General features: G+C 42.8%; 1 protein-coding gene across 1 annotated transcript; it reads right to left on the bottom strand.

The window, feature by feature from the left end:
• Positions 1 to 96,532: 96,532 nt before the first annotated feature.
• LOC140735030 (melatonin receptor type 1B-like) lies at positions 96,533 to 231,994 on the bottom strand. Its single transcript, XM_073059859.1, has 2 exons — positions 231,814 to 231,994; positions 96,533 to 97,465 (listed from the first exon to the last, which is right to left on the bottom strand). The coding sequence occupies exons 1-2, from the start codon at positions 231,992 to 231,994 to the stop codon at positions 96,603 to 96,605; spliced, it is 1,044 nt and encodes a 347-aa protein (XP_072915960.1). The 3' UTR covers positions 96,533 to 96,602.
• Positions 231,995 to 288,358: the final 56,364 nt, after the last annotated feature.

A 288,358-nucleotide genomic window follows, 5' to 3' on the forward strand; every position in this document is an offset into this window, starting at 1 on the left:
ATCCTCTGTGCCTTGTCATGTCCTTCACTCTCCAGGGAGTGTTGCAGGACCACCTTCCAGGCCGTTGGATCTCACTGTAGCTCTCTGCCCAATCCATTAGAGCTGACCTTGCCTGCTCAGACGGGGATGTCCCTACCTCACCAGGTTATGATGCTGTCGCCTACGCTCACCTGGCTTAGCCTGCCTGTCGAAGCAGTGCACCAGGGTATGGCTGCTGTTGCATGTAAACAGCTACTTGGAGCCACAGGTAAGAGCTGAGCGCCGGATGGGAGCCAAAGGTGAGTGAGTTGCCCCAGAATGGACATGACAAGCCCCTTCACCAGAGGGGCAATCACTCCCTGGACACCCCTACACCCTAATTACCAGATAATAAGCAAGGCATTTCACAGAAAGCATTTGGCATTTAACTCAATTAGTTGTTTCTATTCCTGATATTGATTGACCAAACCATATTTGTGCTGGGAGCTACACAAATTTTCCGGGTATTAAAGGTAAATTACTTGCATGCAAGAATGGCTCAATGAACATAATCCTTCAGTTTAGCAGCACTGTTTCTTTGGCAGCACAACTAAAGCATCACATGTTAATTAAATCCCGAGGTTAACGAGTTGCAACAATTAATCAGTATGCAGCAGCCAATGTCTGTGATGAACAGATGTTAGTATTGTAATTTGCTTTCTGAATTCTCAAAATGCTAAGCAAGTTTAAAATTAAAATATGTTGTAACAGATTATGACACTATGTTGGGATGGTGTTGAAGCTGATGCTTTAATGTTTGAGATTCTGCTAATTATGATGCCTTACTGTCATATGATGCACTAGTGTTTTAATTAGCATAATTTCCATACTGGCCCCTGTGGACTGGTTCTCCCTTCAGAACTGCTGTTCAGTGTTCATTCCCTGGTGAGTCAAACTGGATTGCTTTCATCCACAGCTGATCCAGAGCGAGATGAGGAACTGTTGTGTGCTTGATCCTCCAGGAATGTGGCTCCAGGACAATGTCCCCTTCACCATCAGGGACTTGGCTTGTGCTAATTTTATTTTGTGACTGATTTTGCTTTTATGACTATATGTGCTGTGTGCGACTGTATGTAGTGTATTATGCACCTCGGCCCTGGAGGAACGATGTTTCGTTTAGCTGTATACATGTGTATGGTGAACTGAGCACGGGGAAAGCAACCCCATCCTTTAGAAACCCAGAGCTACAGAAGCTCCATAGAGCTCATTATTGGGAGATGAAGGGATCATTGCTTAAAAGACATATGAAGTCGGGTGGTGAAAGTGGAAGGCACAGGGTCATAAGACCATAGGACATAGGACAGAATTAGGCCATTTGGTCGCCCGTCTGTTCCACCATTTCATCATAGCTGATCCATTTTTCCTCTCAGCGCCTATCTCCTGTCTTCTTCCTATATCCCCTCATGCCTTGACCAATCGATAATCTATCAACCTCTGCCTTAAAAATACATAGAGACTTGACCTCCACAGCTGCCTGTGGCAATGAATTCCACAAACTCACCACTCTCTGGCTAAAAAAAAATCCTCCTCATCTCTGTTCTTAAAGGACACCCCTCTACTCTGAGGCTGTGTCCTCTGGTCTTAGACTCTCTCACCACAGGAAATATCCTCTCCACATCCACTCTATCAAGGCCTTTCACCATTTGGTAGGGTTCAATGAGGTCACTCTTCATTTTTTTGTATTCTATCAACTACAGGCCCAGAGCCATCAAACACTCTTCATATGACAAGCTGTTCAAACCCGAAATCATTTTCATAAATCTCCTTTGAACCAGTTTCAGCACATCCTTTTGAAGATAAGGGGACCAGTACTACTGACAATACTCCAAGTGAGGCCCCACTAGGTTTTTGTAAAGTCTGAACATTACATCCTTGCTTTTCTATTCTAGTCCTCTTAAAATGAATGCTAACATTGAATTTGTCTTCCTCACCACAGACTCAACCTGCAAATTAACCTTCAGGGGATCCTGCATAAAGACTCCCAAGTCCCTTTGCTCCTCAGTTTCTTTGTATTTTCTCTCCATTTAGAAGACAGTCAACCTTTTCATTTCTTCTACTAAAGTGCATGACCATACACCTCCTAACACTGTATTCCATCTGCCATTTCTTTGCCCATTCTCCTAATCTGTCTAAGTTCTTCTCTAGCCTCTCAACTTCCTCAAAGCTACCTGCCCCTCCACCTATCTTTGTGTTGTCAAAAACTTTGCTACTAAACCATCAATTCTATCATGCAAATTATTGTCATATAACATAAACAGAATCAGTCCCAATACAGACCCCTGTGGAATAACACTAGTAACCACCAGGCAATCCAGATATGGCTTCATTTGTTCCCATTCTTTGCCTCCTGTCAGTTTACCATGGCTTTATCCATGCTAGAATCTTTCCAGTAATACCATGGGCTTGTAACTTGTTAAGCAGTCTCATGTGTAGCACCTTGTCAAAGGCCTTCTGAAAATCCAAGTACATAACATCAACCAATTCTCCTTTGGCTTGTTATTTCTTCAAAGAATTCCAACAGATTTGTCAGGCAAGATTTTCCTTTGAGGAAACCATGCTGACTATGGCCTATTTTATCATGTGCCTCCAATTACCCTGAAACCACACCCTTAACAATCAACTCCAACATCTTCCCAACCACTGAGATCAGAGTAATTGGGCTATAATTTCTTTTCTTTTGCCTCTCTCCCTTCTTGAAGAGTGGTGTGACATTTGTAATTTGCCAGTCTTCCAGAATCATTCCAGAATCTAGTGATTCTTGAGAGATCATTACTAATGCCTCCACAATCTCTTCAGCCACCTCTTTCAGAACTCTGGGGTGTATACCATCTGGTCCAGGTGACTTATCCACCTTCAGAACTTTCATTTTCCCTAGAATCTTCTCCCTAGTAATGGTAACTTCACACACTTCATGATCGCTGATATCTGGAACTTCCATCATACTGCTATCAGTAAAGACTGATGCAAAATACTTATTCAGTTTGTCTGCCATTTCCTTGACCCTCATTACTACTACTCCACATTGTTTTCCAGCAAATCGATATCCACTCTCTTCTCTCTTTTATGCTTTTTGTATCTGAAGAAACTTTTGGTATCCTCTTTATTATTATTGTCTAGCTTGTTTTACCTTCCTAATTTCTTTTTTAGTTGCCTTCTGTTGATGTTTGATATCTTCCCAATCCTCTAACTTCCCACTAATTTTTGCTCTATTATATACCCTCTCTTTGACTTTTACGCTGGCTTTGATTTTTCTTGTTAACCATGGTTGTGTCATCTTTCCTTTAGAATACTTTTTCCTCATTGGGATGAATATATATCCTGTGCCATCCGAATTGCTTCCAGAAATTCCAGCCATTGCTGCTCTGCCGTATTCCCTGCCAGTGTTCTTTTCCAATCAATTCTGGCCAACTCCTCTCTCATGACTCTGTAATTCCCTTTACTCCACTGTAATACTGATATATCTGACTTCAGCTTCTCCTTCTCAAAAGTTAGGATGAATTTGATCATATTATGATCACTTGCCCCTAATGGTTCTTCTACTTTCAGTTCTCTGATCAATTCTGGTTCATTGCACAACACCTAATGCAGAATAACTGATCCCATGGTGGGCTGAACCATGAGTTGCACTAAAAAGCAATCTCATAGGTATTCAAAATACTCCCCCTTTATAATCCAGCACCAACCTGATTTTCCTAATCTACCTGCATATTGAAATCCTCCATAACTAATGTAACATTGCCTTTTTGGCACACATTTTCTATCTCCCATTGTAGTTTGTACACCACATCCTTACTACTGGTTGGGGGTCAATATATAACTCCCATCAGTGTCTTTTTCCCTTGTAATTCCTTAGCTCTATCCACAAGTATTCAACATTTTCTGACCCTGTGCACCTCCTTCTAATGTTTTGATTTCATTTTTTGCTAACAGATCACAGAGCAACACCACCCTTCTACCTTCCTGTCTGTCCTTTCGATACAATGTGTATCCTTGGATAATGAGCTCCCTGCTATAACCTTCTTTCAGAGATAGATAGATAGATAGATAGATAGATAGATACTTTATTCATCCCCATGGGGAAATTCAACTTTTTTTTCCAATGTCCCATACACTTCTTGTAGCAAAACTAATTACATACAATACTTAACTCAGTAAAAAATATGATATGCATCTAAATCACTATCTCAAAAAGCATTAATAATAGCTTTTAAAAAGTTCTTAAGTCCTGGCAGTTGAGTTGTAAAGCCTAATGGCATTGGGGAGTATTGACCTCTTCATCCTGTCTGAGGAGCATTGCATCGATAGTAACCTGTCGCTGAAACTGCTTCTCTGTCTCTGGATGGTGCTATGTAGAGCCATGATTCCTACATTTGTGATGTCTACAACAGCATACATGCCAATCTTTAACTGTGTTACAAGTTAATCTACCTTAATTCATATGCTGCGTACATTCAAGTATAACATCTTCAGTCCTGTATTCACCCTTTTCAATTTTGTCCACCTCTTACATAGTAACTCATCCCGTTGACTGCAATTTTGCCCTATCATCAGCCTCACCTTGCTAGGAGTCTCACTACACATTGCCTCTGTTTGTAAAGCAACTCTCTCATCTTCAGCACTATCACTCTTGTTCCCTTCCCATTCCCCACCAAATTAGTTTAAATCCATCCGAACAACACTAGCCAACCTGCCCGCAAGGATATTGGACCCCCTCAGGTTCAGGTGCGACCCATCCCTTTTGTACAGGTCATACCTTCCCCAGAAGAGATCCCAATGATCCATAAATCTGAGCCGGTGACCTACTGAACCAGTTTGTCAGCCGTGCGTTCAGTTGCCGAGAGGGGGTGTGAAGAGAAGGACAGCTGTCTAAGAGGTAACTGGGTGATGGTCAGGAGAAGGAAGGGAAATACACAGCCAGTGCAGAGTACACCTCTGGCCATTCCCCTCAATAATAACTATACAACTTTAGATACTATTGAGGGGCCGACCTACCAGGGGAAAGCCATAATGACCGGGTCTTAGGCACTGGAGCCGTTCTCACTAAACTACTATGCCCTAACGGATGAGGAATAAACAAATAAGGACAGAGAGACTAACTTACAATACAATGTAGCTCACCCAAACCTGATCTTGCCGAAGCCTGATGAGCCAAAGCCACTATAAACATCAGCACACTCCAAAAGAATGGCCTCGCCACTTGCCCTTGCATCATTCTTACTGGCCCTCTTGCCGACTGGTCACCCCTCAACCCAGAGAAACTGCCGCAAATCTCTGCCTTTCAAATCTCAATCGCCCTCCTGATTAAAAGGAAGCTCTTTTTACGCAGCCCTGATGTGGTTTGTACTACTCGGATCAACCTTCGGCCCAGGACCGGGTACTCTGGCCAGCTGCTCCCGGCGGCCTATGTCAAAGTAGGCGTGATGGGCTTAAGAAGCAGAAAAATGTGTATGATTGAACAACATCTAAATTTGAACTTCAACTAATAGTCGTCACACGGCTCCATAACACATCATAGGGTCCTATTTCCTTCTCTGTGACTGCCTTGTGATCGCTTACATCAAGTAATATTGTTTTTATTTTATTCAGCCACTTGAACTGTTTTAAGAAACTTAACAAGCAACCATTATCAGGAAGTTCAAACAATTAAGAACATGAAACAAAGCAACAAGAAAGGCCATTCAGCCCTACGTTCCTGCTTCATCACTCAACTGAACTGAGGCCGAGGCTGTGGCCAAGGCCTTCTCTGGCTGCTTCCCGCTCCGCCATGTTTACTCAGCTCTGCACTGAACTAGGCTGGGGCTGTGGCCTGCTTCATCTGCTCTGGGCTTCCTGACTATGTACTCACCTTTGTTCTGAAAGCTATTTCCTTACGTTTATTGTTTGCACAATATGCTTGCTTTTTTTCTCTCTCTCTGTACACTGGGCGTTTGATAGTCTTCTATTTCTTATGTGTTCTTTTTGGTTTCTTTGTTTTGTTATTGTCTATAAAGAGACAAATCTCAAGATTGTATAATGCATCCATACTTTGATAATAAACGTGCATTAACTTTGAACTTTGAATTTTGAACAATAAGATCATGGCTGGTCTTCTAACTTGGCAGCATTTTGCTAAAGAAAGCCTATATCCCTTGCTTTCCTCAGTAACTGACAAGTTATAAATCTCTGCCTTCGATATTAACATCCAATAAGCCTCAACAGACTCCCGAGACAAAATTGGTGTCTGCTGGTGAAGAAATTTCTCATCTCTCATCTGAAGAGCTAGCCTATTATTTTAAGTGTGCGGGCTCTCCAGCCGAGGGAAATGTCAGCTCCACATCTACTTGTCAACTACTGTAAGAAGATTACTTCAGAAGCTTCTCATAATTCATATTCTAGAAGGTACAGGCCAATCTGCTTAGACTGTCTTCACCATCATAGATCACAGGAACTAATTGGGTGACTGTTCACTGTATTGTCACTATTGCAAGTGCATTCTTCTCTAGAAGGGAGACTGGATTAACACTCAGGTTCACCTGTACACATACTCATTAACGCAAATATTCAATCAGCCAATCACGTGGCAGCAACTCAATGCATAAAAGCATGCAGACATGGACAAGAGGTTCAGTTGTTGTTCAGATCAAACATCAGAGTAGGGAAGAAATGTGACCTAAGTGACTTTGAGCTTGGGGTGATCGTTGGTGCCAGACAGGGTGGTTTGAGTATCGCAGAAACTGCTGGTCTCTCGGGATTTTCACACACAGGTCTCTAGAGTTTACAGTGAATGGCATGCAAAACAATAAGAAACCTCCAGTGAATGGCTGTTCTGTGGACGAAAAGGCTTGTTAATGAGAGAGGTCGGAGGAGAATGGCCAGACTGATTCAAGCTGACAGGAAGGTGACAGTATCTCAAAATAACCATGTGTTACAGCATCTCTGATGTTGCACTCAGAAGAGCTTCTCTGAATGCGTAACATGTCAAATATTGAAGTGGATGGGCTACAGAAGCAGAAAAGCACAAACATACACTCAATGGACACTTTATTAGGTGCCGCCTGTACCTAATAATAAGTGTATACAACTTTCCTGATACATTTTCACCAGCTCCTTTTATAATTATTTTAATAAGGTGTCTCTGTTGATACACATTTATCCTTTGAGAATAAAGGCAAATTTATTGTTGGCTTTCTTAATTAATAGTTGTAGCTGCATGTTAACTTTCAGAGATTATACCAACAATTGTCTCAGAAAGGCAGCTTCCATTATTAAGGACTTCCAGCACCCAGGGGAAGGTGAGTAGGTGGGGGAGGGAGAGATGAAGTGAGAAGCTGGGAGGTAACAGGTGGAAGAGTTAAAGTGCTGAAGAAGAAGGAATCAGATAGGAGAGGAGAGCAGACTACAGGAGAAAGGAAAGGCAAAGAGGCACCAGAGGGAAGTGACAGGCAGGTGAGGAGAAGAGAAAGCGTAAGAGGGGAGCCAGAAAGACCATACAACCTTTCAACCAGCACCTTACAATTTCTCACCATTTAAAAATACAGAAATACCACACCTTATATTTATGAATTTAAATATTTACGCAGGTCAGATTCAGGTTTATTTACATTGAAACATGCAGTGAAATGTGGCGATAAATGTTCTAGTAGGATGGTGGCGAGTTCAATGGTAGCAGTTTCTGCCATGATCAACCAAAGGTGTTATTGTCCTTTCTAAACGTATTTTTTAACATTGCAAGACCCTTTAAGAACTTAAAGTACTGCAGGTCTACACCATCAATGAGTTGCTCATCGGCAGAGAAACTGAAGGAGCTGGACTTGGTGCAGATCGTGCGGCTGCCTGCGTCGGAGAGGTGTTGGAGGCGTCGATGTGTGAAGGAGGTGCACGGTCTAATAGCGAGTGTTCATCTTAAGTCGCATTTCTCGTGATCACAAGACCATGTTGGACATTGTTAATGTGGAATGCCGCAAGTCCAGTTCATTGTTTTATTGGCGGACGCAGATGGCAGGGGAGCTGCATGGCCTTGGTCGTAGCAATAAGGTCTGAAGCCTTGGTGTCACCTGTTTACGCTGCCAGAGAGAGAGGCATTAGAGACAGTGCACTCCACTGGAGACAGTGTGGTTTGACGTCCTAGCTGGAGTTGTGCGGCACCCTAGTGTTTGCTTGGCGGAAAACAAGTATTGAATTCACCTGCAGAATTCTGCAATATTCATGGACTCAGGGTATTGGACTATAATTTTTTATGTGACTGTGACTTGCTATCGTACATGTGCTATGTGAACCTTGTGCTGTGTGTGAACGTCAGTACTATGTGCTGCACCTTAGCCCTGGAGTAATGCTGTTTCATTTCGCTTGTACATAGGTGTTCATGTCTGGTTGAATGACAATTAAATGTGTAGACCTTTTTCCAAATCTATTCTCTTGTTTTAATATCTGCTGAGGGGTTCGGAGTTGATGACACTAACGGATTCTTTCTTTTTTGATGTAACAAACAGTCCATGTTCTTTTCTTTTTCCTAGCTTTTGGTTAGTATTGTTTAGGTTAGTTTTTTTGGGGGGGGTATATTTTTTTTATTTTTTTATTTTTGGATATGTTAATCCTTTTTTTTCTATGTATACTATATTTGTATTTGAACAATTTTGGGAGGTTTATTACCCTTGTATTAATTAATTATATATTTATATATGTTAACCATTAACAATGTAATCCCAATAATTGCAAAGCAATACTATGTTATATTTACTATTTTGATATTAATAAAAAGATTGGAAAAGAAAAGACAATTAAATGTGAACTCAATGTGTCCTTTGCATTAGCCGCCAGCACACCCAAGGATGTACTGTGGGCAGCCCAGAGGTGTCACCACACATTCTGCTGCCAACGTAGCATGCCCACAGTGTTCAGTACAACAACACAACACAAGCAGCAAATAACAACAACAGAACAAAGCAAGACAATAACAGGAAAACAAGCCTTTTCCCACCGTAACACCCACCATGACATAGATCATGTTATGCAGCATCTGAAATCTGAGCGACCCTCTTTTCAGAGAAATCACTTCAGTGTAATTCCCACATTGATACGCCTGCAACCTTTTCTCTTGTACACGTCCACCAACTCAACCCTTGCTATTTAACCACCCGCCTACAGTGGGGGTAACATAGCGACCAGTAAATGAGTAATATAGCAACCAGGTGGTGAATCTGTGGAATTCATTGCCAAGGATGGCTGTGGAAGCCGAGTCACTGAGTATATTTGAAGCAGAGGCTGATAGGATCGTGATTAGTTAGGGTGCCAAAGGTTAAGGGGAGAAGGTAGGAGAATGCATTTGAGAAGGTGATAGCATGGTGGTTAGCACAACGCTTCACAGTATAGCTGACCTGGGTTCAATTCCCACCGCTGCCTATAAGGAGCTTGTACATTCTTCCCATGACCATGTGGGTTTCCTCTGGGTGCTCCAGTTTCCTCCCACAATCCAAGCTGTACCATCTGGTATGTTAATTGGCCATTGTAAATTGTCCCATGACTCAGCTAGGATTAAATTGGCGGATTGCTGGGCAGTGGGGCTCGAAGGACCAGATGGGCCTACCTCACGCTGTGTCTCAATAAATAAATAGAATCAGCCATGATGCAATGGCAGAGCAGACTTGATGGGCCAAATGGCCTAATTCTGCTCCTATGTCTTATAGACTTGTGGTCTTATATTGTTGGTATAGTGGAGTAAATCAGGGCACTTGGGGAAAATATATAGTGTCACATTCCTGTCTGTACTTGTCATGTGCTCACAATTTATAGGTGTCATTGGTTGAGGGAACATTTCGATGATGGGGCAAGTGAGCGTAGCTATCCCCTTTTATTCAAGAACCTGATGATTGAGAGGTAGAAACTGTTCTTCAAACCTAGTGGTGTCATTACTGAGGCTTCTGTACCTTCTACCTGTTGGGAGCAGTGAGAAAAGAACATGATCTAGGTTGTGGGGGATCTCTGATTATGGATGCTGCTTTCCTATGACAGCGTTTCATTTAGTTTTGCTGAATGGTTGGGAGGGTTTTACCGGTGATGTACTGGGCTGAATCCACTGCCTCTTGTAGGATTTTCCATTCAAAGGCAATGGTGTTTCCATACCAGGCCAAGTCAGTCAATACACTCTCCACTATACACCTATTGAAATTTGTCAATGTTTTAGATGTCATGCCGATTCTCCGCAGACTCCTGAGTAAGTACAGGCACTGCATACTTTCTTTGCAATTGCACATGTGCTGGTTCCAGGAGAAGTACTCTGAAATAGTAACACCCAGGAGTTTAAAGTTGCTAACCCTCTCCATCTCAGATCCTCCGATGAGGAAACACGAGGAAATCTGCAGATGCTGGAAATTCAAACAACAACACACACAAAATGCTGGTGGAACATAGCAGGCCAGGCAGCATCTATAGGAAGAAGCGCTGTCGACGTTTTGGGCCGAGACCCTTCGTCAGGACTCGACAGTGCTTCTTCCTATAGATGCTGCCTGGCCTGCTGTGTTCCACCAGCATTTTGTGTGTGGTGTTGTTCCTCCGATGAGGACTGGCTCATGGACCTCTGGTTTTGCTGTGCTGAAGTCTATAATCAGTTCCTTGGTCTTGCTGCTATTGAGAGGTTGTTGTTATGATCCAACTCAGCCAAATGTTCAATCTCCCTCCTGTATTCTTTTTCATTACCCCCTTTAATACCCCCCCCCAACAGATATGTTTTTCAAAACCTAAGATGCTAGTCAAGAGGTCCTGCGGATTTATCATTTTTAAGGCCCATAAATTCATCCAGTGCTAGGTTTTACCATAAGCACATTTCTTCAAATTCTTCACTTGCTCTTGACTTGTAGTCCTGCTCAGAAACCCCTTAGGGAAAATATAGCTTCTTCCAAGTATTTGATTCAGTCCTTATATAAACTTCTCCCATCTCAGTCTCTACTGTACAAGTTAATCTTGGCTAACCTTTTCGCTTTTCATCCATCCTTAGAAGCTCATGTTACATTTTTCAGGAGAAAAATACATGAATTTCAATCGAGGCATGAAAAAGGAAAGGGTGAAGGGAGAGATTGTCAGATAACTCCGACATTCTACTTAATCCTTTCTTTTCAATGCCTTGGCCAACTTTGGCTGAATTCCAGAGTTTTCCAATTCCTTGACAAAATATTACCTTTGTAAGTTTTTACCTTTGATCAAATACTTTCATTGACATCTCTTGACTCTGAAGGAGAATGATCCTTCTTGTTGTTTTCTTGCCATGAGATGAGATATATACAGTACTGGGCAAAAGATGAGATATATTAGATTAGATTGGATTCTTTATTGTCATTGTGCCGAGTACAGATACACAAGATCACAAGACAAAGGAGCAGAAGTAGGCCATTCAGCCCATCAAGTCTGCTCTGCTACTCCACCATGAGCTAAACTATTCTCCCGTCTAGTTCCAATTTCTGGCTTTTTTCCCATATCCCTTGATATCCTGACTAATCAGATATCTGTCAATCTCCTCCTTAAAAACCTTCAATGATTGGGCCTCCACAGCTGTATGTGGCAATGAATTCCATAAATCCACGACCCTCTGGCTAAAAAAATTTCTCCTCATCTCTGTTTTAAATGTGTACCCTCTAATTCTAAGACTGTGACCTCTTGTCCTGGACTCACCCACCAAGGGAAACAGCCTTTCCACATCTACTCTGTCCAACCCTTTCAACATTCGAAATGTTTCTGTGAGATCCCCTCTCATTCTCCTATACTCTAATGAACACAATCCAAGAGCCGACAAACGCTCCTCATATGTTAGTCCCTGCATTAGTCCCTCATATGTTAGTCCCTACAAAGCCAATGAAATGCAATTAGCATCTAACCAGATGTGCAAAAGAATAATTTACAAAATAACTGCGAATAAAAAGTAAGTGCTACAGCATACGAATATAAAAGTACTAACAGTACAATATGGGTGCAATACTGTTTAGCGCTGTGATGTGAGGTTCAGCAGGGTCACAGCCTCACAGTACTGCACTGTGCAAAAGACGAGATATATACAGTACTGTGCAAAAGTCTTAGGCACATACATATCAATAGGGTGTCTAAGACTTTTGCACAGTACACAGTACTGTAGTAATTTTATGTATTGTAATGTACTGCTGCTACAAAAAATAATTTCATGACAGGTGTGAGTGATGATAAACCTGATTCTGTTATCGATCTCTATTGCGGACTGAGAGTGAGAAGGGGGGCAGAGAGAGGGGAATCGTGGTTGGGAAAGGGGAAGGGAGAGGGGAGGGAGTGGGAAACACCAGAGAGACATTCTGTAATGATCAATAAACCAATTGTTTGGAATCAAATGACCTTGCCTGGTGTCTCTGGGCTAGGTGTGGCTGCATGCCCCCCACCGCCCTTGGCAATCTTTCTCAGCCACCTGTCCCACACACCTCCTGCAGTGTTCCATCCTCGCCATTCCTGGAGATTTACAAACTCGCTCTCCTCTCCACAGTACTGTGCAAAATTCTTAGGCATCCTCGCTTGACTGGACTGCCAACACAGATGCCTTGTGCAGGAAGGCACAGAGTCGAATGTACTTCCTAAGAAGGTTGGCGTCATTCAATGGCTGTAGTGAGATGCTGAAGATGTTCTATAGGTCAGTTGTGGAGAGCGCCCTCTTCTTTGTGGTGGCGTGTTGGGGAGGAAGCATTAAGAAGAGGGACGCCTCACGTCTTAATAAGCTGGTAAGGAAGGCGGGCTCTGTCGTGGGCAAAGTACTGGAGAGTTTAACATCGGTAGCTGAGCGAAGGGCGCTGAGTAGGCTACAGTCAATTATGGATAACTCTGAACATCCTCTACATAGCACCATCCAGAGACAGAGAAGCAGTTTCAGTGACAGGTTACTATCGATGCAATGCTCCTCAGACAGGATGAAGAGGTCAATACTCCCCAATGCCATTAGGCTTTACAATTCTACCGCCAGGACTTAAGAACTTTTTAAAAGCTATTATTAATGCTTTTTGAGATGGTGATTTAGATGCATATCATATTTTTTTACTGAGTTAAGTATTGTATGTAATTAGTTTTGCTACAACAAGTGTATGGGACATTGGAAAAAAAGTTGAATTTCCCCATGGGGATGAATAAAGTATCTATCTATCTATCTATCTATCTATCTATCTGTATATACTGCACAGTACTGTGAATTGTACACTATGTTACACATTGCATGTTTACTGTTCTACATTTTAATGTATTTTTTTCCAATCTACCATATTCAACTCACTCCACATTATAGGCCCTCCATTGGTTGCGGTTGACCATGGATGTTGCATCTTCACTGTCTACATTTCACACACAAGCCAGGGCAATACAATATGGAGAGCACATCATTGCCCATGTAATAGCCTCACTCCCGCCCCATGCAGCTGATGAATCCAAAAGAACGGCAGACCCATCCAAGAGACCCATATAGTTTGGCACCAGTGACATCACAGAAGTTGCCAGTCTGAAATGAACTCAGCATAAGTCTGCCTTGGGGACTGCAGCTCTGGATTTTTCCTTGGGGTGTACTCCTGAAGTCCTCACCGTAAGTGGGTATAGTCGAGAGGCAGCAGAAGTTTGAGATTAGAATATTCTTTCTCCTAGATGATTTGCCAATGATGGCTGATGAGCCTCACACCTCTTATCTTCAAATTAAATGGATTAATCATTAACTAGGACTAGGGGGCATAATCTTAAAATAAGGGGATGCCGTTCCAGGACTGAGATGCGGAGAAATTTCTTCACTCAGAGGGTAGTGGGGCTGTGGAATTTATTGCCCCAGAGAGCTGTGGAAGCTACTACACTCAATAAATTCAAAACAGAGATAGACATTTTCCTGGATAAAAATGGCATTAGGGGATACGGTGAGCGAGCAGGTAAGTGGACATGAGGCTAGGTTTAGATCAGCCATGTGATCTCCTGGACCAGTTTTCGATAGCCTGGATGGGTCGGAGAGGAATTTTCCAGATTTTTTCTCCTCAATTGGCAAATCGGTTTTTTTTCCCCGGGTGATCACATGGGTTTGGGCGGGATGAATAATAAAATAAAATGGGCGGCATGGTGCCCTGTTGGTTGGCACTGTTGCCTTGTGGGATTCGGTGAAAACTAGAGTTAACATTGGATCAGCCATGATCTTGTTGAATGGCGGAGCAGGCTTGAGGGGCCGATTGGCCTACTCCTGCTCCTATCTCTTATGTTCTTATGTTCTTATGTAATATCAATGTTTGAATAGTGCAAAGGAAAATGCTTTGTCTTAATAACTGCTAATATAACATAAATTAATCAATTATTTTCCAATTCCTCAATGGGTTTGCCTCCTTCTGAGCAAATGACATTGTGGAAATTAATAATACTGCTGAGAATGTGTCTACACAAAGGCACAGAGATATAGGAAAACCGCTCTTCGGACAGAAAAGTGTTCCAAATAGGTATATTATATTAACAACCACCACAGACAGAAAACAATGTTTTGTTTAGCAAGTGGTGCAAAAGTTCATCTAACCAAAATTGTGAGCAACAAATTTGGAACAAAGAATCATGTTTGGTGGGAGTTTCAGAAAACATTATCGAATTGAAGGACCAGTATCAATGAAGTACTATTAACATAATTTCAGGCTGTGAATGAAGAACCAGTTTGATAGTGATTTTTTTCAGAAAAGGCAGCACAAATGGGGAAGGACACTGAAATCAGTGTGAAGAGTTGGGATTATTTGGGACTTAGCAGCTATAATGGCAGAAACCAGATCTAAGTAAAAGTTTAGTTAAATGGTTGGTACACCAACATGAGAGATAATGTGGAGCTAAATTACACAATTAATAAGACCATAAGATATAGAAGCAGAAGTAGGCCATTCGGCCCATCAAGTCTGCTCCACCATTCAATTATGTGCTGATCCAATTCTTCCAGTCATACCCACTCCCCATACCCTTTGAGGCCCTGCTAATCAAGAACCTATCTATCTCTGCTTTAAATACACTCAATGATTCGGCCTCCACAGCTGCTCATGGCAACAAATTCCACAGATTTACCACCCTCTGACTAACATAATTTCTCTGCATCTCAGTTCTAAATAGACGTCCTTCAATCCTGAAGTCGTGCCCTCTTGTCCTAGAATCCCCTACCATGGGAAATAACTTTATCTAATCTGTTCAGGACTTTTAACATTTGGAATGTTTCTATGAGATCCTCCCTCATTCTCCTGAACTGCAGGGAATACAGCCCAAAAGCTGCCAGATGTTCCTCATACGGTAAACCTTTCATTCCTGGAATCATTCTTGTGAATCTTCTCTGAACCCTCTCCAGAGTCAGTATATCCTTTCTAAAATAAGCAGCCCAAAACTGCACACAATACTCCAAGTGTGGTCTCACGAGTGCCTTATAGAGCCTCAACATCACATCCCTGCTCTTATATTCTATACCTCTGGAAAATAATGCCAACATTGCATTCGCCTTCTTCACAACCAACTCAACATGGAGGTTAACCTTTAGGTATCTTGTACAAGGACTCTCAAGTCCCTTTGCATCTCTGCATTTTCAATTCTCTCCCCATCTAAATAATAGTCTGCCCATTTATTTCTTCCATCAAAGTGCATGACCAGACACTTTCCAACATTATATTTCATTTGCCACTTCTTTGCCCATTCCCCTAAACTATCTATGTCTCTCTGCAGGTTCTCTATTTCCTCAACACTACCCTATCTTTGTATCATTGGCAAATTTAGCCGCAAATCCATTAATACAATAGTCCAAATCATTGACATACATAGTAAAAAGCAACAGTCCCAACACCGCCCCTGTGGAACGACAGCCAGCCAGAATAGGATCCCTTTATTCCCACTCTCTGTTTTCTGCCAACCAGCCAATGCTCCACCAATGCTCATAACTTCCCTGTAATTCCATGGGCTCTTATCTTGCTTTGCATCCTCATGAGCGGCACCTTGTCAAAAACCTTCTGAAAGTCCGAGTACACCACGTCTACTGCATCTCCTTTGTCTACCCTGCTTGTAATTTCCTCAAAAAATTGCGGTACATTAATCAATCAGGATTTTCCTTTCAGGAAGCTACACTGGCTTTGGCCTATCTTGTCATGTGCCTCCAGGTACTCCATAATCTCATCCCTAACAATCGATCCCAAAAAATTCCCAACCACTGAGGTCAGGCTAACAGGTCTATAGTTTTCTTTCTGCTGCCTCCCTCCCTTCTTAAATAGCGGAGTAACATTTGCAATTTTCCAGTCATCCGGTACAATGACAGAATCTATCAATTCTTGAAAGGTCATCGTTAATGCCTCCACAATCTCTCCAGCTACTTCCTTCAGAACCCGAGGGTGCATTCCATCAGATCCAGGAGATTTATCCACCCTCAGACCATTAAGCTTCCTGAGCACCTTCTCAGTCGTAATTTTCACCGCACATACTTCACTTCCATGACACTCTCGAATGTCCGGTATACTGCAGATGTCTTCGTACACAGAGCCACATCATCCCCTCTGCCTACTAACCTATCTTTCCATTACACCGTATATCCGTGGACGTTCAGCTCCCAATGGCAGCCATCCTTTACCCAAGTTTCAGAGCTGGCCACAACGTCATATTTGCCAATCTGTAGCTGAATTTCAAGATCGTCCACATTATTCTTTATGCTGCATACATTCAAACATAACTCTTTCTGTCCAGTATTTGTGGCTTTCTGTTTTGACTGCACTACGCCTCTCATGCCATTGGCTGTGATTAAGCCTCATCTGCTGCCTGTTCTTTCTATAATCTCTGTTGCATGCTATCCTTAATTTATTTCTGTTTTCCCCTTCCTCAACCCTATCACTCCAGTTCCCATCCCATGCCAAATTAGTTTAATCCCTCCCTAACAACTCTATTAAATGTGCCCACTATGATATTGGACCCCTTTGGGTTCAGGTGTAACCTGTCCTTTTTGTATAGTTTGTACCTCCCCCAGAAGATCATATTTGCCCCAATGATCCAGGAATCTTCCCCCTCAGCCACACATTAATATGCCTGATCATGCCATTCTTCCTCCCTTTTTCTACCTAATGTTGAGGATAAACATCTGAACAACCTCAGACAAGAACCATCAACTGGAAAATATATCCATAGGGGAGCACTGAAGATTTTAGACTAAATAAACTGTCTATTCCATTGCAATAACAAGCAATTAGAACAACCAGTAGTTGCAGCTGATAAGATTGATTGACCATTTATGTATGGATTGCTTAATAACCAGACCATTATTCTTAATACCAAAACCATGCTGAGGCATACTGGCTTGGAAATTCTCCTGTGTAAAACAGGAAAAAGTAGTGTTGCACAAATGACCATTACATTAACCAGTTTTACACCTGCTTCTTGCAATGCAAGTGTCAGACATTAACATCCCCTTGATGCTCTATTTCTTGTGCTCAGTTCATCCAGATGCCTGCTTTATAGAAAAGAATCAAAACTACATTTCTGAGAAGATCTTGCATTTCCAGGGGATCGGCTTTCACCCATGTTTTTGGGTCAGAACTGAATATTATTGAACAGGAGAAATTAATTTCTCCCCGTCACTAAGTGCTGCTGGACCTCCAGCAGATGAACCCGGAATGGGACCCCAGGTGATTTCTACAGATTTGTCCTCAAAATTAGCGGCCAACATGCAAGAAGCAATCGTTATGGCTCTCTGTTCACCAAATGAGAGAAATAGAAAACAGGAGAAAATCATCATACAGAGAGGTGACATTAAAGATTAAAAAGATCACCTTTATTTGTGAGGTGTACATTGGAACAGGCATTGGAAAGCATCATTTTGCGCCAAAGACCATCACAGTTTGAAGATTGTGCTGGGCAGCCCGCAGATGTCGTCTCACTTCCGTCATCGATATAGCGTCCCCACAACTCATTAACCCTAATAGAATGTCTTTGGAATGTGGAAGGAGACCATATAGTCACAGGGAGAATGTACATTACTGTGCAAAAGTATTAGCCACATGTATATAGCTAGGGTGCCTAAGGCTTTTGCACAGTCGTGTATTTGTCAATGCGGAGTGGAAAGCGAGTTTGTAAATCTGGGGGAAGCAAAGAAGATTGGGAATGCTGAGGGTGGAGTGCTGCAGGAGGGGTGTGGGAGAGGTGGCAGGGGTGCAGGCACACCCAGCCCTGAGACACCAGGCAAGGTAATTTGATTCCAAATAATTGGTTTATTGCTCATTACAGAATGTCTCTCTGGTGCTTCCCGCTCCTTCCCCCAACCATGATTCCCCTCTCCCTGCCCCCTTCCCACTCTCAGTCCACTATAGAGACCAATGTCAGAATTACGTTTATCATCATTCACATATGTCATGATATTTGTATTATTTTGTTGCAGAAGTACAGTGCAATGCATAAAATAACTACCCTGCCTATATATACACATGCCTAAGCTTTTAGTATCGATGCAATGCTCCTCAGACAGGATGAAGAGGTCAATACTCCCCAATGCTATTAGGCTTTACAATTCTACCGCCAGGACTTAAGAACTTTTTAAAAGCTATTATTAATGCTTTTTGAGATAGTGATTTAGATGCATATCATATTTTTTACTGAGTTAAGTATTGTATGTAATTAGTTTTGCTACAACAAGTGTATGGGACATTGGAAAAAAGTTGAATTTCCCCATGGGGATGAATAAAGTATCTATCTATCTATCTATCTATCTACAAACTCCCTGCAGACCGCGGCAGGGATCAAACCTGCTGGTACTGTAAAGCTGTTGTCCTAACCACTAAGCTACTATGCCATCCTTCAAATATCCTCTCACCTGGATTCATAGAGAAACAGGCTTGCCTTTTACATAGTTGTTCTCATAAAGATCCGTTTAGAAAACCTCTGGTACAAGGTCACAAAGTGCCCTGCATGTCCACAGAAGTCAACATCAAATTCACCATCACTCTCTTCACAGGCAGCCTCTGCTGAGGTGCTACATAAAATTCATTGTTGTACTAGTGAAGTCAGTAAAAAGTTCTGCTGACAAAGTGGGGGAACCTTTGACATTTGGTTAATAAGATAATAATACATAGGAGCAGGATGAGGCCAGTCGGCCCATTGAGTCTGCTCTACATTCCATAATGGTTGATTTATTATCCCACTCAACCCCATTTTCCTGCCTTCTCCACATAACCTTTAATGCCCTACTTAAACAAGAACCTATCAAACTCTGCTTTAAATATACACAATGGCTTGGCCTCCACAGTCATCCGTGACAATCATTTCCACAGATTCACCACCCTCTGGCTAAAGAAATTCCTTCTCATCTCTATTCTAACAGGACATCCTTCTGTTCTGAGTCTGTAACTTTTGGGTCTAGACTCACCCACTATAGGAAACATCCTCTCCACATCCACTCTTTCTAGACCTTTTGATATCCTATAAGTTCCAATGAGATTCCCCATCATTCTTCTAAACTGCAGTGAATACAGTTCCAGAGATATCAAACACCCTGCACACATTAACCCATTCATTCCTGTAATTATTCTCATGAACCACCTCTAGACCCTCTTCAATGCCAGCCCATCTTTTTTTAGATAAAGGACCCAAAACTGCTCTCAATAATTAAGGTGCAGTCTGATCAATGTCTTATAAAGCCTCTTACATCTTTGCTCTTATATTCTAGTCCTCTCAAAATGAATGCTAACATTGCATTAAAACCCGTACCACTGAGTCAACCTACAGGTAACCCTTTAGGGAATCCTACATGAGGATTCCCAAGTCCCTTTGCACTTCTGATTTTTGAACTTTCTCCCTGTTGGAAAATCGTCTACACCTTTATTCTTTCTACCAAAGTGCATGAACATATACTTCCCTATGCTATATTCTATCTACCTCTTCTTTGCCCATTTTCCCAATCTGTCAAAGCCCCTCTGAAGACTCCATGCTTCCTCAACACTACTTGCCCCTCCACCTATCTTTGTAGTGTCTGCAAACTTGGCCACAAAGCCATCAGTTCCATCATCCAAATAGTTGACATATAACGTGAAAAGAAGTGGTCCCAATACCAACCGTTACAGACCATCACTTGTCACTGGCATTCAACCAGAATAGGCTCCCTTTATTCTGACTCTTTGCCTCCTGCTAGTATCTTTCATGTAATACCAGTGACTCATATCCTGTTAAGCAGCCTCATCTACAGCACCTTGTCATAGGCCATCTGAAAATCCAAATAAACAGCATCCACCAACTGTACTTTGTCTATTCTTCCTATTATTTCCACATAGGACTCCAACAGATTTCACAGGCAAGATTTCCCCTTAAGGAAACCATGCAGACTTTGGCCTACATTGTCATACATCTCCAAGTACCCTGAAATGTCATCCTTAATAATAGACTCCAACATCTTTCCAACTGTTGAGCTTAGAATAACTGGCCTAAAATTTCATTTCTTCCACCTCCCTCCCTTCTTAAAGTGTAGTGACATTTGGATTTTCCAGTTCTCTGGAACCATTCCACATTCCAGTGATTCTTGGAAGATCATTACTTATGCCTCCACAATCTCTTCACCTACCCTGGGGTGAAGTCCATCTGGTTCAGGTGACATATCTACCTTCAGAACATTTAGCATCCCAAGCCCCTTGTCCTTAGTAGACCATAAGACCATAATACATAGGAGTAGAATTAGGCCATTCAGCCCATTGAGTCTGCTTCACCATTCCATCATGGCTGATTCTGGATTCCACTCAACCCCTGCCTTCTTGCCATATCCTTTGATGCCCCGATCAATTAGGAAACGATCAACTTCCACCTCAAATATACACATGGACCTGGCCTCCACCGCAATCTTTGGCAGAGCATTCCACAGATTTACCTCTGTTTGGCTAAAAAATTTCCAACTTACCTCTGTTCTAAAGGGTTGCCCCTCAATTTTGAGGCTGTGCCCTCTAGTTATGGATAACTCCACTGCTGGAAGCAGCCTCTCCACATCCATCCTATCTAGTCCTTCAACATTCAGTAGGATTCAATGAGATGCCCACAGATTCTTCTAAATTCCAGTGAGTACAGACCCAAAGCTGCCAAATGCTCCTTATATGTTAACCCCTTCATTCCTGAAATCATCCTTGTGAACAGCCTCTGGACTCTCTCCAAAGACAATATATCCTTTCTGAGATATGGGGCCCAAAATTGTTGATAATACTAAATAGTGTTTTATAAAGGCTCAGCATTACCTCCTTGCTTTTATATTCTATTCCCACTCAAACAAATGCCAACATTGCATTTGCCTTCTTTACCGCAGACTCAACCGGTAAATTAACCTTCTGGGAGTCCTGCATGAGGACTCCCAAGTCCCTCTGCATCTCTGATATTTGAGCCTTCTCCCGATTTAGATAACAGTTCACGCTATTGTTCCTTTTACCAAAATGCACTGTCATACATTTTCCAACACTGTATTCCACCTGCCACCTTTTGCCCGTTCTTCCAATTTGTCTAAGTCCTGCTGTATCGCACTGCTTCTCAGAGCTGGCTACCCCTCCATCTATCTTCATATCATCCACAAACTTTGCCACAAAGCCATCAATTTCACTATCTAGATCACTGACAATGTGAAAAGCAGTGGTCCTAATATTGACCCCTGAGGAACACTATTAGTCACTGACAGCCAACCAGAAAAGGCCTCTTTTATTCCCACTCGCTGCCTCATGCCTGTCAGCCATTCCGCTATCCATTCCGGTATCTTTCCTGTAATGCCGTAGAATGTTATCTTGTTCAGTGGCCTCATGTGTGGCACCTTATCAAACTCCTTCTGAAAATTCAAGTAAATGACATCCTCTGTCTCTCCTTGGTCCACGCTGCTTGTTACTTCCTTCGAAGAATTCTAACAGATTTGTCAGGCAAGATTTTCCTTGGCAGAAACCAAGCTGACTTTGACTTATTTTATCATAAGTCTCCAAGTAGCTCAAAACTTCATCCTTAATAATAGACTCCAACACTTACTCAACCACTGAGGTTAGGCTATCCGGCCTATAATTTCCTTTCTTTTGTCTTCCTCCCTTCTTAAAGAGTGGAGTGATATTTGCAATCTTCCAGTCCCCCGGGACCATGCCAGGATCAAGTGATACTTGAAAGATCATGACCAATGCATCCATTATCTCTTCAGCAACCTCTCTCAGGACTCTGGAATGTAGTCCATCTGGTCCAGGTGACTTATCCACCTTAAGACCTTTAAGTTTGCTAGTGCTTTTCCCTTTGTAATAGCAATGGCTCTCACTCCTGCTCCCTGACACTCACAGACCTCTGATACACTGCTAGTGTCTTCCACAGTGAAGGCAGTTGCAAAATACACATTAAGTTCATCTGCCATTTCTTTGTCCCCCATTACTGCCTCACCAGCATCATTTTCCAGTGGTCCAATGTCAACTCTCACCCCCCTTTTATTCTTTATATAATTTTAAATAACTTTTGGTATCCTGCTTCTATTATTGGCTAGTTTGCCCTCATTTTTCATCTTTTCGATTCTTACCGCTTTTTCAGTTGCCTTTAGTTGGATTTTAAAAGTTTCCCAATCATCCAACTTCCCACTCACATTTGCTATGTTATTTGCCCTTTCCTTGGCTTTTATGTAGTCCTTAACTTCGCTTGTCAACCATGGTTGCCTACCTTTGTCATTTGAGAACTTCTTCCTCTGTGCTAGATATCTATCCTGTGCTTTGTGAACTATTTCCAGAAACTTCTGCCATCTTTGTTCTGCTGTCATCCCCACCAGTATCCTTCTCCAATCCACCAGGGCAAGCTGCTTTCTCATGTGTCTGTAATTCCCTTTATTCCATTGTGATACTGGCGTGTGAGTTCTCCCTCTCAAATTGCAGTATGAATTCAATCATATTATGATCACTGCCTCCTAAGGGTTCCTTAGGTTGAGCTCCCTAAAAGATCTAGGTTATTACACAACACCCAGTCTAAGATAGCCTTTCCCAGAGTAGACTGAAACACAAGTTGCTCTAAAAACCCATTTCATATGCATTCAACAAATGCCCTCTCTTATGATCTGACACGAACCTGATTTTCCCAATCCTCTTTCATATTGAAGTCCCCTGTTATAATTGTGTTGTTACCCTTAGCACATGCCTTTTCCAGTTCCCTTTGCAATCTCAACCCCACATCTTGGCTACTATTCAGAGGCCTATATATGATTCCCATAATGTTTATTTTACCCTCACTATTTCTTAACTCCACCCACAAAGATCCAACATTCTCTGATCCTATGTCACCACTTTCTAAAGATGTAATTCCTTCTCTTAGCAACAGAGCCACACCACTGCCTATGCCTTCCTGCCCGTCCTTTCGATACCTTTCATATACCCTTTGATGTTCAACTCCCATCTATGACCTTCTTTCAGCCACAACTCAGTGATGCCCACAATGTCATACCAACCAGTCTCTATTGGCACCGTGAGTTTGTCTACCTTATTCTGAATGCTACCTGCATTTAAACAGTCCTGAATTCTTCACCCTTATGAATTTTGCCTCTGTGGTACAATTTAATTCTTTGCTATGTCTGCATTTGTACCCAATTGGCTTGTCCTTCCTTACATTCTTGTTACACCCATCATCTACTCGTAAATGTGCTGGCGCATCCTCAACCCTATCATTCAGTTCCCACCCCCCACCATGTTAGTTTAAACCATGCCCAACAGCTCTAGTAACAGAAAGTACATTAATTTCTGCCCCTTGGGCACTCGAATTTTCTATATACTGCTAGTGTATTTGTGGTGAACTACATATACCTGTCTGGACACGCCCCCCCACCCCCCCGCTGACTGCTCCTGTGGCTCCTCCCACAGACCCCCATATACAGGCGATTGGAGGCACGGCTCCTCCCTCAGTCTCCGAGATGTTGTATGGTGGTCGCTTGCTGCTTGTTCTTTCTTCCAGCCAATAAAAGCCTACCTTAACTCATGTCTCCGAGAGTTATTGATGGTGCATCAGTATTCCAGGGTGAAATCTGATACAAAATGCTTTTTAAGTTCATCTGTCATTTCTTTGCCCCCATTATTACCTCTCCAGCATCATTTTCCAGATGTCCAAAGCCCACTCACATCTCTGTTACTCTTTACATATCTGAATAAACTTCTGGTATCCTCTTTGATATTATTGGCTAGCTTGCCTTTATATTTATTTTTTTCTCATTTTAAGAATTTTTTAGTTGCCTTCTGTTGGTTTGTTAAAGATTCCCAATCCTCTAACTTCCCACTATTTTTTGCTATATTATGGCATATGCCCTCTCTTTTGCTTTTATGCTATATTTGGCTTTCCTTGTCAGCCATGGTTGTCTCATCCTTCCTTAAAAATACTTGTTCGTCTTTGGGATGCATCTATCCTGCTCCTTCCAAATTGCCCCAGAAACTAAACCCATCCCTGCTAATGTCCCCTTCCAGTCAACTTTGACCACCTCTTCTCTCATGCCTCTGTAATTCCCTTTATTCCATTGTGATATTAATACATTTGGCTTGATCTTCTTCCTCTCAAACTGCAAGAAGAATTCTATCATATTATGATCACTGACTCCCAAGTATCCCTTTATTTTAAGCTCCCTGATCAAATCTGGTTCTTTACACAACATCCAATCCAGAATCACCTTTCCCCTAGATGGTCCAACCACAATCTGCTCTGAAAAGCCATCTCTTAGGCATTCTACAATTCCATCTATTGGGATCTAGCACCAATCTATCTGCACATTGAAATCCCCCATGACTATCAAAACATTGTCCTTATTACATGCCTTTTCTATTTCCTGTTGAAATTTATATCCCATATTTGTCTACTGTTCAGAGGCCTGTATATAATTCCCATCAGTGTATTTTTACCCTTGCAGTCTCTTAGTTCTAGCCACAAAGATTCTTCCAATCGTGCCACTTGTCACCTTTTTCTAAGAATTTGATTTCATTTTTTTACCAACAGAGTCACTCCACCGCCTCTGCCTACAGGCCTGTTCTTTCGATACAAAGTGTATCTTTGGATGTTAAGCTCCCAACCATGATCTTCTTTCAGCCACGACTCAGAGATGTCCACAAATTCATACCTGCCAATCTATAACTGCGCTACGAGTTCATCTACCTTGTTCCATATACTGCATGCATTCAAATACAACACCGTCAGTCCTATATTCATCACCCTTTTTGATTTTGCTCCATATCACACTTCACTTCATCCTACTGACTGCAATTTTCCCCTATTTTCTGCCTGCCCATCCTCACAGTCTCAATGCCCACTGCAGTGACTTGTATGCCAACTGCCCCATCCTCAGCCCTATTACTCCATTTCCCTTTCCCTGATCAATGTCACTGTTGTATTCACACCTGGAAGGGGCACATATTAGGGTGCCCAATATTATAGGCATTCATATGGGGTAGTTTTGTCTTCACCTCCCAGGTAACTCCATCATTACTGCCTCCTACATGTGTTACTCTTCAGAAGCATGCACATGCTCATCACTTCCCTACAAGAACTCTTCTTCCCTTAACGAATGGATGCACTCCATGGCAACACGCCTCAGCAGCTTCAAGAGGTGATTTCTGTGGTTGAGCTGTGAAGGAGGGTTCTCCTAATACAGTAACTGTAATCTCTAATGCCTTCCGTTCCTGAAAATGATATTGCTTGAGAGAGCCCATTAAACCTTTGAAGGCAGGTAAAATTGTTTTGATGCTGGAGAAATGTGCAGAAAAGTTCCTGGGATTTGGGGAAGTATATAGAAGTGTTCCAGTCTATCCTTGCATGCATTCAGGGTTTAAAAGTTTTTGATTTTGGTATTGGTTTATTATTGTCACATGTACCATGATTCAATGAAAAGCCTCATCCTGTAAACTGGTCATACAGATCAAATCATTACACAGTGCATTGAAGTAGAAAAAGATAAAACAGTACCAATGCAGAAAACAGTATAAAAGCTACTGAAAGAGTGCAGTGTAAGTCTAGGGAATACACACTCCGATCCCACCAAACATGTGAGATTGAGGCAGCCCTCCCACCCCAAACCCCAGTTTGTGTGGATGCTGTGTAATGTACCCCCAGTTACAAACTCACAATGCAAAATATCAGACACCATATGCAATTAACTTTATGAATCTTAATCTGAATAGTTTCTATCTTCCCATCACCCATCCACCTTAACACAAAGTGCATTGCAGATGCTGTGGTCAAATAAACACGTACAAACAAGCTGGATGAACTCAGCAGGTCGGGCAGCATCCGTTGAAAGGAGCAGTCAACGTTTTGGGCCAAGACCCTTTGTCAGGAAGGGTCATCCAGCTTGTTTGTACGTGTTTATTTACCCATCCACCTTCCCTCCCACCAAGTTTCACCTATCATCTTTTAGCTTGTACTCCTTCCCCTCCATCACCTTCTTATTCCAGCTTCTTCCCCTTTCCTTTCCAGTCCTGACAAAGGGTCTCAGACTGAAACATTGAATGTTCATTCCCCTCCAGAGATGTTGCCGCCTCGTACTGAGCTCCACTACCATTTTGTGTGTGTTGCTTCAGGGAAGTTATGCTCGAGTGACAGACAACACCAAACCAAAACGGAAAGCATTGTTTAACTATGTGGAGAACACCAGGTGCCATATCTGGCTATGAACAATATCCATTGCTAACTTCACAGGATTTCTAAAGGGAAAACATATTCTGTACCGGAATAGATCAGGCACTTGCCTACGTGCAGCCAAATGTTCATGAGAATTGTCTACAGCTGACAATATGCATGTTCACAAAACTACATATAAGGAAATCATCCATAAATATCCTTCAGTCTACTGTGGTAAGATTGTTGTAATCGAGGATGTTCCAATAGCCATAAATTTCAAAGAAGAATACCTTCAAATAATAGTGTTCAGATCAAACTACAAACATGATGTAAAGCTCAGAAGAAGCAATTTCACATTCAAAGTAATCTATTTAAATGGTTGCAGTCAGAGAAAGAAAATGTGAGAGCAATTTGAATGCAAAGAAACCAGAAAACTTTGCTGAAAAATAATTCTTGGGCATGTTTTTTTTTGCTGGATCTTGAAACAGTATCACTGCTACAAGATTAAATAGATGAATGCTGAATGAAGTAAATAAATAAGAAACAAATAAATAAAAATATCGTACTGTGCAAAAGTTTTAGGTACACACACACACACACACACACACACACACACACACACACACACACACACACACACACACACACACACACACACACACACACACAGTGCCTAATATGTTTGCACAGTACAATATTTTTATTTATTTGTCGATATGGAGCAGAGAATGAATTTTTAAATCTGGTGGGAGCAAACGGTGTTGTGAATGGTGAGGATGAAGTGCCATGGGAGGAATGTGAGACAGGCGGCAGACACGGAGCGCTAGGCCGGGTTGGTGCGGGTGTAGACACACCCAGCCCTGAGGCACCAGGCAAAGTCATTTGATTCCACACAATTGGTTTATCGATCATTACAGAATCTCTCTCTGGTGCTTCCTGCTCCCTTCCTCTTTTTCCAACCAAGATTCCTCTCTCCCTGTCCCCTTCCCACTCTCCGTCCACAATAGAGACCCATATCAGAATCAGGTTTATCATCACTCACATATGTCATGAAATTTGTGTGTTTTTTTATTGCAGCAGTACAATGCAAAATATAAAATTTCTACAATACTGTGCAGAAGTTTTAGGCACCTTGGTTTTATACATATATATATATATATATATATATATATATATATATATATATATATATGTGTGCCTGAGACATTTGCACAGTACTGTATAAATAAAAAGAAATAAATACGTAAATCTAGTGAAAGAGGACTAGTGAGGTGATGTTCATGGGTTCAATAATGTTTAGAAATCTGCTGGTGGAGGGGAAGAAGCTGTTCCTAAAACACAGAATGAAGGTCTTCAGGCTCCTGTAAATCCTCCCTGATAGTAGTATTGAAAAGAAAGCATGCCCCAGATGGTGAGAGTAAGTAACAAAGGATGCCCGTTCTTGAGGTATCCCCATCTGGAGATATCCAAAATGGGGAGGAGGCCCTTGCTGTTTGAGGCTACCACCTCCTGAAGCCTCATTCTCTCCTGTGTCACATCAGAGGAACCTCCATGTCAGACAATGATGCAACCAGTCAGAACACATTCCACCATGTATCTCTAAATATTTGCTAGAGTCTTCGGTGACATACCAAATCCCCTTAGACTCCTAATGAAGTATAGACACTGGTCTTCTTTCTTCATGACTGCATCAATATGTTGGGACAAGGATAGATCCTCTGAGATTGGAAGGAATACTAAGAGATAGGATCTACAAGTATTTGGACAGACAGAGGCTTATTAGGGAAAGTCAACATGGCTTTGTGCATGGTAGGTCATGTTTAACCAATCTATTAGAGTTTTTTGAGGAGGTTACCAGGAAAGTGGATGAAGGGAAGGCAGTGGATGTTGTCTACATGGACTTCAGTAAGGCCTTTGACAAGGTCCCGCATGGGAGATTACTTAGGAAGATTCAGTCACCGAGTATACATGGCGATGTAGTGAATTAGATTAGACATTGGCTGAATGGGAGAAGCCAGAGAGTGGTAGTGGAGGATTGCTTCTCTGAGTGGAGGCCTGTGACTAGTGGTGTGCCACAGGGATCAGTGCTGGGTCCATCGTTATTTGTCATCTATATCAATGATCTGGATGATAATGTGGTAAATTGGATCAGCAAATTTGCTGATGATACAAAGATTGGAGGTGTAGTGGACAGTGAGGAAGGTTTTCAAAGCTTGCAAAGGGATTTGGACCAGCTGGAAAAATGGGCTGAAAAATGGCATATGGAGTTTAATGCAGTCAAGTGTGAGGTATTGCACTTTGGAAGGACAAACCAAGGTAGAACATACAAGGTAAATGGTAGGACATTGAGGAGTGCAGTAGAACAGAGGGATCTGGCAATACGGATACGTAATTCCCTAAAAGTGGCATCACAGGTAGATAGAGTCGTAAAGAGAGCTTTTGGTACATTAGCCTTTATAAATTAGAGTATTGAGTATAAGAGTTGGAATGTTATGTTGAGGTTGTATAAAGCATTGGTGAGGACATGGGTTAAGGGTGAAGGGGGAAAAGTTTAAAGGGAACATTATGGGGGGCTTCTTCACGCAGAGAGTGGTGGGAGTGTGGAATGAGCTGCCAGATGAAGTGGTAAATGTGGGCCCACTTTTAACATTTAAGAAAATCTTGGACAGGTACATGTATGAGAGGTGTATGGAGGGATATGGTCCAGGTGCAGGTCAGTGGGACTAGGCAGAAAAATGGTTCGGCATAGCCAAGAAGGGCCAAAGGGCCTGTTTCTGTGCTGTAATGTTCTATGGTTCTGTGAAAACTCAGGAACTTGAAGCTGGTCATTCTTCTCACTGTTGACCCCTCATTGATGGTGGTACCAAGCAAAACCCAGAGAAAACTAAATAACTTGTGTAAGAAAAGTTTGAGACCAATGTAAGTGCTTGCAGGTTCACCATGATTCAACAAATATATTTAAAGTCTCCACATGATACTTTCAATTATGAAGTAAAAGTATAATTAATTATTGGATAATGGACAAGAAAAAGACTGTATTTGCATTCTAAAAATCAAAGAAAACACAGGATAAGATGTTAATATCCCTCGTGCCAATGGGTCACGCGAACTGTCTTTATGTTGGGAGTGGCACAGGGTTGACTCGCAGGGGTTTTCAAGTGGGCACTCTCCTTCTTTGATGTTTCTTCGATTAGCCCGCTACATCTCCGAATTACTTCTGGCGTCCAAGAGTCTCCCTCCGTTATGTCTTCCCAGTCTCTTCATGCTCTCGTGGAGCCCGGGAGAGGTCTTTTCGCTTGATCCAAAGCCAGTGACTGCTTCTTTCTGCAGCCTTTGATGCGGCTCTGATGGTTGCCATAGAGTCTGACCATGGATCCCCAGCTCCTTCAGCAATTTGATGCTGGATGTGTCTATAAACCCCCTCAACCCACTTCCACAGGACAAACTGGTTTTCCAGCCCCGTCACTGAGCGTCAGCTGCTGGATCTGTATGGCATAGCCTCTTGCACTAATATGCTTCAGCCACTGAGTCCTCCCATGGGATTGTGAGTTCCACAATGTAGACGATCTGTAATGGGTTGGATCAGAGAATCAGGACAGGCCTAAGGTTGGGGATAGTAATTTATGGTGGAAAGATGAGTTGTTTATTGAAATCCATCAGCATTTACTAGTCACAGACCGTGTCCATCTGTGCTGTTTCTGGCTTAGGAGGCAGATTATTAGTTGGTCTTTTCCCTCCCTCCCAGACAAATGCTGCTGGTGCCATTCTAGGGGCCAAGAAATTGGTTCCTATCCTCTTGGTCTCATTTATACTGTCAGACTCTACAAGACCTGGTTGTGACGCCATGTGTATCTGCCTTGTGTGAGGCTGGTTTTGTAGTTTGCCTGTATGTGCTTGAAGTTTGCTGGAATTGGGCACAGAGTACAAGTTGGGTCCTCACCAAGCCACTGGTGAAGGTTATTTTATGAGGGAAGCAGCACTGATGAGGCTCTGATGAAAAAGTTAAGTATATTGATGAACAGTTAAAGCCACTAAATGCACATTCAGAAAAAAACATTTAGCAATTGTTTTTAGAGTGAAAAAAGTTTCAAGGATCAACTTCATTAGCGATATGTATTAGAAATTTGCTGTGGTGTGTAGCCGTGACATGCAACAAAGAACAACATTCTTTATTCAAAAAATAAACAAATATGTAAAAGAATAAAGTTCAAGTTTAAAATATGGATATAGAATAAAATGTGCATAAATGCATAAATCCCAGCATGTATTTACAATGTAAACAGCTTTATAAAATGTAGTTTGAAATGTTTACAGTGGAGAGCAATAAATGGGGTAATAATAGAGGGGAGTGGGAGATAACTAGAATGGTTGATCAGATTAACTACCTGCAGGAAGAGGAAGAAACTTATAAGATGGTGTGAAGTTTTATCAGTACCCATTAGGCAGATTTTTCTTTTTGCCCATAGACCCTAATTCCTTCTCCATACTTGTTGGTCATAAGTTGGCAATTCCGAAAGTGGCCACATGGAAAATACTAAAGTGTTTCATGCCCCTGATTCATTAATTGACAAATATAACAGTTCAAAACAAGGTAATATTTGAGTAATATTGTAAATATATTGTTTTATTAAGTATTCTTTGTGTGCTTACATAATTCATTATGGTTTCTTTGTAAGAAGTACATGAATGGCTGATGTCAATGTTCCACCATGTCATATGTGAGTACCTCGCTGAAGAAAATCTAAGTATGGAATATCACAGCTCTTGTACTTTTCTTTTGAATAGCTTCTGGAGTTACCAAACATAATGGTGGCGATGCGGAAGTTTTTAAACAAACCCGAGACAACCACCTACCAGCTAAAGTCCAGCACATTTTTGGAAGGGGAGAGAGAGAGATGTTTGAATCTAAAAAACTGCATAGCATATTTTTCTTCAGAAGGGGATAGAGATGATCGAGTTTTAAAAAAGAAGCAAAAATAGACGAAATTAGCAAGCAATGAGTACAGCCATAGGTTCATAAACAGTGATTATAATAATAATTTTTTTTAAAAAGGAGAAATGACTGGCTAAAGATAGATTCATTTGATTGCACAACAGATAACGGGATGATATACTGTATACTGAAAACTACTGAGCAGCATTTTGAAGCAAATAAAATAGCCAATGAGAAAGAATTGAGTATGATGGGTGGAAAAATGTACGGTTCGCTTCGAAGTTCAACTGCTACAAACAAACCTACTGCCATGTACTTTGCTGATATCATGAATGTAACGCAGGAACATTTAGAACAGAAATAATTGTTGATTGCATACCTGATGAAGACCCTGATGAAGGGTCTCGGCCCGAAATGTTGGCTACTCTTTTCTCACGGATGCTGCCTGACCTGCTGAGCTCTTCTAGCGTTGTGTACGTATTCTTCAGTATTCTTGCGGCAGGTTTGTTAGAGCTGTTGGGAAGGGTTTAAAATTATTTGGCAGTGGGGTGGGAACCAGAGTGAAGGGACTTGGGATAGGATGGTTGGTAAAAAAGCAAAGATAGCATGCAATCAGACTGTTAGGAAGGGCAGGCCGATGATAGGACATAATTGCAGCCAGCAGAGGGAGTATCAGTGCATTAGGGACACAGAATCAAAAAAAGGTAGCAAAGACAGCAGTAAGAGTGTTATATCTCAATCCACGGAGAATAAGAAATAAGGTGGATGATTTTGTTGCACTATTATAGGTTTTCAGGTATGACGTTGTGGCCATCTCTGAAGCATGGCTGAAGAATGGTTGTAGATGGGAGCTGAATGTCCAAGGTTACACGTTGTATCGGAGGGACAGGGCTCTGAGTGGGCCACGCATGTGTCCTACCAGCTCTTGCAAGATAGGGAGTAAACAATCGGGACCATGACAATACCCACCCCCTCAACGGGAGCCTCCTGGCAATCCACCAGGCTTGTCTGGATTGTCCCGATGAAATTCCCGGATGAGGGAATGGTCCAAGATGAAGGAGCGGGGAATCCAGGAACGTTCCTCTGGGGCCGTATCGCTCACAATCAACCAGGTATTGGAGGCCCCTGCCTCAGCGGTGCATATCCAGTAATTGCCGAACGGTGTACGCTGGGGGTTGGCAATGATCCGGGGCGGGTGGAGGGGGTTCGAAAGGAGGGCAACAAGGGCTAACAGATACCGGCTTCAATTGGGAAACATGGAATGTAGGATGGATGTACAGAGATATGGGCAGTTTGAGTCAGACCACCAAAATGTTGATAATACTCTCAATCTTGAATGGTCCCAGGAAGTGGGGGGCAAGTTTCTTGGGCTCATTTTTGAGGGGGATGTCTTTAGAAGAGAGCCAAACCTTCTGCCCAGGCTGATAATCAGGTGCAGGAGTCCAATGGCGATTGGCGATCCTCCGGTTGCTGTCAGCTGAGCACCGGCGGAGATGGGCCTGAACGGAAGGCACAGCAACGTCATCTTCATGAGCGGAGAACAGAAGGGGTTGGTGACCGAGGGAGCATTCAAAGGGAGACATTCCGGTGGCGGTGCTGACCAGGGGTACCCAAGAATGATAGGAGCTTGAGGAGAGGAAATTAACTTGTACCTGTTCCCGATGGTTCCCAGAGAGAATAAGAGACAGGGGTGGTGTGCGGTGAGTGACTCGGGCCAGAAGTCTACAGTCCAGTGCCTGTATTTCCAGAGGGGTACTCAACGGCTCCTGAGGAATTCCGGCCCGAGAAGCTACGTTTTCATCCAACAGGTTTCCCTTGGTGCCGGAGCCCACTAGAGCTGACTGAGGCAGGGACCGTTGGTTATAACTTAAGGTAGCTTGGATCTGCATCCGGATTCGGGGGACAGAAGGGAATGTTGTCTGGCTCTCAGAGATGCAGAGATGGGCTTTGTTTTTCAGAGGACACAATAACAAGATTGAATCCAAGAGGACAATTAATCATGGAAATGCTGATGGATTGCCCCATTTACCCTTGGAGAAAAAAATGCCTAAAAAATTTACAGAAGAGGACACTCCTCTTGACATATTCTCCCTAATGCAAATCAGAAGTCGCCCTATTGTAGCAGAGATGATCCAAAGAGGAGCAGGAGCAGACTCCACTCTGGCTCAGGTCACATAGCAACCTAAAATGGCTGGAATTACAGTTCCCTCATTGTTACCAGCTCCGAGATGAACTTGACCTTTGCAGGGTTTGCCTTATATGGGAACTGAGAGTTGTTCTAGCATCCAAGTTGCGAGCTAAAGTGTTGGAGTCACATGCCAGTCATCCAGGTGTGGCTAAATGAAACTGTTGGATTGAAGCTTCGTCTGGTGGTCTGGGATAGATCAGCTTCTCATTTCACTGGTTGGAACGGCAAAGCATCCAGAAGTGTCAAGAGCAGTGCCTCTCCTTCCCTGGGAATACCCTACATTGCCCTGGCAGAGGGTTCATGTGGATGCAGCTACAAAGAGGCCAGGAGTGTTCCCAATAGCCCTCACCACAGCCTCACACACGGTTGATGTGTTGAGAAGCCTCTTCTCAAGGACTGGTGTCCCAGAACACTTCATCAATGACAATGGACCACAGTTTTTAGCAGAACAGTTCTAGTCGTTCCTGAAAATGAGTGGAATAAGATATATTGCATCTGTAGCATCCCACCCAGCTACAAATGATTTGGTGGAAAGGTTTGTCCAGAGTCTAAAGAATGCACTGCGAGCAATGACAGAACACACGACACTGACACCGAATCAGAAGCTCGCCAATTTCATCCCTGCATATTACAGTGCAGCACCCTCCACAACCAACAACTCACCAGCTCTGCTGTCCCTGGGTTGTCCTTTGCACTCACATTTGGATCTTGTCAAAGCCAATCTCAGAAGGAGTATGCAAGACAGACAGCTGAGATAAGTCGAGGGCTCCTTAAACAAGGAGGTTTGATGTTTCACTCTTGGACTAGCAAATGACTACAAAAGCCATCAAAAGTGGGTACTTGGAGAGATTAAGGACAAAACTGGCCCACTCTCCTACATATGGAGATTACGACTGATGTCAACTGGAGATGACACATTGATCAGTTGAGAAAAGCAGTCAATTGATAGAGCAGAACGGTGTCCAGAGCAGAACCAGTTCCTGCAGTCCTGGAGTCAGCTGCCACGACCGCCACAGAGGAGGCCCCAGAACCTGAGAGAGTTTCACAGCCGCAATTCTAAATTGCCAAGCGGAGTGATCTCCCCTTGTATGGAAAGACATTATTCCTCAAGAGTAAGAAATCCTCCACATCAATTAAATCTTTGGGCCTGAATGAGACAACAAAAAATTTACTATGCTGTGCATATCTATACAGTAGTTGTATTATATATTTACTGATTTACTTACTTACTTATTTATATAAGATGACTAGAGAGCTATACATTACATATTTGAGTTGAGATGCATTCTATTCCAAGTACTGTGTATTTAAGATTTCAGTAATATTTGAGTAATATTGTGCATATGTTGTTTGATTAAGCATTCTTTGTTGGTTTACATCATTCATTATAGGCTATAGGTAAGAAGTCCATGTATGGCATATGTCATCATGGCACCATATCATTTCTGAGCACCTCACTAGAGAAAAACGAAGTAGACATATCCCGGCTATTGTGCTTTCCTTTCAGTAAGTTTTGGGAGTTACAAAATGTCACAGAATGAAAGCATGATCTTCACTTTGAAAGTCATTAAAGATAATTTCCCTATTGTGGGTGCAACATTATTTGGAGGTACGTAGTTTCATTTGGTTGTATATGCACAGTCCAATGACAGTGAACTTGAAATGGCTGAGAAGATAATGGGATCTGATGAAAAGTTAAATTTATTTCTCATTCCACAACTCATAGCTCATCTGCTGAGTGCTTCCAGTCTTTCAGTTTGTATTAAGAAACAGAAAGATATCTTTCCAAAAGGAATACAGAAAATTAAATGGAAAGCTGAATCATTCAAAGACATTAGATCTATAATCACAGGACTTAAGAGGAATGTCTGGTAAACCTACTGAAGTTTCAAACGTTCTGAGTGGGCATGGAAATGAAGAAGCTGACAAGTTTCTCCTCATGGGAGAATCTTGATCAAAGGTTAGTGTAACTGTCTCGGAGACATGTTTCATTGAGATATTTATTTTATATGTTTTTGTCATAAATGCATGATTTTTTAAAATCTTAAAATAATGTTTGATTAAAAATTTGTGCTTTTTATGCAAGATTTTATTTAATGTAGAGTGTAATAGGTCACATGACCAGAGTTTAATAAGAGCATGACTGTGGCATTATGGGTCAGAAGCAACATGGAAGCAGAGAAAGACATATGGCCCTAGAATAACCTTATTCTGCATGTGGTCCAAGAGGCGCACACAATAATTGTTTTTCTTTGTTTTATATTGTGTATAATGTTGTTGATGTGCCTTTACATGGACAGTGTGATGCGTTCTAGCGATTTTATTTGATTTTAGCTCACTTCCGTTGTGCTGACGTGTTTTGGGCCTATTTATCGGCAGACACTAGCTTGAGAGACTTTAAAAGACTGAGAGATGTATGCTTCAAACATTTAATGTCTTTTATTTTCTTGTAGTCTTCACGGTGTCTGCTGAAGAAAGAGAGAGAGATAAAAATAGAACTTCAAGGACATCTGTATGATGCGTGGTCATTATTTCATTGGACCAGTGTAATTACAGTCAGGTTACAAGAGTCAGGGATAGTCTTTGAAACCAGAGCAGTGTAGAAACTTCTTTTTCTCAGAGGCTGGTGAATTATTGGCATTTACTGTCCAGGGAATAGTGAAGGCTACATCAATGGGCTGTTTGAAGAGGAGGTAGATACATGTTTAAAAGCTCAGAAGATTGAAGGCTCTGGGTAACTGGCACAGAAGAGAAGACAGAGAGGGCCTTATTAAATAGCAGTACATGTACACATACCCTTCACCATATTTGCTTACTGTTACATTACTGGTGTTTAGGGCAGCAATGAATGTCCTCCATCTCTGGCAGTGTTCAGGTCTTCCTTCATCGTATCAGAATCTTCCTCTCAGTTTTCACTACTGTCAGTCACACAAGTCCTGGGTGGAGACTCAGGAATACCATCGCACTCAAATGTAGAAGGATTCTTCATCGCTATCTCTGTAACAATTTTGTTTTGCCAATCAGCCCTGAGCTGAACCCCTGAACATGGAGGACCGGTGGGCCACTCTTAATCTGTACTCTAACCTTTGACCTGTGTGGCATAGGTGACCCTACCAAGAGACAAAGCATAAAGCCAACATGGCTTTCAGGGTCATTGAGACAAGCAAGCATCTGTACCATGGCTAGGTTGTGGTCCTCTTAGAAACTTCACCGTATTATCTAGCATCAAATGGTGCAATGGGGAGATAATTGGCTATTGTCAAAGAAGCACTTAAGAAATAAGTGTTACCAAAGTGCTCAAGTTTAGTTTCTGTGCAATCAGACTTGGACTTTTTTTAACATTTCATCAAAAGACCATATGACCAAAAGGTAAAGGGGAAGAATTAGTCATTTGACCCATCAAGTCTGCTCTGCCATTTCAGCAAGACTGATCCATTTCCCTCTCAGCTCAGATCTCCTGCTTTCTCCCCATAACCGTTCATGCCCTGACTAATCAAGTATCTGTCAACCTCAACCTTAAAGATAGCCAATGACTTGTCCTCCACAGCCGCCTGTGGCAATGAATTCCATATATTCACCACCCACTGGCTAAAGAAATTCCTCCTCATCCCCGTTCTAAATGAGTGCCTCTCTATTCTGAGGTTGTTGCCTTTCCTAGATTATCCTACCAGAGGATTCATTGTCTCCACATCACTCTATTGAGGCCTTTCAATATTCAATGTGCTTCAATGGGATCCCCCCTCATTCTTCTGAATTCGAGTGAGTACAGGCCCAGAGCCATCAATTAGCCCTCATACAGCAACTCTTTCATAACTGGAATCATTCTCATGAACCCTTTCCATAACAGCTCCAGCTGTGCTGCATTCCCTCTGCACATAGAACATTACTGCAGAGTACAGGGGTCCTAGATGTTGCGGCAACCTTTTAGCCCTCGATCTTCAATATAACCTTTCCCTCCTACAGAACCCTGTATGGCTCCACGTGCTTATCTAAGAGATTCTTAAATGCCCCTAATATATCTGCTGCTGCAAACTACACATGGCAGGGTGTGCCATGCACCCACCAGTGTAAAGAACTGAGGAAAATCTTTGTGCAAAACTGCTGGGTGATCCGATATCCCCCAATGGTTTCTGCTCTAGCTGAGTGATTCATGTGTAGAAGACTCAACATGATTGAGCTCAGTTCAGCCAAATCTGGAGGCAATAGTAAAAGAGCAGCAATTGAAACCAAAGTGAAATGATGAATCAAGACTGGGAAAGAAAGAAATCAGATGGAAGTAAACTTTAACGTGATTTGGGAAACCTGACATTCGGAAATGGAATGCTGTAACAATGGCTGAAGTAGGTAATACAAAAAGACACCCTGAAAAAAATACAAGGCAAAATTGGGAGTTTAATTCCAGCAAGAAATATACAAGATACTCTCAATAAGTTAAATATATTTTTAATTAGCTTTTTATTTATCACATTTGAATGGAAGCAGTGAAATGTACCATTTGTATCAATGACCAGTACAGTCTGGAGTATGCTGGGGCAGCTCGTAATTTTCACTATACTTTCAATGCCAACATAGCGTGCCCACAACTTACTTAAAAGTCATTAAGATTTCAGGAAGTTAATCTAGTAGATATTGGAACAACTGAAAATTTTAACATTCCTTGAATCAAATGATTATAATACTAATTACATAAGCTCATTGAGTTTCTGTGACCTATAAATACTGTAAATAATGTCACCTTGTCATGGTGGAGAGACTTGTGAGCTCCGAAGATCCCAGCAGTGATTTAATCTGACTTTAGCTCCTTGTAAAGTCAGGAGGAATGTTCCACAGAAAGAGCGATCCAAATGAGATCTCAATGATAGAACCGACAGAAGATGATGACACATCACAACAGCCGTGAAAGTCGAGGAAATCTGTAGCAGTGAAGATTTCCCAGTCATCTTGCACTCCATGCCAATGGACCTTGTCCTCAATCTGCCAAGGACCGTGTGGTGGCGGCCCATGCATCAGCCTCCCCACTTTACACAAAGTCATGTACAATCATTCTCCATAAGGGAATCCATCTTAACATCCTGGATTAAGTCCCATGGCAACCAGCAAGTAGTGAAGGCAGCAGGATTGTGAGATCTGGAAGCCACTAGTTACGAGCTGGCACATTGGGCAGTGTGGGTTTGATTCATTCGGTTGGTTCTTGGACTGAGGTAGAAAAAGCCCTTCAATAGCTTCCCCCATGACAGGCTAGCCCAATTTAGGATCCACTCTTCTCACTCCACTCAAGGAAGGGGTTGGCAAAGCTGCCCTAAAAATAGCCAGCCTCAAAAGCTTCTTGACTGGATTACTGTGCCCAGAGGGTTCGCCATATGCAGTCAGAAACAAGGAAACGACCTTTGGAGCCTGGAGTATGCACGCTCTGATAGATAGTTCAACCAATGGTCAACCAGAAAGGAAAAGGAAAATTGCAATCACCACCAGAGAACTGAACCAGGTTGACCTAACTGCTCTTTCCGACACCTGTCTAGTAGATGAAGGGAAAGTGAGGGAGGAGAAGGGTGGTTACACCATCTTTTGGAAAGGGAAGGCAGCTGATGAGTGCAGGATCTATGATGTTGGCTTTGTAATAACGAACTAGCTAACTCTTTGAACTTCCCATTGGAATCAGTGAACATCTCATGATGATCTGTTTGGTGCTTGCCAACTACCAGATGGCAATCGTAATGAGTGTTTATAAACCAACTCTGGACTCACGTGAGGATGAAAAGGAGGCCTCCCATGCTTGCCTAAACATGACACTGACAAGCTTCCCAAGGAGGATAAGATAATTCTCTTAGGAGACTTCTTAGCAGGTGTCAGTCTGCACTTCCGTCTTTGGAATGGTACCATAGGAAGTGAAGGCATTGGTAACGTCAAATCAAAATTTTCACCATATGTGCAGAGCACAATCTTACCATCACAAACACTCTCTTCTTCAAGAAAAACAGAATCAAGTCACTGTGGCAGCACCCCCAACCTAAACAGTAGCATCTCATTGATGAGGAGAATAGGGATACTTGAGAGTGCTTATAGGTACACTAGACCTCCAAGCACTCTCGAGTTTACTATCAAGACATGGCTGTCCTGACAAGCCATTAGGAACACTGAGGCAGCTGCATGATGGCGTATCAGCCACTGTACTCAGCAACAATGGCACAGATTCAGAACCCTTCACTAGGTGAAGACAGAAGTCAAACAAAGCTGCATCATTGTGCCCACCATATTTGCAAACTTTATTGCTGCCACCCTTCCACTTATTGGTCAAGAGCTTCCACAGGGAATCCAAATGATGTTTAGAATAGACAGCAGGCTTTTCAACCTCAACCAGTCCAAAGTGATGAACAAAGTCAGCACCACCACTATCATGCAACTTCAGTATGTGGATGAAAACACCATCGCAGCACGCTCTAAAGAAGACCTCCAATGTATCCTGAATACCTTTGCCAAGGTATATAGAGCCCTGGCTATGTAGGAAGGAAGAGTTAGATTGATCTTAGAATAGGTTAGAGCAACACATCATCATGGACCAAAGGGTCTGTATGTGCTGTAATCTTCTATGTTCTGCAAGAAATAAAGGCAAAAATCTCCCAACTTGCTCTACATTCAACAAGGTCAAGGCTGATCCTTTATCTTTTTTCCTGCACTATTCCTTTACCCTTTGATTTCAGTAATATCCAGAAATCTCTGTTCCTGAATGAATTCAATGACTGAGGCTCCACAGTTCCAAAGATTCACCACCTTCTGATGAAGAAGTGCATCTTTTCTGAATTCTGAAGTGGACCATCTCTTCTTTGGAAACATTGCCCCTGAATTCTAGACTCCTTAAGTCAGGTGAATACTCTCCCCACACCCACCTGATGAAGACCTGTGTGAATTTTATATGTTTCTATGACAACACACGTCTTTCTTCAATACAAAAAAACACCACACGAAGAACCAGCGTGCTGAATTTTCACCAAGTTACTTTGCTATAAACAGAAGAGATTCTGCAGATGCTGGAAATCCAGAGCAACACGCACAAAATGCTGAAGGAACTCAGAATGTCAGGCAGTATTTTTGGAAGAGAACAAACTGTCAGCATTTTGAGCTAAAACACTCCGTTGGGACCCATGAAGGGTCTCAGCCAGAAATATCTACTATTTGTTCTGTTGCATCAATGCTGTCTTGATCTGCTGAGTTGCTCCAGCATTTTGCATGTATTGTTGTACTAGAAATATATCCTTTATAGCTAAGGAAATCAGAAATTAATACAATATTCCTAATACTGTCTCTCTAAGTCTCCATATAATTATATTAAGATATCTTAATTTATGGAAATGCAAAAGATTGCATATGCTGGAATCCAGATTAATGGCCTAGTCCAGAAACATCAACTCGATAAATGAAATATATATTTTAGGAATTATATCTGAATTATATTTTATGAACAATACTCTAAGGACAGTATATTAGGAATCATGCAACGATACTGAGGTGTCCCATGTACTTCACCCTTCCTCTCATCTCTTTATTTTTAAGACCATAAGAGATAGGAGCAGAATTAGGCCATCAGGCCATTGATTCTGCTCTTCTATTCCATCATGGCTGATTTACTATCCCTTTCAACTCCATTCTCCTGCCTTCTCCCTATAAGCTTTGACGCCCTTGCTAATGAAGAACCTGCCAACATCTGCTGAAAGTATACCCAGTGACTTGACCTTCACAGCTGTCTGTGGCAATGAATTCCACAGATTCACCACCTTATCTCCCCTCTGCCTTTCAGTCTCGACCTAAAACACCTTCTGTTCATTTCCCTCTGCAGATTGTGCTTGACCCATTCAATTCCTTCCAGCAGTTTAATTCTTATCTTGATCTTATGCTCAGATCTCTTGTAATAGAAGTCAACATAGCAGTTATCTCCCCATGGGAATGTGGGAGCTGAATGTAAACCTTCAGTGAGTTGTTTACAAGGGCACCCAGCACTCTCCAAATATCAGCATCTTTCAAATCACTTGCTATTTAAACATTAGACAGCATTTCTTTTTCCCAGCAAGGTGAATAACCTCACATTTTTTCATTATAATTCATGTGTACATGCTCATTCAGCCTACATGCTCAACGTGTCAATTCAGATTCAGATTTATTTTTCACATGTACATTGAAATATACAGTGAATTACTGAATGTTCTTTGTGTTAACAACCAACACATCTGAAGATGTATTGGAGACAGCCCGCAAGTGTCACTGCACATTTTGGCACCAACAATGTTCACAATGCTTAGCAGAACAACATAAAACAAAACAGACCTAACAAACAACAAAGTGCCAACTGCAAAACAGGCCCTATTCCTCCCTCCTATCCATCTACCCATCCACATACACAATATCTAACCCCAGCATAGGCCATCTCCAGCCTCCAGCAGACTTGTGAATTGGCAGACCTTCACCGACTCAAGGGCTTAGACCATTGCCCCTCAGCTTCTTTATGGCTAGCACGAGAGGGCACAGTTTTAAGGTGCTTGGAAGTAGGTACAGAGGAGATGTCAGGGGTAAGTTTTTTTACGCAGAGTGGTGAGTGCGTGGAATGGGCTACCAGTGGCGGTGGTGGAGGCAGAAACAATAGATACATGGAACTTAGAAAAATAGAGGACTGTGGGTAAGCCTAGGTAGTTCTAAGGTAAGGACATGTTTGGCACAGCTTTGTGGGCTGAGGGGCCTGTATTGTGCTGTAGGTTTTCTATGTTTCTGTTTCTGGACCTTCATTTAAAATATGGGTTTCAAACTGGACACCCCACTGATCTTTGAGCTTCTATCTGGAACCCCAACCGACCCTTGGGGTTTTATCAAGTTCACATTTCAAGTTCAAGATTAATTGTCATTCAACCATATATGAATGTCCATGAATCAGCCAAATGAAACAGTGCTGTTCCACGGCCAAGGTACAAAACACAGTACCAACAATCACACACAGCACAAGGCACTTATAAGATAGCAAGAACATATAAGCTATCAGTAAAATACGGTCACACACAAAAATATGGTCCAAGAGCCTGAGTCCATGTATGTTGCAGCAGTGTGAAGTTGAATTCCTCATCAACCTTTTGCTTGTATTCTCTTTGAATCTTCATCGCTCCTCATGTAATCACTTTAATAAAACACATTGAGAGAACAAGAAGTTACCTCAGCTGCAGCAGCTCTCTGTTTCACTTTAAAGTTCAAAGTTTAAAGTATATTTATTGTCAGAGTATGCATACTATATACAACCTTGAGATTCCTCTCTTCACAGACATCCACAAGACAAAGAAACCCAATAGAACACCTTATAATAAAGAGGACCATCAAAAACCCAATGTGCAGGATGAAAACAAATAGTGCAAGCAAAAAAAGTAAGCAAATCACTTTCAGAACTGAAGTTCCGGAAAGTGAGTCCACAGCCACAAAGCCACTCACAGTCGATCCAGGAGCTAGTTATTTACAGGCACAGCCTCAGTCCAGCGCAGAGACGAGTAAGCCTCGCCGAACAGCGAGCTAAACTCCGTATGGCAACCATTATCTATACGAGCTTTGATTTTCCATATGAACACATTATAAGTATCAATGCTATTCCCATTTTTTTGCCATGGGATAAATGGGGAAACAGACTGCATAACTAGGACACCAGTTAAACCTGGCATTCATCAAACATTGAGGGCAATTTATTATCTTTGGTTTAACAGCTTACCTCTAACTATAAAACATCCCATTTAAAGCTTTGCTTAGACGACAACAACAAAGAAAACACAGGAACGAAGCACTCACAGTAACGTTCACCAGGCTATTTTAAATAGCCTTTTTGTAACTGCAGGATGCCCCATTTCTCTACAGATGAAGAAGTATAGATATTCATGAAGCACAGCTACTGTTGTAACAGATTACCCACTCTATGCAGAGCATGACACACTCAAGGCACAGCAGCGTCTCTGCTTTCTTAGAAGTTTGCGCAGATTCGACATGTCACCTATAACTTTGGCAAACTTCTATAGGTGAACGATGGAGAGTATCCTAACTGGATGCATCACAGCCTGGTATGGAAACACCAATGCCCAGGAATGGAAAAGCCTACAAAAACTGGTGGATACAACCTGGCCCATCACAGGAAGAGCCCTCCCTACTGTGCTTGACACTGAGCCATAAAATAATATTAGGACAGATCACAAAAGCCTCCATATTTTCCTCACAGGAAAAGCCCACCCCACCATTGGGCACATCTACAAAGAGTGCTGCCATAAGAAAGCAGCGGCCATCATCAAGGACCCCTATCTTCCAGGCCATGCTCTTTTCTTACTGGTGCCTGGGAAAGAAGTACCAGGTTCAGGAGCAGTTATTGCCCTGAATTAGCATGAATAACTTCACTCGCCCCAACAATGAACTGATTCCACAACCTATGGACTCTACAACCCATCAGTATTATATACTTATTGTTATTAATTTTGTATTTGAATAGTTTGTCTTCTTTTGTACATTGGTTATTTATCAGTCTCAGTCTTTGATTCTAAAGTATTTCTGTGAATGCCTGCAAGAAAATGAATCTCGAATAGTATATTATGTCATATACATACTTGATAATAAATTTACTTTGAACTTTGAATGGGACAAGGTAAGAATACTTTATCGCCGCCTCTTCTAAACATTGCCTGAAATCTTTTAAATCAGTCTGAGAGGGCATAATGCTTTATAAGAAACAAAAACCTTGCAGGGAATATTCTTGCATTCACAACACATGTTCTCAATATTTATTGCTTATTTATTTATTATTATTATTTTGGGGGTCTTTTGTATTTGCACAGTTTGTTGTCTTTTGCACATCTTTATTGTTGCAGATTTTCATTGATTCTACTTTGAACTTTTCTGCAATTAATGCAGATATCCAGTACTAGCACTTGTTTGTTGGCCGAATCTCAGATGGTGTTGAGAGGGTGTACAGGAATGAGGTATGTCAGCTAGTTGAGTTGTGTCATAGCAACAACCTTGCACTCAACATCAGTAAGAGCAAAGAACCAAACGACTTCAGAAAGGGTAAGATGAGGGAACATACACCAGTCTTCATAGAGCGATCAGAAGTGGAAAGAGCAAGCAGTTTCAAGTTTTTGGGTGTCGATATCTCAGAGATTCGAACCTGGACCCGACATATCGATGCAGCTACAAAGAAGGCACGACAGCAGCAATATTTCATTAGGAGTTTGAGAAGATTTAGTATGTCTCCAAAAACACTGGAAAATTTCTACAGATGTACCGTGGAGAGCATTCTAAATGGCTGTTTCACTGGTATGTATGTAGCAGGGCGGGAGGTAGGTGGGGTTACAGCAAAGGATAAAATATAAGCTGCTGTGAGTTGTAAACTTCGTCAGCTCCACCATAGTATCCAGGATATCCTTGAGGAGCAATGCTTCAAAAAGGCGGCGCCCATCATTAAGGACCTCCATCACCCAGGCCATGCCTTTCAGAAGCATGAAGGTACACGCTCAGTGATTCAGGAACAGCTTCTTCCCCTCAGCCATCCGATTTCTGAATGGACACTGAATCCATGAACACTACCTCACTACTTTTTTAATTTTTTTGCACTATTTATTTAAATTTAACAATTAAATATATATATTTTCTGTAATTCACTGCTTTTTCTCCATTATTATGTATTGCATTGTACTACTGCATCAAAGTTGACAAATTTCATGACATATGTCAGCAATATTAAACCTGATTCTGATTCGATTCTGATCTCTGTATTTCTCATAGTTTCTTAACATACAAAAGGTGAATACTCGGCCATTGAATCTGTGCCAGCTTTCAATGTAATTCCATTAATCCCACTCCTTTACAGGACACACTGGTAACGTAGTGGTTAGCAAAATGTGTCAGCACCAGCAATCAGTGATCAGGGTTGAATGCACAATGCTGTGCAGAGACAGTACACGGTTCAGAGCATGGGAGGGGCAAGTATTTTACACAGAGAGAGCTGGGTGCCTTGAATACGTTGGCTGGGTGGTGCTAGAGGCAGAAACATTAGGGACTCTATGAGACATTCAGATTAGCGCATGAATGTGAGGAAATGGTGGGATACGGACATTGTCAAAGCAGAAAAAATAATTTAGTTAGCTATTTGATTACTAATTTAATTGGTTCAGTACAACATTGTGAACTGAATGGACTGTTCCTGTATTGTACCGTTCAATGTTTGTTCTGTCTGTAAGGAGTTAGTGCAATCTCCCCAGGACTGTGTTTCCCCGGGTATTCCAGTGTCCCCCCACTTTCCAAAGACCTGTGGGTTAGGGTTAGTAACTTGTGGGCATGCGATGTTGGTACCAGAAATGTGGCAACACTTGAGGGCTGCCCAGTACATCCTCGACTCCGTTGGTCCTTGACGCATTTCACTCTGTGTTTCAGTGTACCTGCGACAAATAAAGCCAATCTATTTTTTTTTATCTTTTAAAAATCCTTAACCATGCTGACAGGTCACCCTCAGCCCACCATGTCAAGTTTATTGTTTCACACACACATGTAAGGAGAGGTAAAATTATAAGGACAAATTTGCTGGTAACACCATCACAGACATGTAGTTTGAGACAACAGACTCATTACACAAGACTGAAGAACCTAAGAACCCCAAAAATTCTCTGTAACCGGATCTTGGACTTCCTAATGGAAAGAACCCAGTCAGTCCAAGTTCAAAGCAACGATGGGAGTAGGCAGTTTAAATGGTTCGGCATGGACTAGATGGGCTGAAGGGCATGTTTCGGTGCTGTACTTTTGTATGACTCCAAAATGCTATTTCAAGCTCCATCACACTGAGCATCACTGCCTCCCAGGACTGCGCGTCAGTCTGCTGCTGACTCACGACTGCACTGCCAGATCCAGCCTATCATCATCAAGTTCACTGATGATACAACAGTGGCCGGCCCCATCAGCAACAATAACAAGCTGGCATACTGAGAGGAGGTAGGGAGTGGTGTGAGAACAGCAACCCGAGTCCCAGTGTGGACAAGACAAAAGAGACGATTGTGCACTTCAGGAAGGTGTAGATGGACCACTCTCCATTGCACATCAATAGCTTTGCCGTGGACAGAGTGAAGAGCACAAAGTTGGTGTGCACACGTGATGCACCATCAATAACTCTGAGACGTGGGTTAAGGTGGGCTTTTATTGGCTGGAAGAAAGCACAAGCAGCAAGTGACCACCACACAACATCCTGGAGACTGAGGAAGGGTCTGTGGCTCCAATCGCCTTTATACCGGGGTCTGTGGGAGGAGCCACAGGAGCAGTCAGCAGTGGGGGGCGTGTCCAGACAGGTATATGTAGTTCACCACAACATGACAAATCTAACCTGGACCCACAACACCTCCTCACTAGTTAAGAAGGCACAGCAGCATCTACATTTTCTGAGAAAACTCAGGTGCGCCTCCGAGCTCCTATTCTAACGACTTTCTACAGGAACACCATAGAGTGTTCCTACAGATCCTAACGAATATAGTAAAAAAACACCAAGAGGATCACGGGGGTTACTCTCCCTGCTATTTGTGACATTTACTGGGAGCATTGCAGACAAAGAGTCCAAAGCATTGTTGAGGATCCCTACCACCCAAATCTAAAATCTCTTTAACCCACTACCATGAGGAAGGAGATACAGGAGCATGAGGACTAGGTCTACCAGACTGAGTAACAGCTTCTTCCCTCAGGGTGTGAGACTAATAAATGCTCACCACCACCAAGGTCCTGTCACTAGGACAGTTAGCTGTTTACTGTTTATCTGAGCTGTGCTCTGCATGCATTTTGAACTACATTTTATTAACTTATCTATGGTAATATTTTGGTTTATGTGCTGTGTGTGATATGTGTTTTGTGGGTCCGGAAGAATGTTATATCATTTAATTGTATACATACAGTCAGATGACAATAAACTTGAACTTGAAAAAGACTGTGCATTAAAAAAATCCCTCTCTATCCCCTCTTCTTCTATTCACCTTTCTGGCCTCTTACCTCTTCTTCTCACCTGCCTATCACCTCCCCCATTGCCCCTCTTTCTTCCCATTCTCCTCTGGTCCATTCTGTTCTCCTATTAGAATCCTTCCTCTCCAGCCCTTTACCTTTCCTCCCCAACTGGCTTCACTTATTACCTTCCAGCTAGTCCTCCTTCCCCTCCCCACAGGGCCTCAGCCAAAACGTTGACTGTTGGATCACTTCCATAGATGCTGCCTGACCCGTTGAGTTCCTCCAGCATTTCTGTGTGTTGCTTTGGACTTCCAGCATTTGCAGAGTTTCTCAAGTTGATTATTTGCTGTGCATAACAAGACAGACATGCAAAAGGAAAACCAAGTCCCTGCTGGTGTAAAATGGTCTGTATAGTTTAGATACAGACCACCTTACATTAGCATTAGGTTTTGTACAAATCTGTTCTCAAATCATCTTACAATAAAGGCTAGGGTTCCTAACTGCTTGCGGCTCATCTCTTTTAGGTTTCAGTTGAAGTATTGAACAAGAAACTTTGGGAGATACCCAAGGTTTGCACAAATTATTGTCTTCTTTGTTTTAAACAAACAATAATGAAAGCTACTCAGCTATATTTGACACTGGAAATTCTAATTTCACAGGAAAAGTGCACAAAGAACTGTACAATGCAGACACAGGCTTCAGCATGCAATATTGACCATGATTCCAATTTAAATTTACTTTACTTACCTCCACATGGTCTATATCCCTTCAATTCCTGCCTATTCATGCGCCAGACTAAATGTTATATTGTGGCAAGATGATGGTGATGCAATTCTGGATATTTTCAAATCAGTAAAGCAAAGGTAACTACATTTCATTAAAACAGTGACAGTGTTTCTCCTTGGGTTACTTCTAACTCCTTCAGGCAACATTTCTTTCTTTACAAGTAAACTTTGTGAAAGATTTTCAGTGTAACTATAAAGCTATTGTTTAATCAATTGCCCTTTGAATAATTCACAAAGCCTCCTCACAAAGATCAGAATCCACTTTGAAGTGTTATGTCTTGTTATTTTGTGCTTTGCAACTAGACGTTATTACTAAAGGTTGCATAATGTAGACATAATGCCCAAGACATCTGAAACCATCATCTGTTTTCTGTTTATTGGCTCTTTGTCCTTAGAAATTGTGGTGTAATATTTCCAGGAGCTCCACGGCAGAAGCTTATTATGCAGAGTTCAATTATTTTAAAAAGATCAAACAACTGCAAAAAAAAAAATGGCAATCAACTTTGCAGTAAATATCAGGAAACTGAATTGTTCTATAATTTAAAAAAACAATCCGAATCAGGTTTATTATCACTGATATCAGAATCCTTTATCATTGCCAAGTATGAGGACACATACAGGGACTTTGATGCCGGTTTCCCTGAGCGCTCTCTGTACAGAATTAAAAGCAAACAAAAACAACAGTGCAAATAATCATAAACTCTATACAATGAGGTCCACCTCATTGAATGTACAGGTGGACTTGATTTATAATAGACTAAAATTCAAGTTTTCGTAAGACTGATGGCGTACGGAAAGAAACGGTTCTTGTACCTATTTGTATATACACTCAGTGGCCACTTTATTAGGTACACCTGTATACCTGCTTATTAATGCAAATATCTAATCAGCCAATCATGTGGCAGCAGATCAATGCATAAAAGCCTGCAGACATGGTCAAGAGGTTCAGTTGTTGTTCAGACCAAACATCAGAAAGGGGAAGAAATGTGACCTAAGTAACTTTGACTGTGGAACGATTGTTGGTGCCTGACGGGATGGTTTGAGTATCTCAGAAACTGCTGATCTCCTGGGATTTTCACACTGAACAGTCTCTCAAGTTTACAGAGAATGGAGTGAAAAACAAACAGTAAAAAACATGCAGTGAGCAGCATTTCTGTGGGTGAAAATGCCTTGTTAATGAGAGAAGTCAGAGGAGCATTGCCAGACAGGTTCAAGCTGACAGGAAGGTGACACTAACTCAAATAACCAACAGTGGTGTGCAGAAAAGCATCTCTGAATGCACAGCAAGCCAAGCCTTGAAGTGGATGAGCTACAGCAGCATAGTCCTACCCAGTACTGGAAGGGTGTACCTCATAAGCTGGCCACTGAGTGTATGTACCAAAATTTGTTGTTTAGTGGCACCAGTACAGTGCAAGACAAAAATTACTGTAATTTACAACAAATAAATAAACACATACATAAATACAAGCATAAATAAATAAATGAATAACTAGATGGATAAATAAAGCACACTGCCAGGGATGGAAGTAGAGGCAGATATGTTGGAGATATTTAAGAGACTTATTTGGAGAAAAGGGAAGTGGAGGGCTGTGGGGAGGAATGGGTTAGATTGATCGTTGTTGTTGTTGAGTCATTGTTGAGTTACAGCAACACTATGGATAGTGTAGTTGTCCATAAGGTTTTCCTGGCAGATTGTAACTCAGGACCATCCACCTTGAAGTCCAGTGCTGATGCCATTACACCACCAGCTGGTCTAGATTGATCTTAGAATAGGTTAAAAGGTTGGCATAACATTATGGGCCAAAGGGCCTGCTGTGTGCTGTAATGTTCTATGCTCTATGTCCTGTGTTCTACAGCAACACACACACACAATATGTCAGAGGAACTCAGCAGGCCAGGCAGCATCCATAGAAAAGAGTAAACAGTCAACATTTTGGGCCAAGACCCTTCATCAGGACTAGAAAGAAAGATCAGAAGTCAGATTAAGAAGATAGCAGGAGGGGAGGAAGAAGTACAAGGTGGTAGGTGATAGGTGAGACCTGAGGAAAGTCCATCTCCCACCCCCCATCCTCATCACATTCTACAGGGGTTGTATTGAGAGCATCCTGAGCAGCTGCATCACTGCCTGGTTTGGAAATTGCACCATCTCGGATCGCAAGACCCTGCAGCGGATAGTGAGGTCAGCTAAGAAGATCATCGGGGTCTCTCTTCCAGCCATCACGGACATTTACACTACACATTGCATCCGCAAAGGAAACAGCATTATGAAGGACCCCATGCACCCCTCATACAATCTCCTCTCCCTCCAGCCGTTTGGGAAAAGGCTCCAAAGCATTCAGGCTCTCACGACCGGACTGTGTAACAGTTTCTTCCCCCAAGCTATCAGACTCCTCAATACCCAGAGTCTGGGCTGACACCTTCCTGCCCTATTGTCTTGTTTATTACTTATTGTAATGCCTGCACTGTTTTTGTGCACTTTACGCAGTCCTGTGTAGGTCTGTAGTCTAGTGTAGCTTTCTCTGTGTTGTTTTTTTTTTACGTAGTTCAGTCTAGTTTTTGTACTGTGTCATGTAACACCATGGTCCTGAAAAACATTGTCTCATTTTTACTATGTACTGTACCAGCAGTTATGGTTGAAATGACAATAATAGTGACTTGACTTGAAGAGGAGGAAGGCTGAAGTAGAGAGCTGGAAAGCTGATTGGTGAAAGAGATAAAGGGCTGGAGAAGGGGGAATCTGGTAGGAGAGGACAGAAGACCATTAAAGAAAGGAAAGTAAGAGGGTCACCTGAGGGCAGGTAAGGAGATAAGGTAAGAGAGTAAAACAGGAATGGGGAATGGTGAAGGGGAGGGGGCAATTACCAGAAGTTAGAGAAATTGATGTGTTTGTTGCTTTGGATTTCCAGCATCTGCAGATTTTCTCGTGTTCTGTGTTCTATAATTCAGTCTTGACCACATTGAACACTTGTTCAGCACAATAATAGCCCTAATTATTTGAGCCAAAGCAACAGCAGAAAAGTTCACTTGCATCACTGTCAGCAATTGATGCTACCAATTGAAGTTCAATATTATGCAAATTCGACCTTAGTTAAATCTGATAAATCACCTTCTACTTACAATGTCTTTCACTCTCAGTGTCATATCTTCAAACATCCAAATCAGCAATTTGGGGACCGTCTTTAATGTGCTCAGCAGTAACAAATTCACTGCAATGCAATGACAGCTACCAACATTGAGCAATCTAACATGCTTAAGAATGCATGCTTCATCTTTCCTGATAGTGTTGACTGTTGAAGCACTAGTCATAGAATCGTACAGTGATAGAGCATTACAGTGCAGAAACAGATCCTTGTCCATGCTGAATTGTTACTCTGCCTAGTCCCATTAACCAATGCCTAAGAACAGAAAAGCCTACAAAAGTGTTGGATATGGCCCATTCCATCACGGGCAAAGTTCTCCCCATCTTTGAGCCTATTTACAAGGAGCACTGCCACAAGGTAGTAGCATCCACCATCAGGGAGCCCCTCCATGAGCCCATGCTCTCTTCTCACTACGCCATCAGGAAGGAAGTACAGGGGCCTTAGGTCCCACTCCACTATGTTCAGTAATAGTGATCACCCCTCGACCATTAGGGTCCTGAAACTGCATGGATAGCTTCACTCACCTCAACTCTGAACTGATTCCACAACCTATGGGCTCACTTTCAAAGACTCTACAACTCATGGTCTCAGTACTATCTATCTATCTATTTATTTATGCATTTTTGTCTTCTTTTGAGCATTGGTTATTTGGCTGTTTTTGCATGTCATTTTCCATTGATTCTTTTATACATCTCTGGTCTACTGTAAATGCCTTCAAAGAAATGAATTCCAAGGTAGTATGTGGTGACATACTGTATACATACTTGATTAATAAATTTACTTTGAACTTTGAATCTTCAACCTCTTATCCATGTACTTATCCAAATTACTCATAAATGTTACAATTGAACTCACATGTGCCACTTCTGCTGGCAGTTTGTTCCACCTTCGCACTGCCCTCTGAGTGGAGTTTCTCCTCACCTTTTCCTTAAATATTTCACCTTTTACCCTAAACCTATGACCTCTAGTTGTAGTTTCACCCAACCTGAGGGGAAAAAGCCTATGAGCATTTAGCTTATGTATACCACTCATAATGTTGTGTACCTCTATTAAATCCTCCTTCATTCTCCTCCACTCCAGTCATAAAGTCCTAACCTACTCAACCTTTCTCTATAACTCAGGTGCTCAAGCCCTGAAAAAATCCTTGTAAATTTTCTCTCACTCCCTCAAGTGCAGAAACCACAACAATTTTCCAAATTTTGATGTTATTTCTCCCTTTCCTTAATTATATCCATTTTAACATCCAATGTGATGGTTTTTGTTTCCTTAGATGCACTACCATCACATGTATCCTTTTAGGAAGCACATTACAGGGAAAATTTGGTAAGATTTATACAGTACAGCGTTTGTAAAGAATCACTGCTATCAAATATAATGCTATAAAGAAGGTAGACATTTGTGTGGGAGACACAAGTTTTGTTGCCATCATGTATCTTCATTGCACAAGATCAAAGGTCATAGGAGCAGAATAAGGATATTTAGCCCATCACTTCTGCTCTACCATTCAATCATGGCTGATTAATTATCCTTCTCCAACGCATTCTCCTACCTTCCCCCTGTGATCTTTGACACCATTACAAATCATTGCCACAGCAGTCGAGGACAAGTCTTTACAAATATTTAAGGCAGATGCTGATAAGATTTCTGATTGGTCCGGGCACAAAGGGATACAGGGAGAAGGCAGAAGGTTGGGGCTGAGAGAAAAAAATAGATCAGTCATGATGAAATGGCGGAGCAGACTCACAGAACATAGAACATAGAATAGTACAGCACAGTACAGGCCCTTCGGCCCACAATATTGTGCCGACCCTTAAACCCTGTCTCTCATATATCCCCCCCCCCACCTTAAATTCCTCCATATACCTCTCTAGTAATCTCTTAAATTTCACTAGTGTATCTGCCTCCACCACACCATGGCTGTCCACGCTATCTATTCCTCTTAATATCTTGTATACCTCTATCATGTCTCCTCTCATCCTCCTTCTCTCCAAAGTGTAAAGCCCTAGCTCCCTTAATCTCTGATTATAATGCATACTCTCTAAACCAGGCAGCATCCTGGTAAATCTCCTCTGTACCCTTTCCAATGCTTCCACATCCTTCCAATAGTGAGGCGACCAGAAATGGATGCAGTACTCCAAGTGTGGCCTAACCAGAGTTTTATAGAGACTCGATGGACCAAATGGCCTAGTTCCGCTTCTATATTTTATGGTCTTATGGAGTTATGGAATCAAGTACCTATCAACATCCACTTTAAATATACCCAGTGACTTGGCTTGCACAACCATCTGTGGCAATGAATTCCACGCATTCACCACCATCTGGCTAAAGAAATTCCTCCTCATCTCTGTTCTGTGGGGGTGTCCTTATATTCTGAGGCTGTGCTCATGGTTCTAGTCTACCCCACTAATGAAAATGTCCTTGCCATGTCCACTCTTTCTAAGCCTGTCAATATCCAATAGATCTCAATGCAATCCCCCCTCATTCTTCTAAACTCCAGCAACTAATAATAATAATAAGTAATTTATTGATCACGAGTGGAAAGTTATTTTGTTACAGCAGCAACATTTAAAAGCACATTTAGCAATAATAATAACAATAATTAATAATAAAGTACAGAATAATAATACACACAATAATAATTTACCAATGTGCAATACTTCCAATTGTTACGAAGGATGAACAGCTCTGATGGGCGGAAGGGTGCAGAGTTGCCCATGTCCCCTCCCCTGGGAGAATCACAAACTGTTACTGTTGCCAGGCTGTTAATGAGAGAGAAAGAAATGGAACATTTGCTTCAGACAAGGGCGAGATAACAGCCTGAGAGAGAGTTATATTTATCCACCATGTTATGACTCCCAAAAGACTTATGGCTGCGGAGAGGGCTGTTTACGTGGTACCATCCTGCTCATTAAAATTCCTCAGTGGACAGCCAGAGTGGGCTGGTTTGATGGGTTAAGTCATTCAAACCTGATTGACACCTGAGCCCCCGTGAGTGGGGATAAAAGTGAGGTCTGGGGTGACACCCCTCAGACACACCAGGAGACACACTAGTGAGCATCAGAAACCCACGAGAAAGTGTGGGGCATCGGGGACCGAACGGATCGGTCAATTTCACTCACAGTGGTTATAGCAAGGCCGGTGGGGGCTTGTGTGTGTGTCCACCCTTGCCTGGGTGACGAGTCCACCACGGAAGAATGGTCTAGCTAAAGGACAGAGGGGTCATACTTGAATGGCCACAACAACACATCGACGGATCAAGATCGTGAAGGAAGGTTTGCAAGACAATAGCTGTTACTGTTTGATCGCCCTCTCTCTCTCTCTCTCTCTCTCTCTCTCTCTCTCTCTCTCCAACAATTACAACACATCGACCAACAACTACCTCAGCCTGCATGAACTGAACTGAACTTTATACTTTCCCATAATAATTCATTTTCCCCTAGACAACGATAGAGCTTGTTTATTATTGATTATTATTATACCCACACTTTTAGGTTTAGTATTGCTAACGTGTATTATCTGTATATTTGCATTGATATTCTTTTGTATATTTTACTAATAAACACTGTTGAAAATAGTACCACCAGACTCCAAAGGATACTTCTGTCTTTGCTGGTAAGACACCCAGTTACGGGGTACGTAACACAATAATAATGTTCAAAATAACTACAGGCCCAGACCCATCAAAAGTTCCTTATTTGTTAACTTTGTCATTTTTATTATCATTCTTATAAACCTCCTCTGAACTTTTGTTTGGATTTATGCACTCAGTACGTGAAGGAAACTGGTTCTGTTGTCCACCAGCACAGTTTCATGTACATACATTTGACTTTTAAAATTTGTGAGAGTTTGTTTTTAGGGTTATGGCATCTATCTATCAGGCATTCATAATCTAAGGATGGCCTGTATTCACAAATAATCATTGTTTTTTATCCCTTAGAGATGTTTTTTTTTCTCTGGAAACACTCCCAGTCCCTTCAATCACATGGACTTCAGTTTTCTTGCCAAAAGTTTCTTAAAAAGTCATAGTTTAATGGTAAAAGAACATGGCCCTGGGTATAATTTTATTGCTTATTGTGCTTCTAAGATCGGGCTATATTTAATCTAGTTTCATTCCTCATGGGAGTGAAAGCAGAAGGAATAGCAATGCCAATATTTAATATCTGTTTTTATTTGCCACTAAGAAAGTGGTGTTGACTACCTTCTTTAAACACTGCATTTTTCTAGGACACACTACAGTGGCTGTAAAGGGATATCGATTTCAAAGCAAACAAAATGTGCAATGTGAAAAAGGATTTGAAGATGTTGGTCCCTGGCTTTTAGAGACACAGGGGTCTGTGAGGGATACAGTGAACGGGATTAAATCTGGTTATTATCATCTGTTCAAATGTGGGACAGCACGTTAGCATAGCAGCTAGCATAACACTATTACAGTACCAACAACCCTGGTTCAATTCTGGCACTGCCTGTAAGGAGTTTGCATGTTATCCCCATGACTGTGTCTGCTTCCTTTGGTTTCTCCAGTTTCTTTCCACATTCCAGAGAAGTACATCTTAGTAGATCACATGGGTGTAATTGAGCAGAGCAGGGTCATTGGACTAGGAGGGCCTGTTACTGTGCTGGATCTTAAGTAAAGAAAAAACTTATCTCTGTGTCCTAAAACTCACTCCACGTTGAGTCCCTGCTGATAACAGAGATTGCTGACTGCCCCTTTCAATAGACCTGAAATATATTCTTTAAAAAACATCATTAGTGGTTAAAGTATTATTCTGGGGATTTTGCTGGAATGTTTTTGGTCTCCTCTGCGCCCTCTCTAAGCACTGCTAAGAGGATCATTGTGATCTCTCTTCCACCAATTCAAAATATTTACCAGGAGCTCAAAACATTGTCAATAGTCTCTCCCATCTGCCCAACAACCCATCAGGCAGGAGGTACCACAGCATTAGGACAAGGACTATTAGGGTGGGAAACAGCTTCTTCCCCCAGGCTGTGAGACCACTGAACTCCCTGCAGCTACCCAGGACTCGACACTAGTAGCATTATACTGTTTACTTTTCAACTTGTGCCATGATGCATCTTGTTATTTGTTCATTTATTTGTGGCAATATTGCTTCGTGTGTTGTGTGGGGGTTATATGTACTGAGTTGTGGACCTTGGTCCAGGATGTTTCATCTGGTGGTATCAATGTATTATATACAGTTGAAATTATCATAAACTTGAACTAAAGCTTCCACACCCTTCCAATAATGAGGTGACCAGAACTGAACACGATACTCCAAATGTGGTCTTGCTTTTCTGGAAAGATTTTCATTGCTGGTGTTCCATTGCAAACCCCCTTCAGAACAGAAAAAGAAAAAGCATAAAGATAGAATTACCAGAGACATCAAACAATTTGGATTCTCAAAGATAAAAGCAAAGTGTTTATATTCTTCAGCTCGAGTTTGTAGGGTCTGGTGTTTTAACTTCTGCCAGATTCAGGTCTCAGGAGGCTTTAGTTCACCTGTTGAGCCAGGCTTAGGAATATTAATAGCAGTCAAGTCAAGGTGAACCTAAATATTTATCTACCACCGGCATCATTCCAAGAACTAATAGTAAAATCTGCCAAAGTGCAGCCTACTGCTACATTAGGCCGATGACAGCTGTGAATGAGTAGGCAATCAATATGTTAAAATGAAAATTCTGCTGGCTGAATGGGTTAGGTAGCTCTTTGCAATCTGTTCTCTACAATAATGCTCCAGCATTGAGCATAGAACACAGGACAGTACAGCTCAGGAGCAAACCACTTCACTACCGTGTCACCCTATGTCGACCATGCCTCCCCTAAAAAAATAATTTATAAATACAGCAGGAAGTCTTGATTGCCAGTTTTTCTATCTTTGCTTGTCAGAATCAATCACATGTACAAATATTGTTTTCACTGATACTCATCTTAAACTATAAATTTCTTCCTTCAGCCTCTCCTTCCTTTACTATTGTCTGTACTGTCTGTGCACAGTGAGTCTGTTGCATTGACATGTGCAGTCAGCATACATTGCTTCTCCAGATATTCATCCAGTTACCCATTGTAACCAGCAAGAAATTGGAGAAATAGTAAAACTGCATCCATTGTCAATGATCCCAACCATCCAGTCCACGCTCTCTTTTCGCTGCTGTTATCAGGAAATAAAAGATGTACAAAGCATGTAGAAAATCTAGTTAAGAAGTAAAAATAAGCTTACGAGATGTTAAAGAAACTAGGTACTGTTGGAGCTCTAGAAAACTAAAAGGTGCCAGGAAGAATCTCAAGAATGAAATTAGGAGAGCTAGAAGGGGTCATGAAAAGGTCTTGGCGAGAAGGATTATGGAAAGCCCCAAGGCATCCTACAAGTACATGAAGAGTAAGAGGATGAGCCTTGTGAAAATAGGACCAATCAGGAGTGAGAGTGGAAACATGTGCATGGATGAGGTAGTGGAGGTACTTAATGAATACTTTGCTTCCATGTTCACCAGGGAAAAGGACCTTGGCAATTGTGGGGATGACTTAAAGTGGACTGAAATGTTTGAGTGTATGGACATTCAGGAAGAGGATATGCTGGAGTTTTGGAAAGGTGCTAAGTTAGATAAGTCACTGGGACTGGACAAGATATACCCCAAGCTACTGTGGGAAGAAAGAGAGAAATTGCTGAGCCTTTGGCAATGATCTTTCCATCATCAATAGGGACAGGAGAAGCACCAAAGGATTGGAAGGTTGTAAACGTTGTTCCCTTGTTCAAAAAAGAGAGTAGAGATAACCCAGGAAATTATAGACCAGTTGAGTCTTACTTCAGTGGTGGGCAAGTTGTTGGAGCAGATCCTGAGAGGCAGTATTAATGAGCAATTGGAGAGACGTAATCTGATTAGGGATAGTCAGCATGGCTTTGTCAAAGGCAGGTCATGCCTTATGAACCTGACTGAACTCTTTGAGGATGTAACAAAACACATTGATGAAGATGGAGCAGTGGATGTAGTGTATATGGATTTCAGTAAGGCATTTGATATGGTTCCCCATGCGAGGCTCATTCAGAAAGTATTGAGGCATGGGATGCAAGGAGACCTTGCTCTGTGGATCTAGGTTTGGCTTTGCCACAAAAGGTAAAGGGTGGTTGTGGATGGTTCGTATACTGCATGGAGGATGTTGACCAGTAGTGCTCTGCAGGGATCTGTTCTGGGACCCCTCCTCTTTGTGATTTTTATAAATGACCATAAGACCATAAGATATAGGAGCAGAAGTAAGCCATTTGGCCCATTGAGTCTGCTCCGCCATTCAATCATAGGCTGATCCAATTCTTCTAGTCATTCCCACTCCCCTGCCTTCTCCCTATACCCTTTGATGCCCTGGCTAATCAAGAACCTATCTATCTCTGCCTTAAATGCACCCAATGACTTGGCCTCCACAGCCAGTCGTGGCAACAAATTTACCAAATTTTCTGACTAAAGTAATTTCTCCGCATCTCTGTTCTAAATGGATGTCCTTCAATACTGAAGTCATGCCCTGAATGACCTGGATGAGGAAGTAGAAAGGTGGGTTAGTAAGTTTGCTGATGATACAAAAGTTGGGGGTGTTGTGGATAGTCTGGAGGGTTGTCAGAGGTTACAGCGGGACATCAATAAGATGCAGAACTGGGCTGAGAAGTGGCAGATGGAGTTCCACCCGCATAAGTGTGAGGTGGTTCATTTTGGTAGGTCAAATATGATGGCAAAATATAGCATTAATGGTAAAACTCTTGGCAGTGTGGAGGATCAGAGGGATCTTGGGGGTCCGAGTCCATAGGACACACAAAGCTGCTGCTCAGGTTGACCGTGTTGTTAAGAAGGCATATGGTGTGCTGGCATTCATCAACCGTGGGACTGAATTCAAGAGCCATGTGGTAATGTTACAGCTAAATAGGACATAGCCCACTTGGAGTACTGTGTTCAGTTCTGGTCATCTCATTACAGGAAGGATGTGGATGCTATAGAATATAGAGGAGATTTACAAGGATGTTGCCTGGATTGGAGAGAATGCCTTACAAGAATAGGTTGAGCGAACTTGGCCTTTTCTCCTTGGAGAGGTGACCTGAAAGAGATGTATAGATGATGAGAAGCATTGATCGTGTGGATAGCCAGAGGCTTTTTCCCAGGGCTGGAATGGCTAATATGAGGGGTGTAGCTTTAAGGTACTTGGAAGTAGGTACAAGGGGGGTGTCAGGGGTAAGCTTTTCCCACAAAGCATGGAATGCACTCCCCGTGAAGGTTGTAGAGGTGATACAATAGGGTCTTTTAAGAGACTCTTAGATAGGTACAAGGAGTTAGGGAAAATAGAGGGCTATGCAATAAGGAAATTCCAGGCAGCTTCTAGAGCAGGTTACATGGTCAGCACAACATTGTGGGCTGAAGGGCCTGTAACATGCTGTAAATTTTCCATGTTTCCATTCTATGAAAGAAGTTCAGGAGCTTTAGGTCCCATACCACTAGGTTCAAGAACAGTTCTTACTCCTAAACCACCAGGCTCATAAACTAGAGAGGTTAACTCACAACACTGAACTGAGTGTAAAAGGAAGACTTTTTGCAGATAGAAAATGCCTCAATGAGCAATTTATTCCATAATGTGGAAGGATGATGTTTGCACATGAACATATCATGTGCTTGGGCCATCAAGAAAATAAAGTCATACAGTAAATCCTTGAACTGTCTAAATGAATTACATGCATACAATGTACATTGACCAGATGTTATGTGTGGAATAATACCTCACTGAACCTGATTGATGCATTGCATTACGAAGAAAAATGTGTTTACAAATATGCATGGGGTTCTTTCATTGAAAATTGAATAAAAGTTCAGTTTCATGCTAATTAGCTAATCCACCATAAAATATGATTGAAGTTAAGGAAAATATTTGAATGTCTGTCAGTGAAAGTCAGAGATATGCTAAAGTTTGAACTTTCTCAACCCTTTGCTGATATGTGCCTTCAAAATTGTAAAGATGCATTTCAACTTCAGAAGAAATGTGTCTCCTTTCCACCCACTCATCATCAACACTATATAGTTAGCACCGTTCCAACATTCAGGTTCCAGGGCATCCCTATTTTGTAGGACCTCATGTGGGAGAACCATCATCTTCATTAATATGTGCCATGTTGTACGATATGGGCAATCATGGTCTTTGACAAAATTTCTTGGCAAATTTTTCTATAGAAATGCTTTGCCATTGCTTTTGTCTAGGTGTTGTCTTTACAAGATGGGTGACCCGATCCGTTATCAAAACTCATCAGAAATTGTCTGCCTGGTGTCGGTGGCTGCACAACCAGGACTTGTGATATGCATCAGCTGCTCATACAACCATCCGCCATGTGCCAGTGCTTGCCCAAGGGTGCTGCAGGCTAGTGGAAGCATGGATTGCCTTACATCTCCCTTGGTAGAGATGTATCTCCACCACACCACCCAGGGAGAACTGTATCTCAACCATTATCAAAAAAAGGCCCGGCAGAGGAAATACTGGGAAATATGATGTGGTATTCACAGAGATTTAGCTGAGAAATGGACAGGAATGGGTACTTAATGTCCCAGTGTTTTGATGTTTGAGAAAAGATTGAGAGGAAGGTTAATGGGGTGGAGGAGTTCACTATTAATGAGTGACAACATCACAGCTGGACTCCCTGGGGACATAATGGAGGCTTGCCTGCTGAGTCTACATGGGTAGAATTCAGAAATAGGAGGGGATGTAATCACTCTGATGGGAATGTACTACAGAACCCCTCCCCCCCATAGCCATTCAGACTTTGAGGAACAGATATGCAGACAAAGGGTTAAATAGCATCTTTAACTTCCCTAAAATCAACTGGCACCTTGTCAATGCAAGAGGTTTAGATGGAGAAGAATTTCTTAGGTGCACCCAGGAAGGCATTTTAAATCAATATGTCAATAGTCCAACAAGAGGAGGGGCTGTGGTGTTGGGTAATGTGTCTGGCCAAGTGACTGACCTTTCAGTCAGTGAACTGTTAAGGATCAGTGATCACAACACCTTAAGTTTTAATATAGCTATTGATAAGGATAAGTATGGACCTTATGGGACAGTATTAAACTGGAGCAGGGTAAATTGCAAGAGCATTAGACAGGAACTAGGGAAAGTTAATCAGGGACAGCTGATTTTGAGCATGTCCACATCTGACACATGGTCAAAGACAAATTGTATGGAGTGCAGGACAGGTATGTTCCAGTCAGAAGGAAGGATAAAGATGGCAAGTTTAGAGAACATTGGATATCAAGGGTAAAGAATTTTGTCAAGAAGGAAAAGGAAAAATATGTAAATCTTAGAAAGCTAGAATCAAACAGAGCTCTTGAGGATTATAAAGAAGCCAGAAAAGAACTCAAGAAGGGAATCAGGAAAACCAGGAGGAACCATGAAAAGTCCTTAGCAAATGGGATTAAAGAGAATCCTAAGGCATTCTACACATACATCAGAAGCAAGAGGATAACTAGGGAGAAGATAGGGCTACTCAAAGATGAAGGGGGGAACATTTGCTTAGATGTGGAGGATGTGAGTGAGATCCTTAATGAGTACATTACTGTACATCTGTCATAAGGGGACAGGAGGCTGGACCCAAGTGCAGGACACAGGCACTGAAGTACTAGGGGCAGGACAGGAACAACTAAACAATAGACAAGATGTGGTGATCATGGTGTGCATGAGGGACATGACATTCAAGGTGATTCTGGGGTTCCAGGAGAGTCTTAGAGTTCAGGCAAGGCAGGATCCCAGAGTTCAGGCAAGATCTAGGCCTTGCCTGACTGGGCAGGCCACATAACTCCTGGGCAGGGCTCAGACCTCCCAGGCAGGAACACAGAGGCCTGAGCAGGTCACAGGGCACCTGTGTAGGTTGCAGGGCACAACCCATCAGCAGCAAGGGATGGAAAGGGGCAGAGTCCCCCACCAGGCAACTGCAGTCCAGCCAGACTTGCCCAACAGAGGCAAGGGATAGGAAGAGAACTAGGTCTAGGGTGACTGCCAGTCTTACTCAAAGAACTCATCTTTAACAAGAGGGACTCCAAGCCATTCCCCCCAACTCCACTCACTCCCAGAGCCCCTATATACATCACCAGCCAATGGGCATCAGGTGCGCCTCCTTGAGCCCCAACAAGCCACGATGATCCACAGGTGTGACTAATTGGGCTCAAGGGCGAAAGGAGGGACGGCTACAAGACCCGGGGTCCGGAGTCCACGGACCAGATTAAGACCCGGAATGCGGGTTCCAGACCGGACCATAACAACATCAGTATTTACCAAGGAGAAGAACGTGGAGGTTAGAGAGATCAGTGTCAGGAGTATTAAAATGCCAGGGCATGTCAAAGTAAAGAAGAAGGTAGTATTGGGACTCTTAAAGGGCATTAAGGTGGATAGGTCCTAGGACCTAGTTGGGTGTACACCGGGTTATTGAGAGAGGGAAGTGAAGAGATTGCTGGGACTTTGACCATGGGGCTGATGAGAAACTAATGTTGTTCCGTTATTCAAGAAGTGAACAAGGGACTGTAGACTGGTAAGCCTCTTGTCAGTGGTAAGGAATTATTGAAGGGAATTCTTAGGGAAAGGATTTATGAGCATTTGGAAAACCATGGCCTAATTAGGGAAAATCAGCATGGCTTTGTGTAGGATAAGTCATGTCTTCCTAACTTGATTGCGTTTTTTGACAAGGTAGCAATGGTGATTGATGAAGGTAGAGCTGTCTAGATGGACTTTAGCAAGGCATTTGACAAAGTACGGCATGAACGGCTTATCCAGAAGATTAAGTTTTATGGGATCCTTGGTGAATTAGCTGTTTGAATTCATAAATAGCTTGCCCTGAGAAGGCAGAGGGTGGTGTCAAAGGAACATATTCTAGCTGAAGGTCTGTGATTAGTGGTGATCTGCAGGGATCCATTGTGGGACCACTGCTGTTTGTGATAAATGACCTAGATGAGTGGGCTGGTAAGTTAACAGATGTAATGAAGATTGGTGGTGTTCTGGATAGCATAAATGATGGGTAAAGAATACAGCAGGATATAGATCAGTTACAGGTATGTGTGGAGAAATAGCAGATGGCGGTTAACCTGGCCAATTGTGAAGTATTGTACCTTGGTGTGTCAAATGTAAAGAGACAGTACACTTTAAGGGCAAGACCCTTAACGGTGTTGAAGAGCACAAGGATCTTGGGGTCCAAGTTCAAAGCTCCCCGAAAGTGGCTAGACAGATTGATAGGAAGATATATGGCATGCTTGCATTTATTGGTCAAGACGTTGAGTTCAAAAGTCAGGAAGTTACGTTGCAGCTTTATAAAAGTCACATTTAGAGTTTTGCATATGGTTCTGGTCATCCCGTTATAGGAAGGATGTTGAGGCTTTGGGGAGAATGCAGAAGAGATTTACCAAGATGTTGTCTGGATTAGAGGGCACATGCTATCATGAGAGGTCACCCAGACTTAGATTGCCCTCTCTGGAGCAGGGGAAGCCGAGGGCAGATCTGATAGAGGTTTATAAGATTATGAGAGGCATAGATAGAATAGATAGACAGTATATTTTCCCCAGGGTTGAAATGTCTTGTACCACAGGGCGTGAATTTAAGATGAGAGGGGGTAATATCAAAGGAGATGCAAATGGCAAGTTTTTTTACACAGAGAGTTGTGGGTATCTGGAATGCGCTGCCTGGGGTGGTGGTAGGTTCAAAGATTCAAAGCTTCAAAGTATATTTATTATCAAAGTATGTATATAGAATTCATCTATATATTTGTGCTATAGATTTGTGCTCCTGCAGGCAGCCATGAAACAAAGAAACACTACACAACCCATTCAAAGAAAATATCAAATGTTTAATGGGTGAGAAAATAACAAATCGTGCAAAAGGCAAGAAGTGAGTGAACAATTCATAGAATATCAAGCATCAAACCATCAGGCACATATATTAGAAACTCTTAAGAGACATTTAGATAAGCACAAGAATGCGAGGGAAATGTAAGGATATAAACGTTGTGTAGGCATAAGGGAATAGTTGGCTATTTGATTACCAGTTCATTTGGTTTTGAACAACATTGTGGACAGTAGATACAACACTAATAGACACTTTAAACCACTTTTTAAATTATCTTGCATTGTAATTTCATGCTGGTATTTATGTATTTACAAACATTTTATTCCCTATTCATCCTTTAACTTCTAACTTTATATTTTTATATAATTCTTCAATTGTTTTAATTGTTGAATGCTGTTTTTGTTGCATGTCAGGCCCTGACCTACACACCACAGCAAATTCCTAATACATGTAAATGTATATGACAAATAAAGTTGATCCTGATGAAGAGTCTTTGCCAAAAACTCGGCTCTTTATTCCTTTCTGTAGATGCTGCCTGATCTGCTGAGTTCCTCCAGCATTTTGTGTGTGTTACCCTGGATTTCCTGCAAAATCTCTTGTGTATATAAAGTTGGTCCCTGATCCTGAATCTTTATTATTAACTTGGTGAAATCCACCTGTTCCGACTCTGCCCATAAGAGAATTATTCAAATGCCACTGTGCAAATTCATTCACAATTATTTCACAGTCTTTTAAGACAAGCAGCTCACAATGTAAAGCCAGTCTACATAGATGTTAATCTACTTCTTTGTGTATAACAGTGTAGCATTTGTTTTGAAGATAAATGCTTGTTAATAATATTTAACAAGAATTATCCATTATGTTTCAGATGAGAGACAATGTTATGCTTCTTATTCTTCATTATTCTCCTTAGTAATTGAGTACGATGCAAACAATCACATTAACAGAGAAGTTCTCTGGAGATACGGTGGCTTTCAAACCTATTTAACTACATGCCATAGAACAACTATTCTTGGTATCTCCACAATGCTCACTTTAGACAGTGAGTTAAACTTGGTTGTTCTATGAGGAAACTTCACATAAAATAGACTATTAATTGGCAGAATTAAGGCATATACTTGTGTAACACTTGGCTCGATCAACTCACGTTCGTCTGGGGGAACTGCCGTCTGCCCACCAAACTGTGCCTCACGTTTGTGTAGATGCTGTGTAATGCACCCCGGTACAAGCCCACAACATAAAACATCAGACAGTACACAATATGCAATTAAATGGTTACACCTTATAACTCTTATTTTGTGCTGTGGTTAGTAGAAAAGAAAATTAGTAAAAAAAAAAGGGCGCCACTTGAGTTGATTTTAACCAGTCTGCGCACAAGTAAATTTGTTGGAGCTCACGGAACCAGGTCTCCTTTCCACCAATCTGTCTCGATGAACTCCAGGCGACTATCAGCTGGGACCACCCCCAGTGGTCTACCAGAGCACTCTACACACGCGTCCTTCCTCTTCTCTTCTCTTCTCCTGGAGGAAAGCCCCGCGCACTAACTCCGGTTCCCACACATAAAAGATAGAATAACATGACTTCCATTGGTTAGTTCCCCATTATCTGTAGTTATAACCCAAACACCGCAGCTACAGAGAGACATTACCTCATCAGTTTACATTACAGAGAAGCCATTTTATTAGCCTTAGCAGTTAACATTACTGAGAATCTCCCCCTAGACTTGCAGTGATAAAGGCAACTCTTGACTTTCAACAACACACACAAAATGCTGGTAGAACACAGCAGGCTAGGCAGCATCTATAGGGAGAAGCGCTGTTGACGTTTTGGGCCGAGACCCTTCGTCTCGGCCTGAAACGTCGACAGCGCTTCTCCCTATAGATGCTGCCTAGCCTGCTGTGTTCTACCAGCATTTTGTGTGTGTTGTTGTTTGAATTTCCAGCATCTGCAGATTTCCTCATGTTTGCTCTTGACTTTCAAGCTCTCTTCTTATAACTGCCATTAAGAAGGAAGTACAGGAGCCTTAGATCCCTCACCACCTCCTGAACCAGCATGGATAACTTCATGTACCTCAGCTCCTAACTAATTCTGCAAACTACAGATTCATTTTCATAAACTCTACAATTCATGCTCTCAGTATTATTTATTTACTTATTTGTCTATTAATATCATTTTGTATTTGCACAGTTCGTCGATTGGGGTCATAGTCTATGTTCAGTTCTCCCAGTGTGTCCTCCTGTATATCGGTGAGACCCAACGCAGGTTGGGTAACTGCTTCGCCAAGCACCTATGCTCTGTTTGCCAGAAGAAACGGGGTCCCTCAGTGGCCACCCATTTTAATTCCACTTCCATTCCCATTCCAATATGTCTATCCATTTCCTCCTCTACTGTCGTGATGAGGCCACACTTAGGTTGGAGGAACAACACCCTATATTCCGTTTGGGTAGCATCCAACCTGATGGCATGAACTTCGATTTCTTGAGCTTCCGATAATGCACCCCCCCCCCCCCCCCTCACCATTCCCCATCCCCTTTTCCCTATCTCATCTTATCTCTTTGCCTGCCCATCGCCTCCCTCTTTCATGACCTTCTGTCCTCTCCTGTTATACTCCCCTTCTCCTGCCCAGTATCTTTTGCACCAATCAATTTCCCAGCTCTTTATCACCCCTCCCCCTCTCCCAGTTTCACCTATCACCTTGTGTTTCTCCCTTCCCCTATAATTTAAATCTACTCCTCATCTTTCATTTCTCCAGTCCTGCTGAAGGGTTTCAGCCCGAAGCATCGACTCTATTCTTTTCTATAGATTCTGCCTAACCTGCTGAGTTCCTCCAGCATTTTGTGTGTATTGCTTGGATTTCCAGGATTTGCAGATTTTCTCTTATCAGTGATATTAAACCGGGTTTCAATCCAAACAGGAGTTTCAGCACTGGATGTCATGAAACGAGGACTGAGTATATTAGTATGCAGGAGAACTGTTTCTGCAGCACCCACCTGTGGCTCAACCCACGGGTTTAATAAATAACAGCAAGATAATATTTCTTAGTCTGTGATTACCTACCTTTCTTTGAATTGGGAGATAGCAGTAACATAAGTTTGAACGAGTACAGACAAAATTTACTTGAGGTTCTGAGTAATAGTGAAAAGTTGAATAGTTTAGGACTTTATTCTGTGGAACAGAGGGAAAGGGAAGAGTCCTTAGATGTATACAAAATTATCTGGGGTATAGAAAGGTTAAATGCAAGCAGGTTTTTTTTTCGCTGAAATGAGGTGAGACTCAAACTAGAGGTCATGAGATAAGGGTGAAAGGTGGAATGTTTAATGGGAACATGAGGTAGAACATCTTTACTCAGTGAGTGATGCGAATGTGGAACAAGCTGCCAATGGAAGTTGTGGATGTGTGTTCGATTTCTAAATTTAAGAGAAGTTTGGATGGGTACATAGATGGGGGGCGGGTTATGGAAGGCTATGGTCTGGGTGCAGGTTCATGAGATTAGGCAGAACAGTTCAGCATAGACTAGATGGACCAAAGTGACTATTTCTGTGCTGTGGGGCTCTATGATTTTATGACGCTTGTAGCTCTACAACCTCCATTACCCCCTGTCATTTTCAACACCACGTTGGAGGTCAATCATCAATAATCTGGCGATTCATGTGTTTAGGTGATTGGCCAAGTCATTTCTTCCTGACTGTAGTCTCCGTCTCCATGGACAACCTGCCAACATGTGCTGGCAACTGGCCTGATCAACCCTCCCTGAGTTAATTGCCTTGTTATCTAAGTAGATGTTCTTTTAAAGTCTAATTCTGCTAGCTGTAACAAGACATCCCCGTAGTTCCCTTTCTTAATTTCAGATAAATGTAGCATGACTTCGCCCTCCCCGCAAGCCATAAATTGCAAATTCAGTTGAACAATTCCTCGGACCACTGGGCCACAAGCATGCAGGAATCACTTACAGTGGAACATCAATGGGAAGCAGAGCTGGGGTGGAGAAGTGAAGAACAGAGTTTAACCCAGAAAGGTATGAAGTGAATTACTTCAGAAAGATAAATTTGAATGTAGAATACAGGGTTAATTGCAAGTTTCTGGCAGTGTGAAGGAACAGAGGGATCTTGGGGTCCACGTCCAAAATTACCATCAACAAATCACCTGTAGTACCAAAGGAAGTAACACACTGGACCACAGTTCCACCACCATCATGAATGCCTACCATGCTATTCCACTCCCTCACTTCGGGAAGTCTGTTCACCTGGCTGTACATCTATTCCCTGAGTATAGGCAGAGACTGAAGACTGTAGCACCAGCAGTGTAGATCAAGAAGGTATGGACAACGGAAGCACAGGAGCGCCTTCAGGACTGCTTTGAATCAGTGGACTGGACGGTATTCAGGGATTCATCTTCAAATCTGGATAAGTATGCAGCAGCTGTTACTGACTTCATTAAAACCTGTGTGCATGAGTGTGTGTCTAAGAAAATTTGCTCTACATTCCCAAACCAAAAGCCATGGATGAACCAGGAGATACATAATCTTCTGAGGCCTGGATCTGCAGCATTTAAGTCTGGTGACCCAGGTCTGTACAAGAAAACCAGGGATGACTTGTGGAGAGCTAGCAGTGAAGAGACAATTCTGAGTGAGATTGGAGGCGACATTGGATGCATGGCAACTCTGGCAGGGTTTGCAAGACATTACCTTCTACAAAGCAAAACCCAATATTATGAATGGATATGATTCTTCACTACCAGATGAGCTCAGGGCCTTCTATGCCCACTTTGAAAGGGAGAATATAGCTACAGCTGTGAAGATCCCTGCTGTACCCGATGACCCTGTGATCTCTGCCTCAGAGTCCAATGTTAGACTGTCTTTCAGGAGGGTGAACCTTGTCCAACCTCGTGGAATACTTGGTAAGGCTCTGAAAACTTGTGCCAACCAACTGGCGGAAGTATTCAAGGACATTTTCAACTTCTCACTTCTATGGTCGGAACTTTCCATCTGCTTCAAAAAAGGAACAATTATACAGTGCCTAAGAAGAGTAGTGTGAGCTGCCTTAATAACTATGCTTTAAGAGTTTGGTCATGGCTAGAATGAACTCCTGCCTCAGCAAGGATCTGGACTCATTGCATTTTGCCTATAGGTCTACAGCAGATGCAATCTCAATAGCTCTTGAACCAGCCTTAGTTACAAAGTCATATGTCAGGATGCTGTTTGTTGACTATAACTCATTGCTTAACACCGTGTTTCCCACAAATTGTCAAGGGCAAAGGTTACAGAACTTGGGCTTCTGTACCTTCCTCTGCAATTGGATCCTTGACTTCCTGACCGGAAGACCATTATCTGTATGAATTGGTGATAAGATCCCTTCCTCACTGACGATCAACACTGGTGCACCTCAGGAGTATGTGCATAGCCCACTGCTCTACTCTCTCTATACCCATGATGGTGTGGCTAGGTATAGCTCAAATACCATCTATAAATTTGCTGATGATCCAATCATTGTTGGTAGAGTCTCAGATAGAGATGAAAACCTGTACGGAAGTGAGATATACCAACTAGTTGAGTGATGTCACAACAACAACCTTGCACTCAATGTCAGTAAGATGAAAGAGCTGATAGTGGACTTCAGGAAGGGTAAGATGGGGGTGAACTCGCACCAATACTCACAGAGGGATCAGAAGGGTGACCAATTTCAAGTTCCTGGGTGTTATGATCTCTGAGGATCTAACCTAGTCCTAACATATCAATGCAGCTATAAAGAAGGCAAAATAGTAGCTTATTTTATTAGGAAATTGAAGAGATTTGGTTTGTCAACTAAAACACTCATAAACTTCGATAAATATACTGTGGAGAGCATTCTAACAGTCTACTTCACTGTCTGGTGTGGTGGGGGGCTACTACACAGGACCAAAAGAAGCTACAGAAAGTTGTAAAATTAGTTACCTCCTTCTTGGATATAAACCTCCATAATACCCAAAACATCTTCAAGGAGCGGTGCCTCAGAAAGGTGATGTTCGTTATTAATGACCTCTCATCTGCCAAGGCAAGCCCTTTTCTCACTGTTACTATCAGGAAGAAGGTACTGAAGCCTGAAGACACACACTCAGCGATTTAGGAACAGCTTCTTCCCCTCTGCTATATGATTCCAAAATGGACATTGAATAACTCATCAGTTAATAACTTATCAGGGGTGATTGATAAGTTCGTGGCCTAAAGTAGAAGGAGAGTTGAACTGCACGTGCATGTAACCAGAGCCTTATAACTCATCTCCTTCTACCTTAGGCCATAAACCTATCAATCACCCCCTGCTGTGGACCACTTCTGGAGGTCCAAGATGCCAACTTCTACAAAGAAGGGATCTGTATGCTCCATGGCCTCTGGACTAAGTGTGTAAATGTAGGAGGGGACTATGTTGAAAAATAAACGTGCTAGGTTTTCTAAAATTGACTCCTTCTACCTTAGGCCATGAACTTATCTATCACCCCTCATATAGATACTTACTGTATTGATTTACTTATTTTTTTCTTTCTATATTGTCATGTATTGCATTGAACTGCTGCTGCTGTTAACAAACTTCATGACACATGCTGATAATAATAAACGTGATTCTGATTCTGCTTCTAATTCATAGATCCCTCAAAGTCACAGGGTAAGTTGATAGGGAGGTTAAGAAGGTGTACAGTGTGTTGGCTTTCATAGGTAAGGGGACTAAGTTCAAGAGCCATGAGGTAATGTTACAGCTCTATAAAACCCTGGTTAGACCACCCTTGGAGTATTGTGTTCAATTCTGGTTATCTTATTATAGGGAAACAGGAGAATTTGGAAGCTTTGGAGAGAGTACAAAGGAGATATACAGCGTACTGCCTATATTAGAGAGCGTGTCTACCATTGAGCACATCTACATGGAGCATTGTCGCAGGAAAGCAGCATCCATTATCAGGGACTCCCACCACCCAGGTCATGCTCTCTTCTCACTGCTGCCGTCTGGAAGAAGTTACAGAAGCCTGAAGACTCACACCACCAGCGTTAGGAACAGTTATTACCCCTCAACCATTAGACTGTTTAACCAGAGGAGATAACTTCACTCAACTTTACCGTTATTGAATTTATTGAGTATGCCTACAAGAAAATTAATCTCAGGGTCGTATATGGTGTCATATACGTACTTTTATAATAAATTTACTTTGAACTGTGGACTTTATGAGGATAGGTTGACTGAGCAAAGGTATTTCTCTTTAGAGAAAAGAAGGATAAGAGATGACTTGATATACAAAATTATAAGAGACATTGGTCAAGTGGACAGCCACAGAATTATTCCCAGGGCGGAAATTGCTAACACAAGGAGCATAATTTTAAGGTGATTGAAGGAATATATGGGGGATGTTAGAGATAATTGTTTAACACAGAGAGTGCTGGGTGCATAGAATGCAGTGGTGGTAGAGGCAGATACATTAGAGACATTAAAGAGACTCTTAGACAGCACATGGATGATAGAAAAATGGAGGACTGAAACATTGGGGATTGAAATCCCTGTGATGTACTGAAATGTTCTATGTTCTATGTTTTAATAATTCTTAAATTATATCACATTTGACTATCTCATAGAAACATAGAAAACCTACAGCACAATACAGGCCCTTCGGCCCACAAATTTGTGTCGAAAATGTCCCTACCTTAGAAATTACTGGACTTACCTATAGCCCTCCATTTTACTAAGCTCCATGTACCTATCTAAGAGTCTCTTAAAAGACCCTATCGTATCCACCTCCACCACCGTTGCTGGCAGCCCATTCCACGCTCTCACCACTCTCTGAGTAAAAAACTTAACCCTGACATCTCCTCTGTACCTGCTCCCCAGCACCTTAAAACTGTGTCCTCTTGTGGCAACCATTTCAGCCCTGGGGAAAAGCCTCTGACTATCCACACGATCTCGTGTCAGTCTCACACTTGTCTTAACACAATTCAATTGATCACAATTAAATTACACAATTAAATACAACAGATGTCTCTGTGCTTCTGTTTATGCATAATTTTGTAACCAGCCCTCCCTCCATTCACTTTAGCCTGAAGGTGATGAATCTGTGGAATTCATTGCCACAGATGGCTGTGGAAGCCAAGTCATTAGGTATATTTAAAGTGGAGATTGATAGGTTCTTGATTAGTAAGGGCTTCAAAGGTTTTAGGGAGAAGGCAGGAGATTAGCGATAGGGATGCAAAGGAGCCCGGGGTAGATGCATTGATTATAACAAAGTCATGACCGCTTAAATCTAAAATTTTAGGTAAATTACAGCCTGTTCTACTATAACACAGCTTTCTATTATGTGAGTATTTTTAGGAACTTAACAGAAGGAAGTCAAAGTCAGAGAGTGGGTGTGGAACAGAGAATTAAAGTGATTGATTTCTAGAGATGAGGCTTACCCTTAGAGACTGAAGCAATATTTATATCTATTTTTATTTAGAAATACAGAACTGTACGCTAAAAGAGCCTTCTGGACCAACAGGCCCCTGCCACCCATGTGACCAATTAACCTACGAACCCGTACATCTTTGGAATAAGGGAGGAAACCCACACAGTCAGGAGGAGAACATACAAACTGTAATAGCATTATGCTGACTGTTATGCCAGCGTGCCGTCAAAATATGTGCTTGGTTGCTCCAATATAGTCAAGGTGATATTACAAGAAGTAGAGTCAAAACTAAACTGGAAGAAGGACACAGAAAATGCTGGTGGAACGCAGCAGGCCAGGCAGCATCTATAGGAAGAAGTACAGTCGACGTTTCGGGCCGAGACCCCTCATCAGGATGCTGCCTGGCCTGCTGCGTTCCACCAGCATTTTGTGTGTGTTGCTTGAACTTCCAGCGTCTGCAGATTTCCTCATGGAAGAAGGACAGCTGGATTACTGCTCCTGGGGGAGCTGGTTAGGTCCCTGAATGGTGGAAAGAGAAAGGACAAGAGCATCTCCTGTGGTTAAGGAAGTTCTGTGAGAGGGACGGTGGAGTAGATCACAATCCAGGCCATGCTCTCTTCTTGTTACACCAACAGGAAGGAGGTACAAGATCCTTGGCCCCACAGTAGCAGGTTCAGGATTAGTAATTACCCCTCAATCATCAAGCTCCTGAACCAGCATGGATAACTACACTTACCTCAACTCTGAACTGATTCCACAACCCATGGACCCACTTTCCACGAACTTACAACTCATGCAGTCAGTATTACATTATTTATTTAAGAAGACATGGGAGCAGAATTAGACCCTTTTTTATTGTACTTCAATAATAAATTCACTTTGACTTTTGATTTTAACTTTTTGACCATGGAGTCCCTTTAGGCTCCTGACAGTGGAGGAAAGGAGAAGATATCACAGTAGATACGTTGTCCACACCTTCCCTGTTCACCATTCCAAAGAGACCAACGTTCAAAGTTCACTGATTATCAAAGTAATATATACCAACCGTATAGTACCGAGAGATTCACTTTCTTGTGGGCAATCACAGTAAATACAAAGAAACAGAATATAACTGTTGAAAAAAAACACACCAACAAAGACAGGCAGACAATCAATGTGCAAAAGATGACAAACCACAAAAAAAATCATAATAATAAATAAATAAGAGCAAATATTACGTAAATGAGACTGTAGAGTCCCTGAAAGCTGTGGGAACAACTGAAGCAAGTGAAGTTGGATGAAGTTATCCCCTCAAGTTCAAGAACCCAACTATTTCTAACTATTCCAAAACAATAAAATTTTTCAGATATATAAAGCAGAAAAGAGAGACAAAAGTGGATATTAGACCTCTGGAAAATAGCACTGGAGAGAGAGTAAAAATAGTAGGCAGCCATGGATCCTGGGGGATCCTGGGCTTGCACCTCTGGTGGACTGTGTCCTCTCCAGGGTGCAAGCCTGGGTGGGAAGATTTGAAGAACGGGCTGTTGCCCACGGAGCAGGTTCCCCCTCTCCATGTCACTGATGTAGTCCAAGGGAAGGGCAAGTGCCGACAGAGCTTGGCACCAGTGTCATCGCAGAGGTTGCCAGAGTGAAGTTGTAAACAACATCAAACTGCCCTGGGGACTCCAGCTCCGGATTTCTTCCTCGTGGTTTACTCCCAAAGCCTTTCCCATGGGTGGGTATGGCCGCAAAGCAGCAGAGGTTTAAAATCAGAGTTTTCCTTCTCCTAGGCAGGCTGCTGTCCGAAGTTGACAAGCCCCACCTGCCCGAAGCAACTGGTTTTGAGGCGCCAGTGGTCTGCCTTTGCGCCTTCTCTTGTCAGTAGAAACAGTTCCACCGGCAGTAATGGAGGACAAAGAAATAGCAGACAAGCTTATTAAATATTTTGTGTCAGTCTTCACACTAACAAAATGTCAGAAAAGAGAGAGTGTCAGGGGGCAGAAGTGGGTGTCAATGCTATTACTAAAGAGAAGGTGCTTTGGAAACTGAAAAGTCTGAAGATAGATATATCATCTGCACCAGACGGACTACATTCTAGGGTTCTGAAAGAAATAGCTGAAGCGATTATGGAAGCATTAGTAATGATATTTCAAGAAGCACTGAATTCTGGAATGGTTCTGGAGGACTGGAAAACTGCAAGCACACTCCACTCTCTATGAAGGGAGGAAGACAGAAGAAAGGAAATTATAGGCCATCTACAGTGATTGGAAACGTGATGGTCTATTATTAAGGATGAGGTTCTGGAGTACTTGGAAAAAGTCTACATGGTTTCCCGAAGGGAAAATCTTGCCTGATAAATGTACTGGAATTCTTTGAGGAAATAATAGGAAGGATAGACAAAAAGTATCAGTAGATGTTGTTTATTTGGATTTTCAGAAAGACTTAGACAAGGTGCTGCACGAGGCTGTTTAAAAAATAAGAATCCATGGTATTATAGGAGAGATACTAGCATGGTTAGAAGATTGACAGACATGCAGGAGGCAGAGTGGAAATAAAGGGGGCCTTTTCTGGTGTTCTGCAGGGGTTGGTGTTGGGACTGGGTCTTTTCATGTAATATATCAATGATTTGGATGAAGGAATTGATGGCTTTTTGGCCAAGTTTGCAGAAGATACAAAGATAGATGGATGGGCAGGCCACTTTAAGGAAGCAATGATTCTGTAGAAGGACCTAGACAGATTGGGAGAATGGGCAAAGAAGAGGCAGATGGAATATAGTGCAGGGAAGAGAATGGGTATGCACTTTGGTGGAAGGAATAAAGGTGTGGACTATTTTCTAAATAGGAGAAAATTCAAAAATCAGAGTTGCAAAGGAAATTGAAAGTCCTCATGCAGGTTGAATTGGTGGTAAGGAGAGCAAATGCAATTTTAGCACTTGTTGCAAGAGGACTAGAATACAAAAGCAAGGATGTAATACTAAGGCTTTATAAGTCTTGTGAGTATTGTGAGCAGTTTTGGGCTCCTTATGTAAGAAAAGATGTGCTGGGTTTGGAGAGAGTCCAGAGGAGGTTCACGAGAATGATAAGACAAATGAAAGGGTTAATATATGAGGAGTTAGTTGGCTCTGGGTCTGTACTCACTGGAGTTTTGAAGAATGGGGAGGGATCTCATTGAAACCTATCAAATTTGAAAGGCCTAGACAGAGTGGATGTGGAGAAGATGTTTCCTATTGTGGGGGAGTCTAGGACCAAGGGGCACAGCTTCAGACTAGAGGGACATCCATTTAGAACAGAGATGAAGAAAACTTCCTTTAGCCAGAGGATGGTGAGTCTATGGAATTCATTGATACTGATGGCTGTGCAGGCCAAGTCATTAGGTATATTTAAAGCGGAGGTTGATTGGTGGTTGATTAATCAGTTGGTCAAATGTTACAGAAAGAATAGCAGCAAATAGGGTTGAGAGGGATAATAAATCAGCAATAATGGAATGTTGAAGCAGACTTAATGGGCTGAATGGCCTAACTCTGCTCCTATACCTTATAGTCTCATGAACCTGGTGCTGTGGGACCTCAGTCTCCTGTACCACATTCCCAATGACATCATTGAGAAGAGAGCATGGCCTGAAAGGTGGGGGACCTTGATGATGGATGTGCTTTCCTGCGACAGCGCTCCTTGTAGATATGCTCAGTGGTGCAGAGGGCATTACCTATGATGGACTGCTCTGTATCCAATACTTTTTGTAGGCTTTTCCATTCTTTGGCATTAGTACAGTCGGTATAGTATCTACCGCACATCTGTACAAGTTTGTCAAAGTTTTTATAGGGCATGCCAAATTTTCGCTAACTTCTAAGGAAGTAGTGGGCCGATGTGCTTGCTTTGTAATGGCATTTACTTGCTGGACCCAGGGAAGATCCTCTGAAATGATAACACCAAGGAATTTGAAGTTTCTGACTATCTTCACTTCTGATCCCTTGATAAGGATTGCTTCATGGACCTCCCATTTCCTCCTCCTGTAATCAGGAATGAGCTCTTTGGCTTTACTAACATGGAGTGAGAGGTTATTGTCGTGGTATTACAGGCTATCTCCCACTTCTGTTATAACTTCCTGGATTCCTGTACTGTATTCACCAGCATTCTCTAACTCTAGATGCTCTCCCATGCACCCAGTAACAAGTTACTGGACTGAAGTAAGTACAAAATGCTGTAAAATCTTCTGACATTTTAGCATAAAAGTAATTACAGAGGGAAATATTACAATATCTAAAGTTGGTGAAAACCCAAATAATGATCTGATATCTATTTTGGGAATTTATTGATTGATTTATTTCTAAGTAAGCGAGGAACTAAAATGGAAATGAATTCAGGCAGTCTGGGTTACTCCTTTTCTCCCTGAGCTCACCATGAATTATCACATTAAAGATGCTTAACAAATTGAAATGTGAATTTAGCATGAACACTGTGATATTAAATTTGGTGAACAAGAAATTAAATGGCTGCAGTTCAGATGTGTTCATGACTTAATGCCAGGTGGGCAACGAACTTTTATTTAGAAAATTCAGCATTTCAAAAGCCGGGGTATTATGCATGACTGAATAGGATTTGCTCTCTAAAAGGCTTTACCTTGAAAGTGCAACATAGTTCAAATTTCAAAGAACGTATATGTCACCATGAACAGCTAAGTTCAAGTCCACACATTGGTTGAAGGGTTGTTGTGGAAGGGAAATAAACTGGCTTCATAAGTGAGAATGTCCTTGAAGTGATGTGTCAGGTCAGTGTTGGGTCAGAGCTGGGCTGGAAGGTCATTTGGGTGGCTGGGCTGAGGGCTGCTTCTGTAGCCACTGTTTTAAAAAGTTTGGAAAGTTTGAGATAGCAGGTTGCATGCCCAGTCCATAAGCTGCTTTACCCTGAATGCCAGCAACATTCTGAAGCTTTATTGGAGCTGCATTCATCGAGAGAAATGGGTATCAGTGCATCACACTACGAGTCTCTACAGGTTGAGTTAAGAAATGGCAAGGCTAAAAGGACATTAATGGCAGTTGTATACAGGCCTCCAAACAGCAGCCGGGATGTGGATTACAAATTACAGCAGGAGAGGGAAAAGACACGTCAGAAGGGCAATGTCATGATAATCGTTGGGGATTTTAACATGAAAGGGGATTGGGAAAACCAGGTCAGTACTGGACCACAAGAGAGAGAATTTGTAGAATGTCTAAGGGATGGCTTTTTTGAACAGTTTGTTGTTGAGCCTGCTAGAGGAATGGCTGTGCTGGATTGGGTGTTGTGCAATGATCTGGAGGTGGTAAGAGAGCTTAAGGTTAAGGAACCCTTAGGGAACAGTGATCACAATATGATCGAGTTCACTTTGAAATTTGAGAAGGAGAAACTAAATTCCAATGTGTACGTATTTCAGTGGAATAAGGGAAATTACAACAGCCTGAGATGGGAACTGGCCAAAGTTGACTGGAAAGGGACATTTGCAGGAAGGACAGCAGAGCAGCAATGGCTGGAGTTTCTGGAAAAAATGAGGGAAGTGCAAGTCAGATAAATTCCAAATAAGAAGAAATTTTTGAATGGAAGAAAAACACTACCGTGGCTGATGTAAAAGCAACAGAGAGGGCATACAAGGAAGCCAAAGATAGTGAAAAGATAGAGGATTGGGAAGCATTTAAAAACTTGGAGAAGGAAAAGATGAATTAGAAAAGAATCTGGCAACTAATATCAAAGAAGATACTAAAAGCTTTTTAAAGTATATAAAGGGTAAAAAAAAAGTTGAGGGTTGATATAGGACCAATAGAAAATGCTGCTGAAGATATTGTAATGAGTGGAAGACATCTGCAGTATAACAGACATTCAGGAGTGTCAGAGAAGTGAAGTATGTGCGGTGAAAATTACGACTGAGAAGGTGCTCAAGAAGTTTAATCATCTGGGGATGGATAAAACTCCTGAACCTGATGGAATGCACCCTTGGGTTCTTAAGTAAGTAGCTGGAGAGCTTGCAGAGGCACTAACAATGGTCTTTCAAGAATTGAAAGATCCTGGCATTGTACCCGATGATGGGAAAATTGCAAATGTTACACCGCTATTTAAGAAGGGTGGGAGGCAGCAGAAAGGAAACTATTGACCTGTTAGCCTGACATCAGTGGTTGGGAAGTTGTTGGAATCAATTGTTAGGGATGAGATTATGGAATACCTGGAGGCATAAGACAAGATAGGCCAAAGCCAACATGGCTTCCTGAAAGAAAAATCCTACCTGACTAACCTACTGCAATTTTTTGAGGATATTACAAGCAGGGTAGGCAAAGGAGCTGCAGCAGATGTGGTGTACTTGGATTTTTTGAAGGCCTTTGACAAGGCACTGTACATGAGGCTGCTAAGCAACATAAGTGCCCATGGAATTACAGGGAAGTTATTAACACGGGTGGAGCATTGGCTGATCATCAGAAAACAGAGGGAATAACAGTGGGAATAAAGGGATCCTATTCTGGCTGGCTGCCTGTTACAGTGGAGTTCCACAGGGGTCGGTGTTGGGACCGCTGCTTTTTACAATGTATGTCAATGACTTGGAGTATGGAACTAATGGATTTGTGGCTAAATTTGTTGATGATGCAAAGATAGATGGAGGAGCGGGCAATGTTGAAGAAACAGAGAGCCTGCAGAGAGATTTAGATAGTTTATGAGAATGGGCAAAGAAGTGGCAAATGAAATATAAGGTTGGAAAGTGTATGGTCATGCATTTTGGTAGAAGAAATAAACAGGCAGACTATTATTTAGATTGGGAGAGAATTCAAAATGCAGATCTGCAAAGGGACTTTGGAGTCCTGTGCAGGATACCCTAAAGGTTAACCTCCATGTTGAGTCAGTGACGAAGAAGGTGAATGCAATGTTGGCATTCATTTCTAGAGGTATAGAATATAAGAGCAGGGATGTGATGTTGAGGCTCTATAAGGTACTCATGAGGCCACACTTGGAATATTGTGTGCAGTTTTGGGCTCCTTATTTTAGAAAGGACATACTGACATTGGAGAGGGTTCAGAGAAGATTCACGAGAATGATTCCAGGAATGAAAGGGTTACTGTATGAGGAACATCTGGCAACTCTTGAGCTGTGTTCCCTGGAGTTCAGGAGAATGAGGGGGGACCTCAGAGAAACAGTCCAAATGTGAAAAGGCCTGAAACAGATTAGATAAGGCCAAGTTATTTCTCATGATAGGGAAGTCTAGGACAAGAGGGCACGACTTCAGGATTGAAGGGCGTCCTTTTAGAACAGAGATGCGGAGAAATTATTTTAGTGAGAAAGAGATAAATCTGTGGAATTTGTTGCCATGAGTGGCTATGGAGATCAAGTCATTGAGTGTATTTATAGTATAGATAGATAGGTTCTTGATTAGCCAGGGCATCAAAGGGTATGGGGAGAAGGCAGGGAAGTGCGGATGACTGGAAGAATTGGATCAGCCCATGATTGAATGGCAGGGCAGACTCAATGGGCCAAATGGCCTACTTCTGCTCCTATTTATTATTGTCAAAACAGGGTATCAGTGCATCACACTGCTAATTCAGTTGCAGCACGACACTCGGTCTCTGATCTGTCCTTGTGTGACCAGCAGAACCTAAGGTGAAATTCGCAAACATACTCAGTGGCCACTTTATTATGTACACCTGTACAACTGCTTGTTAATTGTAAGTATCTAATCAGCCAATCATGTGGCAGCAACTCAATGCATAAAAGTATGCAGACATGGTCATGAGGTTCAGTTGTTGTTCAGACCAAACATCAGAATGGGGAAGAGATGTGATCTAAGTGACCTTGATTGTGGAATGATTGCTGGTGCCAGATGGGGTGGTTTGACTATCTCAGAAACTGCTGATCTCCTGGAATTTTCACACACAACAGTCTCTAGAGATTTCAGAGAACGATGTGAACAACAAAAATAAACATCCAGTGAGCAGCAGATCTGTGGATGAAAATGCCTTGTTAATGAAAGGGGTCAGAGGAGAATGGCCAGGCTGGTTCAAGCTGACGGAAATGTGATAGTAACTCATATAACCTCGTGTAACAACAGTGGTGCATGGAAGAGCATTTCTGAACATACACCGGGTTGAATCTTGAACTGGATGGGCTACAGCAGCAGAAGAACACAAACAAACACTCAGTGGCCACTTTATTAGGTAGAGGAGGTGCATCATAACGTGACCCTGAATGTAATTTGATTTGGTGATTATGTGCATTATTCTAGAACATTCTAGAGTCGTTCTCAATTGAGCATATTGGATGGAGATTGAAAATAAGGCTGCCATAATAACAACTTCCCTCTCAATGTCAGCAGGATCAAGGAGCTGGAAATTGACTTCAGGAGGAGGAAACCAGAGGTTTATGAGCCAGTCCTCGTTTGGGGATCAGAGGGAGAGAGGGTCAGCACATTTAAATTCCTCAGTGTTATAATTTCAGAGGATCGGTCCTGGGCGCAGCATGTAAGTGAAATTAGGAAGAAGGCACGGCATCTCCTCTACTTCCTTTGAAGTTTGCAAAGATTCTGAATGACATCTAAAACTTGGACAAATTTCCATAGATTTGTGGTGCAGAGTATATTAACTTGTTGTATCATGGCCAGGTATGGAAACACCAATGCGCTTGAACAAAAAATCCTACAAAAATTACTGGGTACAACCCAAACACAAGAAAGTATGAAGTTGATGGAAATCCAAAGCAACACACAGAAAATGTAGGAGGAACTCAGTAGGCCAGGTGGCAACTTTGGAAAAGAGTATAAACAGCTGATGTTTCAGCTTTGGGTCAAGACCCTTCATAAAGACTGGAAAGAAAGAGGATAAGTTAGAGTAAGAAGGTGGGGCAAGTGAAACTGAGTAGTTATCCTCTTTAGTTCAAGAGCCTGATGGTTGAAGGGTAATAGTTATAGATATTGACAAACTGGCAATCTTGTGTATGTTCAAATGCATTATTTGTATGATCAATCACTACAGACAATACAGATTTTAGAAGTCAATAGAAACTGCAAGCCAACAACCAAAGATATTTTGAAGTTCTTAAAATAATTGTCCCTTACTTGGTGTATGTGTTACGCACCCTTCGATTACATTCTTATCCTGTCCCTGGATGACAAATTGGTCCAGGCTCCTGCTGTGCATAGTGAAGCTATGCTTTTCAAAGGCCATTTTTAAAGGACCTTTTTGCCTGGGCTGATTTCACACTCCCTGCACTTGACCCTTGCTTTACCACAACTTCCACAATAGGACCAATGGAAAGGAGAGTTTTATTTCTATTTAATACCTATGTTCCCAGTAAAGTTAGATGTAACTAAAATACCCCCTTGCTAATCTGACCTGATTATTATAAAGATTGTTCTTAATTCTCACGTATACATCGAAACACAGTGAAATGTGTTGTTTTGCATTGAATCACATCAATAAGTATTGTGCTGAGCAGCCTGCAATTGGCACCATGCTTTAGGCCATAACTCACTAAACCTATCCGTATGTCTTTGGAATGTGGGAGGAAACCGAAGCATTTGGAAGAAACCCATGCAGTCACCAGGAGAATGTACAATCTCCTCACAGACAGCAGTGGGAATCGAACCCCGATTCCCACTTACATTACCATGTTTGTAATGCCATGAAAAAGCTTAGTCTTGCTGTTCTAGGATATTGCCATCACTTAACACTAATGTGTTGTAAATGTTTCTTTTCCACTTATCAATTTAAGCCCACTTATTGTCCATGTCTAGCCTAAACTGACCACATTCTGTCCATACATCTTGCTCCTTCAGTAAAGCAGCCAACATGATCAAAGGCCCCAAACAACATGGAGATTCTCTCTTCTCCCCTCTGACATCGGGCAGAAGATATGCATGTTCAGTCCTGATGAAAGGTCTTGGTTCGAAGCGTTGGCTGCCTATTTATTTCCATTGATGCAGCCTGACCTGCTGAGTTCCTCCAGTAATTTGTGTTTGTGCTGTGGATTTCCTGCATCTGCGGAATTCTGGTGTTTATGATTGCAAATTCACCAGGATAGTGGCTGACAGGACAGAGTCCTCATCCAAAGAAAGTTTAGAAAATTGTGCTAGGATGATAAATTGGACTCTTGACCTCACAATCTGCCTCATTATGATCTGTTTATCTGCACCACAGTTTCTCTGTAGCTTTACACTTCATTCTGTTATTGTTTTACCTTGTTCTACCTTCGTGCACTGTGTAATGAATTGAATTTTATGAATAATATGCTTGACAAGCTTTCCACTATATCTAGGTACATTTGACAATACTAGCCAATTCCTATTCATTATTAGCGAGGTTGCAAATTGAATTGAACACCATATGTTCTTCGATAGGTATCCCCACCTCAAATTGAACTGAACACCGTACATTCTTCAGTAGGTACCCCCACCTCAAATTGAACTGAACACCGTACATTCTTCAGTAGGTACCCCCACCTCTGGGATGAGTGATGAAGCAGTAAAAATGGTTCTGCCTGGTTCACTGCCCTGAACTTCTGTTGTGTCAATGTTCGGGGCAGAGGTTATAGAGTCATAGAGTACCAGAAAATTACAGCATAGAAACAAAGCTTTTGGCCTATCTATCCGTGACAAACCATTAATCTGCTTAGTCCCACCGACCTGCACTGGGACCATAGCTCTCCTTTCCCCTCTCTTCCATGTATCTATCCAAATGTCTCTTAAATGGTAAAATCGACCCCGTATCCACCACTTGCGCTGGTAGTTCATTCCACGCTTTCACCGCCCTCGAGAGAAGTAATTCTCCCTCATGCTCTCCTTAAACATTTCAACCATTCACCCTTAGCCCATGACCTCTAGTTGTAGTCTCACCCAACTTTGGTGGAGAAAACCCGCTTGCATTTACCCTATCTATACCACTCAATTTTGTATACCTCTATCAAATCTCCCTCAATCTTCTACATTCTAGGAACTAAGTCCTAACATATTCAACCTTCCCTGATAACTCAGGCTCTCCAGTCCCAGGAACGTCCCTGTAAATTTTCACTGTACACTTTCAATCTCATTTACATCTTTCCTGTAGGTAGGTGACCAGAACTCCACACAATATTCACCAATGTCTTACACACCTTCCGTATAACATCCCAACTCTTCTACTCAGTAATTTGATCTATGAATGTCAAAATGCCAAAAGTTCTCTTTATGACCCTATTTACCTTTGACCCAACTTTGAAGGAATTAGGGATCAGCATTTCCACATTGCTTTGTTCAATCACACTTTTTGGTGCTCTAGCTTTCACTGTGTAAGTTATACCCCTCTGGTTTGCCCTTCCAAAGTGCAACACTTCACATTTGTCTCTATTAAATTCCAACTGTGATTTTTCAGACCATTTTTCCAGCTGTTCAGATCCCATTGCAATCTTTGATAGCTTTCTTTGCTGTCCACCATGGCCTGAATCGTGGTGTCCAGTTAACCACCTTATCGTCCAGATTGTTGCTAAACATGACAAACAACAACAAACCTAGCACCGATCCATGCAGCACACCACTAATCACAGGTTTCCAGTCAGAGAGACAAGCATCTACAACTAATCTCTGGCTTCTTCTGCAAATTCAATGTCTAGTCCAATTTACTCTTATCTTGAATGCAAAGCTGGACCATGTGGGACCTTGTCAAAGTTCATGTAGACAACATCCACTGCCTTGCCTTCATCAACCTTCCTGGTACCTTCCTTGAAAAATGGGTTAGATTGGTTAGACATGACTTATCATGCACAAAGCCATGATGACTTTCTGTTAACAATCTCTATCTATCCAAATATTTATACATCTGGCCCCTTAGAGCTTCAGGCTCACCAGACTATAATACCAGTCTTATTTTCAGAGCCTTTCTTAAACAGTGGAATAACTTTAGTTAATCTCTAATCCTCTGGCACCTCAACTGTGGATAAGGATGCTTAAGTATCACGGACAAAGAAGTGACAGATGGAATACAGTGTCGTGAGATGTATGGTAATATACTTTGGTAAAGAATATAAGTGCAGCCTACTTTCTAAAAGGAAAGAAAATAAAAAAAAATCTGAGGTGCAAAGGGACTTGCAGGTTAACTTGCAGGTTGAGTTGGTGGTAAGGAAGGCAAAAGCAATGTTAGCATTCATTTTGAGAGAATTAGAATATAAAAACAAGGATGTAATAATGGGGCTTTAAAAGGCACTGGTGAGGTCTCACTTGGAGTATTGTGAGCAGTTTTGGGCACCTTATCTAAGAAAGGATGTGCTGACATTGGAGAGGGTTTAAAGAAGTTTAACAAAAATGATTCTGGGAATGGAATGCTTATCATACAAGGAGCGTTTGATGGCTTTAGGTCTATACTCACTGGAATTTAGAAGAATGAGGGGGGGATCTCATTGAAACCTATTGAATGTAGAAAGGCCTAGATAGAGTGGCCATGGAGAGGATGTTGCCTATAGTGGGGGAGTCTAGGACCAGACGTCCACTTAGAATGGAGATGAGGAGGAATTTCTTTAGCCAGAGTGTGGTGAATCTGTTGAATTTGTTGTTATAAGCAGCTGTGGAGGCCAAGTCATTGGATGTATTTAAGGTGGAGGTTAGTAGATTCTTGATAAGTCAGTTCATCAAAGGTTATGGAGAGAAGGCAGGAAAATGCATTTGAGATGGAAATGGATAAGCCATGATCAAATGGCCGAACAGACCTGATGGACTGAATAACCTAATTCTGCTCCTATGTCTTATGGTCTTAATGTCTGGAGGCCACTCAAGGTCTCATCAGGGTCTTTTTACCCTTGCAGTTTCTTAATTCTACCCACTTCTTCCAATCAAATGTCACCTTTTTCTAGGATTTGATTTAATTTTTTTTTTTTAGTCACCCCATCCACTCTGCCTACCTGCCTGTCCTTTCGATACAAGGTGTACCCTTGGATGTTAAGCTCCCACCTATGATCTTCTTTCAGCCTTGACTCAGAGATGCCCAGTGTCACACCTGCCAATTTCTGTCTGGATAACAAGATCATCTACTTTATTTCATATACTGCATGTATTCATCACCCTTTTAGGTTTTGTCCCTGAAACTCAATCCAAGTGACTGCAATTTTGTTCATCACCTGTGTGCCCTTCCTCATCGTCTCAATACACACTGCATCTAGTTACATACCAACTCCCCCCATCTTCAGCTCAGTCACTCGGGTTCCTTAGCTAATGAGTGTAAAACCTCCCGACAGCCATACCAGGAAGGATATTGATCTCCCTCGGGTTCAGGTGTAACTCATCCTCTTTGTACAGGTCATACCTTCCCCAGAAGAGATCCCAATGATCCAGAAATCTGAAACTCTGCCCTCTGTACCAGCTCCTCAGCCAGACATTCATCCATCAAATCATCCTATTCTCACCCTCACTGGCATGTGACACAGGCAGCAATCCAGAAATTACTACCCTGGAGGTCTTGGTTTTCAATTAACTCCCAAACTCCCTAAACTCTCTCTTTTCGGATTTCCTCCCACTTCCTACCTATGTCAGTGGTGCCCATATGTTCCAAGACTTCTGGCTAAGACACACAAAATGCTGGAGGAACTTAGCAGGCCAGGCAGCACCTAGGAAAAGAATACAGTCGACACTTCAGCCTGAAACCCTTTGGCAGGTCTGGAGAAAAATGCTGAGGAGTAGATTTGAAAGGGGGGGAGAAGGGCGAGAGAAACACCAGGTGACAGGTGAAACCTAGAGGGGGAAGGGTGAAGTAAAGAGCTGGGAAGTTAATTGGTGAAAGACAGAAGGCCATGGAAGAAAGAAAAGCGGGGGAAGGAGCACCAGAGGGAGGTGATGATCAGGCAAGTGAGAGAGGGAAAAGGGGATGGGAAATGGTGAAGGGGGGAGGCGGTGGGGGGCATTACTGAAGTTTGAGAAATCGATGTTCATGTCATCAGGTTGGAGGCTATCCAGACGGAATATAAGATATTGTTCCTCCAAACTAATTGTAGCCTTATCCCGACAGTGAAGAAGGCCATGGATGGACATATCGGAATGGGAATGGGAAGTGGATTTAAAATGGGTGACCACTGGGAGATCCCACTTTTTCTGGTGTACAGAGCATAGGTGCTCAGAGAAGTGGTCTCCCAATTTATGTCAGGTCTCACCAATATACGGGAGGCCACACCTGGAGCACCAAATACAGTATATGGCCCCAACAGACTCACAGGTGAAGTGTTGCCTCACCTGGAAGGACTGTTTAGGGCCCTGAATGGTAGTGAGGAAGGAGATGTAGTGAAAGGTGTAACTCTTGTTCCGTTTGCAGGGATGTGCCAGGATGGAGGTCAGTGGGGAGGGACAAATGGAAAAGGGAGTCACTTAGGAAGCGATCCCTGCAGAAAGCAGAAAATGGGGGGAAAGGGAAAGATGTGCTTGGTAGTGGGATCCCATTGGTGATGGCAGTAGTTTCAGAGAATTATGTGCTGGACATGGAGGCTGGTGGCATGGTAAGTTAGGAGAAGAGGTGAGGCTGCTCACTTTCCCCCTTCAGAATGCGATGGACCAAATCTGAGCCATCGCTGACCCCCACACCTGGGAGGCAACACACCATCCAGGTTTCCCTTTCGCATTCACAGAACCTCCTGTTCTCTCCTCTAACTATGGAATCCACTATCACTGCTGCAGTCCTCTCTTGCCCCATTCCTTCTGAGCCAGAGAGACAGACGCCATGCCAGGGACCCGGTCACTACCGCACGCCTCAGTAGGTTATCCCACTCAACAGTATCCAAAGCAGGATAGTTATTATTGAGGAAAAGGCCACAGGTGCATTCTGCACTCAATGGCCATTTCCTTTCCTTCCCCTGACAGTCACCCAGATACCTGCTTCCTGCAACACAGGGGTGTCTACCTCCTTATAGCTCCTGTTACCTCCTCATTATTCTATATGAGCCAAAGGTCATCGAGCTGCAGTTCTAGTTCAGTAACACATTCCCTGAGGGGCTGCAGCTCAGTGCACCTGGTGCAGGTGTGGGTTTTTTTTATTTATTAAATTTTTACAAAATTACAAAGACTAATAAAATAGTAAGAAAGAGAAAAAATAATATTAACCCTCCCCCCCTTAACCCTTGCCTAAAGAAAGAAAAAAAAGAAAGAAGAGAAAGATTGCCTGGATATCGGAGGATCCCCACATGCTCCATGGAGTTCAAAATAATTTAAATATTTATTTTTACTTTCCCCAATTACTTTATAATTTTATCTTCAAAGGACCTATGTGTTTAATCCTATCTTTTGTAGGTATGGGAGCAACATTTTCAAAAATATATCATATTCATTTCTTAGATTGTATGTAATTTTTTCAAGTGGAATACAACTATATATTTCAGGTGCAGGTGTGGTTATCCAGGAGGCTGCAGGTCTCCCAGAATTGCCACATCTCACATAAAGAACACAGCACAACCCCTAGAGCCAGTTTCACTGGGCTAGCTGACAGGCTCAGAATGCTGATTTTAGTGAATTCACAGGGTGGGTGGTGGGATGCCTGTGTAGGGTAATGTAATTGGTGGATATGTATATAATTTACAACCACCTACATTGAGTTGAGTTCACTTTAAGAGGCAGGTCTGAAATGATGATTACGTAAAGGTTTTTTTTTTAGCACACTTTCTGTTCGGGTTTTGGAGTTCAATGAAATACGGATTTTTCTTAAACGTAAAAAGCCTCACTTCATTTTACTTGCGAAAACCTACAGCAGCTTCTGCAGAATCTTTGAGTTTTAAACATTTTCTTTTTAAATGTCTCCAGACAGATCAAGTCATCTGAGACACTGTTCAAATGGATTTTAAAGCTTTTTTAAAATGATACCCAAAATCAATAAATAGATGTCATAAAATACGTAGTTTAGAAGTAACTGAGTACTTCTTTACTCTAAGCAGGGGTCAGAGACTCCATACAAATGAGATGTTGTCAGGTAGCTCTCCAAGACACAAAGCTGTGGGCTGGAGTCTATACAGTCTGCCCCTGGACCCTGTCTCCAACACACTGAACTCACTGATGAGTCAAGAGGTAGAGCAGATAGTCAGAGGCCCCAGCACCTGGCCTCCAGCTCTTCTTGGATGTCTGAGTTTAAGTGCTGTCTCTCTGTCCTGCTGCACACTGTGTGACTGATCACTGCCCTCCCTCTGGAGCTGCCGTGATGATAGTACAGAGTCCATAAAGAGATTCTGTACCGTAGATGCTGGAAATCCAGAGTAACACACACAAAGTGCAGAGTGCAGGAGGAACTCATTAGGTCAGGCAACATCTATGGAGAGGAATGAACAGTCAACATTTCAGGCTGAGACCCTTTACCAGGACTTCAAATGTGAAGGGAAGGAGAATAGGGTTGACAAAGATAATAAATTAGCTGTGATAGAAAAGCAGAGCAGACGCAATGAGCCAAATGGCCCAATTCTGATCCTATGTCTTATGGTCTTATGATTTCCTTCCTAAAACCATTTTCCCTTTATATCTCTTTCCACCTCTAAAACTCTCCTTAAAACTTATTTCTTCGTGCAAACTTCAATTTATTAATGAGGTTCAACGTCAGCTCAACGTCAGTAAAATGAAAGAGCTGATTGTGGACTTCAGGAAGGGTAAGACGAAGGAACACATACCAATCCTCATAGAGCGATCTGAAGTGGAGAGAGTGAGCAGTTTTAAGTTCCTGGGTGTCAAGATCTCTGAGGATCTAACATGGTCCCAACATATTGATGTAGTTATAAAGAAGGCAAGACAGCAGCTATACTTTATTAGAAGTTTGAAGAGATTTGGTATGTCAACAAATACACTCAAAAACTTCTATAGTTGTACCATGGAGAGCATTCTGACAGGCTACATCACTGTCTGGTATGGGGGGGGGGCTACTGAACAGGTCTGAAAGAAGCTGCAAAAGGTTGTAAATCTAGTTGGCTCCATCTTGGGCAATAGCCTACAAAGTACCCAGCATATCTTCAAGGAGCGGTGTCTCAGAAAGGCAGCGTCCATTATTAAGGATCTCCAGCACCCAGGACATGCCCTTTTCTCACTGTTACCATCAGGTGGGAGGTACAGAAGCCTGAAGGCACACACTCAGCGATTCAGGAACAGCTTCTTCCCCTCTGCCATCCAATTCCTAAATGGACATTGAATCTTTGGACACTACCTCACATTTTTTTTTCATATACAGTATTACTGTTTTTGCATTTTTTTAATCTATTCAATATACATATACTGCAATTGATTTCCTTGTTTGTTTATTATTATTTAGTTTATTTTATTTATTATTTTATTTTCTCTGCTAGATTATGTATTACGTTGAACTGCTGCTAAGTTAATAAATTTCATTTCACATCAAATAAACCTGATTCTGATTCTGATTCAGTCTCAATTTTTCTTTCATAAATTCCTCTTGTTAGATATGTTCAGCAGGATTAAAGAGATATTTGTTCTTGATGGTCCAGATTTGTATTTTAACTCTATAGCATCATGTCACCTTAAAAAGAAACCTGCTTTGTCTCCCCAACAATATTTTAAGAAGTACTAATTTTGAAAAGAAAATGCAAGCCGATAAATTGCACACTTCAGACAATAATTAATGGGCCTTAGCCTCTTTGATATTTATTGATTTTTCAATGAATTCTACATGCTCCTGTGATTATAATTATTCATTATGGTATTAATGCAGATCCTTCTTCAAAACAAAATCATTTCTGTAAATGCAAGCTTAATGAAGCAATAAATGCTGTAATTACAAAAAAATTGGTACTTTGTAATCCTAGTGTAGAAGCCAATGTAAGTACTCATATGAGATTTAACGGATACTCTCTGTTGAGACCATAAATAGCCTTAGCCATGAAGGAAAACTAATTCTACTGTATGTCTAAATAGAGTCTTCATTGAAACTGCCTGTTACTCCAGTTTCTGGATATTTTGATGCTGAAGCTAAACACTTGCTTGCAGTCAGAAGGGAAGGATTTGTGTGGCCTGTTTGAAGTTGCAGCCAAGGAAACCGATTGAATCTAAAACAAATCTGGAAACCCCTTCTGACAAAACACCTGAGAGGACATTGATTTTTCAAATGCAGTCCAAGAGATGGGAAGTGCAATTGGTCTCAATGACTCTTTTCTCACCAGCAAAGAAACAATGGGCAAAGCTTGCTGGTGGTTTAAATGTGCCCACAAAGGTCGGTCTTTCAACAACAGCTAATCATCTGTCTCCGCACTCAAGTGCATAACCTGGTGGTTTGCATCCTGGTCTGTCCTCCCTGCACATCCTGATGTCGCAATAGAAACATACCACTTGCCACTTCAGGGGACCTTTCAGTCCCAAACACCACCCAAGCAATGACTGAGATACTTTTCCAGTAGACATTGCTTACACCAGGTGACCTTCCAAAACTGGTAGGGGATGGGGATTGGGGAACTGTTCATACATTGAACCTGTCTTGCTTGATTTGAATTTTATAAATAAATAGCTATCTACTAGATAGATAGCTTCCATCTATTCCAGCCAGATGCTTTCCATTGAAGTCCATCTCCCACCCCCCATCCTCACCACAGAGGATGTATTGAGAGCATCCTAAGCAGCTGCATCACTGCCTGGTTCGGGAATTGCACCATCTCGGATTGCAAGACCCTGCAGCGGATAGTGAGGTCAGTTGAGAAGATCATCGGGGTCTCTCTTCCCTCTATTACAGACATTTACACCCACAAAGCTAACAGCATTGTGACGGACCCCATGCACCCCTCACACAAACTCTTCTCCCTCCTGCCATCTGGCAAAAGGTACCAAAGCATTCAGGCTCTGACGACCAGTCTGTGCAACAGTTTCTTCCCCCAAGCCATCAGACTCCTCAATACCCAGAGTCTAGACTGACATCTACATCATTTATTATTATATTGTAATTTGTCCTCTACTGTGCCTATTGTCTTGTTTATTAATTATTGTACTGCCCTGCACTGTTTTGTGCACTTTATATAGTCCTGTGTAGGTCTGTAGTCTAGTGCAGTTTTTATGTTGTTTTACATAGTCTAATGTAGCCTTGTGCTGTCTCACATAGTCTAGTGTAGTTTTGTGTTGTTTCATGTAGCACCAGGGTCCTGGAGGAACGTTGTTTCGTTTTTACTGTGTACTGTACCAGCAGTTTATGGTCTAAATGACAATAAACTTGACTTGACTTGACTTGACTAATCCAACCATGGGAAAGATCACACACCCAAAATGCAGGAGGAACCCAGCAGATCAGGCAACATCTATGGTGAGGAATAAACGGTCAACATTCCAGGCCAAGACACTTCATCAGGGAAAGAACATCTAATGCAAATAGGATGGGTTATTGGAACATCTAGTAACCTGGAGCTTCACCTTTGCTAACAGTATAAAATACCCAAAAACTATTGAAGATGGGGCAATATGGCTGATGACGTTGGCCTCCCTTTAATAAAGAACAGACATAGTTGCAGGGGAAATCACTCCAGCCAACATCATCTTCCATTATAGTCATGCAATAATTTTTTGATTTCACAAGTATTTGTTAACTTCAAAATTCAAAATAAATTGTCATGGATTGGAGGTTTGCATACTCAATGACTTGGAGAACTATGTTGGCTGGAGTTAGGGCTTTAGCCTTTGACTCTTGGTAGGGTCACCCATGCCAAACAAGTCAAAGGGTGTCATTTAAAGTAAAATTGGGTAGGTATATAGACAGGAAAGGAATGGAGGGTTATGGGCTGAGTGCAGGTCAGTGGGACTAGGTGAGAGTAAGCGTTCGGCACGGACTAGAAGGACCGAGATGGCCTGTTTCCGTGCTGTAATTGTTATATGGTTATATGGTAGAGGCCAGACTAAGAGTGGCTCACTGGTCCTCCAGGTTTGGGAGTTCTACTTTTCTCACAGGTGTTTAAGGGAAAATAAAGGAGTACAATAGAATTTAACAAAAAAAAACTATACGTAAACAATACTGACAAATAATCAATGTGCAAAAGACAAACTGTGCAAATAAAAGAATATAACACTGTCAACATGAGCTATAAACAACCCTGACAGGTAAAACAAAATAGTTACAGAAACAACGATGAAGAATATACTACATCTGAGTGTGATGGTATTTCTGAGTCTCTACATGGGACCTGCATGACTGACGGCATTGAAAAACAAGAGGAAGCCACAGACATAATGAAGGAAGCCAAGAACAGCACCGGACATGAGGGCCTTCACTGCTTCCCTAAACGTCAGTGACATATCAGGCAGTAAGTAAGTCATAACTCAAAACTGAGATCTATTTTGAAGTGGGAAATAGATCCCCTGCATTAAAGCAAAAAAAGTGAAAACACCATTAGTTTTTATTTATTTTAGCCACAGTGGGAAAAAATGCCAAAAGTGACACAGATTTTAATTATTCTGTTTAAAATTAGCAATGGTGTTTATGACAGATGGCAAATCTTTCTTGTGTTACTCAGTGTTACTCAGTATTTATGTGCATTTTTGTGGCTACAACATTCCAACATTTCTCATACATGAATACACATGTGTGTGTGTGTGTATATATATATATATAAATATAAATGAACCTTATAGGTCAGCAGAATTTAATGAACATCCAAAAAGAAGGAAAACAATGAAAGATCGAATTAAACAATGAGTTCCTAGCAGACGTGAACAGCAAAGTGAGAAATACGTAAATGCCTGTTCTATTATTCAGTGAGATTTTAGCTCAAAGTCGAAGTAAAATTTATTACTTGAGTATGTATATATTACTACATATCTACCACCTTGCAATTCATTTTCTCGCAGGTGTTTACAGGCAAATAAAGAAATACAATAGAATTATAAAAAAATACATAAACAAATACAAATACCAATGTGCAAAAGACAAACTGCAAAGAAAAGAATATAATATGGAGAACTTGAGTTGTAAAGAGTCCTTGAAAGTGAGTCTGTAGGTTGTAGAATTAGTTCAGAATTTTGGAGAGTGAAGTTATCCATGCTGGTTCAGGGGGCAGATGGCTGTAGGGAAATAACTGTTCCTGAACCTGGTGGTGTGAGGTCTAAGGCTTCTGTACCTCCTGCCTAGAGGTAGTAGTGAGAAGAGAGCATGGCCTAGATGGTGGTGTCTTGATGATGGATGTTGTTTTCTTGTGGCAACTCTCTCAATGGTGGGGAGAGCTTCACCTGTGATGGACTGTATTGTATCCACTGTTTTCATGGGCAGTGGTGTTCCATATCAGACCAGGATGCAACCAATTAGGATACTCTCCACTATGCTAGATGTTTGTCAAAGTTTTTGATGAACATCAATCTACCGGAACTTCTAAGAATGTAGAGACATTGTCATGCCCTCTTTGTTATGGCACTTGCATGCGAATCCCAAGACAGATCTTCTAACACAAGGTTCCCAACCTGCGGTCCACAGACTCCTTGCTTAATGGTATTAGTCGATGGCATATAAAAGTTTGGGAACCCTTGCTCTAATATGATAACACCAAGTAATTTAAAGCTACAGATCCTTTTTACCACTGAAATCCTAATAAGGACTCTCTCACACACTTGTGGCTTCTTCCTCTTGTAATCAATGATCAGTTCTTTGGCCTTGTGAAGTTTGGTTTTGGTATAGTTGGACTGAAAGCTAACTGCATTTACTCTCCAAAGTACTGTTCAATATTATACTGATATAGGACGTATCAAACTAAAGAAATCTGTGAGCAAGTGAATGGGATGGAATCCACATACTCTAAAAGATGAGCTAGAGGAACTCAGCAGGCCAGGCAACCTCTATGGAGGAAAATGTACAATGATGATATGGATCCCCTTCATCAGTCCAAATCATCGTCTGCCTGCCTGACCTGACGATGTTCCTCCAGCTTTTTGTATGCTGCTTCATATTCCATCATTTGCAGTCTCGTGTGTCTCCATCATCTATTGGTCTGCGAGGGAAAGGGAGACAGAGGGGAATATGAAAACAGAAGCAAGGGGAGACCATTTGACCGATCTTTCATCCAAGAAAATCATAGCTCATGCTCTTTTTTCATTACCCTATTCCAGCACCATCTGTGCATCCCTTGATTTCTTAAATATCTAAAAATTTTCCACTTTCTGTGTTGAACAGACTATGGAGGAGGCCATTTGGCCCTTTGACTACCTGCTGGCCTCTGTAGACCAATCAGTCCCCCATATTTTCCCCATGCTCCTGTGAAATAGGTCCATATCCAGTTCCTCTAATCTGACTTTTCCATCTCTCTACAGCGAGGGTCAGATCAGAGCCACTTTCTGCCTAAAATGATTTTTCCTCATAAATTCACTTCCAGTATTTCTCCTCCTTCTCTCTTTTTCCATTTCCCATTTTGACTCCCCCTCTCATCCCTTCTCTTCTCCTTACTTGCTTATCATCTCCCTCTAGTGCCCTTCACCTCTTCACCTGTCACCTCCCAGCTTCTCACTTCATCACCTCTCCCCCACCCACCCCTCTTCCCTTCACCTGACCTTCTAGTTTGTACTCCTTCTCCTCCCCCCACCTACTAAATTTTGGCTTCTTCCCCCTTCCTTTCCAGTCCTGATGAAGGGTCTCATCCCGAAATGTCAACTGTTTATTCCTCTCCAGATATGCTGCCTGACGTGCTGAGTTCCTCCAGCATCTTGTGTGTGTTACGATGGATTTCCTGCAACTGCAGAATCTCTTGCATTTTCCTCATAATTCTTATCTATCTTAAGTAATGAACTTTATCAGCTCAAATATAGGTCTTTTTGTTTTGGATGTGGACGTAATTACCACCAACATAAAAGGAAATTCAGAGACACAGGAGACCGCAGATGCTGGAAACTGGAGCAACAACGCAATCTGCTGGAGGAACTCAGTGGCTCCACCATTGCTTCAGGTTGGGATACTTCAGCTAAACCGTAAGACAGTGGGGAGACAGCCAGTCTAAAAAGGTGGAAATAGAGCTGGAAAGTGATTGGTAAGGGAATTCCCATAAGCCACTTCAGTATAGTTACCTGAAATCCTCAGATACGGTCCTTACGAGTTCCTAAAATATACACTCAGTGGCCACTTTATTAGGTACACCTGGACACCTGCTCGTAATTCCCCTGGGATTGTCCTGCACAATGGCCTCGAGAGTTTACAGAGAATGGTGCGAAAAACAAAGGAAAACATCCAGTGACCAACAATGCTTTGTTAATGAGAGAAGTCAGAGGAGAATGGCCAGACTGGTTCAAGCTGACAGAAAGGTAGCAGTAATTCAAATAACCATGTGTGGCAATGGTGGTGTGCAGAAGAGCATCTCTGAACACACAACACATTGAATCTTGAAGTGGATGGGGACAGCAGCGGAAGACCATGACAGGTTCCACTCAAGTACCTCATAAAGTGGCTATTGAGTGTCTATCTCATATACCCAGTTTGTTCAGAGCACCCTTTAATGTGACATTTAAGAAATGCATGTACTATAGCTGATGTCTTTAACCAGTTTTGGAGAAGCAATCATGTAGTATTTAGGCTCACATATGCAGAATCAGGATCCTGAAGAAACAATGTGCCAGGGTTTGCCTTCTTTGTGGATTTAAGGTAAAATAAAACAAACCAGAATTGTGATAAAGATATTCCTCTTCCATAAAAGCGCAATTGAGAATTAAAGGATCTAAGCTGTTAATCTGGAAGAGCATCATGCCGGTATGTTTAGAATATATCAAGCCAAACTTTTTACAGAAATATTTTCGATTATTTCTTATATGCAATTGAAATTTGAAACATTTGAGATTATAGGCTTATAGTAATTAAAATAAATGCTATTGCATTAATAAATCAAGCAAAAGTGCATGGCACAGTAATGATACAGATTAAAATGAGCAATCAGTTCTTTCAAACATTTTCTTACACATTTTCCTCTGCTACATTGTTATTGGTTGGGACTGCAGAAGGCTTGCTCCTCACTGCATCTGTTCCTATCTTTGACAGGTCACTGAAGAACAATCTGGGAGACCATAGTGACAGAAGTATTCTCTTGTACTCGTTTCGGAAGTTCTGATTGAGAAGTCCGTAGATGATTGCATTAAGGCAGCTGTTAAAGTATGCCATGAAGTAGCTCATGATGAACAGCCACTCTGGGATTTTGTGTGCGGTTGCTGGAGGGTTAATGGCCACAGCTAAGCCGATGAAGTTCAGAGGCCCCCAGCAAACAGCGAACAACACGAAGACCACAAACATGGTGAGGAAATTTCTGAAGTCGCTGGGCTTCAACTTTGGTTCGTCAGGTCTGACTCGTCGTTTGACCTGGATGACCAGGATCCAGATTCTCAGATAGCAGTAGGTCACCACGCCAATGGGGACTAGGAAGTGCACCACCACCACAGCAATTGTGTAATAAGAGCTTACGGTTTGTGTAAACGTACAGGAGAACACACGTGGATCATACTTCAAAGAGTTCACAAAGAAGTTTGGTATGATAGCGATAACTGTTAAGATCCAGGTCAGACACAGGTAGCAGATTGTGTACTTGTAGCTGAATAGCTTCTCGTACCTGAAGCTATGGCAGATGTAACAGTACCTGTTGATTGCGATTGCAGTGATGTTGAAAACGGATCCGATTACACTTAAACCCATCAGGAATCCACTAACCTGGCAGTGAATATCACCCAACGTCCATCCATTTTGGAAGATGGCAAATAAAATCAGAGGGTAAGGGTAAACTGCCACAACCAAATCGGCGACTGAAAGGCTGACGACAAAGATATTACCTGCAAAGAAAATGGGAAAATTTATGGATACAATTTTAAATCATCATCTATATTCATGACTTTGAATATATATCATTTTCCATCTAGGGGTAATTAAAGATAATAATTCTCGCCAAGATAGCAAGGATTTGGTTCCCTTGTCCTTACCTATCACCCCACGAGTCACCATATCCAGTGCATCATTCCCCATAATTTCTGCCATCTCCAACAGGATCCTACCACTAAGCACACTTTTCTCTCCCTACCTGCCACATGTCCACTTTCCATAGAACAATACAGCACAGTACAGGCCATTCAGCCCACAATGTTGTACCGACCTTTAAACCCTGCCTCCCATATAACCCCCCACCTTAAATTCTTCCATATACCTGTCTAGTAGTCTCTTAAATTTCACTAGTGTATCTGTCTCCACCATTGACTCAGGCAGTGCATTCCACACACCAACAACTCTCTGAGTGAAAAACCTTCCTCTAATATCCCCCTTGAACTTTCCTCCCCTCACCTTAAAGCCATGTCCTCTTGTACAGAGCAGTGGTGCCCTGGGGAAGAGGCACTGGCTGTCCACTCTGTCTATTCCTCTTAATAACTTGTATACCTCTATCATGTCTCCTCTCATCCAGAGAGTAAAGCCCTAGCTCCCTTAATCTCTGATCATAATGCATAGTCTCTAAACCAGGCAGCATCCTGGTAGATCTCCTCTGTACCCTTTCCAATGCTTCCACATCCTTCCTATAGTTAGGCGATCAGAACTGGACACAGTACTCCAAGTGTAGCCTAACCAGAGTTTTATAGAGCTGCATCATTACCCCGCGACTCTTAAACTCTATTCCTCGACTTATGAAAGCTAACACTCCATAAGCTACCATTAACTACCCTATCTACCTGTGAGGCAACTTTCAGGGATCTGTGGACATGTACCCCCAGATCCCTCTGCTCCTGCACATTGCCAAGTATCCTGCCATTTACTTTGTACTCTGCCCTGGAGTTTATCCTTCCAAAGTGTACCACATCACACTTCTCCAGGTTGAACTCCATCTGCCACTTCTCAGTCCACTTCTGCATCCTATCAATGTCTCTCTGCAATCTTCAAGAATCCTCAACACTAACCACAATACCACCAACCTTTGTGTCGTCTGCAAACTTGCCAACGCACCCTTCTACCCCCACATGTAGGTCGTTAATAAAAATCAAGAAAAGTAGAGGTCCCAGAACCAATCCTTGTGGGACACCACTAGTCATAACCCTCCAATCGGAATGTACTCCCTCCACCATGACCCTCTGCTTTCTGCAGGCAAGCCAATTCTGAAACCACCTGGCCAAACTTCCCTGGATCCCATGCTTTCTGACTTTCTAAATAAGCCTACCATGTGGTACTGTGCAGAGATTGCTTTATGTGACTCCCTTGTCCACTAATCCCTCCCCACTGATCTCCCTCCTGACACTTGCCCCTGCAAGCAGGACATGCACTACACATGCCCCTGCACCTTCTCCTTCACCACCATTCAACGCCCCAAATTGTCCTTTCAGGTGAGGCGACTCCTCGCACGCGAGTCTGTCACAAGGGCCTGTTTTAGTACTGCATGACTCTATGACTTAAATACTTTATCACATTTAATTTAATTTACTCCAAGAGGACCACAACCTTGTCTCTGGGTTTGGAAGCTTCGATACCTCAATGACCTGGAGAGCCATGTTAGTTGGAGTCAGGGCTTTATGCTTTGGCTCTTGGTAGGGTCACCCATGCCAAAAGGGTAGAGGCCAGGCTAAGAGTGGTCCACAAAATGCTGGAGGAACTCATCAGGCCTACGGAAAAGAGAAAACGGTCGATGTTTCAGGCTGAGGCCCTTCGTCAGGACTGCATATGAGTCGACTGTTTGGTCTTGCCCGTAGATGCTGCCTAACCTGCATTTTGTATGTATTGCTTTGGATGTCCAGCATCTGCAGACTTACTCATGTTCAAGCATGGTCCACCAGTCCTCCAGGTTCAGGGGTTTACCTCAGGGAGAACAACCCTGACTGGTCAAACAGAATTGTTATGGAAACAGCAAAGAAGAATCCTTCTACATCTGATATTCCTGAGTCTCTCTGACAGCAGTGAAAACCAAGGGGAAGCTATTGACATGATGAAGAAAACCTTGAACACCACCAGAGAGAGAGAGGACCTTCATTGCTGCTCTAAATGCCAGTGGAATATTGGGCAGTAAGTAAGTAATTTCACCTCAAACCCTCATTTGCCTTTTATTTCTCCATTCTATATTTAAGTGATCAGTTTCTTACAGACTGTGGCATGAATTGAACACTGATCTATGATCACTGGCACTGTAAAGCTATTGTGCTAACCGCATGCAACCATGCTGCCCTAATTCAATTCAATTCCATTCACAATTCCTCCATGTCTGTATATAGCAAGACTCAAACAACATTTGGGCATGGGTTCTTAAATAATGAGCTACACTTTCACCAGAGAAGTGTCCAGCAATGTGCATCTCCAACAACATGGAGTTATAGTGAAGTACAGCACAGAAACAGGCCCTTCAGCCCATCTAGTCCATGCCAAAACCATTTAAACTGCCTACTCCCATCGACCTGCACCGTGACCATTGCCCTCCATACCACTATTATCCATGTACCTATCCAAACTCTTAAACTTGGACATCGAACTCACATGCACCGCTTGTGCTGGCATCTAATTCCACAATCTCTTGAACCTCTGCATAAAGAAGTTTCCTCTTCCCTTCATGATCCCCTTAAACTTATTACCTTCCACCCTTAACCCATGACCTCTCATTGTAGTCCCACCCAGCTTCAGTGGAAAAAACCTGCTTGCATAAACCCTATATATACACCTCATAGTTTTGTATACCTCTATCAAATCTCCTCTCAATCTTCTGTGTTCTAAAGAATACAGTCCTAACCTATTCTATCATTCCTTATAACTCAGATTCTCCAGACCCAGCAACACCCTTGTAAATTTTCTCTGCGCTTTTTCAATATTTTCTATAGGTAGATGATCAAAACTGCACATAATACTCCAAATTAGGCCTACCAGCATTAATACAACTTCAACATAACATCCCATTTTCTGTACTCAATGCATTGAATTATGAAGGCCTATGTTCCAAAAGCTTTCTTTATGGCCCTATCTTCCTGTGATGCCACTTTCAATTAATTATGTAACTGTATTCCCAGATCCCTTTGCTCTAAAGCACTCCTCAGTACAATACCATTCAGTGTGTAAAACCTACCCTCGCTGGTCCTACCAAAGTGCAAAACCTCACAACTGCCTGCATTAAATTCCCTCTGTGATTTTTTTAGCCAATTTTTCCAGCTGATGCAGATCCCTCTGCAAGCCATGATGGTCTTCATCACTGTCCACTGCACCCTCAGTCTTGGTGTCATCCGCAAATTTGCTGATCCAGTTGACCACATTATCATCCAGATCATTGCCATAGATGTTAAGCAACAACAAAGGACCATTCCCTGTGGCACAGCACTACTCACAGGCCTCCAGTCAGAGAGGCAACCTTCCACTACCTCTCTCTGGCTTCTTCCACAAAGTCAATGCCTAATCCAATTTAATACCCCATCCTGAATGCAAAGTGACTGAACATTCCTGACCAGCCACCCATGCAGGAACTTGTCAAATGCCTTATTAATGTCCATGTAGACAACATCCACTGCCTTGGCTTCATTTACTTCCCTGGTAACTTCCTTGAAAAACTCAATAAGATTGGTTAGACATGACCTACCACGTACAAAGCCATGCTGACTATCTCTAATCAGTTCATGTCTATCCAAGTACTTCTATGCCCAATCCCTTAGAATACCTACTGGTAACTTTTCCACAACTGATGTCAGATTCACTGGCCTATAATTTCCTGGTTGCTGTTTAGAGCCTTATTTAAACAGCGGAACAACACTGGCTACCCTCCAATCCTCCGGTAACTCTCCTGTAACTAAGGATGTTTTAAATATGAAGTTTGTATCTCTGCTAGGGCCCTGGCAATTTCTGCACTTGCCTCCCATAGGGTCCAAGGGAACACCTTGTGGGGATTTACCCACCCTGATTTGCCTCAGCATAGCAAACTCTTCCTCCTCTGTACAGGGTCCATGAAGTTGATGCCGCTTTCCCTCACCTCTATAGACTCTGTATCCATCTCCCATGTAAATACAGGTTCAAAGATTACTGTTAAGATCTCCCTCATCTTTTTGGCTCCACACATGGATGTCCATGCCGGTCTTTCAGAGGACCAGTTTTGTCCCTAGCAATCATTTTGTTCTTAAAATACCTGTAGAATCTCTTGGGATTCTCCTTCACATTGCCTGCTAAGGCAACTTCATGCCTTCTTTTAGCCTCCTACTTACTAAGTACACCTTTGCCAGAAAACAGCCTGTCCCAATCCACACTTGCCAGATGAGTTCTGATACCATCAAAATTGGCCTTTCTCCAACTTAGAATCCCAACCTATGACTGGATCTATCTTTTTGCATATTTACTTTGAAACTAATGTCATTGTGGTCACTGGATACAAGTGCTCTCCTACACAAACTTCAGTCACCTACCCTGTCTTATTACCAAATAGCAGATCCAGTATCGCATACTATCTTATTAGGATTTCTATATACTGATGAAGGGAACTTTCCTGAACCCATTTGTCAAACTCTATCCCATTTAGTCCTTTCACAGTATGGGATTCCCAGTCAACATGTGGAAAGTTAAAATCACCTATTAAAACAATCTTATGCTTCTTTCAACAGTCTGCGATCCCTTTACAAATTTGTTCCTCTAAATTCCTAGGACTGTTGGGTCATCTGTAATATAGCCTGATTAATATGGTCATACCTTTCTTATTTCTCACTTCCACCCATAATGCCTCACGTTGAGCCCTCCAGTCTGCCCTGATGGAGCACTACTGTGACGTCTTCCCTGACTAGTGATGTACCCCTCCTTCTTTAATCCCTCCCACTCCATCATGTCTAAAACAACAGAACTCTGGAATACTGAGTGCCCGTCCTGCCCCTCCTGCAACCAAGCCTCACTAATGGCTACAATCTCATAATTGCAGGTGTTGATTCATTCACCTTTCCTAGGATACTTTTTGCATTGAAATATGTGTAGTTCAGGACACTAGTCGCACCATGCTCAACGTTCCGATTCCTGACTTTGTCTGAGGTCTTACCAAAATCTGTCTCCACAACCTCTCCACTAAATGCTCTGGCACTCTGGTTCCCATCTCCCTGCAATTCTGCTTGCAACAGAAAGCCATTGGTTCTGATGGAGACGTAAGAGAGTCTGCAGATGCTGGAACTCTAGAGAACCTCTACAAAAAATGCTGAAGGAACTCAGCAGGACAGACAACACCCTGCTGCCACCCAGCACATATGTACACCTGTCTTAATGCCCTGCCGCCCACAACACCTCCACCACTCCCCCCCCCCACCCCCAACTCCGCAACTCACTGTCACACTCTCATCCTGCACTGGTCACTTTTCATCTTTTAATTGCTGCCATTTCACATATTTACACAACTGCTTGTTTTATTATAATAGTGTCAGTGACATTATACTGTCTTACATAAACTTGCTCGTCACACTTTATGTCAACCTGTCAATCTTCAGGGCATGTCATTCAGGGACTTCTGCTAATATTCTGTTACTGTATGTTCTGGATCGTAACTATACGTGCTGTGTGTGACTGTATGCATTGTGTTTTGTACCTTGGCCCCATAGGAACAATGATTCATTTAGCTGTATGCATGCGTGTGTAAGGTTGAATCACAATAAACTTGAACGAATTGAACTTCGTCTATAGAGAGATTTGTATATTCAACGTTCTGGACTGAGACCATTCATCAGAACTGAATATTGTTAGAGCTACATTCACCTTTGCAAGTGGAGAGTATTTGACCTTATCCTTGACATAACGTGGATAGCAGGAAGTGATTCCTAAAGGGTCGCAGCCCAAAACATCGACTGTTCATTTCCCTCCATAGATGCTGCCTGACCCGCTCAGTTCCTCCAACATGTTCTGTACTCCACCAACGTTGATATCCTTTGGCATACTTATTGCCTAGATATCACTAGAACCAGAGCCTCAACTGGTCCTGCCACACAAGTTCAGTGGTTGCTTATCAAGGTCAGAAGCAGGGTGACCTTTAGTAAATCCTTGGGTTATACAGCATGGAAACAGGTTGTTCAGCCTAACCCATCCACTCCAGCAGGTGGGATAAACTAGGTAAGGGTTGCTAGTTTGTCTCAAACACTGGTGAGATAAGGAAATGCCAGTCCTGGTATCCAAGTCACCCCAACCACAAACTGTTCCAGCTGCTACTATCAGCAGTATAAAAGCCAAGATCAACAGGCTCTGGTACAACTTCTTCCACTAGGCCATCAGATTGATTAATTCATACTGACACAATTGTATTTGTATGCTGTATTGACTGTCCTGTTGTACATACTATTTATTACAAATTACTATAATCCCGAGGTCTGGGTGGATGATCTCATCCACCCAGTCCACTGGAACTGACTTCACACGTGAGGACAGGCATATCCCGATCTCACTGACATTTGAGGCAAACCAGCTACCCTCACTTGGCTTAGCCCGCCTGTTAAAGTGGTGTACCAGGGTGCAGACGGTGTCGCATACAAATGGTGATGTTGTCACATGAAGAGAAATTGAAGTGATTGAGGCAGTGTTCAGTCAGGTTTAGGTGGCTGAGAGGAAATCTTAGTGGGGCATACAAACTTCGGACAACATTTAAAAGACATTTTGACTGGTGTGCAAGTAGGAAAGGTTTAGAACAATAAATTGCTAATTGAGTTGTGAAAGCAACATCTCCTGGTGATAAGCTCATTCTGATGGGTGGCTTCAGTGCCAGGTAAGCAATCACCCCAAAAGCTGGAAAGGAGTACTAAGACACTACAGTGTTGTTAAACTCAACATCAATGGCCTAATGTTGCTCTCGTTATTACTAACACCCTCTTTAGACAGTACAAAACAACATGGATGCACCCCAGATCCAAGCAACAGCATTGGTTAAATACAGCATTTGTCACAGACGGGACACTGGTGATTTCATGATCACTAGAGTCATGCTTGGGGCCGAGTGCTGAACTGATCATTGCCTGGTTAGAACAATCCTCTCACTGCACATTGTACAACTGCACAAAATAAACCAAAAGTAATTTGACAACCTCTTGATACCAACAGGTTGCAGCACCATAAACATCGGGAGGAATTTGCAACCAGCCTCGATAACGTACTGGCATTCCATAGGCCCCTGAATGGAAGCATAGCCCAGAAATGGGATCAATACAAGATGCTAGTGGTGGAATCATAAAAATCAGCCCTTGGACCAAAACAGTGTCTAATTTGGCAGTATACATGTATATATTTAACTGACAATAAACTTGACTTAGGGTCCAGCTCCAGATTTTTCCTCAGGGTTTGCACTAGAGTCTTCCCAATGAGTGGGTGTATCTGCAAGGCAGCACAGCTTTAAGATTGGAGTTTTCCTTCTCCTAGATGAGCTGCCAACCACGGCTGACGAGCCCCATCTACTCAAAACGACTGGTTCTAAGGCACCAGGAACCAGTCTTTGCCCCTTCTTCTGTCGGTAGAAATGGTTCCGCCGGGCTCAGTAGCTAAGCCACACGTGAAGGCAAGGAGCTGGACTTAGTTGTCAGAGGCTATATGAGGCACACGCCATTGGGAGCATTTACGGTAATAGGTAGTGGGAGCTTGTCCCCATTACCACCCCCGGCTATAACAATGGCCTAACGCTGCTCTGGTTATCACTAACACCCTCTTTAGACAGTACAAAACAACATGGATGCGCCCCAGATCCAAGCAACGGCACTTGGTTAAATACATCATTTGTCACAGACGGGACACTGGTGATTTCAAGATCACTAGAGTCATGCTTGGGGCCAAGTGCTAAACTGATCATTGCCTGGTTAGAACAATCCTCTCACTGCACAAAATAAACCAAAAGTAATCTGACAACCTCTTGATACCAACAGGTTGCAGCACCATAAGTAGTGGGAGCTTGTCCCCATTACCATCCCCGGCTATAACAACCTGAAGGAACCACACCACTAATCACCACATACCACACACAGAGATCCATTTATTCCTTCTCCCTGTTTGTCAACCTCATTCCAAATCTAAGCTAGTATATCATCTCCAATCGTACTTGCATAGATTTTGAATTCCATCCTCCATCGTGGGATAATTGGCCTTCAGAATTAATGGCTTTCTGAAAATCTAAGTACGCTATCATCCACTCTTCCAAACTTATCTATTCTACCAGGTACATCCTCAAAATCTCTACAGGGCTTGTCAAACATAATTACTATTTTATAAATCCCTGTTCACTTTGTCTATTCTAACAGACATATTTGAAGCTATTGAGTGAGCTGTTGCATTGATTGATAAAACTGACTCAGAGATCAATTTCTTTTATTTTCTATATTTCTTTCTTGTTATAACATACTGTACTTCATAATAGACTATCATTTCACTACTGCTGACTCTGGGTCAAATGGTTTCCTTGTTTTCGCCTCCCTCATCTTTTAATTTTATCCATTAATTCTACAACTACTTCTTTTAGTTCTCTAGTTGTACTGTAGATTATCCAGTGCTGGTAACTTATCACTTCTGACTTGTTAATTTCTCCAGCACAGTTTTTAAATAATACTACTTTTTATCAGATTCTTAGATCTCTTTCAGAGAATCTATTCTGGGCCCAACATACTGACATAATTACGAAGAAGACACATCAGCAGCTATAGCTCATTAGGAGTCTGAGGAGATTCCATACATCACAAAAGACGCTAGTAAATTTCTACAGATGGAGAGCATTCTGACTGGTTACATCACTGTCTGGTATGGAGGAGCCAATGCACAGGATCAGATGGAGCTGCAGAGGATTGGAGATTCATCCCTCTCTATTGTGGGCACTAACCTCCCCACCATCAAGGACATGTTCAATAGGTGATGCTCATGAAGGACCCTCACCATTCAGGAAATGCCCCTTCTCATTAATACCATCAGTGAGGTACAGAAGACTGAAGATGAAGTCAACATTTTAGCTACTGCTTCTTCTTCTTCTTTGACATCTGTGGTGAACTACATATACCTATCTGGACATGCCCCTCTGCTGACTGCTCCTGTGGCTCCTCCCACAGACCCCTGTATAAAGGCAATTGGAGGCATTGCTCCTCCCTCAGTCTCCAGGATGTTGTGTGACGGTCTCTTGCTGCTGACGGTGCTTTCTTCCAGCTAATAAAAGCCTATCTCACCTCACGTCTCCGAGAGTTATTGATGGTGCATCAACATCAGATTTCTGAACAGACCATGAGCCCATAAACACTACTTCACTATTTAACTTTTTGGGGGTATTATTTATTTATTTATTTTTAATAAATTCTTATTGTAATTTACAGTCGCTTTGTATTGTACTGTATTGCTCCTGCAAAACAACAAACTTCATGGAATGTGTCTCTGATAATAAACCTGAGTTTGATATGCCAAGAATTTCAGGAAAGCCATTTGTGGTCTCTTTGATGAAGACAGAACAAGTTAGAACATAAGAACATAAGAAATAGAAGCAGGAGTAGGCCATCCAGCCCATCGAGCCTGCCCCGCAATTCAATAAGATCATGGCTGATCTGTCCATAGATTCAGCTCCATCTACCCCATAACCCTTAATTCTCTTACTATGTAAAAACCTATCTGTTTCTTAAATATATTTAGTGAGGAAGCCTTAACTGCTTCCCTGGGCAGAGAATTCCACAGATTCACCACTCTCTGGGAAAAACAGTTTCTCCTCATCTCCGTCCTAAATCTTCTCCCCTGAATGTCCCCTAGTTCTAGTCTCACCTACCAATGGAAACAACTTTCCTACTTCTATCTTATCTATCCCTTTCAAAATTTTGTATGTTTCTGTAAGATCCCCTCTCATTCTTCTGAACTCCAGAGAGTATAGTCCCAGGTGATTCAATTTGTCCTCATAGGTTAACCCCTTTTTCCCTGGAATCAACCTGGTGAACCTCCTCTGCACTGCCTCCAAAGCCAGTATATCCTTCCTCAAGTATGGAGACCAGAAATGCACGCAGTACTCCAGGTGTGGCCTCACCAGCACCTTGTACAGTTGCAGCATGACTTCCTGCTCTTGAATTCAATCCTTCTAGCAATGAAAGCCAACATTCCGTTTGCCTTCTTAATAAACTGTTGTAACTGCAAGCCAACTTTTTGCGATTCATGAACAAACACTCCCAAGTCCCTCTGTACAACAGCATGCTGCAAACTTTCACCATTTAAATAATAATCTGCTCTTCTATTATTTCTTCCAAAGTGGATGATCTCGCTATACCAACGTTGTAGTCCATCTGCCAGACCTCGGCCCACTCACTTAACCTATTTATATCCCTCTGCAGACTCTCCACATCTTCTGTACAATTTGCTTTTCCACTCAGTTTAGTGTCATCAGCAAATTTTGCTACGCTACACTCAGTCCCCTCTTCCAAATCATCAATGTAAATGGTAAACAGCTGTGGGCCCAGCACCAACCCCTGCGGTACCCCACTCACTGACTGCCAACCAGAGAAACACCCATTTATACCAACTCTATGCCTTCTGTTGGTTAACCAATCCACTATCCATGCCAATACACTTCCTCCAACTCCATGCATCCGTATCTTATTTATATGTCTCTTGTTCGGCACAACATGGAGGTTAGAAAAATAAAGGGCTATAGGTAACCCTAGGTAATTTCTGAGGTAAGGACATACTCGGCACAGCATTGTGGGCCAAAGGGCCTGTATTGTGCGGTAGGTTTTCTATGTTTCTATGTTTCTAATAAAGTGGCCACTGAGTGTATATTCATGCCTTTCTGCTGCTGTAGCCCATCCACTTCAAAATTCAACATGTCGTGCTCTTATAAAACTGTTATAGCATGTGGTTATCTGGCTTACTCTCACCTTCTTGTCAGCTTGAACTAGTCTGGCCATTCCCCTCTGACTTTCCTCATTATTAACAAGGCGTTTTCACCCACAGAACTGGCATTCAATGCATTTTTTTAAATTTTCACACCATTCTCTGTTAATACCAAGAGACACAATTTTAAGGTGATTGGGGGAAAATACAGGCGGATGTTAGAGGTAGATTTTTTTTGCATAGAGAGTGGTAAATGCATAGAATGCCCTACCAGAGGTGGGGGTAGATACAGAAATATTAGGGCCATTTAACAAAGTCTTAGATAGGTGTATGGATGCTAGAAAAATGGAAGGCTACGTGCGAAGGAAGGGTTAGGTTGATCTTAGAATAGGTTAAAAGGTTAGCACAACATCGTGGGCCAAAGGACCTGTACTGTTCTATGATTGATTCCATAAGAAATCAGAAGGAAATATCTGTCATTGGAGGCTACATGTAGGGTTGGGATTTTAAACCTTTAGCTGAATTCTGCTGATTTTTGACAGCAGCCTTGGCAGGTTGGAGAAACAGCGAATTACCTTCACTCAGTCTACAAGAGGAGGAACTAGAGCGTTGATATTGATTATGAAATGTCCCAAAGTATTGAAAGATGGTTTTGGAAGTTCAATCAATTTGACCACTGCAAACGATCACAAACTGCACTGTGATGAGGGCCGGTCAATTTGGTGAACGCTTAAAAGAAATGTGTTGTATTCATTACAGTAAGATTTCTATTTCATTATATTTTATTTCTCTATATTTAATTAGGAGTTTGAGATTCGGTATGTCACCAAAGACTCTAGCAAATGCAGCATGGAGAGCATTCTAACTTGTTGCATCACCTCCTAGTACGCAGGGGCCATTGCACAGGATCAGGAAAGGCTGCAGGAGGTTGAAAACACAGTCACCTCCATTATGGACACTAGCCTCCCCAGAATCAAGGACTTCTTCAAAAGGCGATACCTCAAAAACGACATCCATCATTAAGGAACCCCATCACCTTCTTCTCATTGCTACCATCAGAGAGGAGGTGCAGGCGTCGATAAAAACACACAGTGATTTAGAAACAGCTTCTGCCCCTCCACCATCAGCTATCTGAACAGACAATGTACAAACCCATAAACACTACTACACTACTTTTACTCTCTTTTTGCACTACCTATTTAACTTAATTTTATATAAATTTCTTGGTGTGATTTATTGCATTTTCTATTGCTTCTTACTACTGCCATGAAGTAACAAAATTTCACGACATATTAAACCTGATTCCACTTCTTCTCTGTTTCTCATCCAAATATTTCCTGGAGAAAGAGATTTGGCTTTGGTATAAAATCACATCCACCATAATGACAGCTTGATTTTAAATTTAATTTCACACCCATTCCTCTGATTATAGGGTACTTTTAAATGAATACAAACAAAGTGCTGGAGCATAAATGGAGCATAGATGAAGCATCTATGGAAATGAATAAACAGTCGATGTTTCGAACCGAGACCCGTCATCAGGACTGGAAAGACTGAGGAGAAGTCACAGAAAAAAAGATTTCTTTCTTTTTCTCTTCTTCTCTTCCTTTCTCAGTTCGGAAGAAGGGTCTTGGCCTGAAACATCAACTGTTTATTCGTTTTCATAGATGTTACCTGACCTGCTGAATTCGACCATAGGACCATAGATTTAGGAACACAATTATGCCATTCAGCCCATCAAGTCTGCTCCACCATTCCATCATGGCTGATCCCAGATCCTACTCAACCCCATACACCTGCTTTCTTGCCACAACTTTTGATGCCCTGACTGATCAAGAAACTATCAACTTCTGCCTTAAATATACCCACAAACTTGGCCTCTACCACAGCCTGTGGCAGAGTACTCCACAGACTGACAACTCTCTGGCTAAAAAAATTCCGCACTACCTCAGTTCTAAAAGGTCCCCCTCAATTTTGAGGCTGTACCTTCTAGTTCCTCCAGCATTTTGTGCGTGTTGCTTTGGGTTTCCAGCATCTGCAGATTCATTCATATTCGTGATACTACTTTTAAAGAAGTCTTTATGGACTGAGAGGGTCTTATTTAAGAATCAGTGGATTGTGTGACATGATTCTCTTAAAGTGTTCTGTCGGAACAACTATACTGCTGCTTTGGCTTCAGTGGAGATATTCTCTTGTGCTGGCCTGCCAAAAGAAATCCTAATTTCCTATTTTTGAAGTTTCAGAGGGACTTGAGTCAAATATGAGTTGGGGAAATGATGCACATTGTTAAATGCAGATATCTTAATCAAGCAATTCAATAAAATCTTAGAGCAAGTAACTTTAATGTTTGCACAGCAGGTTAGTATTCACGGAGGTAATCTGTTAGTGTGCACATACTGTTTAAGTTATGTGAATGCAATAATTTATCTGAATTTAAGCAGAAAGTTGCTTCTAAATTGAATGGAGCACCATGCTAGTGTAGCAGTCAGGGAGACAATATTTCAGTTTGGGGTGTTGGAGTTCGATTCTGATGTCGTACATTTTCCCTGTGGCCGCATGGGTTTTACTCCTGGTCTCCGCTTTCCTCTCACAACCTGAAGACTTACTGGTTAGCAGGCTAATTGGCTATTGTAAATTATCCTGTGAAGTTGGTGGGTTGCTGAGATGGAAGGGCTGTATCTCCAAATTACTAAATTAGTGATCCAACAGTCCTTGATCCATAAATAAGTTTAAGCTTCAAAGGAAATTTCAAAGTTCAAAGTAAATTTATTATCGAACTACGTACACGTCACCATGTACTGCCCTGAGATTTATTTTCTTGTGGGAATCCACAGCAGCAGTAGAACAATGAAGTACAGTAGAATCAATGAAAACCTAGAGAGAAACAAAAACTAACAAGCAATCAATGTGCAAAAGAAATAAATAACACTAAGAACATGAGTTGTATAGTCCGTGGTTGTGTTCGGTGATCCGTTCAGGAGTGATGTGAGGTGAGGTGGAAAAAAGCTTACTGTAAATTATTGGCAAGTAGAGATTTATCTGTAAATTAAAGATGACTTTTGGGACTTCGGTTCATGCAAATCTGAAGCCACATTTTTCTTCGTTACAACACAACAATAATTCATTGGTACTCTCTGGAGGTCTAAGATTAATTGCGGTGATAAATTATTATGCATTTTTAATTAAATAAGCTGTATCTCAAAAGGCAACTTGTTCTTTCAAATGTGTAAACCATCCCTGCCATTTCAGAAGAACATAATTGAAAAAAAATTGACCCAGAAACGAGGAGCTGAAGAACATGAGGTCTGGTGACTGTCATATACTTGTTACATATGTAAATATAGTTACACAAATAAGTCATGGGCACAGATTGCAGTAATATAATCATGCATCTGTATGATACAAACATGGAAGTGCTTAGAGATAGAATAAACACTAAAGAGCTGGTCACTGACTTCAGGTGGAGGGTGGGGTGTACAGGGAAGGGGTGATACACATGCTTCTGCTTATATCAACATCACTAAGGTCAAAAGGGTTGAGAGCTTCAAGTTCCTGGGTGTGAAAATCACCAATAGCCTGTCCTGACCCAACCAGATAGACATCACAGCACCTCTTCTTCCTCAGGAGGCTAAAGAAATTTGGCATGTCCCCTTTAACCCTCACAAAATTTTATCGATGCATCATAGAGAGCATCCTACTTGGAAGCACCATGGCCTGGAGTGGCAGCTACCCTGCACATGACTGCAAGAAATTGCAGAGAGTTGTAGACAAAATTCAGCACATCAGGAAACCAGCCTCCCCTCCATGGTCTCTGTCAACTCTTCTCGCTGCCTCAGTAAAGCGGCTGGCATAATCAAAGACCCCAGCCACTCAATGCATTTTCTATTGTCTACCCTCCGTTTGGACAGAAAGTACAAAAGCGCTTACTAATAGGCCCAAAGGACAGTTGCTATCTTCCTATTAAAAGACAACTGATGGTCCCTGAGCATAATAAGGATTCTTGATCTCACAATCTACCTCATTATGATCTTTCACCTTATTGTTTTCCTCCACTGCACTTTCTCTGTAACTGTAACACTTTATTTTGCACTTTATTACTGCTTTAACTTGTGTTACCTCAATGCACTTATGCAATTAACTGATCTGTCTGAACAATGCGCAAGACAAATTTTTCAATGTATCTTGGAACATGTGACAATAATAAACCAATTTTCCGATTTACCAAATTAGCAATTAGATCAAATAAAAACTAAGTGTGCAATGGTCAAAGTTGAGTGTTGCTTTACTGAGGTACTGATCAGAGTTGTGAAGTTGTGTGTGTGTTATATTGATAGGACTATGATTAGGATTAGCATTACATTGTGATTACTACTTAATCACCTAATCACAGTCTGAGAATAAACATTAAAACTCATACCAAAAGATGCAACACACAGTGACTTGTGAAATAGAGTACAACTTGATAAACTGGTGTAATCCTAAATATGACACCAGTAACTTCTTTTGCTAGTTTTAATTGCCAGCAAGAGTCCTAATAACATGAGAGAAAACTGCAATTACTGCTTCGAGAGTAAAGGTTTATTTATGAATCCATAACAGGAATTTAAGAAATTGGAATTCAGGGGAAAAAAAATCAGTATTGGAAAAATTAAACCATAAGACATAGAAGCAGAATAAGGCCATCAGGTCTGCTCCACATGGTGCCACAGTAGTGCAGCGGTTAGCGCAAAGCTATCACAGCTCGGGGCGTTCCAGAGTTCAGAGTTCAATTCGGGCACTGTGCTGTAAGGAGTCTCTGTATGCCTTCCCCTTGGAATGCATGGGCCTTTCTCAGATGCTTTTGTAATTGTACAATGTCCCATGAGTAGGTTAGGATTAATCAGGGTTATGGGGTTGCTGGGGTGGCATGGCTTGAAGGGCCAGAAGGGCCTGCTCCATGCCGTGTTGTTAGATAAATAAATTACCCCTCTCAATCCTATCCTCTTGCCTTCTCCTTGCAACCTTTGATACTCTGACTAATCAAGAACCAATCCACCCCCACTTTAAATAAACCCAATGAAGGCCTCTACAGTCATCTCTGGCAATGAATTCCAGGGATTCATTGCCCTCTGACTGAAGAAATCCCTCCTCACTTCTGTTCTAGATACACTGGGCTGGCCACACCACTCTCTGCAGAGTCCTACGATTGAGGAAGGTACAGGTCACATACCAGGCAGTGGTGCAGCCAGTCAGGATGCTCTCAATTGTGCCCTGTAGAAAATTCTTAGAATTTGGGTGCCCATACCAAACTTTTTCAACTGTCTGAGGTGAAAGAGGTGTTGTTGTGCCTTTTTCACCACACAGCGGTATGTACAGACCCACGTGAAATCTTTGGTGAAGTTTATGCCAAGGCACTTAAAGCTGTTCACCCTCTCAACCCCAGATCCATTGATATCAATAGGGGTTAGCCTGTCTCCATTCCTCCTGTAGTCCACAACCAGCTTTTTTTTGCAACACTGAGGGAGAGGTTGTTTTCTTGGCATCACTGTGTCAGGGTGATGACTTCTTCTCAGTAGGCTGCCTCATTATTATTTGAGATTAGGCCAATCTGTGTAGTGTCGTCAGCAAATTTAATTTGCAGATTGGAGCTGTGGTGGCGACACAGTCATGGGTATACAGAGAGTAAAGGAGGGGGCTTAGGACACAGACCAGAGGGGCACCTGGGTTGAAGGTCAGAGGGTTGGAGGTGAGGGAGCACACTCTCACCACCTGACAGAAAATCCAGGATGCATGCAGCTACACAAGGCAGGGTGAAGGCTGAGGTCTCTGAGCTTCTTGTCTGAGCCTGGTGGGAATTATGGTGTTGAATGCCAATGCAACATTATAAAAAGTGGTTTAAATTGTTTACAGTGCAGTACAGTGACTGAGGGGGGGTGGAGTAGCTAACTGGAAAAGTTGATCAGATTAACTGCCTGTGGGAAGAAATTTTTAGGATGGCATGAAGTGACTGTTTTAATAGCCCTATAGCACTTTCCAGAAAGCAGCTTTCAGGAAAGGTAATTTGCTGGGTCGGTAGTGTAGGATCCAGAATGATTTTTCCCGGCCACTTCTTTGCTCTGGACACATGCAAGTCCTGCATGATGGTAAACTGCAGCCAATGACTTTTCAGCTGGCCTGACAGTTTGCTCTAGTTATAGACAATAGACAATAGGTGCGGGAGTAGGCCATTTGGCCCTTTGAGCCAGCACCGCCATTCATTGTGATCATGGCTGATCATCCACAATCAATACCCCGTTCCTGCCTTCTCCCTATATCCCTTGACTCCGCTATCTTTAAGAGCTCTATCTAACTCTTTCTTGAAAGCATCCAGAGAATTGGCCTCCACTGCCTTCTAAGGCAGAGAATTCCATAGATCCACAACTCTCTGGGTGAAAAAGTTTTTCTTGAACTCCGTTCTAAATGACCTACCCCTTATTCTTAAACTGTGGCCTCTGGTTCTGGACTCCCCCAACATCGGGAACATGTTTCCTGCCTCTAGCGTGTCCAATCCCTTAATAATCTTATATGTTTCAATCAGATCGCCTCTCATCCTTCTAAATTCCAGTGTATACAAGCCCAGTTGCTCCAATCTTTCAACATATGACAGTCCTGCCATCCTGGGAATCAACCTCGTGAACCTACACTGCACTCCTTCAATAGCAAGAATGTCCTTCCTCAGATTTGGAGACCAAAACTGAACACAATACTCCAGGTGTGAGAAGATAACGGTACCAAACCAGACAGAAATGGCTTACCAGAGATAATTTTACCGTCCCTTCTAACACCTAGGCTGAGAGCAAGCATGAACCTACAACCCAAAGACTGTAAGGATCAATGGCATGAAGAAAATAAATAACTTAGACACACTTAAACAAGCCTCAGCATGTCATCCAATAAAATCACAGTCTTTATTTAAGTCACAGACCAAACAAAATATCACTCCTATATTAGAGCACTATTCTTCAAATAATTCAACAGTCAGTGCCTGCAGAGATATCCATTTTTTAAAATATAGAGACAGCACAATAACAGACCCTTTATCTCAATGAGCCCACACCACCCAATTTCACCCATGTGACCCGTTAACCTACATGGGCGGAAACCAGAGCACCTGGAGGAAACCCACACAGTCATGGGGAGAATGTACAAACTCCCTCAGACACCCTGATCGCTGGCACCGTAAAGTGTTACGCAAACCGTTGCTCTACCGTGCCACTCTAAATGAATTATCTCTTTTGAAGTTCTAATATTCTGTTTGCTTTGATCAGATCAATTTCAGATTTATTTATCGCATTTATACCAAAACATACAGTGAAATACAACATTGGTGCGAACAGGCCATCACAATCTGAGGATGTCCTGGAGGCAAACTGCAAGTGTTGTACATGTGGGCATGCTATATCCCGGTGCCAACATTGCATGCCCACAGTGCTTGGGAGAACCACACAGAACAAGACAAAACAGAACTTACCAAGCAACAAAGCAACAGCAGCGAAACAAGACCCATTCCTCCTTCCCTCTATCCACCTACTCACACGCACAGTCCTCTAAACCCAGGACAGGCCATCTTCTTTGGCCTCCAGTGGACTGGTGGATTTGCAGATACCGGGCCATTGACTTCCCCAGCACGCTTGTAGAGATTTCTAAACTTGGGGTCGCGGACATCAGTCCTCGACTTCTGGACTTCGATCAACCTTTGGGCTTCAAATTTGCACCTCCAATTGACATTTTGTCTTTGATCTGGACCTCCCATCAACCTTCAGGGTTCAATCTGGAACTCTGATCGACCTTTGAGCTTCAATCTTCACTATTCAGGACTCTCCAAAGTCTAGGAACCTGGATGAGAGCTATTAAAGTTATTTGTAAACCCTTTGACTCTGATATGACAGACAGCAAATATGTTCTACACTATTTTGTGATCATAGTAAAATCCGACAAAGGATATTGGAATAGTTACTACAAGTATGGGTAACTAGATAAAGTCAAAACATTCTTTAATGCTTTAGCTTGGCATTGATATCAAAACCCTATTACTTTCTTCTAGGCAGATATAATCCTGTCAATTATTTGTGTCAATAAGGCTGAAGCCAGATAAAATTAAGAATAATCAGGTTGGAATCTGCAAGCCCCATAAACTTGCAAATTCAAGGAGTTAATTGGTTGATATTTATTGAACACATCACTTTTGATCTCTGTCTGTTTCCCCTGCTTAAGGTGTGCTCACTCACAAATGATGCAAATTTATTAATGTGTGAATTTGAAGAGGGAAGCCAGTGATATTATTTTTTCCATGTCCCGTATCAGCAGACATTCATCTTGCCCATATCAGATGAATGTTGAGAGACAGAGCCAGGTTATCATGATAATCATTAATTGATGCTCTTAACCCTGTTAGTTATTTCCTTCTGAGATGAAGTGCCTGTAAATCATGGGCCCAGTGCCTCCTCTTATTCTTCTCCTTTGAAACAAGTAGTCTAACAGCTAAATGTTTTGCACTTTAGGAGGACAAACCAAGTTAGTTAAACACAGTAAATGATAGGGCACTGAGCCTGGCCTTCTGGATGAGTTAGCAAATCAGGTTAGTCAATGGCTTTGCAGGAGAAGCCAAAGAGTGGTTGTAGATGGTTGCCTCTCTAACTGGAGGCCTGTGATTAGTGAATTGCTGCAGGGATCAGTGTTGGGTCCATTGTTTGTCATCTGTATCAATGACGTGGATGACAAGGTAGTAAACCGATCAGCAAATTTGTGGATGACACCAAGATTGAGGCCATAGTAGACAGCAAAGAAGGGTATCAAAGCTTGCAATGAGATCTGGCCCAGCTTGAAAAATGGCAGACAGAATTTAATGCAGACAAGTGTGAGGTGTTGCACTTTGGAAGAACAAACCAGAGTATGGCTTAGCAGCACAGAGGAGTGCAGTAGAACTATGAGATTTGAGAATGGATACTGATCAATAACTGGGATATTCAATTGAGTAAGACACTGGTGAACATTGTGTGCAGCTCTGGTCGCATACCTACAGGTAATATATAAGACCATAAGACATAGGAGCAGAATTAGGCCATTAGCTTCCATGGCTGCATGTGGTAACAAATTCCACAAATTCAACACCCTTTGGCTAAAGAAATTTCTCTGCATCTCTGTTTTGAAAGGGCGCCCCTCTATCCTGAGGGTCTGCCCTCTTGTCCTAGACGCTCCTACCATGGGAAACAACCTTTCCACATCTACTCTATCTAGGCCCTTCAACTTTTGAAAGGTTTCAATGAGATCCCCCCTCATCCTTCTGAATTCCAGCAAGCACAGACCTAAAGACATTAAACATTCTTCGTATGATAACCCTTTCATTCCTGGAATCACCCTTGTGTGCCTCCTCTGGACTCTCTCCAATGCCAGCACATCTCTTCTAAGATGAGGGCCCAAAACTGTTCACAAAACTCAAGGAGAGGCCTCAGCCGTGCCTTATAAAGCCTCAGCATCACATTCCTTGCTCTTGTATTCTAGACCTCTTAAAATGAATGCTAACATGGCATTTGCCTTCCTCACCACTGACTCTACCTGCAAATTAACCTTCAGAGTGTTCTGCACAAGGACTCCCAAGTCCCTCTGCATCTCAGATTCCTGGATTTTCTCCCCATTTAGAAAATGGTCTGCACATTTATTTCTACTACCAGAGTGCATGACCATGCATTTTCCAACATTGTATTTCATTTGCCATTTTCTTGCCCATTCTCCTAATCTGTCTAAGCCTTTCTGCATCCTACCTGTTTCCTCAACAATATCTGCCCCTTCACCAATCTTCTTATCATCTGTGAAGTTGCAACAAATCTATCTATGCGATCATCTAAATAATTTCAATACAGCATAAAAAGAAGTCCCAACACCGACCCCTGCGGAACACCACTAGTCCCCGGCAGCCAACCAGAAAAGGATCCTTTTATTCCCACTCACTGCCTCCTACCAATCAGCCAATGCTCGAACCACGTTAGTTACTTTCCTGTAATACCACGGGCTCTTAACTTGATAAGCAGCCTCATGTGTGGCACCTTGTCAAAGGGCTTCTGAAAATCCAAATATACAACATCCATTGCATCCCCTTTATCTATCCTACTTGTAATCTCCTCAAAGAATTCCAACAGGTTCGTCAGGCAGGATTTTCCCTGAAGGAAACCATGCTGACTTTGTACTATCTTGTCCTGTGTCACCAAGTACTCCATCACATCATCTTTAACAATTGACCCTCACATCTTCCCAACCACTGAGGTCAGGCTAACTGGTCTATAATTTCTTTTCTGTTGCCTTCCTCCTTTCTTAAAGGGTGGAGTAACATTTGCAATTTTCCAGTCCTCTGGCACCATGCCAGAGTCCAATGCTTTTTGAAAGATCATTTCTAATGCCACCACAATCTCTAACAGTACCTCTTTCAGAACCCTAGGGCGCAGTTCCTCTGGTCCAGGTGACTTATCTACCTTGAGATCTTTCAGCTTTTTGAGCACCTTCTCTCTTGTAACAGTAACTGCACCCACTTCTCTTCCTTCATGCACTACAACATCTGGCACACTGCTAGTGTCTTCCACAGTGAAGACTGATGCAAAATACTCATTTCGTTCATCAACCATCTTATTGTCCGCAGTTATTATTTCTCCTGCCTCATTTTCTAGTGGTCTTATATCCACTCTCATTGCTCTTTTATTTTTAACATATTTGAAAAAACTTTTACTATCCACTTTGATATTATTTCCTAGCTTGCTTTCATATTTAGTCTTCTCCCTTCTAATGACTTTCTTTCGTTGCTCTCTGTAAGTTTTTAAAAACTTGCCAGTTCTATCTACCCTCTAATTTTTGCTTTGTTGAATGCCCTTTCTTTTGCTTTTACAATAGCTTTGACTTCCCTTGTCAACCATGGTTGTACTATTTTACCATTTGAGTATTTTTTCACTTTTGGAATACACATGTCCTGCACCTTCCACATTTTTCCCAGAAACACACGCCATTGCTGCTCTGCTGTCATCCCTGCCAGCAGCTCCTTCCAATTTACTTTGGCCAACTCCTCTCTCATACCGCTGTAATTTCCCTTACTCCACTGAAATACTGCTGTATCAGATTTTAATTTCTCCCTATCAAATTTCAAATCGAACACAATCATATTGTGATCACTGGCTCCTAAGAGTTATTTTACCTTAAGCTCCCTTATCGCCTCTGGTTCATTATATACATTACATATTACTGATCTCCTCGTAGGCTCAACAACAAACTGCTCTAAAAAGCTATCTTCTAGGCATTCAACAAACTCACTCTCTTGAGATCCATTAACAACCTAATTCTCTCAATCTACCTGCATGTTAAAATCTCCCATGACTACCATAACATTGCCCTTTTGACTTGCCTTTTCTATTTTCTGTTGTAGCATGTGGTCCACCTCCCAGCCACTGTTAACTGCCATCAACGTCTTTTTAGCCTTGCAGTTTCTTAACTCAACCCACAAGGATTCAACATCTTCCGACCCTAATTCACATCTTTCTACTGATTTGATACCAGTCTTTACCAGTAGAACCATACCATCCCCTCTGCCTACCTTCCTATCCCTCCGATATAATGTGTAACCTTGGATATTCAGCTCCCAACTACAACCATCCTTCAGCCACGATTGAGTGATGGCCATAACATCATGCCTGGCAATCTGTAATATTGCGACAAGTTCATCCACCTTATTTCTTTTAGTACATGCATTTAGATACAACACCTTGAGCACCGTATTTGCTATCCTTTCTGACTCTATATCCCTGATGATTTGATACTCAGCCTGTTGGCTGCAACTAAGTCCCATCACCTGCTTACCCTTCCTGACAGTCTGACTGCACACTATCTTTACTTTATTACCATCTGTCCCATCTTGTGTCCCTTCACTCCGGTTCCCACTTCCCCACCCACCCCCACCAGATTAGTTTAAACCCTCCCCAACAGCCCTAACAAACTTGCTGTGAGAATATTGGTCCCCCTTGGGTTCAGGTGCAACCCGTCACTTTTGAACAGGTCATACCTCCCCCAGAAGAGATCCCAATGATCCAAGAACCTGAAGCCCTGCCCCCCCCCCCCGCGCCAGCTTCTCAGCCATGTCATCCTGGTTCTACCCTCACTGGTGTGTGGCACCAGCAGCAATCCAGAAATTACTAACTGGGAGGTCCTATTTCTCAGCCTTCTACCTAACTCTCTTATATCAATAATACTGAAAGAGTACATAAAACATTTACAAGGATATTGCTGGGACATGAGGATCTCATCTATAGGGAGAGGATGAACAGGATAAGAGTTTTTTCACTGGAGTGTAAGAGAACGAGGGTACATTTGGTAGAGGTATAAAAAAAATCATGAAGGACATAGATATCAAAGCTTGCAGTGAGATCTGGTCCAGCTGGAAAAATGGGCTGAGGTAGGTAGATGGTGCTGGTAACCCTGAGGAGGTAGAGAGACTACAGAAGGACTTAGACAAATTAGGAGAATGGGCAAAGAAATGGCAGATAGAATACACTGTTGGGAACTGTATGGTCATGCACTTTGGGAGAAAAAATGAAAGGGTTGACTATTTTCTAAATGGAGAGAAAATTCAAAAATCTGAAGTGCAAAGGGACTTGTGGGTCCTTGTGCAGGATTTCCTAAAGGTTAATCTGCAGGTTGAGTCTGCGGTGAAAAAGGCAAATGTGATGTTAGCATTCATTTCAAGAGGACTAGAATATAAAAGCAAGGATGTAATGTTAAGGCTTTTGAAAGTACGGTTGAGGCCTCACTTAGAGTATTGTGTGGAGTTTCAGGCCCCTTATCTTAGAAAGAATGTGCTGTCAATGAGAAAGGTTCAAAGGAGATTCAAAAAAATAATTCCAGGATTGAACAAATTATTGTATGAAGAGTGTTTGATGGGTCTGGGACTGTCTTCACTAGGATTCAGAAGAATGAAAGGTGACATAATTGAAACCTATCGAATGGTGAAAGTCCTTGATAGAGTGGATGTGAAGAGGATGTTTCTTATGGTAGGAGAGTCTAGGACCAGAAAACACACAACCTTAGAATACAGAGATGTCCTTTTAGAATGGAGATGAGGAGGAATTTCTTTAGCCAGAGGGTGGTGAATCTGCGTAACTCTTTGCCACAGGCGGCTGTGGAGGCCAAATCTTTATGCATATTTAAGGCAGAAGGTGATAGATACTTGATTGGTCAGGGCATGAAGGGATATGGGGAGAAGGAGGAGATCGGGGCTAGATAAAATAAAATAATAAATTGAATAAATTGCTAGATCGAATAACCCTAGGGCCCAGTTCCTCTGGATCGAATAAATTGCTAGATCGAATAAAATAAATCATGTTGCTCATTCCTTTGGGATATCATAAAAACCAGGTGAATTTCTGATATTATCATAAACCAATATACTCAGCCTTGCAAACTAATGTTCAGTAGTAACAAGAGACTGTTAAGACTGTCGGCCCAGACATAAGATAACAAACAGATTACAACAGACAGCCCCATGCTGTACCCGATGGCACCAAAAACCTACCCTTTCATTACCTCTTCAATCTAGCTGTCCTCTTGCAGACTTATTCACTGGGTTCATCACCAACATGACTTCAGATGGGCAAATCAACTTTTATCCCTCCTTTGACACCTGCTGGACATGGGGCTGAAATAAATTCTGAATTCAGCAGCTAGGGGGCAGTTTTCTTTTCGGTGTCAATTTTGTGGATGGCCGAATAATTGGAAAAGGCGAATTTCTATTATTTCAGTCAGATCAAAAATTTTATGAAATTATTCAGTCAGTGAAGGGCTGGGCGCATAATACAGGACATGTGAAACTAAGTAACATCAGTTAACAGTGAGTCCTTGAGAAGATTAATTGGGAACTAGAAAGATTGAGAAGATTATAGAACTAATGAGGCAAAGGAATAAAATTGTTTTGGCACAGATTTAAAAAAAACATAGATTGCTCTCAATTGATGTCTTATATAATAATGACAGTAATACTGTAACAAGCCACAACATACAATTCAGAAAGAAGCCAAATTAATAATTAGTTCAACAATGAGACTGTTGAGATTAATAGTATCTTGTAACTGAATTCTAGCACATCAAGCTCCATGGTAACATGAGAGGAAGGTCAAAAGACAGACACAACTTATTTTGAAAGATGCCTTCTTTATGACAGAGCCAGAACCTACTTGAGGGACACATTGGCCTGCACACAAAGTAAAAATCCTGGAAGATAATTGGTGTCTAATGAGGTCAAAACATCCCAAAGTGTTTCACTTAATTAAATATGCAAGGTCTGTTATATAGACAAACTTTGCAAGCTCCGATGCATCCCTCAAAAATATGAATTTATTATTTTCGCTCATGCTAGTAAAGCCATTAATTGGTGTTTATACCTGATTGCCCTTGGGAAGCTGGTGATCTGTGATGGTCTGGTTATTATCATGTTAGCTAATAAGGTAATGTACAAAACACAATAGACAATTTGAAAACAGGAATGTGCTAACAGCCAGATCTTTCAATTCAGATGTTGATTGGCAGAAATATATTGGTCAGAACACCAGGGAAAACTCAACTCCCATTCTTCAAAATGGCATCTTTTAGAATGACGCAGAGTCTCCCAGTTTCTCCTCAACACAGTCTTATGAGGTTGAGTATATTGGTTTATGATATATCAGATGGAAATTTATCTGATTTTTATGATTTCCCATAAGAATGAGGTACATTATTTTATTAAATCTAGCAATTCAAAAAAAACTATATTAATTTTTGGCATTCTTACTTTCTGCCCTTTACACCACTGGTGTTTAGGGCAGCAATGAAGGTACTCCAGCTCTTTCTGCCCTTGGCCATTCAGATGTAGAAGAGTTCTTCACTGCTGTTTCCATAACAATTTTATTTACCAATCAGGGTCATTAGCCCTGAGCTGAACCCCCGAACCTGAAGGACCAGTGGACCACTCTTAGACTGGCCTCTACCCTTTGACCTGTTTGGCACTGCATAAAACCCTACCGAGAACCAAAGCATAACGCCCTGGCTCCAGTCAACATAGCTCCCCATGTCATTGAAGCAAACAAGCCTCCAACGCACAACAAGTTGTGGCTTTTGGAGATGTTGAACTTCTCAGCTTAGTTCTGAAGCTTCAGAAACAGTTACTGCTTCGGCTCAAAGACCCCGTATCAATTCTGATGAAGGATCTTCGACCTAATTTGGCAGCAGTTCCTCTTTCCACAGATGCTGCCTGATCCGTTGAGTGCTTCCAACATTTTTTTATTTTTATTCCTGATTTTCAGCAGATGATATTGTACTGAAATAATTAAGCTAATAATGCCTAATACACTAAATCCTTCCTGCCTGCACTTGGCCATGTCCATATCCATATCTGTATCCCTCCGTTCTCTGCATATTCTTGTGCCTAAGAGCCTCTTAATCACTTCCACTGTATCTGGCTCCACTATCACCCCTGGCAGTACATTCCAGGCACCCACCATACTGTGGCTAAAAAGCTTGCCCCACTTATCTCCTTTGATTTACAGTACTGTATATATAGCTAGAGTGCCTAAGACTTTTGCACAATACTGTAGTAATTTTATGTATTTCACTCTACTACTGCCACAAAAAATACTAATCTCTTGACACAGGTGAATGATGATGAACCTGATTCTGATGTGGGTCTCTATTGTGGACTGAGAGTGGGAAGGGGACAGGGAGAGGGGAATCATGGTTGACTGCTGTTGGAGGCAGGGGGAGCGACCTACCTGGGGGAAGCAACAGCGGCCGTGCCTCTGGCACAGAGTCTGGCCCTGTGGCTCAGAAGGGTAGGGAACTGAAGAGAATGGCAGCAGTGATAGGGAACTCTGTAGTTAGGGGACAGATAGGCGACTGAGGACACAAAAGGAAACATGTATGGAAGTTACCCCCCAGGTGCCAGGGTCCGTGCTGCTTCTGGACACATCCACAATATCCTGAAAAGGGAGGGTGAGCAGCCAGAAGTCGTGGTACATATTGGTATCAATGAAATGGGAAGAAAAAGGGAGGAGATCCTGAAAAAATACAGCGAGTTAGGAAGGAAGCTGAGAAGCAGGACCTCAAAGGTAGCAATCTCAGGATTGTTGCCTGTGCCACACAACAGTGATGATAGGAATAGAATTAGGGGACAGATAAATGTGTGGCTGAAGAATTAGAGCAGGGGGCAGGGATTCAGATTTCTGGATAATTGGGAACTCTTCTGGGGCAGGTGAGACCTGTACAAAAGGGATGGGTTGCACCTGAATCCAAGAGGAACCAATATTCTTGCAGGCAGATTTACTAGAGCCGTTGAGTGTGGTTTAAGCTAATATAGCAGGGAGATGGGAACCAATATGCTAAAGCTGAGGGTGAGCCAGCAGGTTTACAAGTAGATGATGGGTGTAACATGAATGTAAGGAAGGACAAGTCAATGATTGGGTACAAATTCCAACAGAGCAAAGAGTTAAATTGTACCACAGAGGCAAAATTCATAAGGGTAAAGAATGTAGGACTGAAGGTGCTGTATCTAAATGCACGTAGCATTCAGAATAAGGTGGACAAACTCATGGTGCAGTTAGAGATCAGTCTGTGTGACATTGTGAGCATCACTAAGTCATGACTGAAAGAAGGCCAAAGTTGGGAGCTTAACATCAAAGGATATACTTTGCATCGAAAGCACAGGCAGGAAGACATAGGCAGTGGTGTGGCTCTGTTGGTAAGAGATAGAATTACATCTTTAGAAGGAGGTGACATAGGGTCAGAGAATTTTGAATCTTTGTAGAAACATAGAAACATAGAAAACCTACAGCACAATATAGGCCCTTCGGCCCACGAAGCTGTACTAACTATGTCCTTACCTTAGAAATTACCTAGGGTTACCCATAGACCTCTATTTTTCTGAGCTCCATGTACCTGTCCAGGAGTCTCTTAAAAGACCCTATCGTATCCACTTCCACCACCATCAATGGCAGCCCATTCCACGCACTTACCGCTCTCTGTGTAAAAAACTTACCCCTGACATCTCCTCTACACCTACTTCCAAGCACCTTAAAACTGTGTCCTCTCGTGCTAGCCAATTCAGCCCTGGGAAAAATCTTCTGACTATCCATATGAGCAATGCCTCTCGGGTCGGGCAGCATCCGTGGATATGAGCAGTCAACGTTTTGGGCTGAGTCCCTTCGTCAGGACTGAAAAAGGAGGGGGCAGGGACTCTATAAAGAAGGTGGGGGCAGGATGGGCATACTTTGCGCTAGGACCCATGCACAGCTACTGTGAAAGGGTCCAGGCCTAAATCATGCCTAGGACTAGGACTAGGACCTAGGACCCCAGGATCTCAAAACTAGGACCCCACAATTAGTGTTAAACAGGCATCCACTTAAATAATACAAGTAACACAGAACCCCCAAGTGTATCAAAATAAACTTAAACAGAAAGCACCAGGAGACCACATTACAAAGAGAGACAAGGAACTCTTAGCAATTAATGACTCTCGTTAAACAATTAACCAGTTCTAAAAACTTCGGAGCCCAATGCTCTCCGACACCCTGCACACCCAATGCTCTCTGACACCCTGAAGAACTGATTACACACACCACAAAGCAACAAATATCTGAGTTTAGCAAACAGCACATAGGCTATGTCCCCACCTCTTCCTCTTCTTCCCAGCCCAGTATCATTAGTGAGCTGTTAAGTTTCAAAGATACAAGCTTGACCCGAGTTAAGATGGCATGGTAATGCAGCAGTTAGTGTTGAGCTTTTCTGCACCAGTGACCCGGCCTCAATTCCGCCGCTGTCTATAAGGATTTTGTACATTCTTCCTGCGATCACGAGGGTTTCCTCCCACACTCCAAAGGTGTATGGGTTAGGAGGTTACTTGGTCACATGGGTGTAACTTGGCAGTGCAGGCTCGTTGCCCCTGAAGAACCTGTACAGTGTTGTATGTCTAAATATATAAAACTAAACTATAAAGATCAGCTTTATTTGTCACGTGTACATCAAAACATAGAGTGAAATGTGTCAAATCAAATCGGAGTGTATTGTGCTGGGCAGCCTGTACTTCCAGTACCATCATAGCATGTCCGCAACTCACAGAACCAATATGGACGTCTTTGGAATGTGGGAGGAAACCAGAGCACCCAGAGGAAACCCCACTCACTCATGGGGAAACATACAAACTTCTTACAGACAGTAGCGGAAAAAAAAATAATTTTCACCTACTGAAATTACTCTGGATGGTGATGGGAAAATATCCACTTGGTGCCTCCCAAGCACTCAAGGAGTTCCCAATAATTTCCAGGAGAAAGCATTCACACCCCTTCTAGGGGAAATGAGAATTAACAGGTAGGAAAATAGAGCAAAAGGCATATCAGCCAGGAACTTACAGACTGACAGAGTAGCAGCAGGGAGCTGGAAATCCAATGTCTGCTCCTGGGTTTCACATCCTTATATCCTGAGGCCAGAGACGCACTACAGAAATTCATACAGCACCAGCCTGGTGCGTGTTTTCAAATACATGTTAAGTGTTCAGCTGACAAGCGGTGCGGAACAGCTCTGAAGTCTCTGAACATTCTCTGGAGCGGGAATTCAAACACAGAACAATGATCTTGAAAATGCAGCCAACTCCTTGGACGGGGATCCCTGGTGCAGATACCATAGAATCTAAATCAGTACAGCACAGACCAGGCCCTTTGGCCCACCATATTGCATCAGCCTTTTAATTTACTCTAAAATCAATTCCCTCCCACAGAACCCTCAATGTAACACCATGGGCCTGAAAAACATTGTCTCATTTTTACTATGCACTGTACCAACAATTATGGTCGAAATGACAATAAAAGTGACTTGACTTGATGTTTCTATCATCTATGTGCCTGTCTAATAGTTTCTTAAATGTTCCTAATGTATCTGTCTCCTCCACCACCTCTGGCAGCTTGTTTTATATGCTCACCATTCTCTAAAAAAACCTACCTCTGACATCCTCCTAGCTTTTCCCAAATCACTTAAAATTATGCCCCTCATATTAGCCATTTCCACCCAGGGAAATAGTCTCTACCTGTCCACTGAATCATCTGGTACATCTCTACCAAGTTACCTCTCATCCTTGTTTGCTACAGAGAGAAAAGCCCTAGCTCACCCAAGCTACCCTCATAAGACCATTGCACTGGTCTCCAAACTTCCCTGACCTACTTTGGAATTTCTTAGTAAGCTTTCAAAGAAAACTTCAGAAGAGTGACTGCATGCAAAATGAAACATTGAGAAATGCATCTGTTCACTGTTCTATTTTTAATCAAATGTTCTCTGCAAAACAACAATGCATACATGTTGTCTTCAGCGATGAAAGGAGAAACACAAAAGTTTTCTGTGCAAAGCCCTTTATTGTGAGTAAAGGTTGTACCAAATGTCCTTATGTGGGATTAAGTGCAGCAACCATAGCAAGGACAAACAAGCTGAAAATTAACCAAAGGCTGGTTGGTAGTGTACACTGACTAAATTGGTAAATTGGTCACATTTACCGAAGGCTCAATCTTGTCGTGGCTTGAAGGTTTGCATACCTCAATGACTTGGAGAGCTATATTAGCTGGAGTCAGGGCTTTATGCTTTGGCTCTTGGTAGGGTCACCCATGCCAAACAGATCAAGGGGTAGAAGCCAGACTAAGAGTGGTCCACCAGTCCTCCAGGTTTGGAGGTTCAGCTTAGGGCCAAAAAGCATGACTGATCAAAGAAAACAGCTATGGAAACAACAATGAAGAATCTTTGTACATCTGAGTGCGATGGTATTCCTGAGTTTAGGCCCGAGACTTGCAATACTGACAAAAGTGAAGATGGTGAGGAAGCTATTGAACAGCACCAGAGATGGAGGACCTTCATTACTGCCCTAAATGCCAGCGATGTAACAGGCAATGTACTGAGGTACAGTGAAAATATTTTTTTTGTGTGCCATCCATACATTCGTTTTATTACATCGGTGCATTGAGAAAGTGCAATGATAAAGCAATGACAAAATGTAGAATAAAATGAGGCATTTGGAGAAAAATACTGAAATCTATTGAACTATGTTGAACCTACCACAGAACAGGTTGCTTGACCCAGCCAGTGTGTGTCATCTTTTAGGGTGGCATGGTAGCGTAGTGGTTAGCACAATGTTTTACAGTGCAGGTGATGTGGTGAACTACATATACCTGTCTGGACTGCTCCTGTGGCTCCTCCCACAGACCCCTGTATAAAGGCGATTGAGGCCTGAGCCCGGCCTCATTCTCCAGAATGTAGTGTTGTTCATTCTTCCCGTCAATAAAAGCCAATATCTCGCTTCTTACATCTCAGAGTGAGTTATTGATGGTGCATCAGGTGACCCGGGTTCAATTCCTGCTGCTGTCTATAATGTGTTTATATGTTCTCCCCATGACCATGTGGGTTTCTTCAGGGTGCTCCAGTTTCCTCCCACAGTCCAAAGGTTTACTGATTGGTAGGTTAATTGATCGCAATTTGTTCCGTAATTCTGCTATGATTAAATTGGGGTTTGATGGTCAGAGGGACAGAGAGCCTGTTCTGCATTGTATCTCAAAAAACAGAATAAACTTATGGAATATTTCCTGCATGGAAATGTGATGCAATCGCTGTTTTCAACTGAAAATGGAACTTTTACCTCATGTTTGCCTTCAATTTCATTCGTGGTACTTCCAAGAGCTTGTTAAACAATTCCTTCACACCCCACCTTACCTCCTGCCTGACAGCTCACACCCATTTCACTTTGCATCCATCCATACAGGCCACATCAGGAAATCATCCCAACCATGTGACCACACCTGACTTCTGTAGGCCAGCGCTCATGGAACCCTCACACAGCCCAACCCCCTTCCCCAGCAAGCCTCCGCAAGAATTCCATTCTCAGCCTATTATTGTCTGTTATCCCCTTGTGAAACATGATAGACCAGATAACATTGAACATGGTTCAGTGCATCTGCACAGCACAGACCCTTCAGCCCGTGATGTTCTGCCTACTCTAAGATCAATCTAAACCCTCCCTCCTACATAGACCTCTATTTTTATATCATCCATGTGCCTATCTAAGAATCTCTTATATCTCCCCAGTGTATCTGCTTGTACCACCACCCCTGGCAGCACATTCCATACAGCCACCATACCCCATGTAAAAGACATCTGACATCTCCCTCTATACATTAAAATTATTCCCCACTCATATTAGCCATTTCTAACCCGGGAAAAAGCCTCCAGATGTCCTTTCAATCTGTGCTTCTTATCATTCTGAACACCTCGACCAAGTAACCTCTCATCCTCCTTCACTCCAAAGGGAAGAGCTCCAGCTCACTTAACCTATCATCATAAGACATGCTCTCCAATCCAGGCAATCCTAGTAAATCTCCTCTGCGCCCTCTCTAAAGCTTCCATATCTTTGCTATAATGAGACAACCAGAACAGAATGCAATATTCCAAATGATGTCTGACCAAGGTTTTGTGGAGGTGCAACATTACCTCATAGCTCTTGAACTCAGATGCCCAACTAATGAAAGCCTAAACACCATTTGCTTTCTTATCAACCCTAACAACTTGCACGGCAGCTTTGAGGGATCTATGGACATGGATCCCAAGCTTCCCTTTGTTCCTCCATACTGCTAAGAACCCTGCCATTAACTCTGTATTGTGTCTTCAAATTCAACCTCCAAAAAGAATCACCTTACACTTTTCTAGGTTGAACTATATCTGCCATTTCTCAGCCCGGCTCTGCATCCTGTCAGTGCCCTGTTGTAACCCTCAACAATCTTCTAAACTATTTCCAACACCACCAAACTTTGAGTCACCTGCAAAGTTACCAACCCAACCCTTTCACTTCCTTATCCAAGTCAGGAATGATGCTCTAACTTAATCTGCTCATCCTTTGTGGAGCCAGAATCTGGGACAATGGTAAGGGCATAATGGCACACTACTCCTCCCTTTCATCACTCTTTATATTTATATCCCCGGACTAGACATGCCCAGGCATCATCACTGATGAAAATGGCAGAGTTTGTCATCTAAGCATCAGTTAAAATCGATGCCTGTACCCTTCTGGAAGCCCAAGAAGAGTTTATTTGTCATTTACACCAGGAGAGCACTAGATCCTTTTCACTTTACTGAATGCTTCAATTTGCATACAGTCACTCTTCTGAAATGTTCTTTTCTTAAAACTCACTCAGAAATTTTGAAGTAGGTTAAAGCAATTTGAAGACCAGTGCAAAGATCTTATGAGAAAAGGCTGAGCGAGCTAGGGCTTTTCAATCTGGTGCAAAAGAGAATGAGAGGTAACTTGATACAAGATGAAAGAAGGCATTGATAGAGATGAAAGACAGAGACTTTTTCCCAGAACATAAATGGCTAATATGAAGGGGCATAATTTTAAGGAGAATGGAGGAAAGTTAAGGGAGGGGGGGATGTCCAAGTAAAATTCTTTTACATAATGGTGGGTGTGTGGAATGTGCTGCCAGAGTTGGTGATAGAGGCAGATACATTATGGACATTCAAAAGACTCTTAGGCACATGGATCAAAGAAAAATGGAGCACTGTGTGGTTAGATTGACCTTAGAGTAGGTTAATACGTTGGCACATCTATGGGGGCCATTGAGCCCATACTGTGTTGTACTGTTCTATGTTCTATGTGCTCATAGAGATCAAAATGGATCACTGAATAAATATACCCAGAGGATTGTGTATCACTGAGGCACAGGGTGCTCTCTTCAGTTGCACTGTACTTGTGAGGAGCCTCCTCCTGAGCAGCCTGACTCTGTCCTAATCTTCATTGCCTTGGCCTAAATCAGGGAGATAATGAAGACTGAGCAAGTGTCTTCAATGCCTCTTTGGAGGCTCATTGACTTGCAGAAGGGGTGGGAGCAGCATGTCAATGGTGGGGTGGTGGAGTAATTCCATTTCCAATTTTAATTCATTGAACCAGCACTCTCTCCCTCTTATTCTCTCTCTCTCTCTCTCTCCATGATTTAGAGCCACCAAAATGGGTGAAATCCAAATCCAAACAATATGTCTTAAATTTCAAGAATGACAATTTGATTGATTTTCTTTTTTTCTTCATTTGCCTTTGGATAATATACTGTTCAAACACAATTTTTTCTATCTTTAATTGGGGCGCTATTATCTTTATGATGTTCCATTAGGGTTTCACAGTCATTTCTTTCTGTCTTTCAAAATGAAAAATGGATTTGTTTGCTGGAGGTCAAATTGTGGTACGTTTCTTACTTAGAGATTCTGATGCTTCATAGTGCATCTTTGTGCAAAATTATCATATGATATTTCTCCACGTCAGTTACGAGCAACACACAACTGCCATAAAGTGATCATTATCATTATGTGCCGTGTCATATGACGTGGGTGATCATAGACTCATGACCATGATTGTTCTTGGCAAATTCTTCTACAAAAGTGGTTTGCCATTGCCTTCTTCTGGGCGGTGTCTTTATAAGATGGGTGACGCCAGCCATTATCAATACTCTTCAAAGATTGTCTGCCTGGCGTCAGTGGTTGGATAACCAAGATTTGAGATATGCACCATCCACCTGATTGGGGGGCTAAGCAGGTACTACACCTTGCACGTGGTTGACCTGCAGACTAGCAGAGGGAAAGAATATTTTGCACCTCCTTTGGTAGAGACATAGCTCCACACCGCCACCCAGTGATACCAGTTCTGATGAAGGATCTTGGCCCGAAACGTCGACTGTTAACTCATTTCCATGGATGCTGCCTGGCCTGCTGAGTTCCTCTAGCATTTTGTGTGTGTTGCTCTGCAATTTCAGTACCTGCAGATGTTCTCTTGTTTGCCATTTTTAAAAGATCCCTGTTAGTCATGGTAACATATGTTTTCAATGGCACTTATTGAACTTTTTCCTTATGACTGTAGACCAAGGTTACATTTATATGCCTGTGTCAAACAATGCAGATGGAGTTCAGTCTGGAAAAGTGTGAAATGATTCACTTTGGAAGGTCAAGCACAGGTTTAATGGAAGAATTCTTAGTATGGAGGACAGAGGGATCTTGAGGTCCACATCCATAGATCCCCCAAAGTTGTTGCACAACTTGATAGGCTGGTTAACAATGTGTATGTCATGTTGGCCTTTATTAGTCATGGGACTGAGTGCAAAAGCTGCGAAATAATGTTGTAGCTCTATAAAACCCTGGTTAGGCCACACCTGGGAAATTGTATTCAGTTCTGGTCACCTCATTATAGAAAGGAAACGTAAATGGGGAGATCTTGGGGATGTGGAAGCTTTAGAGAAAGTGCAGAGGAGATTTATCAGGATGCTGCCCAAAATGGAGAGTATGTCTTATGAGGATAGGTTGAGTGAGCTAGGGCTTTTCTCCTTGGAGTGAAGCAAAATGAGAGGTGACTTGATAGAGATGTACAAGATGATAAGAGGCAAAGATTGATTGAACAGCCAGAGACGTTTTCCCAAGGCAGAATTTGCTAATACCAGGAAGGATCATTTTAAGGTGATTGGAGGAAAGTGTTTTACTCAGAGGGTGATATGTACGTGACAAGAGAGTAATACATATGTGGAGAGCACTGCCACAGGAAGGAGCGGAGGCAGATACATTATGGACATTTAAGGAACTGAACTGAAATATGCCTTTTGATTCTGTGTTTTCACTTATTTATTTAGTTACCTTTGTGCAATCTTTTTCTGCATGGAGAGGGGAGAGGAGTTTGATATTTTTTCATTGAAAGGGTTGGTTCTATGGCTCTTCTTTGCTTCGTGACTGTCCACAGAGAAGACGAATTTTAGGGTTGCACCCTGCATACATACTTTTATAATAAATGTTCTTTGAAATCTCTTTGATAGGCACATTGACAACAGAAAATTTGAACCCTTCCCTCCTACACAGTCCTCCACTGTTTTTCATCCATGTGATCATCTAAGAATCTCTTAAATGTCCCTAAGTGTTTCTGGTAACTTACTGTTTTTTGTTTGAGAAGGAAAGCATGGTCTAGATATACACATTTCTATGCAGGTATCCAATTGCAATGCTACACTGGGAAGACTATACTGCTTTCAGAGAGCTATGTTCCAATATGGAATCAGCAGATGCTGCCATATTTCAGACAAGCACACAATCAGGCATGTGGGGAGGTATTGTTATTGATAGGTGGTAGATGATAGATGGTGTCTGCATTATGCCTGCATGCACTGTGATTATCAAAACTCAAAAGTACTCATTGCATTCCTGGATGCTTTTCTGCCAGTCCAAATAGTAACTGACCAGGAATTCCCATGAAACCGTGAGAATGTTACATTACTTTGAAGAAAGTTTTGGGGACATCCTTGTAACACTTTCTCTGTCCTGGAAATCTTTTGCTCATATTGGACTGTTTGGTTCAAGATTCTGGTATCTGGCATGCAAACCATCTGGCCTAGATACTGAAGATAGCTGAGCAGGTTTAGTGCCTCAACACTAGGGCTATTGATCAGGGAAATGGATCTCCATTCCTGCCAGGGAACCCAGAGGATTTTGAAAAGATAGCATTGATGTTTTGGAGTGACGATTGTAGACGCCAGTAAATACGCACCAGTTAGACCATAAAATCATTGGAGCATAATTAGGCCTATCCAGTCTGCTCTGCCATTCCATTAATGCTGATTTATTAGCCCTCTCAACCCTATTCTTCTGCCTTCTCTCCATAACTTTTGACACGCTTACTATTCAAGATCTCATGAACCTCAACTTTAAATACACTCAATGAATTGGCCTCCTCAGCCATTGATGGTAATGAATTCCACAGATTTGCCACCTTCTGGCTAAAGAAATTCCTCCTCATCTCTGTTCTAAAGAGAAGATCTTCTATTCTGAAACTCCCCCACTATAGAGAACATCCTCTCCACATCCACTTTATCTAGGCCTTTCAATAAATGATATGATTCAATGAGATTCCCTTCATTCTTCTAGACTCCAGCAAGTACAAGCCCAGAGACACCAAACACTCCTCATATTCTCAGAATCATTCTCAGAATCATTCTTGTGAAACTTCTCTGGACCTTCTCCAATGCCAGCACATCCTTTCCTAGATAAGGGGCCCAAAACTGCTTACAATTGAGTAAGTGGGGTCTGACCAATGCCTTATGAAGACCCAGCCTTACATCCTTGCTTTTTTATTCTCGTCCTCTCAAAATGAATGCTAACATTACATTTGCCTTCCTTACCTTAAGCTAACCTAAACAGATTTGGAGCCAGGTTTGAGGTTTGGATTTCAGCTGATCTTTTACAGATGAAGCTAAAGGCTGTGTTATTGCAGTGGAAAATGTTATCATAACACAATAGCCTTTGTTATACAGCAGTACAATGCATTCTCCAACAATGGCAATGTTACAATCATTTATCCAAAAGAGCTTGAGTCAGCTGGGTCCTCATTTGTTTGACTGGGTGAATACAGTATGTTGTTGCCCTTGCTTGACCAAGGACCTATCCTAAATCCAGTAAAAAGAAAGTATTAAAATTTACTAGAAGTTTTCACAGCATCGAAATAGTTGAAGCATCTTGAGCCACAGATCATAAACATTGATTATAATCATCATGCACACCCACAGCTAATAAGTCTAAAACCAACAGACATCTGTTATGAGATTGAATAACAATGATGTTCAAATGATATTACACAAGGCATAGAGCCATACAAATTACACAAATTGTCACTGAATAATGTCTTTCCATTCCTGGCTGTTAGTTTATAAATAAAAATTACCTTCAGCTTGAAAGAGCACCTGGAAAACAAGAAGTCAGTTATGATCATGTTTTCACAGAGCCTGCAAATTTGATAATCATTACAATGAGTATTTCACAGCAACATCGGAAAAGCTCTTTTACCAATGTTGGCATCTTATTTCAGAGTTAAAGTAAGTGTGTCTTGATGGAGAGTCTCAGCACGAAACTTTGAATTTTTATTCTTTTCCATAGCTGCTGCCTGCGCTGCTGAGTTCCTTCATTTTTTTTGTGTGTTGCTTTGGATTTCCAGAATCTGGCAGAATCTTTTGTGTTTATTAAAGTAAATGAGTTTTCCTCTTTCAATCATTTCAAACCAGAATGTCTATCTTGTCTTTCTTTTAGTTAAGACCATATTCTTCATGCAGCCCAAGTTCAAAGCATTGTAATTATATTAATACTTCATACAATACTTGCTTGGAATTTTAACTGGTGTATTACTGATGATTTATGCTCATGTTTATATTCCTGCAAACTAATGCAGCCTAATTATTTGGCAAAGACCTCTAAGAGGATGTGCTCCAACTAAATCCAAATTATTCTCAAACCAATCACATAAGATGTAATCATTCACCAACAAGATATCTCTTAGCAAAGAGAAGCTGAGCTAGATTTAGAGAAATGAGGTTGTACAGCAGGGATACAAGTCCTTCGGCCCAACTGGCCCATGCCGACCAAAATGCCCTATCTAAGGTAGTCCCACTTGCCCATAGCATTGTAACCCTTTCCAATCGATATACCTGTCCAACTGGTTTTTAGAAGTTGTTATTGTATCTGCCTAAACCACCTCCCGTGACAGCTGATTCCACATATATAATGGCCTTTGTGTAAAAGAGATGCTTCTCAAGTCCCCTCTCACCTTAAACCTATACCCTATAGCTCTGATTAACTGAACCAATGATGAACTGAACAACCATATAACAATTACAGCACGGAAACAGACCATCTCAGCCTTCTAGTCCGTGCCGACGCTTACTCTCACCTAGTCCCACTGGCCCACACTCAGCCCATAACCCTCCATTCCTTTCCAATTTTACTTTAAATGACAATACCGAACCTGCCTCTACCACTTCTGCTGGAAGCTCGTTTCACACAGCTACCACTCTCTGAGTAAAGAAGTTCCCCCTCGTGTTACCCCTAAACTTTTGCCCCCTAACTCTCAACTCATGTCCTCTTGTTTGAATCTCCCCTACTCTCAATGGAAAAAGCCTATCCACGTCAACTCGATCTATCCCTCTCATAATCTTAAATACCTCTATCAAGTCCCCTCTCAACCTTCTATGCTCCAAAGAATAAAGACCTAATTTGTTTAAGCTTTCTCTGTAACTTAGGTGCTGAAACCCAGGTAACATTTTAGTAAATCTCCTCTGTACTCTCTCTATTTTGTTGACATCTTTCCTATAGTTCAGTGATCAGAACTGTACACAATACTCCAAATTTGGCCTCACCAATGCCTTGTACTATTTTAACATTACATCCCAACTCCTATACTCAATGCTCTGATTTATACAGGCCAGCATACCAAAAGCTTTCTTCACCACCCTATCCACATGAGATTCCACCTTCAGGGAACTATGCACCATTATTCCTAGATCACTATGTTCTACTGCCCTACCATGTGCCATGTATGTCCTATTTTGATTAGTCATACCAAAATGTAGCACCTCACACTTATGCTACACAAATACTGAGGCTTTGGGTCTACTCTGGGCTACTCCAGGGATTTGAATCTAAGGACTCAATACGGTTCAGAATGCTATTGTTGTAGCTTGCTTCTATTGTTTGCATGATTTTTTTTTCTCTCTTTCTCTGTGGGCACTGAAGGTTGGTTTTATTCTTATTTTTATCTAATTTGGGTTGCATGATATTCGACAACAAACAAATCGCAAGGCTATATAATTTATACATTCATTGATAGTAAATGCACTTTGAATCTTTGAATTTTGATACCCCAGATCTGGGGAAAAATGAGTATATTCATCCTATCTACACCCTTCATGATTTTAAAATGCCTCTATAAGATCACCTCTCAGACTTCGAATTCTAAGGAATAAAGTCCTAGCCTGTCCAAGCCCTGCCTATATTTCAGTCTCTCAAGTCCTGGCCACGCACTTGCAAATCTTTTCTACAGATTTCCAAGTTCAATAACATCTTTCTTATAGCCAGGAAATCAAAGCTGAAAACAATACTGCACGTGTGGCCTCACTAGTATCCAGTACAATTGCACAGTCACCTCCTAACTTGTATACTCAGTGTTCTGACTTACGAAGGCCAGTCCACCAAAAGCCTTTTTCACTTCCCTCTCTACCTGTGATTCCACTTTTAGTTAACCTTGTACCTGGTCTGAAAAGGTCCCTCCCAGGTCTCCTGCTGTTCCTTTTGCTGTGAAAGTCCTTCCTGGATTTGACTATCCAAAATGTAACAGCTCACATTTTTTTGAGTTTAAACTCCATTTGCCATTCCTTGGCCCATTTACTAAGCTGATCAGGATTCACCTATAATTTTGATAACCTTCTTTGTTGTCCACCCTACCACCAACTTTACTGTCATCTGCAAACTTACTGATGCACCATCAATAACTCACGCTGAGACTTAGGAAGCGAGATATCAGCTTTTATTGACTGGAAGAATAAACAACACTACATCCTGGGGAAAATGAGGGAGAGCAGCAACCCACAGTCGCCTTTATACAGGGGTCTGTGGGAGGAGCCACAGGAGCAGTCAGACAGGTATATCTAGTTCACCACACTTACTAACTATGCTTTGTATATTCTTATCCAAATTGGTGATATAGATGACAAACAACAATGGTTACAGCACTAAACCCTGGGACACAACACTAGTCTCTGGCCTCCATTTCAACAAACAACCTTGTATAATCGCCCTCTGCTTTCTACCATCAAGCCAATTCTATATCCAATTAGGTGATCTAATCTTCCAGAGCAGCCTACCTTGTGGAACATTATCTATAGATATTCATATAAATCACATCTATCTCTTTGCCCTCATCAACTTTCTTGGTCTCCTCATTAAAAGTAACCTCTATCAAGTTCGTAAGATATAATCTCCCATGCATAAAGACATGCTGACTATCCCTAAACAATCACCATCTTTCCAGATGTATGTACATTTAATCCCTAAGAGTCCTCCTCACCAGTAACATACAGTATCTACCACAGATGTTAAGCTTACTGCAATACAGTTACCAGATTTTTCTTTGCCACCCTTTTAAAATACAGACGTAACATTTGCTATATTTGCAGATGATTTAAATATCTCAGCCAGGGCTCCACAACTTCTTCTCTAGCCTCCCATAAATTCCTTGGATAAACCTGGTCAGGCCCTGGAGAATTGTCTACCTTCATACCTCTTAAAACATCTAGCACCTTCAACAGTTATGTGGATTATCCCCAAGTTCTCCTCAAAGTTCAAAGTTAAGAGTAAATTTATTATCATCGTCATTATATACAACCCTGGGATTCATTCTAGACCATAGACCATAAGACATAGGAGCAGAATTAGGCCATTCAGCTCATCGAGTCTGCTTTGCCATTCTATCATGGCTGATCCTGGATCCCACTCAACCCCATACCTGCCTTCTTGCCACATCCTTTGACACTCTGACCGATCAGGAAATGATTTAAATATACCCACGGACTTGGCCTCCACTGCAGTCTGTGACAGAGCATTCCACAGATTCACCATTCTCTGGCTAAAAAAATTCCTCCTTACCTCTGTTCTAAAAGGTCACCCTTCAATTTTGAGTTTGCGCCCTCGAGTTCTGGATACCCTCACCATAGGAAACATCCTCTCCGCATCCACCCTATCTAGACCTTTCAACATTCGGTATGTTTCAATGAGATCCCAATGCATTCTTCTAAATTCCAGTGAGGACAGGCCCAAAGCTACCAAACGCTCCTCGTATGTTAACCCCTTCATACCTGGAATGATCCTCGTGAACCTCCTCTGGACTCTGTCCAACGACAACATATCCTTTCTGAGATATGGAGCCCAAAACTTCGACAATGCTCCAAATGCAGCCTGACTAGTGTCTTATAAAGCTTCAGCATTATCTCCTTGCTTTTATATTCTATTCCCTTTGAAATAAGTGCCAACATTGCATTTTCCTTCTTTACCACAGACTTTACCACAACCTTCTTTCTTGCACAATGACTCCTAATTCTCTTTGCACCTCTGCTGTTTGAACTTCTCCCCATTCAGATAATAGTCCACACTATTGTTCCTATTACCAAAATGCATTATAATACATTTCCCAACACTGTATTCCATTTGCCACGATAATTTCCATTTCCATTTCAGCGATAATTTTTCCAGGCCACTTCTTTATCCTGGAGACATACAAGCTCTCCATTGATGGTAGCCTGCGGTCCATGACCTCTGCTGCTGGTCTGACAGATTGCTGTAGTTTTGGTATATTGCATTGTGAGAGGATGCTGCACCAAATCAAACAGCACCAATTATTCAGCCATACATTTATTCGCCACATCCTCCTGCTGTTAAACTCACTAGCACATGGCACTGGAGGTAATCCAGAGATTATTAACTTTTAATTCCTGTTCATTAACTTTTTCCCTACCTCTTCATATTCACTCTGCTGGACCTCGTCACTTTCTCTGGGTTATGTCATTTGTGCCCACGTGCACAGCACCTTCTGGTTGTTCCCCCTCCCCCTTGAGAAGGTTCTGTAGCAGTTTCATTACATCTTAACAATTTAAGATTTCACATAAGAGCATAGAACATAAAACTGTACAGAACAGCACAGCGCCTTTGTCCCATGATGTTGTGGCGACCTTTTAACTTACTCTAACTCAAAGATCAATATAACACTTCCACATAGCCCTCCATTTTTCATCAAGTGTGTTCCAATCTAAGAGTTTCTTAAATGACCCTACTGAATCTGCCTCTATCACGTTCCATGCACCAACACTCTGTAAAATATCTACCTCTGACATCCCGCCTATATTTTCCTCCAATTATTTTTAAATTATGAGCCCTCGTATAAGCTACTTCTTCCCTTGGAAGAAGGCGCTGGCTGTCCACTCTATCAATGCTTCTTATCTTGTACACTTCTTTCTAGTCTCCTCTCATCTTCCTTTACTCCAAAAAGTAAAGTTTTAGCTCACTCAACCTTTCCTTATAAGACATGCTCTGTAATCCAGGTAACATTTTGATAAATTTCCTCTGCATCCACTTTAAACCTTCCAAATCCTTTCTATAATGAGGTGATCAGAACTTAACACAAACTCCAAGTGTGGTCTAACTAAAGCTCCATGGAGCTGCAAATGAAAGTTTTGTGCAATGAAGATATTGAGGGAGTGGATAATTAAGTGGTATTAATTGCTGCCACTACCATGCCACCCTTTTAATGGAGGGGTCTGTGGTATTCATATCTAGAAGTTTGCTCATGCAATTGGGGGAAAATTAGGTGTTAATAAGCCACCCATTCTCCATGCAGGTTTCCCTTCACCAACAGCCCTCAACCAAACTGCCTCCTTTTCAAGGCTGCAGGTTCTTTACCTCCCCCGCTCTTCGCTGCAGCCTCCATCTTGTCTTGTTAACAGCTCCTTCCTTGCTCTCCACAGCTGTCTCACATACTCCGCGGGTTTCCTGCTGATTTCCAGTCACTCCATTGTTTTCCATTTGCAAATCCACATGAAGTGCCCAGCAAGGAGCCTTCCTCTCAGTCCCTAATCCATCTCAGTCCTGATTGACAGATTGACTGATGTAACTGATTGACAGACACCACACTGTCAACCTTAACTTAGTAGATGGGTTCCTGCCATTGCACCAGGACGCTGTGGGTCCAGGTTAAGCTGCGTTAATACTTCACCATCCTACACCAGTCAGACCAAAATTAGAATTAAAATTGGAATTGGTTTATTATTGTCACATGTACATTTACTATCAAAGTGTGTATGCAGTATAGAACCCTGAGATTATTCTTTCTACAGATAGCCGTGAAACAACCCTAACCTTTTCAATCTGATCCAGCACTTGAATCAGCCAAACAGTGGGCAGTTCATTGCTCTTGGACCTGGGTCCTGCTCCTTCAATACACTCTCAGGCTGGGACCTGCCACCTTGATTTGGTCCGTACCTGACCTTTCCAATCTGGACCGGCAATTAAATTGGTCAAACATCGGCTTGTTCCTCGCCCTCGAGCCCTGGCCCCTCCACCTTGACTCAGCCCCTACACGCCACACCGTAACCGTCCTGCACCTTCGATACTTCAGTTCACACTGCAAAGATGCCAGGTTGCACAGGTGGTTCAAAAGCTCAAATCCAGAAGTTACTGGCTATCAAATGCAGTGAATGTTTTCCACACAAAGCGTGATTAATAAAGTAGTTAGTAGTTTTGTTTGCCACCAGCAAATCGTCACTCTGCTTCATCAGCGGCAACTTAAACCAGACTGAGGTCCAGTGAAATACTTGTCTCACAAATGGTTCAGATCAGATCATTCCACACAGCATTGAGGTAGTACTAATAGCAATGCAAAATAGAGTGTAACATCACAGGGAAATTGCAGTGCAGGTAGACATTAAGGTACAAGATAGACTGTCAGGTTAAGAATCCAATTGATCATACCAGGAAACACGAGGAAATCTGCAGATGCTGGAAATTCAAGCAACACACACAAAATGCTGGTGGAACGCAGCAAGCCAAGCATATAGGGAGAAGTACTGTTGACGTTTCCGGCCGAGACCCAAACAGTGTGTGTTGCTTATCATACCAGGAAATTATTTAATGATCTTACAGCAGGAAGTATAATCTGTTCTTGAGATTGGTGGTATGTGCTTTCTGGCCTTTGTATCTTCTGCCTGTTGGGAGAGAGGAGAAGGGAGAATGCCCGGGGTGGGTGGGGTATTTGATTGTGCTAGCTGCTTTACTGGTGCAGTGAGAGGATCTTCAGAAGAAAGCTAGAACAGGACCCATGAACCCTATCTCACTACTTTTTTTATTTCTTAGTTTTGTATTACTTATTTAATTTAACTATTAACATATATGTTCACACCATAATTCAGTTTTTTTCTCTATTATTATGTATTGCATTGGCCATCTCCTGGCCTTCACACGTGGCTTAGCTATTAAACCTGGAGGAACTGTTTCTACTGACAGGAGAAGGGGCAAAGGCAGGTTACCGGTGCCTTAAAACCAATTGCTTTGGGCAGATGGGGCACATTGGGGCCTCTGTACCAATGGACACATTGGTACAGAGGCACAGGGCCACATAAAAAAAAGAAACATAAGATCTTAAGGGATCCTGACAGGGTGGAGGGGATAAATAGAGATCCTGCAGGTGTACCTAGAACCGGAAATTACATTCTAAGAATGAGGGAGGCAGAATTGTTGAAAACTTTTCAGCAGATGCAGATAGATACTTGACAAGTAAAAGGGAGAGGTTACCTCTGGAAATAGTTTAGCCAATATTGTGGATTGGATTAAGTGACCTTTACCACCTCCCTATTCATAAGATCTCATATAGTAAACTTAGAATAAATGATATAGAAATTGATAAGGTATCTGAAACAAAATATTTAGGAGTGGTAATAGATAGTAAATTAAGCTGGAAACCACAAATAAATTATGTCAAAACAAAAATGTCAAAATCTATTGCAACGCCGTACAAAGCGAAAGATTTCTTAAATCAGGAATCTTTGTATACATCATACTGTTCACTTACAGTCCCATACATGACTTGCTGTGTAGAGGTGTGGGGAAATACATACAAAACAAATACAAATTCAATTTTTCTACTCTAAAAGAAAGTTATACGAATCATAAATAAAACAAGTTATTATGAGCCAACCAATCCACTATTTATTCAACTAAACACTTTAAAATTCAGAGATTTTGTAGATTTTAAAATACTACAAATTATGTATAAAGTTAAAAAAAATGGACAGCTGCCACAAAGTATCCAAAGGTTGTTTAAAATGAGAGAAAGTCAGCATGATTTGAGAGGAACATGTATATTTCAAAAACAAAGGATAAGAACAGATGTAAAAAATCATTGTATTTCAGTCAGAGGGGTGAATCTATGGAACAGTTGTAGTAAGAATTTAAAAACACTTAAGTTTAAAATTTATTTTAAAATTACTTAATGAACAAATATAAAATATATGATTTAAAATGAATGGGAGTAATGTAGATAAATGATATTTGGAATTGGATTTTGTGTTAAAAGATTATGAATTTTTTTGTTTTTGATGTGATGATTGACGCCAAATATGTTGTATAAGAGGGGTAGGTGTAATAAGCTGTAGATTCAGCCTACACCCTTTCGATCTGTTTTATAGAATATCTATGTTCTTTTGTTGTAATTTTGTCCTATGAAATCATCATTATAAAATCATCGTTGTAAATGTTGCTTTTTGTTATGTTTGTGCTGACCGAAATGAAATAATTTCATTCATTCATTCATTTATTCATTCCTCGGAGAATGTGAGGATCAAGTATTTCATGATTATGTTTACTGAGATTAGTTCATTTACTTCCAGATTTATTTAACTACTTGAAGATAAATGCATAAAGTGATTCAAACTCAAGCCTCTGGATCAATAGCTAACTTAATAGCGCCACAACGACATCTAGCTATTTTACTCGTGTATCTCATTATAAATGATAGAATCAGCATCAGAATCAGGTTTAATATCGCTGACGTATGCCAGGAAATATGTTTTGCGGCAGAATTACAGTGAGAAATATAGAGAAGTACTATAAATTACAATTAAAATATATGAAAATGCATATTTTTAAAAAATAAACCAAATCATTTGTGTATTTAATATTTCAATACTATTTGAGTAATCTTGTAAATATATTGTTTGATTAAGCATTCTTTGTTGCTTATATAATTCATCAAAAATACGTGAATTGCATACGTCGTCACGTGATATGTGTGCACCTTGCTTAAAGAAAACACGAAGTAAGACACACATTTCAGACTCTTGTGTCTTCCTTTGAACTAGCTAATATAAGTAGTGCAAGATGAGAGCAAAAATTGTAAGGTAGTGTTCATAGGTTGGTCCAATGTCCCTTCAGAAACCTGATGGCAGAGGTGCAGAATCTGTTCCTAAAACATTGAGTGTGTGTCTTCAAGCTCCTGTATCTCCTCTCTGATGGTAGTAATGAGAAGAGAGCACATCCTGGGTGATTGGGGTTCTTAATGATGGATGCTGCCTTTCTAAGATATCAAAACAATAAACAACCCATTCACAATTCTATTATATAAAAACTAGTGGAGTGGTTGGAGTCACTGGTCAAGATAATTGCCAGCATGAGGCTAAGTAACATATCCAATGCTTAATAGATGAACTTGATCATTGCATTCATAAGTGCATCAAGGTAGTAAAAAGGAAAATCAGTGCAGAATATACGAGGGTTAATTGATAAGTTCATGGCCTAAGGTAGAAGGGGTCAATTTTAGAAAACCTAGCACATTTATTTTTCAACATATTCCCCTCCTAGATTTACACACTTAGTCCAGCGATCATGGAGCATACGGATCCCTTCTTTGTAGAAGTGATCCACAGCGGGGTGATTGATAAGTTTGTGGCCTAAGATAGAAGGAGATGAGTTATTAACTTCAAACTTTCTTCATTATCACTCAAAGAGTTGAACTGCACGTGCATGTAACAAGAGCGTCTTGGGCCTCCTGGTGGTCCACAACAGGGGTGATTGATAAGTTTGTGGCCTAAGGTAGGAGATGAGTTATACAGCTCTCGTTACATGCACATGCAGTTTAACTCTGTGTGAAAATGCAGAAAGTTTGACGTTAATAACTCATCTCCTTTTACCTTAGGCCACAGACTTATCAATCACCCCTGCTGTGGACCACTTCTGGAGGTCCAAGACACCGACTTCTACAAAGAAGGGATCCGTATGCTCCACGACCGCTGGACTAAGTGTGTAACAGTAGGAAAAATAAATGTTCTAGGTTTTCTAAGATTGACTCCTTCTACCATAGGCCACAAACTTATCAATCACCTCTCGAAGTGTTCAGAGATAGAGTGAAATTATAGTTATAAGGGTCTAAGTCTAGCATTCCTTTTAACAAACATACTTATGACATAGAAGGGTTTGCTATCAGATTCAGATTTAGTTATCACAAATACATCAAAACGTACTGTATAGTGAAATGCGTCATTTGCGTTAACTACCAGCACAACAAAAGATATGCTGTGGGGCAGCCCACATTCTGACACCAACGTAGCATGCCCACTTAAGTGTCAATCATCAGAAGGTACAGATTTAAACTATATTTAACAAAAAATAACATAATTATATACAAAAATGAAGAAAGTTGATGTTAGTGCAAAGTGATCGAAATGGCCATTATGTTACTATACTGAGGTAACGATTAGGATTGTGCTGGCTGGTTCAAAAGCCAGTGGTTGAGGGGAAGTAGCTACTCCTGAACCTGGTGGTGTGGGACCTCAGGCCTCCTGCTGTGAAAAGGTGACATGCCCCAGATGGTGAGAGTCTTTGATCATGGATGCTGCCTTCTTAAGTCAATGCTTCCTGGAGATATTACTTATTTTCACTTCTCTTCTATTTTTGCAATCTGACTGATTCTTGCCAGTATTTACAACCCTACACTCATCACCACACTCACCAGCAGATAATCTGTTTTAGAAATATTAAATAAAGTATTTATATTAATTTTTTGAAACTGCAGATATTGGAAATCATAAATAAAAGCAGAGAACTGGAAACAGATAACAGGTCAAGCAATATTTGCGAAAACTTTCAGTTTGAAAACCATTCATTAGAACTGAAGTAAATACTGACCCGGACACTGGAGGTGATTCCCTTCTTCCTCAGTTCACTTAATGGTCAGACAATACCTTAGCTTAAAGTCTCATCTAACAGATGAGAAAACAGTTCATTAACCGACTGTATTACTGTATGGTATTAGGGGTGGTGGGAAGGGGGCAGTAGGGGCAGAATCGAAGTAAGCTCTGTCATGGCTACTAGCCTCTGTAGTATCCAGGACATCTTCAAGGAGCAATGCCTCAAAAAGGTGGCATCCATCATTAAGGACCCCATCACCCAGGACATGCACTCTTCTCTTTGCTACCATCAGGGAGGGGGTAGAGAAGTCTAAAGGCACACACTCAACAATTCAGGAACAGCTTCTTCCCCTCAGCCATCCGATTGCTGAATGGACAGTGAACCCGTGAACACCACCTCACTACTTTTTGTATTTCTATTTTTAGCAATACTTATTTAATTTAACTATATAATCTTCTTCCCTTCCGTCACCAGATGTCTGAATAGTTTATGAACCCGTGAACACCTGTGAACCTGTGACTCCATTTTTTGCACTATTTACAGTATAGACTCAGAATAAATGATTTATTTTTAATTTATAATAATCTTATGTCTTTGCAGTGTATTGCTGTTGCAAAACACAGGGGAACAGTGTAGCAGTTAATGCAACACAATTGCAAGTCAAGTTGCCAGAGTTCAATTCTGGTATCATCTTTATACATCATCCCCATGACGGTGCAGGTTCCCCTGGGGTGCTCAGGTTTCCTCCCATGCTCCAAAGATGTACTGATTATTAGCTTAATTGGTCTTTGCAAATTGTCCATTGATTAGGCTCAGATTACATAGGTGGGCTGCTAAGTGGTGCATTGGGTCAGAAGGGCCTGTTCTGTGCTGTATCTCTGAATAAATACATAAACAATATAATACACAATGATAAATTTCATATCATATAAGACAGATCTGATAATGAACATGATTCTGCTTCTGATTTCACTTATCGTCGTGGTTTTCAAAACTAAACTCTTTATAAATGTTACATTACACAAAATAGCAAAGGTTAGCATGGTAGTGTAGTGGTTAGCGTAATACTTTTACAGCATCGGCAACCCGGGTTCAATTTTGTCACTGTTTGTAAGGAATTTGTTCATTTTCTTCCTGACAGCAAGGGTTTCCGTAGGTTTCCTCCCAAATTCCAAAGACACATGTTACTTGGTCGCATGGGTATAGATGGGACAGCAGGGTCTGTTACTGTGATGTATAACTAAATAAGTAAAAATATTCAAATTGGTTTCCATCCATGTACAGTACTGTGCAAACTGCCTAAGACTTTTGCACAGTACTATATATGGTTAGAAACCAATTCAAATATTTTTATATAGCTAGAATGCCTCGGACATCTGCACAATACTGCATTTACTAAATATTTGCCAATAGTAACAAAAACTTGAGACTCACAGATCTGCTGCTTCAAGGGCAGATAAAGAGAGGATGGAGATGGATGTTGTATATTTAATATTTCAATAATATTCAAGTAATCTTAAATATATGTTGGCTGATTAATCATTCTTGTTCATTTAAATAATTATTTGTGGATTATATGCATCAATATGTGAATTGCACACGTCATCACGTTACCACGTGGCACATGAACACCTCGCTTAAAGTAAACACAAAGTTAAACCCGCATTCCTGGGCTCCCGTGTCTTCCTTTGAAATAGTTTAACGTTTTGAAGTTACAAAACATAACACTGGTGATGAGCTATCTTTAAAACAAACCCAAGACAGCTATCAACCTGTAGAAGCACAGCGAGACATTTCAACTAAAAAAGAACAGCGAGGAATGGCAAAGGGAAAAAAAGCATCCCAGGATATGCAGCGACACGATGCAGTCTTTTTAAAAAGTCAGAAAACGGAAGAATTCATGGGTTCATGAAGATTGAATGCCTGGTGATAATAATCACTAAAAAAAAACAGAAGTGGCTGGCAACAGTTGAAAGATTGATGAGTTTGATTACACAATGGTTAACTGGCTCATGTATACTGTTAATTTAACAGTATCTTGAAGCAAATGAAATAGTCAATGAGAAAGGGTCGCTAATTTTGCTGCGTTCACAGGGTTTATATGCACAGAGCTTGTTTCAAAGCTTAGCTGCTCCAACCGAACCAGCAGAAACGACCTTTGCTGATGTTGTCAAAGTAATGCAGGAATAATTAAAACCAAAGCCTTTGTTGATTGCAGAACACTTTAGGTTTCATAAGCAGAATCAAAAAGAAGGGAGACCATTTCAGCATACTTGACTGAATAGAAGAAATTGTCCGAGCATTATCAGTTTGGTAATGGTCTTAATGATGCACAGAGAGATCAGTTAGTTGGTAAAATCTTACCAGAAAGCATTCAAAAACAGCTCCTAACTGAAGCACAACTTATATTTTAAAAAGCAGTTGAAATTGCTTTTTCAGTGGAAACCACAGACAGAGACAGACACAACTGAGTTGCAGGCAGGAATGAATGTGAGTGTGAACAAAATTGCAGAATCCTGCTTGGATTAACAAATTGTGTTGTCGTTGTGCCGGGGGCTCACACACAAAAGATCAATGCAGATTAAAAAGCAAAAACTTGCAGAAAATGCAACCAAGTAAGACACTTACAAAGAACATGTCGGACAGACGAAAGTAAGTGGACTGCTCGGGGAAGAGAAAAAGCTAAAAACTCAAGTTACAGTTTCAAAATGAGCACTAATCTGCATGCTGCTGTTGAAAAATCTGATAATGATGAGAGTGATACAGGACTGTGTAGGCTTGAGATTTACAATGTGAAACTAGCAATAGACTAGTACTGTAATATTGTTTACACCAAAAGTGAATGAGAAGTTAATTAAAATGGGATTAGTCACTGGTTCAGCTGTTTCAGTCATTCCACAATATGAGTTTGAAAGGCTTTTAAAATATATTAAATCGAAGCCGGCAGATGTCCAACTAAGAACTTATTCTGGAGAAAAGGTAACTCCTGTGGGAATGACATAAGTGACAATAAAATATAGCAACAAGCAAGCCACATACAGCTTGGATGTGGTACAAACAGGAGGACCAACATTATGGGGGCATGATTAACTAAGACAACTGCAACCTGATGGAGATCTGTCCACCATTTGCATGCCACATTCCTTACAATCAGATCAACTGGAAGCAAATTTAAAAAGATATTGGATGATGCCACAACTTTCTCTATGCTGTACACCATGGCCATTCCCCAACAAAGGGCAAACAGGTGTTGGTGCCAACCTCATTGCATCTGGTTGAAAAGCATATTGGACTCAGGAAGGACCACGCTGCTCAGAGCAACTGTGAAAGTGACGAAAGCAGTGGTCTGACTACAACAGTTTTTGTAGGGGACATATCTGAGAAAAATTCTGATATGTTAATCAGGCAGTTACTTGTGAAATGTGGCTTGTTTTTAAGCTGGAAGAGAGTTCAAAGAGCTTCAGGAAAGTTGCAAGAACTCAATAAAGAACCAGACTGCATGTACTTCAAGTGGGAGACAAAAAGCTGCCAGTAAAAGTAGATGCAAAGACCAAAGTCCAGATGGACCAATAGAAGGCCAAAAAGAAAGGAATCAATAGAGATATGGAAATGAGGGTTGTGTTAGATGATATTGTGGATGAGAAAACCAAGAGGAGACATTAGATCATAAAAGGTGCAATAGAAGGATTAATAAGAGAACACTCCAGTGATCTAAATGCACCTTCCCAAGATCAAGATGCACAACCTAGAAGAAGAAAAAGGAAGAAGAAAGGTGTCCAGAACTCAGAATCAAGTCCTACAGCCACCAGAGAAGAGGCCCCAGAACCTGAGATTGTTTTCACAATCATGAGTCGCATCTGCCAAGCAGAATGATCCCCTTTGTCAAAAAAGATGTTATCCCACAAGAGTAAAAAATCCTCCACAAATATTAAATCTTTAGGCTTGAATGGGACAATTTAAAATTTACCATGGTATACTCAATTTTATGCTAGAGCTATATTTTATAATACACTGTGATGTATAATAGCTGAGATGCATTCTCTATAGAGTTGGGGTTTCTAGCTGAGCAGGGAAGAGTGCTGTGTGTTTAATATTCAAGTAACATGTGAGTAATCTTGTACATAGATTGATTAAACATTCTTGTTTGCTTAATAATGCATTATGAGTTATATGTATAAATACGTGATTTGCATACATCATCAAGCTACCACATGATACATGCATGCCTCACTTAAAGTAAACACAAAGTTAGTCCCGCATTCCCGGACTCCGTGTCTTCCTTTGAATTAGTTTAATGCTTTGAAGTTATAAAACATAACAGATGTCTCTCCACCATGTGCTTCGAATCAAATTAAAATTAACCCACACAGGAAATGATATGAAAAACGGTTCACAGTACTGTGCAAAGTCTTAGGAACCCTAGCTATATATACTGTGCAATTTTTAAGTGACTATCAAGGCCAGGTTACTAACACAAAAACTACAAAGCTATAGTATGCTCATAAGCACTCTGCAGTGCAATGTGTACTGAGGTAAACTGTAAGACACACTTTATCTCCCCTCCCCTACCCACATACCTTCTCCCTCCCCTGGCTTTACCTAACACCTTTTGGCTTGTACAGCTCATAAACTCACTTCTGGCATTTCTCCCCCTCCCACCTCTCTCTTTATCCATTCCCCATTCTGGCTCCCCCTCTTACCCCTTCTCTTCTCCTCAACTGCCTACCACCTCCCACTGGTGCCTCTCCTTCATGGTCCACTCTCCTCTCCTATCAGATTCCTTCTTCAATAGTTCCATTCAGCTTTGGAGAAATGTGTGCAATATACATCCTAAAGTTCTTGTTCTTCGCAGACATCCACGAAAGCAGAAAAGTGCCCCAAAAAATGAATGACAGTAAAAACATTAGAACCCCAAAGCCCCCCTCTAGTCCCCCCACCACACTCAACAACCATTCCTCACCCCCACCCACCTTCAGCCCTTTACCTTTTCCACCAACCACTCCACAGCTGCTCATATCACTGCCCCTGCCCAACCCACCTACCTTCACCTGTCACCTTCCAGTTTGCAGTCCTTCTTTTTTCCAGTTCTGATTAAGGTCATTGACCCAGAATATTGACTGTTTATTCCCCTCCACTGAGTTCCTCCAGCATTTTGTGTGTGTCACAAGTGTGCCTGAGAAGTGTTATCCCAAGCGGAAATTACAGTGGATTTTTTGCTAACTCAGGCCTTTCACCATGAGTCAATTGTTGATTAAAGGAATTTGCTCTCCATTCGAGGCTGCCAAACTCCACAGCAGATATGACATCTTCAAAGCCCCTGGTGGCATGGCTTGTGGTTCGTGGTTCATTTGTTCAATTACAAGCTCCATTGGAATACTAATAAGGATCCCAGAGCAACCTGATTACAATAATGTTTGTAATCAAGCTCCTCAGAGATAGAGAAGATCCCTGCCAAGGGAGCCAGTGCACTAAAACAGCTCCCAAATTCAGATCACCCCAGAAGTCGCCCCTTTGAGAGGTTTAGCATGCAAAACGTGCCTTTAACAGTGAAGTGTAATAAAAGCTTCTGCACATTGAACACACTTACTGCATTTTAAATGTAACCTCTCATAAAGTTGCGTAAAGCTTTGTTGGAGTCATAGAAGTTTATACAATAAAAGGCCATTCTGCCTATTGGGTCCACACTGTTCACAAACGCACCATACACTCACGGTTCCAATCCCTTAATTCTCAGCCTAGGAGATCATATCTTTTCAAGAGGTCATTCAGGATCTTGCCTCAGTTTCCCCCAGATCCTACTACCAATTACTGTAACTAAAATGTATGTCCTAAATTATTAACCCCTCCGCTTAATAAAAGGCTCCTTCCTTTTCACATTTATTAGACAAGGTACTGAGTTTGAGAGTCAGGAAGGTATATTGCACACTATATAACTCTGGTTAAGCCACATCTTGACTATTGCAACATGGCAGGGAGGAGATACATCTCTACCAAAGGAAATGTAAGGCACTCCTTCCCTTTGCTAGCCTGCAGATCTCCCTTGTGCAAGGTGCAGTACCTCTTAGCCCCCTGATCTGGGTCACATGAAGCCATGGGAGCAGGTGGTGGATGGTCGTATGAACAGCTGGTGCATATCATAAGTCCTGGTTATGTGACCACTGACACCAGGCAGACAATCTCTGAAGAGTATTGATAATGGCTGGGGTCACCCGTCTTGTAAAGACACTGCCCAGAAGAAGGCAATGACAAACCAATTATGTTGAAAAATTTGCCACGAACCATTATGGTCATGGAAAGACCATGATCGCCCATGTCACAAGACACAGCACATAACAATCAGATGATTATTGTACACACTTTAATTAATTAATTCTCCCCATAGGCTTCTTTCTTAAGAGAACTAGTAAATCCTCATCTGTCTGTCCTTATAAGTTTAATCCCCCAGTCCTACCAATGTCCTTGCCAATCTCTGCTGTACTGTCTGCTCACACAGTCTACGTAAATGTTGATATTTCTAACACTGGCAGACAGATTTGTATGGAAAGAACAGAGTCAGTGCCTGCATTCAATAACCTTTCATCAGAAGCTGGCTGACCTACTGAGTATTTCAGGCATTTTCCATCTTTTCTCAGATTTCACACAGCGCTGTCAATATCTGTGCCCACTAGACAATCATGAGCTCTGGTTGCACAGAGTGCCCACAGCTGCTAATTAGCAAGAATAAATGGGCATTCATTTAAAACAGTAACAGCTTCCTAAACATTTCTAAACTTTATCCATAGCTCCTGAACTGAATTCCTTTTGCGGCCACAAAATAGCACAAGGGTTCTATCCTGTTGTTATCTGACTTTTGAACTGGCCTCTTCTTGCACTCAAAGAAGAGATCTTGAATGCCTGGAAATGTTTAGGAAGACTTTACCGTTTTAAATGAATGTCCATTTATTCTTGCAGTTTAACAGCTGTGGGCACTCTATGCAAGCAGAACTTGATTGCTCAATCTAGCTTGTCATGGTGGAAGCAGATACATTAGAGGGATCCCCCTCATTTGTACGTTCTCCCTGTGACAGCGTGGGGGAGACGTGGGGAGCACCTGTGGGGATGCTGGTTTCCTCCCACATTCCAAAGAGGTATGGGTTAGTAGGTTAATTGGTCACATGAGTGTAATTGGGTGGTGCTGGCTCATTGGGCTGGAAGCGCCTGCTGCTGAACCGTATCTCTAAATAAATAACTAAAGGTGTTGAGAGGCTCTGAGAAAGTCATGTGAAAATGCAGAAAGTGGAGATTATATGGACCACATGTCATTTGTTCAATTAGTTCAGCACAATGTAGTGGGCTGAAGTTTCTGTTCTTGTACTGTAGTGTTATATGCTTCATGCTCTTTGTTATTAAATGTTATTTTTTCCTACCTGCACTGCACTTTCTCTGCAATTCTAACATAATACTCTGCATTTTGTTTTCCTTTTTATTACCTTGATGTATTTATACACAGAATTATCTATCCTGATGCATGCAAGCAAAAAGCTTGTATCTTAGTATCTCAGTACATGTGACATTAATAGACCAAACCCGTACAACTCCAGTTACAGTGAATAAGAAGTTAATTAGCAATCCTGAGATCTACACACAGTGAACACTTTATTAGATACACCTGCGTATCTGATTATTTAATTATTTAGGTATTTATTAGGTATACCTATACACCTGCAAATATTGAATCGGCCAATCTTGAAGCACCATCTCAACGCATAAAAGCATGCAGATATGGTCAAGAGTTTCAGTTGTTGTTCAGACCAATTGAGGAAGAAATGTAATTTAAGTGACTTTGACTTTGATTGTTGGTGCCAGACAGGGTGGTTTGAGTGTCTCATAAACTGCTGATCTCCTGGGATTTCCATGCACAGCAGTCTCTAGAGTTTACAGAGAATGATGTAAAAAACAGAAGAATTCAGTGGACAGAAGTTCTGTGGGCAAAAACAACTTGTTAATGAGAGAGGTTCGAGGAGAATGGCCAGGCTGATTCAGGCTGACAAGAAGACGAAAGTAACTCAAGTACGGTGTGTTACACAATAGTGGTATGTAGAAGAGCATCTCTGAATGCACAGCTAGTCAAACCTTAAAGTGGATGGACTACAGTAGCAGATAACCATGAACATATACTCAGTGGCCTCTTTATTATGTACAGGAGGTGTGCCGCTGAGTGTCTGCTCAGACACTTGCTGTGAGCATCCCATGAATCTTGCAACTGATTGAAATAAATAAGCCCTTCACTTTACAGATTAACCACAAAATATTTAGATGTCCTTGCGCTCTTTCCCTTATAAAGACATTAATCAGATTATTAGAAGGCTTGATAATAATAGGATACATTCTTCCATCATTATGACCTGATTACCAACAGACTGAACAATTTATCCAGCTACGTCAAGAGATTGTAGGATATGCTACAAGCCATCCCAAATCACACAGACTGAGAAAAGTAAGAATTAATTTCCATGTCTTTGTTCCTTCATCGCTGTATTCTCTAATTTGAAGTGAAGTATAAATCTCAAAGGTTCTTCATCCATTCCCATTCCAGCTGTTCTCTCATTCTCTAATGCATGAACTGCATTTCAGTGACCCATCTGCCCAACTTTCTGGAACATTCCCTACAGGGATCTATGTCTTCCCATCCACTTTGTACCTGGACCCAAAAATTCACTTCTTAATCACTGTTGATCTGGATTACAAAATCTTAGTGGTACTCACAATGAAGGTAGGTGACCTTATCTATTTGTGGCACTTATAAAACTACACGGCACAAGAAAAGACAGTTTGACCTGTGCATCTTTGTGAAATAACTCTTTCCTCATAGCCCTGTAAGCATTGCCCTTTCAAGTATTTATCTAAATCCCACCGAAAAGTTACAATGACTTCACTATACCTTAAGTTGGTACCTGATTTTAACAAAAACCATCCAACGTCTGACAGATGAGAACAGGTGTGACAATGTCAGTCGTGTCATATCTCTTGGTAAGACATGGGAAAGAAGACCAGTTACCTTGATCTATCTTTGTATCATCCACAGACTTCCACAAAGCCGTCAATTCTTGCATCCAGATCACTGACTTAACGGTATAATGTGAAAAGTAGCAGATCCAACACCGACCCTCGTGCAACATTAATCAACAGCAGGCAACAGACTCACTTTACTGCCAATCTTCTGTTCATCCTGGTATCTTTCCTGCAATACTATCCTGTCTCGTTTACCAAACTCATGCTCGACATCTCATGAAAGGCCATCTGAAAATCCAAGGAAACAACATCCCCTGTCTTTACCTACCAACCTACTGCCCACTACGCCACTGCCGTTTATGGCTGCAGTGAAGATCCTCCATCTCTGGTGCTGTTCAGGACTTCCTTCATCATGTCAGTAGCTCAGTTTTCATTACTGCCAGTCATGTGCGTTGAGGAGACTCAGAAATACTGTCACACTCGGATGTAGAAGGATTCTTCATTGTTGTTTTGCTTGAACAGTCAAAGTTGTTAGCCCTGAGCTGAATCCCCAAACTTGGAGGATTGGAGGACCACTCTTAGTCTGGCCTCTACCCTTTGACCTGTTTGGCATGCGTGACCCTACCAAAAGCCAAAGCTTTGACTCCAGCCAACATAGCTCTCCGGGTTATTGAGGCACAGAAGCCTCCAAACCCTTGACAAAATTGTGCTCCTCTTGGAGGCTCCTTTGTCTTTCCTTCCTGATAATTCCAACAGACTTGCCAGCGACGATTTCCCCTTAAGAAGCCATGCTGACTTCAGCCTATTCTATTGTGTGCCTCCAAGTATCCTGAAATGCAATACAATGCATTTCTCTTTATGCTTTAATGTATGTTACACTTGCATGGAGCAAGAACAGCAAAGGGGTCATATAATTAAGTGTTTTTACTGAGTGGTTAGTACGGCAAACACTGGGCAACTTACAGTGTGGGAGCAACGAATCAGGATTGACAAGACAAAAAGACACATGCACTCGAGGGCCTATGCCCTAAAGAGATTGCCTCCTGCATGTAGGAAGCCCAGTCGACTTACCACTTGATCAATCAGCTGTATCTGCACTTGCTGCATTCTTGCAATCGATCTGATACAGGACAATGTACAGGTGACCAATGAAGCCAATAGCCCAATTTACCAACTTTAAGCAGTTTTATCATCCTCAGGTGAAAATAATTTGTTAATTTTTCATCATGATTGGATCATTACTCTTGAGCACTGTGGAGGGACCTTCACCAGAAGACCACAATCATTCAAGTCAAGTCTATTATCATTTACTATGTACATGTATTCAAGTGGGTCCTCATCACCACTTCTCAAAAGGCAATAAGGGATGTGCAATAAATGCTGGCTCTGTCAGAGATGCCCGCATCCCATCAATAAGTAATAAAAAATGAGTGGTTGTCCACAATATTCCCACTTCAGAGGCACAAAATTCACTTCAATTCTAGACATCTATGGGAAAGATATTCATAAGCATGTAAGAGTATAAAGAAAATTTGCAAGGATGTTGCTGGAACTTGAGGACCTGAATTAGCAGGAAAAGTTGAATAGATTAGGACTTTATTCCCTGGAGTGTAGGAGAATCGGGGATTTGATAGAGGTATACAAAATTCAGGGGTATAGATAGGGAAATACATGCAGGCTTTTTCCCCAAAGTTGAGTGAGACAAGGGATAGAGGGTTAAGGGTGAAATGTGGAATGCTTAAGGGGAACCTGAGGGGGAACTTCTTCACTCAGAGGGTGAATCCAGTCGAAGTGGTGGATTCAGGTCCGATTTCAACATCCAAGAGAAATCTGGATAGGTACATGGATAGGTAAGATTCCAGCTGTCAATATCTCTGAGGATCTACCGTATTCTAGGCCCGACACATTGATGCATTTACAAAGAAGGCACGACAGCAGCTATATTTCATTAGGAGTTTGATGAAAATTGATCTGTCATCAAAGACACTCACAAATTTCTACTGATGTACCGCAGAGACTATTCTAACTGTTTGCATCACCATCTGGTATGGAGGGGGATGTAAAAAGCTGCCGAAAGTTGTAAACTGAGCCAGCTCCATCCTGGGCACCAGCGTTCCCAGCAACCAGGCCACCTTCAAAAGGCGATGCCTCAAAAAGGCAGCATCCATCATTAAGGACCCCCACCACCCAAGACGTTCCCTCTTCTTATGGCTACCATCAAGGAGGAGGTACAGGAGCCTGAAAACATATATTCAATATTTCAAGAACAGCTTCTTCCCCTCTGCTATCAGATCTCTGAAAGGACATTGAACCCATAAACACGATTTTTCCCTCACATTTTGCACTACTTATTTGATTTTTTTTAACATATACTCCCTATTCTAAATAACAGTTTTTATTACTAGACGTTGCAATGTACTGCTGCCATAAAACAACAGATTTCAGGACACGTGCGAGTGATATTAAATCTGCTTCTGATTCTGATACATCGATGAGCAGGATATGAAGGGATATGATACGGTTCATGTAAGGGAGTCTGGACAGTAAAACAGGTTAGCATGGACTAAATAGGCCAGAAGCCCTGTTTCCGTGAGGTAGTGCTCTACGACTCTCTGACCCCATGCAATACCACACAGATACAATATTGCGCAAAAGCCTTAGGCACATAAATGTAGCTAAGGAACCAAAGGTCTTGGTGCAGTATTGTATTTGTCATTGTGGAGCAGACAGCAAGCTGACAGGAGCAAAGGATACTGGGAATGGTGAGGGTGGAGTGAGGGAGGTGTGTGGGACAAGTGGCAAAGAAAGAGTGCCAGGAGTTGCGGGGTTGGCACGGTTGCAGACTCACTCAAGCTCTGAGACACCAGGCCAGGTCACTTGATTCCAAACAATTGGGCTATTGATCATTACAGAATGTCTCTCTGGTGCTTCCTGCTCCCTCCCCTCTCCCTTCCCCCCTTCCCAACCACGATTCCCTTGTCCCTCCTCCCTTTCCCACTCTCAGTCCACAATAGAGATCCGTATCAGAATCAGATTTATCATCACTCACATACGTCATGAAATTTGTTTATTTTTTTGTGGCACCAGCAATACATAAAGTTACTCAGTACTGTGAAAAAGTTTTGGGCACCCTAGCTACAGTCTACATATGTGCCTAAGACTTTTGCACAGTACTGTTTCATCAAAACACTGCAAATGCTGGAAAGCTGAAATCGAACTGAAAATGCCAGAGTCACTTAAACAAGCGCACAAGAAAGATATTCTTAAACAGCCTGCTGTGGAATTGTGAGCATTGAGTATATTCGAGTAACTCTGTTGCACATTGATCTATCCTGAGAACAACAGAGCGATAGAATCAGAATCAGGTTTATTATTGCTGACATACGTCATAAAATTTGTTGTTTTGTGACAACAGTACAGTGCAATATTAAAAAATTCCTATGTCGCAATCTAATAAACAGATAAATATATAAATGGATGTCATGTATGAATAGGTAGATACATACGTACATACATAGGGAGATACATATATACGTAGATAGATACATACATAATACATACATACATACGAAGATACAGAGATAGATACATACACACATAAATAGATAATAAGACCATAAGATATAGGAGCAGAATTAGATAATTTGGCCCATCAAGTCTGCTCTGCCATTTAATCATGGCTGATCCAGTTCCCTCTCAGCCCCAAAGCCCTGCCTTCTCCCCTGCCTTCTTCATGCTCTGACCAATCAAGAATCTATTAACCTCTGCCTTAAATATACATAAAGACAGCTGCCTGTGGCAAAAAAAATTCCACAGATCCACCACTCTCTTCATCTCTTTTCTAAAAGGACACCGCTCTATTCTGAGACTGTGACCTCTGGTCTTAGACTCTCCCACCATTGGAAACATCCTCTCCACATCCACTCTGTGAAGGTCTTTCACCATTCGATAGGTTTCAATGAGATCATCCCTCATTCTTCTAAATGCTAGTGAACACAGGTCCAGAGCCATCAGACGCTTTTCATATGACAAGCCATTCAATCCTAGAATCATTTTAGTGAATGACTTTTGAATGTCTCCAGTTTCTGCACATCCTTTCTAAGATAAGGGGTCAAAAACTGCTCACAATGCTCCAAGTGAGATCTCACCTGGGCTTTATAAAGTCTCAACATTATATCTTGCTTTTAAATTCTAGTCCTCTTGAAATGAATTATAAAATCACATTTGCCTTCTTCACCACAGACTCAACCTGCAAATTAACCTTTGGAGAATCTTGCACAAGGACTCCCAAGTCCCTTTGCACCTCAGGTTTTTGTATTTTCTCTCCATTTAGAACATAGTCAACCCTTTCATTTCTTCTACCAAAGTGCATGACCATACACTTCCTGACACTGCATTCCATCTGTCACTTTGTCCATTCTCCTAAACTGCCTAAGTCCTTCTTTAGCCTCTTTACTCCCTCAAAACTACCTGCCCCTCCACCTATCTTCATATCATCTGCAAACTTTGCAACAAAGCCATCAATTCCATCGTCCAAATCATCGACATATAACGTTAAAAAAAATTGGTCTCAATGCAGTCTCTTGTGGATCATCACTAGTTACAGGCAGCCAACTAGAAAGGGCTCTCTTTATGTCCAGTAGTTAAGGAATGCAAAAGAGGAATAGCAAGGTAGTCTTCATGGATTCATGGATCATTCAAAAGTTTGACAGCAGAGGGAAAGAAGGTGTTTCTAGAACAATGAATTGATGATTAGCATCCTTCCGCTCTGCCCTGCCCAATACTACTTCCTAACCTGCATTATCTGCCCATCCACTCCACTTGGCCGATTCATCGCTGCAGCAACAATTTGCTCCCTAGTGAAAAAATGAGAAAAGTAGTCAATTTGATCATAAATACACTTACATAAAATTAGCAGGTCAGGCCACAGCCAAGCATGGAAGTAAAAAATAGATGTTTTGGGCCAAGACCCATGTCCAAGTCAACTAATTATTTCCTTCCATAGATGCTGCCTAACTTACTGAGTTCTTCCAGCACTTCCTATGTGTTGATCAAGATTTCCAGCATCTGTAGAATCTTGGAGACTCATAGAATCAGAGATCACATTCAGCCCTTCAGCCCACCAAGTCTGTGCTAAACTATTAATCTGCCTATCCAAATTTCTCTTAAATGTTTAAATCAAATCCTCATGCACCAGTTCCACTGGCAGCTCATTCCACACTTGCACCTCCCTCTGAGTGAAGAAGTTCTGCCTCATGTTCCCCTTAAACATTTCACCTTTCAACCTTAACCCATGACCTCTAGTTCTAGTTTCGCCCAGCCACAGTGGAAAAAACTTGTGGTTATGTTATGTGAAAATACCTTCCTTTTACTACATTCATGATCGTGTGATGCTGAAAAATGTCTCAGACATGAATTTCCAAAATTATTTTAAAATAAGCATGATTTCTCCAGAAAGAATCCATATTAGTACAGTTACAAGCATTGGTATGTGGTCTCACTTACAGTGTACACAAATGCCAGCAACTTGTAGTGATGGCATATAAAGAAGGAGTTATGGACAGAGGGTTATCAACAGGATGGACCGTATGGTATATGGGCCGAATGGCCTAATTCTGCTTCCATGTCTTATGGTCTTATGACCAATGACCTCAACCAGTCCAACAGGCTGGGTAACAGCAACAATAAAGCTTGCATTTACCAGTGAGTGAACGTACTGAGATAAAGTAAACCTCTAGACAAAGAGGAAAATAGCTCACATACACAAGAGCTATGTTGGCAGCATCTTGTGGCAGGATTTAAGCACTACATCTGTGTGTTCTTTCTCAGACCTTGAAAAGGCTGACAGGGACTGCAAACTCTCCTTAAAAGACGAGATGTGCCGTTGAGATTTTAACAAAATGATACTGATACGAGGAGATAATAAAATTTTTCAGGGTGGGCTTCTGGCCCCTGCTTTCTGGTGGCCTGATACACATTTTTTTTATTATTAGCAGTAGTAGGAACCTTCCACTCAGAAATAAGGTCGAAAATACAAGATAGTCACTGATAAATCCAGTTAGGAGAATCTTTTTACTCAGCCAGTAGTTTTGCATTCACTTAATAAAGATGGATTGGTAAAATTAAGAGGTTCAAAATGCAACTAATTAAATGTTCTCTTCAACTCTTAACTTTTATTGAGCCATCAGAGAAAGTATTCTGTCTGGATGCATCCCGGCTTGGTATGGTAACTACTCTGCACATGACTGCAAAAAATCACACATTGCAGGAACCAGCCTCCTCGCTATGGACTCTGTCTATTCTTCTCACTGCCTCTGTAAAGCAGCCAGCATAATCAAAGACCCCACCCACTCTGAACATTCTTTCTTCTTCACTCTACCCCCCCAGTGGGCAGAAGATAAAAAAACCTGAAAGCAGGTTCCACATGGCTCAAAGACAGCTTCTATCCCACTGTTACCAGACTCTTGAACGGACCTCTTATAGGATAAGATGGACTCTTGGCCTCGCAATCGACCTCGTTATGATTTACATGTTATTGTTTACCTACACTTTCCACACATAGACTGCGAAGCCCGTTCTGTAGAAGGGCTGGATGGTTTGGAGTTTGTAAAATGTGTGCAGGATAGTTTTTTGCAGCAATACATAGAGGTACCGACTAGAGAAGGGGCAGTGTTGGATCTCCTGTTAGGGAATGAGATAGGTCAGGTGACAGACGTATGTGTTGGGGAGCACTTCGGGTCCAGTGATCACAATGCCATTAGTTTTAATATAATTATGGAGAAGGATAGGATTGGACCCGGGGTTGAGATTTTTGATTGGAGAAAGGCTAACTTTGAGGAGATGCAAAAGGACTTAGAAGGAGTGGATTGGGACAGTTTGTTTTATGGGAAGGATGTAATAGAGAAATGGAGGTCATTTAAAGGTGAAATTTTGAGGATACAGAATCTTTATGTTCCTGTTAGGTTGTAAGGAAAGGATAAAAGTTTGAGAGAGCCATGACTTTCAAGGGATATTGAAAACTTTGTTCGGAAAAAGAGAGAGATCTATAATAAATATAGGCAGCATGGAGTAAATGAGGTGCTCAAGGAATATAAAGAATGTAAAAAGAATCTTAAGAAAGAAATTAGAAAAGCTAAAAGAAGGTACGAGGTTGCTTTGGCAAGTAAGGTGAAAATAAATCCGAAGGGTTTCTACAGTTCTATTAATAGCAAAAGGATAGTGAGGGATAAAATTGGCCCCTTAGAGGATCAGAGTGGACAGCAATGTGTGGAGCCGAAAGAGATGGGGGAGATTTCAAACAATTTCTTTTCTTCGGTATTCACTAAGAAGGATATTGAATTGTGTAAGGTAAGGGAAACAAGTAGGGAAGTTATGAAAACTATGACAATTAAAGAGGAGGAAGTACTGGCACTTTTAAGGAATATAAAAGTGGATAAATCTCCAGGTCCTGACAGGATATTCCCTAGGATCTTGAGGGAAGTTGGTGTAGAAATAGCAGGGGCTCTGACAGAAATATTTCAAATGTCATTAGAAACGGGGAATGTGCCGGTGGATTGGCATATTGCTCATGTGGTTCCATTGTTTAAAAAGGGTTCTAAGAGTAAACCTAGCAATTATAGGCCTGTCAGTTTGACATCAGTGGTGGGTAAATTAATGGAAAGTATTCTTAGAGATGGTATATATAATTATCTGGATAGACAGGGTCTGATTAGGAATAGTCAGCATGGATTTGTGCGTGGAAGGTCATGTTTGACAAATCTTATTGAATTTTTTGAAGAGGGTACGAGGAAAGTTGACGAGGGTAAAGCAGTGGATGTTGTCTATATGGATTTCAGTAAGGCCTTTGACAATGTTCCACATGGAAGGTTAGTTACGAAGGTTCAATCGTTAGGTATTATTATTGAAGTCGTAAAATAGATTCAACAGTGGCTAGATGGGAGATGCCAGAGAGTAGTGGTGGATAACTGTTTGTCAGGTTGGAGGCCGGTGACTAGTGGTGTGCCTCAGGGATCTGTATTGGGTCCAATGTTGTTTGTCATATACATTAATGATCTGGATGATGGGGTGGTAAATTGGATTAGTAAGTATGCAGATGATACTAAGGTAGGTGGCATTGTGGATAATGAAGTAGGTTTTCAAAGCTTGCAGAGAGATTTAGGCCAGTTAGAAGAGTGGGCTGGAAGATGGCAGATGGAGTTTAATGCTGATAAGTGTGAGGTGCTACATTTTGGTAGGAATAATCCAAATAGGACATACATCGTAAGTGGTCGGGCATTGAAGAATGCAGTAGAACAGAATGATCTAGGAATAATGGTGCATAGTTCCCTGAAGGTGGAATCTCATGTGGATAGGGTGGTGAAGAAAGCTTTTGGTATGCAGGCCTTTATAAATCAGAGCATTGAGTATAGGAGTTGGGATGTAATGTTAAAATTGTACAAGGCATTGGTAAGGCCGAATTTGGAGTATTGTGTACAGTTCTGGCCACCAAATTATAGGAAAGATATCAACAAAATAGAGAGAGTACAGAGAAGATTTACTAGAATGTTACCTGGGTTTCAGCACCTAAGTTACAGGGAATGGCTGAACAAGTTAGGTCTTTATTCTTTGGAGCATAGAAGGTTGAGGGGGGACTTGATAGAGGTATTTAAAATCATGAGAGGGATAGATTGAGTTGACGTGGATAGGCTTTTTCCGTTGAGAGTAGGGGAGATTCAAACAAGAGGATATGATTTGAGAGTTAGGGGGCAAAAGTTTAAGGGTAACACATGGGGGAATTTCTTTACTCAGAGAGTGGTAGCTGTGTGGAACAAGCTTCCAGCAGAAGTGGTAGAGGCAGGTTCAGTATTGTCATTTAAAATAAAATTGGATAGGTATATGGACAGGAAAGGAATGGAGGGTTATGGGCTGAGTGCGGGCCAGTGGGACTAGGTGAGTGTAAGCGTCGGCATGGACCAGAAGAACTGAGATGGCCTGTTTCCGTGCTATAATTGTTATATGGTTATATGGTTACACTGTGCTCTTTCATTTACACTTTATTCTGCATTGTTACTGCTTTTACTTACTCTACCTCAATGCATCGTGCATTTAATATTGTCACATTGACCAAGATACAGATTTCCCCTGTATCTTGGTATTTGTGACAACGAAAAACCAAAAAGACAAAATAAACCAAAAGGAAATGATGATTTGTTGAGGAAGCACGGGCTCCACACACTGGCACGGCCGGTAGAGCCACTTTCTCACAGCTTCAGTGACCTGGAAACACTCCTGATCCCTGGTCCTACCAGTATAGAGGACCTGGGTTCCCTGAGACCCTGTAAATTGTGCATTCTTCCCATATTAAAAGGCAAGCAGATAGATGGTCAATTTGCCATTGTGTATAGTGCTCACATGAGTGGTTAAATCTGAGGACTTTGACAGGAGTGTTGGAGAATAAAATGCAATTAATTAGCATAGTATAAATGGATGCTTGATGGTCAGTGGGCCAAAGAGCCTGTTCCTATGATTCTATAACTATATTGATTAAAACCATTATGAAGACACACACTCAACATTTTAGAGACAGCTACTTCTCCTCTGCCGTCAGATTTCTGAATGGACAATAAACCCATGAACATCACCTCACTATTTTTCCTCTCTTTCTGCACGACTGATTTAATTTAATTTTTTATATATTTCTCATAGTATAGTATTTCTATTATGTATTGCACTGTACTGCTGCCACAAAACAATAAATTTCATGACATATGTATGCCAGTGATCATAACGCTGACTCTGGTTCTGATTTTGATGCTGCATCTGAGTAGGTGATGATGACGGTCCTTCTTCAATCTGTTCTGGTCCTTCCCTCAAGCTGCTGTTGAGGATGGTGTTATTGGATTTAGACCTTTGATGGCAAAGGAACAGTAATTTACTTCCTTCTTGTGATAGTGTGCGACTTGGAGGGAAACCTTTCCCTGCATCTTATCCCTTGATGCTTTTTGGTGGTAGAGGTTGATAATTTGAGAGATGTTGTCAGAGAGGCTTAGGCGAGTAACAGCAGGGCATTTTGTAGATTGAAGCCTCAATGTAACAGTGGTGAAGAGAGGAAATATCTAGGGTGGTGGATGGGATACCAAAAAATAGGAAACTTATATGGAGCACAATCACCAGAATGGACATGTTGGTCCAAATGAGGTGATCTGTACTGTGAATATTTGACAATACCAATCCTTGTTCTTCATGTGAGATAGATCAGTTGGTTTGATTAGTGCCACAACAACTTTACACTCAATATAGGAAGACTAAGGTCTTGACTGTGGACTTCAGAAAGGGGAAGTCAAGGGAACACACAGCAGTCCTCACCGAGGGATCAGCAGTGAGAAAGGGAGCAGCTTCTAGCTCCTGGGTGTCAACATCTCTGAAGGTTTATCCTGCGCCCAACATTTTGTTGCAATTACAAAGAAGGCACATCAGTGACAATATTTCATTAGGAGTTTGAGAAGATTTCCTATGTCACCAAAAACTCCAGCAAATTTCAACTGAAATACTGTGGAGAGCATTCTAACTGGTTGCATCACCGTCTGGTACGGAGGGACCACTGCACAGGATCGGAAAAAAAACTATAGAGGATTGTAAACTCAGTCAGCTCCATCATGGGCACTAGCCTCCGCATGATTGAGGACATTTTCAAAAGGTAATGCCTTCATCGGGTTATTAAGAAGGCATATGGTATGTCGGCCTTCATCATTCAGGGGATTGAGTTCAAGAGCCACAGGGTAAAGTTGCAGCTCCATAGAACTCTGGTTAGACCACACTTGGAGTATTGTGTTCAGTTCTGATCACCTTATTATAAGAAGGATGTGGAAACTTTAAAGAGGTTGTAGAAGAAATTCACCAGGATGCTGCCTAGATTGGAGTGTATGTGTTGAGCAAGCTAGAGCGTTTCTCTTTGGAGCAAAAGGGGGATGAGAGGTGAGTTCATAGAAGTGTACAAGAGGCATAATTTGAATAGACAGCCAGAGACCTTTATCAGGGCGGAAATGACTATTGCAAAGGGGCATAATTTTAAGGTGTTTGGAGGAAAATATAGGAGTGATGTCAGAGATAATTTTTTACACAGAGTGGTATGTGTGGAACGCACTGCCGGGGTGGTGGTAGAGGCAGATACATTAGGGACATTTAAGAGATTCTTAGAAAGGCACATGGATGATAGAAAAATGGAGGGTTAGGTGGGGGGGGGGGGGGGAGGGTTAAATTGAAATTAGAGTAGGGCCTGAACTGTGCTGTAGTATTCAACACTGACCACTACTGCAGCATGAACCAAGCAACTACTTAGAAGGTGGCAGGAAAACATCAAGTGGGCCAGAATGAGCACCAAACCCAGCAAATCACGAAGCATCTCCATAGTCAAGGGAATGCTGAAGGACATAAAGTTCTTCATCAGTTATGACCCAATTCCCACAGTGTTTGAATAGCCTGTCAAAAGCCTGGGTAGGTGGTACAATGCCAGTTTCATGGATGAAGAGCAGGTGCAGCGACTAAAGCAACATGTCACCAATGGCTGGATAACATCGACAAGAACATGCTGCTAGGAAAACTGAAGCCCTGGTGCTTACAGTTTGGACTCCCACCCCGGATGATGTGGCCACTCACTGGCTATGCGGTCCCACTAACAACCGTGAAGAAGCCAAGTGAACCATTGCGCGGTTCGTTAAGAAGTGGCTCGGCGACCCAAGGTGTATCAGTAACATCAGCCTATGGTAAAGGAGTCCTTGAACTACCTTTCACCAGCCTTACCGAGGAATTCAAGTGCTCTACAGATGACACTCAAAGACTTTTGTGATAAGACCATCAGTAACGCTGCACAGACCTTGTCAACTGGGCGGAAATGGACCCCCGCTAATGCAGTGCAGCAAGCAACAGCTGCCCTTCGGCATAGAGTCATTGTGGGGCAAGTCCAACAGGGCAGGGGTGGCTTTGGCCTGGCAGCAAGAGGACCCACCTGGCACAAGGCCACAATTCCAGAGCGAAGGAAGATGGTTGTCGAGGAAGTGCAGCAACAAGAAGAGTCAGACAGAAGTGCGAAGGCCATCTCCCTGGCGAAGCAGGGGTAATGGATGTGGTGGGAAAACACTGAGAGGAGGAAAATCAGCTGGACGGACACATGGGAGATGGAAGCAAATACACTTAGCTTTCTTATCAAAGCTACATATGATATGCTTCCCTCACAATAAAACCTCGACCAGTGGCTCGGTGAGGACCCAACTTGTTCCCTGTGCTCAGTTCCGGCAATCTTCAAGCACATAGAGGCAAACTGCAAAACCAGCCTCACACGAGTCTACCAGTGGCAATCAAGACCAGGAAGAATGATCCAAATCCTTGCCCTCTAGAATGACTAATACTCTAACACCAGCAGCATTCGTCTGGGAGGGAAGGAAAAGACCAAATAATCTCCCTCCTAAGCCAGAAACTGGACAGATGAATATGGTGCTTGACTGGAAAATGCTGATGGATTTCAATAAACAACTCATCTTTCCACCAGAAATTGCTATCCCCAACCTTAGGCCAGTCTTGGGTCTCTGGTCCAACTCATTACAGATCGTCTACATTGTGGAACTCACAATCCCATGGGAGGACTCAGTGGCTGAAGCATATTAGTGCAAGAGGGTAGGCCATACAGATCTAGCAGCTGAAACTCAGAGACGGGGCTGGAAAACCAGTTTGTCCCGTGGAAGTGGGTTGAGGGGGTTTATAGACACATCCAGCATCAAATTGCTGAATGAGCTGGGGATCCATGGTCAGACTCTATGGCAAACCATCAGAGCCACATCAGAGCAGCAGAAAGAAGCAGTCACTGGCTTTGGATCAAGCGAAAAGACCTCGCCTGGGCTCCAAGATAGCATCAAGAGACTGGGAAGACACAATAGGGGGTGACTCTGGGATGCTAGAAGTAATTCTCGAGCCCTCCGGAGATGTAGTAGGCTAATTGATGAAACATCGAGGAAGAAGGGTGTCCACTGGAAAACCCTGGCGTGTCAACCCTGTGCCACTCCCAACATCAAAGCAGTCTTGAGCACGTGCTCATGGCCCATTGGCACAAGGGATATTAACATCTTATCCTGTGTTTTTTTTTTAATTTCTATGTTCTCTATTAAACAACGTAGATATTCCTCTTTTTAAATTTTTTATTTAGAGATACAGCGCAGAACAGGCCCTTCCAGCACAAAGAGCCTCACTGCCCAGCAACCCACATATTTAACCCTAGCCTAATCACAGGACAATTTACAATGACCAATTAACCTTCGAACCAGTACATCTTTGAAAAGTAGGCAGAAACCAGAGCACCTGGAGAAAACCCACACAGTTACAGGGAAAACACACAAACTCCTTCGAGACGGTGCCGGAATTGAACTCCGAACTCTGATGTCCCGAGATGTAATAGTGTCGTGCTGACTGCTACAATACCGTGGCACCCTTTTTTCTAAAAATATACCACTTATTTATTAATTTTTTTTATTTTCATGTGCTTATTTTAGGGTCAGAAATTCCACCATTGTAAAAATCTAAAAGAACATTCCAATAAATGCAACAAGACCTACGTCCATTTCCATATCTGAGGATCTCCCAACTACTTTCAATTTAAGGCAGAGCTTGATAGGTTCTTGATTGGACACGGCATCGAAGGTTACCAGGGAGGAGGCCGGGGAGTGGGGAAAAACGATCAGCCATGATGGAATAGCGGAGCAGACTCGACGGGCCAAGTGGCCTAATTCTGCTCCTATGTCTTATGGTCTTTAATATTTTGTTACTTTTGTACTTAGTCACTTTAGCATTTTGTTTTGCTCTACTTCAGAAGACACAACAATCTCTGTACACTCCTGCTGCATGGCACTCAGTGTATTAATTGTTCTATTTATTATTACCATGTTAATTCTGTAGCTTCATGCAAACAAGGAATTTAATTCAATGCTATTCTATATGACAATAAACTGACTAATAAATGTAGATAAGACATATAACAGAATTAACAATCAGACCATGGGGAAATGATGAGTTCAGATTGGAATATATTACTGACTTTAAAATTTATGATTTAATTTATTTTTCTTACACAACTGCTGTTGTACAAAAGGGGCCATTCAGTCCATCGAGATTTCTACTTTCTGAAGAGCAGTTCAATTAATCCCGTCTCCAGCAGAGCTGCATAATGCTTTCCTGTGAGTAGTGATATAATTGCTTTTGAAAGCCATGACTGAAATGATTTCTACTGGTGTCAAGAGCAGTTCCGGTGTCCTGCAGAACACTGAACACTTGCACAGTACTGGACACTCGAGCATAATACTGTGCTGACCTTTTAACCCACTCCAAAGCCAATCCAACACTTTCCTCCCACATAGCTCTCAATTTTTCTGTCATCCATGTCTCTTAAATATTCCTAATGTTTCTATCTCTACCACCACCACTGACAGTATGTTCCATACACTCACCACTCTGTAAAAACAAACTCTCCTCTGACATCCGCCCTATACTCTCCATCAAACACGTTAAAAAAGTGTGAGCTCCCATATTTGCCATTACCACCCTGGGAAAAAGGCTTTGGCTGTCTACTCTACAGTATGCCTCTTATGAATTTATACACCTCTATCAAGTCTCTTCTCATCCATCTTTGCTCCAAAGGGAAAAGCCCTTGCTCACTCAACGTTTCCTCCTCAGACATGGTTTTCTAATCCTGATAAATCTTTCCTGCAGCCTCTCCGAAGCTTCCAAATACTTCCTATAGCGAGGCAACCAGACTGTTCCTCATTTACGCTCCCAAGATCTTAACTGATAACATTAAAAGATCTGCCATTTGACCTGGTTCATTATCTGACACTCGGACCAGCGTGACCTCGATTCTGGTTGGCATGTCCACATACTGTATTGTATCAGGAATCCTTAATGGACACACCTAACAAATGTCACCCCATCCAAACCTTTAGCACTAAGGAGGTAACAATCAATATTTGGGAAGTTTTTACTTTATTTTAATGGTTATTTTCTATTAATTTAAAGATATAGCATGCAGTAGGCCCTTTCAGCCCTTTGAGCTACACCACCCCAGCAACCACCAACAACCCCAACCTAACCCTAAGCTAATCATGGGACAATTCACAATGATCAATTAACCTACCTGGTACATCCTGGGACTGTGGGGGGAAACCGGAGCACCTGAGGAAAACCCAAGCATTTCAAAAAGAGGACATACAGAGACTCTTTACAGAGAACATTGAAATTAAAGCTTACAATATCTCGAGCTGTAATAGTGTCACACTAACCACTGTGCTACTATGGTGCCTGACAAAAACCTTGCTATCTTTGCTCCTTTCCAAACTCTGCCCACTGATCTGCTCCTCAGTGTCTCTGTTGCTGTTAGGGTGGGGGGTTGTCTATAGAATACTCCCAGTATAGTGATTGCTCCCTTCCTCTTTCTGACTTCACCCTCACTGACTCAGTAGATGAGCCTCCATGATGTCCAGCTCTGAGATTATCCCTGATTAGCAATGCCACTACCCCACCCCTTTTACCTTCCTCACTGTCCATTGCAAAAGATTTAGATCCTGAACCATCCAGCAGTCTTTCCTACCTTTGTGACAGACAAGTCTATGTAATGGCTACAGCATCATACTTCCAGGTACTGGTCCATGCTCTAAGTTCATCATCCTTCTTGTATTAACAAAGACATGTCAACCCATCACCAACTGCAGTTGATGCCCTTTCCACTGCCTATCCTTCCTCACAGCCTCCCCATGCACTGCACTTACCTTTCTATCAACTGCTCCATCCTCTGACATAATCCCTCTGGGTTCCATCCCCCTGCCAACCTGGTTTAAACCCTCCCAGACAGCTCCAGCAAACCTGCTCACAGGGACATTGGCCCTTCTTGAAACCAGGTGTAATACACCCCTTTTGTACAGAGCATGCCTTCCCCAGAAGAGATCCCAATAATCTTTAAATCTGAAACTCTGCCCCCTGCATCAGTTCATCTGCCAAATCATCCTATCCTTGCCCTCACTGGTGTGTGGCACGGGCATCAACCCCAAGATTACTACCCTTGAAGTCTTACGTTTCAGCTTCCTTCCTAGCTCGCTATTTTCATTCTTCAGGGCCTCACCCACTTTTGTACCTGCAGTCTGTTGTTGATAGCAATGTATAGCCTGAATTCTGGCTGCTCTCTGACCCCCATAATGTCGTGGACTCGATCTGTGACATCCCTGACCCTGGCACCTGGGAGACAATACATCACCTGGGAGTCAACACATCACCTGGAAGACAATACAACACCAGGGAGGCAATACATCACCTGGGAAACAACACATCACCTGGAAGACAATACATCCCCAGGGAGACAATACATCACCTGGGAGACAATACATCACCAGGGAGGCAATACATCACCTGGGAAACAATACATCACCTGGGAGTCAACACATCACCAGGGAGACAATACATCACCAGGGAGGCAATACATCACCTGGGAGACAATACATCAATATCCACAGAATGTTGTAATTGGGCAGCACAGGCTCGTTGGGCCAGAAGGGCCTATTACTCTGCTGTATCATTAACAAAATATGTATATATAAAATAAACTTCATTGCACTTCTTCAGAATAAATCCACTTAAAAGATAGAAGAGATTCATACACTCAGTGGCCACTTTATTAGGTACACCTGTATACCTGCTCATTAATGCAAGTATCGAATTAGCCAATCTTGTGACAGCTACTCAATGCATAAAAGCATGCAGACATGGTCAAGAGGTTCAGTTGTTGTTCAGACCCAACAGCAGAATGGGAATGAAATGTGATCTAAGTGACTTTGACTGTAGAATGATTGTTGGTGCCAGACAGGGTAGCTTGTGTATCTCAAAAAGTTCTGATCTCCTGGGATTTTCACACATACCAGTCTCTAGAGTTTACAGAAAATGGTGCGAGAAGCAAAACACATCCAGTGACAGTGAGTGGCAGTTCACTTTGTTTTTGAGAGAGGTCATAAAATGACCAAACGGGTTCAAGATGACAGAGGGCAACTGTAACATAATTCACTACACATGACGACAGTGGTGCTCAGAAGAGCATCTCTGAATGCATATTACATCAAAACTTGAAGTGGATGGGCTACAGCAGCAGAAGACCATGAACATATACTCAGTGGCCACATTATTAGATACAGGGGGTATTTTAAAAAGTGGCCACAGAGTGTAGAGGTGGCCTTTGGATAGTACAGCAACACACCTACTGGAATAAGCCTGACAAAATCCTTCAGAACAGACATATGCAGTTAAACAGAGAAGCTACGGATTCTGCCAATGAGTTCTCCATAGGCATGTTGTTACAATCTTCCCCACTATAATCAGCATCCATGATTGGTAATTGCCTGGAAAAGGGATCGCACTGTTTCTCAATTTTGACAGACACAGGAGCATCAGCGACTAAGGAAACGTAATTAAAAATTGGAAGCTTCGTGTGAATTATATTTTAGCTGATATTCTCAGGACATTCCTTCCATATGTAGCTCTCGCTGGGACACCATCTCTGTAAAGACTGGGAGATGAGTGTGCCATGCCTTTCTTGTGAGCTGCTCGTACAGAATTGGACCTTCATACAGCATGTAAGGGGCCTGTATCCTAACGTACCCATACCTTCTGGTCAACATGGAGCCGAGCTACGATGTCGGTCGAGATCAAGGATCAGAGAGTCATTTTATTGATTCGTAGGGAAGGTTTTGAGGGGAGTGCCAGTGAATCGGGGGGCAGGTTAGGGTTTAGGGACAGGGGTGAGAGGGAGTTACAGGAGTTGGGACAGTAAATGAAGAGTCAGGGGCCAGAGTCACTGGTAGGAATCCAGGTTGGACTGCTTCACAGTCAAATGCCAACAATCCCCATGGATGGATGTCATGTTGACAGGCGCTGAGGATGAAGATCAGATATCTCTTTGGTCAATGAATGAAGTTGGCAGGCCCTGAGGATGAGGGCTGGTGAACTCTGACCCCAGGGCTTTGAGTCTTCCTAGATAGGCAAGTGCCCCCATTACTCCAGGTATGCTCTCACTTACCTCATTACAGGGGCAGCATGGTAGTATAGTGGTCAGTGCGTCAACTTACAGTGCCAGCTCTCACTGATCAGGTCCAATTCCCACCACTGTATGTAAGGAGCTTGCATGTTCTCCTCATGACTGCGTGGGTTTCCTCCTACATCCCACATTCCAAAAAAGTGAACTGCTTCGGATTGGTGGTTGTGGGCATGCTATGTTGGTGGCAGAAACGTGGTGACATTTGTGAGCTGCCCAGCACAATCCTCACGAATAATGGATTTCACCATATCTTTCAATGTTTCACTGTACAGTATGGTGCAAAAGTCTTAGAAATATCTACAGTATATAGCCAGGGTGCCTCAGGGCTTTGCACAATGCTGTGGTAATTTTATGCATTGCACTGTACTGCTGCCGCAAAAAAAAATCAAATTTCATGACATACATCAGTGATGATAAACCTGATTCTGATATGGGTGTCGATTGTGGACTGAGAGTGGAAGGGAGAAGAAGAGAGAATCATGATGGGAAAAGGGGAAGGGAGAAGGGAGAGCATGGGAAGCACCAGAGAGACATCCTGTAATGATCAATAAACCAATTGTCTGGAATCAAATAACCTGGCCTGATGTCTCAGAGCTGAATGAGTCTGCACCCGCATCACGCCCCACCCTGGCACACCTGCCACCTGTCCTGCACCCCTCCCACAGCACCCCACCCTCGCCACTCCTATCTAGATTTACAAACTCACTCTCCACTCCACGTTGACAATACAGCATTGTGTAAAAGTCTTAGACACTCTAGTTATGTGTACGCGCCTAAGACTTTTGCACAGTACTGTATATGTGACAAATTGTGCAAATCTTCACCTAGATTATCTCAATAGAATTTATGGAAAGCTAAGGCTGCTCAATTTAACAACAAAGGAGTTGAGTATATGGGTGATTGGGTACAGGCGCAAAGCTTGGGTTCCTAACCAATTGCTTATTAATGATAGATAAACCAGAAAAGTCTATTTACTACCACCTCTACAAAATATAGAGCATGCAGACACGGTCAAGTGGTTCAGCTGTTGTTCAGACCAAACATCAGAATAGGAATGAAATGTGATCTAAGTGATTGACTGTGGAATGATTGTTGGTGCCAGACAGGGTGGTTTGAGTATCTCAGAAACTGCTGATCTCCCGGGATTTTCACACACACCAGTGTCTAGACTTCCTTCCTGACACTTATTTCTGCAAGTGGAAGAAGTGCTACAGCTGGCCATTCACTCCCACCCTCACCACCACTCAGGGCCCCTAACAAGGCAACACTTCACCTGTGAGGTCATCTACTGTATCCAGTACTCCCCCTATGGCCTCCTCTACTTCAGTGAGACGCAAAGTAGATTGGGGACTGCTTTATCAAACACCTTCGCTCAGTCTGCAACAAGCAAAAGTTTCTAGTGGCCAACCATAATTACTGTATTCCATTGCCCGTTCTGGTGGCCTCCAACTTGAATATCAATTTCTCCTCCCTCACCCTTCTCTCTTTTCATTCACCATTCTGGCTCCCCTTTTACTCATTCTCATCTTCTCACTTGCCTATCACCTCCCTCTGGTGCCCCTCCTCTTTCCCTTTCTCCCGTGGTCCACTCTTCAGTCTTATTAGACTCTTTCTTCTTCAGCCCTTTACCTTTTCCAGCTCTCCTTCCCATCCCCCCACACCCCACCCACGACCTTCACCCTCATCTGGTTTCACCTATTACCTTCTAGCTTGTGCTCCTTCTCCTCACCCCCACTTTCTTATTCTGGCTTCTTACCCTGTTCCTTTCCAGTCCTGATGAAAGGTCTCAACCTGAAACGTAGACCCTTTATTCCCCTCCATAGATGCTGCCTGACTTGCCGATTTCCTCCAGCATTTTGTGTGTGTTACTCATAAGACAATTTAGTGTTTGCTAATAAATTAACAAACAATTTATTGTGCTGCATCCAGGATGCTGCCTGGATTAGAAAGCATGTCGTAGAAACATAGAAAACCTACAGCGCAATACAGGCCCTTCGGCCCACAAAGTTGTGTCGAACATGTCCCTACCTTAGAAATTACTAGGCTTACCCATAGCCCTCTATTTTTCTAGGTTCCATGTAGCTATCCAAAAGTCTCTTAAAAGAACCTATCGTATCCACCTCCACCACTGTTGCCAGCAGCCCATGTCTCATGAGGAAAAGTTGAGTGAGTTAGGGCTTTTTTCTTTGGAGCGAAGGAGGATAAGAGATGGCTTAATACAGGTGTACACAATAGTAGGAAACATTGATTGAGTGGACAGACAGAGACATTTTCCCAGGGCTGAAATGGTTAATACAAGGGCGGCATAATTTTAAGGTAATTGGAGGAAGGCATAGGAGGAGACGTCAGAGGTAAGTCCTTTACACAGAGAGTGGTAGGTTCGTGGATTGCACTAGTAGAGGGAGAAATATTGGGAGCATTTAAGAAACTTCTAGTTGGGTACATGGGTGACAGAATAATGGAGGGTATGTAGTGGGAAGAGTTAGATTGATCCTAGAGTAAGTTAAGATGTCGGCACAACATTGTAGGCTGAAGGCCCTGTGCTGTGCAGTAATGTTCTATTAAATATAAGTAAGTTGTAATCTACATACATTGTTGCACTATTTTCAGGAATCTTTCACCCTGTTTCATTTAGATCCATCTTGAACACTGTCAACATCAATCCCAGCTCCTGCCCTTCACAAGTGCTTACTCACACGGTCTACTTGGGAAGGACAGAGCAATCACCTTGTCAGGCAGCGGTGATAAAAATTGTTACCACGTTCAAAAGAACTGACTAATCCTTGATGACTTCCAAATCACACCAGCCACAAGGCAGATCCCAATGAAAAAGAGGTAAGTTATTAGTGGGTACATTTCAATTTCTTTTCTGCTGACAATCCTGAAGGAGCTCAACCGAAGCTCCAGAGCAACGGATTACGTTAAGGGGGAAATAAATGAATCTGTCAGAAGAGACCCATGACTCTGATGTCATGTTGTGTTGACCAAAACCAGACCAAGGCAGTTTCCCCTTCAACCCCCCTGAACCAGCGTAGATAACTTCACTCACCTCAACACCGAGTTGATTCCACAACCTATGCACTCACTTTCAAGGACTCTATGACTTATGTGCTCTATGTGCATATCTATCTATACACCTATCTATCAATTTATTTGTTTGTTTATTTATTTATTTATTTAGTATTTGCAGAGTTTCTCATCTTTGCACATTGGTTGTTTGCCAGTCTTTGTATATAGTTTTTCACTGATTCTATTATCGTTCTGCTGCAAATGCGCACAAGAAAATGAATCTCAGGGTAGTATCTGGTGATACATTTATATTTTGATAATAAATTTGCTTTGAACTGTCAATTTTGAAATTAAAGGTCTTGGGAACAAACTTTCTCCTTTGTGATCAAAGGGTGTGGGCTGACGGCATATGAATTTCTCGGGGTACATCCAGACTGTTTGGAATCTTAGATGATTTGAAAGAAAAGGAACAGTGAGGTGACTTTATTCAAAAAGAAAGCAAGATACTTGGCTGCCTCCCCTTAACCCTCTTTTTTTATATTAAATTGACTTCTTTAAGGTGCTTGTTAGTATCTGGCATTTGGACTCAAGGTTCAAGATTGTCGTTCTTCAGTACAAGTGTTAAGGAGAATGAAAGGATTGTTATGCTCAATCTGATGCAGCATAAAAAACACAATAAGGATAAAGAACACAATAAAAAAACAATAAATATCAATATAAAAGCAAAGATGTAAAACACAATGTACGAGTAACTGTTAGATGCATAGACTGTTTGTATGTCCATAAATTTATACTACTCAGAATGGCAGATGAGATCAGCCAAAAGGACTGATTCTGTGCTGAGGTACACAACAACTCGGTAACTCTGACTTCTTTGCTTTGGATTCCTCCCACATTCCAAAGATGTAGGGTTGGAGTTAGTGAGTTGTGGGCTTGCTGTGCTCACCATGTGCTGGGGGAGCTCAGCAGGTCTGGCAGCATCTATGGACGGGAACTAAACAGTTGATGTTTCGAGCCAAGACCCTTCATCAGGACTAATAAAAGGTCTCAGCCCGAAATGGTGACTGTTTATTCCCTTCCAATAGATGCTGCCTGACCTGCTGAGCTCCTCCAGCACATTGTGCGTGTGTGTTGCTTGCTCTACGTTCCCAGCATCTGCAGTACCCTTTTGTCCACGGGCATGCTATGTTGGCATCAGAAACGTGGCACCACATGTTGGCTGCCCCAGCACAACCTTCAGCTGTTTCACTGCATGTTTCAATGTTTTGATGTACATGTGATAGGTAAAGCTAATATCTAATTTTTTTTACCAGTACCATTACATTCAAATACATTAGAGAATACATAAGCTCTTGAATACACTGATAACTGATGGTTTACGAAGCAAATGCAAATTAAACAGTACTATTCTTTCCATCTGTTGTTTCTGCCGCCACTGACCCCTCCTCCCTCGTCGTTTTCCATTGTCCACATTGTTCATCGGCCGCTGCTGTGAACACAAGACAGGTTGCAGTTCTCGGGCAATGATACGTCAAGCAGAGACACTAGGTGGTGACAGAGAATCATAGCTTAGGTCAGATCCTCTGCTTCAGAGGGGGGTCTTCACCCGGGAGCCCCTTTCCAAGTGGTGATTGAGGCCGTTTGTTCATTTTGCCAAGTCTGGTCATTATGCGTTTCAATAAATCACACAACAGAGAGACGGGGAGAGGGAGAAAGAAACTGGGAAAAAGAGAAAGATGGAATGTGAAAATAAAGAGGGGGAAGGAAGGAAGGAGGGAACAAAGGAGGGAGAGGGGATGGATGGAAGGAAAAAAGAGGGGTAAGAAAGAATATACATAGAACAGTAGAAAGGGAAAAGTGAGAACAAGAATAAAAGAGAGAAAGGGAAGAGAAACAAAATGAAAGGGAAAAAGAAAGAAAGACAAAAAAGAGAGAAAGAAAGAAAGAGACAGGGAAAGAACTAGAGGAAGAAAGAGAAGGAGGATAGAAAGATTACAAGATATTAAAAGGAATAGATAGAGTGGACAGCCAGCACCTCTTCCCCAGGGCACCACTGCTCAATACAAGAGGACATGGCTTTAAGGGGAGGGAAGTTCAAGGGGGATATTAGAGGAAGGTTTTTTACTCAGAGAGTGGTTGGTACCTGGAATTCACTGCCTAAGTCTGTGGTTGAGGCAGATACACTAGTGAAATTTAAGCGACTACTAGACAGGTATATGAATGAATTTAAGGTGGAAATATATGGGAGGCAGGGTTTAAGGGTTTGCACAACATTGTGGGCCGAAGGGCCTGTACTGTGCTGTACTACTCTATGTTCTATATTCTATAAAGAGATACAGCAATAGAGGAGAGAGAGAAAGGAAGAAGGGAAAGAAAAGAGGAGAAAGGAAAAAGGGAAAGAGAGAAAGAGGTGAGAGAGAGGAGGAAAGAAAAAGAAAGAAAGAAAGAAACAAACAAACAAACTTTAATGAATACTGCCCCTTCAGTAATTACAGGGTATGGACAAATAACTTCATCATCTTAAACAGTGAACCAAGTGCTTAGAGAACACCACGGTTGCAACCATAAGTCTGCAAGCTGTAGCAGTCAGATAAATTTGCAGCCCAAGTGGTTCTCTGCAGCCGTTCACTTACACTAACAATGTTGAACAGTGGGAGGTACACGCTGCACTCTGCCTCTGAAATGTCATCCCATTGACTTCTGCGGAACGAGTTTCTGAAGCAGAGTGGAGACTGCTGAGGTCAGCTAACGAAGCTGAAATTCTGCACCAGCATATCAGAAAAACAGCAAAACAATCCTTTGAGTGCTAAAAAATTCCTATTAGGAACATAAAAAGAATTCTCTGCAAGTGCAGAATGGGAAATTATTACTGCAAATCATAACCACAAATGCTTTCATTTGCAGATGCCATGTTAACCCAGTTTCATAACAGACACTCAGTGGCCACTTAATTAGGTACACCTGCTCATTAATACAAATATCGAATCAGCCAATCATGTGGCAGCAACGCAATGACTAAAAGCATGCAAATGTGGTCTAGAGGTTCAGTTGTTGTTCAGACAAAACATCAGAAAGGGGGAAAAAATGTGATCTAAGTGACTTTGACCCTGCATTGATTGTTGGTGCCAGACAGAGTTGTCATGAGCCTTTCGGGCCTCTGCAGCATACCGCAGATCGTTGGACTTCTAGGTTACTCAACAACACTAATTGTTCTAATAACTGGAGTCGTTAAGCCCTTGTACTTTCTGTTTAATCTTGTCAAGCTAATTGTGACTGGCACAGGTTTTCCACTTCCTATGATTACTTAATGCGGACTCCCATCATGGAGTCCTTGTGTCAAGAATGATTTGTCTCACAGTGTTGCTCAGTCATGCCACCGATGTTCTCCCCATGTATAACCTTTAGTTTCTGTCTCTACATGGGAGTCTGCCGTTCCTTCATACCTGGGTGCAGCCATTGCCAACATTCACTGTGACAGGGTGGTTTGAGTTTCACAGGATTTGCTGATCTCCTGGGATTTTCACACTCCACAGTCTCTAGAGTTTGCAGAGAATGGTGCGAAAAACAAACAAATCATCCAGTGAGTGCCAGTTCTGTGGGCGAAAACATCTTGTTAATGAGTGAGAATAGCCAGACTGGTTCAAGCTGACAGAAGGCGACAGTAACTCAAATAATGCATTAGTAACATATTCCAGCAGAGGAATGCAGAAGAGCATCTCTGAACGCACAACAAACACCTACTCAACGACCATTTTATTCAGTGCAGTGGGTACCTAATGAAGTGGCCACTGAGTATAAATCAGTGATAATAAGCCTGTCTCTGATTCTAATTTCCAGGGCCAATATCATACACCTGAATATAAAATTTGTTCCTCATTCATGGCTCAAGGACAACTCCAAGCAAGATAGAATAGTACATAATGTTCTTCAAACACAGAGTACAGTGTATTTTAAGCCATCCAGCCATTATTTATGAATATTAAGGCTGGCATTTTTGAGAAAGTGCAATTGTGGAACCATTCCAGTTTTAATAGGACTTACACTGATCCATAAAATTAATCCAGAGAAACAAAAGAAAGGCAGCATAGGTAAGTAAGGATGGGAAAACAAAATTAGTTCACTTAACGCCACAAAACATTTAAAAGAATACTTAGATCCCTCCGCACTTAACATAATTAGTGTAAAGTTGGATGCTTTTATAAAGTACTCGAGTCAAGTACATCTCCAAAAGGGTTTTATCTCCTAATGAAGAATGCCTGTGTGTGACTTTGGTTAAGATGGAGAGGCCGTTGCATAGGCAGCCACCACACAGTCCTTGAGGTCTTGGTTGGATTGCTCTTTGTCTAGGATCTCCCCTTGAACTTACTATCAGAGGTGACCCTACCAGGACCCAAACACCAGATGGCTAAACTCTAAACAGCATCGCTCGCAGGATCTCAAGAACTCACAAGCCTCTCCATCACAACATGGTGAGAATCCTTGAGGAAGATAAAATAATATGATGGTAGAAGATTTACTCCACTGGAAAGTCTATTAGAATGAACTCCCATTCTAATGCATTCTGGAGCAATCTCTTTATAGTGCACTTGGGATTTAGGAGATCGGTTTGTTTACTTGTTATGCACTGTGTCATATGATGTTGGCGATCGTGGTCTTTCCATGATCATGATTGTTCTTAGAAAATTTTTCTACAGAAGTGGTTTGCCATTGCTTTCTTCTGGGCAGTGTCTTTACAAGATGGGTGGCCCCAGCCATTATCAATACTCTTCAGAGATTGTCTGCCTGGCGTCAGTGGTCGCATAACCAGGACTTGTGATATGCACCGGCTGCTTGTATGACCATCCAGCACCTGCTCGCATGGCTTCACATGACCCTGAATGGGGTGAGGAATGGAGGGGCTAAGCATGTGCTACACCTTGCCCAAGGGTGATCTGCAGGCTAGCAGAAGGAAGGACGTCTTACACCTCCTGGGATGGAGATGTATCTCTACCCTGCCAGCTTTGAAGATTACAGAGTGTAGACACTCAGGTGAACCGTGGCCCTTGTTAGATTAGATTAAAGTAATAAACATTAAAATTGTTTTGAAATAATTAAATTCAGAAATGTAACAAGGGGATGGTAATGTAGCGATGTGCTACACACAGCGCTGAAATAACGACACGCAGTCGGTAAGTCGTTTCGAGACTAGTTTATCCAAACTTCGCGGCGCTGGCATTTAATCCCTAGTGCCCGCCCTCTCCGGGCGGAAATGACGTCAGAGGTGCATTACCAAAGTCTCCCCCCGCGTGCGGGCTATTTGTGAGCTGGTTTGCCTGCGCAGAAACTAGCTCGCCACATAATCTCCCCCCCCCCCCAGAACTGGCGATACACCCCCCAATGTCCACAGTCTGGATCAGCCTCTGTTTGGGAGGTCGCCTCTGCGCCGCGGTGACTGAACCTCGACCGGCTGTGCCAAGTCCACATGGGCTGTTTTGAGTCGGTCCACCGTGAAAACCTCCTCTTTCCCCCCAATGTCCAGAACGTACGTGGACCCGTTGTTGTTGATCACCTTGAACGACCCCTCATACGGCCGCTGCAGCGGTGCCCGGTGTCTGCCCCTTCGTACAAACACAAACTTACAGTTCTGCAGGTCTTTGGGTATGTGGGTTGGGGTCCGTCCGTGCTGTGAAGTTGGTACGGGGGCCAGGTTGCCGAGCCTTACGCATAGCCTGTCCAGGACTGCTGCGGGTTCTTCCTCTTGCCCCCTTGGGGCTGGTATGAACTCTCCCGGGACGGCCAGGGGCGCGCTGTACACCAACTCGGCTGACGAGGCGTGCAGATCCTCTTTGGGCGCTGTACGAATTCCAAGCAGGACCCAGGGAAGCTCGTCCACCCAGTTAGGTCCTCTCAGGCTGGCCATGAGAGCCGACTTCAAGTGACGGTGGAAGCGTTCCACCAGTCCGTTCGACTGTGGGTGGTAGGCAGTAGTGTGGAGTAGCTGCGTTCCCAACAGGCTGGCCACAGCCGACCACAGGCTGGAGGTGAACTGGGCAACTCTGTCAGAGGTAATGTGGGCCGGTACCCCGAAGCATGCTACCCAAGTTGCAATCAGTGCTCGGGCGCAGGAATCGGCAGATGTGTCAGTGAGTGGGACCGCCTCTGGCCACCTCGTGAACTGGTCTACCATAGTTAGGAGGTACCGTGCTCCTCAGGACACTGGTAGGGGGCCCACGATATCCACATGAATGTGGTCGAACCTCCAGTGGGTGGGTTCGGACTGCTGCGGCGGGGCTTTAGTGTGCCGCTGCACCTTGGCTGTTTGGCACTGTGCGCACGTTCTGGCCCATTCACTGACCTGCTTGCGAAGTCTGTGCCACGCAAACTTGCCAGAGACCAGCCGGACAGTTGTCTTGATAGATGGGTGCGCCAAACCGTGTATGGAGGCGAAAACTCGCTGCCTCCAGGCTGCCAGGACGATGGGGCGAGGTTGGCCGGTAGCCACGTCGCACAGGAGGGTCCTCTCACCTGGGCCTACGAGAAAGTCCTGCAGCTGCAAACCCGAGACTGCGGTCCTGTAGCTGGGCATCTCGTCGTCTGCCTGCTGTGCCTCCGCCAGTACTGCATAGTCCACCACCAGGGACAGGGCCTGGACAGCTGATCGGGAGAGTGTGTCCGCCACGATGTTGTCCTTTCCCGAGACATGCTGGATGTCTGTCGTGTACTCGGAGATGTAGGACAGTTGTCGCTGCTGGCAAGCCGACCAGGGATCGGACACCTTCGTGAACGCGAAGGTCAACGGTTTGTGGTCCGTGAACGCGGTGAACGGCCTGCCTTCCAAGAAGTACCTGAAATGCCGGATTGCCAGATACAGTGCCAACAGCTCCCGGTCGAAAGCACTGTACTTAAGTTCGGGTGGTCGTAGGTGCTTGCTGAAGAATGCCAGGGGTTGCCAGCGCCCCTCGATGAGCTGCTGCAGCACCCCACTGACTGCTGTGTCGGATGCGTCCACCGTGAGGGTGGTCGGAACATCCATTCTGGGGTGCACCAGCATCGCGGCATCTGACAAGGCTTCCTTGGCTTTAACAAAAGCGGCCACGGCCTCCTCATCCCAAGTAATGTCCTTGCCTTTACCCGACATCAGGGTGTACAAAGGGCGCATGATACGGGCTGCTGAGGGGAGGAAACGGTGGTAGAAGTTCACCATACCAACGAACTCCTGCAGACCTTTGACCGTGTTGGGCCGGGCAAAGTGGCAGATCGCGTCTACCTTGGCGGGCAGAGGTGTTGCCCCCTCTTTGGTAATCCTGTGGCCCAGGAAGTCAATGGTATCAAGACCGAACTGGCATTTGGCCGGGTTGATCGTGAGGCCGAAATCACTCAGGTGGGAGTAGAGCTGCCAGAGGTGGGACAGATGCTCCTGACGACAACTGCTGGCTATAAGGATGTTGTCCAAATAGATGAATGCAAAGTCCGGGTCGCGTCCCACCACATCCATTAGCCACTGGAACGTCTGTGCGGCATTCTTCAGGCCAAATGGCATTCGAAGGAACTCAAACAGGCTGAACAGGGTGATGAGTGCTGTTTTGGGGGTGTCTTCAGGGTGCACTGGGATTTGATGGTATCCCCGGATGAGGTCTACTTTGGAAAAGATTCTTGCCCCGTGCAGGTTTGCTGCAAAGTCCTGTATGTGCGGCACAGGGTAGCGGTCTGGAGTGGTAGCCTCGTTCGGTCTGCGGTAGTCGCTGCATGGTCTCCAACCCCCGGCTGCTTTGGGCACCATGTGCAGGGGGGAGGCCCATGGGCTGTCGGACCTCCGTACGATCCCCAATTCCTCCATCCTCTTGAACTCCTCCTTCGCCAGGCGGAGCTTTTTCAGGGGGAGCCCTCGTGCGCAGGCATGGAGAGGTGGTCCCTGGGTCGGGATGTGGTGCTGTACCCCGTGTCTGGGCATGGCTGCCGTGAACTGCGGTGCCAGAATTGATGGAAAGTCCGCCAGGATTCTGGTGAATTCGTTGTCCAACAGCGTGATGGAGTCCAGGTGTGGGGCCGGCAATTTGGCTTCACCCAGGGAGAACGTCTGGAAAGTCTCGGCATGTACCAGTCTTTTCCCTTGCAAGTCGACCAGCAGGCTGTGAGCTCGCAAGAAGTCCGCCCCCAGGAGTGGTTGGGCCACGGCGGCCAGTGTGAAGTCCCACGTGAGCCGGCTGGCGCCGAACTGCAGCTGCACTGTGCGGGTGCCGTAGGTCCGTATCGTGCTGCCGTTTGCGGCCCTCAGGGTGGGTCCTGGCTTCCTGTTGCGGGTGTCGTACCCCATCGGGGGCAAGACGCTGATCTCCGCTCCGGTGTCGACCAAGAAGCGGCGTCCCGACTGTTTGTCCCAGATGTACAAGAGGCTGTCCTAGTGGCCAGCCGCCATAGTCATTAGCGGCAGCTGGTCCTGGCCCTGGCCCTTGCAGGGGGGGCGACAACGGTGGGCTTCTGTGCCCCACCGCTGGTGGTAGAAACACCACTGTTCACTGTCCTCCTCACTCCTGCCTCTGTGTCGTGTGCGCCCCCCTGCAGGGCCTGGTCTGGTCTGCTGTTGGGCGCGTGGCCTGTTAATCTGACCGACGGACGCCACGCTCTCCCTCTTGGCTTTCCACAACACGTCTGCCCGGGCTGCCACCTTCCGGGGGTCGCTGAAATCTGTGTCGGCCAGCAGCAGATGTATGTCCCCGGGCAGTTGCTCTAGGAACGCTTGCTTAAACATGAGGCAGGGCTTGTGTCCGTCAGCCAGGGCCAGCATCTCGTTCATCAATGCTGACGGCAGCCTGTCTCCCAAACCGTCCAGGTGAAGCAGGCGGGCACCTCGCTCACGCCGTGAGAGGCCAAAGGTCCCAATGAGCAGCGCTTTGAATGCTTCATATTTGCCTTCTTCCGGGGGCGACTGTATGAAATCCGCAACCTGGGCGGCCGTCTCCTGGTCAAGGGCGCTCACCACGTGGTAGTAGCGTGTGGAATCAGAGGATATCTGCCGAATCTGGAACTGGACTTCTGCTTGGCTAAACCACACGCGTGGTCGCAGCGTCCAGAAAGTCGGCAGTTTCAGCAAAACTGCGTGAACAGATGAAGAGTCGGTCATCTTTGGTCCAAATCCCGTTTGGACTGTTGGGGTCCCCAATGTAGCGATGTGCTACACACAGCGCTGAAATAACGACACATAGTCGGTAAGTCGTTTTGAGACTAGTTTATTCAAACTTCGCGGCGCTGGCATTTAATCCCTAGCACCCGCCCTCTCCGGGTGGAAATGACGTCAGAGGTGCATTTCCAAAGTCTCCACCCCCCCCCCCCCCCCCCACCTGCGCTGCGCAGAAAGTGGGTCGCCACAGTATTCAAATAAAACAATTATATAGTGAATAAGGGAAACAAACAAAATTGTAATTAAATAGAGATACAAAAAAAGACTGCGGATGCTGGAAATCACAGAGCAATGCACAAGCTGCTGCAGGAGCTCAGATCAGGCAGCATCTGTGGAGGGAAGTAGACAGTCAATGTTTCTAGTTGAAAACTTTCATAAGGACCTGCCCCAGTGCTGATGAAAAGTCTCGACCACAAACGTCAACTATTCTTTTCCCTCTATTAATGCTGCCTGATCATCTGAGTTCCTCCAGCATCTTGAGTGTTGCACAAAAGAAAAGCCATAAGACTTCTTTATACCAACAGCTGGACAATTCTTTGTAAACATGAGGGTGAAAAGCTGCCAGAGGCAGACAGAATGGTGAGTTGAAATAACAGGCGTAATCTTATTGAGTGCCTGAGCAGGTTTAAACGACCCTGTAGCTGCAGCTACTTACAATTTGTATATTCATTTTATTCTCATTAATTATATTTCCAGAAGAGCTCTATGACGTTCACTTGAATAAGGTCTCTGCTTGCTATTCTACAGCCGTTCCAAGTTGGATAAGTGCCCCGTGCTAGAACAAGAAGTTGCGCACGCTGACGTGTAACCTGCAGCACATCTCCGTGTTCCACAGTGCAGTGCATTGGCACAGAGTCAAAGGTGTACTAAACAGCAAACAGCAGAGAAGCAGCCATCTCCAGCAAAGCCACCATCCACATCACAGCACGGACAACCCATTATATTTGTGTTAAAGTCATAGGCTTTAATGTTTCATCATCAAAATTCAAAGTAAGTTTATTAACAAAATATAAATATGTCACCACAAGCAACCCTGATATTCATTTTCTTGAGGGCATATTCAGTGAATATCATTATCCAGTAAGGAATCAATGGAAGACTGCACCCAAAAGGACAGACAACAACCAATGTGCAAAAGATTAAAAAAACATGTAAATACAAAAGAAAAAAAGAACTAATAAATAAATAAATAAATAATATTGAAAACATGAGATGAAGAGTCATTGAAAGTAAATCCATAGGTTGGGGGAACAGTTCAGTGATGGAGCAAGTGAAATTGAGTGAAGTTATTCCCTCTGGTTCAAGAGCCTAATCAATGAGTGGAAATAGCTACTCTTGAACTTGGTGGTGTGAGTTCTGAGGCTCCTGTATCTTCTTATTGATGGCAGCAGCAAAAAGAGGGCATGACCTGGGAGATGGTGTTCGATGATGGTTGCAGCTTTCCTCCGCCAGCACTCAGTGTAGATATGCTCAATGATGGGGAGGGCTTTACCCATGATGGACTGAACCATATCCACTACTTTTTGTAGGACTTTTCGCTCAAGGGCATTGGTGTTTCCATACTAGGCTGTGATGCAATCAGTCAACACACTCTCCACCATAGGTACATCTATAGAAGTTTGTCGAAGTTTTACATTCATGCTGAATCTTCGCAAACTCCTAAGGAAGTAGAGGTGCTGCCGTGCTTTCTTCGTAATTGCACTTTCTTCAGTATTCCACATTTAAAAAAAGGTTATTTAAAATGCAAAGTGACAACCATTTGCTTTGCCACCTTCACTTGCTGCATGGAGGGTTTTCTGCTTTAGGAACAGTTTTGAGTGCATTTGACAAGGTCCCTCATGAGAGACTCATCCAGAAAGTCATGAGGCATGGGATAAGTGGAACCTTGGCTGTTTGGATAAAAAAATTGGCTTAAAGGAAGAAAGCAGAGGGTAGTTGTGGAAGGATAGTATTCTGCCTGGAGATCAGTGACTAGTGGAGTGCCGCAGGGATCTGTCCTGGGACCCCTGCTATTTGTGATTTTTATAAATGACCTGGATGTAGAGGCAGAAGGATGGGTGAGTAAGTTTGCGGATGACATGAAGATCGGAAGAGTTGTGGATAGAGCTGTAGGTTGTCGAAGGTTACAAGAGGATATAGACAGGCTGCAGAGTTGGGCAGAAAAATGGCAGTTGGAGTTCAATCCGGATAAGCGTAAGGTGATGCATTTTGGAAGGACAAACCAGAAGACTGAGTACAGGATTAATGGTCAGTTACTTAAGAGTGTGGATGAACAAAGGGACTTTGGGGTTCAAATCCATACATCCCTCAAGGTCACTGCACAGGATGATAGGGTAGTTAAGAAGGCCTATGGGATGCTAGGCTTCATTAACGGGGATTGAGTTCAAAAGTAGAGAGGTCATGTTGCAACTCTACAAATCTCTGGTGAGACCGCACTTAGAGTATTGTGTTCAATTCTGGTCACGTCATTATAGGAAGGGTGTGGAAGCTATGGAGAGGGTGCAGAGGAGATTTACCAGGATGTTGCCTGGTTTAGAGAACAAGTCACATGAAGCAAGGTTAGCAGAGCTGGGACTTTTCTCTTTGGAGCGTAGAAGAATGAGAGGGGACTTGAGAGAGGTCTACAAGATTATGAGAGGCATAGATAGGGTGGATAGTCAGTACCTGTTTTCCAGGGCACCAATAGCAAACACCAGAGGGCATATGTACAAAATTAAGGGAAGGAAGTTTAGGGGAGACATCAGGGGTAAGTTTTTTACACAGAGGGTTGTGAATGCCTGGAATGATTTGCCAGGGATGGTGGTGGAGGCTAAAACATTAGGGGTATTTAGGAGCCTCTTGGACAGGCACATGGATGAATGAAAAATGGAAGGTTATAGGGTAGTGTGGGTTTAGTACTTTTTTTTAAGGATTATATGGGTCGGCACAACATGGAGGGCTGAAGGGCCTGTACTGTGCTGTAGTGTTCTATGGTTCTATGGAGTGACTAAGTTCATGAACATACTGAGTTGCTATGCCATTGTGAGGAGGTACTAGAGGGATTTAAGCATTTCACAGAGGGACAGAGGGCAGAGACACCTTTTGTTACTCAGTTGTTCCTTCCGTACTATAAAGGTGATCTATGCTGGTCTCAACTTCCCTTTTGTGTCAGGTCTTACAAATCTTACAAATATTTATCTAGTTATCTCCACCTTAAATATATATGATGATCTGATCTTCAACACCTTCTGAGGCAGAGAATTTCAGAGGTTCATTACCCTAAATACTTTAACCTGAAATATCAACTGTCCATTTCCTTCCATCGATGTTTCCTGGCCGCTAAGCTCCTCCGGCACTTTGAACTGAAGATCAGTATGATGTTTTATGGCAGTAAGGATGAGGATAGACAATTTAATCAGTATAATGCAAGTGCTGGTATAGAGAGAGCAGGACTACACATCAATACATTATTGTGTGCACTTATGGTCACCTACCTACAGGAAAGATATCAATAAGATTGAAAGAGTGCAAAGAAAATATACAAGAATGTTGCTAGAACTTGAGGACCTGAGTTGTAGAGAAAGGTTGAATAGGTTAGGACTTTAGTCCCTGGAGTGTAGGAGAATGAGGGGAAAGTTGATTAGAGATACACAGGATTATGAAGGGTATAGATAGGGTAACTGCAAGCAGAATTTTTCCACGAAGATTGGGTAAAACTAGAACTAGGGGTCAATTAAGGGGAACCTGAGGGAGAACTTCTTCACTCAGAGGGTGGCGAGAGCTGCCAGTAGAAGTGGTAGATGCTGTTTCGATTTCAACATTTAAGAGAGGTTTGGATAAGTAAATGGATGGGAGTGGTATGAAGTGTTATGGTCCAGGTGCCGATCAATGAGATTAGGCAGAAGAACAGTCCAGCATGGACTAGATGGGCCAAAGGGCCTGTTTCTGTGCTGTAGTGCTCTATGACTCTATGACTTGTGGCCGTTTTTGGATTTGGACTGCAACTAATCACTAAACGGGAGTACGTAAAAAGAGCTTCCTTTTCAATCAGGTCCTCACTCAAGATTAAAAATACAAAACTTCATGGCAGTTTTCTTGGAGATGGACTGCGACCAATCACCGAGCAGGAGTATGTGAAAACAGCTACCTTTTTAATCAGGTCTGCAGTCAAGATTGAAAAGGCAGAACTTCGCAGCAGGTTTTCAGAGTTGGACTGTGACCAATCACAAAGTACAATTCATTAGAAAGAACAAATAAAAATAACACAAGCGAAGCGGCCATCATTCTGAGTGGGTCAGTGTCCAAAGTGACTTTGACTCATCAGGCTAGGGCGAGGTAAAGTATCTGATAAGTTTCCCTTTTTGTTTCATAATTCTTCATTCGTCATCTATTAGAGCACAATTAGTACAGTGAGAATGGATCCAGCCGCAGTGTTTGTACTGTGTGTGAGATGTAGGAATTCTGGGAGACCTTCAATCTCCTGGATAAACACATCTGCACCAGTTGCACCGAGGTGCATCTCTTCAAAGAACGTATAAACAAACTGGAGCTGCAGCTCAATGAGCTTCCGCTCATATGTGAGAATGAGAAGGTGATAGATAGGAGCTACAGGGAGGTAGTCACCCCTGGGTTTCAGGACACTGGTAACTGGAAGACTGCCAGGAGAGAGACTACAGAAGGTTTGTGCTGATACTGGGGACGGTTCAAAGTAGGTTCACGAAAATGATTCTGGGATTGAAAGTTTTTGTCATATGAAGAGCGCATGATAGCTCTGGGCTAGTACTCACTGGAATTCAGAAGAATGAGGGGTGTCATTGAAATTTATCAAATGTTGAAAGGCCTTGATAGAGTGGATGTGAAGAAGATGTTTCCTATGGTGGCAGAGTCTAAAACCAGAGGACACAGCTCAGAATAGAGGGTCATCCTTTTAGAATGGAGATGAGGAGGAATTTCTTTAGCCAAAGAATGATGAATCTTTGCCACAGGCCACTGTGGAGGCCAGATCAGTGGGTATATTTAAGGCAGAAGTTGATAAATTCTTGATTAGTCAGGGCATGAAAGGATATGGGGAGAAGGCAGGAGACTGGGGCTGGAAGGGAAAGTGCATCAGCCATGATGAAATGGCAGAGCTGACTCAATCAGCCAAATAGCCTAATTCTGCCCCTATATCTTCTGAACTCTGTCGCAGTCTGAGTGTCAAAAACACACAGGGATTCCTGGCTCCAGATGGAAGCACTGAATGCTACAGCAGGAGGATTCTTCAAAGCTGATATCACTGGATAGATTGTAGACCCAGTGCTGAGATCTCTTCTGGGAGCTACACATCAGATTGCTCACCGTGGAGAGAGTGCAGAAGAGGTTTCCTAATATGACAGCATGAATGTGGAACTTCAGAAAAACTGAGATTGTTCCCTCAGAACAGAAAAGCGGATGATATCATGGAAGTTGAAAATAAAGGAAGGATTTTTATTCTGAGAACCTGTTTCCACTGGTGGTCAACAGAGGCAATTAGCAAAAGAGCAAAGTGGCAAATGAGAAGTATTTTTGCCATGGTGCAGAATGCCGTGGCTGAAGATGGGGAGTGGTGTCCAAGATGTATATATATGATCAGGAGCAGCTTTAATAGTAATTTCCAATGGGGAACTCGATTATATAGCTGAAAAGTAGACAATAGCAGGTTCTTTTTTTTTAATTAATCTGTACCCCTTTCACTGTAGATATCAGCTTTTGATGGACTGGAGTAGCACTGCAATCTCGTTGTCTTGAGCAATGACAATAAAATTCAATTCAATTCTATTCTATAAGAGTTCAAAATTAATTTATTATCAAAGTAAGTATGCTTTATAAAACATTGAACACCTACAGCACAGTGCAGGCCCTTTGGCCCACGATATTGTGCCGACCTTTTACCCTACTCTAAAGTCAATCTCACCCTTCCTGACATAGCCCTCTATTTTTTCTCATTGCCTATCTAAGAGTTTCTTAACTGTCCCTAATGTATCTGCCAATGTCACCCTATACTACCTTGAGATTCATTTGTAGGCAAAAAAAATTATGAAAAGCGATACATAAAGAAAGACTGACAAGCGGCCAATCTGTAAAGGAAGACAAACTGCAAATAAATAATAAGGTAATACCAAAAACGAGTTACAAATATACCTTGTAAAAGAGTATGTAGGTCATCGAATTTGTTCAGAGCTGTGGTGAGTGAAGCTATTCACACTGGCTCATGAGCCTGATGATGGAAGGATAATAACTATCCCCGAACCTGGTGGTATGGGACCTCCTTCCCAATGATACTGTAGTGGCTGGCCTGGACGGTGGGGTTTTTAATGATGATCAGGAAAGAAAGAGCTGCAGAGTGGGACTAATTGAATCTTTCAAAGAGCTAGGGTAACACAGTGGAATAAATAGCTTCCTTCCAGATTCTGTGCAATCAGATAATATCATGAAGTCTATCCAGGCCGACAGAGTATCTTAGTCTCTTGAAAGCAGAACCTCTCTTTTGCAAAAGCCTTTTAACATCTGGCATCAATGATGGTTGCCAACTTTCTCCTGCGGTAAACGTCCCTTTGATGAATCCAGGCCATGAAGATCATGCACGCATTGCTCAATTGTAACACAAGAGATTGTTTCATGTTTGCAAGGGAGAAGAAGCAGAGTTGGAGAATAAATACAAAGCAGCCCATGTCATTAAGTTGAAAATGCTATGCCCTGCATTTGACAGAATGACGTTGAAATCACTAGAAGCGCTCTGCTGCTCATAAACCATGGATCAGTGGACTTTTTGTTGTGCTTATTTGGCTTACACTCTCAGTGGCTACTTTATTAGGTACTCCCCCGTAGACCTTCTCATTAATAAAAATATCTAATCAGCCAATCATGTGGCAGCAACTCCAAGCATTAAAACATGCAGACATGATCACGAGGTTTAGTTGTTGCTCGGACCAAAAATCAGAATGGGGAACAAAAAGTGATCTAAGTCACTTTGACCGTGGAATGATTTTTGGTGCCAGACAGGGTGGTTTGAGTGTCCTCAGAAACTGCTGATCTTCTGGGATTTCCATGAACAACAATCTCTGGAGTGTACAGAGGACGGCGTTAAAAAAAAAACAAAAAGCATCCAGAGAGGGCCAGTTCTGTGGGTGAAGGCACCTTGTTAATGAGAGAGGTCAGAATGACCAGACTGATGGGAAAGTGGCAATAACTCAAATAACCACAAGTTACAACAGTGGTGTGTAGAAGAGCATCTCGGAAAGCGCAATTCATCGAACCTTGAAGTGGACGGGCTACAGCAGCAGAAGATTGTGAACATAAGCTCAGTGGCAACTTTAGTAGGTACAGGGGGCACCTAAAGTGGCTACTGACTGTATCTGCAAGACACTCTGAAGTAATAGTTCAATCTCAGAACTCAGTTTGTGCTCAAAATCATTTGACTTATTCTAAATTAGTTTATAGTGTTATTTAAATTTCTATTTGGATATCAACTTAATTTATTCAAGATTCAAACTAATAGCTTGTGTATCAGTTGAAGTTTATACATTGAAACATACAGCGGAATGCATCATTTGCATTAACATCCATCACACCCGAGGCTGTGCTGGGGGCCTGCGTGCAGCATGCCCACAATGATTGACAGAACAACACAGAACACAACAAGCAACAAAACAACAACAGCAAAACAAGCCCCATCCTTCTTTCCCACCCACACACATACACAGTCCTCTAAACCCAGGACAACTCGTCTTCTGCAGCCTTCAGCCTCCAGCAAACTTGGATTCAGACTTGTTTTGCTGCAGGCGGTTAATCATCCAAGTTCCACTCCACCAGTTAAGGGTCGATGAGTCAAATGTTTCCTTGCAGTAGAAGAAAGCCATTTGGCCCATTGAATCTATGCCAGCTCTCAGACTATTGCCATTCCCCCAGTAATTTGCTTTAGAATCCATTCAACATCCCACCTCCCCAATCTCAGATTCTAACAACTCAGCAGCACACTAAGGGGCAATTTACATAACTTACCATCTGGTGACACAGGAGATTTTGCAGATGCTGAAAATCTTGAGGAACACACACAGAATAATGGAAGTTACTGTAATTTCTGAAAGCACTCCTGTCTGTTTTCCTTTTCCTCCCAACCCCTATGTTGTTTTCCCTCATTCCTGTGGCCCCCTCATCCTTTCGCTTCCCCGCTCTCAACCCCATGACCTGCCTCTTATCTCCCTCTGGTTCCCTACCTCCTTCCCTTTATTCCATGGTTTACTGTCCTCTCCTATCAGATTCCTTCTCCTTCAGCCTTTTGCCTCTTCCAACTATCACCTCCCAGTTTCTCACAGGATTCTCTTTCATCTCCCCTCCCCCAGCCACAGGTCCTCCTCCTCTCACCCGTACTCACCAATTACCTGCCAGGCCGGGTTCCTCTCCCTCTCCTATCTTTTTTAATCTGGCTTCTGCCCTCTTCCTTTCACATCCTGATGAAGAGTTCTGGCCTGACATGTTGACTGTTCATTCCCCTCCTCCATAGGTGCTGCCTGGCATGCAGAGTGAAGGCATAGAACATAGAACAGTTTGCACAATGCAGCCCACGATGTTGTGCCAACTTTTAACCTACTCTAACATCAACCTAACCCTTCCCTCCATTTTTCTATCATCCATGTGCCTATCAAAGAGTCTCTTAAATGCCCTTAAGGTCTTAAGACCATAAGACATAGTAGTAGAATTTGGCCATTCAGCCCATCAAGTCTACACCACTATATATCATGGCTGATTTATCATCCCTCTCAACCCATTTCTCTAATGGTGCTGCTTTAACCGTGAGCCCTGGCAGTACATTCCACACACCCACCACTCACTGTGTAAAAACAGATGCCTCTGACGTCTCCCCCCATACTTCCTCCACTCTCCTTGGAATTATGCCCCCTCATATTAGCCAATCTAAGCCCCTTATTATCTTCTACACATCTATCAAGTCACCTCTCATCCCTTCATTCTCCTTCATTCCAAATGGAAAAGCTCCTCCAATATTATGTGTACGGTACTCAACCTACCAGCTGGCATGCACTTTGGATGTGGGAGTAAATCAGCGACTTAAGAACATTCTGGAAATCAGATGAATCTTTTGTTTTGTTTGTTTAATCCTTTGTAGGATGTGGACATAGCTGACAATTCCCACATTTATTGCCCATCCTTAATTTCTCCAGAATGCAGGAGGCAGTTAAAGTTGAGCTTCATTGCTAGGTTTGATCTGGGAAAAGTCAACAAGTTTCCTTCCATGGATGATGCAGGTGGGCATTTTACCAATAGCTACAGGACTGTGCAAAAGTCTTGGGCACATATATATAGCTAGGGTGCCTAAGACATTTGCACAGTACTGTAATTGTCAACATGGAGTGAAGAGTAAGTTTGTAAATCTGGTGGGAGCAAAGAATGCTGGATATGGTGAGGGTGGAGTGCCGCAGGAGGGGTGTGGGACAGCTGACAGAGAAGGAGTGGCAGGCCGGGGGGTGGGGAGGGGGTGGTGGCACAGATGCAGACAGACCTAGCTCTGAGACAACAGGCACAGTCATTTGATTCCAAACAATTGGTTTATTGATCATTGTCTTATACACAGCATTGTCTCTCTGGTGCTTCCTGCTCCCTCCCCTCTCCCTTCCCCTTTTCCCAACTATGATTCCCTTCTTCCTACCCCCTTCCCACTCTCAATAGAGACCCATCTCAGAATCAGGTTTATCATCACTCACATCTGTCATGAAATTTGGTTTTTTTGCAACAGCAGCACAGTGCAATATATAAAATTACTGCAGTACTGCGCAAAGTCTTATGCACCCTAGCTATATATTTATGTGCCTAAGGTTTTTGCACAGTACTGTACATGAACAATATTACTGGGGATAGTTTTATTTTATTTCCTAATTAGTTTGATAACTTTGAAACCCTCAGTCTTTGTTTCCAAGATTTATTGTATGTACTCGAATTTAAGGTTCCCTGCAGCTATGGGATCATTTGCCACTGATTTGCCAAGGTAACATAGGGCACCACAATACCATAGCAGCTAGCAGTACACTTTACAGTGCCTGCGATCCCGATCGGGGTTCAAATCCCTCCGTTGTCTCTGAGAATTTGTATGTTCTCCTTGGCTGTGTGGGTTTCCATCGAGTGCCTGGGCTTCGTCCCACAATCCAAAGGTGGGGTAGGGTTAGTGAGTTATGTTGGCACCAGAAGCGTGGTGATACTTGCAGGCCGCCCCCAGCACATCCTCAGACTGTGCTGCTCATTGAAATGAACTCATTTCCATGTTTTGCTGTACACGTGACAAATAAAAACCAGTGGGCTTCTGGACAAATGGCGCCAGTGTACAACACTCCCACATTCCACATTTTCTGGATAGACTATGAAACTATATATTTCACTTCTTTTATGCTTTTCATGGTTTTTTTTCCCGTCTTGAATGTGATCCTGGAGCTGCTGGAGCCTGTGATTTGCAGCTTGGAGATCATTCGGATGCTTCAGTGCTCTGCAGTCTCTGAGAGATTTCCTTGCAGAGGCACAGTGTGTGAACCTCATGGCAAGAAGGCTGCAGGACAGGGCGTGAGCTGGTGTTCAACGCCATTTCACCAATTAAAGCAATGAGGGAGATTGAAATGCGGAACGTGAGTACTGGCTGCCTGCCTTTTGATCACAGGTGGGATCATTCGGCTGTCAGAGAGGGGGAGACTGCCTTTTGATCACTGGTGGGATCGTTCTGCTGTCTGAGAGAGGAGACTGCCTTTTGATATCTGGTGGGATTGTTCTACTGTCAGAGAGAGGAGACTGCCTTTTGATGTCTGGTGGGATTGTTCTGCTGTCAGAGAGAGGAGACTGCCTTTAGATCACTGGTGGGATCACTCTGGTATCATAGAGGGAAACAGCTACTGTGCCTGGACAACGTTACCCAGGTTTTCTGCATTTTGGATATGGACTCGGACCATGGACATATTTTCAGTCTTACTGTTTTCATACTACGTTTTGCCCAATCTTTCTCGTTTTTTGTGTGCAGGGGAAGGGGATTTCAAGATTAAGATTCAAGGTTCATTTATTATCAAAGAATGTATAATTTATACAATCTTGAGATTTGCTTGCTCACAAGTAGCTACAAAGCAAGAAGCCTGAAAAAAAATTAAAAGATAAAAAGAGCAAAAAAAAAGACCATCACTTGATGCACAAGAGAAAGAAAAAAAATACAAGACAAGCAAACAATTGAAGTGAACAACAGCAGTTCAAACCAAAATTGAGTCCTCAGATCTGAACACTGGAACAGCCCAGAGTAGGCCCAAAGCCTCACTTATAAGTTCCTCATATTAGCGGGCACGGAGCACAGCAGCCAGGACAGACTTCATAGCCTCAGCACCATGGGGATGACCATCACGGAGAACAAGCAAAATCAGCTCTCATCCCGACCGACACTCTGTCTTGTCAGTCTGTCTAGGCCAGTGTTTAAATTGACCGAACAACAGAACGGCAAAAGGCTTCAGCATCCTGGAGAGAGGAGTGAAGATTACAGAGAGCGAGTGAAATCGGATCTTGCCTCCAATCTGAGCCAGCATTTAAATTGTCTAAACGGCATAAGGTACCTCATTCTAGGACCCAAGCACTGACCCGAGACCACGCCACCTATCGACTTGCTCCGGGCTCAGCCCAGAGCCCCTCTCAAGTTCTTCAGACAAGCTCGGCATCCAGAGCGATTCAACCTCGCACCCAGGTCAATTGAACAATTTGGGGGTCGATGTGCCTGTTCTGTCTTTGTTCGTTTTTTGGTGGGGGGGGGATTTGGGGGTTGATGATCGTGCTGCTGTACTTTTCTTTCTTGGTTTCATGGCTATCTGAAGAAGAATTTCAGAGTTGTATGCTTTGATAATAACTGAACCTTTGAAACTTATAAACCTAATCTATTTTTTAAAGATTCAAACTCATGCCTTTAGATCAAAAACCCAGAATTCTGGAATCCTGGGTTACTCTCAGTGTGTTGACTATGTTTGCATTCCTTGGAGTGTGGAATGGGGTAGAAATGGTAAATGTGGCAAATCTCAAGACATGATTTTATAGTAGTAATATTATAGTAGCAACATGGTATTACAGTCTCCACAGTAGTAATAATGTAATCACTTAAGTTGAGTATGAAGTTCCCTTAAGGGGTTATTCCTCTCCATTTGACTTAATTTGACATGGGGAAGCTATTGCATGAGGAGTCACCACATGTGGTCGAGGGCCAGTGGCACGGAATGCAGGAAACTGGAGACTCTTCACTGCTGCAGTCTTCCTCCACATTCACTGCTATTATGATGTTCCATCATCATCCTCCAGCCAGCTCCACCATTAAAGTCTTGATTGGATCGTTTTTTGTTTGGAACCACCTCCCTGACCTTATCACCATGAATAACCCTACTGGAGCTAAGGTCCAGACAGCATCTCTTTCAAGAACTCAAAAACTCACAAACCTCTCCACCATGACAAGTTGATGATTCTTGGATAATACTCCCCTCGATAGATGCTGTCTTACTTACTGAGTTCATGCAGCATTGTGTGTGTGTGAGTGTGAGTGTGAGTGAGTGTGTGTGTGTGTGTGTGTGTGTGTGTGTCTGTGTGTGTGTGTGTGTGTGTGTGTGAGTGAGTGTGTGTGTGTGTGAGTGAGTGAGTATATGTGTGTGTGAGTGAGTGTGTGTGTATGTGTGAGTGAGTGAGTATATGTGTGTGTGTGAGTGACTGTGTGTGTATGTGTGAGTGAGTGTGTGTGTGGTGTGTGTGTGTGTGAGTGAGTGTCTGTGTGTGTGTGAGTGTATGTGTGAATGAGTGTGTGTGTGTGTGTGTGTGTGTGTGTGTGTGAGTGAGTGTCTGTGTGTGTGAGTGTGTGTGTGTATGTGTGAGTGAGTGTGTGTGTGTGGTGTGTGTGTGTGTGTGTGTGGTGTGTGTGTGTGTGTGAGTGAGTGAGTGTGTGTGTGTGAGAGTGAGTGTATGTGTGTGTCTGTGTGTGTGAGTGTGTGTGTGCCTGTGTGTGTGTGAGTGTGTGTCTGTGTGTGTGAGTGAGCGAGTGAGTGAGTGAGTGAGTGTGTGTATGTGTGAGTGAGTGTGTGTGTGTGGTGTGTGTGTGAGTGTGTGTGTGTGTGTGTGTGAGTGAGTGTGTGTGTGTGTGTGTGTGAGTGTGTGTGTGTGTGTGTGTGAATGTGTGTCTGTGTGTGTGAGTGAGAGAGTGAGTGAGTGAGTGTGTGTGTGTGTGTGTGTGTGTGTGTGTGTTGCTCAGGATTTCCAGCACCTGCAGTCTTTTGCATTTTTCATTCTCCTGATGTCCATTCAGCTTAAAATTTAGCCTTCAGCAAACAAAACCAAACCCAGCTGGCTCATCCTTCATCCCTGTACTTTATATACAATTTAATATTTGCAATTTGATAGCCAAACTGCCTGTTAAGCAACTGTGAGTGATAACGGTTGAGCATATTTTTCTGAGGAACTATTTAAACGCAAGTCCAATTTTCTGCATTTTGCATTAGGGCTTTGTAATCATCTTTGAGGCATTACCTTGTCCTTGGAAAATTTCCTCACAATAAAACCCCTGATACATGGTTCCTGGAGCCATTATATCAAAAGCATTTAGCCCAATATGGCACATGACCATCTTTCATTGTTCAACTCTGTACCATAGCATTAAAACATTCCTGCATGAATGGCATTAATTAAGTGTGAGTTCATACACAATCCTTCAAACTTGAAACCTCATTCTTATTGACCCATTCTGACAATGACACATCGGTAATATTGTTATGAAGATGCAATCACCCTGCCATCCTACACAAGGGCCGATATCTGCAGCTGATACTTTGCGACAATTCCTCTCTACAGTCCAGCTAACTATATTTCTGTGGAGGACCAATATACCCTCCAAAACGTCATCAAACAACTGAAGTTGACGAGGGAGAAACGAGAAGCAAAAACAAACAAATTGCTGGAGGAATTCAGAATCTGAATCAGGTTTATTGTCGCAAATCTATGTTGAGAAAGTAGTTGTTTAGCTTCAGTGGTACAGTGCAATACGGAAAATACACTATTAATTAGAATAAGAAAAATATAAATAGTGCAAAAAGTGAACAAAAGGAGGGAGGTAGTCATAAGGTTGCTGGTGTGGAGATACATTTCTACCAAAGGACCTGTAAGACGCTCCTTCCCTCCGCAGCCTGGGCACAGCGTAGGACCTGTTTAGCCCCCCCCCCCCCCCCCCCGATCAGGGTCACGTGAAGCCATAGGAACAGGTGGCAATTGGCTGTATGAGCAGCCAGTACATATCACAAGCCCCGGTTATGTGACCACTGTCACCAGGCAGACAATCTCTGAAGAGTATTGATAATGACTGGGGTCACCCATCTTGTAAATTCACTGCCCAGCAGAAGGCAATGGCAAGCCACTTCTGCAGAAAAATTTGCCAAGAACGATCATAGTCGTGGAAAGACCCAATCGCCCACGTCATACAACATGGTTGGTTCTGAAATCTGACAGCAAAGCTGCTTCTAAAACAATGAGTGTGTTGCTTCAGTCTCCCTGGCAATAATAATGAGAAAAGGGTTTGTGCTGCGTAATGGATGTTCTTAATGATAGATGCCACCCCTGGTTGAGTTTACAGCCCTCTGCAGCTGAATTCCGGTTTAGCCGATCAGGCAGCAGTTGTTGAGGGAATGACGAAAGATCAGAGGAGACAAAGCCAGTGTAAAGAGAGGAAGGGGCAGGCGGAGAAAGAGCCACCGAGTGATAGGTGGATCCAGGTGAGGAAGGGTAATGGCAGATGGAGATGGGAAGAGTGGAATTAGTGACAGACAATGAGGATTGATAGGTAGAGGCATCAAAGGTCCGCAGATCATAAACACAAGAGATTCTGCAGAACCTGGAAATCTTCAGCAACACAGACAAAATGCTGAAGGAACTGCGCAGGTCAGGCAGCATCTATGGAGGTGAATAAACAGTCCACATTTCAGGCTGAGGCCCTTCACCAAGACTGGAAAGGAAGGGGCAGAAACCAGACATGGAAAGCAGGGGGAGGGGATGGAGTACAAGTGATAGGTAAAAGGGAAGGTGGACGAGTGGGGGTAGGATGAGAGAGGGGTGGAATGAAGCAAGAAGCTAGGAGATTCCAGGCACCCACCACTCACTTTATAAGAAACCTGCCCCTCACATCTTCTTTGAAATTACCCCCTCTCACCTTAAATGAATGCCCTGTGGTATTAGACATTTCAAACCCGGATTTTAAAAAAACCTGTCTGAATACCCTATCTATGCCTCTCATAATTGTATAAACCTCTATCAGATCTCCCCTCAGCCTTCGACGCTCCAGAGAAATAAACTAATTTTGTCTAACCTCTCATTATAGCAATGATTGGTATGTTAATGTAGTTAATAGGTTAATGTGGTTAGGATACTTGACCAATCCTAAATTATTCTTAATGTAGGTAGGTGGGTGCTAGGCTGGAGTTTATTGGTAACTGAGAGAGAAGAGTTTGCAGTGAATGGGATTGATGTGATTGTTCTGAGATCTAGCACAGACCTGATGGGCTGAATGGCTTCCTTTTATATCACAATAAAATATGACAAATGCCCTCAGTGGCCACTTTATTAGATAGCTTCTGTACCTAATAAGGAGGCCACTGGTTATATGTTTGTGATCTTTTGCTGCTGTAGCCCATTCACTTCAAGGTTTGACGTGTTGTGTGTTCAGAGACGCTCTTCTGCCCACCGCTGTTGTAACGTGTTATTTCAGTTACTGTCGCCGTCCTGTCATCTCGAACCCATTCCCCTCTCACTTCTCTCATTAACAACTTGTCTTCACCCACAGAACTGACACTCACTGGATGATTTTTTTTTAATTGTTTTTTGCACCATTCTCTGTAAACTCCAGAGACCGCTGTGCCCAAAAATCCCAGGAAATCAGCAGTTTCTGAGATTCTCAAATCACCCTGTCTGGCACCAACAATCACACTTAAATCACACTTCTTCCCCATTCTGGCACTTGGTCTGAACACCTGAAACTTCTGAGCCTGTCTGCATGCTTTTATGCATTGAGTTGCTGCCATATGATTGGCTGATTAGATAGTTGAATTAATGAGCAAGTGTACAGGTATACCTACTAAAGTGGCCACTATCTGTATGTTACATTATAATATCAGTAATTGAGTGTAAGTTCAGCTCTGAATGTTTTTGCCATTACTTAAGGACGTGCCAAGCTCTAGATGAATGTAATATATTTCGTCCAACATTTTGGCCATACAATCAGTGAGTTTAATAAAAACTGAGGCCTGAAGATAGGTATCCACCTAATGATCTTCACAGAGATCTCCACACCTACTGTTGCAGGAAAGCACCAAGGACCACCCTCCCCCCAACCATCTAGATCATGCTCTCTTCTCACTGCTTCCATCAGGAAAGAGGTACAGGAGCTTCAGGACCTACACCGCCAGGTTCAGGAGCAGTTATTCCCCCTCAGCCATCAAGTTCTTGAGCCAGAGGGAATAATTTCATGTCACTCACCCCAATACTGAACTGTTCCCATAACCTATGGACTAACTTTCAAAGCTCTACATTGCTTATTTTTTTTCTCTTTTTGTATTCGCACTATTTGTTAGCTTTTGCTCATTGGTGATTTGTCTGTCTTTTTGTGCACGGTCTTCCATTGATTCTGTTGTGGTGCTGTGTATTTACTGTGAGTACTCGCGAGTAAATGAGTCTCAGGGCTGTTTATGGTGACACATATATGGACTTTGATAATAAATTTACTTTGAACTTTATGCAACCCACTTGAACTGTTTTACATCATTTAATCCCCTTGTTTAAGTGTTATGTAACAAAGCCAACACAAAATAACTGAGGGCATTTTATTTGACATCTGTTGTAGGGTGGTAATTAAGGCACAATAAAACTGTAATTGCCAAACTATACAAAATGAAGTAATATATAGCCAATAACAACAGCAATAAAAACACACTCTTTTTGCTATTACTGTGTTAGAGATAAGTATTGAAAGTGTCAAAAACAGGGGAGTAATTAATAGCAGAATGTTAGAGATATGCTAGTGTTTGTTTTCTCCAAATTCCACCCTCTGAAAATAGAATTATAATATTGCACTTTGTTTATCAAATTCGTAATTAATGAACTTGGTTTTGATTGCTGATAATTATTAGCGCTGGGTTTCTTTGGGAGTCAGATTACTTCAGTGATAACTGAGGCCATGCAAGATCTGGTAGATACTTTCCCTCTGATCATTGATGTAGAGGGGCCACTGCACAGGATCAGAAAAAGCTGCAGGAAGATACATACTTGGCCAGCTCCATCGTGGGCACGAGCCTACCCAACATTGAAGATGCCTTTAAAAGGCTGTGCCTCAAAAATTGGACTTCCATCATCCCCCATCACCCAGAACATGCCCTCTTCTCATTACCACCACCAAGGAGGAGGTACAGGAGCCTGCAGACACACAGTCAATATTTTAGGAACAGCCTCTTCTCTGCCCTCAGATTTCGGAACCTTTCACAACTTGTGTCAGTGAGGTTAAACCTGGCTCTGATTCTGGTCACCTTCATAATCGATAACTAGTGGGTAGAGCACCAGTCAAGATAAGACTGTGAGAAGTCTCAGTGAACTAACTAGCTGGAGTGACTGCTGCAGATAAACTCAAAGGCAACTTCGTTTGTACATCCCGGTGCTTCACTTTATGCCAGCATTTATTTTCCATCAGTTTTCAGATTCAGGTTCATTTATTATCATATATATATTGAAAACTACAGTGAACGTGCTGTTTATTTCATACTCTGAAGACTTCTGTCTGTGTTCTGATTTTGCGGCTAGTGTGTCATTATCTGAGCTCATATACAGAACGATGATATTTTTAAACAAAATAAACTCTATTTGTAATAAAAAATATATATACAAGAATAAATCATTCAATGCTTTTTCATTCTTTACATTCATAGTCAATGTTTTCTGTACTGTTCTATTACATTTATATACATTAATAACATTGCTGCTGCACGTGTGTCACTCTGGGGTGATATATTACTACTATAATAATTGAGGGGCTTCCTCCCCTCAACCCAGCCCCTCTCTCTCCAGTAGTAGATCCCTACATCATGGTCCTACCCCACCGAGTCCTTGTGGTGACTGCACCAAGCTTCAGTTCATCCTTCAGCAGTCTGGAATGTGCCAGTGGGCAGAATTCCTCCACCGACATCTCGATGTGTTGGCAGACCAAAGAGCATCTTTCGCCAAGACGATGATCTGCCAGCAGCATTTGATGTGTTACAGAACAATGATGGTACAGAAACAGGAATGAGTACAATGGTTGCCACATGCCAAGCCATGCCAAGCCTTTGAAGTGATTGTGGAGTGGAAGCTCTTTTCACTGGAGTAGAGATGATTAAAAGGATAAAAGAGGTTTAAAATTCTAAAGAGTAAATTGAATTGAACTGATCCATTTACTATTGTGATGTGTACCGAGACACAGTGAGAAGCTTGTCTTGCACACTGTTCATACAGATCAGATCATTACACAGTGCATTGAGGTAGAACAAGGTAAAACAGCAACAATGCTTAAAGTCTAACAGCTACAGAGAGAGTGCAGTGCAGGTAAACAGAAAAGAAGATCAAAATGTAGAACATTACAGCATAGTACAGCCATTTGACCCACAATTTTGTGACATTTTAATATACTCTAAGATCAATCTAAACCTTCCTTCCTACAGAGCTTTCCATTTTTCTATAATACATGTGCCTATCTAAGAGTTTCTTAAACGTCGCTAATGTCTCTTCCTCTACCATCATGGATACCAGCCTCCCCTCTATGAATTCTGTCTATATTCCCCCTACCTCAGTATTGCAGAAAGCGTTACCAAAGACCCCAGCTACCCTGGACATTCTCCCTTCTCCTCTCTCCCATTGGGCAGAAGATACAAAATCTAGAAAACAATCATCACCGCTCTGTGTAAAGAACATACCCCCCGACATTCCCCCTATACTTTCCTCCAGTCACCTTAAAATTTTGTTAACATTAAGGGGGATTTGTTGTCATGACACCGTCACTAAGCTCTCTATCTCCTTCCCATTCTCTGACTCACCATTATTCGATAAACTATTTAATAATCCAGATGGTTCGATTTAGTATCAGAAAATGTATACAGGTATACAACCTGAAATTCTTACTCTTCACAGAGACACCCACAAAACAAGAAACCCTAAAGAATGAATGATAGTGCCTTCAGAGCACCAAAGCCTCCCTCCCATGCCTAAGCAGCAACAGAAGCATCATCCCTCCCCAACTTGCCCCCCAGAAGCACCACACCCAGCCCCTACCAAGCAAGCAACAACAAAAGTCCCTAAAGAGACCTCGACATCGAGCCCATCAAAAACTTATATGAGCTATTTTCATCGGTAACTTGTAGAAACAGATGCAAAACAATCATCAAAAAGAAGCAGAAGGTTAAAAATTAGTTTTATGCACCAAATTGTTCTGGAATGCATGGCTAGAAAGGGTGGTGGAAGTAGATTTCATAGTGATTGTTAGAATAGAATCAGATATATACTGTACAGGAGGATCTATTGGGCCAGGGGCATGAGGACGTGAGTCTGACTAACTGAATTTACTAAAAATTTATCCCAGCTGGTTGTGCAACGTAGTAGCAAAAGATTTGTAACACACACAAAAAGCTGGAGAAACTCAGCACGTCAGGCATCATCTATGAAAATGAATAAAGAGTTTACGTTTTGGGCCGAAACCCTTCTTCAGGGCTGAAAAGGAAGGGGGAAGACGCCAGAACAAAAAGGTGGGGGGGAAGGGAAGGAGGATAGCTAGGTGAAAGGTAAAGCCAGGTGGGGAGGAAAAGTAAAGGGCTGGAGAGGAAGGAATCTAATAGGAGAGGAGAGTGGACAATAGGAGAAAGGGAAGGAAGGGGGGACACAGGAGTAGATCAAGGGAGGTGAGAAGAGGTAAGAGATCAGAAAGGGGAATAGAAGAAGAGGGGAGGGGGACGGAAATATTTATTTTACCGGAAGGAGATATCGATATTCAAGCCATCAGTTTGTTGGCTACCCTGAGTTTAAGATTATAAGGTGTTGCTCCTCCACCCTGAGGGTGGCTCATCTTGGCACAGGAAGAGGCCATGGACTGACATGTTGGAATGGGAATGGGAATCAGAATTAAAACATTTGACCACCAGGAAGTTCCACTTGTGGCACATGGAGTGCAGGTGCTTGACAAAGCGGTTCCCCAATTTACAACAGATCATAGAGAGGGCTGCATCGAGAGCACTGGATGCAATAGACGACCTCAGCAGATTCGCAGGTGAAGTGTGGCCTCACCTGGAAGCACTGTTCAGGGCCCCGAAAGGAAGTGATAGGGTAGGTGAATGGGCAGGTCTAGCACTTTGGCTGCCTACAGGGATAAATGCTGAGAGGGAGGTTAGTGGGAAGGGACGAATGGACAAGGGAATCACAGAGGGAGCGATCCCTGTGGAAAGCAGAGAGAAGGGGAGAGGCAAAGGTATATTTGGTGGTAGGTTCCCTCTGGAGATGGCGGAAGTTGTGGAGGATTATGTGATGGATGCAGAGGCTCATGGCGTGGTAGGTAAGGACAAGAGGAACTCTGAAACTGTTAAGGCAACGGAAGGATGGGGTGAGTGTGGCTGTTCAGGAAATGGAGGAGACACAGGTGAGAGCAGTATCACTGGTAGAGTAAGGGAAACCATAACCTTTGAAGAAGGAGGACATTTCTGATGACCTGGAAAGGAAAGCTGCACCCTGGGAATAGAGGCAGCAGAAACAAATGAACTAACAAAAAGCACAACAACTTTAAAGGACACAGGGAGAGAAGAGGTGTGGTCAAGAATCATTAGGGTTTTAAAAAGATTTCAGTTGAATTACACCATTGTGACCAATTAGGTCTACTAAACTGAACATTTTTGAATATGCGAGGAAACCGAAGCACCTGGAGGAAACCCACACGGTCATGGGGAGAATTTACAACTCCTGATAAACAGTGATGGAACTGAAACTGGGTCAGTGCACACCACCATATCACTGTGTTGCAAAACTCTGGCACTGAATTTTCAGATTTCTGACTTCAGAAGAATGAATTTCAGAGAAAGACTGCATCATGCTGACTTCACCAAGTATTGTGTGTACGTTATGGACAGGCAAAAGGTTTCTCAGCACAGAGTAAATCTCATTCTAGCAACCTCACCATCCTCACCATCCTCACTATCCTCCCCATCCTCACCATCCTCCATCCTCACCATCCTCACTATCCTCCCCATCCTCACCATCCTCCCCATCCTCCATCCTCACCATCCTCCATCCTCACCATCCTCACTATCCTCCCCATCCTCACCATCCTCCATCCTCACCATCCTCACTATCCTCCCCATCCTCACCATCCTCCCCATCCTCCATCCTCACCATCCTCCATCCTCACCATCCTCACTATCCTCCCCATCCTCACCATCCTCCCCATCCTCCATCCTCACCATCCTCCATCCTCACCATCCTCACTATCCTCCCCATCCTCACCAACCTCACCATCCTCCATCCTCACCAACCTCACCATCCTCACCATCCTCACTATCCTCCCCATCCTCACCATCCTTACCATCCTCCCCATCCTCACCATCCTCCCCATCCTCACCATCCTCCCCATCCTCACCATCCTCCATCCTCACCATCCTCACTATCCTCCCCATCCTCACCAACCTCACCATCCTCCATCCTTACCATCCTCCCCATCCTCACCATCCTCACCATCCTCACTATCCTCCCCATCCTCACCATCCTCCATCCTCACTATCCTCCCCATCCTCACCAACCTCACCATCCTCCATCCTCACCATCCTTACCATCCTCCCCATCCTCACCATCCTCACCATCCTCACTATCCTCCCCATCCTCACCATCCTCCATCCTCACTATCCTCCCCATCCTCACCATCCTTACCATCCTCCCCATCCTCACCATCCTCACCATCCTCACTATCCTCCCCATCCTCACCATCCTCCATCCTCACCATCCTTACCATCCTCCCCATCCTCACCATCCTCCCCATCGACATCTTCATCATCGTCCCTATCCCCACCATTCTCCGCATCCTAGTATACTCACTATCTCCCCTATCCTCACCATCTTCACCATCATCCCCATCCTTACCATCCTCCCCATCCTCACCATCCTCACTATCCTCCCCATCTTCACCATCCTCACCATCCTCACTATCCTCCCCATCCTCACCATCCTTACCATCCTCCCCATCCTCACCATCCTCACCATCCTCACCATCCTCACTATCCTTCCCATCTTCACCATCCTCACTATCCTCCCCATCCTCACCATCCTCACCATCCTCACTATCCTCCCCATCCTCACCATCCTTACCATCCTCACCATCATCACTATCCTCCCCATCCTCACCATCCTCCATCCTCACCATCCTTACCATCCTCCCCATCGACATCTTCATCATCGTCCCTATCCCCACCATTCTCCTTATCCTAGTATACTCACTATCTCCCCTATCCTCACCATCTTCACCATCATCCCCATCCTCACCATCCTCCCCATCCTCCCCATCCTCACCAACCTCCCCATCAACATCTGCATCATCGTCCCTATCCCCACCATTCTCAGCATCCTAGTATATTCACAATCTCCCCTATCCTCACCATTCTCATCATCCTCACCATCCTCCCTAACCTCACTATCCTCAACATCCCAGTATCAAGGACATCTTCAGAAGTTGACGGCTCCAGAAGGCAACATCTGTCGTTAAGGACCCCATCTTGCAGGACAATCGAAGCTTTTGCTTTTCAATCGAAGCAAGAGGCTGAGAGTGGAAGACTGAAGCATCGCGGAGGGAAGGTCATTTTTCTTTTCTTTAACTGATCGGGGAAAAGAGGCTAGACTGCACCGGTGCGTGACGTAGCGTGCCAAGGTTTAAAAAGGAGACCCCCATATACAGTGGCTATCGTTGATGTGGACTGAGTCGGAGTGGGACGGCTTTGGCTCAATCAGGCTTCGGCGAGAAACAGTTAGAGGCAAGGGTAGGTTCCGGTAAGTTTCTGTTTTTCTTTTTTTTTGTTCAGACTAGAGAATATGCCAGGCAGGATGTTGGAATGCTCCTCTTGCAGGATGTGGGAAGTCAACAACACCTGCAAGAAGTGCATCCAGCTGCAGCTCCTAACAAACCATGTTAGGGAACTGGAGCAGGAGCTGGATGACCTCCGGATCATTCGGGAGACTGAGCAGTTTATAGATAGTAGCTTCCAGGAGGTAGTTACACCTAAGGAACAGGGCACAGGTAACTGGGTTACCATCAGGCGAGGGAAGAGGAAAGGGCAGGTAGTGCAGGGTTCCCCTGTGGCCATTCCCCTCCAGAACAGGTATACCGATTTGGATACTGTTGGGGGGGATGGCTTACCTGGGACAAGCTGTGGCAGCCGGATCTCTGGCACTAAGTCTGGTTCTGCAGTGCAGAAGGGAGGGAGGAAGAAGAGGAGAGCGGTAGTGATAGGGGACTCCATAGTCAGGGGTACAGACAGAAGATTCTGTGGTCGTGACAGAGACTCTCGGATGGTTTGTTGCCTCCCGGGTGCCAGGGTCAGGGATGTCTCTGATCGTGTGCACAGCATTCTGAAGTGGGAGGGTGATCAGCCAGATGTCGTGGTACACATCGGTACCAATGACATAGGTAGAAAGAGTCAGGAGGTCCTGAAGAGTGAGTACAGAGAGCTTGGTAGGAAGTTGAAAAACAGGACCTCGAGGGTAGTAATCTCTGGATTGCTGCCTGTGCCACGTGCCAGTGAGGGTAAGAGTAGGATACTCTGGCAGATGAACATGTGGCTGAGAAGCTGGTGTAGGGGGCAGGGTTTCAGATTTCTAGATCATTGGGACCTTTTCTGGGGCAGGTGGGACCTGTACAAGAGAGATGGGTTACACCTGAACTACAGGGGGACCAATATACTTGCAGGGAGGTTTGCTAGTGTTAATGGGGAGGGTTTAAACTAGATCTGCAGGGGGATGGGAACCAGAGTGCCAGAGTAGATAGTGGAACGGGGGTAAAAATAAATGATGTCAGTAGTTCATGCAAAGTCATTAATAGTAAGGTTGTGTGTGGTGGTAACAATCTTTTAAGATGTGTATATTTCAATGCGAGGAGTATTGTGGGAAAGGCAGAAGAGCTGAGGACCTGGATTGACACATGGAATTATGACATCATAACCATTACTGAAACTTGGCTACAGGAGGGGCAGGACTGGCAGCTCAATGTTCCAGGGTTCCGATGTTTCAGACGTGATAGAGGCAAAGAGATGAATGGTGGGGGGGGGGGTGGCTTTGCTAGTCAGGGAAAATATTACAGCACTGCTTCAGCAGGAAAGATTAGAGGGCTTGTCTACTGAGGCCATATGGGTGGAGCTGAGAAACAGGAAAGGTATGACCACACTAATAGGGTAGTATTATAGACCACCCAATAGTCAGCGAGAATTGGAGGAGCAAATCTGCAGAGAGATAGCAGACAACTGCAGGAGACAGAAAGTTGTCATTGTAGGGGATTTTAATTTTCCACACATTGATTGGGACTCCCATACTCTTAAAGGTCTAGGTGGGTTAGAGTTTGTGAAATGTGTTCAGGAAAGTTTTCTAAATCAATATATAGATGTACCAACTAGGGAGGATGCAGTATTAGATCTCCTATTAGGAAATGAGTTAGGGTAGGTGACGGAAGTGTGTGTAGGGGAACACTTTAGTTCCAGTGAGCATAATGTCATTAGTTTCAACTTAATCATGGATAAAGATAGATCTGGTCCTCCGATTGAAGTTCTAAACTGGAAAAAGGCCAAATTTGAAGAAATGAGAAGGGATCTAAAAAGCATAGATTGGGACAGGTTGTTCTTTGGCAAGGATGTGATTGGTAAGTGGGAGGCCTTCAAAGGAGAAATTTTGAGAGTGCAGAGTTTGTATGTTCCTGTCAGGATTAAAGGCAAAACGAATAATAAGGAACCTTGGTTCTCGAGGGATATTGGAACTCTGATAAAGAGGAAGAGAGAGATGTATAACATGTATAGGCAACAGGGAGGAAATAAGATGCTTGAGGAGTATAAAAAGAGTAAGAAAATACTTAAGAAAGAAATTAGGAGGGCTAAAAGAAGACATGAGGTTGCTTTGGCAGTCAGGGTGAAGGATAATCGTAAGAGCTTCTACAGGTATGTTAAAGGCAAAAGGATAGTAAGGGATAAAATTGGCCCTCTTGAAGATCAGAGTGGTCGGCTATGTATGGAACCAAAAGAAATTGGAGAGATATTATATGGGTTTTTTTGCATCTGTATTTACTAAGGAAACTGGAATGGAGTCTATGGAAACAAGGCAAACAAGTAGGGAGGTCATGGAACTTATACAGATTAAAGAGGAGGAGGTGCTTGCTGTCTTGAGGCAAATCAGAGTAGATAAATCCCCAGGACCTGACAGGGTATTCCCTCGGACCTTGAGGGAGACTAGTGTTGAAATTGCAGCGGCCCTGGCAGAAATATTTTAAATGTTGATATCCACAGGTCAGGTGCCGGAGGATTGGAGGATAGCTCATGTAGTTCTGTTGTTTAAAAAAGGCTCAAAATGCAAGCCGGGATATTACAGGCCGGTAAGTTTGACATTGGTAGTAGGTAAATTATTGGAAAGAATACTAAGAGATAGGATCTACAAGTATTTGGATAGACAGGGACTTATTAGAAACAGTCAGCGTGGCTTTATGTGTAGTAGGTCACGTTTAACCAATCTATTAGAGTTTTTTGAGGAAGAAGGCAGTGGATGTTGTATACATGGACTTCAGTAAGGCCTTTGACAAGGTCCCGCATGGGAGGTTAGTTAGGAAGATTCAGTCGCTAGGTATACATGGAGAGGTAGTAAATTGGATTAGACATTGGCTCAATGGAAGAAGCCAGAGAGTGGTAGTGGAGGATTGCTACTCTGAGTGGAGGCCTGTGACTAGTGGTGTGCCACAAGGATCAGTGCTGGGTCCATTGTTATTTGTCATCTATATCAATGATCTGGATGATAATGTGGCAAATTGGATCAGCAAATTTGCTGATGATACAAAGATTGGAGCTGTAATGGACAGTGAGGAAGGTTTTCAAAGCTTGCAGAGGGATTTGGACCAGTTGGAGGAATGGGCAGAAAAATGGCAGATGGAGATTAATGCAGACAAGTGTGAGGTATTGCACTTCGGAAGGTCAAACCAAGGTAGAACATACAAGGTAAATGGTAGGGCACTGAGAAGTACAGTAGAACAGAGAGGTCTGGGAGTACAGATACATAATTCCCTAAAAGTGACGTCACAAGTAGATAGGGTTGTAAAGAGAGCTTTTGGTACATTGGCCTTTATAAATCAAAGTATTGAGTATAAGAGTTGGAATGGTAAGGTTGTATAAGACATTGGTGAGACCGAATTTGGAGTATTGTGTGCAGTTTTGGTCACCTAATTACAGGAAGGATATTAATAAGGTTGAAAGAGTGCAGAGAAGGTTTACAAGGATGTTGCCAGGACTTGAGAAACTGAGTTACTGAGAAAGGTTAAATGGGTTAGGACTTTATACCCTGGAGCATAGGAGAATGGGGATGATTTGATAGAGGTGTATAAAATTATGATGGGTATAGATAGAGTGAATGCAAGCAGGCTTTTTCTACTGAGGCTAGGGGAGAAAAAAATACAGAGGACATGGGTTAAGGGTGAAGGGGGAAAAGTTTAAAGGGAACATTAGGGGGGGCATCTTCACTCAGAGTGGTGGGAGTGTGGAATGAGCTGCCAGATGAAGTGGTGAATCTGGACTCACTTTTGACATTTAAGAAAAACTTGGACAGGTATAAGGATGAGAGGGGTTTGGAGGGATATGGCCCATGTACAGGTCAGTGGGACTAGGCAAAAAAATGGTTCGGCTCAGCCAAGAAGTTTCTGTGCTGTTCTATGGTTCTATGACATGTCCTCTTCTCATTGCTACCATCAGGAAGGAGGAACAGGAACTTGAAGACACACACTCAATGTTTCAGGGACAGCTTCTTCTCCTCCACCCTCAGACTTCTGAATGGACAATGAATCCATTTTTACACTAATTTATATCTTATAATGTAATTTATAGTTTTTATTTTGGTATCCGAAATGCTTGTTCATGTGTGCAGGGTGTGAATCATCAGGCATTTGTAACTTGGGGAGGACCAGTATGTGATTATCTTCCATGATTCTTTATTCCTCTCCATTGTTGTTGCCTGACCTGCTGAGTTCCTCCAGCATTTTGTGTGTGTTGCTCTGGATTTCCAACATCTGCAGAATCTTTAGTGTTTTTCTCTTTTAGCATTTGTTTCCATTTTTATACAAACATTGTTATTCATTTTCACTGGAGCAAACACGAGGAAATCTGCAGATGCTGGAAATTCAAACAACAACACACACACAATGCTGGTGGAACACAGCAGGCCAGGCAGCATCTATAGGAGAAGTACTGTCAACGTTTCGGGCCGAGACCCTTTGTCAGGACTTAGCAGTCCAGTTGAAGGATTTTGACTGTCCATTTCCCTCTGCAGTTGCTCCCTGCCCTGTTGAGTACCTCTAGCATTTTGTGTATTTGGGTGTGACATTGCTTATCTGGATGCTTGCTATCGATGTTCACTGCCGAGCTTGAGATTGTGTGGATTATTAGGCACTTGTCAAGGGCTAAAATAGAGTTAGATTTAAGCAGGGCAGACATAGTGGGAGCAACAATCGTGTGAATGAGACAGGGGGACTAAGGGTTTGGCTTGGACGGGGAGAGGCGGAGGTTAAGGTAAGTTTCCAGTAAGATGACTGTAAACTTATGGTCCTGGGATTCCTCTGATCTACACTGTGAAAGGTGGCCAGTGCACCAGGAATACCCTATCAACTGTTAGATAGTCAGAGAGTTCAGCTTGGCATGGTAATTGAGCTGGAGTTGATGCTGCACTCCCAGTGTACGCTTGGGCCATATTGTGTTCCTCTGCAGATCACTGCAACATTCATGGACTCAGGGTCAGGACGATGCTGAGGACATTCTACGAGGCTGTGGTGGCCAGTGCTATCATGTTTGCTGTTGTGTGCTGGGGCAGCAGGCTGAGGGTAGCAGACACCAACAGAATCAACAAACTCATTCGTAAGGCCAGTGATGTTGTGGGGGTGGAACTGGACTCTCTGACGGTGGTGTCTGAAAAGAGGATGCTGTCCAAGTTGCATGCCATCTTGGACAATGACTCCCAACCACTCCATAATGTACTGGTTAGGCACAGGAGTACATTCAGCCAGAGACTCATTCCACCGAGATGCAACACTGAGCGTCATAGGAAGTCATTCCTACCTGTGGCCATCAAACTTTACAACTCCTCCCTCGGAGTGTCAGACACCCTGAGCCAATAGGCTGGTCCTGGACTTATTTCCACTTGGCATGATTAACTTATTTTTATTTAATTATTTATGGTTTTATATTGCTATATTTCTTCACTATTCTTGGTTGGTGCGGCTGTAACGAAACCCAATTTCCCTCGGGATCAATAAAGTATGTCTGTCTGTCTGTCTGTATATTTTTATATGACTGTATTTTACTGATATCTTATATGTGCTTTATGTGTCCTGTAGTGTGTTTTACTGTTGGTACTGTGTTTTGTACCTTGGCCCAAGAGTAAAGCTGTTTCGGATGGCTGTATTCATGGGTTTTCACATATGGTTGAAAGACAATTAAACTTGGACCTTCAGCCAAAGACTATGTGCATTTTTGACAAAACTGTAGGGTTTGCCTTTGCAACGGGACCTCTGCTTTCCACACCTTATACTAAAAGAGCAATTGAGTACCCAGTGTGCACTTGCTCCCACCTGGAGGCTGTCCTCCAAGCCAAACGCCATACTAACATCAGAATACATCACCATTCCTTCCCTATGGTTGGGTCGAAATTGTGGCACTCACTCCTCAGCGATCACAGCAGCTCAAGAAGGCAGCTTATTGCCACGTTCTCAAAAGCAATCAGAGATGGGCAAGTAATTGCAGGCTCAACATACAAAGCCCACATTGAAAGAAAGATCTGTTGCAGCATAAGAGAGAAATATAAGAACAGAAGTTTACCATTGAAGTATGTCCTACTTAGAAGATCAATGCAAAATGTTCCAAAACTTGGTCCTGGAGAAATTAAAACAGATATGCATGAAAGGTATAGTGGAGTACAATATTAAGTTACCAAAAAAAAACTAATCCACAATCAGTGAGGTGCAAGAGTGGGGGAATGGGGTGGGGAGAGGAATGAAACATGCAGCATTCAATTTTTTACATTGCAACCCAGTAATGAAAGGGTTAATGTATGAGGAGCATTTGATGGCTCTGGGCCTGGGCCTGTACTCACTGGAGTTTGGAAGCAAGGTGGGGGGATCTCATTGAAACCTACTGAAGATTGAAAGGCCTACACAGAGTGGAGAGGGTTTTCCTGTTGTGGGGGAGTTTAAGACCAAAGGGCACAGCCTCATACTATCAGGTCATCCCTTCAGAAGGGAGATGAGGAGGAATTTCTTTACCAGAGGGTGTTGAATCTTCAGAATTCATTGCCACAGATGGCTGTGGAGGCCAAGTCATTGGGCATATTTAAAGTGGAGGGTGATAAGTTCTTAATTAGTACGAGTGTCAAAAGTTATTGGGAGAAAGCAGGAGAATGAGATTGAGAGGGAAAATAAAGTAGACAGGATGGAATGGTGGAGCATATGTGATGGGCTGAATGGCCTAATTCTGCTCCTATGTCTTACAGCTTCATGGTCTTGCCTTACCAAAGTCAACCCTGTTGTAGTTCCAGTTATAAGACTGGATAGAGCACATCTTTTATATCCTAACCAGGGAAATCATACCAGGAATACAAAAAAAAAGATTAGCTTTACTTGTCACGTGTATATTGAAATGATGAAACCGACGGATGTTTGCGTCAATGACCATTACAGTCTGAGGGTGTGCTGGGGACAGCCTGTAAGTATTACCATGCTTCTGATGCAACATAGCATGCCCACAACTTACCAACCCATATATCTTTGGAATGAGGGAGAAAACCAGAGCACCTGGAGAAAGTACAGACTCCTTCCAGAAAGTGGTGGGAATTGAAGCCTAATTGCCAGCATTGCAAAATGTTACATTAACTGCTATGCTACTACGAATAATTCATGTGAGCGTCCTCTGGGCCGTCACCAGCGTCAGCACAACTTTTCTTTAGAGAACTCAGTACGTAGGCTCCCAAGTCCCTTTGCACCTCTGATTTTTGAATTTTCTTCTCATTTAGAAAATAGTCTTATGATTCTATTCCTTCCACCAAAGCACATGGCCAATCACTTCCCAACACTTTATTCCATCAGCCACTTCATTGCCCATTATCCCAATCTATCTACTATAAGTCCTTCTGCAGACTCCTTGCTTTTTCAACACTACCTGCCCCCTCCTATCTCCGTATTATCTGTAAACTTGGCTACAAAGCCATCAATTCTGTCATCTAAATCATAGACATATAACATGAAAAGAAGTGGTCCCATCACCAAACTCGCTGAACACTAACAGTCACTGGCAGCCAACCAGAAAAGGCCCTCTTCATTCCCACTCTTTGCCTTCTGCCAGTCAGCCACTCTTCTATCCATGCTAGTGCGTGCCTTTCTTGTAATACTGTATATGTTGTTTTTTTATTGTTAAGCAGCCTCTTGTCAAAAGCCTTTTGAAAATCCAAGTAAACAACATCCATTATTACACTGCTGTCACCTCTAAGCCTACTTTCCAGCTATGTTCAAATGTTGTTTTCTATGGCTAATTATATCCTATGTGAGTCAGTGTCACTGCTGAATGCAATCCCCTGAGATAAAACTTCAATGTGTCCATTAGCCAGTCGAACAAGAGCATAGAATGTGAGTGTGAATGAGGAGGTCTGTAGCTGCATGGAAACTGGATATCTGGACTTCATCTGGTTAACAGAATGTGAACTCCCAAGTCTTTCTCAGTGGTGTTTCAGTTAGTGGCAATAGATCATAAGACATTTAACAGTACAGGGCTTTCAGCCCATGATACTCTATTGACTTTTTAACCTATTCCAAGATCAATTAAACCCATCTTTCCCACCGAACCCTCCATTTCTTCTTTCATTCATCTGCCTAAAGTATCTGCCTCTGTCACTACACCTGGCACGCAACCACCACACTGTGCAGAAAAAAATCAGTTTTTTTTTAGTTCATTTACAAGGTGTGGGCATCGCCAGCTAAGCCAGCATTTATTGCTCATCCCTAGTTGCCCTTGAGAAGGTGGTGATGAGCTGCCTTCTTGAACCGCTGAAGTCCCTGAGGTGTAGGTACACCCACGGTGCTGTTAGGGAGGGAAGTCTATGATTTTGACCCAGCGACAATGAAGGAACGGCGATATGTTTCCAAGTCAGGATGGTGTGTGATTTGGAGGGGGATTTCCGAGTGGTTGTGTTCCCGGGTCTCTGCTGTTCTCGTCTTTCTAGATGGTAGTGGATGTGGGTCTGGGAGGTGCTGCCTTAGGAACTGTGGTGTGTTGTTGCAGTGCACCTTGTAGATAGTACACACCGCTGCAACCATTTGGCAATGGTGGAGAGACTGGATGCTTGTGGAAGCGGTACCAGGCAACTGGGCTGTCTTGTATTGGATGGTGTCAGGCTTCGAGTGTTGATGGAGCTGCACTCATCCAGGCGAGTGGCGAGTATTCCAGTACACTCTTGACCTGAGCCTTGTAGAAGGTGGACAGGCTTTGGGAGTCAGGAGGTGAGTTAACACCACAGGATTCCTAGCCTTTGACCTGCTCTGACAATTCTCCAAACACTTTCCACCAGTCACCTTAAAATTATGCCCTCTCGTATTGGCCATTTCTGCCCTGTGGAAAAGGTGCTGGCTGTCCACTCTATCAATACCTCTTATCATCATGTGCACCTCTGTCATCCTCTCTCATTCCCCTTCACTCCAAAGAGAAAATCTGAGAAGGAAAGATGAATGGGTAGGTGTGAGGTAGAGGGGGTACAATGCTATCCCTGCTGTGGTCCTCACATGCACAATAACCTTGGGGAGAGAGAAAACAACTCTTTTGTTGGCTTATAAAACTATAAAAAGCCGAGGGATAAGGACTTCTCTTTTACATATGGAAGTAGATTATCACCTCACTAAGCTGGAGGAACTCAGTGGGTCAAGCAGCATCTATGGAGGGAAGTGGACAGTGGAAAGGGAAAATCGATGAAAGGCCACAATGTGAACTGTCAACTGACTATTTCATTCCACAGATGCTGCCTGACCTACTGAGTTCCTCCAGCATTTTGTGCGTTACTCCATATGCCAGCGTCTGCAGTCTCTTGTGTGTCCTCATTAACATTGCCATCAAGATGAACAAAATCACTCAGCACAATAGGCTGCATAGTTTCTACTTACTGGATTAAATGCTCATAATTTTTTAATGAAATTTCAGTTTAAGATTAGCTTTATTTGTCACATGTACATTGAAACAATGAAACACGCAGTGAAATGTGTTGTTTGCGACGATGACCAACACAATCTGTGGATGTGCTGGGGTGGTCTGTAAGTGTAGCCATGTTCTCACTTAACATGCCCACAATTTACCCACCCTAACTCAAAATTCTTTGGAAAATGGGAGGAAACTGATGCACCCAGAGGAAACCTATGCAGACACAGGGAGAATGTACAGACTCCTTACAGACCACGGTGGGAATTCAACCCCGATCGGTGACCGCTTGTGCTGTAAAGTGTGGCACCAGCCACTGCACTGTTGGGTCGCCTGTAGGAATGCAAGTGCCAACTATGAAGTATCAAGCGGTGTTTACGAAAGAGATATAATGGTCAAATGCTAATTTATTTTATTTCATTTTGAGACACTGCATGGAACAGACCTTCCAGCCCTTCAATCCCCGCCACCCAGCAACCCACCGATTCAATGCCAGCCTTACCACGGAGCAATTTCAATCACCAATTAACCTACCGACTCGTACATCTTTGGAACGTGGGAGGAAGCTGAAGCACCTGGAGGAAACCCACGCGCACATGGGAGGGGAGGTACAACCTTGCTTACAGAGGAGGCTGGAATTGAACCCTGAACTCCGATGCCCCAAGCTGTAGAGACATTGTGATCACCGCTACACAATGGAAATTAAAGATCTCCAATGTGCAATTTCGGGTGGCAGGGTGGAGATACATCTCACCCAAAGGAGGTGTAAGGCGCTCCTTCCCTCTACTAGCCTGCATGTCACCCTTGGTCAAGGCTTAGACCTCACAATCAGGGTCACAAAAAACCATGGAATCAGGTGGTGGATGTTCATATGAGTAGCTGGTGCACATCACAAGTCCTGGTTATGTGAGCACTGACTCAAGGCAGACAATCATTGAAGTATCGATAATCAATAATTAACTTTGACATCCTAGAAGAAGAGTTATCCTGTTCATATTTATTTCAAGAAATTTTCCAAAGTTTTGCAAGTCAGCTGTATTAATTGCTCATTTTCAAATTCTGTGCATCTTCACTCACTCTTGAGATGTAATCATTGACAGTGAGATAACAGCAGGGGAAAAGCTCCTTTAGCCTATCAACTGTCAAATTCCCACTTACATCAAACCTTCACTAATCTGATTATTTATTTGTGCTACATTCTCATAAATCCCTCTGCAGATTCCACTACTCACATACAAATTTGAGCTATTTTACAATTTTCAATTAACCCACAACACACACAAACACCTGGAGGAAATCAGCCGGTCAGGTACTATCTATGGAAGGAAAGAAAGAGCCGGTGTTTTGGGCTGAGACACTTCATCAGGACTGGAAAGGAAGGGGAAGCAGGCAAAATAGGAAGGTGAAGAGAAAGAAAGGAGTACAAGTAAAGCAGGTGAGGTGGGGTGTGGGTGGATGGGGAGGGTGGGGGGGGGGTGATAGATGGAAAAGGTAAAGGACTGAAGAAGGAATCTGATAGGAGAGTAGCGAGGACCATGGGAAAAAGGGAAGGAGAAGGGGCACCAGAAGGAAGTGATGAATAAAGTCCAAACCTTTTCAACTTTCACCTTTAACTCAAAGCCTCAGGTATCCGAAAAACTCTTGTAAATGTTCTCCATAATCTTTCAGACTTATTGATGTGCCACACAACAGTGAGGATAGGAACAAAATAAGGTGGCAGATAAATGTGTGGCTGAAGAATTGGAGCAGGGGGCAGGGATTCCAATTTCTGGATAATTGGGACCTCTTCTAGGCAGGTGTGACTTGCAAAAAAAGGGATGAGTCGCATTTGAATCTGAGGGGGGCCCATATTCTTGCAGGCGGACTCACTAGAGCCGTTGAGAGTGGTTTAAACTAATATGTCAGGCTGATGTGAACCAGTGGGTTAGAGCTGAGGATGAGCCAACAGGTTTACAAGTAGATGATGGGTGTAACATGAATGTAAGGAAGGACAAGCCAATGATTGGGTACAAATGCAGACACAGCAAAGAGTTAAATCCAAAAGGGCAAAGAATGCAGGACTGAAGACGCTGTGTTTAAATGCACATAGCATTCGGAATAGGATGGACCAACTTGTGACGCAATTGGAGATTGGTCAGTGTGACGTTGTGGGCATCACTGAGTCGTGGCTGAAAGAAGGCCATAGTTGGGAGCTTGACATCGAAGGATATACTTTGTATCAAAAGAACAGGCAGGACGGCATTGGTGGTGGTGTGACTTTGTTGGTGAGAGATGGAATTATATCTTTAGAAGAGGTGACGTAGGGGCAGAGAATCCAGACAACACCCACAAAATGCTGGATGATATCAGCAGGTTAGGCAGCATCTATGTACCACATTGCTTCCATTTCACGCACATCTGCTCTCAGCCCACCTTCCCGCCCCCCCCCCCCCCCACCAGGGATATAGGGTTCCTTCTGTCCTCACCTACCACCCCACTAGCCTCCACATCCAGCATATAATTCGCCACAACTTCCACCATCTCCAACGGGAGCTCACCACCAAGCAGATTTTTCCCTCCTCCCCACTTTCTGCTTTCTGCAGTGATCACTCCATACGTGACTCCCTCATCCATTCATTCTTCTCCACTGATCTCCACTTATCCTTGCAATCAGAACAAATGCCCCTGCAACTCCTCCCTCACTACCATTCAAGGCCACAAACAGTCCTTCCAGATGAGGTGACACCTTACCTGTGAGTCTGTTGGGGTCACCTACTGTATCCAGTGCTCCCAGTGTGGCCTCCTGTGTATCAATGAGACCCGACGCAGATAGACAGACTGCTTTGTCAAGCACCTATGCTCCATCCACCAGAGAAAACAGGATCTCCCAGTGGCCATTCCCATTTTAATTCCATGTCCCATTCCCATTCTGATATGTCTATCCTTGGCCTCCTCCACTATCATGATGAGGCCACACTCAGGTTGGAGGAACACGACCTTATGTTCCATCTGGGTAGCCTCCAACCTGATGGCATGAACATCGATCTCTCCAACTTCCAGTAATGCCCCCCTCCACTTCACTATTTCCCATTTGTTGAATGCCTATGAGGTGGCTTTTTAGAACAGCTTGTGCTTGAGCCTATCCGGGGAAAGGCTATCTTAGATTGGGCGTTGTGCAATAACGCAGATCATATTAGGGAGCTTAATGTAAAGGAACCCTTAGGAGGCCGTGATCATGATATGATTGAATTCATACTGCTGTTCAAGAAGGAGAAGCCTCAGTCACATGTATCAGAATAAGGGGAATTACAGAGGCATGAGAGAGGAGCTTGCCCAGGTGGGTTGGAGGAGGACCACTACCAAGCACATCTTTCCCTCCCCCCCACTTCTGCTTTCCACAGGGATCACTCCCTACGCGACTCCCTTGTCCACTCATCCCCCCCATCCCTTCCCACCATTCTCCCTCCTGGCACTTATCCTTGCAAGTGGAACAAGTGCTACACCTGCCCTTACACTTCCTCCCTCACCACCATTCAGGGCCCCAGACAATCCTTCCAGGTGAGGCGACACTTCACCTGTGAGTCGGCTGGTGCGGTATACTGCGTCCGGTGCTCCCTGTGTGGCCTTTTATATATTGGTGAGACCCGACGCAGACTTGGAGACCATTTCGCTGAACACCTACGCTCTGTCCGCCAGAGAAAGCAGGATCTCCCAGTGGCCACACATTTTAATTTCACATCCCATTCCCATCCTGATATGTCTAATCATGGCCTCCTCTACTGTCAAGATGAAGCCACATTCAGGTTGGAGGAACAACACCTTATATACCGGCTGGGTAGCCTCCAACCTGATGGCATGAACATTGATTTCTCCAACTTCCGTTAATGCCCCTCCTCCCCTTCTTACCCCATCCCTGATATATTTAGTTTTTTTTCTCTCTCTGCCCATCACTCTGCCTATTCTCCATCTCCCTCTGGTGCTCCACTCCCCCTTTCTTTGTCCGTAGGCCTCCCATCCCATGATCCTTTCTCTTCTCTAGCTCTGTATCCCTTTTGCCAATCACCTGTCTGGCTCTCAGCTTCACCCCACCCTCTCTGGTCTTCTCCTATCATTTTGCATTTTCCCCTCCCCACCACTTTCAAATCTCTTACTATCTTTCCTTTCAGTTCATCCTGACGAAGGGTCTCGGCCCGAAACGTCGACAGTGTTTCTCCCTTTAGATCAGGGGTGTCAAACTCATTTTACGTCACGGGCCGGATTGAGCAAAATGCAGCTTCATGCGGGCCGGATCAGTCGGACGCGTGCGAACGCAGCTTACATTGCCTCCGTTTTTTCAGCCTGCTCTCATGTGTCTCAGTCTCTGCTATAACTACAAACTTTTTCACTTTACAAATTCCGTTTCTTATGAAGAAGACTGCCGAGCAAGACTGCCGAATAAACACTAAAAACCCTGAAAACCTGGTACCTGAATAAACTCAGCATTAGCCATATCATATGCCATAGGCGCTTCGATTACTGGGGCCAGCTTTAATAGTAATTAGATATTATCTCGCGGGCCAAAGATAATTCCACCGCGGGCCGAATTTGGCCCGTGGGCCTTGAGTTTGACATATTTGCTTTAGATGCTGCCTGGCCTGGCCTGCTGCGTTCCACCAGCAGCAGGTGGTGTTAGTTTTGTGTGTGTTGCTTGAATTTCCAGCATCTGCAGATTTCGTCGGGTTAGAGGAGGATACTGGCAGGGATGATGACAGAGTAGAGATGGATGAAATTTCTTGGAATAGTTCACAAGGCGCAGGATAGCTATGTCACACAGAAGAAGAAGTTCTCAAATGGCAGGGTTAGGCAATTGTGTCTGACAAGGGAAGTTACGGACTGCATAAAAGCCAAGGAAAGGGCATATAAGGTAGCAAAAGTGATTAAGGTAGCAAAAGTAAGTGGGAATTTGGGTGATTGGGAAGCTTTTAAGATCCAACAAAAGGCAACTAAAAAACAATAAGAAGGGAAAAATGAAATATGGGGGCAAACTAGCCAATAATATAAAGCTTTTTCAGGTATGTAAAGAGTAAAAGGGAGGTGCAAGTTGATATTAGACCACTGGAAAATGATGTTGGTGAGGTAGTAATGGGGGACAAAGAAATGGCAGATGAACGTGATGGGTTCTTTGCATCTGTAGAAGACACTAGCAGTGTACCAGAGGTCTGTGAATGTCAGGGAGCAGGAGTGATTTTAAGGTGGTTCAGTCACCTGGAACAGATGGACTACATCCCAGAGTCCTGAGAGAGGTTGCTGAAGAGATAACGGATACATTGGTCATGATCTTTCAAGAATCACTTGATTCTGGCATGGTCCCAGAGGACTGAAAGATTAAAAATGCCACTCCACTCTTTAAGAGTGAGGAAGGCAAAAGAAAGGAAATTATAGGCCAGTTCACCTAACCTCAGTGGTTGGGAAAGTGTTGGAGTCTGTTATTAAGGATGAGGTTTCAAGGTACTTGGAGACTAATGATAAAAAAGTCAAAGTTAGCATGGTTTCTGACAAGGAATTCCTGCCTGACAAAATGTTAGAATTCTTTGAGGAAGTATCAAGCAGGGTGGACAAAGGAGAAGCAGTGGATGTCGTTTATTTGGATTTTCAGGAGGCATTTGATAAGGTGCCACACATGAGGCTACTTAACAAGACAAAATCCTATGGTGTTACATGAAAGATACTGGCAGGAATAGAGGAATGGCTGACAGGCAGGATGTAGAAAGTGGGAATAAAAGGGGCCTTTTCTGGTTGGCTGCCAGTGACTAGTGATGTTCCCCAGGGGTCAGCAGTGGGTAGATAGTGCTGAGGATGCAATGCGACAGCAGCAGGACTTAAACAAATTGGAAGAATGGGCAACAAAATGGCTAATGGAATACAGTGCGGGTTAACGTACAATACTGCGCTTTGGTAAAAGGAACACAAATGTGAACTATCATCTAAATGGAGAAAAGGTTCAAGTATCAGAGGTGCAGAGGGACTTGGAAGTCCTCATGCAGGACTCCCAGAAGGTTAATTTACAGGCTGAGTCTGTGGTAAAGAAGGCAAATGCAATGTTGGCATTTATTTAAAGGGAAATAGAATATAAAAGCAAGGAGATAATGCTGAGGCTTTATAAGACACCAGTCAGACCACACCTGAAATACTGACAACAGTTTTGGGCCCCATATCTCAGAAAGGATGTGTTATCATTGGAGAGAGTCCAGAGAAGGTTCACAAGGATGATTCTGGGAATGAAGGGGTTAACATGTGAAAAGCATTTGACAGCTTTGGACCTGTACTCACTAGAATTTAGAAGAATGCTGGGGGATCTCATTTAAATCTACTGACTGTTGAAAGGACTAGATAGGGTGGATGTGGAGAGGATGTTTCCTCTGGTGGGGTTATCCAGAACTAGAGAGCCCAGCCTCAAAACTGAGGGACGATCTTTTAGAACAGAGATAAGGAGGGATTTTTTTAGCTAGAGAGTAGTGAACCTATGGAATGCTCTGCCTCAGACTGTGGTGGAGGCCAAGACCGTGGGTATATTTGAGGCGGAAGTTGTTCATTTCCTGATCAGTCAGGGCATCAAAGGATATGGCAAGAAGGCAGGTGCATGGGGTTGAGTGGGATCCAGGATCAGCCATGATGGAATGGCAGAGCAGACTCGATCGGCTGAATGGCCTAATTCTGCTCCAATGTCATATGGTCTGATGGTTTGTCTTTCCTGTAGGCATGTTGGTGACTAGAACTGCACACAATACTCCAAATTAGGCCTCATCAACATCTTACACTTCAACATATCATCCCAACTCCTCTACTCAATATGAAGGCCAATATCCCATCACCTCTCTTCGCAACCCTATCTACTTGAGTCCTTCTGATGACATGCTGAACTCAGGTGTGGTTGGCATGAACTGGAACTATCTAAGCATGATCCCGCCAGTGGTGCCCCCACGAATTTCAGGTCCTTTTTCTGCCAATAATGTTTAATCGCAATTTTTAATTCACGGTTTATCAACCATTACTGTAACATGACCTGCATCAGAGACCAATACGTGATCACACAGTAAGCATTCCTAAATAGAGCAATTTAGGCCCTGTAGGCATGAACGTTTCAACTCACACTTCTGACAAATTTGAATGAATAGATTGTTGCCTGGATAATGAAGTCAGTTAGGATGCCATTCCACATGACTAGACTTTTGACTTTGTTTCTTACATCTGTTCAATACATCTCAAAAACTCCTGTAATGTTTCCTGACTGGGAGACAACAAACAGCTCAACGTCCCTCCAGCATGCTTCAGCTTGAGCAGGGAAACCACAGTGAAAGGTCAACTCCTCAGTGCAGAGCGTAACAAAGAAGTGAAAGAGAACAATTCAGGAAGTTGCTAACACCACTACCTACAAACTTGTGCCAATTGTCTTAAACTGAATTAAGCTTAGGGAGAAACAGACCGTCCATTGCCAACAGCACAGGGCTGTCTCAATGAGACGTAGTCACCCCCCCCCCCCCCCCCACCCCACCAATATCCAGTTCTGCAGACAACAGTACGCAGCATGACAGGGGAAAAAAAGCAGAAAGAATGTTGAACTGGGAGGAAGAAGATGTGAAGAGTTCTAATGAAGTATCTTTGACCTGAGGAATTAACCCTCTTTCTCTCGCCGCAGATGCTGTCTTATCTGCTGAGGATTTTCTGTCTGGGAGCATAAGCAGAAAGGATTTTGAACAGGGAGGAAGGAGATGTGGGGAGTTCTAATGATATCAAGAATGAAGGATTAAGGATCGAGGATCAGCTTTATTCACCACATATATTTACATGTATTATGCCTGGTATGTTGGTGTGACATGCAACAAAGAGCAACATTGAACAGTTACGTATAAATAATAACGAATCATTTAAAAATCAAGTTAGAGGTTAAAGCACAGATATGAAACAAATTCATAAATACCAGCATGTCTCTACAAGCATACAACATTATAAAAAGTGGTTTAAAGTGATTATAGTTTAATACTGTGATGGGAGAATAGATAGAGGGGGTTTGGGGACTAACTAAAACAGTTGATCAGATTAACTATCTGGGGGAAGGAACTTTTAAGATGCTGTGAAATTTTTGGTTGAATACCCTTAGCACTTTCCAGAAGGGAGTTTTTGGAAAGGTAGTTTGCTGGATCGGTAGTGTCTGCAATGAATATTCCTGTCCACATCTTTGTCTTGGACACATACAAGTCCTGCAGTGATGGTAGACTGCAGCCAATGATCTTGACCTAAAGAACTAACTCCCTTTCTCTCACCACAGATGCTGATTGACCTGCTGAGGATTTTCTGTCTTTATATCAAAGTGCACATTTACAAACAACTGACGTAATTAACCCCATTTTCCAGCTTACACACTCCTCACTTCTGCTTTGTCTGGATGTCAGGACTTGTCGCTTGAATTAGTGTTTGAGAGCTTTAGGGTTGAAATTCTGGAGCTTATGACCTGTACTGCTGCAGCTGTTTTTGCCTACATATCCTGTGAATGCTCTATCAGGCAATCTCACCTCCTCAGAAGAATCAGATACCTTGCATTAATTGCAAGTTAATACATTAAGGTAAAGCTATTAACAGTAGTTCTAAATCAACACAACTTCATCCTCACAGTTAATAATTTTGTTCAAATACTTCAACTGGGTTTTGCTTTAAATCCGAAATTGGACCCTGATCTTAATATATCTCATTTCTCCAAGTTCATTTATTTTACAGCTGTGATCCTAAAGGTGCTGAAGATTTATACAGTCGCCTGTACATCCCCATAACTCGGGCTTAAAAGTGACTGTTTATATTTTGATTTTAAAACCGAGTTTACAGTGTACATTATAAAAGAGTTGAGGAGTATGGGGTGTTGAAGGTGGGGTAGCACCTCTGCTGAAAGAGTTTAAGTCTATCCTGGGACAGCTCACTTACATCTGATACCCACCGGACACTCGGCTCGCACCTGTGGCTCCAAGTAGCAGTTTGCATGGGACAGTAGCCACAGGCCAGTACACCGCTTCAATAGACGGGCTAAAGCAGGTGAGCGTAGCTGGTAGGCCTCGTGCCCCAGTGAGATAGGGGCATGCCTGTCCTAGCATGTGAAGTCAGATCCGGCAGACTGGCTGAGTGAGATCTACAATGAAACACCATGGCCAGAAAGATGGTTCTGCGACACCGTGCAGAACCAAGGGCATGACGAGGCATAGAAGTCATGGTCACCTACTACAACCAAGGAAGACCCGAGTTGCGATAACCATTCAAACCACTGGACCCGGACTTCTGAGGCCCCAGTGCAACAGCTTTCTCACTTTAAAAACTCTCCCCCACAGGCTCCTGTCAGGGTTGGATACGACGGACAACCAACATAAAAGAGGTGATTGTTTTGCAACACAAAGTTCGACAGAGTTGAAAAAGAGAATCAAATCTTTACTAATCACATTATATTGAATTTTTTAAATATAATTCTTGAGTATGACTCTGCAGATGATATAACCTATAATGATGTTTATAGTTCATTGTAAGTACGTTAACTTTCTTTATTCATCTTTCCAATAAGATTTTATCCAATCTCAGATGCTACACACTTAAAAGCACAGTTACTGAACATAGTTAACGAAAAGAAACAGATTAATTTTATTTGCCATGTGTACATTAAAACACCGATACAGACTGCGAAATGCATTGCTTGCGTGAAATCAAGTATTGTGCTGGAGGCAGCCCACAAGTGTCGTCACGCTTCTGGTGCCCATGTAGCATGCCCAGTTCTCACTAACACTAACCTGAACGTCCTTGGACTGTGGGAGGAAACTGCAGCATCTGAAGGAAACACATGCAGTCATGCGGAGAGCGTACAAACTCCTTACTGACAGCAGCGGGTATTAAACCCTGAGTGGTAATCGCAGGTGCAGCGAAACAGCACCACCCATGATCTTTCATGTAAATTAAGAATTTTATAGATCAAGTGATGAAAGTATGGGAATTATGCTCCACTTAGCTGCCGTTGCATTGTTCGTATATTTACATTTTAATACAGCTCGCACATTCGATCAATACATTCAATATTGTCTTACACCTTCTGTACTTAATAAGGTGGCCACTCTGCGTATGTTCATTTTCTTCTGCTGCTGTAGCCCATCCACTTCAAGGTTTGACATGTTGTACGTTCAGTGATGTTCTTCTGCACACCACTGTTGGTTATTTGAGTTACTGTCACCTTGCTGTCAGCTTGCACCAGTCTGGCCGTTCTCCTCTGACCTCTCTCATTAACAAGGCATTTTTTCCAACTCACTGGATTTCTTTTTTCTTTACACCATTCTCTATAAACTCTGAACTATTGCGCGTGAAAATTCCAGGAGATAAGCAAGTTTGGTGATATTCAAACCACCTTGTCTGGCACCAACAATCATTCCGTCATCAAAGTCACTTAGATCACATTCTTTCCCCATTCCAGTGTTTGGTCTGAACAACAACTGAACCTTTTGACCTTGTCTGCATGTTTGTAAGCATTGAGTTGCTGCCAGATGATCGGCTGATTAGATATTTGCATTAATGAGCAAGTGAACAGTTGTACTTCAGAAAGTGACCACTGACTGTATATTTAGTTAGCTAAACAAAGAAACAGCAGTCTACCGCAGCCAATTAAAAAGACAAAAAACATTAAATCACTCACTTTATCTTCCCAGTTTACAGAGTTGAAACACGGTTAATATTCTGGCAAACTCTGACCTGCTTGTGATGCTGAAGCACACACTCCCTGAGCTGCCGAGTATGGATTGTTTGTCTCAGTGTTAGCTAAGGTTGCCAGCTGCACCCTTGTCCATGCTGAGTTATCGCCAGTCCCTGCCGCAAAATTATCTGGAGCTGAAGCCTATGTTAAAAATCTAAATTCCACCCTGACAAATGAGATACCCTACTTTGGGAAATTCTGTGCAAATACACACAAAATGTCACTTTCAAGGACTCCACAACTCATGTTCTCAATAGTATTTATTACTTATTTATTATTATTATTATTATTATTATTATTATTATTATTATTATTATGCCATTTTTCTTTTTTTATTTGGACATTGTTGGCTTTCGCACACTGTCATTTGTGTATGGTTTTTCATTGATTCTGTTGTGTTTCCTTGCATTTACTGTGAATGCCCACAAGGAAATGAATCTCAGGGTGGTCAATGGTGACATACGCAGAATGTACTTCGATAATAAATTTACTTTGAGCTTTTTGAACTGTGAAAAGCAGGAGGAACTCAGCAGACCGAGCAGCATCTACAGAGGCAAATAAACAGTTGATGCTTTGCTCTGAAGCATCGGCTCTTCAGAGATGCCCCCTGACCTGCTGAGTGCCTCCAGCAATTTTTTGTGTGTGGCTCAAGATCTCCAGCATTTGCAGAATCTCTGGTGTCTCAGGAAATTCTGTGTCAGTTCTGAGCCACTATGGTTCTCCAGTAATACCCACCAGTTGATTGTCCAGGAAAAGTAGACACAAATTCATCGCTCAAATATCATGGAATGTGTTGGTGAAATGATCAGTGCCCGAGGCTAATTTTGCAATTCCAGGAAATATTGCCACATTGCACTGTAGAGCTCCCGGCAACAGCTACAGTGCAGAAAGTGTAGTGTGCAAAGTATTGCCAGAATGTTAGAGCTGACTTCTTTACATTGCCAGTCACATCGCTGGCCACAGATACACTGGCACCAGGTGCCGCACAGCTGCTCATTATACAGAAAAGATTCCTTCAACATTATTACATTTCCTCAAAGGCCTTCTGGGGCTTCCCGCAGGCTGTCGACATCCTGTGGCTGGTGAGATTACAGTTCCCCCCACCCCCCGAAGGTGACATGCATTGTTTCCACGTGGCTGACAAATCAGATCAGGTTTAACTCCCAAATTAAACCGCCACCTTTGTAACACTCTGCACCAGTGAAGGTATTTTTGTTTTTAGAGATAGAGCGCGGAACAAGGCTTTCTGGACCAACAAGCCACACCGCCTGGCAACCCACCTATTTAACACTAGCCTAATTACAGGACAATTTATAATGACCAATTAACCTAACCTAACCAGTTCGTCTATGGACTGTGCGAGGAAACCAGAGCGCTCAGCAGAAATCCACGCAGTTCATGGGAGAACATACAAACTCCTTACAGATGCCGCTGGAATTGAACTCTGAACCCTCAAACACCATAAGCTATAATAGCATTGCGCTAACTTCTACACTACTGTGGTGCCCCGGAGTACAGCACTTCACATTGACAGAAACCCAGCAGCTCAACAACGCCCTCAAATTTATTTTTGGAACTTCCCCTTACAGTTCAGTAAGTCTACCTTTACGTATAAATCTTGTGACATTTTTTTGCCCAGCCTTAACAGATAGGTAACTTGCTGTCCAACAGGGGCTTCCTGCTGTTCCTGTCAAATCTACATGAACTAGAACAAAGATAGGGAGGAATTTCTTTAGTCAGAGTGTGGTGAATCTGTGGAATTCATTATCACAAACGCTGTGGAGAATAAGCTACTGGGTATATTTAAAGTGCACATTGATAGGTTCTTAATTAATAAGAGGGTCAAAGGCTATGGGGAAAATGCAGGAGAATGGGTTTGAGAGGGAGAATAAATCAGCCATTATGAAATGGTGGAGCAGACTTGATGGGCCAAATGGCCTAATTCTGCTCCTATGTCTTATGGTCTTAAAGTCAATTGGATATATAACCATATTCTTGTTCACTAAAACCTTGCTTTAGAGATTTTAATGTTAATCTGCGTATTTTTGATCCTTGAATCAGATTAACAAAGACAACCAATTCAGTTTCGTTAGAGGAAACTTTTCTGAACTTCTATGTCTGGTAAGTATATTAAAAAGATCGAACAGAAGGGGGTTACTTCAACGAATTTGGCAGTCGATAGTTTTTGGAAACGATATGCAACAAGTCTGTAATTTCTCATTGCATTGTGCTTGGAGAATCTTTCGTGTTGGTTGGTGAGTTTTGTAGCGGTGCGATTACTCGGGTCGAGTACGACGTTCTCCGCCCCAGTTGTCTATTAGTAGGTCCTCCGCTGGCTGTAGAGGCTAATCCGGAATCCACATTCTGTGTTAACTGTTAGTTTATGGTCATACGGGTATATGAATACATATGATTTGTTAGGATCTATCCCTAGTTTGTGTGTGATGGCTTGGAGTATTAGTGAAATCAGCTTTGAACCAGCTCCGCGCTGTGGACTCACTTTCGGGGAACTCTCGACTCAAGTCCTGTCTATCATTGTTCACTTTTTTACTGTTTGCACCATTTGACCTTTCCTCGCACATTGGATTTTGCCGGTCTGTTTTGTATGGGTTTATTTCTGCGTGGATTCTATTGTGTTTGTTATTGTTGTGTGGCTGTCTGCAGGATGAATCTCAAGTTCGCATACGGCTTAAATACTTTCATAATAAATGTACTTTGCACTTTGAACTTACGAGTTGCAATTTGTGAGAAGATTAGACAAGCTGCTCGAAAATAACACAACGTGCTTTACTCTGCCGTTTGTATTCTGTAGTCTGGGTTGATCTGTAGCGTGCGCGATTACAATTCTGAATACCGAATTTACTTATATTAAATTATTTTGCATTTCCTGTAGATTATTCACAACCTCTGGAAAAGTTTTGTTTTGCTTATGGGATCTTGCTCTCTAAATTAATGGTCAAAGAACAAAATAATCGTTATTTTTTTAATCAATGTATCGATATCATTAGCCTGTGGTCCTGGACTACGAAACCCAATACTTCGGAAACTACTTAAAATACTTTGCTGTGTTTTCCAAATACACAGGTCACTACTTATTCACCTCAGGGGGTTATAAGTGTTGGTAAAAACAAAAGGATGTTTTCATAATGTAATCCCCATTTCTTTTAACTAAACTGGCCTGACATTCAACCCAATGGATTTAATTCAATAGTCGCTCAAGTATTTTCCAAACTCCATGCCTTAATTCACCCGCGTGTGAAGGCACTTATATCGACAGCGATCACCTGGCGTCCAGTGGTTGATCAGATCTCTAAGTTTCATAAGCGAGTCTGCTAGTTCTAACTTACCAGGGTTCCTCAGTTTCCTGTTCCTGAAGACCGCGATGATGACCAGCACATTTCCTAGGATGTCCACCACGATGGTGAAGATCAGGACCGCGGCCAGCGCCGTTGTGACTCCAACCCCGGCCGAAGGAGTCCGCTCCGATGCCCAGGAGATCGACTCCGAACAGTTCCCATCTTCCGACATCTCCGCCGCTTTGCATTCAACCTCCGACCTTCGGTGGACAAAGTGAGTCCCTTCAGCGTGCCTTGGGCCAAGCTGACTGAGAGTCTCTCCGAGATGGAGTCATCCCCACTCCGCTCGCTGGGTCCATCAAAGTTTGCAAAGTTCACTCCCTTCAAGCCCCGTCGAGTTCCCGCAAACGTCCTTGCTGCAGACTTATATTGAGCGCACACTTGCGTTTGCGCTCGCTCCTGTCATCCTGTGCACTATCTTTATATAGATGTCCTCTGTCATTGCTGGGTGGGCCACCGAAATATTCAGCGCCCCTCCGTTCACGCCACCTCTCCGACCTGTCCATGTGCATAGCCTCCAGCACTATTATTTGTAGGGCGGCTCTGAGGAGGCAGCATCACTAATAATAACCTGTTGTGAGGATACCACCCCTCCTCCCTCTAGTCCCCGGCCATTCTCCGTCTCCTCGCCAAGTAGTCGGAGTGAAAAATAGCGTGAAGAGAGCGCCATCTAGTGGCAGCTCAGACTCGAGACCCACGCACTGCCAACCGGTCTGGTCTGACACTAGGACTACCCCTGTCCCTGTCCCTCCGCCCAAACTTTCATCAAATACCTGAGTATTCCGCGGCGAGGAGAAGTATTTATCCCGTCTGTACCTGGGCATGGACTGTATTTTCTGAGAGGGTGAAGCAAACTGCCAGAGAGACTCAGGTCACGCAACATCTGTGAGAGGGAAGAAATTGACGACTTTTCGGGTCGAAACCCTGCGTCAGAACTTTCCTTCTTATTGTTTTTAATTTAGAGATACAGCACGGTAAGAGTTTGAAAAATATTCTGGCATATATTGTATGCGAGAGAGAATCTGCAGGTGCTGGAAATCCAAGCAACACCCACACAATGCTGGAGGAATTCAGCAGGACAGGAAGCATCACTGGGGAAAAAAGAACGGTCGACGTTTCGGGGCGAGACCCTTCGGCAGTCCTGTGTTCCTCCAGCATTTTGCGTGTGTTGGCGTATATTGAATATCATATTACTTTGTCTCTTATCTCAGTAATCGTGCAGAATTTGGTTGAACTGATTGGCAAAGCCCTAATCATAACGATCAGGATTGACCACTTTGCACTAACGGGAACATGCTTTTAATTTTGTTCTGTGTTCTTTCCTGTAAGAATTGTGTATGCCTTACGCTGAATTAACAGCATGTTTTATCTGGCGAATGCTGCTTATCCAATGCTCTGTGCCTGCGATGCTGCTGTAAGTTTCTCATTCCACCTGTGCACACGCGTGCGTATGCGTATGACTGGAAACAACTTTGAATCACACTTAACTGTGTTTTATTCAAGGAGCCAAGTACGTCCTCTGTTTTATGAACAGTATCGATCAATTGGCAGTAAATGAAAAGATAATAAACCTGCATATGTGATGCACCATCAGTAAATCTTGGAGACGTGAGGCGAGATATTGGCTTTTATTGGCTGGAAGGAAGAACAAGCAGCAAGTGACCACCACACTACATCCTGGAGACTGAGGCCGGGGCGACGTTTCCAATCGCCTTTATACCGGGGTCCGAGGGAGGAGCCACGGTTAGTGGGAGGAGATAGCCCTCTATTTTTCTAAGCTCTGTGTACATATCTGAGAGTTTCTTAAAAGACCCTATTGTATCCGCCTCTACCACCATCGCCGGCAGTGTATTCCACGCACCCACCACTCTCTGTGTGAAAAACCTACCCCTGACATCCCCTCAGTACCTACTTCCAAGCACCTTAAAACTATGCCCCCTTGTGTTAGCCATTTCAGCCCCGGGAAAAAGCCTCTGGCTATCCACACAATCAATGCCCCTCATCATCTTCTACACCTCTATCAGGTCGCTCCAAGGAGAAAAGGCGAAGTCACTCAACCTATTCTCATAAGGCATGCTCTCCAATCCAGGCAACATCCTCGTAAATCTCTGCACTCTCTCTATAGTATCCACATCCATCCTGTAGTGAGGTGACCAGAACTGAATACAGTACTCCAAGTGGGTTCTGACCAAGACTCACATTAATATTATCCCATGGCTCTTGACCTCAATCCCAAGACTGATAAATGCTAACACACTATATGCCTTCTTAACAACACAGTTAACCTGTGCAACAGCTTTGAGTGTCCTATGGACATGGACCCCAAGATCTTTCTGATCCTCCACACTGCCAAGAGTCTTATCATTAATACTATATTCTGTGTTCATATTTGACCTACCAAAATGAACCACTTCACACTGATCTGGGTTGAACTCCATCTGCCACTTCTCAGCCCAGTTCTGCATCTTATTGATGTCCCAGGGTAATCTCTGACAACCCTCCAGACTATCCACAACACCCCCAAACTTTGTGTCATCAGCCAACTTACTAACCCACCCTTCTACTTCTTCATCCAGGTCATTTATAAAAATCAGAAAGGTGGGGCGTATATAGGAGCAAAATTAGGCCATTCAGCCCATCGAGTCTGCTGTGCCATTCAACCGTGGTTGATTTATTTTCCCTCTCAACCCCATTCTCCAGCCTTCTCCCTGTGTCTTTGACACCCTTACTAATCAAGAACCTATCAACCTCCATTTTAAATATACCCAATCAATTGGTCTCCACATCCGTCTGTGAGAATGAATTCCACACTTGCTCCAGCTTATTTCCCCTCATCTCTGTTCTAAAGGGACATCCTTGTATACTCAGACTCTACGCACAGGTCCTAGACTCTCACACTAGAATCTTGGAATGTGATTCCTCTAATGGTCATGACTAGTGAATAATTCATTGATAGATTTGTGGACACTGGTGTAATCAACTAGAAATGGGATCTGGATACTTGGATGTGAATGAGTGCCATCATTTATTATTAATTATCTGTACAATTTCAGCATGTTCTTGAGATGTGTATTGGAAACATCCTCTACACGTCCACTCTATTTGGACCTTTCATTATAGACATCAGAGGACCTCAACAAAGAGAGATAAATGTTTCAGACCAGAGGGGTCGAGGAGATACAGGAGCCAAAAAGCTTGGACAAGTAGACTCAAGAACAACTTCTTCTCTACTACTATCAGGCATCTGAACCAGTCACCTCTTTCACATCCCCTTCCCATTGGTGCCACCATGTTCACAGACTCTTAGTTATTCTGCAGATTTCCCTTCAGTATTTTCTTGGCACTGCTTCAGGTTGCACTACAATATTTAAAGTTCAAGGTCAGTTTATTATCAATGTACATTTATGTCACCAAATACTACCTTGAGATTTATTTTGTTGCAGGTGTTTAAGACAGAATAAAGAATATAATAGAATCAATGAAAAACTACACACAAAGACAAACTGGGAAAATAATAAAAGAAAATAAATAAGTTCATACATTTATAGATAGATAGATAATACTGAGAACATGATTTGCAGAGTCCTTGAAAATGAGTCCATAGGTTGTGGAATGAGTTGAGATGAATGCAGGTTCAGGTTGTCCTCAAGTCCGCTTTGGTTCAGGAGCCTGAGTTTTCAAGGGTAATTACTGTTCTTGAACCTGTATCTTCTTCCCGATGGCAGCCACGAGAAGAAAGCATGGTCTGGATGGTGGAGCCCTTGATGATAGATGCTTCTTACTTGTGTCAGTGCTCCTTGTAAATGTGCTCAGTGGTGGGGAGGGCTTTCCCTGTGATGGACTGGGCTGTATCCACCACTTTCTGTAGACTTTTCCATTCCTAGGCATTGGTGTTTCCAACCAGTCAGAATGCTCTCTACTGTGCAAGGTTATAGAATGTTTGCTGTGTTTGTTGTTGTATTTATTATTACCATGTATACCATTTACTCTGTGAGCTTCATGCTAACAAGCAATTTCATTGCACCTGGATCTATGTGACAATAAACTAATCTAATCTATTGCAGAGGTCCAAGAGACGTCTGCGGACTGATAAGTTGTATGTGTGCCAGGTCGAGCTTCAGTGAATAACAGACAGCACCAGCAGTTAGTTTCATGAAGAGCACATGTGGTCAAATCTCTGGAAATAATGCACATGCAAAGACATCCAAACACATCTTGCATCTGGAAAGAACGCTCTGCAGAGTTTTGGAAGTGACCACAGTGTTGCGTGGCTTTTAACTAGCATCTGTGGATCAGAATGTAAACCTGTTTAAGGGATTCAAGGATTGCTTGCAAATTTAATCCAAAATTGGCACAAAGACTGAAAGCAGAGATAATGATCAACAGACAAATGGATAACTCTTTGTAATTTGGTTCCTCAGGCTGAATATTAAGGGAGGTAGAAGCAGACATGTCAATGATATTCAGAAGAGAGCTGATTCTAAATTATCCAGATGCACACTTAACATCTCAGCAACAGCTTCCACCCCTCTCCTAAAGATTTCTGCAGGGCTAAACGCTACCTCACTACTCCTATATTGCACCATCTATCTTATTTTCTCTCCTCTCATTTCATTCTATTTAGAGATACTGCACACTGCTTAATTCCACCCACATGACCAATTAACTGACTAACCCCTTACGAGTTTGGAATGTAGGAGGAAATCAGAGTTCCCGGAGAAAACCCACGTACACCCGGAGAGAACATACAAGCTCCTTAAAGATGGCAGCAGGAACTGAACCCATGTCACTGGCGCTGCAGAGCGTTACTTTAAATGCTACGAGCTGCCCACACTATAACATGCCACCACTATTTTGTGAGGCATTTAGAAAATAAAATCTAGTTCTCCTTATTTTTTATTGCCTTCTCATCAACTCCTTCACCCCCAACACAAAGCAAATTCTTCCTTTGTGTTGACTGAGAGTATGTCAAGTATTTCAAATCTCCCGACAAGATTACCCTTCATGTTCTAAACCCAATGGAATCAGAATCAGGTTTATCATCACTGACATGTGACATGAAATTTGTTGACTTAGCAGAAGCAGTTCAATGCAATACATCATCTAGAAAAAAATAATAAATAATAATAATAAATAAGTAAATCAATTACAGTATATGTATATTGAATAGATTTTAAGAAGTGCAAAAAGAGAAATACTGTATATTTTAAAAAGTGAGGTAGTGTCCAAGGGTTCAATGTCCATTTAGGAATCGGATGATAGAAGAGAAGCTGTTCCTGAATCACTGACTGTGTGCCTTCAGGCTTCTGTATCTCCTACCTGATGGTAACAGTGAGAATAGTGGGTACTGGGGGTCCTTAATAATGGACGCTGCCTTTCTGAGACACCACTCCCTGAAGGTGTTCTGGGTAAATTGTAGGCTAGTACCCAAGATGGAGCTGACTAAATTTACAACCCACTGCAGCTTCTTTCAGTCCTGTGCAGTAGTCCCTCCGTACCAGACAGTGATGCAACCTGTTAGAACATTCTCCACAGTACATTTGTAGAAGTTTTTGAGTGTATTTGTTGACATGCTAAATTTCTTCAAGCTCCTAATGAAGTATAGCCACTGTCTTGCCTTCTTTATAACTACATTGATATGCTGAGACCAGGTTGGATCCTCAGAGATCTTGACACCCAGGAACTTGAAGCTGCTCACTCTCTCCACTTCTGATCCCTCTATGAGCATTGGTATATGTTCTTTCATCTTACCCTTCCTGAAATCCACAATCAGCTTTCTCATCTTACTGACATTGAGTGCCAAGTTATTGATATTACACCACTTCACTAGTTGGCGTATCTCACTCCTGTACGCCCTCTCATCACCATCTGAGATTCTACCAACAATAGTTGTATCATCAGCAAATTTATAGATGGTATTTGAGCTATGCCTAGCCACACAGTCATGTGTATATAGAGAGTAGAGCAGTGGGCTAAGTACACATCCCTCAGGTTTGCCAGTGTTGATCGTCAGCGAGGCCAATATATTATCACCAATCCGCACAGATTGTGGTCTTCCGGTTAAGAAGTCGAGGATCCAATTGCAGAGGGAGGTACAGAGGCCCAGGTTCTGTAACTTCTCCATCAGGATTGTGGGAATGATGGTATTAAATGCTGAGCTATAGTCGATGAAAGGCATCCTGACACAGGTGTTTGTGTTGTCCATGTGGTCTAAAGCCATGTGGGGAGCCATTGAGATTGTGTCTGCCGTTGACCTATTGTGGCAATAGGCAAATTACAATGGGTCCAGGTCCTTGCTGAGGCAGGAGTTCAGTCCAGTCATAACCAACCTCTCAAAGCATTTCATCACTGACGATGTGAGTGCTACTGGGCGATAGTCATTAAGGTAGCCCACATTATTCTTCTTTGGCACTGGTATAATTGTGGCCTTTTTGAAGCAAGTGGGAACCTCTGCCCATAGCAGTGAGAGGTTGAAAATGGCCTTGAATACTCCCGCTAGTTGGTTGGCACAAGTTTTCAAAGCCATACCAGGTACTCCATCGGGACCTTCCGCCTTGTGAGGGTTCACTCTCTTTAAAGACAGCCTAATATTGGCCTCTGAGACGGAGATCACGGGGTCATCGGGTGCAGCAGGGATCTTCACAGCTGTAGTTGTGTTCTCCCTTTCAACGTGGGCATAAAAGGCGTTGAGTTCATCTGGTAGTGAAGCATCACTGCCATTCATGCTGTTGAGTTTCACTTTTTAGTAAGTAATGTCTTGCAAACCCTGCCAGAGTTGTCATACATCCAGTGTCACCTCTGTTAGTCGCTGTTCAATTAATCTTATTACTTAGTCCTTTAACCATACATTTCTGGTGAATCTACCCTCTATCTCCTACAGGCCCAATATAGACTCAGTGTTTACTTTATTAGGTATCTGCTTGTTAATCATCCAATCATGAGGCAGTGGGTCAATGCAGACAAGGTCAAGACCAAACATCGGAATGGGGAAGAAATCCGATCGAAGTGACTCTAACCACAGAATGATTGCTGGTGCCTTATGGAGTAGTTGGAGTCAGAATCGGAATCAGAATCAGGTTTATTATCACTGGCATGTGACGTGAAATTTGTTGACTTAGCAGCAGCAGTTCAATGCTATACATATGTACTGTGTATGTTAATCAAAATGGCTTCTTTGTTTGTTAAAAGTAAAACTGCTTCTTTGTTATGCTAACTGGTGAGGGAGTGCTTTTCTCGCAGAGCATTCTCGAAGCTTGTTTGGGTTAAAGTTGCTGATAACGGGGATTGTATTCGTTTGTTAACCAATTGGGTTGGATGTTATTTTCTCTTGTGGGTCTGGGAGCTGGGATTGTGCGGTCTTTTTGGGAGTCGGGAAGAAGACGGCGAGGAAGGTGGATGGGTGCGGCACTGCTAGTCGGTCGCCGAGGGTGGTCCCAGGTGCGGGGGCCGTGGAGGTTGGAGGAGAGCGAAGAGTGGTCGGAGGGTTCGATGGTTGAGCTCCAACGATGTGCACTAATTGACTGAACTCTGATAAGCTTTGGCGCCTTTTCTTTATTTTCTTTCCCTTCATATATATTGTATCGTTATTAATCAGTTAGTTCTAGTAAGATTTATAAAGTGTATTCTGTAAACGTACATGGTGTGAGCGAGTTTGTATTAGCGTGCATTTCACAGCATCCACGTATACGGGAGGCGCAGTTTGGCGGGTGGACGAATTTTCCCCTAGACATACACCAGCCGGTTACGTAAGCGTTACACAGAGAAAAAAATATAATAAATAAAATAAAAATAATAATAAATAAATAAATAAATTGCAGTACAAGTATATTGAATAGATTAAAAATTTTGCAAAAAAACAGAGATTCCGTCCACCGTTGACCTATTGTGGCGATAGGCAAACCGCAGTGGGTCCAGGTCCTTGCTGATGCAGGAGTTCATTCTAGTCATGACCAACCTCTCAAAGCATTTCCTCTCAGAAGCTGCTAATCCCGTAGGGTTTACACACACTACAGACAGAGAATGGTGCAAAAAAAAAACAAAAGATTTCCAGTGAACGGCAGTTGTGTGGGTGAAAATGCCTTTGTTACTGAACGAAGTCAGAGAGGAATAGCCAAACTGGTTCAAGTTGACAGGACAGTCAGCTCAAATAACCACACACTACGACAGTGCCGTGCAGAAGAGCGTCTCTGAACACACAACATGACAAATGTTAAAATGAATGGGCTACAGCATTTGAAGACCACAAACAGATGCTCAGTGGCCACTGGAATAGGTACAGAATGTAACTAATAAAATGGCCATTGAGTGTCTACCTCATGAGGTACAGTGGTCAGACTGGAAACAGGTCTCTACATGGCTTGTGACCAGGGCTTGCTATAACCTTTCCCTGGTCTCATACCCTCGTTTACAGGAACCCCCCCCCCCCCCCACCAAAAAAACAACAATATCCACCTACATCATTTCCACAACAGTTAGTTGAACTATGAATAGCAGTTAAAAAGGCCTAACGCTATGTAAGCTTCAAGAGATTATATATCTTTTTTTAAAATATCCACAGCAATATAATCTAAAAGATGCAGTTGTATAGAAAATGCATAGAACAGTACAGCACAGTTCAAGACCCCTTTGACCCACAATGTTTTGCCAGCCTTTTAACGTACTCTAAGATCAATCTAACCCTCCCCTCCCACATTGCCCTCTAGTTTCTATCATGCGTGTGCCTGTCTAAGAGTCTTTTAAATGTCCCTAATCTATCTGCCTCTACCACCACCCTTTGCAGACTGTTCCATTTTCCCATTACTCACTGTAAAAAAAACTATCTCTGACATCCCTCCTATATTTTCATCCAATCATCTTAAAATCATTGAGATTTTTTCGTTTTGGGCCGAGATGTTGGCTACTCTTTTCTCACGGATGCTGCCTGACCTGCTGAGTTCTTCCAGCGTTGTGTACGTATTCTTTGATCCACAGCATCTGCAGTTGTATTTTTGTATCTTAAAATCATGCCTTTTTGTATGTCATATCCATCCTGCAGTAAAGATACTGGCTATCTACTCAATCTTTGCCTCTTATACACCTCTATCAAATAGCCTCTCATCCTCCTTCACCCCAGAAACAAAAGCCCTTGCTTGCTCAATCTTTCTTCATAAGACGTGCTCGCTAATCCAGGCAGTGTCCTAGTAAATCTCCTCTACACCTTCTAAAACTTCTGCAATATTCCTATAATGAGGCAATTAGAACTGAATAAAATATTCCAAGTGTGGTCTAACCAGAGTTTTACAGAGATGTAAGAAGAATACAGAAACAAAAAACACAAGTGCCCACACATCTTAGAAGGTGACAGGAGGGTTTGGTAGAATAATGAAGGAAATCTTTAGAACCTTGAGCTTTATAGGCAGGTTCACGTTGTACCAAAGCAAGGATGTCACTCTCAATTTGCTTTGGAGTATTACATTCACCACACTTTAGGTCTGAAGGAAATGCAGGAATAATTTCATCAGATTGTGCCAAAAATGAAGAATTTCAACTACAAGTTTTGATCTCAGGATTTATTTTGACCCAACATACTGTATTGATGAAATCACAAAGAAGGAACACCAGCAGCTGTAGTTCATTCGGAGAACACATATAATCTATGGAAAGGAAGACACAGTTGATGTTCCGAGCTGAGACCCTTCACCAGTCTCGGCCTGAAACATTAACTGTTTATTCCTTTCCATAGATGCAGCCTGACCTGTTGAGATCCTCCAGCATTTTGTGTGTGTTGCTCTGGATTTCTAGCATCTGCAGAATCTCATGCTTACTTCATGAGGAACTTAAAGAGGTTTGGTATGTTAACGAAGACGCCATCAAGTTTCTACAGATGTTCTGTGCAGAGTACTCTGTCCGTTTACCTCACCACCTGGTATTGGAGGCTCCATGCACAGGATGAGAAGGGGCTGCAAAGGGTTGTAAGCTAAGACAGATCCACCGTGGACACGAGCCTGCGTGTGGGTGGGTGAAGTGAAGGGCAGGTGGGAAAGCGGTTTCTTGTATGTTGGCTGCATGTCGTTCTGTCGAACAATGCCGGAATGCGTGGCGACATTTGCGGGCTGCCCCACCACATCCTCAGTTGTGTAGGTTGTTGATGCAGACGACGCATTTCACCATAAATTTTGATGAGCGTGTGATTAACAAATAAATCTCAGCCTGAACTAAAGCCTCCCAGCCATTGAGGACATCTTCAGGAGGCAGTCCCTCAAGAAGGCGTCATCCATCTTTAAGGACGCTCACCATCCAAGACATCCCCTCTTCTCCTTACTACCATGGGGAGGAGGTACAGGAGCTGAAGACCACGCTCAACATTTTAGAAACTGCTACTTCTCTGATTCCTGAATGATCCATTTACCCCATGAAAACTACCTCTCTATTCCTCCTTTGACCTATTTATTTATTTACTATAACATAGTAATTTTTGATGCACTGTATGGCACCTCAGGACAACAAATTCCATGTCATACGCCAGGGACAATAAACCTGATTCTGTGATTGTGAACTGGCACGGAAAAGGGATAAGGCCAGCAGAGATCAGGCATCACCAGAGAGGTGGAGGCACCTAATTTGGCTCCTGCTTCCTTTATTGAGTTTACTCAAGACTTACTGTAAACCATAAAGCCTCCATCACATCTCCATTCCTCCATAGCTAGTCGATATGGCACACGGTGCTCCAGATGTGTTTCTGTTGATAACCGAAGCATAATTTGCAATAACAGATCTCTCCTAGGGTGTGATCTGGACTTGCTTCCACTCTGCAATACGAGGCCTACAGGCTCTTTCACAGATGGATCGACAGCGGCTGACAAGGAGGCAATAACCTTCTGTTATCTCAAAGACAAACACAAAGATTTGGAGGAATGCAGCAGGTCAGGTAGCATCCATGGAGAGAAATAAACAGTTGACATTTCTGGCCAAGACGCTTCATCAGCACTGGAATGGAAGGAGGCAGGAGCCAGAATAGGAAGTGTTGAAGAACAAGGAATCTGATGGGAGAGGACAGTGGACCGTGGAAGAAAGGGAAGGAGGAAGGGCACCGGGGGGGCGCTAATGGGCAGATGAGAAGAATTAGTAAATTTGCTGATGACACAAAGGTTGGAGGTGTTGTGGATAGTGTGGAGAGCTGTTGGAGGTTACAGCGGGACATCGATAGGATACAAAACTGGGCTGAGAAGTGGCAGATGGAGTTCAACCCAGATAAGTGCGAGGTGGTTCATTTTGGTAGGTCAAATATGATGGCAGAATATACCATTAATGGTAAGACTCTTGGCAGTGTGGAGGATCAGAGGGATCTTGGGGTCTGAGTCCTTAGGACACTCAAAGCTGCTACGCAGGTTGACTCTGTGGCTAAGAAGGCATACGGTGCATTGGCCTTTCATCAATTGTGGGATTGAGTTTAAGAGCGGAGAGGTAACGTTGCAGCTATATAGGACCCTCGTCAACCCCATGGAGTACTGTGCTCAGTTCTGGTTGCCTCACTACAGGAAGGACATGAAAACCATAGAAAGGGTGCAGAGGAGATTTACAAGGATGTTGCCTGGATTGGGGAGCATGCCCTATGAGAATAGGTTGAGTGAACTCGGCCTTTTCTCCTTGGAGCGATGGAGGATGAGAGGTGACCTGATAGAGATGTACAAGATTTCAAGAGGCATTGCTCGTGTGGATAGTCAGAGGCTTTTTCCCAGGGCTGTAATGGCTAGCACGAGAGCACATAGTTTTAAGGTGCTTGGAAGTAGATACTAAGGAGATGTCAGGGGTAAGTTTTTTACTCAGAGAGTGGTGAGTGTGTGGAATGGGCTGCCGGCGGTGGTTGTGGAGGTGGAAACAATAGGGTCTTTTAAGAGACTCCTGGATGGCTACATGGAGCTTGGAAAAATAGAAGGCTATGGGTAAAGCCTAGGTAATTCTAAGGTAGGCACATGTTCAACATAGCTTTGTGGGCCGAAAGGCCTGTATTGTGCTATATGTTTTCCAAGTTTCTATGTTTCTAAGAAAGTGTACAAAGGGGGCTAGAATAGGGAATAGAAAAAAATTCTTCTAGATTCCTTTGCATCTTAATGGATGGCAATCTCTCTCCACTTAATGTGCTTTTTTCTGTTAAATATAAATCGTAAGATAGCTTGTATACGTAGCTGGATTGTATGTCCATAAAGTGACACTAGGCATAGGAGTGTCTGTACATAAGGTGACTAAATTATAAATTGGGGGGTGGGTTAGCAGTTGGAAGTACTGTTCAGCCTTACAGCTTGGGGGAAGTAATTGTTCTGGGTCTGGTGGTCCTGGCATGGATGCTACGTAGCCTCCTGCCTGATGGGAGTGGGAGTGATCCCACTGAGCAGAGTGAGTGGGAACTATCATGATGTTACTGGCCTTTTTCCGACACCTTTCTGTACGTATGTCCTTGATGGTGGAGAGACTGGTGCCAGCTGTTTTAAGATCCCATTGTAGAGCATTTCTGATCACCGCGTTGCAGTTTCTGTACCATGCAACAATGCAACTTGTTCGGATGCGCGTCTGTAAAATGACGTAGAACAATGCCACGTTGGACTGGTCATTTGACCCAGGATACTCTGCTGATCTTGATACCAATTTATACCAAACATTCCCCTCCTGTATATCGTCATTACCCCACCATTCCCTTTATCTTCATGTGTCTGTCTAAAAGCCTCTTAAATTCCACCAAACGGGCTGCTTCCACTAATACCCCGGGTATTACCCTTTCAAACACCTGCCTCTCTCTGTGTAAAAGACTTTCCCCTCACATCGCCTGTAAAGCACCTCCTCTAACTTTGAAATTTCTGCCCTGATATTTGAAATTTCTACCCTGAGGAAAAGATTTGGACTTCCTGCCCTATCTATGCCTCTCAATCCTAAAAAACCTCTGTCAGGTCTCACCTCAGCCTCCAACACTCCAGGGAGAACAAGCCAAGCTTATCCCAACCCTCCTTACCCTTCAAGTCTTCTAATCCAGGCAGCACCCCGGGAAACTTCATCTGCACCCTCTACATGGTCTCCATTTCCTTTGTATATTGGGGTGACCAGAACAGAACACAGTACTCCAAAAATTAACTTTATTTTCCATATGCATTTACAGGTATTAGCAATTTGATGAGTTGTGGTGATCAGAACGCAACATGCAACAAAAGAAAAGCGCCATTCAAGAATTATAAAGAATAAAGAATTATATTAAAAATGCTAGTACTCCAACTTAGCAAACAAAACCTCAGTGGCTTCATCCCAGAATCATTCAGATAAATTGTATATAATTGAATCCAGAAATTTTAGGTCCATCACGTGACTCGGAAATTATTGTAACAATTAAGATCACAATAAAAACACGGGTGTAATCAGTCTATATAACAATTTAACAGAACGGCAGTACCACTATTCAACAGTAGATGGCAATACTGTTACAGATTTTACTATTTCAAAAACGTTTTCACGAATAATGCATTACTTTTCACATCGGTTTAGTTTTTGGTTAATTGTGGTAGGCAATGCATCAAATACATGGAACTGCACTGCGGAAATTGGCGCAATAAGTGGAAATGCCATGCATTGAAATAATGAGCTGTAATAACTTGAGAAGACCTGTTGGTGGCAGTATTGTCAGGAACTGGGCAACCTTTGCTACCACTACGATAAAAAGTCTACTGCAGCCAAACACCTCAAGCTTCGATATAGAAGCATAGAAATTCAAAGAAGGTAGAGAACATTCAGCCCTTCAGATTTGTTTTTCACCCAGAGAGTTGTGGATCTGTGGAATGCTCTGCCTCAGAAGGCAGTGGAGGCCAATTCTCTGGATGCTTTCAAGAAAGAGTTAGATAGAGCTCTTAAAGATAGCGAAGGGATATGGAGAGAAGGCAGGAACGGGGTATTGATTGTGGATGATCAGCCATGATCACATTGAATGGCGATGCTGGCTCGAAGGGCTGAATGGCCTACTCCTGCACCTATTGTCTGTTGTCTATTCTGTATGGTCGTGAAAATTTAGTAACACATTCCCATCATCTCCCCGGTTCCCCTCTCCTCTCCTCTCAGATTCCGTCTTCTTCACTCCTTTACTTTTGTCAGCTATCCTCTCCCGGCTTCTTCCTTTATTTTCCCTCCCCGCTCACCAACCTACCCCCTCAAATTGTCCCACATTGCACCTGCCATCTTGAACTCCTCCACACTCACCACTGTTCCCCACCTCCACTGCCTTTGGTTTCAGGTGAAGACCTTCCATCGGGACTTTCTCAGTTACGATGCGGAGTCTCAACCCAAAATATCAACTATCCCTTTGCCCACACAGATGCCCCAGCCATTTGTTTATCATTCCAGATTCCAGCTCTGCAGCTTCTCTTAGACCACAAGACCATAAGACATAGAAGTAGAACTATCATCGCGTCTGCTCCGCCACTCAATCATAGCTGATACTTATTTTCCCCTCCTCAGCCCCATTCCCCGGCCTTCTCTCCATAACTTTTGATGCCATAGCCTGTCAAGAACCTATCAATCTCCACCTTAAAACACACCCAGCGACCTGGCCTCCACACCTGCCTGTGGTAACGAATTCCACAAACTCACCACCCTCTGGCTAAAGAAATCTCTCCGCATCTCTGTTTTAATTGGATGCCCCTCTATCCTGCGGCTGTGCCCTCTTGTCCTAGACTCCCCCACCATGGGAAACATCCTTTCCACATCTTCTCTCTCTAGATCTTTCAACATTCAAAGCACTTCAATTAGTCTCCCCCCATCCTTCTAAATTCCAGTGAGTACAGGCCCGGAGCCATCAAACATTCCTCTTATGATAATCCTTTTATTCCCAGAATTATCCTTGTGAATCTCCTCTAAACCCTCTCTAATTCAGCACATATTTTCTTATATGAGGAGACCAAAACTGTTCACAACACTCAAAGTGAGGCTTCAGCATCACATCCCTGCTCTTGTATTCTAGACCTCTTGAAATGAATGCTTACATTGCATTTGCCTTCCTCACCACCAGCTCTACCTCCACCTTTAGGGTGTTCTGCACAAGGATTTCCAAGTCCCTTTGTGTCTCACACTTCTGGATTTTCTCTACGTTAGGAAAATAGTCTGCACATTTATTTCTTCTACCAAAGTGCATGACCATGCATTTTCCATATTGTATTTCATTTACCACTTTCTTGCCCATTCTGCTCATCTGTCTTAAGTTTGCTTGCAGCCTTCCTGCTTCCTCAACACTACCTGATCCTCCATTAATCTTCATATCATCTGCAAACTTGGCAACAAAGCCATCATCTAAATCATTGATATACAGCATAAAAAGAAGCAATTCCAACACCAACCCCTGCTGATCACCACTACTCACTGGCAGCCAACCAGAAAAGGATCCTTTTTTCCTACTTGCTGCCTCCTACCAGTCAGCCAATGCTCTAACTTGCCTGTAATGCCACATGGGCTCTTAACTTGGTAAGCAGCCTCATGTGTGGCACCTTGTCAAAGCCCTTCCGAAAATCCAAATATACACCATCTACTACATCCCCCTTATCCATCCTACTTGTCATCTCCTCAAAATATTCTAAGGTTCAACAGGCAAGATTTTATCTTAAGGAAACTATGCTGACTTTGTCCTACCTTGTCCTGTGTCACCAAATACTCCATAATCTCTTCCTCAACAATTAAATCTAACATTTTCCCAGCCACTGAGGTCAAGTTGACTGGTCGAAAATTTCCTTTCTGCTGCTTCCCCCGTTTCTTAAAGAGAGGAGTGTCATTTGCAATTTTCCAGTCCTCTGGAAACATGCCAGCATCAAATGATTCTTGAAAGATCATTAATAATACCTCCACAATCTCTACCACTACCTCTTTCAGAAACCTCGGCTGCAGTTCATCGGGTCTGGGTGACGTAAGTCGTTCAGCTTTTTGAGCACCTACTCCCTTGTAATAGTAACTGCACCCACTTCTCTTCCTTCACACCCTTCAACATCTGGCACACTGCTAGTGTCTTCCACAGTGAAGACTGATGCAAAATACTCATTTAGTTCATCTGCCATCTCCTTATCCCCATTATTATTTCTCTGACCTCAGTTTCTAGTGGTCCCATATCCACTCTCTTCTCTTTTTTATATACTTGGAAAAGGTTTTTCTATTCACCTTGATATTGTTTGCTTTCATATTTCATCTTTTCCCTCCTAATGATTCTTTTCGTTGCTCTCTATAGAGTTTTAAAAGCTTCCCAAATCCACGGTCTTCCCACTAATTTTTGATTTGTTGTATGCCATCTCTTGTGCTTTTACATTAGCTTTGACTTCCCTTGTCAGCCACGGTTGTACTATTCTGCCACTTGAATATTTCTTCTTTTTTGGAATACATCTATCCTGCACCTTCCTCATTTTTCCCAGAAACTCAAGCCACTGCTGCTCTCTTTTGTTAGGATATCTTGAGGTGGGACCATGTGGTAGTGGTTGTATTCTCTAAAGTTCAAAGTAAATTTATTATCAAAGTACGTATACAAGCCTGAGACTCATTTCCTTGCTAAATCCACAACAGAGTAGTAACTATAATAGAATCAATGAAAGACCGCACCAACTTGGTCATTCAACCAGTGTGCAAAGACAACAAACTGCAAACACAAGAAGAAAGAAGTAATAAGAATAAATAAATAAGCAATAAATATCAAGAACATGAGATGAAGAGTCCTTGAAAGGGAGTGCATAGGTTGTGAGAACATTTTAGTGATGGTTTAGTGAAGTTATCTCCTTTGGATCAAGAGCCTGATGATTGAAGGGTTGTAACTGTGCCTGAACCTGGTGGTGTGAGTCCTGAGGCTCCTCTACCATCTTCCTGATGACAGCAGCAGGAAGAGAGCATGACCAACATCTACAATTGTCCAATTGAAATAAAGACTGCCAGCTACTCTTCAGAATAGTTCACGAGAAAGGAGCAGTGGATTTGATAGCTGTCTTCTAAGAGCACCCTCTATCCAACACAAATTAGAAATTAGTTAGCTAATTAAAGTATTGGACTGGCTTCCCAGGATCTATACTGCTCTGTGCAATCGATTGAACATCGGAACAGAAGAAACAGGGGCAGGAGATGGTCGTTTGGCCTGTTCTGTCATTCAACGAGGTTATGGTTGCCTCAGTCGCACGCTGTCCCCACAAACCTATATTTTCTGAATATATAGAAATCTATCAGTGCCTATATTAAACTAACTCAGTGACTGAGTTCCCACAGGCCTACGTAGAGTGCACGTGGAAAGGATGTTTGCAATAGTGGGAGAGTCTGGCACCAGAGGGCACCACCTCAGAATATTAGGATCTCTTTAGGACAGAAATGAGGAGGAAATTCTTCAGCCAGAGGGTGGTGACTCTGTGGAATTCATTACCACAGATGACTGCAGTGGCAAAATAATTGGGTATATTTAATGCGGAGGCTGATGGGTTCTTGATTAGTCAGGATATCAAAGATTATGGAAGAAAAGGAAGGAGGTTGGTGTTCAGAGAGATAATATATCAGTCATGATAGCACGAACTCAATAGGCCGAATGGTCTAATTCTGCTCCTTCATCTTATTGTCTAGTCCTCTGCAGCAGAGGATTTGAAATTTCTGATCATAATCCAGCTCCTTTCCAGTCTCGATGAAGGGTTTCGGTCCAAAACTTCAACCATTTATTCACTTCCATAGATGCTGCCTGACCTGATGAGTTCCTCTATTTTGTGTGTGTGTGTTACTCTGGATTTCCACCACCTGCAGAATCTCTTGTGCTTAGAGGATTAGTTTAACTTAGCCTTGTGCTCAGCACAGACATCATCGACCAGAGGACCTGTTACTGTACTGTGCAGTTCTATGTAAATAATAACCAATTCTCTTGCTAAGCAACGTTACAACCTCAGCCTTAGTGATAATTTAGGCACAAAATTGTGTGGGTCAAGTGAAGGAAGATGAGGTGAGTGCAGATGGGTGCCCAGTGGTTGGTATGGATGTGATGGACTGAATGGACTATTTCCATGCTGTAACTCTCTGTGGCTCCATTAGTTGTCATTGACCTGACTGGCAGCAATTGTACATTATCCAGTATAAGGAGAATCATTATATGGTAATGAGTGATATGCAAATAGAAAGAATAAAGGCTGGACGGGGAGCAAGGTAAACTGGGAAGGCAGCAACCACTGTCTTTTGGCCTAACTGCTTTGTACCCGTATAGCTTACCAAAAAAATGAGGTGAGGAGAGGTTTCTTCAGTCAGAAGCTAATGAACATTTGGAATCCTCTACTCCAGAGGACTAGACCATAAGACCAGAAGACATAGGTCACAGAATTAGGTCTGTTCAGCCATCCTATCATGGCTGATTTACTATCCCTCTCAACCTCATTCTCCTGTCTTCTCCCCAGAACCTCTGATGCCCTTAATAATCAAAAATCTATCAACCTCTGCTTTCAATATATCTAATGAGTTGGCCTCCATAGCCGTCTGTGGGAATAAATTCCACAAATTCACTACCATCTAGCTAAATAAATTCCTCCTCATCTCTGTCCTAAAGTGACTTCCTTCTATTGATCCTATCAGGTTTCTTTCCAGTCCTCATGAAGGGTCTCGGTCCAAAGCGTTCACTGTGTATTCCTTTCCATGGATGTTGTTTGACCTGCTTTTTGAACATATGTGCTAAACTAAATCTCTTCTGCTTGTACACGATCCATCTCCTTCCATTCCCTGCATTTCCCCAGCCTCCTAAACACCACGATCGTATCTACGTTCTCCACCACCACCTCTGTCAGCCTGATCCAGTCATCCACCACTCTCTGTGTAAAGAAACTTGCCCGGACATCTCTCTTACTTCAGATGGATGGCCTCAAAGGAAGAATTGCCAAGAACTCAGAGTAAAGTTAGAATGCGATCAGCAGAAATCGGCCAGTTAGATTAATTCCCAGTGATAATTCTGCATTAGTCATTCAGAATTCTCATTAATAGAGCACCATCATCAAAGCCAGCACAGAAATGCAATTTGCCATGAGTGGATGATGTTTATTATGCCGTATCCTATTTGCAATGATTCCAGGAAGGGAAATACATCTGTAGTCATGAAACATTTAAATTTTTAATCTACAAACTAAAAGCAACAATCATTTGTACAGTGTGATAAGTACAAGATAGTTCACCCTTCTAATTTGAATCAATCTTCTGATTAATCTGTGAAAACTGAATTCTAGAATTAAGGTTAGGATGATTAGAAACCGAACTCCGCCATAGATGGTTCTAAGCCCTACTGTGAAAGGAGGAGAGTTGGACGTGGGGCCAGCAAGCCCATTCCATAAAACCCAGAGCTACAGAAACACCAACAGAAGCTCCAAAGACCTCATCCCTGGGAGAGGAAGGTTCTTCACCTAAAAGGCACAACTGAAAGACTGGCCCAGGACTCTTGGGAGCAGCTGTTGACAGTCTATGCCCCAGTGGGGGTGATTAGCTTAAATAAGTGAGTAATTAGAAACTGTAAGTTTCATCACATTTAGCACGCAGAGGAAATTATGGGATAATCACTTTGAGTGCTCCTAGTATCACTGCTGTTGGATTGAGGCCTTACAATCAGCAGCCATTTTATTGGTTACACCCGTACACTTGCTCATGAATGCAAATATCTAAACAGCCAATCACGTGGCAGCAACTCAATGCATAAAAGCATACAGACAAGGTCATGAGGTTCAGTTGTTGTTCAGATCAAACACCAGAAAGGGGAGAAAATGTAATCTAAGTGGTTTTGACTGTGGAATGATTATTGGTGCCAGACAGGGTGGTTTGATCAACTCAGAAACTGCTGATCTCCTGGGATTTTCACGTACACCAGTCTCTGGTGTTTACAGAGAATGGTGTGAAATACAAACAAATCCAGTGAGCGATAGCTCTGTGGGTGAAAACATCCTGTTAATGAGAGAGGTCAGAGGACAATCGCCAGACTAGATCAAGCTGAGTGGAAGGTGACAGTAACTCAAATAACTACATGTTACAAAGTGGTGTGCAGAAGGTAGTGGATACAGCCCAGGCTATCAAGAGTTAAACCCTCCCCATCATTGAGCACATCTAGAGGCAGCGCTGTCGCAGGAAAGCAGCACTAATCATCAAGGACACCCTGCTGTCCAGGCCAGGCTCTCTTCTCGCTGCTGCCATCTGGAAGGAGGTACAAGAGCTTCAGGACTCACACCACCAGGTTAAGCAACAGTTGTTACTCCTCAATCATCTGGCTCCTAAATCAAAATAGATAACTTCACTCACCCTATTACTGAATTGTTCCTACAACCTATATATTCTCTTTCAAGGACTCTTCATCCCACGTTCTCAATATTTATTGCTTGTTTATTTATTAATATATTTATTTTTAATTTTGTATTTGTACACCTCAGTTTTTTACCCATCTCTGTTGTGTGCAATTTTTTCATTGATCCTATTGTGTTTCTCTTGTATTTATGGTGAATGCCTGCAAGAAAATGAATTTCAGGGTCCTGTATGGTGGTATCTATGTACTTGGATAATAAATTTACTTTGAACTTTGAACTTTAAATGCACACATGTCGAACCTTGAAGTGGATGGGCTACAGCAGCAGAAAGTTACAAACATACATTCGGAGTGGCTAATTTTTGGGTACAGGAGCTACCTAATAAAGTGGCCATTGAGTGTACATGTAATTATTCAGTAGATTTTTCAATAATTTCAATACAGTTGCTTCTGTACTTTTATCGAAAGTTTTCAGTAGCAGGTGTTTAACGACTTGAATCTGGTTATTTTATAGGTTCATTGTTATTATTGGAACTATTGCTATCTCCAGTCTGAATATGAAACAGTCGTGACTGCTTTTTTATCTATGCTTTGTCCTCTTGGCTCCTTTCTCTTGTTCGTTTTCCGCCCTTGTAATACTTAATAAAATGATTATAAGCCTAATTCTTGACTTCGGAAGAACCTTTGGATCACAAAATTGTCAAAGTTCTACACTGTGCAGCATCAGTGGAGACAGTAATTTCAGTCAAAAAGGGTCTAGTACTTTGCCGGCATATATGGCAAATAAACTGTTCTCGGGCTTCCAGCCGGGTACAGATATTGATTGTAACCGACGTTTTGATGACAAACTCCACCATCTTCATTAGGGATGATGCCTGGCCATGTCTAGTCCAGTGGTGTTTATAACCCCATAGTCCGTTCCTCCTGATTGGTTAGACCTCATCCAATCAGGCTTCTGCTCTCCCATCCTGTTTACAATCAAATTCAAGTCCTTACTTAGAGTGAGACCTTCGTCCTTGTTAAAATTCTTTTTTTCCAGTTTTATTTCAATAACTTCCTTCAACAGGTGTTCCCAAAAGCATTGGCCCAGCACAGTAATTTTGAGCCGTCAAAGTCAATCCTATGGCCATTGCAAATGTAATGTTCTGCTATCACCGATTTCTCCAGGTAATCCAAAATGAGGGTGCCCCTCCTCTTCCCCTTTCTCCCTTGATCCACTCTCCTCTCCTGTCAGATTCCTTCTTCTGGTGCCCTTCACCTTTTCTATCTATCATGCCCCAGCTTATTACGACATCTCCCCCCCCAACCCAAAAAACCTCCTCCTTCACCTAGTCTCACCTCTCACCTGCCAGCTTGTACTCCTTCCTGTCCCCCTGCTTTCTTATTAGGGCTTCTTTCCCCCTTCCTTTCCAGTCCTGATGAAGGGTCCTGGCCCAAAGCATCAACTGTTTATTCCTCTCTGACAATGTTACATGCCTTCAGAGAGCTCCTCCAGCATTTTGTGCGTGTTGCTCAAGATTTCAGCATCTGCAGAATCTCTTGTGTTTATTATTCTACATTGTTATCATTTCCCCTTATTCAAGCACACTGCACAGTGTGATGATGTGATCTTTGTGAACAGTCTGCAGGACAAGTTTTTCACTCTATCTTGGTACATGTGACAATAACAAGCCAATTGAATTCCCATCCAATTGCCAGTACCTGTACACAGAGATACTCAGTTCTGGCTTAATGCCTAAATGTCACCATGACCACATTCACTGAAGGTCAGCTATGGTAGGATTACCCCAGACCATATTTTCCTAAGTTAGAGATTAACGAACCAAAGTGCTTTCAATTCCCTAAAGCTCCGACAGTGAAATACAAACTCACACTAACCACACTGAAGCAAAGATAATGTAGGTGAGGGGAGATCTCGCCAGTCTTCGGCACCCACGTGAGATGGGCTTTTAAAACATCCATTTCTGTCAGCACCAACTTCACTTGAAGTAGATCTTCAGAAAAACTTCAAAGTCTCTGCAGGTGAGGTAGAGAGATAAATGCCTGGGGTTTCAAAAGCACAGCTGGGTTTTAGACCATAAGATAGATATAGGAGCAGAATTAGACTACTTGAGCCTTTGAGTCTACTTATCGTGGCTGATTTATTATCCCTCTCAACCCTATTCTCCTGCCTTCTCCCCGTAACCTTTAATGTCCTTACCAATCAAGAACCTATCAAACTCTGTCTTAAACACACCCAATGACTCTGCCTCCACAGCCACCTGTGGCAATAGATTCCACAGATTCACCACCCTCTGGCTAAAGAAATTCCTCCTCATCTCTGTTCTAAAGGGGCATTCTTGTATTCTGAGGTTGTGTCCTCTGGCTCTATACTCACCCACTGTAGGAAACATCCTCTTCATGTTCACTTTATCTGGGCCTTTCAATATTTCATAGGTTTTATTCTTCTGAAGTCCAGCGAGTACAGGCACTGAGCCATCAAACACATTTCACACATTGACCTTTCATTGGGGTGGGGAATAAGCATGATGGCTGGGGAGGAAGCCAGATGGACAGATGCATTCCCTGCAAAACATGGGAAGTGCATGAGCAGAAGATCTACGTGAAGGAACTATGTTCTGCACAAGAGATGCTGTAGGAACAAGAATCGGGAGGAACTTGGTGGGTGGGTGAGACTGCATCTGTTTCGGATCGATACCCTTCATCTGGGCTAATTCTGGTCCAACATGTCGGTCCATGGCCTCCTCTTGTGCCACAATGAGGCCACCCTCAGCATGGAGGAGCCACACCTTATCTGAGGAGCCGCCAACTTGATGGCATGAATATCAATTTCTCCTTCTGGTAAATAGAATCCACCCCCCTTCTCTCTTTGTCTACTCCCCATTCTGGCCTCTTACCTCTCCTCACCCACATATCACCTCTCTCTGGATCCCCTCCTCCTCTTTCTCCTATGGTCCACTCTCCTCTGCTTTCAGGTTCCTTCCCCTCCAGCCCTTACTTTTTTCAGCGGTTTGATCGAGGCACGACTGAGCAGGCGCGTGGACGTCAGCGAGTTAGACCAACTTTACAGAGCGGCGAGAAGAGTAGAGGGAGTCAGAGCAGGAGGGCTCTGGCTCGACGGGGTTTCAGCGATAACGGGTTGAGGCGAGGTAAGTTACTTGTGAAGAATAGGAATGGGAAGTATGTCTGCGAAGCCGGTGTTCTGTACTGGGTGTCGGAAGCTCCCAGCCTCCCAGACGGCCACATCTGCAGCAGGTGCGTCGAGCTGCAGCTCCTTAGGGACCGTGTTAGGGAACTGGAGATACAGCTCAATGACCTTCGTCTGGTCAGGGAAAGTGAGGAGGTGATAGAGAGGAGCTATAGGCAAGTAGGGCCTCGGGAGACACGTAAGTAGGTAACAGTCAGGAGAGCGAAGGGCAAGAGGCAGGTACTAGAGAGTACCCCTGTGGCTGTCCCCGTTAACAATAAGTACTCCTGTTTGAGTACTGTTGACGGGGGGACCTACCTGGGGGAAGCAACAGTGGCCATGCCTCTGAAACAGAGTCTGGCCCTGTGGCTCAGAAGCGTAGGGGAAGGAAGAGGATGGCAGCAGTGATAGGAGGCTCTATAGTTAGAACATAAGAACATAAGAGATAGGAGCAGGAGTAGGCCAATCGGCCCCTCAAGCCTGCTCCGCCATTCAACAAGATCATGGCTGATCCAATCTTAACTCTAGTTTTCACTGAATCCCACAAGGCAACAGTGCCAACCAACAGGGCACCATGCCGCCCATTTTATTTTATTATTCATCCCGCCCAAACCCATGTGATCACCCGGGGGGAAAAAAAACGAGTTGCCAATTGAGGAGAAAAAATCTGGAAAATTCCTCTCCGACCCATCCAGGCTATCGAAAACTGGTCCAGGAGATCACATGGCTGATCTAAACCTAGCCTCATGTCCACTTACCTGCTCGCTCACCGTATCCCCTAATGCCATTTTTATCCAGGAAAATGTCTATCTCCGTTTTGAATTTATTGAGTGTAGTAGCTTCCACAGCTCTCTGGGGCAGTAAATTCCACAGCCCCACTACCCTCTGAGTGAAGAAATTTCTCCGCATCTCAGTCCTGGAACGGCATCCCCTTATTTTAAGATTATGCCCCCTAGTCCTAGTTTCACCCATCATTGGGAACATTCTCCCCGCATCCACCCAATCAAGCCCCTTCACAATCTTATATGTTTCAATAAGATCGCCTCTCATTCTTCGGAACTCCAATGAGTAGAGTCCCAATCTACTCAACCTCTCATCATACATCAACCCACCCATCCCCGGAATTAACCTAGTGAACCTTCTCTGCACTGCCTCGAGAGCCAGTATGTCCTTTCTTAAATATGGACATCAGAACTGCACGCAGTACTCCAGGTGTGGTCTCACCAATACCCGGTACAACTGCAGTAAGACCTCCCTGTTCTTATACTCCATCCCCCTAGCAATAAAAGCCAGCATTCCATTGGCCTTCTTGACCACCTGCTGCACTTGCATACTAACTTTTTGTGTTTCCTGCACCAGGACCCCCAGATCCCTTTGCACAGAAGCACTTTCCAGTTTCTCTCCATTTAGATAATAACTTGCTCTATTATTTTTCTTGCCAAAGTGCAAGACCTCACACTTGTCAGTATTATATTTCATCTGCCAAATGTCTGCCCAATCACTCAGCCTATCTATGTCCCCCTGCAGGGTTTCAATGTCCTCCGCACTCATTACACTCCCTCCCATCTTTGTGTCATCAGCAAACTTCGATACGTTGCACTTAGTCCCTTTCTCCAAATCATTAATATAGATTGTAAAGAGTTGGGGTCCCAACACCGACCCCTGCGGAACACCACTAGTCACCAACTGCCAGTCTGAGAATAAACCATTTATCCCAACTCTCTGTTTTCTGTTAGAAAGCCAATCCTCCACCCATGCCAGAATATTATCCCCAATCCCATGATTTTTTACTTTAAGTAATAATCTTTGGTGTGGCACCTTGTCAAATGCCTTTTGGAAGCCCAAATACACCACATCCACTGGTTCCCCTTTATCTACCCTATATGTTATGTCCTCAAAGAACTCCAACAAATTTGTCAAACATGACTTCCCTTTTGTAAAGCCATGCTGACTTTGTCCTATTAAGCTATGTTTATCCAAATGCCCTGTTACTGTTTCCTTAATTATCGATTCCAACATTTTGCCAACCACAGATGTTAGGCTAACTGGCCTATAATTCCCAGCCTTCTGTCTATTGCTCTTTTTAAATAAAGGAGTTACATTAGCATTTTTCCAATCTGCGGGGACCATTGCCGAGTCCAGCGAGTTTTGAAAAATTATCACTAATGCATCCACAATCCCGACCGCCACTTCCCTTAAGACCCTAGGATGCAAGCCATCCGGTCCAGGGGATTTATCCACCTTCAGTCCCATTAATTTATCAAGTACCATTTCCTTGGTGATTTGAATCATAGTTAGCTTCTCTCCCCCTAGAGCCCCCTGTTTATCCAGTGTTGGGATATTTTGAGTGTCCTCTACTGTAAAAACTGATACAAAATATTTGTTCAGCGTTTCCGCCATCTCCATGTCCCCTACCATTAATTTCCCGGTCTCATCTTCTAGGGGACCAACATTTACTTTAGCCACCCTTTTTCTTTTTATGTAACTATAAAAACTCTTACTATCTGCTTTTATGTTTTTCGCCAATTTACTTTCATAATCTATCTTCCCCTTCTTAATCAATCTTTTTGTTATTTGCTGCTGATCTTTAAAAGCTTCTCGATCTTCAATCTTCCCACTAGATTTAGCTACCTTATATAACTTTCTTTTTAGTCGTATACTTTGCTTTATTTCTTTACTTAGCCACGGATAACTATTTTTTCTTTTACACCCTTTTTTCTTCAGTGGAATATATTTTTCTTGATAGTTGTAAAATAACTCCTTAAATATACACCACTGATCAAGTACCGATCTACCCTTTAATCTATTTTCCCAATCCATCTTAAGCAATTCCGCTCTCATACCAACATAGTCTCCTTTATTTAAGCTCAGTACGCTTGTTTGAGATCCAACCCTCTCATCCTCTAATTGAATATGGAATTCGACCATTTATGGTCACTCATTCCAAGGGGATCCTTTACTAGGACATTTTTTATTAGTCCTGTCTCATTACACAGGACCAGATCTAAGACTGCTTGCCCCCTTGTCGGCTCAGTAACGTATTGTTCAAGGAACTCATCCCGAATACACTCAATAAACTCTTCTTCAAGGCTGCCGTGTCCGACTTGATTAGTCCAGTCAATATGAAAGTTAAAATCCCCCATAATTATAGCTGTTCCCTTAATACAAGCCCCAACTATTTCCTGATTTATGCTCCGACCAACTGAGTTACAGCTGTTTGGAGGCCTATAGACTACTCCCACCACTGCTTTTTTCCCTTTACTATTTCTTATTTCCACCCAAATTGTTTCGTTATCCTGATCCTTTGAGCCAATATCATTTCGCTTTATTGCAGTGATTTCTTGCTTTATTAACATAGCCACCCCACCTCCTTTTCCTTCTTGCCTGTCTCTCCTAATTGTCGAATACCCTTGTATGTTTAATTCCCAGTCCTGGTCATCCTGCAGCCATGTTTCCGTAATTGCCACAATATCATAACCATACGTAATTATTTGTACCATCAACGCATCAATTTTATTCCTAATACTACGTGCATTCAAATAAAGGACTTTCAAATATGTTTGACACTTATTTCCTACCTTTTCCTTTTGTACAACTTTACGCTTATCTCCGTACATTCTTTCCCCTCCTGACACACTCTGTCTTTTTATTCCTCCACTTTTACCTACATCCATTACCTTCTCCATTGTCTTTTTAATTATTTGCTCTCTAGAATCCTCCCCCCCCCCACTAGTTAGTTTAAAGACCTCTCTGCAGCCCTAGTTATATGATTCGCCAGGACACTAACCCCAGCCCGGTTCAGGTGAAGCCCGTCCCTCCGGAACAGTTCACTCCTGTCCCAGTACTGGTGCCAGTGTCCCAAGAAGCAAAACCCACTTCTCCCACACCAGTCTTTGAGCCACGCGTTTAACTCCCTAATTTTATTTAACCTAGCCAAATTTGCTCGTGGCTCAGGTAATAATCCAGAGATTATTACCCTTGAGGTTCTGTTTTTTAATTTGACCCCTAGCTGCTCATACTCCTGTAACAGAACCTTCTTCCTTGTCCTATCTATGTCATTAGTACCGACGTGTACTAAGACAACTGGATCCTCCCCCTCCCACTGCAAGTTTCTCTCCAGCCCAGAAGAGATGTCCTTAACCCTGGCACCAGGCAGGCAACATAGCCTTCAGGACTCTCGCTCTCGGTTGCAGAGAACCCTATCTATCCCCCTATTACTGTCCCCTATTACTACAACATTTCTATTGACTCCCCCCTCTGGAATGGCCCCCCACTCCACGGTGCTATGGGCAGGTTGCTCATCCTCCCCACAGTCCCCGCTCCTGCCCTCACAGGGAGTTAAAGCCTCAAATCTGTTGGACAAGAGCAAGGCCTGCATCTCCTCCAGCCCTACCTCCTGGATTCCCCTACTTGCCTCACTCATAGCCACACCATCCTGTGCTTGACTGCAATCTACATTAGTTAATCTATTAGGTGTGGCTATCTCCTGGTACACAAAGTCCAGGTAACTCTCCCCCTCCCTGATGTGTCGCAGTGTCTGAATCTCGGACTGCAGCTCATCAATATGAAGCTGGAGTTCCTCGAGCAACAAACACTTGTTGCAAATGTAGTCGCCGTGTCCCTCAATGGGGTCCACCGGTTCCACATCTCGCAGCAGTAACACATCACCTGCTCCATGCTATATAGTTAATTTAATGTACTAGTATTAGTTATGCAAGAACCCTTTGCCCCAATACAGCCAACTATCACACTATTTAACAATACTTTTAAAGTTATAAGTGTAAAAGGGGTCAGACAGGTGATTCTGTGGATGCAGGAAAGAAGCACAGATGGTAGTTTGTCTCCCAGGTGCCGGGGTCCGGGATGTTTCTGATTGCGCCCACGATATCCTTAAGTGGGAAGGAGAACAGCCAGAGGTCGTGGTACATATTGGTACCAACGACATAGGTAAGAAAAGGGATGAGGTCCAGAAAGCAGACTACAGGGAGTTAGGAAAGAAGCTGAGAAGCAGGACTTCAAAGGTAGTAATCTTGGGATTACAGCCTGTGCCACTTGACAGTGCGTATAGGAATAGAGTGAGGTGGAGGTTAAATGCGTGGCTGACGGATTGGAGCAGGGGGCAGGGATTCAGATTTCTGGATCATTGGGACCTCTTTTGGGGCAGGCGTGATTTGTACAAAAAGGTCGGGTTGCATTTGAATCCGAGGGGCACCAATATCCTGGCAGGGAGGTTTGCTAAGGCTATTAGGGAGAGTTTAATCTAGAGTTATTGGGGAGTGGAAACCGAACTGAAAAACTGAGGAAGGGGCTGCTGGCTCATTAATAGAGAAAGCTTGGAGACAGTGTGAGAGGGAGGATAGGCAGGTGATAGAGAAGGGATACGCTCAGACCGATGGTTTGAGATGTCTATTTTATTGCAAGGAGTACCATGAACAAAGCGGATGAGCTTAGAGCTTGGATCAGTACTTGCAGTTATGATGTTGTGGCCATTACAGAGACTTGGATGGTTCAGGGGCAGAAATGGCTATAGAGTGCCAGGCTTTAGATGTTTCAGAAAGGACAGGGAGGGAGGCAAAAGAGGTGGAGTGTGGCACGGCTGTAGAAACGGAGGAAGTCATGGAGGGATTGTCTACTGATTCTCTGGATGGAATTTAGAAACAGAAAGGGGTCAATAACCCTACTGGGTGTTTTTTATAGACCACCCAAAAGTAACAGGGACATCGAAAAGGAGCAGATAGGGAAACAGATTCTGGAAAGGTGCAATAATAACGGAGTATTCGTGGTGGGAGATTTTAATTTCTCAAATATTGATTGGCATCTCCTTAGAGCGAGGGGTTTAGATGGGGTGGAGTTTGTTAGGTGTGTTCAGGAAGGTTTCCTGACACAATATGTAGATAAGCCTACAAGAGGAAAGGCTGAACTTGATCTGACATTGGGAAATGAACCTGGTCAGGTGTCAGGTCTCTCAGTGGGAGAGCATTTTGGAGATAGTGATCACAATTCTATCTCCTTTACCATAGTGTTGGAGAGGGATAGGAGCAGATAAGTTAGGAAAACATTTAATTGGAGCAAGGGGAAATATGAAGCTATCAGGCAGGAATTTGGAAGCATAAATTGGGAGCAGATGTTCTCAGGGAAATGTACAGAAGAAATGTGGCAAATGTTCAGAGGATATTTACATGGAGTTCTACATAAGTACATTCCAATGAGACAGGGAAAGGATGGTAGGGTACAGGAACCATGGTTTACAAAGACTGTTGTAAATCTAGTCAAGAAGAAAAGAAAAGCTTATGAACGGTTCAAAAAAAGCTAGGTAATGATAGAGATCTAGAAAATTATAAGACTAGCAGGAAGGAACTTAAGAGTGAAATTAGGAGAGCCAGAAGGGGTCATGAGTTCCTCAAACCTTTTTGCGCACTGCTTCATGGCCTGCACAAGCTCGCTGCTGTTGACGTTTTCCTCAGCTGCCACTTATAGCCAGCTTTGCATTTACAAAGGAGTCTTTCCGTTTCCAACAACTCAGTCATGTAAGTTTACTGCAGACCACACCCCAAGCGAAGACATCTGCTTCTTGACCCATTCCATAGCTGATAGATCGGCACCTCCAAAGTTACAGCACTCCCGCATTAGTGCAAACCAGAACAGAGGCTGGGGCCCACATCCTGAACGGACACCTTTCAGACTTAAAGACCATTGATCAAAACTGACATTTAAATGGAATTCTTTCAGAACTGGTCTCTGAACTATATTTAGTTCAGTATATTCTAATTGAATTGTCAGCTGTTTTAGTGAATTGCTTATTCAAACATGAAAATGAATATCAGATAATTTCAATAAAATTAGGCATCCAGGGAGAAAATAAAAAAACTATATATCTTGCCAATTAAACATTTTTTTTTAAAAACAGAAAATGCTGGAAATACTCAATAGGTCAGACAGCATCCATGGAATGAGAATTGTGGAAATACTGAGGCTTTATAAGGCATTGGATAGATCACAGTGGATTCCAATTAATTGGACCACTGGTTAATCAGGACAGTCACATGTTTAGGACAAGTCCTAAAGAACGAAAAACAACTGGGAAAATAATCGGGCTTCCCTTCAACACACACGAAATGCTGAAGGAGTTCAGCAGGCCAGGCAGCATCTATAGAAAGGAATAAACAGTTGATGTTTCTGACTGAGGAACTTAGCAGGCCAGACAGTATCTATGGAAAGGAATAAATAGTCGACGTTTGGGACCTGATGAGAGGTCTCAGCCCAAATAGTTGATTGTTTATTCCTTTCCACAGATGGTGCCTTGCCTGCTGAGTTCCTTCACATTTTGTGTGTGTTTCTCTGGATTTCCAGTATCTAAACATTTTCTCCTCTTGGGCTTCTCTTTGTTTATTTGGGACCCTATACCACTTAGCTGGAGCAGGAGACAACCGCCGAACAGTTTCAAACTGGTGTCAGGCGCGTGCATTTGTATGGTCCATAGACACTACACCATGTTTATAGCGAACAGTTTTTAAATAGCGTCAGTAGCATGTGTTTGTGTTCAAAAAGCAGTGGTTTTTGTCACTGATAGTTGGTGAGAAATAAGCAGTATGTCAATTCAGAACCATTTTGCTCTCTGCAGTTTCAAGCACTCAGGCTTGGAGATGCCAGAAATGGCCTGGAGTGATATTGAAACGATTTTACTATTTCAACAAGTTCAGAACTATGAAGAATTTGAATGTATCAACAATTATCTTGAATCTTACAGCAAAAATGAAGATTTGGAGGATGCAATCGTTAAGAGCATTGTATGAAGGCCATCCACTCTCTACACTAGGTGTCCAAGCTGATTTTGTTCATTTACAGTCAATCAAAAGAGCACAGCAGTGTAAACTGCATTAATTCCTCTGACATTAACTATTGGAGCTAGTACATAGTTTTATAGTACTGTAGTAGTTACTTACCTGGGCAGTACTCTATCACGAGCGGTGAATATAGATGCAGAGATCAGCAACAGAATTGCCAAAGCCACTGCCGCCTTTGGGAGACTCCGTGAGAATGTATGGGAGCGGAGAGGACTCAGCCTTACCACCAAGCTGAAGGTCTACCAAGCAGTGGTTCTCACCACCCTCCTCTATGCCAGCGAGACCTGGACTGTCTACAGCAGACACGCTAAACAGCTCAACCGCCTCCACTTGAGCTGCCTCCGCAGACTTCTCCACGTACAATGGCAGGACAAAGTCCCAGACACGGAGGTCCTGGAGCGGGCTAGCACCCACAGCGTCTACACCCTCCTACAGAAACCCCAAGCCAGATGGGCTGGCCATGTCGTCAGGATGTCTGACAGTCGACTACCAAAACAGTTGCTGTATGGAGAGCTGAGCCAGGGCAAGCGCTCAGATGGAGGACAGAAGAAATGTTTCAAAGACTGCCTCAAAGTGTCCCTCAAAGACCTCAACATCAATCCCAGTAGCTGGGAATCGCTTGCCCTGGACCGCCCAACCTGGTGGAGCAGGACCACTAAAGGAGCGTATGCAGCAGAAATCAGACGCACCGCAGAGGCTCAGAGGAAACGCGCCGCGCGCAAGGCTCGAGCTACCTCCACTTCCACTGCAGCACCTACCCTCATGTGTCCCACATGTGGGCGAGCTTTCAGGGCCCGGATTGGCCTCACCAGTCACCTCCGGACCCACAGTCACAAACCCTCCACCTGACAGAAGTCGTGGTCGTCTTCGACTCCGAAGGACGAACAACAACAACAGTAGTATTGGTAGTGTTCAAATTCGTTCTGTATCTCACTTGAGTACATAATTTGTTACTCAGTTAAACAGTAATATGTCTTTTTTATACATTTTAATTCCTTCCATGATGTTTCAGCTAACTGAAGCAGCCACTGAATTGGGCCAAAATGTACTAGTCCTGATGTGTCCCAATTAACCAGGTTACACAGGATTTTGAGCAGTTCTGGACGCTGTATCAACTGAAGGATGTGCTGGCAATGGAAACGGTCTGAAGGAGCATTTACAAGAGTGATCTCAGGAGTGAAAAGATTAAGGTATGAAGAGTGCTTGATGGCTCTGGATCTGCATTCACTGGAGTTTAGGAGAATAAGGGGACAAGGATCTCATTGGAACCTATGGAATATTGAAAGGCCTAGGTAGACTGGATCTGGAGAGGATGTTTCCAATAGTGGGAGATTTTAGGACCAGAGGGCACAGCCTCAGAATAGAAGGGTGTCCCTTTAGAACAGAGATAAGGAGGAATTTCTTCAGCTGGAAGGTGGTGAATCTGTGGAGTTCATTGCCTCAGACAGCTGTGAAGGACAGGTCATTTGGTGTATTTAAAGTGGAGGTTGATAGGTTATTCATTAGTAAGCGTCTCAATGGTTATGGGGAGTAAGCAGGAGAATAGGGTTCAGAGGATAATAAATCAGCCATGATGGAACGGTGGACCAAACTCGATGGGCTGAATGGCTCCTATGTCTTATGGTCTTATGGTCCTAATTAGGGAATAGGTTGGCCTTGAGCCTGAAACATTAGCTCTGTTTCTCTTTTCACAGATACTGCCTAACTGAGTATGTACAGTATTTCAGAGTCATTTATTTTCTGTTCTTATTTGGGGTGTTCAAGAAAACGAGCACTTACACCACTACTGAAACGGCACTTTCAAGATTCAGGATTCAAGATTATTTAATGTCATTTCCTGTACACAAGTTTAAGGGAGATCAAAATAATTGTTACTCTGGATCCAATGCAGCATTCAAAAAACAATAAGCACAAAGAACACAATAAAAACACCTAAATAAATAAAATTTGCTTATATGCATAGAGGCTGGCCGGTGGCGCAGTGACATCAGTGCCGGACTCCGGAGCGAAGGTTCCCGAGTTCGAATCCAGTTGGGCCACTCCCGGACACGCTTTCCATCCGTGCCGGGTTGAGTGTCGAGCTCGCAAAAAAACAACTGCGCTGTGAGAAGGACGTGGGGGACCACTCACACAACTTTCCTCCAAGACAACCACTTAAAAAGAAAAGTGGTCGCCGTGGCTCTGGAAAAAAAATATGAATAGTCTAATTGCATGTACATAAAGTGACAGGAGTTTCTGTATGTAAGGAGACTCTGACAGGATGTGATAAAGTAGTGTTGGAGGGTGGGATGTGGTGGGAAGGTTAATGGGTTGACTTTGTTGAACAATGTGAGACCTTGAGGGAAGCATCTGATTTTGAGTCAGGTGGTCCTGGCATGGATGCTACGTGGCCTCTTCCCTGATAGAAGTGGGTCTAGCAGTCCATGAGAAGGGTGGGCGGGATCCTTTGTAATACTGCTGGCCCTTTTCCCGGCATCTTTCTGTACATACGTCCTTGATGCCAGGCAGGCTGGTACCAGTGATGCACTGGGCGGTTTTAACTACCATACCCACTGGAGAGCCTTTCCGTCGGCCACAGTGCACTTTATCCACCATGCAGTGATGCAGCATGTTAAGATGCTCTCAGCAGTGCATCTCTAGAAGGTCCACAGAAGGCAGAAGTGTTGGTGCGCTTTCTTGACGACGAATGATGGGTTCTGGGACTATGAAGGTTTTCTGAGATGTGAAGTCTCAGAAGTTTGGAACTCTTGGCAGTTCCCATTGCTGTGCCACCCACTGGCCTCTGTAACTCCAGGACGAAGAGCTTCTGAAAGACCAAATTCCCCACGATCCTGCACGAGTTAAATAACCACAAGTCTGAGTGGAAATCTCCCCACGAGAGCTGAGGATATTTAAGCTTCATGCCATTAAAAAGCTGCAATAATAAAACTTGCATCAATAATAGTTTTGGCATAAAAATACTGATATCCCACAGTGAAGGTGGGTTTGCAATCCTTTTGGGTCTGACCAGCATGTAACATCAAAGTGGTAGGCTGTAAACCTCTGTCTGAAATGGCCTCACAAACTTTTCAGTTCAGTGGAATGAGGGATGAATGATATGTGTTGATCCAGCTGCCACTGCCCCCGGCTTGTGAAAGAGTAACTGAACAACAGTGAGAAAAGTGAGGTGTTTATGGAGTGAGGCATGGCAAACTAGTGGAGCAAGGTATGCTCATTAAACAAGTAGAGTATTGTGTGGGTCAACAGGGATGGAGACGTGGAGAATTCAGTACATTAAATACTCTTAACTCTGTATGATATTAGTTATGAACTTCCATAAAAACCCTGATCATTATTAGAACTTTGATATGAGCTCGTTTAAAATAAATGCCATCATTAAAATAGCATGTGTTGGCATTTCAGGAGATTTTTAAAATTAATATTGTAAAGTACAATGGAGCGGCAAGGGTAGCATAGTAATTAGCGTAAAGTTTTACAGCGCCGGCGATCACCGATAGGGGTTCAATTCCCGCTGAAGGAGTTTGTTCGTTCTCTGTCTGTGACCGTGTGGGTTCTGTCCAGGTGCTACCACTCCTTCAAGAGGACCACAACCTTGTCATGGTTTGTAAGCTTGTCTGCCACAATAACCCAGAGAACTATGTTGGCTGGAGTCAGGGCTTTATGCTTTGTCTCTTGCTAGGGTCATCCATGCCAAACAGGTCAAAGGGTAGAGGCCAAACTAAGAGCGGTCCACCGGCCCTCCAGGTTCAGAGACTCACATCAGGGCTAACAACCCTGACTAGTAAAACAAAATCGTTACAGAAACATCAATGAAGAATCCTTCTACATCTGAGTGTGATCCTGAGACTCCACCCAGGACTTGTATTACTGACAGAATTGAAAACCAAGAGGAAGCTACTGACGTGATGAAGTCAGTACACCCTGAACACCACCAGGTTTGGAGGACCTTCGCTGCTGCCCTAAGTGCCAGAGGCGTAACAGGCAGTAGGTGAGTAAGCTCCCACATTTCAAATATGTGCGGGTTAGTGTTAGCAAGTTATGGGTATGCTATGTTGGTTCCTGATGCACAGCAACACTTGCAGGCTCCCCCCCAGCACTTACATGCTGTGTTGATCGTTGACACAAATGATGTATTTCATTGTATGTTTCAATGTACATGTGACAAATAAAGTTAATTTAATAGAGTAAAACGGCATGAATCTTTAATCTTCAAAGCAGAACTATTTACTGAATTTATTGTTTTATGAATTTAAGTATTTATGCACATTTTATTCAATATCTGTCCTTTAACTTCTAAGTTTATGTTACGCAATTCTTTGTTCATATACTTGTGGAATGTTGTTTTTTATTGCACATCATGCCAGCACACCGCAGCAAATCCAGAGATTCTGCAGATGTTGGAAATCCAGAGCAACACACACAAAATGCTGGAGAAACTCAGCAGGTCAGGCAGCACCTATGAAGAGGAATAAACAATCAATGTTTCTGGTTGAGACCCTTCATCAGAGCCTGAAACAACAACTGTTTCTTCCTCTTCATGGATGCTGCCTGACCTGCTAAGTTCCTCCAGCATTTTGTGTGTGTTACAGTAAATTCCTAATACATGGAAATGTATATGGCAAATAAAGTTGATCTTTGACCCATCTTAATCCTTGATCCTTAAATGATTACCATTTTACATGAGAACTGATGTTACTGTATCCTGACATAGAATTTTCAGTCAGCGAAGAAGCATTGATGCGTGTTGTTTATGACAAAAGATACTGCAATCTCTGCTTTCAACAAGTTCTCTTTCTCAGCATTACTGTTGAGTATAGAAGAAGAAGAAGAAGAAAGCCCTTAAGTCTGAGTGGAGTCATCGGGACACCGTCACTTCGGCATTTTTTTTTAGCAGGCTTTCTTGTTTTTACGAGGCCGAGTTGCTAGCTGACACTCAACCCAGCACGGATGGAAAGCGTGCAAGGGGGCCGGCTGGATTCAAACTCAGGAGCCTTTGCTCCAAAGTCCAGAGCTGATGCCACTATGCCACCAGCTGGCTACTGTTGGGTATAAGTTAAGGAATATTCCTCGTGTCTGTAAGATATGATGCCTCCAACCATTGACCAACCAATCACATTCATCATCATTATGTGCCATGTCTTATGACTTAGGCAACAAAGGTCTCATGATTGGTCTTGGCAAATTTTTCTACAGGAGTGATTTGCCATTGCCTTTCTCTGGGCAGTGTCGTTACAAGACAGGTGACCCAGCCAATATCAAAACTCTTCAGAGATTGTCTGCCTGCTATCAGTGGTCGTATAACCAAGACTTGTGATAGGCACCAGCTGCTCATACAACCATCCATCACCTGTTCCCATGGCTTCGCGTGACCCTGATCAGGGGGCTAAGCAGATGCTACACCTTGCCCAACTGTGACCTGCAAGCTAGCGGAGGGAAGGAGTGCCTCACACCTCCTACAGTAGAGAGGAATCTTCACTCTGCCACCCCAAATCACATTAATTATCAGATATAGAAATGCACAAAACAATTTTCAAACATAATACCGAGACCCAAGTAAGAATTGAAACACATAAATAATCAGAATATAAGGGCATCCCTTTAGAACAGAGATGAAGAGGAATTTCTTTAACTAGAAGGTGATGAATCTGTGGAATTCATTGCCACTGACAGCTGTGGACACCAAGTCATTGGATTCAATTAAAGTGGAGGTTGATAGGTTCTTGATTAGCCAGGGTGTCAAAGGTTACAAGAAGGAGAATGGGATTGGGAGGGGTGATAAATCAGTCATGATGGAATGGCAGAGCAGGCTCGATGGGCCGAATGGCCTAATTCTGCTCCTATATCTTATGGCCTTAGAAATATCACCAAAGGTATCGATGTCATAAATAAACTTCTTCAAATAAACCCTTAAACCCTTTATGTTTTGAAATATTAATGATTAGCAATTATAATACATGCATATTAAAAACCTTTTATATACAGCCAGAGAGTTTGCTAAGCACTGACTAGGGCTGAGAGCACCATTAAATTCCCTCACTGCTCTCTTACCCAGGTGGAACATATTCAGGATAATTATTTAGCTGAATCATCATCTCCAGTGCTTCCCCTGGATTTCACTGGAGAAGGCCGCGAACAGCACTGGCTGCGATGTGCACTGGATCTTTGGGAATTGTTTTACTATTGTCACATGTACAGTGAGATGCTAGGGTTTTGTAAACTTTCCACACAGACAATTTCAAAGCGAATGCATTTTAGTACAAGTGAAAAACAAGGGTAGTACAAGGGAAAAACAATAATAGAATATAGAAGACCAGAGTAGGAGTGTCCAAGAAGAGTGTTGGAGATGGGAGAAGAGGTCATCAGTGCAAAGTGGGGAATTCTTATCAAAGAAGTAGGGTCAGAGATGGAGCTCTTCATTCCATCGCCTCCACCTCCAGGCCTACCCCTTTGGTAAGAATTCCCCTCTCCACATCGATCACCTCTTCTCACATCTCCAACACCCCTCTCATCGGGAGGTGATAAGTTCATTATACAAGGAAAGGAAATGAATGGCACTGTTCATAGTATTTGCTATGAGACAGACTTTAAGGCAAACTTCTCCCACTGTGATCTCTCAGCAAGTAGAGGGGTGAAGGATGAAGATGGATGGCAGGATGGAGATTCATCTCTACCAAAGGAGGCATAAGGCGCTCCTTCCCTCCACTAGCCAGTAGGTCACTCTTGGGCAAGGTGTAGCACCTGCCCAGCCATCCCTCCCCCCATTCAGGATCACATGAAGCCATGTACGAGCAGATGGTGCATATCACAAGTCCTGGTTATGCAACCAGTGATGCCAGGCAGACAATCTCTGGAGAGTATTGGCAATGCCTGGGGTCACCCGTCTTGTAAAGACACTGCCCAGAGGAAGGCAATAGCAAACCACTTCTGTAGAATAATTTACCAAGAACAGTCATGGTCAAAAGACCAAGAATGCCCATGTCATATAACACGACACATAATAATGATGATGATGCTGATGAAGGATGAAGGAGAGGGTGAAAGGTGAGGAAATGCTGTGCGCTTGTTCTTGCAGACACATAGCTCCAGGACAACATCTCATGCACCATCAATCTACAGGCCATGACACTCAGAACGCTTGCTAATATTATTTTGTGACTATATGTGCTATCTAAACCAGGGGTGTCCAACTTGGGGTCCACAATCCCCTTGCTTATTGGCATTGGTCCATGGCATAAAAAAGGTTGGGAACCTTTGTGCTGTGTGCGACTGAATGCATTGTGTTTTGCACCTTGGCCCCAGAGGAACAATGTTTTGTTTAGCTCTATACATGTGTATGGTTAAATGACAATAATCTTGAACTTGACTTGTGGTTGACTTGCTTGTCCGCAGAATATCCTCACACAGAATAGATTTTTGGACAAATGCCATCAGTTGGCAGTCTTCCTACAGTGAAATGGTTCTCTGACTAACCACTTTATGGTTTTTAATAGTCTGGCAGTGGCGTGTTTCACATACTGAAGTCTTGGCACGTTTCGCACCAGTTCACTAAATCATTTCAAGTGAAACTAACTAAATCAAATGCCACATGAAAGCAGCATCTATCATTAAGGACGCCCGTCATCCAGAACATACTGTCATCTTGCTACTGTTGTCGGAAGGAGGTACAGGAGGGGCTTCGGGTTTCCCATCACCAGATTCAGGAACAATTATTACCCTACAACTATCAGGGTCCTGAACCAGCATGGATAACTTCACTCACCACAGCTCTGAACTGATTCCAGGTTTCCACAACATGCAGACTCACTTTCAAGTTCTCAGTATTATTTATTTACAATGTTTTATTTGCACAATTTGTCTCCTTTTGCACATTGGTTATATGTCAGACTTTATTTATGCATACTTTTTCCCAGATTATATTGTATTATTTGTCCTGTAAGAGCCTGCAAGAAAATGAACCTCAAGGTAATATATGGCAATAATAAATTTACTTTAACTTTGACTTTGACTTTGAAATGTAGTCATTGATCAATGAGACCCATCAAAGTGCCATTTTGGTGCTTGACTGGTAGTTCATGCACATCTAGTTTCCATTCCGCAATAATCTGTACCTAATTTCCTTATCTTCCAGGGATTCAACACAGTCAAGGACCACTCCCACACCAGTCATTTTCTCCTCTTGTCCTTTCCACTGGGCAGAAGATACAAAAGCTTCAGAACACGTACCACCAGGCTCAAGAACAGCCTCTGTTCCACTGTTACAAGAATTTCGAGCAGACCTCCTGTAGGACCTCTTAATTTTTCTTAATTTTCATTACTTGGGATGGCGGATCGCATATCCCATAATCTCTTAGATGTTGTTAGATAACTTATTAAGTCTGAAGATTGTAATCACGTCAGGACAAATGCATTTCTTATTTTTTAAACACTCTAGTAATATGGTCAATGTCTTTATAAAGGAAATAGTGCAATAAATATCTCGTGGTTACTTGGTGAAGTAAAGGAGCAACGGTGCCCGGGCAGTAAATGCCTCCTAAACTGCCCTCCACTACACCTTAAATGGATGTTGTCTGATATTGGCCACTACTGCTATGGGAGACAGGTTCTGGTTGCCCATTCTAGCTATGTCCCTCATCATCTCATCCTCCTTCACTTCAAGGAGAAAAGCCCCAGCTCATTCAGCCTTTCCTCATAAGAAATGCTCTCCAATCCGGGCAGCATCCTAGATATATCCTCTGCACCCTCTCTGAAGCTTTCACATTCTTCTATAATGCAGTGATTAGCACAATACTCTAAGTGTGGTCTAATTGGGGTTTTATAGAGCTGCAACATTATCTCAAGGCTCTTGAACTCAGTCCCAAGACTAATGAAGGCCAACACACCATAGCCTTGCTCAAACACCCTATCAACCTGCGCAGCCACTTTGAGGGAACTATGGATGGGGACCTGAAGATCCTTTTGTTTCTCCACACTGCTAAGAATCCTGCCATTGTCATTGTTTTCTGCCTTTCTGGAAGTACAACCTTCCAGTCTGTATCATTTCACACTTTTCCAGGTTAAACATCACTTGCCACTTCTCAGCCCAGCTCTGCATACTGTCAATATCCCACTGTAACCTAGGACAAAATTCTACACTATCCACAACACCAGCAACCTTCATGTCATCTGCATACTTACAACCCCACACTTCTACTTCCTCATTCAAGTCATTTATCAAAATGAGAAAGAGCAGGGATCTCAGATCGAATCTTAGCAGAACATCACTAGTCACTATTATAAACATCACCAGGCCATCTTTTACCTACTGTATACAAACTAATACGTTGCAATTTTCAGTGCATGACACATACAGTATGTGATTTTCCACATACAATTGTTTTTACGTTATTTTAGCCTAACGCACTGTGCAATGATTTGATTTGTATGAACAGTATGCAAGACAAGCTTTTCACTGTACCTTGGTAGATGTGACAATAATAAACCAATAAAGAAACAATTACGTGGGGAATAGATGAGAAGCAGAAAGACACAGAAGAACAACACACACAAAATGCTGGAGCAACTCAACAGCATCAGGTAGCATCTATAGAAAGAAATAAAGAGTCACTTCATCATCAGGACTGGAAGAAGCTGGAATAAAATGGTGATGGTGGGGCGGGGGGGGTGTGGTAGTAATAAAAGCTAGAAGGTGATAGGTGAGACCAGGTGAAGGGAAAGGTAATTGGGTGGGGGAGGGGTGATAAAGTGAGAAGTTGGAAGGTGATCGGTGGAAAAGGTAAAGGGCTGAAGAAGAAGGAATTTGACAGGAGAAGACAGTGGATCTTGGGAGAGAGGAAGGGCACCAGAGGGAGATGATGGGCAAGTGAGGAGAAGAGGTATGAGTGGGGAATGGAAAAAGACAGAAAGGGGAGAGGAGAGAAATTACAATAAGTTAGAGTAAGTTTATGCCATCAGGTTGGACAATACCCAGATGGAATAAGACCATAAGATATAGGAGCAGAATTAGGCTATTTGGCCCACTGATTCTGCCCTTCCATTTCATCATGGCTGATCAATTTCCCTCTCAGCCCCAATCTCCTGCCTTTTCCCTGTATCCCATCATGCCCTGACTAATCAAGTATCTTTCAACGTCTGCCTTAAATATAGCTAATGATTCCACAGATTCACCACTCTCTGGCTAAAGAAATTCCTCCTCATCTCCATTGTAAAAGGATGCCCCTCTATTCTGAGGCTCTGTCCTCTGATCTTAGAGTCCTACACCATAGGAAACATCCTCTCCATGTCCACTCTATTCAGGTCTTTCAATATTCAAATAGATTCCACCTCATTCTTCTGAATTCCAGTGAGTAGAGGCCCAGAGTCATCAAACACTCCTCATACAATAAGCTATTCAATGCTGGAATCATTTTCGTGAACATCCTTTGAACCCTCTCAAATGTCAACACATCTGTTCTTAACTAGGTGCCCAAAATTGCTCACAATACTTTATATGAGGCCACACCAGTACCATTAAAGCCTCAACATTACATCCTTGCTTTTATATTCTAGTCCTTTCAAAATGAATGCCAATATTGCATTTGCTTTCCTCACCACCAACTCAACATGCAAGTTAACCTTAAGGGAATCAGGCACAAGGACTCTCAAGTCCCTTTGCATCTCAGATTTTTGAATTTTCTCTCCATTTAGAATATAGGCTATGCTTTTATATCTTCTACCAAAGTGCATGACCATACACTTCCTGACACTGCGTTAGATCTGGCACTTCTTTGGCCATTCTCCTAATCTGTCTTAGTCCTTCTGTAGCCTCTGTGCTTCCTCAAAACTACTTGCCCCTCCATCTGTCTTTGAATCGTCCACAAACTTGGCCACAAATCCATTAATTCCATCATCCAGATTATTTACATATAGCGTAAAAAGAAGTGGTCCCAACACAGGCCCCTGTGGAACACCATTCATCTCCGGTAGACAACTGGAAAAGGCTCCCTTTATTGCCACTCCTGCCAATCAGCCAGTGCTCTATCCATTCTAGTATATTTCCTGTAATACCATAAGACCATAAGACAAAGAAGCAGAATTGGGCCATTTGGCCCATTGAATCTGCTCTGCCATTCAACGGGCTCTTAAATTGTTAAGCAGCTCATGTGTAGCACCTTGTCCAAGGCTTTCTGAAAATCCAAGCACACAACATCCACCAATTCTCCTTTGTCTATCCTGCTTGTTATTTCTTCAAAGAATTCCAACAGATTTGTCAAGCAAAATTTTCCCTTGAAGAAACCATGCTGATTATGGCCTATTTTATCACATGCCTCCAAGTACCCCGAAACCACATCCTTAACAAACGACTCTAACATCTTCCCAGATCAGACAAACTGGCCTATAATTTCCTTTCTTCTGCCTCTCTCCCTTCGTGAAGAGCAAAGTATCATCTTTTTTCAATGTTCTGGAACTGTGCCAAAATCAATTGATTCTTGAAAGACCATCACTAATTCCTCCACAATCTCTTCAGCCACCCCTTTCACAACCCTGAGGTGTAGGCCATCTGGTCCAGGTGACTTATCTACCTTCAGACCTTTCAATTTCCCAAGCACCTTTTGCATAGTAGTGACAACATCACACACTTCTGCCCCCTGACAATTTCCAACTTCCCGCTACTGCTAGTGTCTTCCAGGATGAAGACTGATACAAAATACTTATTCAGTTCATCTGCCATTTCCTTGTCCCTTATTACTACAGCTTCAGCACTATCTTCCAGCAGTCCGATATCGACCTGCTGAGTTCCTCCCGCATTTTGTGTGTGTTGCTTGGGTTTCCAGCATCTACAGATTTTTTCTTGTTTGTGATTGGTCTACTCTCACCTCTTTTAAACACTTTATACATCTGAAGAAATTTTTTGTATCCTCTTTAAAATTGTTGGCTAGCTTACTTTTGTATTTCATCTTTTCCTTTTTGACTTTTTAGTTTCGTTCTGTAGGTTTTTCAAAGCTTCCAAATCCTCTAACTTCCCACTAAATTTTACTCTATTATATGCCCTCTCCTTTGCCTTTATGTTCTTTTTGATTTCCCTTATCAGCCACTGATTGCATCCTCCTGCTTTTAGAAAACTACTTCTTCTTTGGGATATATCTATTCTGTGCCTTCCAAGTTGCTCCCAGAAATTCCAGCTATTGCTGCTCTGCCGTCATTCCCGCTGGTGTCCTCTTCCAACTTCTCTCTCATGCCTCTGTAATCCCCTTTTCTCCACTGTAATACTGATACATCTGACTTTAGCTTCTCCTTCTCGAATCTAAGGGTGAATTCTATCCTTTTATGATCACTGGCCCTAAGGGTTCTTTTACCTTAACCTCTCTAATCAATTCCGGTTCATTGCACAACACCCAATCCAGAATAACTGATCCCCTAACCTGTTGTAGCTCAGCCACAACCTGTTCTTAAAAAGCCTTCTCATAGGCATTGTTCAAGCTCCCCCTCTTGGGATCCAGCACCAACTTGATTTTCCCAATCTACCAGCATATTGAAATCCCCATGACTACCATAACACTTTTGACATGCATTTTCTGTTCCCCATTGTAATTTGCAAACCACATTTTTGCTACTGTTTGGAGGTCTGTATGAAACTCCCATCAAGGTCTTTTTACCCTTGCAATTTCTTAGCTCTACTCACAACAATTCTACACTTTTTAACCCTATTTCACCTCTTTCTAATTATTTGATTTCATCTTTTTTAACCAACAGAGCCACCTGCCTACCTGCCTATCCTTCTGATACAATGTCTATCATTGGATGTTAAGCTTCCAAATATAATCTTCTTTCAGCCTTGATTTAGAGATGCCCACAACATCATACATGCCAATCTGTAAATGTGCTGCAAGTTCATCCACCTTATTCTATATACTGTGTGCATTCAAATATAACACATTCAGTCCTATATTCATTACCCTTTTTGATTTTTTCCCCCTTTTACAATGCAACTCATCCCGTTCACTGCAAATTTGCCCTATCATAAGCCTTTTATTTGCTAGCAGTCTCACTACACACTGTCTCTGTTTATAAACCAACTACCCATCCTTAACACGATCACTCCGGTTCCCATCTCCCTGCCAAATTGGTTTAAATCCTCCCGAACAGCTTTAGCAAATCTGTCCACATGGATATTGGACCCCGTCGGGTTCAGGTATAACCTGTCCTTTTTATACAGGTCAGATCTTCCCCAGAAGAGATCCCAATGATCCAGAAACCTGAAGCCCTGAACTTCTGCACCAGTTCCTCAGCCACACATTCATCTGTCATATCATCCTATTCTTACTGTGTGGCTTGGGTCCTGGTTTTCAGCTTTCTACCTCACAGAATCAGCTTCATAAAACCTCGTCTCTATTTTTCTGACTATGGAATCCCCTATCACTACTACAGCCCTCTTCACTTCTCTTCTCAGTCATAGCGCCAGACTCAGTGCCAGAGACCCAGGCGCTTGAGTTCCCCCCACCCCCCCCCCCCCCCCCAGTAGGCCATCTAAGTGAAATACTTATTATTGAGGCAAATGGCCACAGGGGTACTCTGCTCTGGCTGTCCATTTCCCTTCCTTCTCCTGACAGTCACCCTGTAACCTGCCTCCTGCAACCTAGGGCTGACTACCTCCCTGACTACTTCTTCCTACTCCCATGTGAGCCGAACGTCATTGAACTGCAGCGCCAGTTCCTTAACATGCTCTCTGAGGAGCTGAAATTTGGTGTAATTATTCGAGAGGCTGTAGGTCTCCCAGAATTCCCACATCTCATACATAGAATGAAACACTGTCTCTGGAGCCAGTCCCCCTACACTAACTGTCCCCTAACAGACCAGGAATAAAGAATAAAGAAGAAAAAGAGAAACTTACCAAATATTTACCCCGCCCAAGCCTGATGAACCAAAGCCACTCCAACACTGGTCTGCTAACTCCACTTGCCCCTGCCTTATTTTAATTTGCCTTTTCTAATGATTGGGTCAGTCCAACTCCGAAAACTACAGTGTAACACTGCCTTTTTGAAACTTCAATCGTGGACTTAAATGGAATCGCCATGTCTCATGCTCCCACTCACTGATTAGCCACAGTCAAACTCCAAAAACTGCTATGAAATGCTGCCTTCATGAGACGTTGCACCACCAACCTGAGAGCAGACCCTTCGGGGCAGTAGAGGAGGTTATGGACCAACATCTCGGAATGGGAATGGGGATTGGAATTAGAATGATTCCTCCAGAATACAAGGCTTAAAGCACAAAGAGCAGCTCTGCAGAGCTCACGGTGGTCTGAGAGAGATGAAACACGCTGCCTTTAAATGAGATCTACATTATGATAAAGGAAACAAACAACTGCCTCTGGATAGACTTACACCACATCAAAGAAGTCTTCGGGACTCTCAAAGCAGCAGAAAACAAGACTTTCAGAGATTTGTCGAGAAGGTGCCATGCTTACAAGCAACCTGCTTCATAATAAGAGAGATACCCCTGTGAAACAGTTCACTGCCTGAATTCTTTATGATGAGTGATCAGCTCAAAGAACAACATATAATCAAAGCAGCAGTATGTCTCTGTGTGAATAGAAAACATGCCTCGTCTTTTACCATACATTCTTCTTTCATTGTTTGCTGTGGAAGTTTGTTTTTTTGTGTGTTTAGAGTAAAATTTGCTTCACTAGTAAACTAAGTGTATTCCTGGCAACTCAATTGCTGTGGGTTCTAATTGTCCTATCTGCATTGACTTTGGCTTGATTAATGTTATCTCCCGATCCTTACTCTTCTCCTGTATATTTCCCAACCTTAAAGTCTTGGAATTAGCAAACTTAAGCAAGTTAATATTAAGGGAAGTGAAGGAAGCCATTGAAATAAAGCTAGAGAACTAGAATTTTAACAAATAAGGAAGTCTCGCTCTAAGTAAGAAATAGAATTGTAAACAGGGTGGGTCGGCAGAAACCTGATGGGATCAGGACTAGCCAATCTGAAGGGACAGACAATGGGGGTATACATACCACCAGACTAGGCATGCCCAGGCATCATTCCTGATGAAGATGGCAGAGTTTGTCATTGAAACATTGGTTAAAATCGATATTTATACCCGGCTGGAAGCCGAAGAGGAGTTAATTTGTCATATACGCCAGAAAGCCACTAGATCCTTTTTCAAACTTAAGCACATTTACCTCCCAACCAATCTGATTGATTCATAGAGATATGGAATCATACAGCACAGAAAAGGGCTCTTCAGCCCAACTGGTTCATGCCAACCAATATACCCATCTAAATCAGTCCCATTTGTCCACATTTGACACATATCCCTCTAAGGTTTTATGCCAGGGACTAATACCATTAAGCAAGGGGTCCATGGACCCAAGGTTGGTAACTGCTTCTCTAAATCTTTGTGGTCTTGGCTCCACTGTGGACATTCACCTCCCCTCCATCGAGTACAGGAATGGTGATGCCTCAAAAAGACAACATCCATAATTATGAATCCCCTCCATCCAGGACATGTTTCTTCTAATTACTACCATCAGAGATGAAGTAAATACTGGCGGGTGGCCAAGTGGTTAAGGCGTTCATCTAGTTATCTGAAGGTCGCTAGTTCGAGCCTTGGCTGAGGCTTGCGTGTGTGTCCTTGAGCAAGGCACTAAACCACACATTGCTCTGCGACAACACCAGTGCCAAGCTGTATGGGTCCTAATGCCCTTCCCTTGGACACCATCAGTGGCGTGGAGAGGAGAGACTTGCAGCTTGGGCAACTGCCGGTCTTCCATCAAAAAAAACCTTGCCCAGGCTTGTGCCCTGGAAACTTTCCAAGGCATAAATCCATGGTCTATCGAGACTAACGGAGGCCTACCTACCTACCTACATACTCAGTGTTTTAGAATTACTTCGTCCCCTCCACCATCAGATTTCTGAATAGTCCATGAACCCATGTATAATACCTCACCATTTTTGCTCTCTTTTTGCATTACTTATTTATCTTTAAATGCAGTATATATATATTTCTTATTATAATTTATAGTATATTTTTATTGCACTGACTAAGGCAGTCCTACGTTGAGTTCAACACTGACTGGCAACTCCTGCATTGCTGCTGGTACCAAACTGTATTGGTCTGTGCCATTCCTTTGGGTTGATCAGATGCATGCTGAGGAGTAGCTTTTGACATGGGCAACTGCTTGCTCCCCATATCGTACTGTCCAGGCTTGCGTATCTAGACAGCTAGAACACAACATCAGTGAAACGACCCTGACTAATGGAGGCCCATGCCACACTTCCTTCTCCACAATCAATTCTCTGAAAAACTTCAGGGCCGTCCTAGACAATAATTCAACGACTCATTTTCTCCAGCCTCAGAGCCCCATCATTTCCTGCAGCCAGAGTCAACAAAAACCAAGGGATTCATTAATTTCTTGGGTAAAAATTAATGGTCGATATAACTGACCCAGCAGTATATATGTCTTGCTTTTTTTCACCATCACCCTCTCTTCCCAGATCAATAAATACTACAAAGGTATAATATTATAAAATGTACCGGGTATAATCCCACAGGAATCTCAAAATCTCTGGTGTAAAATGAGGCAATGGTACAGAAATCAGTATTTATATACTTGCACAAAATCAAAATAAATGAAAAACAGTCATTTGGGTCAAAACCCTGTCCCTGGACCTTTCACCACAGATGCTACCTGACCCACTGAGTTCCTCCAGCAGGCTGAATGTCGCTCCAGATTCCAGCTTCTGCGGCCCCTAGAGTCTCCAAAGTAATGCAGAAGTTGAAATCTGAAATGAAAGTAATGAAGCTGGAAATTCTGGTCACTTAAACAACATCATGGGCCAAAGGGCTTCTTCCTGTGCAGTACAGTTCTACGTTATTGGAGTGTCACGGTGGCAAAGCAGTTAGCGCGACGCTATGACAGCTCAGGGTGTCGGGTTTCGGAGTTCAGTTCCGGCGGTGTCTATAAGGAATTCGTACATTCAAGCCATGGCCGCATGGGCTTCCCCCCACATTCCAAAGACGTATCCGCTAGTAAGGTAATTAGTGATCGTAAATTGTCCTGTGATTAAACTAGGTGTGTTGGTGGGTGGTGTGAGTTCATTGGGCTGCAAGGGCATGTTCCATGTTGTAGCTATAAATAAATAAAAATAAATAATTTTTTTTGGATTCAAAGTACATTTATTATCAAAGTACGTTTGCTGTATACAACCCTGAGATTTGTCTTCCCAGACAGCCAGGAAACAAAGAGAGACCATGGATCCCATTCAAAAAAAAAACATCAAACGTCCAACGTGTAAAGGATACGAACAAAATTTGCCTGAAAGCACACCATCAAAGTTTAAGTCACAGGTTTCAATAGTAGCAGAATCATACTTGAAAGAAGAAGTAAAAAAATAGCTTTGTGAACTGTCTGAAGGGCGTCACCTTTGGTTGCGGTTTCACTGGCACCATGTTCTTCAGATTGATGATGTGAGAACCTGGTGAATTAAAAGCAGCTATCTGTTTCAGAACAGCCCATTCTCCACTCTGTACAGGGTACTGATCACAATAATTCCCAGTGCCCTTAATGGAGTGTATTGCCTCAGGGCTCTTTCCTAGCATGGTAATTCCTGCCTGGTTTTGATTCTCTCTCAGTGCTGATCTTTGTGGGTTCACACTATTACTATTGCATTCAGTCTGATTCTCCTGCACTCAGTAGCTCTCTTCTTATATACAGCACGTAACTCCTGACATGCCCACATTATCAAGCAAAGGGAGAGTTATGCTCAGTATAAGGCTCTGTCATGAATTGACTGTTCCATTGCAATCAGAATTAGGTTTATTATCACTGATCTATACAATGAAATATTTCTTGTTGTGCAGCAACAATACAGTGGAAAGATATTAAAATTACAAAATAAATAGCACAAAAAAATGGAATGATGAGAGGGCATTCATGGGTTCATGAAACGTTCAGATACAGAAGCTGTTCCTCAGGCTCTTGTATCTCCTCCCTAAGGGTAGTAATGAGACTAGGGCATGTTGGGGAAGATGAGAGTTCTTAGAGATAGCTGCTGCCTTTTTGAGGCACCACCTCTTATAGACAATAGACAGTAGGTGCAGGAGTGGGCCATTCGGCCCTTCTAGCCAGCACCGCCATTCACTGTGATCATGGCTGATCATACACAATCAGTACCCTGTTCCTGCCCTCCCCGCATATCCCTTGACCCCGCTATCTATAAGAGCTCTATCTAACTCTCTCTTGAATGCATCCAGAGACTTGGCCTCCACTGCCTTCTGGGGCAGAGCATTCCACATATCCACCACTCTCTGGGTGAAAAAGTTTTTCCACATCTCTCTTCTAAATGGCCTACCCCTTATTCTTAAACTGTGGCCTCTAGTTCTGGACTCACCCATCAGCGGGAACATGCTTCCTGCCTCCAGTGTGTCCAATCCCTTAATAATCTTATACGTTTCAATCAGATGCCCTCTCATCCTTCTAAATTCCAGTGTATACAAGCCCAGTCGCTCCAATCTTTCAACATATGACAGTCCCGCCATTCCGGGAATTAACCTTGTGAACCTACGCTGCACTCCCTCAATAGCAAGAATGTCCTTCCTCAAATTTGGAGACCAAAACTGCACACAATACTCCAGGTGGGGTCTCACCAGGGCCCTGTACAGCTGCAGAAGGACCTCTTTACTCCTATACTCAATTCCTCTTGTTATAAAAGCCAGCATGCCATTAGCTTTCTTCACTGCCTGCTGTACCTGCATGCTTGCTTTCATTGACTGATGTACAAGAACACCTAGATCTTGTTGTACTTCCCCTTTTCCTAACTTGACTCCATTTAGATAGTAATCTGCCTTCCTGTTCTTGCCACCAAAGTGGATAACCTCACATTTATCCACATTAAACTGCATCTGCCATAAATTTGCCCACTCACCCAACCTCTTGAAGATGTCCTCGACAGTGGGGAGGGTTGTGCCCATGATAGAGCTGGCTAAGTCTACAGCCCTCTGGGGTCCCTTACGATCCTGTGCATTGAAGCCCCCAAACCAGGCTGTGACGTAACCAGTCAAAATACTCTGTAGAAATTTGCAATGGTAATTGTTGACAGGGCCAGCTGGTGATGTAGTGGCGTCAGCACTGAACTTGAGGGTGGATGATCCCGAGTTCGAATCCAGCCAGGGTCCCAACCTGGGCAGCAGCAGTATCTGTGCGGAAGAAAAGCCTGGCAATCTACTTCTATATAGGGTCACCATGAGTTGATGGCGACTCAATAGCACTCAACAACAATGACAATTACTGACACATCAAATTGTTATTGGATAATATTGGGTAATTATCAATACTCTTCAGTGGTCACATAACCAGAAGTTGTGATATGCACCAGCTGCTCCCATGGCTTCACGTGACCAAGGGTGAGCTCCAGGCTGGCGGAGGGAGGGAGCACTTCACGCCTTTGTCACAGGGACAACAGTGACTCAAGAAAACTGCTGTCTACCATCTCCTTAAAAATAAACAGGGATGTGGAATAAAATGACAGTGATGTCCCTAACCAGTGAAAAAATATCTAAAAATATATTTTGAACAGTCTCATTTGCAAATTAGCTAAGGAACGAAATGACAGATGTTACCTTCAGAGCCAGAACATAGAACACAAAACTGGGATGGCATGGTAGCTTAGTGGTTAGCATAACGCCTTACAGCACCAGCGACCCAGGTTCAATTCCTGCTGCTGTCTGTAAGGAGTTCGGACGTTTGTAAATTGTCCCGGGATTAAATCGAGGGATTGCCGAGCAGCATGACTCGAGGGACAGGAAGGCATTATTTTGTGCTATATTTCAATAAATAAAATAAATAACACCGTACTGCACAGGAACAGGCCTTTGGCCCATGATGTCTGTACCAACATGATGCAAAAGTAAACTAAACCTCTTCTGCCTGCACACGATCCATACCTCTCCATTCCCTGTGTCTAACAGCCTCTTAAACACTGTTATCGCATCTGCTTCTACCACCATTCCTGGCCACCCATTTCAGGTTCCCACCACTCCATGCAAAAAAAAATTGCCCCAGACATCTCCTTGGAAATTATCCCCTCTCAACTTAAATGCATGGCCCCTTTTAGACATTCTAGCCCTGGAAAAAAGATATTGATTGTCTACCCTATCTATGTCTTTATAATTTTATAAACCTCTACCTGGGTGCCAGGTGGAGCTATGACTCTATCAAAGGAAGTGCAAGGCGCTCCTTCCCTCTGCTAGCCCGCAGCTCACCCTTGGGCTTAATCATGGTCTTGTGAAGCCATCGGAGCACGTGGTGGGTGGTCGCATGAGCAACTGGGGCACATCACAAGTCCTGGTAATGCGGCCACTGACACCAGGCAGACAATTTCAGAAGAGTATTGATAACGGCTGGAGTCACCTGTCTTGTAAAGACACCGTCCAGAAGAAGGCAATGGCAAACCACTTCTGTAGAAAAATTTGCCAAGAACAATCATGGCTGTGAATAAGACTATGATCACCCGTGTCATACAACATGGCACATAATGGTGATGATACCTCTATCAGATCTCCCCTCAGCCTCCAGCACCCCAGAGAAAGCAATCCCAGTTGTTCCAAGCTGTTCTTATAGCACACATTCCCTGATCCAGGCAGCATCCAGGTAAACCTCATCTGCACATTCTGCAAAGCCTCAAAATCCTTCCTATAATGGAACAACAAGAACTGTATACAATAAATACTCTAGATGTGGCCAAACCAGAGTATTATAAACTTCCTGTCTCATTCACAAATAAAGGTAAGCATGCCATAGACTTTCTTTACCACGCTGCTATTCCAAGTTCTGATTTTCTTTGCTTCTATCACCTCTCCAGGAAGCAAATTCCAGATCACAACTAATTTCTGGGCAAAACAGTTTTTCATCAGATATCTCCTGCAACTGTCGCCAATGCTTCCAATCTGGCTCCTTGAACCATCCTCTAATCAGACAGTTTTGATCCATTCTTCCTGTCGCAGTTACTCGTGATCTTTCATTTAATGGAGTTTACAGGCCAATTTCTTTCAGGTGAATGATGTGATGAACTTCCCGCACAGTCTTGCAAATGGACTCAAGCTAGTGAATTTTCACTACATCACCACTGTGGAAGAAACAGCTGGAAGTGAAGAGGGCATGAAAAATTATTTTATACATTAAACCTGAAGATAAACAGAGATGTAAGATGCTCAGACTGTCTGTGTTTACTTGATATTGTGGCAACGACAGCCAGAGGAGGTGGTCTGTTTGCCATGATTAGTCTGGCTACGTCATGGGAACAGTTTGAGTGCTTGTCATAGGTTTGGCAAATATTACCATAGCTGTTTCTATTTTGGTGCTAACAGTATGCTCCGAATCTTCATGTACAAACCTCATGTCTACTCAATAGCAAACCCAGTTGATTCACTGAGATCCTCCTGTGCTTTCTGTGTTGCTCCAGATTTCCAGCATCTGCAGTCCCGTTTGTCTGAGTTTGTCCCATATCCCTCTAAACCTGTCCTATCCAAACACCTACCCAAATGCCTTTTAAACCTTGCTAATGTACCTGCCTCAACCAATTCATCTATTTCGCGATACAGTGCAGTGTAGGCCCTTCTGACCCTGCAAGCCACGCCACCCCAGCAAACCCGACAAACCCAATTAGCCCCTAACCTATTCTGTTTTGTAACTTCAAAACATTAAACTAATTCAAAGGAAGACATGGAAGTCACATTGTGAGTTCCACTTCAGGTTTACTTTAAGCGAGGCACACGCATATCATGTGGTAGCATGATGATGTATGCAATTGATGTATTTTTATATATCCAAAATTCAAAGTACATTTATTATCAAAGTACGTATACATTATACAACCTCAAGATTCGTCTCCTTGCAGGCAGCCACAAAACAAAGCAACCTCAAAAGAACCCATCAAAACAAAAGGCCATCAAACACCCAATGCACAGAGAGAGAAAAACTAAACAATAAAAGTAAACAAATAGCTTCAGAACTGATGGGGTGTAAGTTTTACAAATAACCTGTAGTGAATTATTTAAACAAACAAGAATACTTAATCAACAACATATTTACAAGATTACTCAAGTATTACTTAAATATTAATTACACAACATAACCTAATCATGGGACAATTTACGATGACCAGTTACCCTACCCAGTATGTCTTTGGACTGTGGGGGGAAACCGGAGCACCTTGGAAAACCCATGCATTCCATGGGGAGGAGGTACAGAGACTCTTAACATAAAGGCACCGGAATTGAACTTTGAACTCTGGAACTCTCCAAGCCACAATAGCATTACGCTAACCACTATGCTACCATGGCACTACATTACCTGGTGGCTTTTTCCGTATACTGACCACCCTCTGGGTGAAAAGATTGCCAGTTAGGTTCCTATGAAATCTCCTCCTTCTCAGCTTAAACCTGTGCCCTCTAAACTTGGATTCCCTTTCCCTGGCCAAAGCATATTAACACTTTATATCCCCATCATTACATTATATACCTCTGTAAATCACCTCGTCCTCCCATATTCATTGGAATTTGATTTTGAAAATGAGCTTGGTGGGAAGTGGAATGTTGGGACTACATTGTCCTATTACTCTGGATTAGTGGTGTTTTTGAAAATTATGGATGTATGTGGCCTTTGCATTTTATTGGTCGAGTTATTGGGTAAATTGAAAGCAGAGGTTGATAGGTTCTTGATTAGTAAGGGCATCAAAGGTTATGTGGTAAACACAGGAGAATGGGATTGAGAGGCTTAATAACTCAACTATGATAGAATGGGCTGAATGCCTAAATCTGCTCCTATATCTCAGGGCCTGTACAAATGGCTGATGTGTTTATGCAGCCAGAAATACTCAGGATATCCTGACAAGCTTGATAAGCTCTTCCAAAAATGCATTTACCTCTCTATTTTTAATAACTGGATGTACTTGTACAAAGGGAGATCAAAATGGTAAACTCTTTCCCATTAAAAAAAACTCAATCTAAAAGCTGAAGTTGGTGGATTTCTGTTTGGCAGAAGAACAAAGATGCATGGAGCCAAGATGGGTACATGGAACTAATCATTCAAATCACCTACAAATTAAATAATTCAAGTCAACTATGAGTTGTTGTATTTCTGTTTGGCGGAGGACAAAGATTCACGGAGCCCAGATGGGGACATGGTATTGCTCATTCATAGCAACTACGGTTTCACTGGGTGGAAGAACAGGCTTCAAAGCTTTTGTGGCCTACTCACACCTCTGTGAGAAAGAGTGTTAATAATTCAGAAAGAGTCAAATGCTTTTTTTATTTCATATTTGCATATCTGGAGATATTCACACTGCACCGTGCTCGCTGTTATGAGATCAAGGTGAAGCACTCTTTGTATTCATGGCACATCCTTGTATTATAACCATTACAAATGCTCCCAATAAATCACTAATTGTAGACGCTTCCTTGCTGCATTTTCAATTGGCGTTAAATCCCTAATTCTATTCCACTGCCTTAAGTACCTCAGGCTTGTATTTAAATCCCTCAGTACTGTGGATGCTCAAACCAAGTGCATTATTTAACAATTAACCTCTTTGACATTATTCTCCCTGTATTGCTGCTTTGTGTGTGTTGCAAGACTTATTTTACAGCACAATTCTTCTCCATGGATGAACAATTACCAACATTTTCCAATCTCTTTTGACCTGTTTACAAACAAATGAGGGACGGAATTCAACAAATTGATTTTAATGTCTTTATTCTGGATTTTAACCCCTCCTGTCTTGTTATAACCCTCTTCATTGCCCTCTAAGAGCTCTGCACTCCTTCAGTTCTGGCACTTGTAGATCTGATTTTCTTTGCACCAGTCTGCCTTACACAGTCAATGCCCAAAAAATTGGAATTCCCTTCCACCTTTAAGCCCCTATCTCCTTTATGCTCAAAGGCTCTCCTAAAAGATTCCAAGTTGACCAGTCATTTTAATACCTACTTACAAAGTTCAGCCTCAAATTTTCAAAGTCAAAGTAAATTTATTATCAAAGAATGTATTGTATATGTCAACATATTCCATCTTGAGATTCATTTTCTTGCAGTCATTTACAGGAAAATAAAGAAATACAATAGAATTTATGAATACATAAAGAATGACAAACTACCAATGTGCAAAAGAAAACAAAGTGTGCAAATAAACTAAATAAATTATACTGACAATATGAGGTGTACAGTCCTTGAAAGTTAGGCTGCAGGTCAAAGAATTAGTTCAGCGTCGAGGTGAGTGAAGTTATCTACACTGGTTCAGGAACCTGATGGTTGTAGAGAAATACTGTTTCTGAACTGGGTGGTATGGGACCTAGGTCCCCTGCACCTTCTGTCTGATAGTAACAGCAAGAGGAGAACTCGGCCTAGATGGTGGGTATCCTTGATGATAGATATTGATTTCTCGTGGCAACACTCTATATAAGTATGCTCAATGGTGGGGACAATGTTGCCTGTGATGGGACAGGGCTATATCCACCACTTTCTGTAGACTTTTCCAAACCTGAACATTGGTGTTTTCCTACTAGGCCATGATGCAACCAGTTAGGATGCTCTCCACTGTGCATCTATAGAAGTTTGTTAAAGGTTTAAATAACATGTCAAATCTACACAAGAAAGTAGAGGAATACACACAAAATTCTGGAGGCCAGGCAGCATCTATAGAGAAAAGTAGTTGACGTTTCAGTATGAAACCCTTCAGATTTTCTCTTGTTTATGAAGAAAACAGAAGCATTGTTTGATAATACTCCTTGACTCTGCCTTTACCCACATCTCCTCCATTTCCCAGACATCTACCCTCACCCCATCTTCCCACCTCCTTAACAAAAATAGAGAACCTGTCCATACCAACCACCCCATGAGCCACATCATCCTCCACAACTTCTGCCATCTTCAACAGGATCCTACCCTCAAACACATCTTTACCTCCTCAGGACTCTGCACTTTCCATAGGCATCGCTTAAACTTTATTTCTTTCCATAGATGCTACCTGACCTGCTAAGTTCCTCCAGTACTTTTGGGTGTAATACGCCTGAAATGGATGTTTTAAAGCGGTACAAGTAACTGCCGCCTGGGCACAGGCAATAAATCTGCCAAATACAAATGCTCATTTGCTGCAAGATTGTCTATCCACTGACTTTAAATTGAGGGACCACTTTGTCAAGCACCTCTGCTCCATCTGCCAAAAGCAGAACTTCCTGGTGGCCAAACACTTTAATTCCTATCCCCATT

This window comes from Hemitrygon akajei, chromosome 10 (assembly GCF_048418815.1).
Source record: "Hemitrygon akajei chromosome 10, sHemAka1.3, whole genome shotgun sequence".
NCBI classification, from domain to species: Eukaryota; Metazoa; Chordata; class Chondrichthyes; order Myliobatiformes; family Dasyatidae; genus Hemitrygon; species Hemitrygon akajei.

Excerpts from the sequence above, each read along its gene's own strand:
- LOC140735030 (XM_073059859.1), bottom strand. The coding sequence starts at position 231,994 with ATGTCGGAAGATGGGAACTGTTCGGAGTCGATCTCCTGGGCATCGGAG. Across the intron at positions 97,466-231,813 it reads CAGGAAACTGAGGAACCCTG|GTAATATCTTTGTCGTCAGC; the intron begins GTAAGTTAGAAC and ends TTTTCTTTGCAG.